The following is a 288,358-nucleotide window of genomic DNA, read 5'->3' on the forward strand; positions in this document are numbered from 1 at the left end:
TCTTGAACTTGTTATGAAAATAGATTGGGGTTGTTGGGAATCTTTTCCCTCAAGAAAAGCAGGCTGAGAGGAGATAAGAAAAAGGTTTTTAAAATTGCGAGGAGCCTGAACAGAGGAGATGGTAAAACACTGTTCCCACTCGAGAACAGAAATAAGAATTCACAGATTTAAAACAATTGACAAAAGTGGTATGAGAAAAAAGTTTTCCATGCTGCGGCGAATGGTTCAGGTCTGAAATGCACTGCCTGAGATTGTGTTGGAGGCAGATTCAACTGAGGCATTCAAGAGGGCATTAGATAATTATTTGGATAGAAACAATGTTCAGGGTTTTGGGGAGAAGGCAAGAGAATGGCATGAGGTGAAAAGCTCAGAGCTGGAGCAGACACTGGGCTGAATGGCCTCCTTCTAGGATTACCAATTATGTTTAACATGATTAAGGATAGACCCTTGGGGATGATGAGAGGTAAGTGTGCTGAAGTGGGAACAGAAGGTACCTTTGGTGGTTCTCTGGCTGCAACTGGATATAATGAGGCATGGACAGTGCCACCCAGCTAGATCACGGAGCAGGGGCTTTGGAGGAAAATGGTACGGTCAAATATGTTAAATAGGGCGGCACAGTGGTTAGCACTGCTGCTTCACAGCTCCAGGTACCTGGATTTGATTCCTGGCTTGGGTCACTGACTGTGTGGAGTTTGCACATTCTCCTCGTGTCTGCATGGCTTTCCTCCGAGTGCTCTGGTTTCTCCCACAGTCCAAAGATGTGCGAGTTAGGTTGATTGACCGTGCTAAAATTGACTGTAGATGCGTAGGTTAGAGGATTAGTGGGTAAAATATGTACGGATATGGGGTTGAGGTCTGGGTGGGATTGTGGTCGGTGCAGACTCGATGGGCTGAATGGCCTCTTTCTATACTGTATGGTTTCTCTGATTTCATAAGAACATAAGAAATAGGAGCAGGAGTAGGCCATCTAGCCCTTCGAGCCTGCCCCGCCATTCAATAAGATCATGTCTGATCTGAAGTGGATCAGTTCCACTTTCCCGCTTTCTCCCCATAACCCTTAATTCCCTTGCCTACCAAAAACCTATCTACCCGTGACTTAAATATATTTAGCGAGGCAGCCTCCACCACTTCAACGGGCAGAGAATTCCAGAGATTCACCACCCTTTGAGTGAAGAAGTTCCTCCTCAACTCTGTTCTAAACCGTCCCCCCTTTATCTTGAGGCTGTGCCCCCTAGTCCTGCTGTCCTTTCTGAGCGGGAAGAACCTCTCCACCTCTACCCTATCCATCCCTTTCATCATCTTAAACATCTCAATAAGATTCCCCCCTCATCCTTCTCAACTCTAACGAGTACAAGCCCAGTCTATTCAGCCTCTCGTCATAGCTCAACCCCCTCAACTCCGGTATCAGCCTAGTGAACCTCCTCTGCACTCCCTCCAAGGCCAAAATATCCTTGTGCAAGTGCGGCGACCAAAACTGCACACAGTACTCCAGCTACGGCCTCACCAGTGCCCTATACAGTTGCAGCAAGACCTCCCTACTTTTATATTCAATTTCTATGGTGTCAAAGGATGCAAATAAGGTTAAAAAGCATGAGGACTACAGTAGGTGGAATGTCATCTGTAACTTTGATAAAGACCTTTTTAGTACTGTGACAGAACTGCTGTGATCTGCTTGATTGGAGAGATTCCAACATGGGATTGTGGGAAAGATGGAATTGGAATGTAAAAGTATCCAAGGATTTTGGAGCTGGGCATTCATTGGCAGAGGTTATTTTTGAGGAGGGGGATCACGACAAGCAGATTTTTAGGGAGGAGATTGGACCTTTGGAGAAACCGATAATATTATTTAACATGGGAGTCCAATAAGGGAAGTTGGATGGTCAATATGTTGGAATAGAGTAGAGCTGGCCAGTCCATGTACTGCCCACAGGCCAGATGTGGCCCTCAGAGCCCCTCGATGCCAACCTCCACCTGAAACATGGCAGTTTTAAAAATTCCTCTCAATGAGCGAGCTTTCCATCCAAGGTTCAACTTGGAGCTGCTCCACCAATCAGAGGCTGCTTCTCTTCCATGTTTGCTGCTGATAGGTTGAATTGAGAGCATTACAGCAGCAAATCAGAGAGAGAAACTCTCTCTGGATCCAGTGAATCCCTGCATAGAAATCATAGAAACCCTACAGTACAGAAAGAGGCCATTCGGCCCATCGAGTCTGCACTGACCACAATCCCACCCAGGCCCTACCCTCATATCCCTACATATTATACCCAGTAATCCCTCTAACCAAGCATCTCAGGACACTATGGGGCAATTTAGCATGGCCAATCAACCTAACTCGCACATCTTTGGACTGCGGGAGGAAACTGGAGCACCTGGAGGAAACCCACGCAGACACGAGGAGAATGTGCAAACTCCACACAGACAGTGACCCAAGCCAGGAATCGAACCCTGGAGCTGTGAAGCAGCAGTGCTAACCACTGTGCTACCGTGTCACCCTACAGAGAGAGAGGGAATGCAGAGGGAAGCCATTCGGCCCACCTCAGTCAGTCAGAGGGTGCTCTAGCTGGGGGGTGAGGGGGTGCTCCTGCTGTGGTGGGGGGGGAGTGAGGGGTGCTGTAGATAGGGGGGTAGAGGGTGCTCTAGATGGGGGGTTAGGGGTGCTCTAAGTGGGGGGGTGAGGGGGTGCTCTCGCTGGCGAGAGTGAGGGAGTGCTCTTGCTTGGGGGGGTGAGGGGGTGAGCATGCTGGGAGGGGTGAGGGGGTGAGCATGCTGGGAGGGGTGAGGGGGTGCTCTCACTGGGGGGTGTGAGGGGTGCTCTCGCTGGGAGGGGTGGTGAGGGAATGCACTCGCTGGGAGGGGGAGTGCTCTGGCTGGGGGGATGGTCTGGGGGGTGCTCTGTGGGGAGAAGATGGTGATCTGTGGGGGGAAGGGGTGCTCTGTGGGGAGGGAATGCTCTGTGGGGGAATGCTCGGGGGTGGGTGCTCGGCGGGGGGGGTTGCTCTGTGAGGGAAGGGGATGATCTGGGGGGTGGGGGGATGCTCCAGGGGGAGGGGCGCGGCAGGGGCGGGGGTGCCCTGGAGGGGGAGGGGTGCTGGGGGGGTAAGCTCTGGAGGGGGAGTACTTTGGGGGGGGTGCTCTGGGGGGAAGGGGTGCACTGGGGGGGGGGTGCTCGCTCCGGGGGGTGAGGGGTGCTCTGGGGGAGTGCTGTGGTGGGGGAGGGTGCTCGGTCGGGGGGGGGGGTGGGGTGCTCCGGGTAGGGGTGGGTGGGGGGGGGAGGGTGCTCCGGGTAGGGGTGGGTGGGGGGGGGAGGGTGCTCCGGGTAGGGGTGGGTGGGGGGGGGAGGGTGCTCCGGGTAGGGGTGGGTGGGGGGGGGAGGGTGCTCCGGGTAGGGGTGGGTGGGGGGGGGAGGGTGCTCCGGGTAGGGGTGGGTGGGGGGGGGAGGGTGCTCCGGGTAGGGGTGGGTGGGGGGGGGAGGGTGCTCCGGGTAGGGGTGGGTGGGGGGTGGGGGGGGGAGGGTGCTCCGGGTAGGGGTGGGTGGGGGGGGGAGGGTGCTCCGGGTAGGGGTGGGTGGGGTGGGGGGGGAGGGTGCTCCGGGTAGGGGTGGGTGGGGTGGGGGGGGGAGGGTGCTCCGGGTAGGGGTGGGTGGGGTGGGGGGGGGAGGGTGCTCCGGGTAGGGGTGGGTGGGGTGGGGGGGGGGGGTGCTCCGGGTAGGGGTGGGTGGGGGTGGGGGGGGGAGGGTGCTCCGGGTAGGGGTGGGTGGGGTGGGGGGGGGAGGGTGCTCCGGGTAGGGGTGGGTGGGGTGGGGGGGGGAGGGTGCTCCGGGTAGGGGTGGGTGGGGTGGGGGGGGGAGGGTGCTCCGGGTAGGGGTGGGTGGGGTGGGGGGGGGAGGGTGCTCCGGGTAGGGGTGGGTGGGGTGGGGGGGGGAGGGTGCTCCGGGTAGGGGTGGGTGGGGTGGGGGGGGGAGGGTGCTCCGGGTAGGGGTGGGTGGGGTGGGGGGGGGAGGGTGCTCCGGGTAGGGGTGGGTGGGGTGGGGGGGGGAGGGTGCTCCGGGTAGGGGTGGGTGGGGTGGGGGGGGGAGGGTGCTCCGGGTAGGGGTGGGTGGGGTGGGGGGGGGAGGGTGCTCCGGGTAGGGGTGGGTGGGGTGGGGGGGGGAGGGTGCTCCGGGTAGGGGTGGGGGGGGTGCTCTGGGTAGGGGAGGGGGTGCTCTGGCTCTGGGCACTGGATCCAGTGGCAGTCGCCGCGCGGACAGTCTCGCGAGAAGCGGCTTCCTGAGGCCGGGAGAGGCTGAGGGCAGCGCCCGGGTCTCGGAGCCTCGGAGAAGGCGGGCCGGGGACCGGGGAGCGGAGCGGGGAGCGGGGACCGGGGGCTGGGCCCCAGGCGGAGGCGGCACCGGGGCCCGCGGAGAGAGCCCGGCCGGCGGGCGGTCACCATGGAAACCAGCGCCCAGAAACGGAGCGAGAAGAAACCGCTCAGAGTGAAAGTGATCAGCCTGGGGAACGCGGAGGTGGGCAAGGTGAGAGAGGGGGGGGGGTGAGGGGGGGGGTGAGAGGGGGAGGGGGGGGTGGAGAGGGGGGGGGGTGAGGGGGGGGTGAGAGGGGGAGGGGGGGGTGGGGAGGGGGGGAGGGGGGTGTGGGGAGGGGGGGAGGGGGGTGTGAGAGGGGGGAGGGGGGTGAGGGGGGGTGTGAGGGGGGGGAGGGGGGTGAGGGGGGGTGTGAGAGGGGGGGAGGGGGGTGAGGGGGGGTGTGAGAGGGGGAGGGGGGTGAGGGGGGGTGTGAGAGGGGGAGGGGGGTGAGGGGGGGTGTGAGAGGGGGAGGGGGGTGTGAGAGGGGGAGGGGGTTGAGGGGGGGTGAGAGAGGGGGAGGGGGTTGAGGGGGGGTGAGAGAGGGGGAGGGGGTTGAGGGGGGGTGAGAGAGGGGGAGGGGGTTGAGAGGGGGAGGGGGTTGAGGGGGGGTGAGAGAGGGGGAGGGGGTTGAGGGGGGGTGAGAGAGGGGGAGGGGTGTGAGAGAGGGGGAGGGGGTTGAGGGGGGGTGAGAGAGGGGGAGGGGGGTGAGGGGGGGTGAGAGAGGGGGAGGGGGTTGAGGGGGGGTGAGAGAGGGGGAGGGGGGTGAGGGGGGGTGAGAGAGGGGGAGGGGGGTGAGGGGGGGTGAGAGAGGGGGAGGGGGGTGAGGGGGGTGAGAGAGGGGGAGGGGGTTGAGGGGGGGTGAGAGAGGGGGAGGGGGGTGAGGGGGGGTGAGAGAGGGGGAGGGGGGTGAGGGGGGGTGAGAGAGGGGGAGGGGGGTGAGGGGGGGTGAGAGAGGGGGAGGGGGGTGAGGGGGGGTGAGAGAGGGGGAGGGGGTGAGAGAGGGGGAGGGGGTTGAGGGGGGGTGAGAGAGGGGGAGGGGGTGAGAGAGGGGGAGGGGGTTGAGGGGGGGTGAGAGAGGGGGAGGGGGTTGAGGGGGGGTGAGAGAGGGGGAGGGGGTTGAGGGGGGGTGAGAGAGGGGGAGGGGGGTGAGGGGGGGTGAGAGAGGGGAGGGGGGTGAGGGGGGGTGAGAGAGGGGGAGGGGGGTGAGAGAGGGGGAGGGGGGTGGGGTGGTGAGAGAGGGGGAGGGGTTGAGGGGGGTGAGGGGGGGAGGGGGGTGAGAGAGGGGGAGGGGGTGAGGGGGAGGGGGTGAGAGAGGGGGTGGGGGGTGAGAGAGGGGGTGGGGGGTGAGAGTGGGTGGGGGGGTGGGGGAGGGGGGTGAGGGGGATGTGAGAGTGGGGGGAGGGGGTTAGAGGGGTCGAGGGAGGGTGAGTGGGGTGGGGGGTTGAGTGAGGGAGGGTGAGAGAAGGGGAGGGGGGTGGGGAGGGGGTTGAGGGGGGGTGAGAGAGGGGGAGGGGGTTGAGGGGGGGTGAGAGAATGGGAGGGGGTTGGGGGGGGGTGAGAGAGGGGGAGGGGGGTGAGAGAGGGGGGCTGAGAGAGGGGGAGGGGGGTGAGGGGGGGTGAGAGAGGGAGAGGGGGTGAGGGTGGGGGAGGGGGGGGTGAGAGAGGGGGAGGGGGTTGAGGGGGGTGAGAGAGGGGGTGAGAGAGGGGAGGGGGGAGGGGGGTGAGGGGGGGTGAGAGAGGGTGAGGGGGGGGGTGAGAGAGGGTGAGGGGGGTGAGGGGGGTGAGAGTGGGGGAGGGGTGAGGGGGGGTGAGAGAGGGGAGGGGGTGAGGGGGGGTGAGAGAGGGGGTGGGAGAGGGTGAGGGGTGGGTGACGGGGGGAGGGGGCTGGGGGTGAGAGGGGGGAGGGGGCTGGGGGTGAGAGAGGGAGAGGGGGGTGAGAGAGGGGAGGGGGGTGAGGGAGGGGGTGGGGGGTGAGAGTGGGTTGGGGGGGTGGGGGAGGGGGGTGTGAGAGTGGGGGAGGGGGGTGAGAGAGGGGTGAGGGGGTTAGAGGGGTGGAGGGAGGGTGAGGGGGGTGGGGGGTTGAGTGAGGGGGGGTGAGAGAGGGGGAGGGGGTTGAGGGGGGGTGTGAGGGGGAGGGGGGTGAGGGGGGGTGAGAGAGGGGGAGGGGGGTGAGGGGGGGTGAGAGAGGGGGAGGGGGTTGAGGGGGAGTGAGAGCGGGAGGGGGGTGAGGGGAGTGAGAGCGGGAGGGGGGTGAGGGGGAGTGAGAGGGGGAGGGGGGTGAGGGGGTGAGGTGGGGTGAGAGAGAGGGAGGGGGGTGAGGGGTGAGAGAGGGGGAGGGGGGGTGGGGGGGTGAGAGAGGGGGAGGGGGTGAGGGAGGGGGTTGGGGGGGTGAGGGAGGGGGGTTGAGAGGTGGAGGGGGTTGAGAGACGGGGAGGGGGAGGGGGGTGAGAGAAGGGGAGGTGGTGAGAGAGGGGGAGGGGGTGAGAGAGGGGAAGGGGGGATGAGGGAGGTGGAAGGGGGTGAGGGGGGATGAGGGAGGTGGAAGGGGGTGAGAGAGGGGGAGGGGGGTGAGGGGGAGGGGGGGTGAGAGAAGGGGAGGGGGTGAGAGAGGGGGAGGGGGGTGAGAGAGGGGGAGGGGGGTGAGAGAAGGGGAGGGAGGTGAGAGAAGGGGAGGGAGATGAGAGAGAGAGGGGGTGGGGAGAGGGGGGTGAGAGAGGGGGAGGGGGATGAGGGGGGAGAGAGGGGAGGGGGGATGAGAGAGGGGGAGGGGAGGGGAGGGGGTTGGGGGGGCGAGAGAGGGGGAGGGGAAGGGGGAGGTGGGGGGAGGGGAGGGGACGGGGGAGGGCGGTTGAGAGAGGGGGAGGGGGGTGAGACGGGGAGGGGGAGAGGGGTTGAGAGGGGGGAGGGGGTGAGACGGGGAGGGGGAGAGGGGTTGAGAGAGGGGGAGGGGGGTGACGGGGGAGTGAGAGAGGGGGAGGAGGGTGAGGGGAGGAGAGGGGGAGGAGGGTGAGGGGAGGTGAGGGGGGGAGGAAGGGGGGGTTGAGAGAGGGGAGGTGGGTGACAGGGGAGTGAGAGAGGGGGAGGAGGGGGAGGGGGGTGTAGGGGAGTGGGGAGGGGGAGGGGAGAGGGGTGGTTGGGGAGATGGGGGAGGAGGGTGGTGGGGAAGGGTGAGTGGACGGAGGGGTAGGGAGAAGGGAGGGTGGGGGGAGGGGTAGGGAGGAGAGAGGATCGGGGGAAAGGTGTTGGAGGAGGTAGGGAGGGTGGAGGGAGAAAGGGGTGGGGAAGCAAGCATGCCGTATGCCTTCTTGACTACCTTCTGCACCTGCATTGCCCCTTTCAGTGACCTGTGTACCAGTACACCCAGATCCCTCTGCCTATCAATACTCTGCCATTTACTATATATTTCCTATCTGTATTCGACCTTCCAAGCTGCATTACCTCACATTTGTCCGGATTAAACTCCATCTGCCATCTCTCTGGCCAAGTCCCCAACTGATCTATATCCCGCTGTATCTTTCCCCCGATGTTCCTCATCGCTATCCGCAAATCCACCAATCTTTGTGTTGTCTGCAAACTTACTAATCAAGCCAGTTACATTTTCCTTCAAATGATTTATATATATTACAAACAGCAAAGGTCCCAGCACTGATCCCTGAGGAACACCACTTGTGATGTGGAGATGCCGGCATTGGACTGGGACAGTAAGAAGTCTCACAACACCAGGTTCAAGTTCAGCCAGTTTATTTGATAGTAAACTCACAAGCATTCGGGGTTTGCCCCTTCGTCAGGTGAATGGAGAGTTCTGGCCTCAGACAGAGCATATAACAGCACAGACAGTTTACAGATTACTGATGAGAATGCAAATCTTTACCAGTAACCTGCTATTCAAGTCTTAAATAGCAGTCTTGCCAGGTGGATACAAAGTTTATTCTTTTATATCATTTATGACAAGACATCAACAATCACCTTCTGTCTTTCTGCCACATGTATAATTTTCAAATTAAATAGTACAATAATAAACTCCATCTAAACTGTCTAGTATTTCTATTAAATTTGTTGAAAAACATCGGTGGATTGTAACCAGTGTACATAATTATAATCGATGAATAATTGACAACATAAATGTTAAAATTTTGCAATGCCAGCACCACACTCAAGGTCTCTTTTTTCAGTGGTTGAATATTTCTTCTGATAATCATTTAGCTTTTTGGAAAAATACTCAATAGGCAGTCCTATCCTCTTGTTATCCTCTTGCAAGAGCACGGTACCAACGCCCTCATCACTCGCATCAACAGCCGCCTTGAATGGTTTTACGTAATTTGGTGTGGACAACAGGGGCAGTGTTAAACACAGCCTTCCGACTGTCAGATGCCTGCTGACACTCTGCCACTCATTGAAATTTGCTACGCTTCTTCAGCAGTCAGTCACTGCTAAAATTCATCTCAAATTTCCTTTAAAAATCACTCAGGCCCAGAAATCTCAGCATTTCCCTTCTTGTCGATGGTATTTGGGAACTCCCCAGTAATCTTCGTCTTCCCAACCCATGGGGCCATCTGTCCATGTCCACCTGTATGGCCGAGGAACGTGACTTGGGCTTTTCTAATCTCACTGTTAATCAGATTTACCACCAAACCTGCATCTGAAGTCGATGGAACAGTTCCACCAGGTGCTCCAAATGTTCTTTCCATGTCTGACTAAAAACCACCAGACTAATTGGCTAATCCTGAAATAGCCTTATTGGTTAATCTTTGAAATGTGGCTGGGGTGTTTTTCATTCTGAATGGGATGACTTTGAACTGGTAAAAACCATTTGGTGTTATGAAAGCTGATATTAGCTTTACTCTTCAGATAAAGGTGTCTGCCAGTAACCTTTGAGTAAGTCAAGTTTGGAGATAAAAATTGCTTGTCCCATCTTTTCAATACAGTCCTCCAACTGAGGAATAGGATATATATCGGATTTCATAACTGCAGTAACTTTTCTATAGTTTGCACACAATGGATGGCATTTGGTTTTGGTACTATCATGATGAGTGAGTGCAGCTCGCTTCAAATATATAATTTTTAAACATGCTTTTAATCTCCTTTTGAATCTTTTTCAACTTTAAACGGTTAAGCCTAGAAGGATGTTGCTTAATTGGAACAGCATCTCCTACATCTACATCATGGACTATTTCCCAGCTTATTCCCACATCTCTCTCCATGTGATCTTAATAACTTGTTCAGGTCATTTTGATTTTCCTCTGGAAAGTAACTCTAAATAATTTATTCCAATTTCTGATAACTTCCTCATTATTCAATCTAATTTGAGGAATGTCAGATTTAGAATCATCTGGATTTGGTTCTTCCCTCTGTGTTGTAGCCACTAACACATTTCCTTTTTGCTTTCCTTCCCTATCAAAATACTGTTTGAGCATATTCACAGGACGCTCAGAGAGCTTTCCTTCTATCTGGCGTTGTTATCAAATAATTCACCTCATTCCAACTCCTTTCAACTTGATAACGCCCACTAAACCTTGCTTTTAAAGATTTACCTATCATTGGTAGTAATACTCAGACTTTATCCCCACTAGCAACAATATGAATTTTTGATTTCTTATCCACTTCCTGTTTCATCATTTTTAAATCTTGTAGTGCCAACTCACCAGCTCTATTCAGTCTTCAGTAAAAGTTGATGCATAATCCAATAATGTAGTCTCAGAATGCTGACTCAACAATTTCTCTGATCAGTTTAAGTGGTCCTCTTACCGCATGAGAAAACATCAGTTCAAGTGAACTGAAACGTTAGTCATGGCATGAATTCCTTTGTATAGTGTGCAAAAAAACCGTACTTTTCACTGTATGCTAATACAAGTGACAATAATAAATCAAATCAATTCCAGCCTCATGATTGCCTGGATCCACTACAGTTTGCCTACTGCCGCAATAAGTCCACAGCAGACGCTGTCTTCCTAGCCCAGCATTCAACCCTGGAACACCTAGACAACAAAAACACGTATGTCAGACTCCTATTTATTGACTACAGCTCAGCCTTCAACACCATTATTCCCAGGAAACTCATCTCCAAATTCCTGGGCCTTGGCTTCTCCCTCTGCATCTGGATCCTGAACTTTTTAACCACAGACCACAATCTAAGGTAGGCAACAATACCTTTTCCACGATCATCCTCAAAACTGGTGCCCCAAAAGGCTGTGTTCTCAGCCCCCTGCTATATTCCTTATACACCAAATTCCCCTCCAATTCAATTTTCAAGTTTGCTGACGACATCACCATAGTGGGTCAGATCTCAGACAATGATGAGACAGAGTGCAGGAAAAAGAGCGAGAATCTGGTCAACTGCTGTGGCAACAATAATCTCTCCCTTGATGTCAACAAAAGAGATTGTCATTGACTTCAGGAAGCATAGTGGAGAACATGTCCCCGTCTACATCAACAGGGACGAAGTAGAAAGGGTTGAGAGCTTTAAGTTTTTAGATGTCCAGATCACCAAGAACCTATCTTGGTCCCCCCGCCATTCTGACACTGTAGTTAAAGCCCACCAATGCCTCTACTTTCTCAGAAGACTAAGAAAATTTGGCATGTCAGCTACGACTCTCACCAATTTTTACAGATGCATCATAGAAAGCATTCTTTCTGGTTGTAATACAGCTTGGTATGGCTCCTGCTTTGCCCAAGACTGCAAGAAACTACAAAAGGTCGTGAATGTAGCCCAGTCCATCATGCAAACCAGCCTTCTGGTCACTTCCTGCTACCTTGGAAAAGCAGCCAGCACAATTGAGGACCTCATGCACCCCAGACATTCTCCCTTCCACCTTCCGTCGAGAAAAAGATACGAAAGTCTGAGGTCACGTACCAACCGACTCAAGAACAGCTTCTTCCCTGCCGCTGTCAGACTTTTGAATGGCCCTACTTCACACTGAGTTGATCTCTCTCTGCACCCCAGCTATGACTGTAACACTACATTCTGCACTCTCCACTGTCCTTCTCTATGAACAGTATGCTTTGCCTGTATAGCGCGTAAGAAACAATATTTTTCACTGTATGCTAATACGTGACAAAAATCAAATCAAAGAATTTAGTTGAATCATTCGGTGCATCCCCCATTGCAAAGAGTACAAATGGAATTCCTTTACCCCAATCCTCTGGATAGTCTTGACAATAAGCCCTGAACACTGTCTTTAAAGTTTGATGCCACCATTCTAACGCTGTCTGTGATTCTGGATGGTACGCAGTTAATTTAAATAATTTTATTCCTCAACCATCCGTAACCACCTTCAATAACTTTGAGGTAAAATTTGAACCTTGATCTGATTGTATTTCCCAGGGAGTAGTTCATTTCTAGTAAAAAATAGAAGTAACTCCTTTACAGTTCTTTTAGCTGTGATGTTGCATAACGGAATTGCTTCTGGAAATCAAGAAAACACATCCATTATGGTCAATAGATATTGACTTTTTGTTTTAGGGGGAGAGTCTACGCGATCAATTCAGACCCTGGTAAAAGGGTCCTCAAATGCTGGAATGGGTATTAAGGGTGCGGATTTTATCAGCGCTTGAAGTTTCCCTATGATCTGACATGTGTGACATGTCTGCAGAATTCAACCACACCTTTATGCCGTCCAGGCCAATAAAAATGTTTTTGTGTTTTTTCTTGAGTTTTCCTGTCTCCCAAATGACCTCCTCCTGGTACCTCACATGATACCCACAACACTTCCTTTCTATACCCTACCGGCAATACCACTTGATGAATTCCTGTCTATTTTCCATCCACCTGAATATGTAGACGTCTCCTTTTCCTCATTAAGACATCATTTTTAAGGTAATAATATTCGATTATACACTCAGATTCTTCTGTGTACGCTTTCTGATGCAATAGTTTTTTCTTTATCTTTCTGTTTTAATTTTGTAATTCTGCCAACTTTCCCAAGCCAAAATTATCCATTCCATCCCCCACCTTGTTCTTTTTCAACTATCTGATCAAAAAATGGTTTCTGATAATTGAACTTTAACTTTCTTATCATTAACATAGAAACATAGAAGATAGGAGCAGGAGGAGGCCATTCAGCCCTTCGAGCCTGCTCTGCCATTCATTACGATCATGGCTGATCATCCAACTCACTGGCCTAATCCCACTTTTTCCCCATAACCTTTGATCCCATTCGCTCCAAGTGCTATTTCTATCTGCCTCTTGAATACATTCAATGTTTTGGAATCAACTACTTCCTGTGGTAATGAATTCCATAGGCTCACCAGTTTGGCTGAAAAAATGTCCTCTCATCTCCATCCTAATTCGGGAGGTAATGCTGCAACTTTATAAGACCCTTGTCAGACCCCACTTGGAGTACTGTGCGCTGTTCTGGTTGCCTCACTACAGGAAGGATTTGGAAGCTACTGAGAGGGTGCAGAGGAGATTTACAAGGATGTTGCCTGGATTGGGAGGCATGCCTTATGAAGATAGGTTGAAGGAGCTTGGTTTCTTCTCCCTGGAGAGACAAAGGTTGAGAGGCGACATGATAGAGGTTTATAAAATGATGAGAGGAGTAGATAGGGTGGATTCTCGGAGGCTATTTCCCAGGGCTGAAATGGTCGCTACGAGAGGACACCAGTTTAAGGTGCTGGGAAGCAAGTACAGAGGAGATGTTAGGGATATGTTTTTCATTCAGAGGGTGGTGAGTGAGTGGAATTAGCTGCTGTCGGTGGTGGTAGAGGCAAACTCACTGGGGTCTTTCAAAAGACTTCTGGATGGGTATGTGGGATTTAATGGGATTGGGGGTTACAGATAGTTCTATGGCTTGGTAGGTATAGATGTGATCAGCGGAACTTGTGGGCCGTAGTGTTTGTACTGTAGTGTTCTGTGTTCTAACTGGTCTATCCCGAATCCTCAGACTGTGACCCCTGGTTCTGGACTCCCCCACCATTGGGAATGTCCTCCCTGCACCTACTCTGTCTAGTCCTGTTAGAATTTTATAAGTCTCAATGAGATCCCTCCTCATTTGTCTCAATTCCAGCGAAAACAATCTTAACCTAGTCAATCTCTCCTCAAACATCAGTCCCACCATCCCCTAAATCAGCCAGGTAAAGGGCATGACTTACTCAGTTGATGGTAAGGCATCGGGGAGAGTTATAGAACAAAGAGATCTAGAAGTACAGGTTCATAGTTCTTTGAAAGTGGAGTCACAGTTGGACAGGGTGGTGCAAAAGGCATTTGGCATGCTTGGTTTCATTGGTCAGAACATTGAATACAGGAGTTGGATTGTCTTGTTGAAGTTGTAGAAGACATTGGCAAGACCTAAAACTGGATGGCATAGGTTTAAGGTGACAGGGGAGAGGTACAAAAGGATCCAGAGGGGCAATTTTTTCACTCATAGGGTGGTGAGTGTCTGCAATGAGCTGCGAGAGACAGTAGTAGAGGCGGATACAGTTTTGTCCTTTAAAAAGCATTTAGTTTTCTGGGTGAGGTGGGTGTAGAGGGGATATGGGTCAAATTGAAACTAGGTTGGTGGTAAAAACTGGGCGGCATGGACAAGTTGGGCTGAAGGGCCTGATTCCATGCTGTAAACCTCTATGACTATATACACATATATGTGTCCTTTAATAACTCGGTTGTTGGATTTTCCGGTGGCTTTTCAACCATGGTAGACATCACTACCACTTGTGATCCAGCTGTATTGTTACTGAAGATAAACTGTATTCCTGGACAATTCTTGATTACCCCTATTGCCATTGCACCGCTTCACACTGGACACTCATCTAGAACATTACTCTTCTCACCCTGAATTCCACATATTACTACCCGCCCCTCCCCTCCGGTATTTTTTAACTCTTTACCTATACCTCCTGGTACACAAGTTTCTGGCACTTTCTTATCATTGAACCTCTGACCAGGCTGTACATTGTTTTGCACCTACATAAGAACATAAGAAATAGGAGCAGGAGTAGGCCATCTAGCCGTTCGAGCCTGTCCCGCCATTCAGTAAGATCATGGCTGATCTGAAGTGGCTCAGTTCCACTTTCCCGCTTTCTCCCCATAACCCTTAATCCCCTTGCCTACCAAAAACGTATCTACCCGCGTCTTAAATATATTTAGCGAGGTAGCCTCCACCACTTCAACGGGCAGAGAATTCCAGAGATTCACCACCCTTTGAGTGAAGAAGTTCCTCCTCAACTCTGTTCTAAACTGCACCCCCCCTTACCTTGAGGCTGTGCTCTCTAGTCCTGCTGTCCTTTCTCAGCGGGAAGAACCTCTCCACCTCTACCCTATCCATCCCTTTCATCATCTTAAACGTCTCAATAAGATCCCCCCTCATCCTTCTAAACTCTAACGAGTACAAGCCCAGTCTATTCAGCCTCTCTTCATAGCTCAACCCCCTCAACTCCGGTACCAGCCTAGTGAACCTCCTCTGCACTCCCTCCAAGGCCAAAATATCCTTGTGCAAGTGCGGCGACCAAAACTGCACACAGTACTCCAGCTGCGGCCTCACCAGTGCCCTGTACAGTTGCAGCAAGACCTCCCTGCTTTTATATTCAATCCCCCTCGCTATGAAGGCCAGCATCCCATTTGCCTTCCTGACCACCTGCTACACCTGTAGGCTGGGTTTTTGCGACTCATGCACAAGGACCCCCAGGTCCCTCTGCACCGTAGCATGCTGCAGCTTTTTGCCCTATAAGTAGTAGTCCTTCCTACTATTATTCCTACCAAAGTGGATAACCTCACACTTGCCAACATTGTATTCCATCTGCCAGGTCCTCGCCCACTCGCTCAGCCTATCTAGATCCCTCTGCAGACTTTCTACACCCTCCGCGCAATTTGCTTTTCCACTTATCTTTGTGTCATCAGCAAATTTCGACACCTTACACTCGGCTCCCTCCTCCAGATTATCTGTATAAATGGTAAATAGCTGAGGCCCCAGCACCGATCCCTGGGGCACTCCACTAGTCACCAACCGCCAATCCGAATAGCACGCATTGACACCCACTCTCTGCCTCCTATTTGACAGTCAATCCCCAATCCACGCTAACACCTTACCCCCAACTCCATGCCCCCTAACCTTCTGTAACAACCTTTTGTGCGGCACCTTATCAAACGCCTTCTGAAAATCGAGAAACACCACATCCACCGGTTCCCCTCTATCCACCGCACTAGACACATCTTCATAGAATTACAATAAATCCGTCAGACATGACTTCCCCTTAACGAATCTGTGCTGCGTCTGCTCTATCAAACAATTCTTCTCTAGATGCCTCGCTAGTTCGTCTTTGATGACGGATTCAAGCATTTTTCCTGCAACAGACGTTAAACTAACCGGCCTATAATTCCCTGCCTTTTGCCTGCTACCCTTTTTAAACAGCGGTGTAACATTAGCCGTGGGCAGAGAATTCCAGAGATTCACCACCCTTTGAGTGAAGAAGTTCCTCCTCAACTCTGATCTCAACTGCCCCCCCTTATTTTGAGGCTGTGCCTTCTAGTTCTGTTTTCCTTTCTAAGCAGGAAGAATCTCTCTACCTCTACCCTATCTAGCCCCTTCATTATCTTGTAAGTCTCTATAAGATCCCCCCTCAGCATTCTAAACTCCAACGAGTACAGACCTCTTTGGCTTCAACTGGACTTTCCTTTATCACTTTAACAAACCCCACTGATTTATCCTGTTTTATCACATCTGTCTTCCCAGTGCTTTTCATGAACCACCAACACTGTGACTTTGTGTGTCCTACTTTATTACAGTGAAAACATCTGAGGCTTTTTATTTCTCTTTCACTCTCCTGTACTTCCTTTTTAACCTGGGCTACATGGTCTTGGCCACGGATGGAATCTGAGTGGTTCAGGTAGGTGGTGCTTTTTAGATGTAGACGAAATTTCTAAAGGTAATTATGATTTTTTCCAGAGCTGTATCATTAAACGATACTGTGAGAAGAGGTTTGTCCCAAAATATTTGGCAACCATTGGAATCGACTATGGAGTTACAAAGTGCGTACTGTGTTAATTTTCTCCCCATTATAAGTGATCTGATTTTGGTTATAATAATTTTTTTGGATGATGAATAATTAGGTTGTGATTTAAGTGCAAGAATGCATTGTTATTATTATTGATTTGAAATGGATTTAGAGATTCATTCTCCAGCCACAGAGTTCAAGCTGTCCCCGTGCTCGCTTCCCCACACCCCATCTCTGCCCCAACCCACCCCACGCCCACTTTCAATCAACAGTAAAACATACAAGAAAGTCTACTGGAATTAATTTAATGGCTATACACAGTATGTTTAAATTTACCCAATTCCACATCCCTCTAATTTCCCAATTCAAGAGCCAAACCTCTCCAAACAACATTCCACAGGGTTTTAAAAACTGTAGGCAAAATCCAGAACTTTCTCATGTCAAGCCATGCATTGAACACTTACATAAGAACATAAGAACATAAGAAATAGGAGCAGGAGTAGGCCATCTAGCCCTTCGAGCCTGCCCCGCCATTCAATAAGATCATGGCTGATCTGTCGTGGCTCAGTTCCACTTTCCCGCCCTCTCCCCATAACCCTTAATCCCCTCTCTTATCAAGAACCCATCAACCCGCTTCTTAAAAATATTTAGCGAGGCAGCCTCCACCACTTCAACGGGCAGAGAATTCCAGAGATTCACCACCCTTTGAGTGAAGAAGTTCCTCCTCAACTCCGTTCTAAACCGCCTCCCCTTTATCTTGAGGCTGTGCCCCCTAGTCCTACTGTCTTTTTTGAGCGGGAAGAGTCTCTCCACCTCTATCCTATCCATCCCATTCATCATCTTATACGTCTCAATGAGATCTCCCCTCATTCTTCTAAACTCTAACGAGTACAAGCCTAGTTTATTCAGCCTCTCCTCATAGCTCAATCCCCTCAACTCCGGTATCAGCCTAGTAAACCTCCTCTGCACTCCCTCCAGGGCCAAAATATCCTTGCACAGGTGCGGCGCCCAAAACTGCACACAGTACTCCAGCTGCGGCCTCACCAATGCCCTATACAGCTGCAGCAAGACCTCCCTACTTTTATATTCAATCCCCCTCGCTATGAAGGCCAGCATCCCATTCGCCTTCCTGACCACCTGCTGCACCTGCAAGCTGGGTTTTTGTGACTCATGCACAAGGACCCCGAGGTCCCTCTGCACCGTCGCCTGCTGCAGTTTTTCGCCACGTAAGTAACACTTCCTTGTCAAATTACTCCTTCCAAAGTATATCACCTCACACATTTGAGGGTTAAATTCCATCTGCTACTTCACTGTTTGTTTGACCATGCCTTCTGTCTCAAGGAGCCCAAGACTTCAACCTCACTGTTAACCACCTGACCAATCTTTGTGTTTTACTAATCCTGCTCCCTTCATAGTCATTTATGTTGCTTGTATAAATTATGAATAATAGAGGGCCCAGCACAGGTCCCTGTCGTACTGATTTTTAATTTGATTTATTATTGTCACATGTATTAGTATACAATGAAAAGTATTGTTTCTTGCATGCTATACCACCAAAGCATAACGTTCATAGAGAAGGAAAGGAGGAAGTGCAGAATGTAGTGTTACAGTCATAGCTAGGGTGTAGATAAAGATCAACTTAGTGCGAGGTAGGTCCATTCAAAGGTCTGATGGCAGCAGGGAAGAAGCTATTCTTGAGTTGGTTGATACATGACCAAAGACTTTTATATCTTTTTGCTGACGGAAGGAGGTGGAAGAAAGAATATATGGTTTACGTGGAATCCTTGATTATGCTGGCTGCTTTTCCAAGGCAGCTGAAAGTGTAGACAGAGTCAGGGGATGAGAGGCTGGGTTTGCGTGATAGACTGGACTTCATTCACAACCTTTTGTAATTTCTTGTGGTCTTGGAAAGAGCAGAAGCTGTACCAAGTTGCGATAGAATCAGAAAGAATGCTTTCTATGGTGCATTTATAAAGGTTGGTGAGAGTCGTAGCTGACATGCCAAATTTCCTTAGTCTCCTGAGAAAGTAGAGGCTTGGAGAGCTTTCTTCACTGTAGTGTTGGCATGGGGAGGACCAGGACAGGTTGTTGGTGGTTTGAACACCAAGAAACTTGAAGCTTCCACTTTGTTCTTGTTGTTATAGACAGGGACATGTCCTCCACCACACTTCCTGAAGTCAATGACTCTCTCCTTCGTTTTGTTGACATTGAGGGAGAGATTATTGTTGCTGCAGCAGTTCACCAAATTCTCTCTCTCTTTCCTGCATTCTGTCTGGTCATTGTTTGAGATCGGACCCACGATGGTCGTGTCATCAGCAAACTTGAAAATGAAGTTGGAGGGGAGTTTGGCCACACAGTCAGAGGCCTATAAGGAGCTGAGAACACAGCCTTGTGGGGCACTGGTGTTGAGTATGATCGTGGAGGAGGTGTTGTTGCCTATCCTTACTGATTGCGGTCTGTGGGTTAGGAAGTCTAGGATCCAGTTGCAGAAGGAGGAGCTGAGGTCCAGGCCACGGAGTTTGGAGATGAGATTTGTAGGAATAATGATGTTGAAGGCTGAGCTGTAGATAGTAAATCTGACATAGGTGTCTTTGTTATCCAGTTGTCCCAGGGTTGAGTGCAGGGCCAGGGAGATGGCATCTGCTGTGGACTTGTTGCACTCTTCTAAAACCAATGAATATAATCCTAAATGCCTTAGTGTCTCTTTAGCTAACAGACCTGCCATTCCAGGAATCAGCCTGGTAAACCTTCACTGTACTCTCTCCATAGCAAGGACATCCTTCCAAAGGACACCAGAGCTGCACACAATACCCCTGTTGTGGCTTCACCAACAATTGTAGCAAAACATCCCGATCCATATACTCAAATTCTCTTGCTATGAAGGCCAACATAACATTTGACTTCTTTACTGCCTGCTGTACCTGCGCGCTTACTTTCAGCAACTGATGCATAAGGATTCCAAAGTCCCACTGTGTATCCACCTCTCTCAATTTACAGTTTTTCAAGTAATAATCTGTCTTCCTATTTTTGCTCCAAAATAGATAACGTCAGTATTATCCACTTTGTTGTCCTGCTTATCAACATACCTAAACCACTAATTATATCATCCAGTTAAACTGTCTGCACCTGTCCACAGTTTCCAATGTTAATTTCTTTCAAAAGAAATATACAACAGAACACATTCCTAATTACCAGATTTCCTTGATTTACATGTCATTGACATTCTGACAGTAAAAATGGACTATCAAAGACACCTTGTACATCATAAGTTTTATTAAGTGTTGACAGTGAGTTATTGGTAAATTCTGATTTATCAGCTCATGTCTTTGTTATTAATATCTCTGTTTGATTTACAAAATCATTACAACTTCATTGTAATATGGATATCCAAAAGATGATCCGTTGAAAGGAGTGATAGCTGCAATATGGAACTGCAGATCCTTGGGAAATTGGACTTTCAAAATGGGGAGATCCAGTCGTAGAGGATTTTGGGAGGCTGTGTTCCAGCCTGGAGGAGGCTCTAAATAATGGGGCACTGGGTTAATGCCCCCCCCAGACCATGCAGACTCTGGTCCCATAGAGCTTTGGGAACACTCTGCCCGGCCAGGAAGGTTATGTTCTCACAGAGCTCTGGGGTCGCTCTCCCAGGTGAGGGAGGCTGCAGTCCCACAGGCCACTGGGACGTTTCCAGTCTCTTGGAGCCTTTGGAAAGTGGATTGAAGGTGTGGTTTGTATAAATGTAATTGCGTGTAATTGAGCTCAGGTAAAGTTGCTGACCAGGTGGTTTGATTTTGTTTTATTTCCCTCAGGGTGCAGCTGAGAGATCGAGAGATTAAAGTTAACATCTTTGATATGGCGGGTCATCCTTTCTTCTATGAGGTACGTAAGAGAAATAAAGATTATTAATTTGTATGGCTGTTTTCACCTCCAGCGAAGTATAACACTGCTTTCCAATCTGTAATGTACAGTCAATGTTATGTAGGCAAACACTAGGCAGCTTACACATGGCAGCTTGCAATGAGATGACCAGTTCATCTGTTTTGATGTTGGTGAATGCATAACCATAGCAACTCTCTTGGTTTTCAGATTGGAGTATGTGATCTTTTACATAAAAATGACCTGGGTATTCCAACAAGCGATGGGTCAACAATCCAGCAAGTCTGTGTGATTAAAGGCAACGTTTCGAGTCTAGATGATCCATCATCAGTTAGGAGCAAAGAATCAGCAGAGATTTAGTGTGTGTGTGTGTGTGTGTGTGTGTGAGAGAGAGACAAAGGGAATGCAAATGAGGATACAGAAGGTTGAGAAGGTGCTCAAAGTGTCCATTAAACGATCAGTGTGTGCGAATGGCAGAACATTAGGGGCTGCCTGTGAATGTGGCAGTTGCTTTGAAAGGGGGGAGTGGGGAGAGGGGGGCAGGAAGGAGAGCTGGAATGGAGAAACGGAAGTGAGAAAGAAGGATAATAAAATGGGTAAATGAGATGAAACTAAATGAAATAAAATAAATGGAAATAGGGTGAAGTCAGGGGGAGAGTTCACGCTCTGAAGTTGTCAGTGTTCAGTCCAGAAGGTTGAATCTGATCTGTTGCATTCGCTGCTCCCAATGCGGTCTACTCTATATCGGAGAAACCAAATGCAGACTGGGTGACCGCTTTGCTGAACACCTTTGGTCCGTCCGCAAGCAGGACCCAGACCTTCCTGATGCTTGTTACTTCACCACACCACCCTGCTCTCCTGTCCGTCCTTGGCCTTTTGCAATGTTCTAGTGAACCCCAACGCAAACTGGAGGAACAGCACTTTACAGCCTTCCGGACAGAACATTGAGTTCAACAACTTCAGAATGTGAACTCTCCCCTCCACCTTCACCCTATTTCCATTTATTTTATTTCATTTAGTTTCATCTCATTCATCCATTTTATTATCCTTCTTTCTCACTTTCATTTCTCCATTCCAGCTTTCCTTCATGCCCCCCCAAAATTCCCCCCTTTCAGAGCAATTCCAATAATTCCAAGGCAGTCCGTACACCATCTGGACCTCTGTTCTGTCATTCACATTTAATGGAGACTTTCAGCACCTTCTCAACCTTCTGTATCCTCATTCCCTTTGTCCCATTCCACCGTTCCCCCTCCATTGTATAAATCTCTGCTGATTCTCTTTGGTCCTACCTGTGACAAAGGGTTAGCTGGACTCGAAACATTGGCTTGTTCTGTCCCCACAGATGCTGTCGGACCTGCTAAAATTTTCCAGTATGTTCTGTTTTTGTTTGAGGTTCTAGCACCTGCAGTATTTTGCTTTTATCTTATCTGTGTTGTTTGTTTTCAAGCAGAATCCTAATCTCACGGACCCAAATTGTTCCCATATTTCTTTATTTCCCGATTCCATGAACCACCTGACTGACCCATTATTAAATTTTGATCTAATCTCTGCTTTAATCACCAATCCTATGACTAAATTCTTTTTTTAATTCATTCATGGGACTGTCGCTGGCTCGCCAGCATTTATTGCCCATCCCTAGTTGCCCGAGGGCAGTTGCAAGTCAGCCACACTGCTTTGGACTTGGAGTCACGTATAGGCCAGACCAGGTGAGGACGGCAGATTTCCTTCCCCCAAGGACATTAGTGAACCAGATAGGTTTTTCCGACAATCGACAATGATTTCATGGTCATTGATAGATGCAAAGTTCAGACATGTTTTGTTGAATTCAAATTCCACCATCTGCCATGGCGGGATTCGAATCTGGGTCCTCAGAACATTAGCTGAGTTTCTGGATAGTAGTTTAGCGATAGTACCACTAGGCCATCATCTCAATTCTCTTTGTGAAAAATGCTTATCCTCTCGGCCTGAAATCTCCTTTATTTAATCGAGCACCTATGCCACCAGTTTGAGAAAGGAAACATTTTTTCTAACCACTTAGAAACATAGAAAGTAGGAGCATGAGGCCAATCAGCCCTTCAAGCCTGCTTTGCTATTTAGAACATAGAACATTACACCGCAGAACAGGCCCTTTGGTCCACGATGTTGCGCCGACCAATTAAGAGAAAAGCAATGACCCTCTAACCTAAACCAATCCCTTTCCATCCATAAATCTATCCACGGACCTCTTAAACGCCCCCAAACTAGGTGCATTTACAACTGCAGCAGGCAGGGCATTCCAATCCCTCACCACCCTCTGGGTAAAGAACCTACCCCTGACATCTGTCCTATAACTACCACCCCTTAATTTAAAGCTATGTCCCCTCGTGCTAGCTTTCTCCATCCGAGGAAAAAGGCTATCACTGTCCACCCTATCTAAACCTCTAATCACCTTGTATGTTTCAATAAGGTCTCCTCTTAGCCGCCTTCTTTCTAACAAAAACAACCTCAAATCCCTCAGTCTCTCCTCATAGGACCTCCCCTCCATACCAGGCAACATCCTGGTAAACCTCCTCTGCACCCTCTCCAATGCCTCCACATCCTTCCTATAATGTGGGGACCAGAACTGTACACAATACTCCAAGTGCGGCCGCACCAGAGGTCTGTACAGTTGCAACGTGACGTTGCGGCTCCTAAATTCGACCCCCCACCAATAAACGCCAAGACACCGTATGCCTTCCTAACAACCTTATCGACTTGATTTCCAACTTTCAGGGATCTATGCACATATACACCTAGATCCCTCTGTTCGTCAACACTATTCAGAGCCCTACCGTTAGCCCTATACTCTACACATCTGTTATTCCTGCCAAAGTGAATTACCTCACACTTTTCCGCATTAAACTCCATCTGCCACCTCTCGGCCCAGCTCTGCAACTTGTCCAAGTCTCTCTGTAAACTATGATACCCCTCTTCACTATCTACCACTCCTCCGACTTTGGTGTCATCAGCAAATTTACTAATCCATCCAACTATACCCTCATCCAGATCATTAATAAAAATTACAAACAGCAGTGGCCCCAAAACAGATCCCTGAGGCACACCACTTGTAACCGAACTCCATGACGAATACTTTCCATCAACCACCACCCTCTGTCTTCTATCAGCTAGCCAATTCCTGATCCAATTAACTAAATCACCCTCAATCCCATACATCTGCATTTTCTGCAGAAGCCTTCCATGGTGAACCTTATCAAACGCCTTACTAAAGTCCATATATACCACGTCAACTGCCTTACCCCCATCCACCTCTTTGGTCACTTTTTCAAAAAACTCAATAAGGTTAGTAAGGCACGACCTACCCTTCACAAAACCGTGCTGACTATCTCCAATCAATTCATTACTCTTTAAATAACTATAAATCCTATCCCTAATAATTTTTTTTTATACTTTGCCCACAACAGAAGTAAGACTCGCCAGTCTATAATTCCCGGGGAAGTCTCTATTCCCCTTCTTAAACAATGGGACAACATTCGCTATCCTCCAGTCTTCTGGCACTATACCTGTGACCAACGACGACCTGAAGATCAGAGCCAGAGGCTCTGCAATCGCCTCTCTTGCCTCCCAGAGAACCCTAGGGTAAATCCCGTCCGGCCCAGGGGACTTATCTATTTTCAAACCCTCAAGAATATCTAGCACATCCCCCTTATCTACTGCAATACTATCCAGTTTACAACCCTGTAACCCAGTGTTCTCCGCAACTACATTTACGTCTCCCTGCGTGAATACCAAAGAGAAATATTTGTTCAGTGCCTCTCCAATCTCTTCTGGTTCCACACATAATGTCCCATTGTTATTTGTTATGATCCAACTCATAACCTGCTCCCACTACTCCCTCCCCCCGCCCCCAACTATGTCCTTTGATAACTTTCGTTCCAATGCTCCTTTTTGAAAATATACAATATTTTGGCCCCAGTTGCTTTCTGTGGTAGCAAATTCCACAGGCTCACCACTCTCTGGGTGAAGAAATTTCTCCTCATCTCAGTGCTAATTGGTCTATCTCATATCCTTAGACTGTGCCCCCCTGGTTCAGGTCTCCTACAATGTCTCCTCGGAGACATCCTTCCTGCATCAACCCTGTGTAGTCCTGTTAGAATTTTATAGGAATCTGTGAAATCATTCTCTTGTTCTTATAAACTCCAGCAAATATAATCCTAACTGCCTCAATTTCTCCTCATAAGTCAATCTTGCCATCCCAGGAATAAGTCTGATAAACCTTTGCTGCACTCCACCTATTGCAACAACATTGTTCCTCAGATAAGTAGACCAAACCTGCACGCAATATGGAGGTCTCACCAAGGCCCTGTATAATTGCAGCAAGATAACCCTGTTCTTTTTCTTGAATCCTCTCGCTATGAAGGCCAATGCACCATTTGCCTACTTTACTCCCTGCTGGATCTATGCACTTACTTTCAGCGACTGATGCATGAGGATACCTAGGTCTCACTGAGTATCCACCTCTCTCAATTTATACCCATTCAAATAATAATGATGCAGTTAAGGTGAGTCTCCTGGTCAGCCATGCTTGATGTGGGATGGCATCTCTCATCCCTATTCCAGGAACAACTAGCCATGGAAGCAGACATGTGTGTCACTAGGCACAGGAAAGATTTAAGTCCCATATTTTAGTCATGCCAGGTGTTGCGAAGTGCTCCCCTAACCTGAACTGCAAAAAATAACATGCACTTTTCAACTTTGGGTCCCCTATAATCCCTGGTAAGGTCAGTAGCACAGCTTCGTTACTTGATTGTCAGTGATGATTTTGTTTGTAACAGGTGCGCAATGAGTTTTACAAAGATACTCAAGGGGTGATCCTTGCCTATGATGTTGGACAAAAGGATTCCTTTGATGCATTGGAAAGTTGGCTTGCTGAGATGAAGCAGGAATTGGGGCCTCATGGGAGCATGGAGAACATTGTATTCGTTGTATGTGCTAACAAGGTAATAAATTATATTATCACTCATTGCCCCAGCTGATCTTGTTCTCAGTTCACTTTCAGGACAGTGTACAGGAGCTTTACTCTATAACTAACCTTGAGATGTACCTATTCTTGGAGTGTTTGGTGGGATAGTTTATGTTAATTATATCGATTAAGCCTTTAAGTATATTAAGATGGAGAGCATTGATTAGATACATGCTTGAGCAAATATGAAGAGACACATACTGTCAGTGGGTGGAGGTCATGTGAGTAGGTATACCTTTAACGTTTCACTCTGTGAATAAATCTACTCCAAATAAAGATTGGCTCTGGTTTCTTCCTTCATCAACTGGCCATAACATGGTGACAGAGAACGGTGGCCTAAAGATGAAGGTTGGAAACTAAGGAAACATTCTTTTTCAAGCAGAAGATTGGAGTCCTTGTGGCCATTGTGAAAAATGGCAGAAAGCAAGTGTAACTTACCAGGGAATGGTTACCCTCCATTCTTCAGATGAGAGTGGAAGAATGAAGACAATATGTGGACACAGGATATGTCCATACCGAAGAGGAAATGAGATATGGCCTTGGCTTTGCCACTTAGAAAAGTAAAACCAGAAGCAATGTATTTTGTGAGCTTGGTTCCCCGTTGAAAGTTGATGAAGGTTTGGATCTTCCTACTCAGGTTCATGGATGAAATTTACAAAAAAGAATGATATATTTGCAAGGTCAGACTTTGGTACATTTCAAATGACAAATTGTCATTCCATGGAGGAATATGACATGGACTTTAACAGATTACATAAAAGATTGAAGAAATTCAGGCTAGAGATCGCTGGTTCAATGAGAGCATTTAAATTGCTAGATTGTTCTGATGTGTCACAGACAGATTCGAATTGAGTTCGGACTCTCAGAGGGAGATTCCCTGTTGGATCAGATGTGACCTACCTTAAAAAAATTCCTGGAGAGACAGTAATTTCCGGCTGCCTTGGTGGAAGAAATGGAACATTGCAAAGTGTGACAAAGAATAGAGGAGTTGACTTTCGGGATTGTGCAGAAACTTGATGCCAATATCAGTGTGATAGACGGGTTACACTCAGGAAGATTAAGGATGAAAGCACCTGAGTAGAATCCCTGGAGTACAGTTAACAGATGCTTCAGGTGTGACTCAAAATATTCACATATTATACTGTGAACTAACCAAGGCAGAAAGTGAAGTAACACGTGATACAGAATTCTAAGGCTGAAGATGATGATTATGAATAATTAGAAGGAATTTTAGTCCAGTGGTGAGTGTGTTAGGACAGTAAGAAGTTTCCCAACACCAGGTTAAAGTCCAACAGGTTTATTTGTTAGTAAATGCCACTAGCTTTTGGAATGCTGTTCCTTTGCCAGGTGAGTGGAGAGTTCTAACCCTACTCCAAGCCACACTAGCATGTGGCATGAGGAGTAATCCTGAGATTACTACCCTAGAGGTCCTGCTTTTTAACTCCCTGAATTGTTTCTGCAGGTCCTGTTCCTTCTTCCTGCCTATATCATTACTGCCAATGTGGACAATGTCATCTGTCTATTTACCCTCTTGTTTCAGGATGCCCCGTACCCTCTCAGAGACATCCAGGACCCTGGCACCAGGGAGGCAGCACACCATCCTAGAGTCTTGTTCGTGGCCACATAAACGCCTGTCTGTGCCCCTATCGAGTCTCCTGCTACCATCACTTGTTTGGCCTTTACCTGACTTTGCTCAACAGCAGAACCAGGTGTGTTGCTACAGGCCTGGCTGCTGCTGTCATCTCCTAACAGGCTGTTCCCCTCAACAGCATCCAATGGTGGCAAAAAAATTAAGTACATGGACCAGCAGTACGGGGTATAAGAATGGAAAGTAAGAAAGCACAAACTGAGTCCTATTGGTGGGCCTGACAGTGACTCGTATATTAGAGGACAATCACGTATTGGAGAAGGAGCCTCTAGCTAAGTGGGAGAGAGATCTTACAGTCATAGTCCCAAAAGACATTGAAGTGCAAGTAAAGACTGTGCCTGGAATAAATTACATAATGAAATGATGACTACAGAACAGAGTCCCAACAGAACTAGCTGCAGTTGTCCTCATGACAGAGGTAGTTGTAGAGGCAGGTACAGTTTTGCCTTTTAAAAAGCATTTAGACAGTTACATGGGTAAAATGGGTGGAGGGATATGGGCCAAATGCGGGCAATTGGGATTAGCTTTGGCGTTTCAAAAAACAAGTGGCATGGACAAGTTGGGCCGAAGGGCCTGTTTCTATGCTGTAAACCTCTATGACTCTATGACGATGATTTTTTTTGGTGGTGCCAGTGAACTTGAGAATAAACAATAAGAAGCAAAAGAAAAGGAATTAGATAGAAATAAATTGTGGTTTATTCTGATGTACCAGATGAGGGGGCAAGCAGCCAGTTACAACAATGGATTTCTGTGGAAAGTGTCCTTACAGATGGAGCTTTAAGTCAGGCTAGTTGTTCAGGGTTTTGAAGAGCGATTGGTCACAGTGACTCTCTCACAGTGGTGAAAACGATCCAGAATCTCTTACCAGCTATGGCCGCATCCTCCTGGGAGGATAGAGCAGAAAAGCTGCATTTCAGAGAGACGTGTTTAAAGAGGCAGCAGTGCAGAGGGGAAACTATGGAAATTATAAACAGATGTGCCTGTGGCCTGATTGATGGCTCGAAGGGGTGGTATTTTCTGGTGTTTTGCTGAAAATTGGTTCTGGTGAACTAGCAGCAGAGGCTGACATGTATTACTGCTATTGAAATGGGAAAGTTCGGCATTTTTAGGATGCATGTGGGTGATTTTTATGGTGTAACCTTGGGGAATTTGAGAAATATGTTATTAATAAGATTAAAGAGGAATTTAAAATTGGGTGTCAGGTTACTGAGGCTTTTAAATATATTGGTTTAAAAAATAAGCAGACTAGATCTAGATTAGCTTTAAATCAGTTAATCCTATTTGAAGAACGTAACCCTCATCCTGTTTTACTTTGCTAGATCATCACAGAAGGATGATATTAAATCTAAAGAGACAATGCAGTGAGAGTCATAGAGTCCCGAGAGTGCAGAATGAGGCCATTCGGCCCATTGGGTCTGCACTGACCACAATCCCACCGAGGCCCTATTCCCATAATCCTGCATATTTACCCTCCTAATCCCCCTGACAACTAGGGTCAATTTATCAGAGCAAATCAACCTAATCTGCACACCTTTGGACTGTGGGAGGAAACTGGAGCACCCAGAGAAAACCCATGCAGACACAGGAGAATGTGCAAACTCTACACAGCCACCCAAGGCTAGAATTGAACCCGGGTCCCTGGCACTGTGAGGCAGCAGTGCTAACCACTGTGCCACCGTGCTGCCAGTTGCAAAGTTTGATTAGTCAGTTGAATTGGTCATGCACTCAGAGAAGACTGGATGCTAGCTTTGATGTATTGAAAATAAGTCAAACAACCTATCGTCAAGGATGTCAAGGTGGAAGTTAAAGTGGGCACATTACTCAGTTAATGCTAGGGCGCTGGGGGAGAGTTACAGAACAGAGAGATCTAGGGGAACACATTCACAACTCCTTGAAAGTAGAGTCACAGGTGGACAGAGTGGTGAAGAAAATATTTGGCATTCTTGGTTTCATCGGTCAGAACATTGAATACAGGAGTTGGGAAGTCTTGTTGAAGTTGTACAAGATATTGGTAAGGCCACACTTGGAATACTGTGTACAGTTCTGGTCACCCTATTATAGAAAGGATATTATTAAACTAGAAAGAGTGCAGAAAAGATTTACTAGGATTCTACTGGGATGTGATGGTTTAACTTATAAGGAGAGGCTGGATCGACTGGGACATTTTTCCTTGGAGTGTAGAAGGCTCCGGGGTGATCTAATGGAGGCCTATAAAATAATGAGTGGCACAGACAAGTCAGCATGTTTTCCCAAAGGCAGGGGAGTCTAAATCTGGAAGTCATAGATTTATGGTGAGAGGCGAGAGATGCAAAAGGGGCCAGAGGGGTAATTTTTTCACACAGATGGTGGTGAGTGTCTGGAACGAACTGCCAGAGGTAGTAGTAGAGGCAGGTACAATTTTGTCTTTTAAAAAGTGTTTAGACAGTTACATGGGTAAGATGGGTGCAGAGGGATATGGGCCAAACGTGGGCAATTGGGACTAGCTTAGCTTAGTGGTTGATGGGTTTTTGATAGGAGAGGGGATTAAGGGTTATGGGGAGAGGGCGGGAAGGTGGAACTGAGCAGCGACAGATCAGCCATGATCTTATTGAATGGCGGGGCAGGCTCGAAGGGCTGGATGGCCTACTCCTGCTCCTATTTCTTATGTTCTTATGTTCTTATGTAAAAGAAAGGGTGGCATGGACACATTGGGCTGAAGGGCCTGTTTCCATGCTGTAAACCTCTACGACTCGACGACACTGTTTTAAGAGCAAATAAAACAGTGAAAAATTAACAATGGAGAACTGCATACTGAAGATTCCATCCTCCTGTGACCAAAAGAAAATGAAATTGCTCGTTTTTTGTGATTCTTCACGTACTAGTCTTCCTGATGGATATTCAAATGCAGATGGGCTCATCATGTTTTCAGAATTTCACAGAATGTGTACAGCCTAGAGAAGTCCATTCAGCCCATCATACTCATTTCCAATTTATTCCATGAGCACATTTATTTCATGTTGCTCTCATTGTGTGGTACTGTATCAAATACCTTTTGAAAATAAAGTCATTCTGATGGTTGGAAACGGGGATATCCTTAAATTTGGGAAGCCATACAAATATAAAGAGTTGCAAAAACATTGACTTTTGCAGTAGCAATGGATGTGGGATTTTTTTGTTCATTTATGGGACATGGGCATCGCTGGCTGGCCAGCATTTATTGCCCATCCTTTTTACCCCTGGAGGGCAGTTAAGAGTCAATCACATTGCTGTGGCTCTGAACTCACATGTAGGCCAGACCGGGTAAGGATGACAGATTTCCATCCCTCAAGGACATTAGTGAACCAGATAGGTTTTTCCAACAATCAACAATCGTTTCATGGTCACCAGCAGATTCTTAATTCCAGATATTTTTCATTGAATTCAAATTGCACCATCTGCTGTGCTGGGATTCGAACCCAGCTCCCCAGAACATTAGCTGAGTTTCCAGATTAATAGTCTAGCAGTAATACTACTAGGTTGGTATGGTGGCACAGAGTGGCACATTGACACAGTGGTTAGCACTGCTGCCTCACAATGCCAGGGACCCGGGTTCAATTCCTGGTTTGGGTCACTGTCTGCACATTTTCCCCGTGTCCGCATGGGTTTCCTCCGGGTGCTCTGGTTTCCTTCCACAATCTGAAAGACGTGCATTAGCCATGCTAAATTCTTCCTCAGTGTACCTGAACAGGCGCTCAAGTGTGGTGGCTAGGGAATTTTCACAATAACCTCATTGCAGTGTTAATGTAAGTCTACATAAATAAATAAACTTAGGCCATCGTCTTCCCATATTATTATAAGGAAAATTCTACACAAGGATGGTATTGAAGATAGTTTTCTTATTGAATGTTATTGTGAGAACTGCAGCAGATGTTATTGGAAGCCAGATGCCAGTCTCATAGATCATAAACCATTTTTCATATTGTGAAGATAAGGAGGAAGAGCTTCTGATCTCAACAGCGTAGAACGCCAGGAACACCTCTGGAATTTTAAAAATGAAAAGATTTATTTTAAAGGAAAGAACTTAAGTACACAAGATTAAAATTATGTTGTTAAAACAGTCTTTCACTCTCTTCATCCAAAAAAAAAACCTGCTTGGTCACAAATTAATTAACTACCTTCTCAGCAAAAACCCCCTTGTAGGTTTTAGCCATAAAAATTCAGCAAAATTAACCAAGCCAGTGAATTGTTGCCACAACATCTTAAATACACGTATGTGTAGAATTACAGAAGGAAGCTCAGAAACAAATTGTTCTTTCAAAATAATTACTCTTCCAGCTTCACAATGCAGGGCTGCCTCCAGCTCAAAACTTAGACTGTTTCTCAACCCAAAGGAACTGATCTTCCAGACTTTCCTCAAAGCCACTCAACTCAAATAAATCTCCTTTCTTAAAATCTCTTCTAAACATTCATCCCAGTTTGATCGTCCTCAAACACCTCTTTAAACTCAACTTCAACACCTTATAAACTGACTAAGGCAAAACTTCCCATTTTGTTTAAAATGTCCTTCACCTATTGAATAATATTTGAATGACGCTGACTTGTTTGGTTTGTTGCAGTAAAATTTAGAAAAGTGACATTTTGGTCTTTTGATTTTTTTCTGTTGGCGTCATCAGAATTCCTTTCCTTTGCAAAGAGGGATCATGACAACACAGTGAGCTTTGCCCTGTACCTAACCCCGTGCTGTACCTGTCCTGGGAGTGTTTGATGGGGGGACAGTGTAGAGGGAGCTTTACTCTGTATCTAACCCCGTGCTGTACCTGTCCTGGGAGTGTTTGATGGGGGGACAGTGTAGAGGGAGCTTTACTCTGTATGTAACCCCGTGCTGTACCTGTCCTGGGAGTGTTTGATGGGGACAGTGTAGAGGGAGCTTTACTCTGTATCTAACCCTTATTTGTCCTGAGCATGTTTGGTCAAAGGCAGGTTGCCAGGAATGGTAGCTATTGCCTTTTCTTGCGCTAACCTCATTTCATCATGAAATTAATTGAAGGAACAAAAGCCTCTGCCTAATTTGAGGTGGAAGCATTGATTTCCTGTATGGATGATGTGAGTTTCTTTCTACAGATTGACTGTGGAAAACGGCGTGTTGTTGATGAGAGTGAGGGGCGGCTTTGGGCAGAGAGCCGAGGATTCCACTACTTTGAAACATCGGCACAGTCTGGAGAGGGCATTAATGAAATGTTCCAGGTACCTACAAAAGCTGGAGTTGTTTCAATGAGCGCATGATTAGAGGAAAGCCATAGAATTAGATGAGAAGGAGAAACATTTAGGAGCCAGAAAACATGGGTGGCTAATTTGCATGTCTGCGATGAGAATGTATTCACATTTCCTGTTTTGGTCACTTTTCAGAACCGTATTACAAAGCAAGCAAGTCCCCCTCCCCTCTGTTGACCCACCACCGCCCACCCATTCCTTCCCACCTCTTTTTTTTGTCATCTTTTATTTGACTGATACTGCTGCCTGTCCCGTACTGGGGATACTGATATCACTGTTGGTCACTAAGGGGAGTGATTTGCTCAAGTGCTTCCTGTGTTAGAAACGTAGACAGAAATGCCCTTTCCATGGAGTGTGAAGGCGGAACAAATGTTGTGATTGCGAGGACAGGGGTGACCAGCCTGTGCTTTGATTCACTGAAACATTGTGCTGCGACCTGCCTAGAAGCAGGGCCTCCTGAATAATAGTGTGATCCCCAGGGCAGAGTGCCCAGACAGTACAGCAGTCACTGGGAGCACCAGACCTTGATCCCCAGCAGTGTCCCTTGATGGTCTCTGGGAGCACCACGTGGCACTCCCCATTGGGCACTATGTCAGAATCCCTGGGAACGTCATGTGGCAATCCTGGGAAGCATCACACAGTGATCCCCAGGGCAGAGTGCCCGTGCAGTACCGCAATCCCTGGGACACCAGCCCGTGATCACTGGGAGTGTCCCTTGGTGATCCCTGGAACTGTCATGCAGTTAGCATCGGGAGCACCATGCCGCAATCTTGGAGTGGAGTGGCTGGGGAGCACTGTGATCTAAGAAGAGCACGAACCTAAATCTATGTTTAATCTCTGTTTTCCCGCTCTCTGTATTTCATATGGACACAGCTATTCTTTTCATCGATTCTTGACATGTGTGAGAATGGGAAGCGACCTCAATCCAGTGTGAGCCTGGCGTTTACCAAGGAGCAAGCGGATACCATCCGCAGGATACGGAACAGCAAGGATAGCTGGGAAATATTGGGAATGAAGCCCGGAGCATCCAGGTAAAACAAACTTCCATTAGTCTTACCATCACTCAGTCAAAGGAGCTTTTATGATAGTGCTCAGTGGCTAATTACTGGTCCCAGCACATGCACCTTACATAGTCAGGGAGAATTTTGACCAAAAGCTGGGGAAAATGAGAAATAGCAACCAGAAAAGGCCATTTTGACCCTTAGAACAAGATCGCAGCTAATCGCCCACCTCAACTCAACATTCTTGCACTATCCCCATATCCCTTAATTCAGATAGTCCCCAAGTATCAAAAGTCCTGCTGAGACCTTACCCAACCAGTGGGCACCACGGAGGCTGAAGTGCAGCCACAGCCCCCAAATAACATTTTAATTTTAATTTGATTTTGAAGGTTTCTCTTTGCAAATTTTTTTTTTGTTGCAGTGCTCTGCCAGGGGCTGTTACCCCCTTTTGTTCGTTTATTTTACTGATTTTTGGATTTTTAGATATCCAAAAGAGAATATCTATTGTCCTCAGTCTTGAAAATGCTTTACAGCAGAGCAATGCAGCTCTCTGAGTAGACACTTCCAAAGTTTCTTAAAATTAAGTAAAATTCATTAACTGTCCTGGGAAGACTTGAAGTGATTCTCAAACCGCGTTCACACTCATGTTTGATATTAGTCCAGTCACTATAGTTCTGTATCCTTGCTGGGAGGACCATAAGCATTGAACGGAGAGAAGACCACAAAATGAAGTTATGTTGAACATGTTTGTCCTCCTGCGTCCTGCCAGAGCCCATTTATGGTCATATTGTGTACTGGGGGTGATTGCAGACACTAACACAGTGTCACTTTTACAGGGATGAAGTAAATAAAGCCTATCGGAAGATGGCCATGCTCCTCCATCCAGACAAATGCCTTGCCCCAGGGAGCGAAGATGCCTTTAAAGCTGTTGTTAATGCAAGGACTGTGTTGCTGAAAAACATCAAGTGAAAAAGGAGATGACCTTCAAAGTTGACTTTGCCTCAAACACCAGATAAGAAACTGCCCTCTGCCCAGACTGAGTGTTACACCAACCAGACTTCAGAGGAGTGAGAAAATGTCATTTAATACTGAGATGTAGGTTGCAAGATTAATAAACCTGAACATTTACATTCGGTGTAATTCTTACACTGATCAACATAACCTTATTTCACTCATCTTAAACACCTTGTAACAAGAGGCAAGACGCAACGATGTCCTTTGGAAAGTGGTTAAAAGATGGTGGGCACATGTGAAGATTGTTAAAGGGGCAGTTGGAGGGAGATATCTGGGATGACAAAGGTGAGATTATAAGGAACTTTAGATGTATTGAATGCAAACCCTTCAAGAAGCACAAATGAGGAGTTGGAACAATATTGTGCGCAATTCTCTCCATCTGAACCACAATATCCTAATTCAGATTCCAGGCTTCATATCCTCCTTTCTTCAAGATGATATCACCCAAGAGTCTCAACGCTATATGTTTGTCTAGTTTTCAGGTTAGGTTTCTTAGTTTTGTGGCTGTTGTTGTGATAGTTAATAGCACCAGCAGCCTATAGCACATCTCAACAACATGCCACAGTGACACGTCTTAACTTCCACATGAAAGATATGAGCCACTCACAAGGGAAGATGAGGTGATCTGCTTTCCCATGGCCTTCTACACAATTTTATCTTGAGAAAACCTGGGTGAGCTGCAATGAAGGCTAATTGTTACGATTTAAAGGGAATCGAAGGGTTTGGATGACCCGCTCCTCCTATTTCCTATGTTTCCATCAATCAGACACATATACCCTCTGCTGTTTGAAAGAGCTGGTATCCCAGACTCCAGTTGTCATGACTGTCTGGAATTGGGTTTAAGCCCTTTACTCCAGAGCTACTGGTCAATTCATGATGTGCTTGTTATCTTTTCTTGCTGGTTAACTGGTTTGTTTCTCTATTATCTGTTGAAAGTTGATGAATTGATCTGGAGAACTTTCCTGCTTTGATTTTTTTTCATTCCTGTAAGTTCTGAGTGTTGCTGCTTCATTGAAACAAAGCAGGAGTTAGCTATTTGTCCCTTGAGCCTGTTCTACCATGAGATAAATCTGATCATCTCAATTCCACGTTCCTGTCTGATCCCATAACCCTTCTCGCTCCTTCGTGACAAAAATCTGTCCAGCTCTGCTTTGAATAAATTCTAAGATCCCCCCACTACTTTTTGGGGAAGAGAATTCCCCCGCAATGACTCTTTGGCAAAAATGATTTTCCTCTTCACTGTCACCTTATTTTTAAACTATTGTTTCCTAGTTTTAACCTTCCCTGCAAGGGGAAACATTCACTGATGTCCGCCCTACCCGGCCCCGACTCGGCTCTGTGCTTCAATAAGATCACCTCTCATTCTTCTAGTCCCAACCTGTTCGAACTTTCTTCAACAAACCAGTCATCCCAGGGATCATTCTAGTCAACCTTTCCTGAACTGCTCGGGTAGCTAAGATGAATACCTGGCTTGAGACATGGTGCAAGGGGGACGATTCAAATTCCTAGGATGTTGAAACAGCTTCTGGGGGAGGTGGGACCAGTACAAATCGGATGGTCTGCCCCTGGGCAGGACAGGAACCAATGTTCTAGAGGGAGTGTTTGCTGGTGCTGTTGAGGAGAGTTTAAACTAATGTGGTAGGGGGATGGGAAACGATGCAGGAAGTCAGAGGGAAGTAAAGTGGGGACAGAAACAAAGGCAGCAAGGGGAAAAAGTGAAAGGCAGAGAAACCAAAAACAAAAATCAAAAAGGTCACATTACATCAGAATTCTAAGAGGGCAATTAGTACTAAAAAAGCAAGCCTGAAGGATCTGTGGGCAGAATGTTAACAGCACGCCTGCCCAAGTTTCTCATGATCCCGCCCGAGGCCAACGGTGAATACCATTCTCCGAGCCTCGTCCGCCCCGGAATTGGCACCTGGGGTACGTGTGCCAGTGAAATTCCAGCCTGTGTCTCAATGTGAGGGGCATTTGTTATAAGGTGGATGAATTAACTGCGCAGATAGTCATTAACGGATATGGTGTAATTGGGATCGCGGAGATCTGGTTCCAGGGTAACCAGGGATGGGAATTCAACATCCAGGGGTATTCAATATTCAGGAAAGATAAACAGAAAGTAAAAGGGGGTGAGGTAGTGTTGCTGGTTAAAGAGATTAATGCAATAGTAAGAAAGGACATTAGCCTGGACGATGTGGAGTCTGTATGAGTGGAGCTGAAAGGACAAAAAGAGCTGGTGGAAATTGTTGTATAGACCATCAAACAGTAGTAGTGAGGCTGAGGATGGCATCAAGCAGGAAATTAAGAGATGAGTGCAGTAAGGGTACAGCAGTTATCATGGGTGACTTCAATCTGCATATTGATTGGGCTCACCAAACTGGTAGCAATGCGATGGAGGAGGATTTCCTGGGATGTATAAGGGATGGTTTTCAAGACCAATATGTTGAGCAACTAGCGAGAGAAGAGGCCATCCTAGACTGGGTATTGTGTAATGAGAGAGGCTTAATTAGCAACTTTATGGAGCAAGATCTTTTGGGGAAGAGTGACCATATTATGGTAGAATTCTTCGTTAAGATGGAGAATGACACAGTTAAGTACAAGATTAGACTCAGGTCCTGAACTTGAGGAAAGTTAACTGTGATGGTATGAGACATGCATTGTCTAGAACAAGCTGGCAAAGGATAGTTAAGGGATTGACAGCGGATTGGCAATGGCAGACATTTAAAGAACTTCAACAACTACATCCTTGTCTGGCATAAGAGTAAAATGGGGAAGGTGGCTCATCCATGGCTAATGAAGGAAATCAGGAATAGTGTTAAAACCAAAGAGGAGGCAGATAAATTGGCCAGCAAAAGCAGCAAACCTGAGGACTGGGAGAAATGTAAAACGTGGCAGAGGAGGACAAAGAATTTAATCCCAGAGGAGAAAATAGAATACGAGAGTAGGCTTGCAGAAAACATAAAAGCTGACTGCAAAAGCTTCTATAGATAGGTGAAGACAAATGTAGATCTATTACAGTTAGAATCAGTTAAATTAAAACATAGAACAGTACAGCACAGTACAAGCCCTTTGGCCCTTGATGTTGTGCCGAGATGTGTCCAAACCCAAGATCAAGCTATCCCACTCCCTATCATTCTGGTGTGCTCTATGTGTCTATCCAATAATTGTTTGAAAGTTCCTAAAGTGTCCGACTCCACTATGTGGATGTGCCGGCGTTGGACTGGGGTAAACACAGTAAAAAGTCTGACAACACCAGGTTTTAGTCCAACCGATTTATTTGATAGTAAACACACAAGCTTTCGAGGTTTCCCTCTTCGTCAGGTGACGAAGAGGGAAACCTCAAAAGCTTGTGTGTTTACTATCAAATAAATTGGTTGGACTAAAACCTGGTGTTGTCAGACTTTTTACTGCGTCGACTCCACTATCACAGCAGGCAGTGTATTCCACACCCCAACCACTCTCTGAGTAAAGAATCTACCTCGGACATCCCTCCTATATCTCCCACCATGAACCTTATAGTTATGCCCCCTAGTAACAGCTACATCCACCCGAGGAAATAGTCTCTGAACGTCCACTCTATCTATCCCCCTCATCATCTTATAAACTTCTATTAAGTCGCTACTCATCCTCCTCTGCTCTAAAAAGAGAAAAGCCCCAGCTCCCTCAACTTTCCTCATAAGACCTACCCTCCAAACCAGGCAGCATCCTGGTAAATCTCCTCTGCACTCTCTCCAATGCTTCCACATCCTTCTTACAGTGAGGCAACCAGAACTGAACATAATATTCCAAATGTGGTCTCACCAAGGTCCAGTATAGTTGCAGCATAACCCCACGACTTTTAAACTCAAACCCCCTGTTAATAACCGCTAACACACTATAAGCCTTCTTCATGGCTCTCTCCACGTGAGTACCGACCTTCAGAGATCTGTGGACATGAACCCCAAGATCTCTCTGTTCCTCCTCATTCCTCAGAACCCTTCCGTTGACCTTGTAATCCGCATTCAAATTTGTCCTACCAAAATGAATCACCTCGCACTTATCAGGGTTAAACTCCATCTACCACTTTTTGGCCCAGCTCTGCATCCTATCAATGTCTCTTTGCAGCCTACAAGAGCCGTCCACCTCATCCACTACTCCACCAATTTTGGTGTCATCAGCCAATTTATTAACACACCCTTCAGCCCCTCTTCCAAGTCATTGATAAAAAATCACAAAAATTCGAGGACCCAGCACTGATCCCTGTGGTACACCGCTGATAACTGGCCTCCAGTCTGAAAATGTTACCCACGACCACCCTCTGTCTTTTATGAGATACAGTAAGAAGTCTGACAACACCAGGTTAGAGTCCAACCAGTTTATTTGATAGTAAGCTCACAAGCTTTTGGAAACGGTGTTCCTTTGTCAGGTGTGTGGAATGTTCTGATCAGAGAAGGGCATATGAAGTCACACACAGTTTACAAATACTGATTAGAATGCAAGTCTTTACAGCTAACCTGCTATCCAAGTCTTAAAGATGCAGACAATGAGTTTGTCAACTCTGATTTGTCTCAAGACAGCAAGCACCTCCTCCCCTTTAATCTGTATAGGTTCCATGACCTCCCAACTTGTTTGGCTTATTTCCATAGACTCCATGCCAGTTTCCTTAGTAAATACAGATGCAAAAAAAATAATATCTCCCCCATTTCTTTTGGTTCCATACATAGCCGACCACTCCGATCTTCAAGAAGACCAATTTTATCCCTTACTATCCTTTTGCTCTTAATATATCTGTAGAAGCTCTTAGGATTATCCTTCACCTTGACTGCCAAAGCAACCTCATGTCTTCTTTTAGCCCTCCTGATTTCTTTCTTAAGTAGTTTCTTGCACTTTTTATACCCCTCAAGCATCTTATTTGTTCCCTGTTGCCTATACATGTCATACATCTCTTCTCCTTTATCAGAGTTGCATTATCCCTTGAGAACCAGGGTTCCTTATTCTTATTCACTTTGCCTTTAATCCTGACGGGAACATGCAAACTCTGCACGCTCAAGAATTTTAGAATTTTATTAAACCTGTTAGAATTCTATAAGTCTCTATGAGATTCACCCCCCACCCCATTCGTCTCAACTCCAATGAAAACAATCCTAACCTAGTCAATCTCTCCTTGTACATCATTCCCACCATCCCCAGGATGACTTATTATCTCCAAGTTTTCCATTTACCTTATTGCTATTCTGTGATATATCCCTTTATATCCCTTTCAGTCACCAGTGGAGTGCCCCAGGGATCTGTTCTAGGACCCTTGCTGTTTGTCATTTTCATAAATGACCTAGATGAGGAAGTGGAGGGATGGGTTAGTAAGTTCGCCGATGACACGAAGGTCGGTGGTGTTGTGGATGGTCTGGAAGGATGTCAGAAGTTGCAGCAGGACATAAATAGGATGCAGGACTGGGCGGAGAAGTGGCAGATGGACTTCAACGCGGATAAATGTGTAGTCGTCCATTTTGGCAGGACCAACGGGATGAACGAGTACACTATCAAGGGCAGGAGTCTTAGTAGTGTTGAAGAGCAGAAGGATCTTGGGGTCCGGGTCCACAGGACTCTTAAATCGGCCTCGCAGGTGGAGGATGTGGTCAAGAAGGCGTATGGTGTACTGGCCTTCATAAATCGAGGGATTGAGTTTAGGAGTTGGGAGGTAATGCTGCAACTTTATAAGACCCTTGTCAGGCCTCACTTGGAGTACTGTGCGCAGCTCTGGTCGCTTCACTATAGGAAGGACGTAGAAGCTATTGAAGGGGTACAGAGGAGATTTACAAGGATGTTGCCTGGATTGGGAGGCATGCCTTATGAAGATAGGTTGAGGGAGCTGGGACTCTTCTCCCTGGAGAGACGAAGGTTGAGAGGCAACCTGATAGAGGTTTATAAAATGTTGAGAGGAATAGATAGGGTGGATTCTCAGAGGCTATTTCCCCAGGTTGAAATGGTCGCTACGAGAGGACACAGATTTAAGGTGCGGGGAGGCAAGTACAGAAGTGATGTTAGGGGTAAGTTTTTCACTCAGAGGGTGGTGAGTGAGTGGAATCGGCTGCCGTCAGTGGTGGTGGAGGCGAACTCGCTGGGGTCTTTTAAAAGACTTCTGGATGAGTATATGGGATTTTGTGGGATTGGGGGTTATAGATAGGTCTATGGATTGGTAGGTGTTGATGTGATCGGCGCAACTCGTGGGCCGAAGGGCCTGTTTGTGCTGTAGTGTTCTATGTTCTATAAGGTAATACTCCTTTCCATCCCACTGCCAGTTTTTCTACTCTCCACTGTGAATTTCCCCTCAGCTTCCCATCTCCTTGGCAATCTAGTTCAAACCCACTCTAACAGCACTAACAAATGTGCCTGCGAGGACATCCGTTCTGCCTTATTAAGGTCTAACCCATCCTTCATGTACAAGTCCCACCTGCCTTTAGATTTCAGAAATCTAAAGCTCTCGTCCCTACTCCATTTCTCCAGTCACGCATTGAACTGCTTAATCTTCCAATTCTCATGCTTGCTTGCATGTGCCACTGGGAGCAATCCTGAGATTACTGTTTTTGAGGTCCTGATTTTGAATTCTCTTTAACTACCAAAAATCTGCTTTCGTGACATCATTGCTTTTCTTAACGATGTCACTGCTCCCAGTGTAGATAACAACCTCTGTCTGCTTGCCCCCATCCCCCAAAAGAATGCGCTAAAGCCGCTCTGATATCCTTCATCCTGACACCAGGGAGGCAACATGCCATCGTGGAATCACATCTGTGGCCTGAAAAAGTCCTGTCTGATCCTCCAACTCCCTAACACCATCACACTTCTACTCATCCTCTGCAGCTGAGTCACCCATGGTACCACAAACTTGGATCTTGTTACAGTCCTCTGAGGAACCATCTTACTCACCCATATCCCAAAATGGAGATCTGGTTAGAGAGGGAAATAGCCTCAGAATTCCTGCACTACCCATTTCTCTATCGTAGAGTATTCTAAAGTCCACTATTTTACAGTCTACCAGAAAAGAGGATCAAATTTGGAAGGAAATTACAGAGATTGCTATAACTATAGTGATATCATGAGGAATTTTAACAATGCCTGTGTAGATTTGGATAGTAAAAGTAAAAGACAGAGACAGGAAAAGATTTCTGCTGTGTGTCAGGAGATTCTTCTAGGTCAGTATGTTTCTGTTCCAACAAAGAAGGAAGTATTGCTGGATCATGTGCTGAGAAATTAGATCGTCCAAATGGATCGAGAGAGCACGGAGGTGACAGTGATCATAAAATCATAAAGTTTGGGTTGGCTATGGAAACGATGAGGAACAATCAGAATAAAAATAATTAATTGGAGGAGGGACAATTTAAATGGGATGAAAACAGATTTGGTCCAGGTAAATGGGAAGACAAAACTGTAATGGCTGCCTTCAAAGAGAAATATAGTTGAGGCACATTGTCACAAAGAGAAAGGTAGGTGTAATAATTCTTTTTGTGAATCCAGAGCACACTGGACAAGGAAGGGGATAGAAAAAAAGAGCAAAAGAATGCAGGAAAGGTGATTTAATTGGGTAGAATTTTCCCATCCTGCCTGCCATGGGAATCATAGTGGGCGGAACACAGATCACGTAAAGGTCTGTTGACTTTGGGTGGGATTTTCTGACCTTGGGGCAAGCACAGCTGGAAACTCCCGCCCAGAATGTCAGATGGATTATACAGTTAAAAGGCTCAGGGTCATGAGGTTCTGCCCTGGGTCAAGATATGACAGAATAAGTTGATTCTTAATCCGCTGATCTTAGGGCACATGAGACAAGATTCCCCATGAGGTAGTGGGATCTGGGGTGCAGGATTTGCTTCCTTTTCTTTTCCACCATCTCTTTGCCTCATCATTAAGACATTGTGACTCAAAGTGTGATACAGCTTAGAGTCATAGAGGTTTACTGCATGGAAAAACTCAATCCATCACGGCCCAGTAGCATCCCAGTAAATTTTTTCTGCACTCTTTCTAGTTTAATAATATCCTTTCTATAATAGGGTGACCAGAACTGTATTCCAAGTGTGGCCTTACCAATGTCTTGTACAACTTCAACAAGACGTCCCAACTCCTGTATTCAATGTTCTGACTGATGAAACCAAGCATGCCGAATGCCTTCTTCACCACTCTGTCCACCTATGACCTCACTTTTAATGAGCTATGAACATGTACCCCTAGATCTCTTTGTTCTGCAACTCTTTTACCATCAACTGAGTAAGTCCTGCCCTGGTTCAATCGACCAAAATGCATCACCTCGCATTTATCTAAATTAAACTCCATCTGCCATTGGTCAGCCCACTGGCCCAATTAATCAAGATCTCGTTGCAATTGGAGATAATTTTCTTCATTGTCCACTATGCCACCAATCTTGGTGTCATCTGCAAACTTATTAACCGAGCCGCCAAATTCTCATCCAAATCATTAATATAAAAATGACAAATAACAGTGGGCCCAGCACTGATCCCTGAGGCACACCGCTGGTCACAGGCCTCCAGTTTGAAAAACAACCCTGTACAACCCCCTTCTTTCATCAAGCCAATTTTGTATCCATTTAGATACCTCACCCTGGATCCCGTGAGATTTAACTTTATGCAACAACCTACCATGCGGTACCTTGTCAAAGGCCTTGCTAAAGTCCATGTGGACAGCTTGATGGACAAGTTGCTGCCATTTTGAATGATTGATAGCAAGACTTCTCTCAGTCATGAGGATAAGTGCTGACATACTTTAAGGAGAGTATTCAGAGTATCTCTGAAGCATTCTCTTTATCCTCCCTGGAACATTGGGCATTTGGGATTTGAGAATATTGAACCAGGTGGGGGAGACATTTTTCAGCCATGCTGATTTTTCAGGGGTTTTGCCTGAATGGATGTGGAGCTGGCTTCAAGAACACTCCCATTTTTCCAACAGTTCTCCATTTAAACCAGAGGATGTGGTAGAGTCATTGCTGATGGAACTTTTCTGGTGCTCTCTTTTCAGCGTCACCAATATACTGTCCAGTTCTGATTGCAGTACAGGATAGAGGTGATGACAAATGTTTTGTATATTTGATCTTTCATTAACTTGGAATGTTTGTTGCCAAACACTCACGGGTGTAGTTTGTAGAAGATTGAGTTGTCACAGCTGATCCAGTGTCGGATCTGCTCATCAGTCTTGGCCCTTGGAGAGCGGTGACTGCCAACAAAGAGAAAGTGCTCAATTTCTTCCAGAGTCACTCCTTCAACACAAACAGACACTGAAATATCTAGCTGATATGAGTTTTATTTTGGCAGCATTCAAGGATAATGTGATAACTCAGGAAGCCCGACTGCAAAGGAACAGTATTATTGTTCAACATAAAATAAAGCCACTACTCCATGGCATTCATATATACGTCCCAACTTTCTTTTTATTTAAACAGTTCATCCATAGTAGTTGATGAGACCTCGGAAAGGTTGTGTTTCTTGAATCGGAGCTCCTTTTCTGACCTTCACCTGCTCCTTGACAGGGTGTTGACTTTACCCGAGGTGTATTACTTTGTTCACCTGCAACACACTTTTCCCTTTATAGCCTGACACCAGCCTGAGAGAGAAGCCGTAAAACCTCCTCCAAACATTGCTTTACATCATTTGCTTCTGAGATTAAAACTGCAACTCTGCGGACTCCTTGAAGGATGTTCTCCATCATGCTTTGAAATAAAAAATGGCGCAAGCCAGAGAACCCCCAAAAGGCAAGTGAGGACACTCATCCAATCTTCTTGTGAGTATTTACAGTGATGTGCTTCCTGGAAGACACCACAACTCCAGTTGAGGCGTGGCTCATATCCAATTTGGAAAATATACAACACCCAGTCAGTTTCACGTACAAGTCTCAGCAAAAGTTGGAACCTCTGTTAACCATCAACTGAGAGTCCCCACAGAGATGGGCTCAGAATCACAACAGAAGGAGACCACTCAGCCCATCGAACCTATACTGATAACATTCTCACTCAGGCCCTATCCCTATAACCCCCATGTATTTACCTTGCTAATACCCCTCACATGAAGGGGCAATTTAGCATGGCCAATCAACCTAACCAGCACATCTTTGGAGTGTGGGAGGAAACCTGAGCACCCGGAAGAAACCCACACAGACATGGCGAGAATGTACAAATTCCACACAGACAGACAGTCACACGAGGCTGGAATTGAGCCTGGGTTTTTGGTGCTGTGAGGCAGTAGTGTTAATCACAGTGTCACCATGCTGCCCTGCGGTGTCAGGTTTTAAATCTGGGACTATAGGTGCAGCCCAATTTTGCAAATTGTACTGGTGCAATAATGCCAAGTTCCTCCAGATGTTCCAATTTGGCCTCTACTTTGGCACATAGGGCATGGGAACAGATCTTATCTTGAAATATTTTGGTTGGGTCTCTGGGTCTATGTAGGTCTTGGCTATGGCACCTTTAATCTTTGAGGTCCTTTGGGGTACATTGCAAAGGTTGCCAAGACGCATTTTAAAGATCTATTGCCAATCCAGCTGGATTTTCTATAGCCAGTCCCAGCCCAAGAGGCTGGGTCCTGTTCCTTGTACCCCTAATAGGGGGAATCAGATGGTCTGCTGCCCATGTGTAACTGGTTTTATAGTGCCCCCAATAATGCTCAAGGTCTCCCCAATATATGTGGCCAATCTCACCTTGGGTCCTCTCAGGCTTTAAGGCAAGATGTCTAATTGGGGAGCACACCTTCAGCTGACTCCAGTGATAGATACTGCAGCAACTGTGCCTGCTTTTATGTGAGGGAGGTGGCTGTTTACCTGAAGTTGAGTCTGAATTGAGCTACTTTCGGTGCAGTAATGCAATTTAGTAGCATGAATTCCTCATCTTCTCTGCATTTTTGCACGAAATGGCTTTCTTATGGTCTACTCACCCACCAGTGGAAACGACTTCCCTGCTTCTATCTTATCTACTCCCCTCATAATCTTATATGTTTCTATAAGATCCCCACCTCATTCTTCTGAATTCCAATGAGTATAGCCCCAGTCTACTCAGTCTCTCCTCATAAGCCAACCCTCTCAACTCCGGAATCAACCTAGTGAATGTCCTCTGCACCACCTCCAGTGCCAGTACACAGTACTCCAGGTGTGGTCTCACCAGCACCTTATACAGCTGCAACATAACCTCGCTGTGTTTAGACTCCATCCCTCTAGCAATGAAGGACAAAATTCCATTTGCTTGCTGCATCTACAAACCAACTCCTTGAGATTCCTGCACAAGGACAGGAGTTGCAGAGCTCAGGAGGTCAAAAGTGCCGTGCAAATCTGGTGCAGTATGGGAAAGCAATTGCATTCTTCCACAAACTGTAGATCATGGCAGTTTAGTTTTGGCATGGAATCACCATGTTAAAAAGTGTTATTGAATACTGACAGCAGAGGGCAGTACCTTCCTGAGAGAAGATCTTGAATCAGAATTTGAAGTTATCAAATCAGTTTGGATGGAACTCAGAAACAGCCAATGGCAGCAAACATTGGAGGTAGATATTTATAGACCATCAAACAGCAGTGGAAATGCCAGCCGTGGTATAAATCAGGAGGTGTATGTGACAAGGGTACAAAGAACAAAGAACAACACAGCACGGGAAACAGGCCCTTCGGCCCAACGAGCCCGCGCCGCCGTCCCACTGTCTCAGTGACCTATTCATGATTTTAGTCTACGCCTAATGTGCGAGGATCAGGGAGGTCCAATATAGGGACATTATAGGTAATATAGTAATCATGGGGTCCTCAATCTACATAGAGATTGGGTAAACCAAGCTAATGCTGCGTAGGAAGACTTCCTGAAATGTATACAAGATGTCTACAAGAAACATACAAGATTATGAAAGGAATAGGTAAGAAAGAAACAGGGAAGTTGTTTCCATTGGCAGGTGAAACTAGAACTAGGGGGCATAGCCTCAAAATAAGGGGGAGAGATTTAGAACTGAGTTGAGGAGGAATTTCTTCACACAAAGGGCTGTGAATCTGTGGAATTCCCTGCCCAGTGAAGCAGTCAAGGCTCCCTCATTGAGTATTTTTAAGGCAAGGATAGATACATTTTTGAGCAGTAAAGGAATTAAGGGTTATGGTGAGCGGGCGGGTAAGTGGAGCTGAGTCCACAAAAAGATCAGCCATGATCTTATTGAATGGCAGAGCAGGCTCAAGGGGTCAGATGGCCGACTCCTGCTCCGAGTTCTTATGTTCTTATGTTTTTATGGTTTTCTAGAGCAGTGTGTTGAGGAACCATCCAGGCAACGGGCAATTTTAGATCGAATATTGTTCAAAGTGAAAGGGTTAATCTTGTTGTAAAGGCGCCTTTAGGGAACAGTGAATAGAGTATGAGAGAATTTTATAATAATTTTGAAAGTGATGCAAGTTCAATCCAAATTAAAATGTAAACAAAGGGAAGTACGCAGGTATGAGGGGCTAATTGACTGTGGTAGGTTGGAAAAATACATTACACGCTTTGATGGTAAACAGGGAATGGTTAGCATTTAAAGAGTTAATACAAGGTTTACAGGAACTATACATCCCTTCAAAGCATAAACACCCATCAGAAAAAGTTACCCAACTATGGCCAACAAGAGAAGACAGCGCAAATAAAAACAGAAAATGCTGGATAAACTCAGCAGGTCTGGCAGCATTGGTGAAGAGAAAATGTTAATGTTTCAAGTCCAATATGATTGAGTTCTGAGAAAGAATTATATTGGACTTGGAACTGTTAACTTTGTTTCTCACTTCATGGATGCTGCCAGATTTATTGAATTTTTCCAGCATTTTCTGTTTTTATTTTAGATTTCAAGCATTCCAAGTATTTTGCTTTGATTGTAAGAGAAGATAAATATATCAGACGAAGGAAGAGGTTCATAAAGTTGTTAAAGAAATTGTAGGCCTATGGATTGAGAGGTTTTTAAAATTCATTAAAGGAGAACTAAGAAATTAACCTTAAAAAGTGGAATAGCAATGTAAATTAGCAAAAAGCATTAAAACCGGATGTAAAATCTTCTTTAGAAGTGTGAAAAGGTAAAGATCAAAGACAAATGTGGGCCCATTACAGACAGGGACAAGAGAATTTATAATAGAATTGTAGAATCACAGCACAATGAAGTGTAGAACGGGCCCATTGGGTAAAGAAATGATGGAGAAGCTAAACAAATACTTTTGTGGAAAACCCTCTGACCTTGTTTGTGGCTGAGATTCAGTCTTGCTGCTGCAGTGAAAGGAGTTTTAGCTCAGCACCAAATTCTCCATTCACGCAGGTGATGGGGTGGGTACAGGCACGATCAGAGAATCCCACCCTTTATGTCTGACTTCATGGAGGAAAGTACTAAAAACCTTCCAAAAACACTAGAGTATGAAGGGACTGGTGAGAATGAGGAACTGAAAGTAATTAATATTAATAAAAAAAAATTAGTGCTGGAGAAATTAATGGGAGTGAAATTTGATAAAGTTATAAATTGTCTGGACCCAACAATCAACATTCCAGAGTGTTGAAAGAGGTTGTCATATAGATAGTAGATGCATTGGTGATCATCTTCCTAAACTATATAGATCCTGGAATGGTTCCTGCTGATTAGAAGGTGGCAAGATGTAACCTTACTATTTAACAAAGGAGGGAGAGAGAAAACAGTGAACTACAACCTGTTAGCTTGGCATCAGTCATGGGGAAAATGTTCGAATCAATTCTAAAGGGTCTGAAAACTTAGAAAATACTTGTAGGATTAGGCAGGGTCAAAATGGAATTATGAAAGGGAAATCATGTTTGACAAACCTGTGAGAGTTTTTTGAGGATGTAACAAACAGAATAGATAATGGAGGGAACAAGTGGATATGGTGTATCTGGATTTTCAGAAGGTTTTCGATAAGGTCCCACACAAGAGACTGGGAAATAAAATTGAGAATTTGACACATGGGATTGGGGGAATATAATGAGAATTAGTTAATGGATAGATAGCAGAGAGTAGGATTAAGTGGATAATTTTCAGGTTGGCAGGCTGTTTCCAGTGGGATATCACAAGGATCAGTGCTTGGATTCCAGTTTTCACCATTTATATTTGTGATCTGGGATATGGGGACCCAATGTAACATTTTCCAAGTTTGCAAACTAGGAGAGATTGTGAATTGTGAGAAGGATGAAAAGAGGTTTCACAGATATTTAAACAGGATAATTGAATGAGCAAGAACATAGCAGATGGAATATAAAGTGACAAATGTACCCACTGTGGTAGGAAATGCACAAATGCAGAATACTTCTTAAACACTGAGAGATTAGCAAGTGTTGATGTCCAAAGGGACCTTTATGTTATTGATCATGAGACAATGAAAGGTACCATGCAGGCGAAAGAAACAATTAAGATGACAAAAGGTATGTTGTCCTTTATTGCAGGAATATTTGAGTACAGGAGTAAAGATGTCTCGCTGTAATTGTATCGAGTCATGGTGAAATCACACCTGGAATACTGCGGGCAGCTTTGGTCTTCTTATTTAAGAATGCAACAGAAGTCCACCAAACTGATTCCTGGGATAGCAGAATTGTTCCTTGAGGAGAGATTGAAGGGCTGGGCCTGTTTCTTTCTGAGTTTAGGAGAGTGTGAGGTGATTTTATTGAAACATACACGATTCTTACAGGGCTCAACAAGGAAGGATGTTTTCCCATCTTAGGATTTATAGGATCAGGGAATAGTCTCACAATAAGAGATAGGCCATTTAGGACTGAAATGAGGAGGAATTTCTTCACTTGGTGGGTGATAAATCTTTGGAATTCTCTACCGAAGAGGTCTGTGGAGGATTAGTCAAGACAGAAGTTGATCAGTAGTAAGGAGATCAGGAATATGGGGATAATGTGGGAAAATGTGTTGAAAATGTACATTTATGCCTTGGTCCCTCTGCTCCTGCATCCCTTTGAGAATTCCACCCCCCCCCCTTACTATTTCTCCATGTCCTTCCTACTAAAATGCATCTCCTGACTCTTCCTCACTGAACTTCCTCTGCCGCCTATCTTCCCACTCCACCAACTTGCCTACGTCATTTTGAAGTTCAACACTGTCCTGTTTACAAGATCCTCAAGTTTTGTATCATCCGCAAACTTTTAAATTGTCCTCTGCAAGACCTAGATCATTAATATATACCAGAAAAAGCAAGTGTCCCAAAACTGATTCTGGGGAACATCACTACAAACCTTCCTCTAGCCTGAAAAATATCCATTGTCTATCATTCTCTGCTTCCTATTATTCAACTGATTTTGTATCCACATCACTACTCCCCTCCTATTCCATATGTTATAACTTCTCTCACAAGTCTGTTGTGTGTCTTCTGAAGATCCATGTTCCTCACATCAGCATCTTTACTCTCATTGACCCTTCCTGTTACCTCTTTAAAAAACTCCAGCGAGTTAGTTAAACGTGATTTCTCCTATACGTCCTCCTCTATGCTGGCTTTTTCTAATCAACCCACATTTTTCCAGGTGAATATTAATTCATTCCCAGGGAAATGTTTGTGGAAGCTCGCCCATCACTGATGTAATTGTTGGGACAATCCTAACAACGTTTTTTAAGAACAAGGGTGTAACATTTACATTTCTTCAGTCCTCTGAAACCCTCCAGAATTTAGAGAAGACTGGAAAATGATGGCCAGTGTCCCTGCAAATTTCATTCTCACACCCTTCAATAGCCTTGGATGCATTTCCTCTAACCCTGGCGCCTTGTCAAGTTCCAGAACCTACAGTCTATTCAACACTTTTTCCTTTTCAATTTTGAACCTTTCTAGGAAGAGCTTCCTCATCTGTCACTAATACAACGTGACCAATGGCAACATACGGTGAGCTGACCAGCTGACCCAGTAGAAATCAGAAGCAGATAGGGATTGAGGGAAAGCACTTCTGGTTCAAGTGGTGATGTAATGAAGGATCTTTATTAAATCTTTACTTTGGATTTACTTTGTGTTTTTTTTTGTTTATTATTGTTTGCTACTGGAGGATTCTTAGTAACGGATGAACAGTCACCATGTCCTGGGTAGCATCTACTTCCATGATAAAAACAGATGTAAACTATTAATTTAATACCCTAGCCATGACCCCATCTCCATTCTCCTAACCGGCCATACAGATATCACATCTACAACAGCAGGTCAGCTGCTGGGGATTCTGCAGAGCGTTACTCACCTCCTGACTCCCCAAATCTTGTTCACCATTTTAGGAGCCACAAGTCAGGAGAGTGATAGAATATTCTTGCCGAGATAAGTTCAGCTCCAATTATATCATCCAGCACACAGCAGCTAACTCAATTGGCACCTTATTCACAACCTCTAACATCCACTCCCTCCCCCACTGATGCAATGCCAGCAACAGTTCACCATCTACAAGATGCATCGCAGCGAGTAACCAACTCTCCTGTGACACAACTTTCCACACTTGCTTTCTCCAACACCTAGAACAGGGGTGGCCAAACATTCTGAAACTTAAAGTCTGTGAGTTCGGGAGTCTGTGATGTTGTAACAAAATCATGCCAATCAGGTCCAGAGACCTAACTCCAATCAGCAGGTAAAACATGACGTTAAATGGAACTGGTCAATAAGAACATAAGAACATAAGAAATAGGAGCAGGAGTAGGTCATCTAGCCCTTCGAGCCTGCCCCGCCATTCAATAAGATCATGGCTGATCTGTCGCTGCTCAGTTCCACTTTCCCGCCCTCTCCCCATAACCCTTAATCCCCTCTCTTATCAAAAACCCATCAACCCGCGTCTTAAAAGTATTTAGCGAGGCAGCCTCCACCACTTCAACGGGCAGAGAATTCCAGAGATTCACCACCCTTTGAGTGAAGAAGTTCCTCCTCAACTCCGTTCTAAACCGCCCCCCTTTTATCTTGAGGCTGTGCCCCCTAGTCCTACTGTCTTTTTTGAGCGGGAAGAGTCTCTCCACCTCTATCCTATCCATCCCATTCATCATCTTATACGTCTCAATGAGATCTCCCCTCATTCTTCTAAACTCTAACGAGTACAAGCCCAGTTTATTCAGCCTCTCCTCATAGCTCAACCCCCTCAACTCCGGTATCAGCCTAGTAAACCTCCTCTGCACTCCCTCCAAGGCCAAAATATCTTTGTGCAGGTGCGGCGCCCAGAACTGCACACAGTACTCCAGCTGCGGCCTCACCTTCTGCAATAACCTCTTGTGAGGTACTTTGTCAAACGCCTTCTGAAAATCTAGAAAGAGCACGTCCATCGGCTCTCCTCTATCCACCGCCCTAGACACATCCTCATAGAACTCCAATAAATTTGTCAGACACGACTTCCCTTTAATGAAACCGTGCTGCGTCTGCTCTATCAAGCAATTCCCTTCAAGATGCCTCTGTCAAGTATCTTCACCTTTCCTAACCTGCCAAGTTGATTATACAGCATGTTACCAATTTGCATTTAAAAAAATTATTTCATGGAATCATAGAATCCCTACAGTATAGAAGGAGGCCATTCAGCCCATCAAGCTTGTAGTGATAACAATCCAACTCAGGCTCTATCCTTGTAACCCCATGTATTTACCCTGCTAATTCCCCTCACATTAAGGGCAATTTAGCATGGCCAATCTACCTAATCCGCACATCTTTGGAGTGTGGGAGGAAACCGGAGCACCTGGAGGAAACCCACACAGACATGGGGAGAACATGCAGACTCCACACAGTTACCAAAGGCTGGAATTGAGTCCGGGTCCCTGGCGCTGTGAGGCAACAGCACTAACCACTGTGCCACTTCAGGAAATAGGGGTTCCTGAAGTGAATGCAGGCAGCAGGAATAGTCGACACAAAAGGCAATTGCTGCTATTTTTCCAGAATTTTGGGAAAATTCTACCCAAAGTCTAAGTCAATTTCATGATTTATAAACTCAGGAACGGTTGTCTGTAGAATTCTGAATGTTGAGAAAGATTGTCTGAAACACCAGATTGGACAAAAGTGATGAGAATAACATCCCTGAGCAATGAAACTGAAAAGAATTCTGTAATTTTTCTTTCAGCAGTTTGCTTCTGTGACTGAATCCACACCATCAGGAGTCAAGCTTCATGTGAAGAGATCCACAGGCAGCTCGCAAGGTAGTTTGCCCATCCCTGACCTATAGCAAGGACAGCTGATGCAGAGGAACTCACCATCTGGAAGTTGCTTCTAAGCCACTCATCGCTCTGATTTGTAAATACCCCTCATGATCACTGGGTCAAAATCCTGGAACTGCCTCCCTATCAGCACCGTAGGTGTACCTACACCACATGCAGCATTTTAAGGCGGCAGCTCCCCACCACCTTTTAACGGCAAATCAAAATGGCCAATAAACGCTGGTTTAGGCAGTGAAGCCCATGTCCCATGAAATACCAAAAAAAAGCTTAAGGATCATAGCACAGCACAGCAAGAGGCTCTGCGGCCCATCATGTCTGTGCCAGCAATCAAGCACCAATCCTCATCCCATTTTCCAGCACATGGTCAGTATGAAGGTAAAAGCATGGCAAAAAAATGGAAAGGGAAGGGCCGAGAGAGCTTATGAAGCAACCAATTAAACGAGAAAAGAATTAATAGGGCGGGACCGCAGGGAAAATTAACGTAACGAGGAAAGGAAGAAAAGATTGGTCCAGAAGACGTCTGAATCTCAGAATAACTAACAGCTGCCATCTGAAAGCAAAGCAAAAATATCACGATGAAAGTCAACATTTGCAAAGTAATAGAAACAGAAAAGGGGCAGAAGAGGTTTACAGTCTGAAATGTCTCTGACCAGAAGGAGACAAATTGAATGATTGAAACCTTAGAAGCTGTTTCTTGATCTTTGTTGTGACATTTGTATAGGTCAAAGGCAGAGAAGTCAGCATAGAGTAAGGTAGAGAATTGAAGTGACAGGAGCTCAGTGCCATGCTTGCAGGCTGTCTGGGGGTGTTCTGCAAGTGGCCACCCACTCTAGTTTCCCCAGTGTAGAGGAGACCACATTGTGAGCAGTGAATATCAAAAGCTAAATTTCCAGAAGTACACATGAATCACTGCTTCACCCAAAGGAGTATTAGGGGCTTTGGATGGTGAACAGAGTGCAGGGGCAGGCATTATATCTCCTGTGTTTGCGTGGAAAGTGCAGTGGGAAGGGAATAGAGTGTTAGGGATATGGAGACGTAGGTCAGGATGTTGCAGAGGGGTATCAGAAAGCTGAAAGTGAGGGGAGGGGGAGGAGATGTGTTTGGTGGTGACATTGTGCTTGCCATGGAGAAATGACAGAGGCTGATCTGTTTATAAAGAGCTCAGTGCGGTGGACACTGGTGAACAAGAAAAAGCCTGATCTTCAGTCTGGGGGTAATGGGAATGAGTGAGAACAGAAATGTGGGAAATGGGCCTGACATGAATAGGCCAGCAGGACCTTAAGTCAATAACTGATTAGGTCCAAGGATACTGAAGGAAGTGAGGATGAAAATTGCAGAAGCACTGGGCATAATCTTCTATTTCCTCATTAGATACAGGGATCAAAATCCTTTTATGGCCTCCAGAAATCATAAAATCCCACCCGAGGTCAACCGACCTACCCATTGTCTGCCCCTCATTGGCTGAGGTTCCCGTGGGGGTGGGGCAGCAAAATTCCAGCCAATTAATTTGTTTGAGATTTGTGATGCCTTAACAGTATTAATGAGGATAATTTGATTGATGTGGTGGTACATAGATTTCAAAAGACATTTGATAAAGTGCCATATAACAGGCATGTCAGCAAAATTAAAACACATGGAATAAAAGAGCCAACAGTAACATGGGTATGAAAGGCCTTGTTTCCCTGCTGTAAAACTCTGACTCTATGACTTCAATCTATGGTTGATTAGTTTTTACTGTGCCATTGTCACAGAGAATGTGATTAATTTCACTAACCAGAAACTGATGGCTGTTAATTCTCAACATAATTGTTATGTTCTATCCATGGAATTGGACCAATCAGGTCTGTAGCTGTTGCTCCGCCTGTCTTAGAGACATATTGATAGGTTGTCACTTGGTTACAGGTTGGTTGCCAATCGATTACATGCACCCTCTTTGTCACTAATAGAAATCATAGAACATAGAACAGTACAGCACAGTATGGGCTCTTCGGCCCTCAATGTTGTGCCGAGCTATGTCCAAGCCTAAGATCAAGCTATCCCACTCCCTATCATTCTGGAGTGCTCCATGTGCCTATCCAATAACCGCTTGAAAGTTCCTAAAGTGTCCGACTCCACTATCACAGCAGGCAGTGCATTCCACACCCCAACCACTCTCTGAGTAAAGAATCTACCTCAGACATCCCTCCTATATCTCCCACCATGAACCTTAAAGTTATGCCCCCTAGTAACAGCTAACACTTGGCCTGGTTCGTTACTCGATACCAAGTCCAATGTGGCCTCACCTCTTGTTGGCTTATCCACATATTGTGTCAGGAAACCTTCCTGCACACACTATACAAAAAGTGCCCCATCCGAACTATTCAACCTTGTTACAGAGAGAGATTGAATAGGTTAGGACTTTATTCCCTGAAGCGTAGAAGAATGAGGGGAGATTTGATAGAGGTGCATAAGATTTTGATGGGTATAGATAGAGTGAATGCAAGCAGGCTTTTTCCACTGAGGCTAGGGGAGTAAAAAACCAGAGGGCCTGGGTTAAGGGTGAAAGGAGAAAAGTTTAAAAGGGAATATTGGGGGGGACTTCTTCACACAGAGAGTGGTGGGAGTGTGGAATGAGCTGCTGGATAAATGCGGGGTCACTTTTAACATTTAAGAAAAGCTTGGACGGGTTCATGGATGAGAGGGGTGTGGAGGGATATGGTCCAAGTGCAGGTCAGTGGGACTAGGCAGAAAAATGGTTCAGCAACAGACAAGAAGGGCCAAAAGGCCTGTTTCTGAGCTGTAATTTTCTATGGTTCTATGGTATAAAGGTTCCAATCAATATTTGGAAAGTTAAAGTCACCCTTCATAACTACCCTGTGACCTCCACACCTATCCATAATCTGCTTTGCCATTTCCTCCTCCACATCTCTGTTACTATTTGGGGGCCAATAGAAAACTCCTAACAACATGATCAATCCTTTCCTATTTCTAACTTCAGCCCATATTACCTCAGTAGGCAGATCCCCCTCAAAATGCCTTTCTGCAGCTGTTAAACTATCCTTGATTAACAATGCTACTCCTCCACCTCTTTAACCACCTTCCCCACTCTTACTGAAACATCTCTACCCCAGAACTGCCATTCCTGTCCCTGTTCTAACCATGTCTCCATAATGACCACAACTAGGTGGGATTTCTCCACCAAGCTCGCCTCAAGGCTGGAAGTTCCTTCCTGAGATCACTGGACCTTTACATGGACCGTGTCTCCCCTGCACAATTCCCATGGCAGGTGGGATGGTAAAATTCTGCCCATAAACTCAGAATGATTCCAACACAGAAGGCCATTTGGCCGTTTGTGTCTGCTAGCTCTCTGAAAGCAGATCCACTCCCCCATCTCTACCCATGGTCCTGCACATTCTTCTTGTTCAGAAACCCAGTTCCCCTCTTGAATGCCTCAATTGAACCTGTCTCCACCACACTCTTGGGCAGTCCATTCCGCATGCTAACCGCTTCCTGGATGAAATAAAGTTACTCCTCATGTTACCACTACTCCCTTTGCTAACTAACTACATTTGTTCCCTCCCATTCTCAATCTTTTCCCCGAGGGGGGGAACAGTTTCTCCCTAACCACTCTCCAGCTGCCACGTGAGTTTGAATTCCTCCATCAAAATCTTCTCGCGGCAGGAAACCAATCCCAACTTCTCCAACCTGTTTCTGTAAGTGAAGGAATTTTATCTGGACTAACACTCATAGGATTTCCTCTTGCTGACCCCGCAGCCACAAGTGGATGGCGGGGTGGGGGAGGGGGTGGGAGGCGCTGGTCCGAGTTCTCGGGGTCAATGTGTCCTCTCCTGCGGCCAGTCCGGATGAGGTCAGGATTTTCCCTCCCGCTGTCAGGGCCGCTCAGTTACAGGAGCTGCCGACGCCAACAATGATACTGTTTAATGTGAGGTGACATTGTGACAGCATAAAGCTCCGGGGAGGGTCACAACTGCAGTGTGGCCAGAGACAGAAGCAGGGGAGAGGGATCGGCCGGAGTTAACAGCAGCGTCCTTCAGCACCTTAGACAGCGACAGATGGAGTGAGACGGTGGGAGTAACCCGCTCCTTACTCCAATGATTGAACCTTGTCTCAGTAAAATCTATTCTTCAATCTGAACAGATCCTTTCTGCTGAGGTTGGCAGTTCCTGTTGAAGTGTTTTGATGTTAATTCTGGAAAAATGAAGCGACTTTAGAGTCTGTCCGCATTTGAAGATTTTAAAAGCGGTTCTTTCAGCAGCAACCCCCCACCCCACCCCACCCTCACTCTGCTCCTGGATAATCTCTGCGGTATTGAGGAGTCATGGAGACCTTAGTGGAATCTACCGAGTTGAAAATGGTCACACTGTCCCATCGGAGCCTGACAACCTCTCGCCAATGGCAAAACCTTGTCAATGTCATTAGCCAGCGCAAGGAGAGGCTTATTGACATCGACGAAATCCCAAAGAGAAGGCTCGCCATCAAAAATGAATACATCCAAGACATTAACCAGCAGATCTTCTCCAAGTTCGGCGGCAAGGACAAGGACTCGGTCTTCCCGGCCCGCCAGCCCGCCCTGGCCACCGCCGACAGAACATCTGAAATCTTTGTGTCCACCGGTTACAGTTTCCGGGGGGTGTTATTACCCACCTTTAACCTGGTATTCAAAACCAGTTCGTTAGAGAAACTGTACCAACGCTACTCCGCCAGACAGAAACGCATCTCCCTGGTTATGATGAACGTCATAGACTGTTTTACTAAGTTTAACATCATGATGGTGTTTTGCTTCGCTACTCCCGAACTGATTGATCCTGTCATGAGTGGAATAGCTGGAATCTTCATCCTCTTCTCCTCTATCCTGTGTTTACTGGTTCAAGCCGGTAAAGATGCCATTTCTCACAACTACCTGCAATATCTCGGCCTGGCTACTTGGTTATACCAATCAGCACAGATTCTCGTAGGTTTGGGAATCGGTTTGGAAACCAACGAGACCTGGTTCATCCTGTTCATTGTGTTCGGTACTTACACCATGCTTCCTATCCCACTGCTCTGGTGTATCCTTGCTGGGACCCTCTCCTCAGTAATTCACTTGTTAATAGAAGGATTTCGCTTCGCCAAAGGCGAAATTCTCTTACATCAGGTATCTACTTATCTCTTTTTATTTCGATTCAGATTCCGGGTCAGTTTAGACTAATACCATGTGGCTTCATTGAGGTGTCCTTTTTTAATCAGCCCCAGTTCTGGGACCGAGTTTAACTGAAGCATGTGATCAATTTGACCGGATGATTGTTTAAGTGATTGAGTTCAGAGAGTCCACTGTGTCTCCTTTAGCCTTTCCACCTCAGCTGTTTACACCACTCCTATTTATGAACGATAAACATACAAAATAGGAGCAGCAGTAGGCCATTCGGCCCCTCAAACCCGTTCCTCCATTCAACCAGATCATGGCAGACCTCTTTGTGTTTGGAATTCTATATTCCCATTGCCCCAGAGAATCGATGATTCCGCTGCGAAACCAGAATCCATCTCCCCGCACCTTAAAAATATTCAATGACCTTCCATCGTTTTCTGAGGCAGAGAGTTCCAGAATTACACAACCTCTGAGAGAAATAAAATTCTCCTTATCTCTCTCCTAAAAGGGACACCCCTCATTTTCAAACAGGACCCCACACTTCTGGACTGTTCCATAAGAGGAAACTTCCTTTCCATATCCACCTTCTCAATACTGTTCGGGATTTTATTTATATCAATCAAGTATACAATAGGCCTAAACATGTAAAAACTGACACAGTTGTTGAGGAGTATAGTGAACTCATGCACAAGGATACCCAGGTCCCTCTACACAGATGCCTTTTAAATCTGTTTCCCATTTAAATAGTAATTTGCTCTTTTGTTTTTCCGGCCAAAATGGATAACCTCACATTTATCCACATTAAATTCCATCTGCCAGATTCTGACCCATTCCCCAAGCCTGTCAATATCCATTTGTAAACTTTTTATCTCCTCCTAACAGTCTGCTTTCCCACCTACTTTCATGTCATCTGCCACTTTCGTTATGTTACACCATGTCCCTGCATGTAGATCATTGATATAGATTGTAAATAATTGTGGTGCGAGAACTGAACCCTGCAGGACCCCACTAATTACAGATCGCCAAATAGACAAGGACTCATTTATTCCAACCCTCTGCTTTCTATTAGTCAGCCAATCCTCAATCCAAGCTATTTGGCGTTTAACCTTCTGGATCAGTTTTTTATGTGACACCTTATTAAATGTCTTCTGGAAGACAGGACCCCCATTATCTCCTCGTTAGTTTCATCCTAAAAGAAGCCGAGCAGGTTTGTCAAACAGGACTTGCCCTTCACAAAACCCTGCTGACACTGGTGGATTCAGCTCTGCTTTTCCACATGTTCAGTCACTTCCTCCTTAATGATTAACTGTAGCAACTTTCCCACCACTGAGGTCAAGCTGACTGGACTGTAAGTTCCCACTTTTTGCCTCTTTCCTTTCTTGAATAAGGCTTCACATTAGCGTGTGTCCAATCCACCTGGAATCCAGGGAATTTTGGAATGTCAAAGCTAATGCACCTACTTCCTGTGCTGTTATCCCCTTTAACAGCTGAAGGGTGTAGGCTATCAGGTCTCGGAGACTGAGCTACTTTTAAATCCCATTCACTGAGTATTTTCTGGTTATAGTAATTTCACAAAGTTCCACTGTATTAACTGTAGTTTTTGGGACAGAATTATTATCTTCTACTGTGAAGACAGAGGCAAAGTATTGGTTTAGTGCCTCTGCAATCTCAGAGTTTCCTATAATTACCTCACCATTTCCATCTTCTAAAGGGCCAACATCTACTTTCACTATTCCTGTTTATATACTGATAGAAACAAAGAGGATAGCAAGAGGAAAAATAGATCCAAGTAAGGACAATGAAGGGAAATTATTCATAGAGCTATAGGAAGTGGATGAGATCCTCAATGAGCACTTTGTATCAGGATTCACCAAGGAGAAGGACATAAGAGATGTTGAGGTTAGGGACAGGTGTGTGAATGTTCTAGAGAACATCAATATATTGAGGGAGGAAGTGTTGAGTATCCTAAATTGCAGGAAGGTAGACAAGTCCCCGGGGCCGGATGGGATCTATCCCGGGTTACTGTGGGAGGCAAGGAAAGTAATAGCTGAGGCTTAAAGAGATACCTTCACATCCTCTTTGGCCACAGGCGAGGTTCCAAAGGACTGGAGAATAGTCAATGTTGTTCCCTTGTTTAAGAAAGGAAGCAGGGATAATCCAGGAAATGATAGACCGGTAAGCCTGATGTCAGTGGTGGGGAAGCTTTTGGAAAAGATACTGAGGTTCAGGATATCTGCACATTTGGAGGAAAATGGACTAGTTAGTGACAGGCAGCATGGTTTTGTACGGGGAAGGTCATGTCTCACCAATTTGATTGAGTTTTTTGAAGAGGTGACAAAGATAATTGACGAGGGAAGGGTTGTGGATATAGTTTATATGGACTTTAGTTAGGCGTTTAACATGGCAGACTGGTACAAAAACTAAAATCACATGGGATTTGGGGTGGGCTGGCGAGATGGATACAGAACTGGCTTGGTTATAGAAGACAAAGGGTGGCGGTGGAAGGGTTTTTTTCAGAATGGAGATCTGTAGCTAGTGGTGTTCCGCAGGGATCAGTGCTGGGACCTCTGTTGTTTGTAAAATATATAAATAATCTGGAGGAAAATCTGGGTGATCTATCGGTAAGTTTGCAGATGACGTGAAGATTGGTGGAGTTGCTGATAGTGCCGGGGATTGTCAGAGGACACAACAGGATGTAGATAGATTGGCGACTTGGGCACAGAAATGGCAGATGGAGTTTAATCCGAACAAATGTGAGGTGATGCATTTTGGAGGATCAAATTTAGGTGTGAGTTATATTGTAAATGACAGAACCCTGAGGAACATTAACATACAGAGAGATCTGGGCGTACAGGTCCACAGTTCCCCAAAAGTGACAACACAGGTGACCAAGGTGATTAAGAAGGCTTAAGAACATAAGAAATAGGAGCAGGAGTAGGCCATCTAGCCCTTCGAGCCTGCTCCGCCATTCAATAAGATCATGGCTGATCTGAAGTGGATCAGTTCCTCTTTCCTGCTTTCTCCCCATAACCCTTAATTCCCTTGTCTATCAAAAACCTGTCTACCCGTGACTTAAATATATTCAGTGAGGCAGCCTCCACCACTTCAATGGGCAGAGAATTCCAGAGATTCACCACCCTTTGAGTAAAGAAGTTCCTCCTCAACTCCGATCTAAACTGCCCCCCCCACCTTATCCTGAGGCTGTGCCCTCTAGTCCTGCTATCCTTTCTAAGTGGGAAGAATCTCTCTACCTCTACCCTATCCATCCCCTTCATTATCTTATACATCTCTATAAGATCACCCCTCATCCTTCTAAACTCCAACGAGTACAGACCCAGTCTATTTAGTCTCTCTTCATAGTCCAACCCCCTCATCCCCGGTGTCAGCCTAGTGAACCTTCTCTGCACTCCCTCCAAAGCCAATATATCCTTGCGCAAGTGCGGTGACCAAAACTGCACACAGTACTCCAGCTGCAGCCTCACCAGTACCCTGTACCGTTACAGCAAGACCTCCCTGCTTTTATATTCTATCCCCCTCGCTATAAAGGCCAGCATCCCATTAGCCTTCTTGATCACCTGCTGCACCTGCAGACTGGGTTTTTGCGACTCATGCACAAGGACCCCCAGGTCCCTCTGCACCGTAGCATGCTGCAGCTTTTCTCCCTTTAAATAGTAATCCCTCCTACTATTATTTCTGCCAAAGTGGATAACCTCACACTTGCTAACATTGTACTCCATCTGCCAGGTCCTCGCCCACTCGCTCAGCCTATCCAGATCCCTCTGCAGACTTTCCACACCCTTCGCACAATTTGCTTTTCCACTCATCTTTGTGTCATCAGCAAATTTCGACACCCTACACTCAGCCCCCTCCTCCAGATCATCTATATAAATGGTAAATAGCTGAGGCCCCAGCACCGATCCCTGCGGCACTCCACTAGTCACCAACCGCCAACCAGAATAGCACCCATTGATACCAACTCTCTGCTTCCTATTAGACAACCAATCCTCTATCCACGCTAACACCTTACCCCCAACTCCATGCCCCCTAACCTTCTGTAGCAACCTTTTATGGGGCACCTTATCAAACGCCTTCTGAAAATCTAGAAACACCACATCCACCGGTTCCCCTCTGTCTACCGCACTAGTCACATCCTCATAGAATTCCAATAGATTTGTCAAACGTCAAATGTAAATTCGTCAAAGGCATATGGCCTTCTAAGTACAGGAGTACTCAGTGTTGCTGTATAGAACCTTGGTTAGGCCGCATTTGGAGCATTGCGTGCAGTTCTGGTCACCACATTACAGAGGGATGTGGAAGCTTTGGAGAGAGTGCAAAGAAGGTCCCCCAGGATATTGCCTGGTCTCAAGGGTATTGGCTTTGAGGAGAGGTTGAATAAACTGGGATTGTTTTACTGGAAAGACGGAGGCTGAGGGGAGACCTGATAGAGGTCTACAAAATTATGAGAGGGACAGACAGGGTGGATAATCAGAGGCTTTTCTGAGGGTAGAAATGTCAATTACAAGGAGGCACAGGTTAAAGGTGAGAGGTGAGAGATACAAAAGTGTCCAGAGGGGCAATTTTTTCACATAGAGGCTGGTGAGTGCCTGGAGCAAGCTGCTAGAGGTAGTAATAAGAACATAAGAAATAGGAGCAGGAGTAGGCCATCTAGCCCCTCGAGCCCCGCCATTCAATAAGATCATGGCTGATCTGTCGTGGCTCAGTTCCACATTCCCGCCCTCTCCCCATAACCCTTAATCCCCTCTCTTATCAAAAACCCATCAACCTGCGTCTTAAAAATATTTAGCGAGGCAGCCTCCACCACTTCAACGGGCAGAGAATTCCAGAGATTCACCACCCTTTGAGTGAAGAAGTTCCTCCTCTAGTAGTAGAGGCGGGTACAATTTTGTCTTTTAGAAAACTTTTAGACAGTTACATGCGTATGATGGGTATAGAGGGACATGGGATTAGCTTAGGGGTTTAAAAAAAGTGTAGCAAGGACAAGTCGGGCAGTGGACCTGTTTCCATGCTGTAACCCTCTATGACACTAAGATGTATGGGGTTTTCAGATGGGTGTAGGTAGGTTGAGTGAGTGGCAAAAACCTGACAGATGGAATATAATGTAAGAAAGTACAAAGTTGTTCACTTTGGCTGGAAGAATAAAAAAGCAGAGTATTCCTGAAACAGAGAACAGATGCAGAATTCCAAACAACAGAGGAATCCAGGGAGACTCGTGCATGAGTATTTAAAGGTTAGTAAGCAGACACTGCCTGTAATAAAGAAGGCAAATGGAATGTTATCCTTTATTACAAAAGGAATTAAACATAAAAGAAAGGATATTATGTTTTAGTTATAGCGGTCATTAGTGAGACCACATCTCGAATGTTGTGTGTAGTTTTGGCCTCCTTATGTAAGGCAGCATGTAACTGCTTTGGAAGCAGAGGAGGTTTACTAACTGAATACCTGGAATGAGTGGGTTGTTTTATGAGGAATGGTTGGACACTTGGGGCTGGTTTAAATAAGTTTAGAGGAGTGAAATTAACTTGAACAAAGAAAAAAACAGGCCCTTCGGCCCTCCAAATGATGCCCTAATTAAACTAAAAGAAACCTTCTGCCCTTACTTGTTCCGTATCCCTCTACTCCCTCCCTATTCATGGACCCATCCAGATGTCTCTTAAATGTTGTTAATGTGCCTGCTTCCACCGCCTCTAGTTTTAGACGCCCCTACTTTTTGGAAAAGATATTGACTATCTAGCTGACCTATGCCACTTATTATTTTATAGACCTCTATAAGATCATCCCTCAACCTCCTACGCTCCAGGGGGAAAAGTCCCAGTCTATCCAGCCCCTCCTTATAACTCAACCATCAAATCCTGGTAGCATCCTAGTAAATCTTTTCTGCACTCTTTCTAGTTTAATAATATCCTTTCTATAATAGGGTGACCAGAATTGCACACAGTATTCCAAGTGTCGTCTTACCAATGTCTTGTACAACTTCAACAAGACGTCCCAACTCCTGTATTCAATGTTCTGATCGATGAAACCAAGCATGCTGAATGCCTTCTTCACCACTCTGTCCACCTGGGACTCCACTTACAAAGAGCTATGAATTTGTACCCCTAGATCTCTTTATTTTATCTATAACTCTCCCCAGTGCCCTACCATTAACTGAGTAAGTACTTCCCTGATTTGATCTATCATATAATCATAGAATCACTACAATATGGAAGGAGGCCATTCAGCCCATCACTTCTGTATCAACCACAATCCCATCCAGGCCCTATTCCCTTAACCCCATAATAATAGGAAGGAAAGTATGTTGTGAAATGTGAGGTGATGCATTTTGGTAGATTGATGCTCGGTTTCATTGGCCAGAACATTGAACACAGAAATTGGGACGTCTTGTTGACGTTGTACAAGACGTTGGTAAGGCCACACTTGGAATACTGTTCTGGTCACCCTATTACAGAAAGGATATTGTTAAACTAGAAAGAGTGCAGAAAAGATTTACTAGGATGCTACCAGGACTTAATGGTTTCAGTTATAAGGAGAAGCTGGATAGACTGGGACTTTTTCCCTTGGTGCATAGGAGGCTGAAGGGTGATCTTATAGAGATCTATAAAATAATGAGGGGCATTGACAAGGTAGGTAGTCAATATCTTTTCCCAAAGGTAGGGGTATCTAAAACCAGAGGGCATAGGTTTAAGGTGAGAGGGGAGAGATACAAAAGTGTCCAGAGGGGCAATTTTTTCACACAGAGGGTGGCGAGTGTCTGAAGCAAGCTGCCAGAGGTAGTAGTAGAGGCGGGAACAATTTTGTCTTTTGAACGGGTTGGACATTTAGACAGTTACGTGGGTGGGATGGGTAGAGAGATATGGGTCAAATGTGGGCAATTGGGACTACCTCAGTGGTAAAAAGTGGGCGGAATGGACAAGTTGGGCTAAAGGGTCTGTCTCCACACTGTAAACCTCAAAAGAACAAAGAAAAAGAAAATTACAGCATAGGAACAGGCCCTTCGGCCCTCCAAGCCTCCACCAACCATGCTGCCCGACTGAACTAAAACCGCCTACCCTTCTGGGGACCATATCCCTCTATTCCCAATCTATTCATGTATTTGTCAAAATGCTCCATAAAAATCACTACCGTATCCACTTCCACTACCTCCCCTGACAATGAGTTCCAGGCACCCACCACCCTCTGTGTAAAATATCTGCCTCGTACATCTCCTTTAAATCTTTCTGTACGCACCTTAAACCTGTGTCCCCTCATAATTGGCTCTTCCACCCTGGGAAAAAGCTTCTGACTATCCACTCTGTCCATGTCCCTCATAATCTTGTAGACTTCTATCAGGTCTCCCTCAACCTCTGTCGCTCCAGTGAGAACAAACCAAGTTTCTCCAACCTCTCCTCAGAGCTAATGCCCTCCATACCAGGCAACATCCTGGTAAATCTTTTCTGCACCCTCTCCAAAGCCTCCACATCCACATGTGGTGACAGAATTGAACGCTATATTCAAAGTGCAGCCTAACTAAGGTTCTATGACTCTCTAACTCTAAGTGAGAGATGGCTTGCCATCACCTCCACATTTTATGATCAGGATATCTTTTGTTGCTTTTACAGGTTATTGTTAAAGTCCTGTTATTGTCTTGTATGAATCTTGTCAGTCTTCATGTCAGTTACCTTTCCGTCCGAGCTCAGCGAATGGCATTCTTAGAGACCAGGAAGAATATTGAGGGCCGAATCCAATTGGAGGAGGAAAATCAAAGACAGGTAACAAGAGGGGGGGATGAGTATTGATTTCCACAGGATGTTGCTTCACTCAGTGCACCCATTGTTGAGCAAACCCCTCAGTCCTACCCACCCAGCTTCTCCTCATCTCCCTCAATCCCACCTACTCACCTCTTCATCTCCCCAGTCACCTGTGCACAATATCCCTCAATTACACCTTGTCAACCTGGAAGGGGAGCTTACAGGTAGTGACATTTCTGTATGTTTGCTGCCATTGCCCTTCTTGGTGACAGAATAGAAGTAGGCTAATTAGCCCATCGAGTATATACTGGCTCTTTCTTAGAGCAACCCAGTCAGTCCTGTTCTACTGGATCCACTCTGCATTAGGGGTAGGGTTAGGCTGAGGTGAGAACTGTGCTGAATGGTTTTCCAGAAGAATGGGAGGTTGGACGTAGGGCAAGGGTCAAGAGTTGGTTTTTAGAGGAAAGGAGTGATGATGGTGGATTGAAAGAAGAGGGATAACACATGATGTTGGACATATAAGGAGTGTTTGAGGACTCTGGGTCTGCACTTGATGGAGTTTAGAAGGATGAGGGGAATCTCATTGAAACTTACAGGATACTGAAAGGCCTGTATAGAGTGGACATGGAGAAGATGTTTCCATTAGTCGGAGAGACTAGGACCCAAGGGCATGGCATCAGAATAAAGGGACAACCTTTTATATAACCAAAATGAGATGGAATTTCTCCAGCCAGAGGATGGTGAATCTACGGAATTCATTGCTGCAGAAGGCTGTGGAGGTCAGATCATTGAATGTCTTTAGACAGAGGTAGATAGGTCCTTGATTGAGAGTGGGATCAAAGGTTATGGGGAAAAGATGCAAGAACGAGGTTGAGAAACTTATCTGCCCTGATTGAATGACAGAGTAGACTTGATGGGCCGAATGGCCTAATTCTGCTTCTGTATCTTATGGTCTTATGAAGAGGGAGAACCATTTACAATATTGGCTAAGAAGAGGATCATGAGGGGAAGTTGGGTTGTCAGAATTTACTTGGAACAGGATTGAAGGACAAGGAAGTGGATCTTATGGACAAAGTGAGCTTAGTGAGGCCAGAAGGAGAGATAGGAGGTAAAATAAAGAAGAAAGCAAGTTCAAGGTGTGGCGAATCTCTAGTTCGTGATTCATGTTACTATTTTAGAGATCGTGTTTAGTTCTGAGAAGATTGTTGTTGTGAAGGTAAGGTAATTAAAATGCTGAGCTTTGGAAATTGCCAGAATCCCAAGAGGAAAATGTCAGTTCAGAGGGTTATTTGAGTTTGTTTATTAGTGTCAGAAAAGGAGAGATTGAACTGGTGTGGCCAGAGAGATTGTAAATGGGGGTAGTCGACTTGGGGATCAGTCTGAGGATAGGACAGCAGGTGCTAACGTCATAGGGGTGTGAGTAGATCAAGAATCTTTACTGGGAAACTGAATATTCTGCAGCAGGGAAAGAGACTCGTCCTGAAAAGATGCTGCGATAGGCAGGTTCCGTCCATTTATAGCTCAGAAAAACCCTTGCAGCTGAGACAGTGTCAGAACTTGACTGACTCTGTGGTGGTTGGGGCTTGAGAGAACCCCTGAGAATCATTCATAGCTTTTTGCATAGTTTGGAGGAATCTTGGGGCAGTGTCAGCTCAGTAAAGCTGGCAGTCTGTAAAAGAGCTGGAACTAAGCAGGTGATTAGAGGTAAGAGTGCAGCTTTTTAAATGTAGTCTCAGGAGAAGAGATTGAACAAATTTTGAAGTTATGCCCAATGAGCTCAAGTCAAAGAAGAAAGATCAAAGAACAGTACAGCACAGAACAAGCCCTTCAGTCCACCATGCCAGCACTGATCACATTCTCCTATCTAGACTAGCCTCCTGTATCCCTCTATTCCCCGACTGTTCATGTGTCTATCCAGATAAGTCTTAAATGTCACTAATGTATCTGCCTCAACCACTTCATTTGGCAGTGCATTCCAGGCCCCCACCACCCTCTGTGCAAAAAAATGTCCCCCCCGCACATCTCCACTCAACCTTTCCCCCCTTTTACCCTGAACTTGTGCCTCCTTGTAATTGTCATTTCTGCCCTAGGAAAAAGCTTCCAACTGTTCACCTTATCCACACCCCTCATAATTTTATAAACTTCTATCAGGTCTCCCCTCAGCCTCCGTCTTTCCAGGGAGAACAACCCCAGTTTATTCAATCTCTCCTCATAGCGAATACCCCCCATACCAGGAAACATCCTGGGAAACCTTTTCTGTCCAGAGTCTCCATGTTCTCCTGGCAGTGTGGTAACCAGAGTTGGACACAGTATTCCAAATGTGACCAAACCAGCGGTTTATACAACTGTAACATAATTTGCCAACTTTTATATTCGATGAGATCCTGACACCTTAAATCAAGCGCTATTGAATCAGACAGAAAGAGGCCACATCCTGATATTCAAAGCACTCAGTTTAGATGTCTAACTGCAGGATGAAGGTTGGTTTGTCAGATGCAATAATCCCAATCTGGTCCTTGGGGAGTCACTAACTGATTTCCGTGTGTGCTGATTGGATATGAGCTCCCTGGTGAGCAGCAATGACCTGCCCAACTGGAGATCATCAGCTCAGTCTCTCCAGGGTAGATGCAGGGAGGGCTCTGTACAACTATTCTCCTGTTGGAACTTGTGTGAGATTTGCTGTTCTGGTTGGGACTCCTGTGTCCTAGAAAGGGACACCCCAGATGCCCCAGATACTGCAAATGCCCCACATAGCGACACCCCGGAGACCCCGCACATCCTGGACACTCCGGACACACCCGGACACCACAGATACCACAAACACCCTGGACACTCCAGACACTCTGAATATCTTGAACACTGCCTGGACACTCCAGACACCCCGGACACTCTGGATACCCCAGACACTCCAGACACCTTGGACATCCCAGACACTCCGGAGACCCCAGACACTCTGGACATTCTGGACACCCTGGAAACTCTGGACCACCCTGGACAGTCTGGACACCCCAGACACCTTGGAACATGCTCGACATCTCGGATAGCAAGACCCCGTGTCTTCAGTTTCAGAGGGTGATATAGAAGGTGCTTCAGGGGATGTCCAGAGTTGCAGTCTTCCTGGATGATGTTTTAATTTCAGGAGCTACGATAAAGGAACATCTGCACAGTGATGCAATACAGAAATGTCGAGGCTATTACAACCTGCACTGCAGAATGTTAACCAGCTGTTTTTCCCCCTGGATTGCAAACTACTGTGGAAGATTTGTTGTAAACTTAGCAACCATTCTGACCCCATTACATAATATCTTGTGTCAGAACAAGAAGTGGAACTGGTCGGTTGGATCAATGCAACCCGTCCGCAAGCTGAAGAAGTATTCCTCAAACCTGACGTTCTCACGCACTTTGATTCTGTCCTACTCCTGTAGTTACCGTGTGATACTCTTATGGTGCCAGTGGTCATCAGGTGAAGAAAGACCCATTTCTTTTGGATCTCGGTCCTTGAGTAAGGCTGAAAGTAACTATCCACAGATTGAAAGGGAAACATTAAGGATAATCTTTGAAGTAAAGGAATTCTATCCATTCCTGTAGGGGAGAGAATTTACATCATTGATGGATCATCGCCCAGTAACCACCAGTTTTGGGGCCGATACAGAAATTCCACCATTTGCAAAGGTAGGTATATCTTTCATCTGCATACTTACACCCTCAACTACTGACAATCAAGTCTACATGGTAACGCAGATGGATTGTTGAGGTTACTATACCAGCTGCTTTGTCAAACCGCTCAAACACAATATCTTCAAAAATGCTGGACAAGTGAGAAAGCGCACTCGGAATGATCCCGTGCTCACAAAAGTGATAGATCTGATTTTACAAGGGAAGACCTTGGACACCGAACGTGAAACCCTCATACTCCAGGAGATTGGAGCTGTCAGTGCTGTCAGGATGGGGTCCTCCCGTATTCCTTGCACAGGCTGGACCCGTCTCTTATTGTGTCCAGACCAGAAATGATGTAATCTGGAGGAGACATGCAGACAGCTATCGGCTGGAAGAACAATCCATTGGAATTGGAACATGTGGAGAATCCAGATTCAACCACGACAAAATCCTGACCTGAATCTTCCTAAACCCCCGAGATGAACTGACATTTCACCTACAGATCAGACACTGAGACAATCTATAGTGCCTGTGTCAATGCCAAATGTCTTCACCAATTTATCAAATAAAGCTGTTGGGCTTTAATCTGGCGTTGTGAGACTTCTCACTGCGCCCACCACAGTCCAACGCCAGCATCTCCACATCAGTGTTAAGAAGACACCAGACATTCATAGTCAGCTGTCCTGAGAGTGATGACCTCGTTGGGTTTGGTAACAGTGACTGTTGGCTATAGTTTAATTTAAGAGAAGAGGAAACATTCTGTATTTGCATTAATTCCTATTGACTAGCAGAAGCTTTGCTGTGTTAATGTATTCACCGGAGGTGATGTTACAAATCCCTGGCACGGGAAGCAGGGAGAAGCAGCAGCATTGCGAGGGAACCCACACAGCTGGAAATAAGGTTCTGTCGGTTTAAACCCTCTGTGCTCCCCCACATCATTCTCCAATATTCAATACCTCCCCTTCCCCCCGTGTCCCTGCACATCGGCTCCATTCTAATAACCCTCTAATATCCTGGTGAATTCCTCAATTCAACCACCTCCATTTCCAGGCGGAACATTCCAGACCCCAATCTCTCACTGGGTGGAAAAGCTTCTTCTCACATTACATTTGCTCCTTTTGAGAATCACTTTAAATCTGTGTGCTCTTGTTCTCGGTCCTTTTACAAAGTGGGAACAGTTTCTCTCAGTCTACTGTGCGAGCCCCTTCATAATTTTGAACATCTCTGGCAAATGATTTTGTTATAATGTGATTGGAAGGGAAAAAAGGAAAGTAAATTCTTGTGCTTCACCCTTTGAAAAGTAACTTTTCTTGATCTTGTTTGATTTTTGAACAGGAAAGGCTGGTTCTCTCGGTTCTTCCCCGCTTCATGATGATGGAAATAATTAATGACATGGCTGATGAAGTAGATCGGCACTGCGCATTCCACAAAATCTATATTCACCAATACTCAGATGTAAGGTGGGTGTCTATAGGTGGGTGTTGAGTTTGACTCAGATAATATTCAAGTGTCGTGTCAGGTGTGTGTCAAGAGTCACAGTTAATAAGGCATAAAGGGAGATACTTATCCCATCAAATGTAACATTGGGTAATGGGAACACCTTGGATCAGCTTCTCTGGCCTCCCAAACGCCTGTTCCCTGTCAGCGGGAGGTGGTGTGTTGTTTGTTGGCGGTGGGGTTCTCTGGTCCCGCTGCTATCAGTGGGAATTCCCATTGCTGATACTCCATCCTGTGGGCGACTCTGTTGGCCCTGAGAATTCTGGCCCTCTTCTTTATCTACCTTATTGTTAAAAAATTGATGACAGGAAGGCTATGACAAGTGAGAGCCTGGAAACGATCATTATCATGAAAGAGGTAGTGTTGGGCAAGTTAATGGGGGGGGGCGGGGGGGGCTAAAGGTAGACAAGTCTCCTGGTCCTGATGGAATGCATCCCAGGAGACTAAAAAAGACGGCGGGAGAAATAGCAAATGTACGAGTGGTAATTTACCAAAATTCGCTGGACTCTGGGGTGGTTCCTGCAGATTGGAAAACAGCAAATGTGACGCCACTGTTTAGAAAAGGAGATAGACAGAAGGCAGGTAACTATAGGCCGGTTAGCTTAACTTCTGTAATAGGGAAAATGCTTCAATCTATCATCAAGGAAGAAATAGCGAGACATCTGGATATAAAATGTCCCATTGGTGAGATGCAGCATGGGTTCATGAAGGGCAGGTCATGTTTGACTAATTTGGTGGAATTCTTTGAGAACATTACATGTGCAGTGGACAGTGGGGAACCTGTGGATGTGGTGTGTCTGAATTTCCAGAAGGCATTTGACAAGGTGCCGCACCAAAGACTGCTACATAAGATAAAGGTGCACAGAGTTCTGTGATGACCAAAACTGGATGTGATACTCTAGTTACAGCCGAACAAGTCATGGGTCAGATGTCCATTGATAGCGCAAGACATGGGGGTCACATGCATGTGTTTGTGTCTTTTTTTATTTGAACAATACATTTTACAGGGTGATGTGATCATGTGTAAATCTCTGTCAGATTGAGACAGGATAGATAGAAGACTGTTGTCTGTGGTTTACCATCTAGAACAAGGTCATGGATGCATTATCAAATGTAAGAATATAAAAAGGGAGGACAGAGGAAACATCCTCACACAAAATTAAAGAGGTAACCAACAAAGTAGATGAGGGTAGTGCAGTTGATGTTGTCTACCTGAACTTTAGCAAGGCCTCTGACAAGGTACCGCATGGTAGGTTGTTGCATAAGGTTAAATCTCACAGTATCCAGGGTGAGGTATCTAAATGGATACAAAATTGGCTTCTTGACAGAAGCCAGAGGGTGGTTGTGGAGAGTTGGTTCTCAAACTGGAGAACTGTGACCAGTGGTGTGCCTCAGGGATCAGTGCTGGGCCCACTGTTATTTATCATTTATATTAATGATTTGGATGAGAATTTGTAGGCATGGTTAGTAATTTTGTAGATGACATCAAGATTGGTGGCATATTGGACAGTGAAGAAGGTTATCTAAGATTGCAACGGGATCTTGATCAATTGGGCCAGCGGGCTGACGAATGGCAGATGGAGTTTAATTTAGATAAATGTGAGGTGATGCATTTTGGTAGATTGAACCAGGGCAGGACTTACTCAGTTAATGGTAGGGTGTTGGGGAGAGTTACAGAACAAAGAGATCTAGGGGTACAGGTTCATAGCTCCTTGAAAGTGGAGTCACAGGTGGACAGAGTGGTGAAGAAGGCATTCGGCATGCTTGGTTTCATTGGTCAGAACATTGAATACAGGAGTTGAGACGTCTTGTTGAAGTTGCATAAGACATTGGTAAGGCCACACTTGGAATACTGTGTACAGTTCTGGTCACCCTATTATGGAAAATTAAACTAGAAAGAGTGCAGAAAAGGTTTACTTAGATGCTTTGGGACTTGATGGTTTGAGTTATAAGGAGAGACTGGATAGACTGGGACTTTTTTCTCTGGAGTGTAGGAGGCTGAGGGGTGACCTTATAGAGGTCTATAAAATAATGAGGGGCACAGATCAGCTAGATAGTCAATACCTTTTCCCAAAGGTAAGGGAGGCTAAAACTAGAGGGAATAGGTTTAAGGTGAGAGGGGAGAGATACAAAAGTGTCCAGAGGGGCAATTTTTTCACACAGAGGACGGTGAGTGTCTGGAACAAGCTGCCAGGGGTAGTAGTAGAGGCGGGAACAATTTTGTCTTTTAGAAAGCATTTGGACTGTTACATGGGTAAGATGGGTATAGAGAGATATGGATAAGCGTGGGCAATTGGGATTAGGTTTGTGGTTTAAAAAAAAAGGGTGGCATGGAAAAGTTGGGCCGAAGGGCCTGTTTCCATGCTGTAAACATCTGTGACTCTAAATGTCGCGAGGCTGCATCATTGATTTTCAGGGTCAGTGGTTAAGGAAGAAAGAACATCATCATTGAAGATTAGATTAAAGAGGGGAAGAAAGGAAGAAGTGAATGGATGTGCAATCAAGATGAGTATTTGTCATGTGGAGGGTAAAGGCCTGAATGACCTGTGTCAGTGTTGTGGTTGCTGTGTATTTATGTGATTTGATTGGAGAGTGGGGTAGATGCTGGAATGGCTCCCAGTGCCCATTTTGGGGTTATTCGTTCACTGACTGGTGCCATTTGGATCAAATTAATTTGCTTTCAGATGACTGAACAATTGGCTTTACTCCGATTTTGAAGGAACTATCCTTACAATGAATGAAGGATTGTGATGTTTATGTGGAAGGGGGTGGCAGCAATGGGAATGGGGTGGAGTTACCCTCCAAAAGATGAGAGATCATTGTAACCAATAGCCTGTTCTCTTCCAGCATCCTGTTTGCAGATATCAAGGGATTCACCAACCTATCGATGATACTTTCACCACAGCAGTTAATCCACATGCTGAATTCACTCTTTGCGCAGTTCGACAATCTGACTGAGGTTAGTTACTCTCCTCTTCTGGGTAGATTCTCTGAGATCACCCAGCATGTCACTTCCCCGTGTCACTCAGGGAGCATGGAGCAATAACAGTGACTCCTGAGGGGGCAGGATGGTTAAACGTGACTGCAACTTGACAACTGGGAGGTAGGAAATCAGGTTTCTAATGTGTCTGCAACATCTTAAAGGGGAGGATCATAGTTCCTTTCTGATCATAAGAAATAAGTAAGATGGTGAAGCTCTGGGATGATGTCTGGGGAACAAGCAATCCAGCAGCAGTTCAAGTGGAAATGCTGGAGCAATGAGAAAGTAGCAATCTGTATGATCCCTGTAGTTCCATTGGTAAATGCTGAACAGCTCCATCAAGAAGTGGGCAGTGTGTTAACTGAAGCAGCATTATCCCCACACTCTGGTTACCATTCTGAGAGGGAAGTTATAATCTCTGTTAGGTGATAACTCAAACTCCAATCTTCATTATTCCAGCAGATGCTGGAATCTGAAACCAAAAGAGAAACTGCTGGAAAATCTCAGCGGGTCTGGCAGCGTCTGTAAGGAGAGAAAAGAGCTGATGATTCGAGTCCAGATGATCCTTTGTCAAAGCTCATTATTTCTGCATCACTCTATTGGACCTTTCCTTGGCTGTACTTTCATCAATCCTTTCTGCTCCGGTACAAGACATCCTTTCCGCTGTCACTCCGTCCCCCCCGATTGTCCCTCTGAGAGCGACATCTCCCTCTGGGTCTCTTTCACTGCTTAATCCCACCTTCATGTTTGTCCACAGCCCTGTGTCCAGCACACTGACGAATCATCTCCACACTGGCACCCTACCTCTACACCGGCACCCTACCTCTACACCGGCACCCTACCTCTACACTGGCACCCTACCTCCACACCGGCACCCTACCTCCACACCGGCACCCTACCTCCACACCGGCACCCTACCTCCACACCGGCACCCTACCTCCACACCGGCACCCTACCTCCACACCGGCACCCTACCTCCACACCGGCACCCTACCTCCACCCCCCCACCACAATGCAAAGTAAAAGGGTTTGGGAAACATGTGCCCTCTTCCTGGGTGGGTTTCCCTCTACAGCGGCTCCCTGGACATTTCCAATGCTAATTCGTCTACCACTCGGGAAGGTTCAGATGAAGGGAAATTTAGAAGTCTAAAGATAAAGTTTGAGGTAGCAGAGGTGTTGAGTGATTTGGGTAAAGACAAGCATTGTAGGGAAGAAGGCCAGAGAGTCTGAAGGTATTGTGCATCATCGAATCCCGGGAATCACATGGGTCAGTACCTGGATCCAGCTGTTCACAATATATATCCATGATTTGGATGTGGGGACCAAATGTAATATTTCCCAGTTTGTGTATGATGCATTGCTGGGTGGTAATGTGTATAAAGAGACCACAGGAAGATTTGCACAGACTTACTGAGTGGGCAAGAGCATGGCAGATGAAAGATAATGTGGAAAAATGAGAATTAATCCACTTTGGTAGAAAGAACAGATATGCTGAATAATTCATAAATGGTAAGAAATTAGAAAGTGTGGATATACAAAGGGACCTGGGTGCCCTTGTCCGTAAGTCACTGAAGGCTAACATGCAGTAAGCTGATAAAATGGCAAATGGAATGTTAGCCTTTATCACAGGAAGGTTTGGACACGGGCGGAGTGAAGAGTTGCTTCAATTTTATTGAAACTTTGTGAGAAGCACCTGTCGCACTGTGGGTAGTTTTGGTCCCCTTACCTCAGGAAGAATATTATTGCTGCAGAGGAGTGAAAGGAAGGTTCACCAGACCTTGTCCCAGGAATGGCAGGGCTGCCTAATGAAGAGAGATGGGGCAAACTGGGCCCATATTCTCCTGAGTTTCAAAGAATGAGATAAGATCTCTGTGAAACTTATTAAAGGAATAGACAGAGCCGATGTGGGTAAGGTATTTCCCTGGATCCAGCGTTTACAATTTCAAAGTAAGGGAGAAACCATTAGGACTGAGATAAGAAGAAATTTCTTCTTAACAGAACAAAAGGTTGTGAATCTTTGGAATTCTCTACCCCAGAGGATGCTCAGTCATTGAGTATGTTTAAGGCAGAGATTGATAGATTTCTGATTAACTGTATACACTGTAAAGAGTTGTGAGGATAGTGGGTGGAAAAGGCATTAAAGTGTCCAATCAGCCACGTTTGTATGAAATGGGAGAGCAATCTCAATGGGCTGAATGGACTGCTCCTTTTCCTATGTTACCAAGATCTATACAAGGAAAGCATTTAGCTGAATGTGCAAACTTTTCACAGTAAGATAGACACTCTAGAGAATGTGAAAATTTCGAAGGAGGAAGTGTTGAGTATCCTAAATTGCAGTAAGGTAGACAAGTCCCCGGGGCCAGATGAGATCTATCCTGGGTTACTGTGGGAGGCAAGGGAAGAAATAGCTGAGGCTTAAAGAGATATCTTCACATCCTCTTTGGCCACAGGCGAGGTTCCAGAGGACTGGAGAACAGTCAATGTTGTTCCCTTGTTTAAGAAAGGAAGCAGGGATAATCCAGGAAATGAGAGGCTGGTGAGCCTGATGTCAGTGGTGGGGAAGCTTTCAGAGAAAATATTGGGACACATATACACATTTGGAAGAAATGGACTAGTTAGTGACAGGCAGCATGGTTTTGTGTGGGGAATGTTATGTCTTACCAACTTGATTGAGTTTTTTGAAGAGGTGACAAAGATAATTAATGAGGGAAGGAGGGTGGATGTAGTTTATATGGACCTTAATAAGGCATTTAACAGGATCCCACATGGCAGACTGGTACAAAAACTAAAATCACATGGGATTCGGGGTGGGCTGGAGAGATGGATACAGAACTGGCTTGGTTATAGAAGACAGAGAGTAGCGGTGGAAGATCTCAGTGGCACTCTACCTCCACACCGGCACCCTACCTCCACACCGGCACCCTACCTCCACCCCCCCACCACAATGCAAAGTAAAAGGGTTTGGGAAACATGTGCCCTCCTCCTGGGTGGGTCCACCCTATCTAACCCTCTGATCATCTTGTATGCCTCAATTAGATCACCTCTTAACCTTCTCTCAGAATGGAAATCTGTAGCTAGTGGTGTTCTGCAGGGATCAGTGCTGGGACCTCTCAGTAGTAGTATACAATACTGTTGTTTGTGGTATATATAAATGATCTGGAGGAAAATGTGAGTGGTCTGATTAGAAAGTTTGTAGATGGCATGAAGATTAGTGGGGTTGCTGATAATGCCGGGGATTATCAGAGGTTACAATCCAATTAAGAAGCTTGAATCTTTAAAGAGAAATCTGAACCGCCAGTTACTTATCAATTGAGCTGCACAAGAAAACCTTGTGTTTTAACCACACAGAACAAATTAAACAAAGCAAATATTTTAAGGTGAGAAGGGAGAAATACAAAAGTGTCCAGAGGGGCAATTTCTTCACACAGAGGGTGGTGGGTGCCTGGAACAAGCTGTCAAAGGTAGTAGTACAATTTTGTCTTTTAGAAAACATTTGGATAGTTACATGAGTACGATGGATATAGAGGGATATGGGCCAAATGTGGGCAACTGGGATTAGCTGGGAGGGGTTAAAAAAAAGGCGGCAAGGACAAGTTGGGCCGAAGGGCCTGTTTCCGTGCTGTAAACCCCTCTGACTCTATGACTAAATATAATCAGGTTAAAAAATTAGCATATATCCATACAAATGCTATGCACTTCAATTTATTTATTACTTTCCAAAGAATTTTTAAATGTTACAATACCTTAAAAGTTTGGACGGATGATGACACAGTGGTTAGCACTGCTGCTTCACAGCGCTAGGGACCCGGGTTCAATTCCTGGCTCGGGTCACTGTCTATGTGGAGTCTGCACATTCTCCCCGTGTCTGTGTGGGTTTCCTCCAGGTGCTCCAGTTTCCACTCACAGTCCGAAAGAGATGCTGGTTAGGATGCATAGAACATAGGACATAGAACATGGAACATTACAGCGCAGTACAGGCCCTTCGGCCCTTGATGTTGCGCCGACCAGTGGAACCAATCTAATGACCCTCTAACCTAAACTATTCCAATGTTATCCATATGTTTATCCACTGACCATTTGAACGCCCTTAAAGTTGGCGAGTCCACAACTGCTGCAGGCAGGGCATTCCACGACCTTACTACCCTCTGAGTAAAGACCCTACCTCTGACATCCGTCCTATAATTACCACCCCTTAATTTAAAGCTATGTCCCCCCGTGTTAGCCATCACCATCCGAGGAAGAAGGCTCTCACTGTCCACCCTATCTAACCCTCTGATCATCTTGTATGCCTCAATTAGATCACCTCTTAACCTTCTCTCTAACGAAAACAACCTCAAGTCCCTCATAAGACTTATGAGGAAACCTCAAGTTTCCTTGCTTCCAATGCTTCCACATCTTTCTTATAATGCGGTGACCAGAAATGTACGCAATACTCCAAATGCGGCCGCACCAGAGCTTTGACTGGAACAGGTGCTGGAGTGTAGCAACTAGGGGAATTTCACAGTGATTTCATTACATTGTGAATGTAAGTCTTATTGTGATTAATAAATAAACTCTAAAAAAAGTTTATTTCCTCAGCTATTCTCTGAGGTAAGGCTCTTTGTTTAAAACCTCTGAACTGTGGAAGCCTCAGTTCCATGTTCTGGTTGCCTCCTCAGTATTTTCCAGCCAATTCTACTGATTGCTTTCTTTGCCACAAGGTTCTGCAAGGAGATTTTTCCATCCTTGATTTTTCCACCAGCTGCAAGATAGAATAAATCTTCTGTTTTCTCAGGAAATCCACATTAAAATTAAGCCACACTCCACACTATGAGTGATAAAGTTTGTCCCTTAGAATGCAGGAGTTTTATTATTTGCTTTGACCCCCTGCACAACAACCAAAATCAAAGCTGCAACTAAAATTCTCAGAAAACATCCAGATTAATTGGAACCAGAGTTCTCTCTAAGCTCCACTCATCGCCATGACAGGCTCTGGGATGTCCTCAACCAGACCTATAGGCCAAATATCCTTCACTTAAAATTCCTTCTTTGATCTGAAGAAAATAATTGATTTGTCTTCACAGTTTATAGTTGAGCTCTAACTTCCAAAATCAAGACATCTCTTTGGACTGCCCTTATTGCAGGAATTGCAGAGGTCATGTCTTCAGATAATGAAGCCTCTCTGAACCATAGAACCATAGAAAATTACAGCTCAGAAACAGGCCTTTTGGACCTTCTTGTCTGTGCTGAACCATTTTTTTGCCTAGTCCCACTGACCTGCACTTGGACCATATCCCTCCACACCCCTCTCATCCATGAACCCATCCAAGTTTTTCTTAAATGTTAAAAGTGATCCCGCATTTACCACTTTATCCGGCAGCTCATTTCACACTCCCACCACCCTCTGCCTGAAGAAGCCCCCCTAATATTCCCTTTAAACTTTTCCCCCTTCACCATGCCCTCTGTTTTTTTTTCTCCTCTAGCCTCGGTGGAAAAAGCCTGCTTGCATTCACTCTATCTATACCCATCAAAATCTTATACACCTCTATCTGCTTTTGTAATTTTTCTAACTGTTACTCCCTGAAACATAACCCCAACCTTTGACATGTAATGGATGGGGAGATGGTGGCATAATGGTAATGTCACTGAACGAGTGATTCAGGTGTCCAGATTACTGCACTGAGGGCATGGCTCAAATCCCACCACAGCCCCAGGTGGAATGTAAATCAGTGAATTAATCCGAAGAAGCTACTGTCAGAAATCGTGACCATTTTCCATTGTTGTAGAAACTCAACTGGTTCACCAATGCTCTTTTGGGAAAGGAAATCTTCCAATGCCTACTGGCCTGGACTACACGTGACTCCAGACCCACAGCCATGAGGATAACTTTTAAAATGGTGCAGCAAGCCACTGAGGGGCAATTAGGGATGTGCATCAGATTCTGGCCCTGCCTTTGACACCAACATCAACTTAGACAATCTCTAAGGGTTACAAATCAGTTTTCAAAGCGGATGCCCCCATTCCCAGCTATTATTTCATAGAATAGAATCATAAATCCCTACAGCGCAGAAAGAGGCCACTCAGCCCATTGAGTCTGCACCAACATCAATCCCATCCAGGTCTTCTTCCCTTAAGCCCACATATTAACCCTGCAATTTAAACGGCCAATCCACCTAACCTACACATCTTTGGACTGTGGGAAGAAACTGAACACTCGGAGGAAGCCCACGCAGACACGGGGAGAACATGCAGACTGCACATAGTCAGTCACCTGATGCTGGAAATGAATCCGGGTCCCTGGTGCTGTGAGGCAGCAATGCTAATCCACTGCAACACCATGCCACCCTAAAACCAAAAGTTATATTTTAAAACACAAAAACTTATATGAACTGTATTCTGTGTGCTTCTGGATAACTGGGAGCTCTGGATTTGGCAATCCCTCCCGTTTTCTTTGTGGGGACATGTTTGCACTGGGCCTGTCGAATTTCTCCTCGGAATGCCTCCCCCTGCTTTGACACTGTTTTTCTTCTAATAACCGTGTCCAATCCAATCTCGCCAGCTTATCTTAGCTTTGACAAATTTGCCTGGCTCCAGTTTAGAATGTTAACTGTGTTCTATCTTTGCCCTGTTCTATAATGATGTTTAATCAGACGCGATTCTGGTGGTTATCTCTGAAATAGTCGCCCATTGCTCATTCATCCACTTGTCCAGCTTCATTCCCTAAAACTAACTCTAGAATTGAACCCCCCCCTCACTCAGCTTGTGATACGTTGGATGGAAAGGTCCTTGAGAAAGGTGTTCAGGGACATTGTGCCCTCTGTGCCTGTCACACTGTTTGCCTCCCAGTTGATATCAGAGTGTTTGAATTCCCCAATGATTACAGTCACATTGTTTTACACTCACAAATCTCTCTGCGTATTTGCTGTTCTTTCCACTATTTGGGGATTTGTAGTACAGTCCTAACACTGCGGTGCCCCCTTTTTATTTCTGAGCTCAACCCAGACAGCCTCATTTGGTGTTTCCTTCAGTAAATCATCCGTCCAAACATTTAAAGGGATATTAGATCACGGAGGTTGGTCTTGGAGAAATTGTGAAGTGGAGAGGCAGAGAGAGATTCCCGAGTTAGGGGTCTAGGCTCCGAGTGGTAGAAGAATTAGCGTTGGAAATGTCCAGGGAGCCGCTGTAGAGGAAAACCCACCCAGGAGGAGGACACATGTTTTCCTGCCTATTTTCTCTGCTGCACTGGGTGGACCAGATCATCCCTTGGACACTAATCTTTGGGCTGAAAGATTCTTTTCCTAATTGCTAGTCACTCCCCAATTATTTGAATCAATAAAGGAAAAAGGTTCACCAGCTCCCTAGAAAAAAAGGTACAAATTCATTATAAGAGAGATTGATTTGAACATTCTGCTTCTGCTCAACAGGAACACAACTGTATGCGAATCAAAATCCTGGGTGACTGTTACTATGCTGTTTCAGGAATTCCGGAACCGCTTGATGATCACGCGCATTGTTGTGTGGAACTTGGCCTTGGGATGATCCGTGCGATTTGGTAAGAGAACAGACCACTTTATTCAGGAGTTTGTACCCAGTGTCTGACTTGGTACACCAGAAACTCATCCTTTGGTATTCCAAGGATTTATCTTGCCCTGTACCTTTTGAAGCTTGAAGATTTTTTTTAACATTGGATAAGCTATGAATTAGGAATAAAAGGACAGTAAAGGAAAAGATCTGATTATTTGTTGTAGCTCTGAGGAGATCCCAAAGGGCTTTATACCTAACAATGTATACAGATGGCATCTCTACGGGTTGAATTTTTTAAATGTTTTTCTGCAGGGTCGCAACTAAATTGCTCCCAATGAACTTGCAAAAAGTCTTTCCCTTCTTCCTTATCCAGACCTGAAAAGCATCGTTGTGAAAGAAGATTTTAAAGAGAGTAGAGTTTGGAAACTCTCACATGACAATCATCTGGGATTCTGAGGAGGAATCCACAGACATTCACTTGGGTTCAGAGCAGAGTGTGTATTTGACCGCAGTCAATCTGTGTGCTTAAAGGGACTTTGTATTACTAAGACCATTGTAGTTTACAATGCACCTTGTAATTGTGTTAATCTCAAAATTTATATGTATTTATTAAACTAAGGGGTAAAGAAGTATTGTAGCATAATCTGACTTTTTATGTTTAATCATTTCTTTCTTGTTGTTAAAGCTAATTAGCTGACTCTGTTCCTCCATTGTGTTTTAAAGAAAGTAAAAGTTATGATATTTTGAGCTTTGGTTTCATTCTGGGTCCTTCCTATCCAGTTATAACATGAACTGGGAGAGTGTAACACAAACTGGATTCTATCCTGGGATCTGACATATCCAGCCATCCAGTAGAAACATGAGCTGAGATTGTAACCGAGCGGCAGAGAATTCACTGAGAAGGAATTCACTGGCAGGAATAATGGATGTGTAGAGTATAGGGCTAACGGTAGGACTCTGATGTGGATGAACAGAGGGATCTAGGTGTATGTGTGCATAGATCCCTGAAAGTTGGGAATCAAGTAGATAGGGTTGTTAGGAAGGCATACGGTGTCTTGGCGTTTATTGGTAGGGGGATTGAATTTAAGAGCCGCAGCGTCATGTTGCAACTGTACAAAACTCTGGTGCGTCCGCACTTGGAGTATTGTGTGCAGTTCTGGTCCCCACATTATAGGAAGGATGTGGAGGCTTTGGAGAGGGTGCAGAGGAGGTTTACCAGGATGTTGTCTGGTATGGAGGGGAGGTCCTATGAGGAGAGACTGAGGGATTTGAGGTTGTTTTCATTAGAAAGAAGGCGGCTGCGAGGGGACCTTATTGAAACATATAAGATGATTAGAGGTTTAGATAGGGTGGATAGTGATAGCCTTTTTCCTTGGATGGAGAAAGCTAGCACGAGGGGGCATGGCTTTAAATTAAGGGGGGGGTAGTTATAGGACGGATTTCAGGGGTAGGTTCTTTACCCAGAGGGTGGTGAGGGATTGGAATGCCCTGCCTGCTGCAGTTGTAAATGCGCCTAGTTTGGGGGCGTTTAAGAGATCTCTGGATAGGTTTATGGATGGAAAGGGATTGGTTTAGGTTAGAGGGTCATTGTTTTTTAACTGGTCGGCGCAACATCGTGGGCCGAAGGGCCTGTTCTGCGCTGTAATGTTCTATGTTCTAACCCAAAAGATTCAAATCTGCAAAAAGAAAAGTGCTGAAAAAGATGAATAGAAACAGACTACGGCTGCAAGCAAACTCTGAGTGAGCAAGAAAATAGCTGCAGTCAGCTTTCTCATCCTGACTCCAGTAATATTACATGGTGATACATTCCAAAACTGACAGGTTTAAGGGAGGTGTGTGGGGGAAGTTTTTCACACAGAGAGTGGTGGGTGCTTGGAATGTGCTGCCAGAGGAGGTGGTGGAAGCAGGCACATTAGCAACATTTAAGAGGCATCTGGATGGGTTCATAAATAGGGAGAGAATAGAGGGATACGGACTGAGTGAGAGCAGAAGGTTTTATTTTGGTTTAGTTAGGACATCAAGATCAGCAGAGGCTTAGATGGCTGAAGAGCTTGTTCCTGTAATGTACTTTTCTTTGTTCTGTATAACTAGCTCCAGCTTCCACTGTTCTCCTAACTAGCTGCCAACTTTCCACCCGCTGAAAACTTTGACTGATCGGAAGCTCAGGTGCCGCTGTGTTGGTGGTGAAGGAATGTTTAATGTGAGTGTTTAAGGTGGTGGCTGGGGTGCCAATCAAGCTTTGCCCTGGATGGTGTTGAGTTCCTTGAGTGTTGACGGAGCTTCACTCATCCAGGCAAATGGAGAGTATTCCATCACATTCCTAATGTGTGCTTTGTGGGAAGATTTTGGGTGGCCAGGAGGTGAATTTCCCTGGAATTCAGCTCTTTTGTCCATGTTTGAACCAAGGCTGTAATGAGGTCAGGAGCTGAGTGACCCCCTGGAGAAACCCAGACTGGGCGTCACTGAGCAGGTTATTGCTGAGCAGGTGCTGGGGATCGCGCTGTCGATGACCCCTTCCATCACTTTACTGATGATCGAGAGTAGACTGATTGGGTGGTAATTGCCTGGGTTGGATTTGTCCTGCTTTTAGTGTACAGGACATACCTGGGCAATTTTCCACATTGTTGGGTAGATGCCAGTGTTGTAACTGTACTGGAAGAGCTTGGCCAGGGACAGTAGTGAGCCAATAGGAATAGAATAAGAGTGATTTAACTGTCATCCCTTTGGATGTCTCACCAGTTGGGTAGACCATTTGAGCGAGAGTTTGTTCTGACCTTCCGTGGTGGATGACAAATGAGAATGTTTCCAGTGATGAATTCTCCAGATGTTCACACGCGGATTCCTCCTCCAATTACCAGCTGTGGGGCTGGGTTTACATTTTCTCACAAAACAAAGATGAAAAAGAGAAAGGGCTGTGATAAAGGATCATCTGGACTCAAAACATCGGCTCTTTTCTCTACTTACAGATGCTGCTGAGATTTTCCAGTCTTTTCTCTTTTGGAATGAGAGAAATATGCTTTTTTCAATTGGACCGTGTCATATCCTCGATTCCATTGATATTCGTCACACCAAGGTACCTGGCGTCAGGTGATCCACACAGGATGGAATCTATTTGTGAAGGGAACCCAAATGCTGACAGAGACAAGCTTGTACGCAGGCATGGGGACTTTGATACTAAAGATAACTTGCCAGTGTTACTCATTGGAGCCCATTATTAAAGATGAGATCGCAGAGTTCTTGGAAGTACACAATAATATAGGACTGAGTCAGCACAGCTTCATCAAGGGGAGATCATTTCTGACAAATCTGTTAGAGTTCTTTGAGGAGGTAACAAGGAAGTTAGATAAAGGAGAGCCAATGGGCGTGATTTATTTAGATTTCCAGAAATCCTTTGACAAGGTGCCGCAGAGGAGACTGTTAAAGAAGTTAAGTGCCCATGTTAAGGGTAAGATCCTGGCATGGATAGAGGATTGGGTGACTGGCAGAGGGCAGACAGTGGGAATAAAGAGATCTTTTTCAGCATGGCAGCCTGTGACTAGTGGTGTGCCTCAGGGGTCAGTGCTGGGACCACAATTTTTCACAATATACATTAACGATTTGGAGGAAGGAACTGAAGGCGTTGTTGCTACATTTGCAGATGATACGAAGATATGTAGAGGGAAGGTAGTATTGAGAAAGCAGGGGGGCTACAGAAGGACTTGGGCAGGTTAGGAGAGTGGACAAAGAAGTGGCAGGTGGAGTACAATGTGGAAACGTGTGAGGTTACGCACTTTGGAAGGAGGAATGGAGGCACAGACTATTTTCTAAATGGGGAAATGCTCAGGAAATCAGAATCACAAAGGGACTTGGGAGTCATTGTTCAAGATTCTCTTAAGGTTAACGTGTAGGTTCAGTCGGCAGTTAGAAAAGCAAATGCAATGTTAGCATTCATGTCGAGAGGGCTAGAATACAAGAGCAGGAATGGACTCCTGAGGCTGGATAAGGCTCTGATCCATTTGGAATATTGTGAGCAGTTTTGGGCCCTGTATCTAAGGAAGGATGTGCTGGCCTTGGAAAGGGTCCAGAGGAGATTCACAAGAATGATCCCTAGAATAAAGAGTTTGTTGTATGAGGAAAGGTTGAGGACTCTGGATCTGTATTTGATGAAGTTTAGAAGGGTGAGACGGGATCTTATTGAAACTTACAGGATACTGCGAGGCCCTGGATAGAGTGGACGTGGAGAGGATGTTTCCACTAGTAGGAAAAACTAGAACCAGAGGCACAACCTTGGGCTAAAGGGACAATCCTTTAAAACAGAGATGAGGAGGAATTTCTTCAGCCAGGGAGTGGGGAATCTGTGGAACTCTTTGCCGCAGAAGGCTGTGGAGGGCCAGGTCATTGAGTGTCTTTAAGACAGAGATAGATAGGTTCCTGATTAATAAGGGGATCAGGGGATATGGGGAAAGGCAGGAGAATGGAGATGAGAAAAATATCAGCCGGGATTGAATGGCGGAGCAGACTCGATGGGCCGAGTGGCCTCATTCTGCTCCTATTTGTTATGGTCTTATGGAGTGCTTTCGGTTCTGTAGATGTCCCCTCAGAATGAAGCAGGCCGCAGCAAACTATAGTGGTGGCAGGATTGGCCAGTTTGGGGGGTTTGCAATGTTCCCTGAGCCAGTGGGAGAAGGGTTTTCAGAGGGTATATCAGGACTCCAGAATCAAATTAATTGAAGATGCAGAGGCTTTGGAGAGGGTACAGAAAAGATTTACCAGGATATTGCCTGGTGTGGAGGGCATTAGCTATGTGGAGAGAGGTTAGCGAAGCTTGGTTTGTTCTCACTGGGACGACAGAAATTGAGGGGAGACCTGATAGGAGTCTACAAGATTATGAGAGGCATGAACATAAGAACATAAGAAATAGGAGCAGGAGTAGGCCATCTAGCCCTTCGAGCCTGCCCCGCCATTCAATAAGATCATGGCTGATCTGTTGTGGCTCAGTTCCACTTTCCCGCTTTCTCCCCATAACCCTTAATCCCCTCGCTTATCAAAAACCCATCAACCCGCTTCTTAAAAATATTTAGCGAGGCAGCCTCCACCACTTCAACGGGCAGAGAATTCCAGAGATTCACCACCCTTTGAGTGAAGAAGTTCCTCCTCAACTCCGTTCTAAACCGCCTCCCCTTTATCTTGAGGCTGTGCCCCCTAGTCCTACTGTCTTTTTTGAGCGGGAAGAGTCTCTCCACCTCTATCCTATCCATCCCATTCATCATCTTATACGTCTCAATGAGATCTCCCCTCATTCTTCTAAACTCTAACGAGTACAAGCCTAGTTTATTCAGCCTCTCCTCATAGCTCAATCCCCTCAACTCTGGTATCAGCCTAGTAAACCTCCTCTGCATTCCCTCCAGGGCCAAAATATCCTTGCGCAGGTGCGGCGCCCAAAACTGCACACAGTACTCCAGCTGCGGCCTCACCAATGCCCTATACAGCTATGGACAGAGTGGATAGTCAGAAGCTTTTTCCCAGGGTGGAAGAGTCAATTACTAGGGGGGGAAAAGTTTAAGGTGCGAGGGGCAAAGTTTAAAGGAGATGCACGAGGCAACTTTTTTACACAGAAAGTAATGGGTGCCTGGAACTTGTTGCTGGGGGAGGTAGTGGAAGCAAATACGATAGTGATCTTTAAGGGGCATCTTAACTAATGCATGAATAGGATGGGAATAGAGGGATGTGGTCCCCGGAAGGGTAGGGGGTTTTAGTTAAGTCAGGCAGCATAGTCAGTGCAGGTTTGGAGGGCCAAAGGGTCTGTTCCTGTGCTGTAATTTTCTTTGCTCTTTGTTAAGACTATAGTTAACAGAAGACTGGAATTATGGATTCCTGGGAATTGGATTAATTTAAATTTTATTCGTTCATGGTATACGGACATCACTGGCTAGGTCAGTGTTTATTATCCATTCCAAATTGTCTTTGAGAAGGTGATGGTGAACTGTATTCATGAACCGCTGCAGTCTCTGGGGTATAAGTACACACACAGTGCCATTGCACCTGGATTGTTACAGGGGTGAGAATGTAATTGACATTTGGGTAGTGCCAGTTAGTTCCATTTAAATCATTATCTAAACTCCTGAGTCTCTTGATGATTATCCTTCACCTCCTGTAGTAATCAAAGAATCATCTCCAACACGTGATATCTCTTTAGCTTTCTTTATACAGTCAAAACACCTCACACTCTGGTACCCACTGATCTCCACTATCAACTTTTCCATTGAATAACAATTCTCCCAAACTATATTTCTCTGTCATTTAGGAAGATCCGATCAAACTATCAGTCAGCAATCGATATGCGGATTGGAATCCACTCTGGCTTTGTCCTGTGCGGGGTACTGGGCCTGCGGAAATGGCAGTTTGACGTGTGGTCATTGGATGTAAGCATCGCTGACAAGCTCGAAACTACTGGTGAACCTGGGTAAGAGTGTACCAGAGGTGGTGAGATAGAGAAAGGGTGGCACGCTAGTACAGTGGTTAGCACTGCTGCTTCACAGTGCCAGGGGCCCAGGTTTGATTCCTGGTGGGGTCACTGTCTGTGTGGAATCTGCATGTTCTCCCCGTGTCTGCATGGGTTTCCTCTGGGAGCTCCGGTTCCCTCCCATGGTGTGAGAGATGTGCTGGTTAGGTGCATTGGCTGTACTAAATTCTCCCTCAGTGTACCTAGACAGGCACCAGAGTGTGGCGACTAGGGTATTTTCACTGTAGCTTCATTGCAGTGTTAATGTCAGCCTATTTGTGACACTAATAAGTAAACTTCTAAAAGAGTTATAGAGAATAAATCAAGGCACAGAGAGTGTGACTGACTCACAATGTGTGATCAAGGAACAGAATAAGTGTAAAAAGAAAGAAAGATTTGTATAATGTCAGCCCTTCCCTACCTGAGCGAGCACATCCCAAAGTGCTTTACCACTCAGGAGGTCCTGTGGAAGGGCAGGTCAGTGTGAGAAAAACAACAGCCAGTTTTCCTGCAGTATGTGATTAAAAACCTAATCATCTCTCCCAATAATGTGACTGTGCTTCAGGTAATGCTGTGAAAATATTTACATTCCCCAGAGATACTTCTCAGCCAGAAAAGACCTCAATTTAATGTCTCGGCTACCACAGCGAAACACACCCTCAGAAGGCATCAATGTTGTTTTTCAATGGGCTGAATGAGCCAATCCTTCTTATTTTGATGTCTGTGGAGTGGGATTTGCACCTATTGCTTTCTGAATGAGAGTGCTAACCAGCAAAGCATGATAGAATTGTAAAGCAATTAATAGAGTGAAGGAGAGAGTGACAGAGGGAGCAAACCATGGTGGTAGTACAGCCTGACTAAAGAAAACAGTCAAGAGAAGAGACTCGGGCTTTCTATCGCTGTTTCTCGCGTTTCCTCGCGGCAAACATTAACTTCAGTGGGACCAGAAAATCCCACCAGTGGGAAGAGCCGGAGAATCCTGAACAGAGTGTGGGTAGGTTCAATGAGAAGAGGATCTTACTGATGGGCAGAGAAAGTTTGAGTGACAGAGAGAAAGCGTGGTGGAGAGTAACAACTGCAGAGAAAGCACGAGTGAGGGTTGGAGCATTAGTCAACCCTTCAACTGCCCCAGGCAGAGAAAGAGAATGTGGTAACCCAGTTCAGCTTGGCACTGTCAGAGGTGCAGAGAGAGACTGAGACAGAGATTGGATTAGTTATACACAGGGGAAGAAAGAGGAAATAGGAAAAGGCAAAATACTGCGGATGTTGGAATCTGAAACAAAAACAGAAAATGCTGGAAAATCTCAGCAGGTCTGACAGCGTCTGTGGAGAGAGAATAGAGCCAACATTTCGAATCAAAATGGGGGCTCTGACGAAGGGTCATCCAGACTTGAAACATTGGCTCTATTCTCCCTCCACAGACGCTGTCAGGCCTGCTGAGATTTTCCAGCATTTTCTGTTTGTGAGTGAGAGAAAACAGAAACCAAGGGATAGCGAGTAACTGGAAAGCAGTTACAATTGTCAGATAGAGAGTGGAACTGTTGTTTCCCACTCCCATTTCTGTAGAATGGCACAATGCTGGTGCTGCTTCACAGCGCCAGGGACCCGGGTTCAATTCCCGGCTTGGGTCACTGTCTGTGCAGAGACTGCACGTTCTCCCTGTGTCTACGTGGGTTTTCTCTGGGTGCTCTGGTTTCCTCCCGTAGTCCAAAGCCGCACTGGTTAGGGTGCATTAGCCATGGTAAATTCTCCCTGTGTTTCCAAACAGGCACTGAAGTGTGGCAACTAGGGGATTTTCACAGTAACTTCATTGCAGTGTTAATGTCAGCCTACTTGTGACAAATAAATACATAAACTTTTGAAAAACAACAATTGGATGGAAAATCCCACGAGGACAACCAAAACACGTTTAACGTCAGTGAGAAGGTTTGCTGCAATTTGTCCCCTACACCCTTGGTAAAACTCTGGAGGTACTGGGGAATGATTCTGGGGCCTGAGATAAAACTTGGGGGAGCTGGGGTAAAAGTTTAAGTATTACTACCACCATCATGGTCTGCTGTGGCCTGCTTCATTCTGAGATAATATCAACAGAACCAACAGCTCTCTGTAAGACCATAAGACACCGGAGCAGAATGAGGCCACTCGGCCCATCGAGTCCATCATTCAATCATGGCTGATATTTTTCTCATCCCCATTCTCCTGCCTTTTCCCCATAACCCCTGATCCCCTTATTAATCAGGAACCTATCTATCTCTGTCTTAAAGACACTCAGTGACCCGGCCTCCTCTGCGGGAAAGAGTTCCACACATTCCCCACTCTCTGGGTGAAGAAATTCCTCCTCATCTCTGTTTTAAAGGATCGTCCCTTTACCCTGAGGTTGTGCCTCTGGTTCGAGTTTTTCCTACAAGTGGAATATCCTCTTCACGTCCACTCTATCCAGGCCTGGCAGTATCCTGTAAGTTTCAATAACTCCCCCCTCATCCTTCTAAACTCCATCGAGTACAGACACAGAGTCCTCAATCGTTCCTCATATGACAAGCTCCTCTGGATCCTTTCCAAGGCCGGCACATCCTTCCTTAGATATGGGGCAGGGAACATAGCCATCCCTCACCGGTGAGAATCTTTCCCAGTGAGGTCATAAAGGGGAGTGGGTCTGGACGATTGAAGTCAGAGAGTCACAGAGGTTTACAGCATGGAAACAGGCCCTTCGGCCCAACTTGTCCATGCTGCCCTTTTGTTTTTTAAACCCCTAAGGTAATCCCAATTGCCCACATTTGGCCCATATCCCTCTATACCCATCATACCCATGTAACTGTCTAAATGCTTTTTGAAAGACAAAATTGTATCCGCCTCTACTACTACCTCTGGCAGCTCGTTCCTGACACTCACCACCCTCTGTGTGAAAAAAATTGCCCCTCTGGACCCTTTTGTATCTCTCCCCTCTCACCTTAAACCTATGCCCTCTAGTTTTAGACTCCCCTACCTTTGGGAAAAGATATTGACTATCTAGCTGATCTGTGCCCCTCATTATTTTATAGACGTCTATAAGATCACCCCTCAGCCTCCTACGCTCCAGAGAAAAAAACCCCAATCTATCCAGCCTCTCCTTATAATTCAATCCATCAAGTCCCAGTAGCATCCTAGTAAATCTTTTCTGCACTCTTTCTAGTTTAATAATATCCTTTCTATAATAGGGTGACCAGAACTGTACACAGTATTCCAAGTGTGGCCTTACCAATGTCTTGTACAACTTCAACAAAACATCCCAACTCCTGTATTCAATGTTCTGACCGATGAAACCAAGCATGCTGAATGCCTTCTTCACCACTCTGTCCACCTGTGACTCCACTTTCAAGGAGCTATGAACCTGTACCCCTAGATCTCTTTGTTCTGTAACTCTCCCTAACGCCCTACCATTAAGGGTCTCAATGACATTACTGTTACTAGAGAGGCGGTGCTCGACAGACTGGAGGGACTGATTGTGGACAAGCCCCCAGGACCGGATGGAATGCATCCGAGAGTTCTGAAAGAAATGGCGGAGGTGATAGTGGATGCCTTGGTGGTAATTTTCCAAACGTCGCTGGATTCCGGGGAAGTGCCGGAAGATTGGAAAACGGATAATGTTACGCCGTTGTTTAAGAAGGGTGGCAGGCAAAAGGCAGGGAATTATAGGCCGGTTAGTTTAACGTCTGTTGTAGGTAAAATGTTAGAATCCGTCATCAAGGAGGAAATAGCGAGGCATCTTGAGGGGAATTGCTTGATAGAGCAGACGCAGCACGGTTTCGTTAAGGGGAAGTCGTGTCTGACAAATTTAATGGAGTTCTATGAGGATGTGTCTAGGGCGGTGGATAGAGGAGAGCCGGTGGACGTGGTCTTTCTTGATTTTCAGAAGGCGTTTGACAAGGTACCTCACAAGAGGTTATTGCAGAAGGTCAGAGGACATGGAGTTTGGGGGTAGGGTGTTAGCGTGGATAGAGGATTGGCTCTCAAATAGGAGACAGAGACCGGGGGTTAATGGGTGCTATTCGGATTGGCGGTTGGTGACTAGTGGAGTGCCCCAGGGGTCGGTGCTGGGGCCTCAGCTATTTACCATTTATATAAGTGTGTGATGATGAGTGAGTGTGTGATGATGAGTGAGTGTGTGATGATGAGTGAGTGTGTGATGATGAGTGAGTGTGTGATGGATGAGTGAGTGTGTGATGGATGAGTGAGTGTGTGATGATGAGTGAGTGTGTGATGATGAGTGAGTGTGTGATGGATGAGTGAGTGTGTGATGGATGAGTGAGTGTGTGTTGATGAGTGAGTGTGTGATGATGAGTGAGTGTGTGATGATGAGTGAGTGTGTGATGGATGAGTGAGTGTGTGATGGATGAGTGAGTGTGTGATGGATGAGTGAGTGTGTGATGGATGAGTGAGTGTGTGATGATGAGTGAGTGTGTGATGATGAGTGAGTGTGTGATGGATGAGTGAGTGTGTGATGGATGAGTGAGTGTGTGATGGATGAGTGAGTGTGTGATGGATGAGTGAGTGTGTGATGATGAGTGAGTGTGTGATGATGAGTGAGTGTGTGATGGATGAGTGAGTGTGTGATGATGAGTGAGTGTGTGATGATGAGTGAGTGTGTGATGATGAGTGAGTGTGTGATGGATGAGTGAGTGTGTGATGGATGAGTGAGTGTGTGATGGATGAGTGAGTGTGTGATGGATGAGTGAGTGTGTGATGGATGAGTGAGTGTGTGATGGATGAGTGAGTGTGTGATGGATGAGTGAGTGTGTGATGATGAGTGAGTGTGTGATGATGAGTGAGTGTGTGATGATGAGTGAGTGTGTGGTGATGAGTGAGTGTGTGGTGATGAGTGAGTGTGTGATGGATGAGTGAGTGTCTGATGATGAGTGAGTGTGTGATGGATGAGTGAGTGTGTGATGGATGAGTGAGTGTGTGATGGATGAGTGAGTGTGTGATGATGAGTGAGTGTGTGATGATGAGTGAGTGTGTGATGGATGAGTGAGTGTGTGATGATGAGTGAGTGTGTGATGGATGAGTGAGTGTGTGATGATGAGTGAGTGTGTGATGGATGAGTGAGTGTGTGATGGATGAGTGAGTGTGTGATGGATGAGTGAGTGTGTGATGATGAGTGAGTGTGTGATGATGAGTGAGTGTGTGATGATGAGTGAGTGTGTGATGGATGAGTGAGTGTGTGATGATGAGTGAGTGTGTGATGATGAGTGAGTGTGTGATGATGAGTGAGTGTGTGATGATGAGTGAGTGTGTGATGATGAGTGAGTGTGTGATGGATGAGTGAGTGTGTGATGATGAGTGAGTGTGTGATGGATGAGTGAGTGTGTGATGGATGAGTGAGTGTGTGATGGATGAGTGAGTGTGTGATGGATGAGTGAGTGTGTGATGGATGAGTGAGTGTGTGATGGATGAGTGAGTGTGTGAGTTGAAGGTGATGAGAAGAGTCACTCAGGATGGAAGTGGATGATTCATCCTTTCACAGTACTGGATGCCCAGCCTTCTCTGAAATGCTTTGGTGCTGCCCACTGCTGCCACTGCCTGCAGTGTTAGATTGGTCTCTCTGCTTGCTGGTCTCCTCCCTGTGCACGGGTACTGAACCTGATGCCATTGCGGAGGGAGGAGCCACCTTTCCAGCCAGCACTTTCTGTCAACCGAGGAGAAGCAGTTGCTGAGTATTGAGGCGGTGCTGGGGAGAGCGAGTCAGAGGCGGGGGATCTGGCAGAAATATCCCTCCCTCTCATTCTTCCTGTGTACAGCACAGTGGGAAACGCTCCATTTCTAATGGTTGGGATAAATGCTACTTTTCCAACCGGCTGGTGGGAATAGTCCGCCCAGTGAATAGGAGACAGAGAGCAAGAAAAATGATGAAAGAGGTAGGGGAACTATCAGTCAGACAAGAGGTTACAAAGAGAGTGCGAGGAAAAGAAAGACAGGCAGTTGTGATAAATGTGTGAAATAAGATTATTTTTAAAATGCCAAGATGAAGAAGAAAAATGCAAATATATTAAAACTTAGAGTAGATAATAAATGTTATCTGTTGTGCCTCAGGCGAATTCACATCTCTGACGCAACATTGAAATGCTTGGGTGAAGCCTATGATATTGAAGAGGGTTTTGGTGAGGAACGCAGTGATTTCTTGAAACGCTGCAATGTTAAAACCTACTTCATCAAACAACAGGATGAGTTCCTGAGGGAAATTCCTCATGTACGAGGTAGCATCGCAAAATCAGATGTGGGTGCTCCAAGATCACCCTTTGAACGTAGGAAAACAGAGGCCATGTTCAGCAGTTATTTTAATATCGACCCCACTCTGCTCCACGTCATGGATTCCAATGCCCCATGGAGACTTGACCACCCCTTCAACAAGATCATTGGCTTGAATAAAGTGAGTAAAAGCCTCTTGAAATACTCTTTCCCTTATTGTGTACTAGAGCATGTGTCACTGCAATTCTCTTTTTGCCCTTGGAGTAGGATTGAGAAAGGTTAACTAAGCTTAAACCTTTAAACTAAATAACACAGATTGAACAAGATGAACATTGGTGCAGGCTGACAGATCATCGGTCGCCGCACTTGCGCAAGGATATTTTGGCCTTGGAGGGAGTGCAGAGGAGGTTCACTAGGCTGATACCGGAGATGAGGAGGTTGGACTATGAAGAGAGACTGAATAGATTGGGTCTGTACTCGTTGGAGTTTAGAAGGATGAGGGGGGATCTTATAGAGACGTATAAGATAATGAAAGGGATGGATAGGGTAGAGGGAGAGAGATTCTTACCACTCAGAAAGGACAGCAGGACTAGAGGGCACAGCCTCAAGATAAGGGGGGGGGGGCACAGTTTTGATCGGAGTTGAGGAGGAACTTCTTCACTCAAAGGGTGGTGAATCTCTGGAATTCTCTGCCTGTTGAATTGGTGGAGGCTACCTCACTAAATATATTTAAGTCACGGGTAGATAGGTTTCTGATAGACAAGGGAATTAAGGGTTATGGGGAGAAAGTGGGAAAGTGGAGCTGATCCACTTCAGATCAGCCATGATCTTATTGAATGGAGGGGCAGGCTCGAAGGGCTAGATGGCCTACTCCTGCTCCTATTTCTTATCTATTACAGCAACAATTTTCCATAATATCTCCAGACCCCCTTGATGTCTCCAAAAATATATCAATACCTGTTTTAAACATAAGACCATAAGATATAGGAGCACGCAGCCCATCGAGTCTGTTCCATCATTCAATCATAGCTGATATGATTCTTATTCTCATTCTCCCGCCTTTACCCGTAACCTTTGATCCCTTTGCCAATCAAGAATGTATCTATCTCCATCCTAAAAACCACAATGACCTGGTCTCCACCACTGTCTGCAGCAAAGAGTTCCACACATTCCCCATTTTCTGGCTGAAGAAATTCCTCCTCATCTCTGTTTTAAAGGGTCGTTCCTTTACTCTGAGGCCATGCCCTCTGGTTTTCGTTTCCGTTATTAATGGAAACATGGTCTCTATGTCCACTCTATCCAGGGCCTTGCAGTATCCTGTAAGTTTCAATAAGATACCCCCTCATCCTTCTAAACTCCATTGAGTACAGACACAGAGTGCTCGACTGTTCCTCATATGTCAAGCTTGTCATTCTTGGGATCATTCATTCTTGTGAACCTCCTCTGGACCCTTTCTAAAGCTGGCACATCCTTCCTTAGATACAGGACCCAAAATTGCTCACAATACTCCAAATATGGTCTGACCAGAGCCTCATAGAACCTCAGCATTATATCCCTGCTTTTGTACTCTAGTCCTCTTGATATGGCTGCTAACATTGCATTTGCCTTGCTAACTGCCAACTGAACCTGCACATCAACCTTAAGAGAATCTTGAACAAGGACTCCCCAAGTTCCTTTGTGCTTCCAATCTCTGAATTCTCTCCCCATTTAGAGAATAGGTTATGCCTGGATTCATCATCTTAAAGTGCATAACCTCACACTTTTTCACATTGCATTCCATCTACTACTACTTTGCACGCTCTCCGAACCTGTCCAAGTCCTTCTGCAGCCCCTCCTGCCTGCAAAATACAATTTTGCAGACATACAATTTTTATAGAAACCCTACAGTGCAGTGCCCCAGATTCTTTTTATTAATTTAATCCTTTGGCTCAGGTTTTAGCTGCGTCCAGTGTCTCCAGTTAGGACCATGCTTTTCATCAACCGAAGCACATGTTTCTCCTGTAATGATTATTTCACCTGGCCCCTCCTGTTTAGTGCTTAATCCATGTTTTTGTCAGATGTTAATAATACGATAACCCTATATCATGCAACTGGTAAATTTGGATTTTCTTTCTCAGCTAATTTCATCCAATCCTAATTGTTGTTGAGTGACTATTTTTTGAAAGAGCACAGTCAGGTTATTGAGTCTCTCATGCATTGATCGACTGCTTCTTTTCCATTCCTCCTGGGATGCATCTTCTGGGAGACACGTTGCTCGACCTGTCATCAGTTCAAATGGAGTTAACCCTGTTCCTCGAGATGGACTGGCTTTTTAGTATTGCAGGTGATGCCTGCGCCCAATTATTCCCAATTATTCCCTTCTTCTAATATGGCTTTAGCCAAACTGTTTTTCAATGTTCCGTTCATTCATTCTATCATCCCTGAGCTCTGGGGATAATATGGTCAGTGACATTTCTGCTTAATCCCTAACATCCTAGTGAATGGGTGGCTCAGGGATTGGTGTGGGAGGAATGGGTTTGAATTTATGGGGCATTGGCATCAGTATTGGGGTAGGTGGGACCTGTTCAGGTGGAATGGGGTTGGTCTGAACTGTGCTGGGACCAGAGTCCTGGCTAATCGTGTAAATAGGACTTTAAACTAATTGGGGGGGGGAGGGTGCGAGGGTAGGTGACATTACGGGGTCTAAAGTAAAGGAGAGGGTGCAGGTAAGGGAGGAGGCCAAGGATGTCCCAATAATAAAAGGAGTAGGGGGCGTGAGTATGGTTGGTGGCGTTCTGGCAAATAGGGTCCAGGTGAAGGCTGGGATGAAGGCACTTTATCTGAATGTACGAAGCATTCGGAATAAAGTGGATGAGCTGGTGGCGCAGATCAGCACAAATGGATATGATCTGGTGGCCATTACAGAGACGTGGCTGCAAGGTGACAGGGACTGAGAGCTGAATGTCCAGGGGTATCAAGTGTATAGGAAGGATAGACGGGAGGAAAAAGGGGGAGTGTAGCTCTGCTGATTAAGGATAGCATCAGGGTGGTAGTAAGGGATGATATAGGAACCAAAGATCAGAAAGTGGAATCGTTGTGGGTGGAGATTAGGAACAGCAAAGGGAGGAAGACGCTGGTGGGTGTCGTTTATAGGCCCCCGAATAATGATCTGGAGGTGGGGTGGGCTGTTAACGGGCAAATAAATGCGGCGTGCAGGAATGGGACGGCGATAATTATGGGGGATTTCAATCTACATATTGATTGGTCGACCCATGTTGGACGCGATGGGCTTGAGGAGGAGTTCTTGGAATGCTGCCGGGATAGTTTCCTCGAACAGTGTGTGTTGGAGCCGACGAGGGAGCGAGCTATCTTGGATCTGGTGTTATGTAATGAGGCGGGTAGAATTAGGGACCTTGCAGTGAAGGATCCTCTTGGAGAGAGTGATCATTGTATGGTGGAGTTTCTGATGCAGATGGAAGAGGAGAAAGTGGGTTCCCGGACACGTGTCCTTTGTTTGAACAGAGGGGAGTACGTTAGGATGAGAGAGGAATTGGCGAATGTTGATTGGGGGAGCGCGTTGGGAGGTAGGTCTGCTGAGGAACAGTGGAGGATCTTTAAGGAGATCTTTCTTGGTGCTCAGCAGAAATTTATTCCGATGGTTAAAAAGGATCGTAGGAGGAAAGATAATCAGCCGTGGATAACGAAGGAGGTGAAGGAAAGTGTTAAATTAAAAGCGGATGCTTTTATAGTATCTAAGAGTAGTGGGCGAGAAGAGGATTGGGAGAGGTTTAAATGTCAACAAAGAATGACAAAGAAGTTGATAAAGAAGGGTAGGATAAACTATGAAGCTGGCCTAGTGCTTAATATAAAAAAGGATAGCAAGAGTTTTTATAAATATATAAAAAGGAAGAGGCTGGCTAGGGTGAACGTTGGACCCTTAGAGGATGAGAGGGGGGACTTAGTGGTAGGGGATGGGGAAATGGCTGAGACCTTGAATAACTTTTTTGTTTCGGTCTTCACGGAGGAGGACGTGAATAATTTGCCGGGTGTTAGCGATGGAAAGATGGTAGGACTGGAGGGTCTCAATGACATTATTGTTACTAGAGAGGCGATGCTCGACAGACTGGAGGGACTGATTGTGGACAAGTCCCCAGGACCGGATGGAATGCATCCAAGGGTTCTGAAAGAAATGGCGGAGGTGATAGTGGATGCCTTGGTGATTATTTTCCAAACGTCGCTGGATTCCGGGGAAGTGCCGGAAGATTGGAAAATGGATACTGTTACGCCGTTGTTTAAGAAGGGTGCCAGGCAAAAGGCGGGGAATTATAGGCCGGTTAGTTTAACGTCTGTTGTAGGAAAAATGTTAGAATCCGTGATCAAAGAGAAAATAGCAAGGCATCTTGAGGAGAATTGTTTGATAGAGCAGACGCAGCACGGTTTCGTTAAGGGGAAGTCGTGTCTGACGAATTTATTGGAGTTCTATGAGGATGTGTCTAGGGCGGTGGATAGAGGAGAGCCAGTGGATGTGGCGTTTCTTGATTTTCAGAAGGTGTTTGGCAAGGTACCTCACAAGAGGTTATTACGGAAGGTCAGGGGGCATGGAGTTGGGGGTAGGGTGTTAGCGTGGATAGAGGATTGGCTGTCAAATAGGAGGCAGAGAGTGGGGGTCAATGGGTGCTATTCAGATTGGCGGATGGTGACTAGTGGAGTGCCCCAGGGGTCGGTGCTGGGGCCTCAGCTATTTACCATTTATATAGATGATCTGGAGGAGGGAACCGAGTGTATGGTGTCGAAATTTGCTGATGACACCAAGATTGGGGGAACGGCAAATTGTGCGGAGGGTGTGGAGAGTCTGCAGAAGGATCTAGATAGGCTGGGTGAATGGGCCAGGAACTGGCAAATGGAATTTAATGTTGGCAAATGTGAGGTTCTCCACTTTGGTAGGAATAATGGTAGGAAGGACTATTACTTACGTGGCGAAAAACTGCAGCATGCGACGGTGCAGAGGGACCTCGGGGTCCTTGTGCATGAGTCGTAAAAACCCAGCTTGCAGGTGCAGCAGGTGGTCAGGAAGGCGAATGGGATGCTGGCCTTCATAGCGAGGGGGATTGAATATAAAAGTAGGGAGGTCTTGCTGCAGCTGTATAGGGCATTGGTGAGGCTGCAGCTGGAGTACTATGTGCAGTTTTGGTTGCCGCACTTATGCAAGGATATTTTGGCCTTGGAGTGAGTGCAGAGGAGGTTTACTAGGCTGATTCTGGAGTTGAGGGGGTTGAGCTATGAGGCGAGGCTGAATAAACTAGGCTTGTACTCGTTAGAGTTTAGAAGAATGAGGGGAGATCTCATTGAGACATATAAGATGATGAATGGGATGGATAGGATAGAGGTGGAGAGGCTCTTCCCGCTCAGAAAGGACAGTAAGACTAGGGGGCACAGCCTCAAGATAAAGGGGGGGGGGGTGGTTTAGAACGGAGTTGAGGAGGAACTTCTTCACTCAAAGGGTGGTGAATCTCTGGAATTCTCTGCCCGTTGAAGTGGTGGAGGCTGCCTCACTAAATATTTTTAAGACGTGGGTTGATAGGTTTTTGATAGGCAAGAGGATTAAGGGTTATGGGGAGAGGGCGGGAAAGTGGAACTGAGCCACGACAGATCAGCCATGATCTTATTGAATGGCGGGGCAGGCTCGAAGGGCTAGATGGCCTACTCCTGCTCCTATTTCTTATGTTCTTATGTTCTACATACGTCTCTCCCAGTGAAGTGAATCTAATTGTAATTGAGTTGGCTAATATTAGAGCTACAGTTTTGGCCTCTTTCCATGGGAATGTTTCTACCCATCGAGTGATTTGATCAATAATCACTAAACAATAACTTTCCCCTTTCTTCCTTGGTAAAGGCTCTGTGACATTCATTTATAAGTTTTCCCATGGTCTCTTGGGTCTGGGTTGGTTTCTTATTTTGTTTTGCAATGTCGCCCTTGTTTGATTTGAGAGACACTGAATGCAGTTTTGCAGAATTTGGCAATCATTTCTCTCATTCCCTTCCACCAGCAACAATTCTTAATGAAGGTGGTCATTTTATCTCTGCTAGTGTGTGCTACTCCATGATATAAATTAAGTGTTTGGTGTACTGCTTCCAGAGATATTATTTCCTTATCTTTCCTCCATATTCCATCCCACTCTTTCTTTCCTCCCAACTCTTTCCTTTTTTTTTCTCTTCTCCTGACACTTGTTAACAAAGAACAAAAACAGCCTGGGAAACAGGCCCTCCGGCCCAACGAGCCCACGCCGCCATCTTAACACCACCAGTCCCCCCCTCCACCCATGACCCTTATCTATTGTTTATGGCCATCCACATTGAGGGAAACTAATTTAGGGACAATTTATTACCTCCAATCAGCCTAACAGCACATCTTTGGGGTGTGGGAGGAAACCGGAGCACCCGGAGAAAACCCACGCAAGCACGGGGAGAATGCGCAAACTCCCACAGACACTGGCCCAAATCCATGTGTCTGCACAGCAATCAGTGATAGTCACTGAGCTGTCGTCTTGCCCAGCATCTGGTCCAGTTTAGGCACACACTAACGACATGAAGCACTGGGCCAATCTTGAACAACCAAGAGCAGCCCAAGTACGACCTATCGTGTGTATGCCCCTCGTTGGACACAAGGCGGACCGACTTAAAACCTGTGAATGAAAAAGGTTTTCTTGAACAAGTTGGGCCGGAGGGCCTGTTTCCATGCTGCAAATCTCTATGACTCTATGACCTGTTTGATGTCTAATTCAGTGTCATTTTTGGTTTGGATAGCAGCTATATCAGTTCATTGCGTTTCTTCTAACTTCTGATCTAATAATCTTTTAGCTGCTAAATCTGCTTTGTAATTCTCTTTTTGGTTCTTTCTAGTCATTCATTTGTGTGCTTGAACTTTGATTCCACACTAGAATTCCATCACTTTCTTGGCAAAATTGTGAAATGCTTTACTGAGAGTTGATAATCCTAAAGCTGGAGACTTAGCTAGGGCAGATTATATGTCAGTAAAAGCCTATATTTCCATGTCTTTCCAATCTATTTTGTTCCCTGCCAAGCCTCTTCCGTTGATTGAATCTTGTGGTGGTTTTGCTAGTATTGCATAACCTTTCACAGAGTTCCTACAATAATTGAACAATCCTGACACTTGTCTCGCTCCTTTCACTGTGTGTGGTTGTGGTAAACCTTCTTTCGATCTTCTGCACTTACTTTCTTGCCCTGTGAAGCAACCCAAACATCAGCTACATATTGTAGAATGGAGGTTCCTGCACATCTACTCGGCTCGATTATTTGTGCCAAGTGTTTGTGAAAAATAGTTGGACTATTGTGAAACCTTTGCGGTAGACAAGACCAGGTATATTGTTGATTTCCCACTGTGAAGGTAAATTTGTACTGATGTTCTTTTGCAATAGGCCAAAATCCATTGGCCACAACCTAATACAGTAAAAATCATTTGATTTGTCCCAGTTGTGTTTAGATCGCTAGCTGGATTTACAATGATTGGCTGTGCCCATGTTGCATACCTGTTTAGAAATGTATAGTCAACAGTTAACCTATAACCCCCATCTGCTTTTTTTTAATTGGCCATATCAGTGAGTCAGTGAATTCACCATCTTTGTCACGACTCCTTGTTTTTCCAACTGTGTGACAATGTATCTAACAGCTTGATTTTCTCCCTAAATGTTTTCTGGTAGGACATTTAAACTTCCACAATCTTGTTCATTTCTAGCCCAAGTTCCAGGAGATTGTGCAGCCATTAATTTTTCCAGACTGATCTCTTCTCCCAATCTGTTTAAAATATTGCTACCCTAGAAATGCTACATTTCCTTTTCCCCTATTTATTCTGTTGGAATGTGGTTCTATTTGATGTTCTCTGCTCTGACATCAATTACCACCCCTAACTCGGCAGTAACACTAACCCCAGAATGCTTCCTTCTTTATTTTGACACATTCAGATTTGAACATGTTTTCTAATTGTTGATATACTGAGCAGTGTGGCTTTAACTTTCCCAGTGACTCCATGTTCAACTTGATTCCAGGTAGTAAATTATTTTGGTTATTTGTTCTTCATCTCAAATAACATTGTTGTATTGAAGTAGCTTACTTGAACACATTCTTCCTATTTTACTGATATGGGTTTTCTAATTGTCAATGAATCTCTCTGTTTACTTCCCTCAATGTTTATTTATTCTGCTGAATTAATTCTCTTTTGAGCCCACCTTATATCTGTTGTGACTTTCGACTTTCCCATGTTCAAAATTTATGCCTGAATTGTACTCTGTGTTCTGGACTCTGTCTCTCATTCTCATGGTTAGTTTGCTGAGTTTCACTCCTCACTGTCCAATCAGAATGCTGTGAGGTCACTGCCACTGTTAAATAGCCCTAATTTAATTGGTGCTGTTATCACAAAATATCCAATCGGGGCAAAGGTAAACTTCACACTTCCCCACCCACTCTATTTTGTGTCATTTCCACCAGACCTTCTCCCCCTTTCCGATTTTATTTTGATTTGGATTAACAATTCATTTTAATTGCTGCAAATTTTAAAACACAAAGATTCACCCTGTTTAGGACTGAATGGGTTAACTTTCTGCTTGTCTCAAGCTTGGCTTGTTTACAGAAATCTTTGACAATTTGTCCTTTTTACACAGAAAGCATTTTTTTGACCTTGCAGCTGTATCTTTTTAAATCCTTTTTTTTAAAAAGACTTCTTTTTAGTTATAATCTTTTTTACAAGTTCTGAATTGTTAAATTACTGTTTAACTCTTTTTTCTCTATTTAAGTCATATTTTCTGTATTTTACAACTTATCTGTCTTTTGATGACCATTTAATTCTCCAGTACTTTTAAATGTTTTGTTTTAACTGAACGAGTGTGGCATTGTTGTACCACTGTCTCAGCAAAACTAACTCCCTTTGTCTTAGTTTCCTGTTTTATGTGCCTTTCACTATATAATCAGTGCATCCTTGCGGAACCTGCTATATGTGGGAAAGTTGCTTTCCTAACCCACACTGTTGCTCTTCAAAAAAATTTTTGTTCTGCCTCTGAGACTCCCAAGGGGTTCGGATCCCTGACGGATCCGGTGATTCAGAGTGCTTCCCCCTCTAAGGTGAGCAATATAAAGTATGTACTCACTGTTCTGAGGGAAGTGTTCACCCAACTATCGGCTCCCATCCTCGTTGCCAAATTGTTGTGGGGAACTCTTTCAGGTGTCCTGATTAATTTAAAGACTAAATCTTTTCATTAAACATTTCATTTCACAAAGGCAAAAAAAAGTTTATTCAAGTCAATGAAATTCTTCAATTAAACCAGTTTTTATATTAAAGCATTGAAATGTTAGAATCAAAAACATTAAAATTAACAATATTCAGACAAACATACAATTAGGACAAGACAAATCTTACTTTGGCCAAAATGGGAGAAGAGTAGTTCCACCTACACAGCGAATATGCAGCTTTTCACAAAGGATTTCAGATTTCATGCCAAAGAACAGAATTGGTTATAGTTTTCATTATCAGACTGTACATCCCATCACTTAATTAAAAGCAATTTCATTCATTCACTGTCCCGCCAATCTAACAATGTCCTTCAATCAATCTTCTAATATTGATCTGTCATTCCAGTCTGTTTTACGGAAGGTCTCTCCCAAAAATAGCTGCTTATGATTCAGCATTTCTCCAACCAGTTTAAACCGGTTCTATTGAAGGCATTTTTATTTATTGGATTTATTCCCCTGGTTTAGATATGCATTGGCAATTTGCTTTGTTGCATTATTTGTGCCTGACTTGTGCTGATATCTTTCATGAATACATTTTTCATTTTACTGATGCGTTAAAACCATTTCTTAGAGACGTTAAGATGTTACTTACATATTTTGTATTATTCTGAAATCACATATTAAAAGTTTAGCTGCTAATTATCCTCAAGTTGAGTATATAGAATTAATCAGAATTCTCCAACTACACCTTGACAATACAGAATGCATCTGTATGGACTGGAACAGTCAGCTTAGATTTTGTATTTTACTCATCCAAGTGGGGCTTTGAACTCTCAACTAGCCAACTCTTGGTGACAGTGTTCCTGGTTGAACCACAGCTGACAGTGGTAGACCTTTGGCCTATAGTCAACAAGCTAAGCACAGAAAGGAACGATTAAAGCAGTGCTTCCTGACGTACATGGCCTTGCAATTCTTAGCACACAGCAAGCTGCTGGTTCCAGAGCTCTGCTCCCTCTGCTCCAAGATGATGCATGTTTAAAGAACTTCCCCTTTTTGTTACTCCTCCAGATCATTAAAGGTATGTTGAGAAGACGATCCATTATGTCGGAGAGGTGCACGAGTGGTTCCATGTCAGTCAGGTTTGATGAGATCAACAAGAGAGTTGAACATGCCATTGATGTGCGCAGCAGTGACAAGCTACGGGCTGCTTACATTAAAGAGTTCAACGTAACTTTTAAAGACGCTAATATTGAAAAGAAGGTAATGTGACTGCAACATGTGGGGTTTCTATTTAGTCCAATGATTGCAAGAGAAATAAATATGAGCGGATGTGTTGGAAAGTTCTGGTGGAATATTCCAGGATTGAAATGGGTATCACACACACACAGGTCACACTCTGACCAGGACATCTGGAAGCAGCCAGAACTAAACATAATTTGTCTGAGCTTCTTTCATCCTTAATAAATTTATCAGAGGGGCTTCAAACAAGCACATGGGCCCCTTAGTTAGCAAACTTAGTTAGCAAATCTCATAACTGTTTTAGTGAGCTGTCGGGGAGGCCTCTGACATATTTGGACCTCAGAGTTTGTTCACATTTTTCTAACTATTTGGCTTTAAAGTTATTTTTTTCTAATTTCCACCTCTGGTGACAGCCAATCAGCAATAAGCCTTTCTACCCACGTGCCTCCAATGGTGTGAGCCCCAGCGACTGTTTGCTTTGGCTTCAATTCTGTGAGGTTTTCCAGTTGAGGTGAGTGTAATCCCTGCCTATGGAATGGTCCAACAGAAGCTACATGGAAACATTGTCGCCTTTATTCAGAGAGTTACGTTGAAGAGATACCTGCAGTGTATGAGTAGGCTCTCATATAGCGGCATCACCTCATTGCCTGAATTTTCAATCAACCTGCAAGAACTTTGTTTTAATTGGGAGATTTTTAATAGGCCCAGGAAGAAGAGGAGAATGTTCACAAACAACAAAAATAGAAGACACAAAAAACCCAACTCGTTCTCAAAGACAAGAAAACAGGCCAGGAGTAACAATGGCTCATCCACCCTTGAATGAGGCCATGGCTGAACTGTGGCCTATCTCCATAAGCCTTTGCTTCAAGGCTCTCATTATCTTTGCCTATTTTTGATTCATTTGGGAGCCATGGGCATTGCTGGTTGGCCAGCGTTTATTGCCCATCCCTAGATGCCCTTGAGAAGGTGGGGGTGAGCTGCCTTCTTGAATCGCTGCAGTCCATGTGCTGTGGGTTGACCCACAATGCCGTTAGGGAGGGAATTCCAGGAAATTGACCCAGTGACAGTGAAGGAACAGCGATATATTTCCAAGTCAGGATGGTGAGTGACTTGGAGGGGAACTTGCAGGTGGTGGTGTTCCCATAACGTGGGCAGTAAGTGGAGCTGAGTCCACAAAAAGATCAGCCATTATCTTATTGAATGAAGGATCAGGCACGAGGGGTCAAATGGCCGACTCCTGCTCCTGGTTCTTATGTATCTGCTGCCATTGTCCTTCTAGATGGAAGTGGTCTTGGGTTTGGAAGGTGCTGTCCAAGGATCTTTGGAGAATTGCTGAATGCATCTTCTAGACAGTACACACGACTGCTACTGAGTGTCGGTGGTAGAGGGATTGAATGTTTGTCGATGTGATGCCAATCAAGCGGGGCTGCTTTGCCCTGGATGGTGTCGAGCTTCTTGGGTGTTGTTGGAGCTGCACCAATCCAGGCAAGTGGGGAGTATTCCATCACACTCCCGACTTGTGCCTTATACATGGTGGACAGAGTCATGGAGTCATAGAGGTTTACAGCATGGAAACAGGCCCTTCGGCCCAACTTGTCCATGCTGCCCTTTTTTTTGAAACCCCTAAGCTAATCCCAGTTGCCCACATTTGGCCCATATCCCTCTATACCCATCGTACGCATGTAACTGTCTAAACGCTTTTTAAAAGATAAAATTGTATCCGCCTCTACTACTGCCTCTGGCAGCTTGTTCCAGACACTCACCACCCTCTGTGTGAAAAAATTGCCCCTCTGGACCCTTTTGTATCTCTCCCCTCTCACCTTAAACCCCTGCCCTCTATTTTAGACTCCCCTACGTTTGGGAAAAGATATTGACTATCTCGCTGATCTGTACCCCTCATTATTTTATAGACCTCTATAAGATCACCCCTCAGTCTCCTACACTCCAGAGAGAAAGGTCCCAGTCTATTCAGCCTCTCCTGATAACTCAATCGAACTCCCAGTAGCATCCAATAAATCTTTTCTGCACTCTTTCTAGTTTAATAATATCCTTTCTATAATAGGGTGACCAGAACTGTACACAGTATTCCAAGTGTGGCCTTACCAATGTCTTGTACAACTTCAACAAGACGTCCCAACTCCTGTATTCAATGTTCTGACTGATGGAAAAAGTGTGCCGAATGCCTTCTTCACCACTTCATTGCCTTCTTCATTGGTCCAACTAGACCATTTGTTTGGATACAAACAAATGGTCTAGTTGGACCAATGAGCGGCACAGGCTTGGAGGGCCGAAGGGCCTGTTTCCTGTGCTGTTTTGTTCTTTGTTCACTCTGTCCACCTGTGACTCCACTTTCAAGGAGCTATGAACATGTACCCCTAGGTCTCTTTGTTTTGAACTCTCCCCAACGCCCTACCATTAACTGAGTAAGTCCTGCCCTGGTTCAATCGACCAAAATACATCACCTCACATTTATCTAAATTAAACTCCATCTGCCATTTGTCAGCCCACTGGCCCAATTGATCAAGATCCCGTTGCAATCGGAGATAACTTTCTTCACTGTCCACTATGCCACCAATCTTGGTGTCATCTGTAAACTGACTAACCATGTCCCCTATATTCTCATCCAAATCATTAATATAAATGACAAATAACAGTGGGCCCAGCACTGATCCCTGAGGCACACCGCTGGTCGCAGGCCTCCAGTTTGAAAAACAACTCTCTACCACCACCTGAAGAGAGTCAATTTTGTATCCATTTAGATACCTCACCCTGGATCCCGTGAGATTTAACCTTATGCAACAACCTACCATGTGGTACCTTGTCAAAGGCCTTGCTAAAGTCCATGTAGACAACATCAACTGCACTGCCCTCATCTACCTTCTTGGTTACCCCTTCAAAAAACTCAATTAAATTTCTGAGATATAATTTTCCACTCACAAAGCCATGCTGACTGTCCCTAATCAGTCCTTGTGTCTCTAAATGCCTGTAGATCCTGTCTCTCAAAATACCTTCCAATAATTTACCCATCACAGATGTGAGGCTCACTGGCCTGTAGTTCCCAGGCTTTTCCCTGCAGCTCTTTTTAAACAAAGGGATAGATAGGTTCTGAGGAATCAAAATTTATTAACATGAGATCTAAATTTAACATCTGATTGGGCACCAATTCTTGAGGAGAGTTCAGGCTTCTCCCTCCCTTTGTACGAAGGCACATTCGCTAATTGCGTTGCTGAAGACTTTGGCTTTTAAGTTTTCTGGTTGCCCAAACTTTCCAACCAGCAGAAAAAGTTAATAAAAACAGAAGATGCTGGAAATAGTCATGAGATCATCCAGCATCTGTGGAGAGAGAAACAATCAATGGGTAGAATTTAATGTCCCTTCCCCGGAGCAGGCTTGGAGGTTGGAGTCTGACGAACGAGGTGCCTCAGTGTCTTCCTATCACCGTCCAGTTAATCCAGAATGGGAAGACTTGCGGACAGTTTTCCACCTGAACACTAATTGAGGCCTTGAAACAGCCAATCAGTGTCCACTTAAGGGCTTTAGTTGCCGCAGTTGTTCAGACCCCTACTAATGGCGACAGGGGTGTTACCATGTGGAGAGCTCAAAAAGCAAACCCGAGTGGGTATCAGTTGGGGGGGGGGGGGGCGGTCATGGGGGGTAGGCTTTCCTTCAAGGCAAACAGTATCCAGTTGAGGGACCCTAATTTTAGGGGTGGAGCCAGAGAGATACACCAAGTTCTCTGGCTCCAACATCATTAATTATGCAACTGGTTGCCTTGCACTGTATTCCATGGTGGGGTTGGTCTGATGATGCATCATCCACCAACCTCTCTGGGCGCCATGTTAAAAATGTGCTAAACATCCCAATCACTATTAAAGAAAGGAGATGGACATCCTGAGAAGGACATCTTGAGGCTGGAAAGACACCCAATCTAAAAGCTTCATCTGTAGATATTTGTCCCCACACCCACTGCTGTGGTATTCCAGAATCTAGGGCTGTGGGTGGCAAAGTCCAGAGGCACGCACCAGGCACCGTTCAGATGAGTTCTGAAAGCTGTTATTTGAGATGTGTTTTGCGCTCGCATTTTCTTGCCAGCATCGCAGAGAATTGGGAATGGTGGGGGGAGGGTGGGGGGGTAGATTCCATTCCAACCTTCACCTGCATCCCATTTTTCCGATGCAAATTAGTTTTGTGGAGGCCTCCAGTCATTTTTCTGTCCACCATGATAGGGACCTGGGGAAGATCCGATGGGAAGTAGTTTCTGGACTCTTACTGAATCCTACCCTTCACAACTGCAGTTGGAGAATATTTTGCCCTCACTTCCCTTCGCATTCTCAGTTGCATCTTATCAAGTCCTGGTAGTTGTCCAACCTTACAAACAAATAGCCAATCAAATATATCCTCTTCATTAATGTTGAACCTATTTAACCACCTCCCCTTTCACCAGGGCAGCATCTTCCTCCGTACTAAAGGCAGGTACAAGGAATTCATCCGATGTCTCAGCCACACCCCCTGCCTACATGCAGAAATCCCCTTTTTGTTCCCTAATCCTTTCACTGCCCTGTTACTATTTATACACCTTGGGGGATTTTTTGGATTCCTTTTCATGTTACCTGTCCGTCTCTTCTCACACTCTATCTTTGCTGATTTGTTTTTTCACTTCCTTTCTGAACCTTCTATATTCAGCCTGACTCTCAATTGAATCATTCACCTGACGTAAGAACATCAGAACTCGGAGCAGGAGTCGGCCTCTGTCCCCTCGAGCCTGCTCCACCATTCAATAAGATCATGGCTGATCTTTTTGTGGACTCAGCTCCACTTACCTGCCTGCTCACCATAACCCTTAATTCCTTCATTGTTCAGAAATGTATCTTCCCTTTACCCTTCTTCACCTGACTCTAACATTTCCCTCATCCTGAGAGTTTTGGATTTGTTTGTCCTATCCTTCTCCCTCATGGAATTTACTTCAACTGTACTCAAAGTATCCCCTCTTTGAAGACATCCCATTGTTCCATTATCATGTTTGCCTTCCAATTTTTGTTTTCTATTTACCTGGACCAGGTCCGTACTCACCCATTGAAGTTATCCCTCCCCAATTAACTAACACTCCTCGTCCTTTCCCCGATTAACTAACACTCCTCGTCCTTTCCCCGATTAACTAACACTCCTCGTCCTTTCCCCGATTAACTAACACTCCTCGTCCTTTCCTAGTGTTGCAACCCAGGCCAGAAACTCAAAAGTGTTTTATATGGTTTTAATTTTGGTTTGGCATTGGTGGCATTAGAGACACGTAGGACAAGGGGCCATGGACTTAAGGTGAGGGGGGAACGGTACAACACAGATATTAGAGGGAGGTTTTTCACACAGAGGGTATTGGGGGTATGCAAAGTAAGGCGGTGGAGGCAAACATGCTAGAGTCATTTAAGAGTAACTTAGACAGGCGCATGACTGGGTTGGAGATGGAGGGATATAGGAGATCCTTTTAAATAAGGTTCATTAGCATTGGGGCGTCCCTGATAATGTAAATGGGTATAGTATGATAATAATGTTTTTTCTCTTTTCATTCACAGGTTTTAAGTCGGTCCACCTCGTGTCCAACGAGGGGCATACACGCGATGGGTCGTACTGGGGCTGCTCTTGGTTGATCAGGATTGGCCTGGTGCTTCATGTCGTTAGTGTGTGCCTAAACTGGACCAGATACTGGGCAAGACGACAGCTCAGTGACTATCGCTGATTGCTGTGCAGACACATGGATTTGGGCCGGTGTCTGTGGGAGTTTGCGCATTCTCCCTGTGCTTGCGTGGGTTTTCTCCGGGTGCTCCGGTTTCCTCCCACACCCCAAAGATGTGCTGTTAGGCTGATTGGCAGGAATAAATTGTCCCTAAATCAGTTTCCCTCAATCTGGATGGCCATAAAACATTAGACAGGGGTCGTGGGTGGAGAGGGTGACTGGTAGTGTTGAGATGGCGGCGCGGGGTCATTGGGCCAAAGGGCCTGTTTCCCGGGCTGATTTTGTTCTTTGTTCTTTGAGTACAAGGTGTTTCACTTCAGGTATGATTCAAATGACCCACTAGGAAGCTTTTAGCAAACAAAGTTTATTTAAGAGCACAGTTAAAATGTAACAAAAATAATTAATATAACTTTTACCAAGGACCAACCATGATATAGCATATACCTTAACAGCTAGCTATCTATGATGTTCCAACTTAAACAACTCCCACAGACACACACTCTTCCCTAGGCTTGGCACAAAAAGCAAGTATGCTTACATGATACCAGATTTTGCAGCTTTTTATTGACTCCTGTGAATTGGTCCTTTAATGTTGGATTAAAATCTAAGGCTCCCCAATCCTAGAACTTTTTAAAAAGTCTCTGGAGAGAGAGAGACAGAAACACGCTGCTTTTTTCCACTAGCTTCAAGCGGCAACTAAGAAAAATGAAACTAAAATCTTGCACATTTCTGTGAAAAAAACTCCCCAGGCATCACCCAGCAATTCCAAAAGGATCATAAAACCCTGGGTATTAGCCCAGATTAAAAATAAACATGATATCCATTATATTGCTTCAGTAACAATTAGAGGACACCAGTACCAGATGTTACAGCAACGGTAAAGTAGCAGGGCCTGTTTAAAAAACCTGTAGAGAAATATGATGAAAAGACATTTCTTAAAGACACAGTATCGTCACACTGGCCACTATGAGCTGCTTGTTACAATAACCACTCATTTTTACTGACACTTGACCCACCTCAATCCCCCAAATCAAATCGTGCAATGCCTCCTTTCTCATTGGACTAGAAACATAGAACATAGAACACTACAGCACAAACAGGCCCTTCGGCCCACAAGTTGCGCCGATCACATCCATACCTACCAGGCCATAGAACTATCTGTAACTCCCAATCCCATTAAATCCCATGTACTCATCCAGAAGTCTTTTAAAAGACCCCAGCGAGTTCGCCTCCACCACCACCGACGGCAGCTGATTCCATTCACTCACCACCCTCTGAGTGAAAAACTTACCCCTAACATCTCCTCTGTATTTGCTTCCCTGCACCTTAAATCTGTGTCCTCTCATAGCGACCATTTCAGCCCTGGGAAATAGCCTCCGAGAATCCACCCTATCCATTCCTCTCAACATTTTATAAACCTCTATCAGGTCGCCTCTCAATCTTTGTCTCTCCAGGGAGAAGAGACCTAGCTCCCTCAACCTATCTTCATAAGGCATGCCTCCCAATCCAGGCAACATCCTTGTAAATCTCCTCTGCACCCTCTCAATAGCTTCCACATCCTTCCTGTAGTGAGGCAACCAGAACTGCGCACAGTACTCCAAGTGGGGTCTGACAAGGGTCTTATAAAGTTGCAGCATTACCTCCCGACTCCTAAACTCAATCCCTCGATTAATGAAGGCCAGTACACCATACGCCTTCTTGACCACATCCTCCACCTGCGAGACCGATTTAAGAGTCCTATGGACCCGGACCCCAAGATCCTTCTGCTCCTCAACACTGCTAAGACTCCTACCCTTGATATTGTACTCCTTCATCCCATTGGTCCTGCCAAAATGGACGACTACACATTTATCCGGGTTGAAGTCCATCTGCCACTTCTCCGCCCAGTCTTGCATCCTATCTATGTCCCGCTGTAACTTCTGACATCCCTCCAGACAGAAACACACTGTCCTAAAAAAATCCTGAATACATTTCATAAACTCCCCTCCTATCAACTCTGTGCACCATTGCTATCTCAGCATATATTTGTCAATTAAAGTTCTCCATTTTAATTATTCTGTACATATTTAATTACATCTCTGTAATTTCCTTAAATGTGCTCTTCCACATTTTTCCTACTAATTGGTGACCATATAATGTAGCCAATATTATAATGGTACTGTGGGAGGTGTTACTTTTTAATATTTCTGGGGTTCACTGTGGTATTTTGCAAAGCAGGATTTCAGGCACTGTGTGAATGTGCGTATGACTAATTTACTTAAGCTGGGCTCTAAAGGTTTAAAAGTTGAAGATAACAAAGAGAGTTGGCATGAAAGGCAGGCATTTGAAGTTGAATGGGTTGAGTTGAATGTTCTGTAAGTAAACATTGGTAGAAATTTGCATTAAGAGCTAAGTGAGGATTTGGATTTTTGGCTATTGAATTTCAAATGGTAGTAAGAGGAGTTTACTATTTAGGAAAAGTCAGATATAAATAAGGCAAATCTATTCAATTTTCCTTTCATGTAATGTTGGCCATAAAGAGAACAAACAAAGATTTGATATCCTGGAAAAGGTAAATTTCAAAGAAGGATAAGGACAATGAGAAAAGATGAAAGAGGAAAGAATATATTTAAAGAGAGGTTGGAAGCTGTGCTATGTGTGGCCATGAACAATGTGTTCTCTGCTGGGAGTGAGCTGTAAAAGAAGCAAAGTGAACAATCTCCAGCAACCCAGGAAACTGTAATTTCCCGGCAAACAGGAGTCCTGTTCTAAAGAGTTCAATTTCCACAGTTGAGTGAGAGAGACGAGTCTTGTGAAATGCCTTCTTTACAGCAACAGAGGGTTATAGTTTGTGGGCACATTGCTGGAATTTTTGTAGATCAAATATCTGTAAGGATTGCTGCCTAAAGAGGTTTTTAATTGAGTCAACCAAGAAAGAACCTTTTGGGGGAATATTCTCTAAGACTCATTTTAACTGTGTAAATGTAATCTTGTGTGTTTCAGTTTTTTCTTTTGGTTAGGAAATGTCTTAATTTTAAAATTTAAAATTTCAGTGTTCTTGGAATTTGTGATTCCTGATTTCAGTGTGTATGTTTTATCATTGTAGTATACATTTGTAATATACAATTAGAAAGCAGCTGTCAAGTTTCCCCTTTTAGGATTTGGTTCACATGGTACTTACCAGAAAAGTACCGTTATTGTTCCTTAGCTGTGAACAAATATTTATATATATTTGTTTATTTATTAGTGTCACAAGTAATGCTTACTTTAATACTACAATGAAGTTACTGTGAAAATCCTCCAGTTGCCACACTCTGGCGCTGTTCGGGTACACTGCGGGAAGATTTAGCATGGCCAATGCACCCAATCAGCACGTCTTTCAGATTGTGGGAGGAAACTGGAGCACCAGAAGGAAACCCATGCAGAAACGGGGAGAAAGTGCAGACTCTGCACAGACAGTGACCCAAGTTGGGAATCAAATCCGGGACCCTGGAGCTGTGAGACGGCAGTGCTAACCATTGTGTCACCGTGCCATACATCCTCTCCTTGATCCCTTTGGGACATTTTATCATGTCGGCACTGTAATGCTATGTTCTCCTTAATCAGGACTGCTCCCAATTTGCTTTCTTTCATAAACAATTTGTATCCAGGAATATTTGCTGTAGAATCCTGCCAGGAATCTGTTCTTGCCATAACATAACATTCCCATGTGGCTATTTGCTCCTGCAACCAATTTTATTTACCACACTTTGCATACTCCCAGATATGTGCAGTAAACTTAATTTAGATCTTAATGCATTCCCTCATTCTCAGAAATAACCTAATATTATTACTATTCACTGTTTTGCTATTTTCTACTCCAGTTCTGTTTCTCCTAATTTTCTGTGCACTTTATTTTTCATGCTAAAGAAATACTTCCTGATTCCCACACCCCTGCCAAGTTAATTTGAACCCTATCCAAAACACTCGCAAATCATCATGTAAAGTTATTGATTGGAGTTCAGTTTAGATGCTACATGTTGTGACACTACTGTGCCTTTAAGAAATGTATTTTTAATCATGTTCTGTGCAGTTATAGGCAAGCACTGAGCTGCCTACTTAGAAGTCTGTTTATTGCTGCTTAAATGGTTTAAATGGGGCTTTGTTTATTTTTACTCAGTGTCTTTAAAGTTTAAAGTTTATATATTAGTCAGAAGTAGACTTACATTCACACTACTATGAAGCTACTGTGAAAATCCCCTAATGCATTTAGTGGAAGTTTACAACCTTTTGAGTTGTTAGGGGGAAGAATGATTGATAGGTCAGGTGACAAGAGGTCTTGCTTTTAGTTTTGGGTTGCTGGCTGCTCTTTTAGTCGAAAGGTGTATTACTTCAGGCTGGAAGCAGTGTTCTGTCTCTCCCTCCCTGGTATTTTGGGAAGCCATTCTGATTTCAAATTTGTCTGTGTGTGAGTGTCAAGAACGCTGCAGAATCCAACAAAAGGACTAAGCTTCCGCATCACGGGAGCATTCTTATTTTCCATGCTAAACCTGTGCTAGCTGTGTGTTTATGGGGTTTGTTGGTTAGAACAATATTTAGCTGCTAAGGTTTAAAAAAATCATGTTTTTTCTTGTTTGTAATTGGTAAAAGTTATTGCTAATTTTCTTTCTATGTTTTGAGTGTATTTTAAAGTAAATGTTGTTTGATAAAAGCTCCATAGTGGGTTATTTGAATTGTACCTGGGCGGCACAGTAACACAGTGGTTAGCACTGCTGCCTCACAGTGCCAGGGACCCGGGTTTGATTCCTGGCTTGGGCCACTGTCTGTGTGGAATTTGCACGTTCTCCCTGTGTCTGTGTTTTGATTTGATTTGATTTATTAGTGTCATATGTATTAGTATACAGTGAAAAGTATTGTTTCTTGCATGCTATACATGGTTTCCTCCAGGTGCTCCAGTTTCTTCCCACAGGCCAAGGATGTACAGGTTAGGTGGATTGGCCATCCTAAATTGCCCCTTAAAGTCAGGGGGATTGGCAGGGGAAATACATGGGGTTATGTGGATAGAGCCTAGATAGCAGGGTTGTCAGTGCAGGCTTGATGGCCTGAATGGCCTCCTGCGCTGTAGGGATTCTATTCTATGATTCTATAAAGTGAAACACCTCAAACTTATCCACGCCAAATTCAAAGTACAAAACTTATGATCCAAGCAGATTTCATAAAATTCCTTGGAGTTTTCTGCCAGTGCAGAGTCTGCACATTCTCCCTGTGTCTGCGTGGGTTTCCTCCAGGTGCTACAGTTTCCTCCCAGAGTCCAAAGATGTGTGGGTTAGCTGCGTTGGCCTTGCTGAATTGCCCCTTAGTGCCAGGGGATAAATGCATGGGATTATGGGAATAGGGCCTGGGTGGGATTGTGGCCAGTGCAGACTCAATGGGCTGAATGGCCTCCTCCTGTGCTGTAGGGATTCTATGATTCTGACCTGGATTATAACAATATCCCAACAGATTCCATCTCCCCTAGAAGGGGTTCCTCCGCCATCTCTTCAGCCACACCCTCACCGGTTTTATCCTCATTGTTCTGTAGTTGCTTGTGTGCGATACTGGAAATAATCCTGAGGTCCTGCTTACTAGTTACATTCCTAACTCCCTAAACTCTGCAAACAATATCTCATCCCTTCTCCCTTGATGCAGATGTGGACCAGCTGTTCACCATTGCCTCTGAGCTAAAGAAACTTAGTGAACCAAAAGGTGCTTTTCCATCAGGCAGGTAGTTTGCTGGCCATTATTTTTGAGTCTAGCTCTAATTGCTGTTTACAGGTTTATTTAATTTAAAAAACTGAAAATTGTCTTTTATGGAGCATTTTTCTCATGTTCTGCCAAAGTACTTTACGTGTAATGATGTACATTCTGAGGTAAAGCAATCACTTTCTACAAAGCAGATTTTGACTAACACTCATGCGATAATGAGCAGACTATTTTAGGATGTTGAATAAAAGCCACAACACCAGGGATAATGTCACAACTCCTTTGAAATATTCTCATGCAAATCTTTCAGCTGCACCTGAGAGGCATGGGGTCCTTGGTTTCAGTTCTCAGCTGTTTGGATGAGATTTAAACTCTTATCTATTGATTGGCATTTCTGAATTGCTATTTAGAGAGATATGCATGATATTACTATACACTGTTTATGGTAACACATAATTCAGTGATTTTGTTTCATTGTTTTGCCATAACCCATGATCTTATTGAATGGCGGGGCAGGCTCGAAGGGCTAGATGGCCTACTCCTGCTCCTATTTCTTATGCTCTTATAAAATTGGGTAGCACCATACGCCCCACCCCCCAATGCCCCCCCCTCCCCCCCCGCCCCCCCCATCTGTCAGTCAATGTCATACTGAATCAAGTAGATAGGGTTGTTAGGAAGGCATATACAGTGTCTTGGCGTTTATTGGTAGGGGGATTGAATTTAGGAGTCGCAGCGTTATGTTGCAGCTGTACAAGACTCTGGCGCAGCTGCACTTGGAGTATTGTGTGCAGTTCTGGTCCCCACATTACAGGAAGGATGTGGAGGCTTTGGAGAGGGTGCAGAGGAGGTTTACCAGGATGTTGCCTGGTATGGAGGGAAGGTCCTATGAGGAGAGACTGAGGGATTTGGGGTTGTTTTCGTTAGAAAGAGGGGATCTTATTGAAACATATAAGATGATTAGAGGTTTAGATAGGGTGGACAGTGATAGCCTTTTTCCTCGGATGGAGAAAGCTAGCACGAGGGGGCATAGCTTTAAATTAAGGGGGGGTAGTTATAGGACGGATGTCAGGGGTAGGTTCTTTACCCAGAGGGTGGTGAGGGATTGGAATGCCCTGCCTGCTGCGGTTGTAAATGCGCCTAGTTTGGGGGCGTTTAAGAGATCCGTGGATAGGTTTATGGATGGAAAGGGATTGGTTTAGGTTAGAGGGTCATTGTTTTTTAACTGGTCGGCACAACATCGTGGGCCGAAGGGCCTGTTCTGCGCTGTAATGTTCTATGTTCTATGAATGATTTAATTGGATTGTGAGGCAGATACTAATCCACACAGGCACCTCCTCCTCTATCCTTAATGTCTTCACTACCTTCCTCCCAAGTATTTTCTCCCATCGGCGTGTCAGCCCCTGAATAGCGCCTTCCTTTGTGTCTCAATCTCTCTCTCCCTCTTTCGCCCAGATTCTCACAGTTGGGCTGTGCAGGGCTGGAAGAAATCCTACACGTAAACATTCTGTCCCCTGACGAACTGTGTTGAGTGGTGAGAGCATTTCCTGAGGGTGGTGTGTGGAGCAGAGAGTTTTCAGCTTTCTGCAGACAGCAGTACTTGTATCTGACGTATGTTTCCCTGCATTTCCCCTGCGTTTCCCCTGCGTTTCCCCTGCGCCTGTCGAGAGCCTTTCTTGTTCTTTGCTAGAATGACACAGCAGTGGATGGGATGTGCTTTCATCATGAAGTCAATGTTCTGGGCATTCACTGTTATTTCTTTTTCATGTTCAGTATCGCATGATACGAGATGAGGTTTTCACGTCAAACATGTTCTGTTCCTTCATTGTGATGCTGTTTATTCTCAGTGTGCAGACCATGTTCGTAACTCCTGAGTGAGTATTAACTATCATCAATTGATTCTTTATACTCATTGCAGACAAAAAGTTTAGTTTATTTGTAAGTTTATTTATTAATGTCACAAGTAGGCTTACATAAACACTGCAATAAAGTTACTATAAAATTCCTTGTGTCCCAACACTCCGGCAGCTGTTCAGGTACGTTGAGGGAGAATTTAGCATGGCCATTGCACCTAACCAGCATGTCTTTCAGACTGTGGGAAGAAGCCAGAGCACCTGGAAGAAACACACATAGACAGGGGGAGAACGTGCAGACTCCACACAGACAGTGACCCAAGCCAGGAATTGAACCCAGGTCCCTGGCACTGTGAGGCAGCAGTGCTAACCACTGTGTCACCATTCTGCCCCAGGTCCCTGGCACTGTGAGGCAGCAGTGCTAACCACTGTGCCACCATTCTGCCCCGGGTCCCTGGCACTGTGAGGCAGCAGTGCTAACCATGGTGCCACCATTCTGCCCCAGGTCCCTGGCACTGTGAGGCAGCAGTGCTAACCACTGTGCCACTGCTCTTGCTCCAATGTAAGTATTGTCAAAAACAGCATGTAAAGTACATCGAAGAGTAGTCAGTCTGGAACAAGAAACCTCAATGATTTTTGAGAAGGTAAAGCAGATTCTGATCCAAAGAGTATTCCAGTTAGCCTAGCACCCTTCAAAGGGAAAATGTTAGAAGCCATTATTAAAGATGTTATAGCAGGGTACTTGGAAAATTGAGGATAATCACGCAGAGGCAACATAGTTTTGTGTAAGGGAAACCATGTTTAACCAATTTATTGGAGTTCTTAACATAGAACATAGAACATAGAACACTATAGCACAAACAGGCCCTTCGGCCCACAAGTTGAGCCGATCACATCTGTACCTACCAAGCCATAGAACTATCTGTAACTTCCAATGCCCATTAGATCCCATATACTTATCCAGAAGTCTTTTAAAAGACCCCAGCGAGTTCGCCTCTACCACCACTGACAGCAGCCGATTCCACTCACTCACCACCCTCTGAGTGAAAAACTTGTCCCTAACATCTCCTCTGTACTTGCTCCTCAGCACCTTAAACCTGTGTCCTCTCGTAGCGACCATTTCAGCCCTGGGAAATAGCCTCTGAGAATCCACCCTATCCATTCCTCTCAACATTTTATAAACCTCTATCAGGTCGCCTCTCAACCTTCATCTCTCCAGGGAGAAGAGACCGAGCTCCCTCAACCTATCTTCTGAAGGCATGCCTCCCAATCCAGGCAACATCCTTGTAAATCTCCTCTGCACCCTCTCAATAGCTTCTGCGTCCTTCCTGTAGTGAGGTGACCAGAACTGCGCACAGTACTCCAAGTGGGGTCTGACAAGGGTCTTATAAAGTTGCAGCATTACCTCCCGACTCCTAAACTCAATCCCTCGATTAATGAAGGCCAGTACACCATACGCCTTCTTGACCACATCCTCCACCTGCGAGGCCAATTTAAGAGTCCTGTGGACCCGGACCCCAAGATCCTTCTGCTCTTCAACACAGCTAAGACTCCTACCCTTGATATTGTACTCCTTCATCCCATTGGTTCTGCCAAAATGGACCACTACACATTTATCTGCGTTGAAGTCCATCTGCCACTCCTCCGCCCAGTCTTGCATCCTATCTATGTCCCGCTGCAACTTCTGACATCCCTCCAGACTATCCACAACACCACCAACCTTCGTATCGTCGGCAAACTTACTAACCCATCCCTCCACTTCCTCATCCTGGTCATTTATGAAAATGACAAACAGCAAGGGCCCTAGAACAGATCCCTGGGGCACTCCACTGGTGACCGACCTCCATGCAGAAAAAGACCCATCCGCAACCACTCTCTGCCTTCTGCAGGCAAGCCAGTTCAGGATCCACAAGGCCAAAGCCCCTTGGATCCCATGCCCTCTCACCTTCTCAAGAAGTCTTGCATGGGGGACCTTATCAAACGCCTTGCTGAAGTCCATGTAAACCACATCCACTGCTCTTCCTTCGTCAATGTGTTCAGTCACATTCTCAAAGAACTCAACTAGGCTCGTAAGGCACGATCTAGAACATAGAACATAGAACATAGAACATTACAGCGCAGAACAGGCCCTTCGGCCCACGATGTTGCGCCGACCAGTTACAAAAACAATGACCCACTAGCCTATACCAATCCCTTTTCGTCCATAAACCTATCCAGAGATCTCTTAAACGCCCCCAAACTAGACGCATCTACAACTGCAGCAGGCAGGGCATTCCAATCCCTCACCACCCGCTGGGTAAAGAACCTACCCCTGACATCCGTCCTGTAGCTACCCCCCCTTAATTTAAAGTCATGCCCCCTCGTGCTAGCTTTCTCCATCCGAGGAAAAAGGCTATCACTATCCACCCTATCTAAACCCCTAATCATCTTATATGTTTCAATAAGATCCCCTCTTAGCCGCCTTCTTCCCAACGAAAACAACCCTAGATCCCTCAGTCTCTCCTCATAGGACCTCCCCACCATACCAGGCAACATCCTAGTAAACCTCCTCTGCACCCTCTCCAACGCCTCCACATCCTTCTTGTAATGCGGGGACCAGAACTGCACACAGTACTCCAAGTGCGGCCGCACTAGAGTAGTGTACAGTTGCAACATTACACTGCGACTCCTAAATTCAATCCCCCTACCAATAAACGCCAAGACACCGTACGCCTTCTTGACAACCTTATCTACTTGATTCCCAACTTTCAGGGATCTATGTACACACACACCTAGATCCCTCTGTTCATCCACACTATTCAAAGTCCTCCCGTTAGCCCTATACTCGACACATCTGTTGCTCCTACCAAAGTGAATTACCTCACACTTCTCCGCATTAAATTCCATCCGCCACCTCTCGGCCCAGCTCTGCAACCTATCTAAGTCTCCCTGCAGACTATGACACCCTTCCTCACAATCTACCACACCTCCAACTTTGGTGTCATCAGCAAATTTACTAATCCACCCAACTATACCCTCATCCAGATCATTAATAAAAATTACAAACAACAGTGGCCCCAAAACAGATCCCTGAGGCACACCACTCGTAACTGCACTCCATGATGAATATTTACCATCCACCACCACCCTCTGTCTCCTATCTGATAGCCAATTCCTGATCCAACTTCCTAGATTACCCACAATCCCATACATCTGCATTTTCTGCAGAAGCCTACCATGGTGAACCTTATCGAACGCCTTACTAAAATCCATGTATACCACGTCAACTGCCTTACCCCCATCCACCTCTTTGGTCACCTTCTCAAAAAACTCAATAAGGTTAGTAAGGCACGACCTACCTGCTACAAAACCATGCTGACTATTTCTAATCAATTCATTACACTCCAAATAACTATAAATCCTATCCCTAATAATTTTTTCTAAAACCTTGCCCACAACAGAAGTAAGACTCACCGGTCTATAATTCCCGGCAAAGTCTCTGTTCCCCTTCTTAAACAATGGGACAACATTCGCTATCCTCCAATCCTCCGGGACTACACCAGAGACCAATGACGACCTGAAGATCTGAGCCAGAGGCTCTGCAATCACCTCTCTAGCCTCCCAGAGAATCCTAGGGTAGATCCCATCCGGACCAGGGGACTTATCTATTTTCAGCCCCTCAAGAATTTCCAGCACATCCTCTTTATCAACCGTAATACTTTCTATTTTACACCCCTGCGACCCAATGTCCTCCTCAGCTATATTCATGTCCCCCTGCGTGAACACCGAAGAGAAATATTGGTTCAATACTTCTCCAATCTCCTCCGGTTCCACACACAACTTCCCCCTGCTGTCTGTAACTGGCCCTAATCTTGCCCTGACCAACCTTCTGTTCTTGACATACTTATAGAACGCCTTAGGATTCTCCTTAATCCTATCAGCCAAAGTCTTCTCATGTCCTCTTTTAGCCCTTCTCAACTCACTCTTCAACTCCCTCCTAGCCAATCTAAAGCTTTCTAGTGCACTATCTGAGCCCTCCAATCTCATCCGATCTGCCTTTGACAAAGCCGTGCTGACTATTTCTGATCATTCTAAACTTCTCCAAATGCTCATAAATCCTGTCCCTCAGAATTCTTTCCATCAACTTACCAACCACTGAGGTCAGACTCACCGGTCAGTAATTTCCCAGGCTATCCCTGTTCCCTTTCTTGAAAATAGGAACCACATCCACAATCCTCCGGAACCTCTCCCATCTCCATCGATGACACAAAGATCACCACCAGGGGCTCTGCAATCACTTCCCTCACCTCCCACAGTATCCTGGGGTACATCCCATCTGGTCCCGGCGACTTGTCTATCTTGATAGAATTTAAAAGCTCCAACACATCCTTTCTCTTAATATCCACATACTCAATCTTTTCAGTCTGCCGCAAACCTGTAGTACAACCTCCCAGATCACTTTCCACCGTGAATACCGAGGCAAAGTACTCATTAAGCACCTCTGCCATTTCTTCTGGTTCCACACAGACCTTTCCCCCTTCACCTTTTATAGGTCCTATCCCTTCTCTTCTCATCCTTTTATTTTTCACATATTTGTAGAACACCTTGGGATTCTCCTTAATCTTACCCACCAAGGCCTTCTCATGACCCCTTCTGGCTCTCCTAATTTCCTTTTTAAGCTCCTTTCTACAAGCCTTATACTCCTCTAGATTCTTAACATCTCCTAGCTCCCTGAACCTTTTATACACCTTTCTTTTCTTCCTGACTAGGTTCACCACAACCTTCGTGCACCACGGTTCCCACGCCCTACCAAAACCTCCTTGTCTCATCGGAACGTTATTGTGCAGAGCTCCAGTCAAACATTTCTTGAATATCCACCACCTTCCTTCAGTACTTTTCCCCAAGAACACCTCCTTCCAGTTTATTCATCCAATTGTCTACCTGATGTCATCATATTTCCCCTTACTCCAGACAAACACCTTCCTAGCCTGCCTGATCCTATCTCTTTCCAAAGCTATCGTGAAGGAGATAGAATTATGATCTCCATCCTCGAGATGCTCTCCTACTGAGACATCCAACACCTGTCCAGGTTCATTAGCCAGCACCAGGTCAAGTACAGCCTCTCCTCTCGTAGGCTTATCCATGTACTGTGTCAGGAAGCCCTCCTGAACACACCTAACAAACTCCTCCCCATCCAAACCCCTTACCCTAGGGATATTCCAGTCGATGTTCAGGAAATTAAAGTCTCCCATCACGACAATTCTGTTATTACTACATCTCTCTAGGATCTGTTTCCCTATCTGCACCTCAACTTCCCTGTCACTATTGGGCGGCCTATAGAAAACACCCAGCAAAGGTATCGACCCTTTGCTGTTCCTAACTTCCACCCACAGAGACTCTGTAGACAGTCCCTCCACAGCATCCTCCTTCTCTGCAGCCGTGACACTGTCCCTGATCGACAGTGCTTTGAAGGAGTTGAGTCACATATGCTGTGGATAAAGGGGAACTAGTGGATGTACTGTACTTAAACTCCAGAAAGGCATTTGATAAAGTACTATATCAAAGGAAAGGAGATATGATGGGCTTGCATGAGCTGAAACAGTTTAGTTTGTGTTTCACTCTGTGTAAATATCTATGTACTCTTGGCCTGTTCAGTCTGTATCATGATGTGATGATACAGTTACGTAAGGGGTCACATGATGCAAGTGTGGGAGTTCTTGGAAAGTGGACCATGTACAAGCACGGAATAGCTGCTCCGACAAGGGAATATACCATATTGTTTGTTATAAGCACTTGTTCGCCAGTCTTTGGGAATCTAACACTTGCACAATAACTGTGCTAATCAAACAACAGATGGGGATAGGGTCAGGAATGGGGGACTCTGGGATCGGAACAGGGTCGACCACAGAACAGAGGTGTGGAGAGCGTCAGCGACAGGTCGGGGGGATGGGGCTCAAGTCATGGATAAGAGGGGTTGGAACTGGGACATGGAAAGGATGGAATGGGGACAGGGATGGGATGCATGGGGACAGGGGAGGAGGGGAATGGGACCAATATAAAGACAGGGATGGGAAGAGATTGAGACAGGGTAAATGGTAGGACTCTGAAGAGTGCAGTTGAACAGAGGGATCTGGGATTACAGGTACAGAATTCCCTAAAAGTGGCATCACAGGTGGATAGGGTCGTAAAGAGTACTTTTGGTACATTGGCCTTTATAAATCAGAGTATCGAGTATAAAAGTTGGAGTGTTATGGTGAGGTTATATAAGGCATTGGTGAGGCTGAATTTAGAGTATTGTGTACAGCTTTGGTCACCTAGTTACAGGAAGGATGTAAATAAGGTTGAAAGAGTGCAGAGAAGGTTCACGAGGATTTTGCCGGGACTTGAGAAGCTGAGTTACAGAGAGAGATGGAATAGGTTAGGACTTTATTCCCTGGAGCGTAGAAGAATGAGGGGAGATTTGATAGAGGTGTATAAGATTTTGATGGGTATAGATAGAGTGAATGCAAGCAGGCTTTTTCCACTGAGGCTAGGGGAGAAAAAAACCAGAGGGCATGGGTTAAGGGTGAAAGGAGAAAAGTTTAAAGGGAATATTAGGGGAGCTTCTTCACACAGAGAGTGGTGGGTGTGTGGAATGAGCTGCCGGATAAAGTGGTAAATGTGGGGTCACTTTTAACATTTAAGAAAAACTTGGACAGGTTCATGGATGAGAGGGGTGTGGAGGGATATGGTCCAGGTACAGGTCAGTGGGACTAGGCAAAAAATGGTTCGGCACAGACAAGGGAGGGCCAAAAGGCCTGTTTCTGAGCTGTAATTTTCTATGGTTCTATGGGACAGGGTTAGGAATGGGAGTGCGGGGATGGGAACACGGTTGGGGATAGGGGTGAGGGGGGATGGGGCTGGGGGAGATGGGGACAGGGTCAGGATTGCAGAGCCTGAGGGGTTTGTTTTTTCTGTGCTTAATGTCTGAGGCAGAAAGGAACAACTTTGAGGTACTCACAACTTATCCACGCCGCCCTTTTTTTTTAAACCCCTAAGCTAGTCCCAGTTGCCTGCATTTGGTCCGCATCCCTCTATTCCCATCTTAATACAGATGCTGAAGTGTACAGGTTTAGGAATCCCCTGAAGGTCGGAATCTTGGCAGGGAATTAGAGGGCTGGGATTCCAAAGGAAAGTTCTTATATATTTGATTTATTCTTGTCTCATGTATTGGGATACAGTGAAAAGTATTGTTTCTTGCTTGCTGTACACTCAAAAAAGTACCATTCATAGAGAAGGAAAGGAGAGAGTGCAGAATCTAGAGCTACAACCAAAGCTAGGATGTAGAAAAAGATCACCTTAATGCGAGGTAGGTCCATTTAAAAGTCTGACAGCAGCAGGGAAGAAGCTGTTCTTGAGTCGGTCGGTACGGGACTTCAGACTTTTGTATCTTTTTCCTGACGGAAGAAGGTGGAAGAGAGAATGTCCGGGGTGTGTGGGGTCCTTGAATATGCTGGCTGCTTTTCCAAAAAAAGTCCTGGTCTTTGAACAGACATTCTAAATTTAGCATTCAATGTTAACAGCAGGTGCGATTTTTGATAAATAATTGATATATTGGGATTAATGTTTAGCTGCATTGCTGAACAGGCCTGCTGAGCTGTTGATTCTCCCCAACCACACAAAAAATAAGCATTCACCTATTTATGGGATTATGCAACTGGTGGCCTCATTGTTGTACCTTGTTGCATGTGAATTTCTGGAGAGACGGTTTACACAAACCCATCTGTGTGTTTTCTACCCACAGACCGAAAATGAGGCTTGGCCATTTTGCCGCTATGGTGGCCTTTTACTGTGTGCTGCTGACTTGTATTTGGGCCGAGAGATTCAGATGTTACCCAAAGAGCTTTCACACACTGAGTAGCTGGATTCAACAGACGTACAGTGTTAGAAGCATCATCATGCTCATATCCATTATACTCAACTTTATCTCATCCTTATATGACATGGTGAGTGAGAACACGTGGATGCTTGGCGCTGGGATATGTACAGTAAGATCGTCAGCCAGAGGGTAATGCAAGGCCTGAACTTACTCTTCTGGAGCGGGTGTGTGGTGGTCCCAATCCTTTGCCAGATGGCACATGGTGACGGGATCAGGGTCCCAATGCCATTGAAATCATTTGATTGGTGGGCATGTGTGGATGTAAAAGGTGCCCCTTCTGCCAATTAAAGGGTCAATTAAACTCCGTTGAACCACAGTAATCTCTGATTTTGAGAGGCCTGTGAGTTTTTTACAGTCGGTGCACAGGCCACTTAGCCAGATGGCCTTCACAATTTTCATGATTTCTATATTCAGGGTGGAAGAAAAGGTGAATAGAATCTTGGTAAGATGAATAAGTCAGAATTTTAATTTGAGTTGATTTATAGAGAATTTCTGGAGAACTCTTTGATTTCATGGCAATTGCAGAGCTTGTTCCTGCAGTGCACAATCCTTTCAGAGACAGGGAGTATCTACTCTGCTGAAGGGACCTCTTCAGCAGAAGAGAAGAGTGGAGAGAAGGTCAGCTGCCCACAGTATGGGACCTGTGGATCAGGGGGCATAAGAAGGAGAAGTACAGGGTTGGCAAGGCAGAAGTATATGGAAACGGAGCCATTATCTTACAGTCTACAATGGCTTCATGTTACTCACAGTAGAAGAATCGAGCCAGATTGTGTATTAAGTTCAAGTCAGTCTAGCGTAAAACTCTTTCGCAATAGCTTTCCAATGCAAAGTGTTCTCGCTGTCTCTAATTATAATGTCACATGTTTAACTAGCAATTTCCTTAACAAGGTAATTTCCATACACTATAACGCCCAGTACATTGACAGAGTCCCCTCTCTTTTCAAAATTAAAGCTTAGGAAGAAAAATTAAAAAAATTAAACTGCATTCTTTTGAATCTGAGCAGAAATAAGTGATCTCACATTTCCACATCTCTGAATCTCATAATTCATTTACCAAATATACACAAACCATTATAAAACAGAAATTCATTCCTCATTTCATCATTCCAGCGTCTTCTGATACATTTAGTAATTTTTTAAAGCAAACACTTCTTTCTTTAAAACAATCCAATAACTGGTGATGGTGTTGACCCCCATGGAAACATCAGGAGAGGTTGGTTCTCTGGTTATACACTTTAAATCATTACCTAATCAGAGGCAAAGAACAAAGAACAGTACAGCACAGGAAACAGGCCCTTCGGCCCTCCAAACCTGTGCTGCTCATTGGTCCAACTAGACCATTCATTTGTATCCCTCCATTCCCAGTCTGCTCATGTGACTATCCAGATAAGTCTTAAACGATCCCATCGTGTCCGCCTCCACCACCCTGCTTGGCAGCGCATTCCAGGCCCCCACCACCCTCTGTGTAAAATATGTCCCTCTGATATCTGAGTTATACCTCGCCCCCCTCACCTTAAGCCCGTGACCCCTCGTGATCGTCACCTCCAATCTGGGAAAAAGCTTCCCACTGTTCACCCTATCCATACCCTTCATCATTTTGTACACCTCAATTAGGTCTCCCCTCAGCCTTCATTTTTCCAGGGAGAACAACCCCAGTTTACCCAATCTCTCCTCATAGCTAAGACCCTCCATGCCAGGCAAAATCCTGGTAAAGCTTTTCTGCACTCTCTCTAAAGCCTCCACGTCCTTCTGGTAGTGTGGCGACCAGAACTGGATGTAGTATTCCAGATGTGGCCTAACCAGCATTCTATACAGCTGTAACATCAGAGTCCAGTTTTTATACTCTATACCCCGTCCTATAAAGGCAAGTATGCCATTTGCCTTCTTCACCACCTTCTCCACCTGTGCTGCCACCTTCAAGGATTTGTAGACTTGCACACCCAGGTCCCTCTGTGTTTCTATACTCTTGATGGTTCTGCCAATTATTGTATAACTTCCCCCTACATTAGTTCTTCCAAAATGCATCACCTCGCATTTATTTGGATTAAGTTCCATCTGCCATTTCTCCGTCCAATTTTCCAGCCTATCTATATCCTGCTGCATTGTCCAACAATGTTCATTGTTATCCGCAAGTCCAACCATCTTCATGTCATCCACAAACTTCGTGTCATCCACAAACTTGCTTATCACACCAGTTACACCTTCTTCCAAATCATTTATATATATCACAAATAGCAGAGGTCCCAGTACAGAGCCCTGCGGAATGCCACTGGTCACAGACCTCCAGCTGGAAAAAGACCCTTCCACTGCTACCCTCTGTCTCCTGTGGCCAAGCCAGTTCTCTACCCATCTAGCCACCTCTCCTTGTATCCCATGAGCCTTAACCTTCTTAACCAACTTGCCATGAGGGACTTTGTCAGACGCCTTACTGAAATCCATATAGATGACATCCACGGCCCTTCCTTCGTCAACCGTCAAGTACCTCATTGAATGCAACGTGTTTTGGCCCTCACAGTGGTCGTGAAAGGCACTTTAGAAATGCAAACTCTGTTTTATTTTCTCTTAAAAGGAAGAATTGACAGTCATAGAATCCTGTGTTTTGGAGATTTCCAGTTGCTTGAATATTTTGATTATGCCGGCTAGCTCTGTTCTTAGCCTTTTCTCAGTTACATTCCCTGAAACTGAAATGGGTGCAGGAAAGGCATGTGCTGGTTAGGAGGAAGGATGGGAAAGGTAGGATTAGAGAGCCGTGGATTACTAGAGATATTGAGGACCTGGTCAGGAAGAAACGAGAGGCGTATGTCAGGTCTAAGCAGCTGGGAACAGAGAGAGCGGTGGAGGAATACAGAGAGAGTAGGAGGGATCTCAAAAGGGGAGTTAGGAGAGCAAAGAGGGGGCATGGTTAGGAGGAAGGATGGGAAAGTTAGGATTAGAGAGCCGGGAGGGATCTCAAAAGGGGAGTTAGGAGGGCAAAAAGGGGGCATGAAATGGCTTTGGCAGGTAGGATTAAGGAAAATCCAAAGGCGTTTTACTCCTATGTTAGGAGCAAAAGGGTGGCTGGGGAAAAATCGGCCCCCTCAGGGACAGAGGAGGGGAATTGTGCTTAGAGTCTGAGGGAATGGGGGAGATCCTGAATGAATACTTTGCGTCGGTATTCACAGAGGAGAGGGGCTTGATGTCCGGTATGGTCATTGAGGGAGCTGTAGGCCAATTGGAGGAACTATCAATTACAAGGGAAGAAGTGTTAGGGCTTTTAGGTAGCATTAAAACTGATAAATCTCCGGGGCCTGATGGCATTTATCCCAGGCTGCTTAGGGAGGCGAGAGATGAGATTGCTGGGCCTCTGACGCAAATCTTTGTCTCTTCTTCGGACACAGGTGAGGTCCCAGAGGACTGGAGGATAGCGAACGTGGTACCGTTGTTTAAAAAGGGTAGGAGGGATAACCCGGGTAACTATAGGCTGGTGAGTTTAACGTCAGTGGTAGGCAAGTTGATGGAGAGGATTCTTAGGGATAGGATGTATGCGCACTTAGAGCGTTGCGATCTGATTAAGGATACGCAACATGGCTTTGTCAAGGGGAAGTCTTGCCTTACGAATCTGGTAGAATTTTTTGAGGAGGTGACAAAAAAGGTCGACGAAGGACGAGCCGTTGATGTCGTCTATTTGGATTTCAGTAAGGCGTTTGACAAAGTCCCTCATGGTAGGTTGGTAGAAAAGATTAAGGCTCATGGGATACAAGGCCAGGTATCTAGATGGGTTGAGAACTGGCTTGCTAAGAGGAGACAGAGAGTAATAGTGGAGGGGTCGTTTTCTAGCTGGAGGTCTGTCACTAGTGGTGTGCCACAGGGCTCAGTACTGGGACCTCTTCTCTTTGTAGTGTATATAAATGACTTGGAAGAGGGAGTAAGTGGTGTGATCAGCAAATTTGCTGATGACACCAAGATGGCTGGATTGGCGGACAGTGAGGAGCAGTGTCTGGCAATACAACGGGATATTGATAGGCTGGTATATTGGACTGATATATGGCAAATGGAGTTTAATCCGGATAAATGTCAGGTGATGCATTTTGGCCGGAATAATGTAGGGGGGCGTTATATGATAAAGGGAAAGCCCATAAGGAGTATAGAAACGCAGCGGGACCTGGGGGTGCAAGCGCACAAGTCTTTAAAGGTGGCAGTACAAGTGGAGAAGGTTGTGAAGAAAGCCTATGGTATGTTAGCCTTTATAGGAAGGGGTATAGAGTATAAGAGCTGGAGTCTAATGTTGCAGTTGTATAGAACGTTGGTTAGGCCGCATTTGGAGTACTGCGTCCAGTTCTGGTCACCTTACCACTGGAAGGACGTGGAGACTCTGGAGAGAGTGCAGAGGAGGTTTACCAGGATGTTGCCTGGTATGGAAGGACTGGGGTATGAGGAAAGATTGAGCAAACTGGGGCTGTTTTCCCTTGAAAGACAGCGACTGAGGGGGGATCTAATAGAGGGATATAAGATTATGAAGGGTATAGATAAACAGAGGTAAGCTATTTCCTATGTTAGAGACACATGGTACAAGGGGCCACGGGCTTAAGGTGAGGGGGGAGAGGTATAACACAGATATTAGAGGGAGGTTTTTCACACAGAGGGTAGTGGGGGTATGGAATGCTCTGCCAAGTAAGGTGGTGGAGGCAGGCACGCTGGAGTTGTTTAAGAGTAACTTAGACAGGCACATGAGTGGGTTGGAGATGGGAGGATATAGGAAATTGTTTTAAATAAAGTTCATTAGCATTGGGACATCCCTGGTAATGTATAAGGATATGGTATGATAATAATGTTTTTCTCTTTTCATTCACAGGTTTTAAGTCGGTCCGCCTTGTTGTCCAATGAGGGGCATACACGCGATGGGTCGTACTGGGGCTGCTCTTGGATGTTCGAGATTGGCCTAGTGCTTCATGTCATTAGTGTGTGCCTAAACTGGACAAGATACTGGGCAACACGACAGCTCAGTGACTATCGCTGATTGCTGTGCAGACACATGGATTTGGGCCGGTGTCTGTGGGAGTTTGCGCATTCTCCCCGTGCTTGCGCGGGTTTTCTCCGGGTGCTCTGGTTTCCTCCCACACCCCAAAGATGTGCTGTTAGGCTGATTGGCAGGAATAAATTAGAACAAAGAACAAAGAACAACCCAGCACGGGAAACAGGCCCTTCGGCTCAACGAGCCCGCGCCGCCGCATCACCCTACACCTATTCTACCCTGCGTGTCTACGAATGGAACCCCTAATGTAGCCAGATTCAGGGGAGAATAGTGTCAATTTGGTAAAAACCAATCAGCCTAAGAGCACATCTTTGGGGTGTGGGAGGAAACCGGAGCACCCGGAGGAAACCCACGCAACCACAGGGAGAATGCACAAACTCCCACAGACACAGGCCCAAATCCATGTATCTGCACAGCTAGCAGTGCTAGTCACCGAGCTGTTGCGGCGCCCGTCTACCTGTCCAGGATCAAGCACACACACCGACACGAAGTACTAGGCCACTCCCGGAACCTCCAAGAGCAGCCCACGCACGACCCACCGTGTGCATGCCCCTCGTTTGACAATGAGGTGGACCTCCACCTGCGGAATAAAAAGACAAAAACGTTAACTTACAAGTCTGCATTTCCGGTGTCTCCCGAGGTTCTAACCCTTATTTAATAGCCCCTACCATAACCCTCCATCCTCGTTTCACTCATGTGTCTGTCTAACTGAACCTTAAACGAGTCCAATGTTCCTGCCTCCACCACCCTACTCGGTAGCGCGTTCCATACCCCCACAACTCTCTGCGTAAAGAACCTTCCTCTCACATCCAAATTATACCTCTCCCCCCTCACCCTTAAATCATGACCTTTCGTATTTGTACCCAGTCTAGGAAGCAGTCTCTCACTATCGACTCTATCTATTCCCTTCAGTATCTTATATACCTCTATCATGTCCCCCCTCAATCTCCGTCTTTCCAAGGAGAAAAGTCCCAGTTTCTCCAACCTTTCATCGTAACCCAGCCCCTCCATGCCAGGCAACATCCTGGTAAACCTCCTCTGCACCCTCTCCAGAGACTCCACGTCCTTCCGGTAGTAAGGTGACTAGAACTGGACACAGTACTCCAAATGTGGTCTAACCAACGTTCTATACAACTGAAGCATTAGACGGCAGCTTTTATACTCTATACCCCTTCCTATAAAGGCTAGCATTCCATAAATTGTCCCTAAATTAGTTTTCCCTCAATGTGGATTGCCATAAAACAATAGATAAGGGTCATAGGTGGAGGGGGGGACAGGTAATATTAAAATGGTGGCGCGGGCTCGTTGGGCCGAAGGGCCTGTTTCCCGGGCTGTTTTTGTTCTTTGAATGAACATTGTCCCAAAGTGACTGATTGATTGATTTGTCTAAATATCATTCTATAGGTAGACTTTTCCCACGTTTTCCCTTATATAAAATTTCTGACAATATATTGGACAGGTAACCTCCCTCCCCCACCCCTACCCCACCCTTCCCCACCCCCCTATCCCCACCCCCTTACCACCACCATATCCAGTGCTTCTACTAATGCCAGTGTCTCACCAGCCAAGGCGCTTTATGTGACTCCTTTTATTTCCTTGGCATCCCATTCCAATGGACAAACTTCTCAATTTTTTTCCACCAATAATATCCATCTGCAAGATTGGCAGCTGAAAGACCACTAAAAATAACCAACCTCATATCTTCTGGCTCACCCAAGGCTGGGAATCAGAGAATGCATCTTTCTGAGTGTAACTTTTTTATGTTTTATTTGCTCTGGGAATTTTATTATTACGGTGCTGGACTCTACCACATCCTAGCTAGCATCTGGCCTCATCTGAGTGCACAGCCAGTTCAACTGTCCAATCAAACATCTCAGTTGTTCTCTTTCTCCCTAGGTAGATGGACCATTTTTTAGAGAGGATCTAAACCGTGCGGTATGGTGGCATAGTGGTTCGTGCCAGGGATCCAGGTTCAATTCCTGGCTTGCGCCACTGCCTATATGGAGTTTGCATGTTCTCCTTGTGTCTGTGTGGGTTTCCTCAGGGTGCCCTGGTTTCCTCCCACAGTCCAAAGATGTGCATGTTAGCTGGATTGGCCATGCTAAATTACCTTCAGTGTCAGGGAAATTAGCAGGGTAAATATGTGAGGTTATGACGATATGGCCTGGATAGGATTGTTGTCTGCACAGGCTCGATGGGCTGAAAGGCCTCCTTCTGTACTGTATGTAGGTATTCTACAATTCTATTAACATTTTCTAGATAAGAGCGTTGACACAATGTCATTCCGAACTTGTTTTGCTTAATGTCCAAGCCTATACATTTAAAGGATTCTGCCTTCCCACCTCGATTCCTCTTTTAACTTTGCAATTTCCCGTTGCTCAAAGCCGCCCCCCCGCCACCTTCCCCACCACCCCCTTTGCCCCCCGCCGCCTCCCCCCCCGCCAGGAAATCAGCAACATGCACAATGATAATTCCAGCCAGTTTGAACATAACCTTTTTCAACAGCTCAGAAAAATCCAACACTCTCGCTTCATTATTCAACCTGGAGAGACATTGTTCAACTTCCACAGGATTCCTCTTCCACATCACCAGCTTCTTTGGGAGGTTTCAAAAAACTTCTCCATGGAACTCCTCCCCTTGTAAATCATAACCTCTTCATCGATACATTTGCATTTCCAGGAACATGATGCCATAATCAAACAAATCTTCAAATTACTTTCCCTGTAGTCGGTGAGTCCACTCTGATCCCCTAATCTCTCTCCAAAGCCCCAAGTTACTCATCTCACTTTGGCCTTATCCAGAGAGTACCTTTTCTGTACACATCGACAGGTGAGATAAAGCTGCCTCTTCTTTATCAGCTGCTTCAGTCAGTACCCCAAATCCTTTCAGCTTGCTCATTCTCGCTGTTTGGCTTCTTTTATTGGTTTATTTTCCAGTTACTAAAATCTCTCAGACATGAGCGCTTCCACTTCTGTGGGCAGCACGGTAGCACAGTGGTTAGCACTGCTGCTTCACAGCTCCAGGGACCTGGGCTCGATTCCCGGCTCAGGTCACTGTCTGTGTGGAGTTTGCACATTCTCCTCGTGTCTGTGTGGGTTTCCTCCGGGTGCTCTGGTTTCCTCCCACAGCGCAAAGATGTGCGGGTTAGGTTGATTGGCCGTGCTAAAAAAAATTGTCCCTTAGTGTCCAAAGATGCTTAGGTTAGAGGGATTAGTGGGTATAATATGTAGGGATATGGGGGTAGGGCCTGGGTGGGATTGTGGTCAGTGCAGACTCGATGGGCTGAAGGGCCTCTTTCTGCGCTGAAGGGTTCTATGATTCTATTGAGATTCTGATTAAACTGTGGCCTCTACTTACAATCCTGTCCCTTTCTGGACTATTCCAATGTGATCTCCCTCCCATAAAGCAGAACTTCATTCACAAATTTGTGACTTTTTTTGGGGGCCACTTGCAGATTTAGTGTCAGAACTGACCATAGATTCATAGAATCCTACAGTGCAGAAGGAGGCCACAATCCTGCCTAGGCCCTATCCCCATAACCCCATGCATGTACCCTAGTTAGTCCCCCTGACACTAAGGGGCAATTTAGCTTGGCCAGTCCACCTAACCTGCACATCTTTGGGCTGTGGGAGGAAACTGGAGCACCCGGAGGAAACCCATGCAGATACGGGGAGAACATGCAGACTCCACACAGATAGTGACCCAAACCAGGGATCAAGCCCAGGACCCTGGTGCTGTGAGACAGCTGTGCTAACCACTGTGTCACTGTGCCACCCCCGGTCCCTGGTGCTGTGAGACAGCAGTGCTAACCACTGTGCCACCGAAGTGCCCCTATTTGTATCGTCTTGCTATATTTGGCCCTAAATTTCCCTAACTCCAGCTGTAAGTTATTCACACATTGCCCCTTACATTGAGCATTTAATGACTTACCAGTTTCTTGTGACCTTACAGTTGTCTTTTTGTTCCGGTACTGCTACCTCACCGTAGCTGGAATACTCACCAAATAATCCTTTACTCCTGCAGCAGGGCAAGACCACTTTCTAATGGGTGAAAAAGTTAGAAAGCAGAAGGACAACACTTTCCCCTCTGCACCAAATTCACACTTTGCTTCACATTCCCGAGTATACTCACTCAGACCATTAGACATAGGAGCAGAGTGAGGCCACTCGGCCCATCGACTCTGCTCCGCCATTCAATCATGGCTGATATTCTTCTCATCCCCATTCTCCTGCCTGTTCCCCATAACCCCTGATTCCCTGATTGATCAAGAACCTATCTATCTCTGTCTTAAAGACATTCAATGACTTGACCTCTCCAGCCTTCTGCGGCAAAGAGTTCCACACATTCACCACTCTCTGGCTGAAGAAATTCCTCCTCATCTCTGTTTTAAACATAGAACATAGAACACTACAGCACAAACAGGCCCTTTGGCCCACAAGTTGCGCTGATCACATCTATACGTACTAAGCCATAGAACTATCTGTAACTCCAAATCCCATTAAATCCCATATACTCATCCAGAAGTCTTTTAAAAGACCCCAGTGAGTTCACCTCCACCACCACCGACGGCAGCTGATTCTATTCACTCACCACCCTCTGAGTGAAAAACTTACCCCTGACATCTCCCCTGTACTTGCTTCCCAGCACCTTAAACCTGTGTCCTCTCGTAGCTACCATTTCAGCCCTGGGAAATAGCCTCCAAGAATCCACCCTATCTATTCCTCTCAACATTTTATAAACCTCTATCAAGTCACCTCTCAACCTTCATCTCTCCAGGGAGAAGAGACCTAGCTCCCTCAACCTATCTTCATAAGACATGCCTCCCAATCCAGGCAACACCCTTGTAAATCTCCTCTGCACCCTCTCAATAGCTTCCACATCCTTCCTGTAGTGAGGTGACCAGAGGAGCGTCCCTTTAGCCTGAGATTGTGCCCTCTGGTTTTAGTTTTTCACACTAGTGGGAACATTGTTTCCACGTCTATTCTATCCAGACTTTGCAGAATCCTGTAAGTTTCAATCAGATCCCCTTAGAACCTTTGGATAAGGTCTCTTCCATTCCTTCTCTGCCCACTCACTGATCATATTCTCAAAGCAGTCCATTTCTTGTATGGAGATCTGATGAGTCACTGTAGCTTCCTGCTACAGTAATCAACATCTACTGAGGCCTTATTCAGGCAAAGTGCTTTCATGTGATTGACTTAACTGGCACTCGGTCACATACCTGTTTAACTAGACTATTTGGGCAACTTAACATATATCAGTTCAATTCCCACTTTGCTTCAAATTCCCAAATATACTCACTTCAAACTGTGTACCACTCAGGATATGTTGTCTCCCACTTCTTTTGCGGTGCCCTGTTACTGATCTTGCTGCAATTTTGGCTTGGACTACTTCAGTATCTGAGGAGTTGTGAATGGTGCTGAACATTGTACAATCATCGGTGAACATCCCCACTTCTGACCTTATGACAGAGGGAAGGTCATTGATGAAGCAGCTGAAGATGGTTGGGCCACCAGCCAAAACTTAGTTCTTTGATGGAATGCCGCAGTTCTCTTGATGCATGAGACAAGCTTGGAGTCAGAACAGCTTCCCAAAACACCAGGGAGAAGGAAACTCATAGCAAGCCAACCACCAACGGACAGACTTTTTTTTCCACTCCAGGAAGGCAAAAAGTCTTGCTTCCAGCTAGCCAGCAGAATTTCTAATATCAGGAAGAGAGAGGGAAACACTGCTTTCAATCTGATGCCCATCCACCCCATTCTAAACTAAAATTGCAGCTGAAAACTGAAAAAGAAAGAATTCCTTGTCACCTGACCTGTCAATCATTCTTCCCCATAACAATGCAAGGTCATAAGACAAACCCCAGAAAATACCTGAGGCCCAGATTAAAAATAAACAAAACCCCATTTAAGCCATTGAAGCAGCAATACAAAGACCTCTTGCAGATAATCCAACAACAATGACAAAACCAAAGATGTTATAACTGCAGAGAACATGATATATAAAAAAAATTCTTAAAGGTGCACTAATGTCATACCTCCCCTCTTAAGAAAAAAATGAACCATCAATATTCAAAGGTGGTTTCATTTTTCAAACCTTTCAGTTTCACACTACTAGTACTCTATAATAAATATATTTTGCAAAATCAATACATGTTGCATAACAGTAATCTAGTCAATTTCAGTTCTTGTCTTCCATCATCAAACATTCTTCCTTTTATCATATTTATGATATGCTGTTTTCTCTTCAGTATCCTCTTTCACTGCTTAATCCTGCATTAGAACCATAGAACACTACAGCACAGTGTTGATTCCATGTTCGATCCCAATTTGTCGTTGTGACGATAAATTAGTTCTGGTGATGTCATCTGAAAACTAGGCAGGATCAGCAGGATAACATGTTACATGTGTGTCATCTGGGCCATTCAGGAAGGTAATTTTATCTCTGTCCCTTTGTGCATTGGCTGTAGCTCCTCCCCTGTCATGCAGTTTGACTCCTTTATTTGTATTGGATCAGCACCATCACTTTCTGCACACTCTTCAGCAAAGACGCATGGCAAATTATCTTCCTTTTGAACCCATTTTGACTATGATTCCAAACATCACTGCGGCAGTTACGCTGCTGTGAAAACCACAGTAATTCACTCAAACTCCAGCTGTGTACAGCATGATTCCACTACCTATCCCCACCTCTGCACACTATACAGAATCATTAGGCCAACAGTTTATTTTAGATGATGGTACAATTTCAGCAAACAGTCTGAATTCACATTGTTGTCCTTTCCTTTGATCCACAGCCCAATGTTTCTACTCCTCAGTCTCCTGTCTGAGCTCACTGTTGATGCAGGTTTCCTTTGCAACGATGATGAGCTACCTTTGACAGTCCTGTAAGTTAACTTCAGGCAATTTGGAACAACTCAGGAACATGTTCCAGAACAGTCCATTTGTCTTGTATTTGTCTCCACACCTGCTCACTCTCTCTGACCACATTATTATCCAATAACTTGTTCACCTTCTCCACCTTCACCAGTTCTGCCTGATTGATTGAGAATTTTGGCTGCTGTATCTCAGACTGAGTAAACATCAGCTTCTCCATGTGAACCTGTGCCAACTTGAAAACGTCATGTTTGCAAGGATGTTGTTTAATTGGAACAGCATTTTCTACAACTGCCTCACTCCCAATTATTTTAGTACTTCCCAGTATATTCCCACATACTTGTGATATTAATAACTCTCTTGGGTCAATTTGATTTTCCTCTGGAATAATTTAATCTAATCTCTAATAATGTCCTCGTTATCCAATTTAATTTGAGGAATGTCAAATTCAGTCATTTGGATTTGGGTCTTCACACTGAGTTATAACCAATAAAACATTCTCCTCCCGTTCTTGTTGTGAAGTTGGAGAGAGTAGTTGTAGATTGAGAGATAGGAGGTTAGAATTTAGTGTTTATAACATTGTAAAGTGCTCAGGGAGTTGGAGAATTGCGTGGTCCTGGAGAAAGCTAGTGCTTTTTCTGTGCTTAGAGATTTAAAAATGCAAGTACACAGAGAGTCCTGACTGAAACATTTGTATTGAAAGGCTAGCAGCAGTTTTTAATCAGGACAAAGGGCTTTTGAACTTAGCCAATAAATTTGAATCTGACACTTAGATACCAAAAGCCTATTAAATTCAAATCTGTTGGTTTTGACAACCTAGAACCAATCCTATTTTGGGAAATATTGATATGTCATCACGGATATAAAAGAAATGGGCAGTGGGACAAAGCGGGAAAGCACTGCCACCTGCCAGAGCTTACAGCTCACAGCTCTCAGCTCTCTCTTGAGAGAGAATCGCTGGCTCTCATAGCTTCATCTCTGTCTCAGAAAAGCACCATCTCAATGGCGAAGGTACCAAAGAAGAAAGAAGTTCCAGACTGAAGAATCAACAGAGAAAACCCAGAATATTCTGGAAGATACAAAATCTGGTTGTAATTTAGAGAGTGACTAAATTCTATTTTGTTAATGAGTGGGAATTATATTTATTGGAACAGCATACCATTAAAATCTTGTTTTATTTGAAAATAGTTAATAGTTAGAAGGGATTTATTTGGTTTGTTAATAGTTTAGTTAATTTGTTCGCGATTAGATAAATAAATTGTTACATGTTGGTTTTAGAGTGAGTGCCAGGAATTGATTTTGTATTTAACCACCAGAGGTTGCTGAAGAGCAGGTCACACCATTTCACCCACACTTTTTACAGATTATAGTGCAAGGTTCTCCTCTTTGAGTATTTTGGTGTTCGTTCTCAGAGCGGGAGTGGGGGGGGATCCACCTCCCCTTTACAACAGATTGGGAGCTCGGATCCGGGATTCGAACAGTCTGAGATCTGTAAATAAACCTTAAGTGAGAAGTGGAAAATCTGTTTAATTTTTGTTGCTTGTTGTTGGTTATATCAAAAATGTCTCATAATATTGCCAAAGAGGTTCAAGGGTCAATGATTCTTCCTAGATTTGCCAAGAAAGTTTAGGAAGACAGAAAGAAGTGAGACTTATTGAATTAGCAAACCGGCTGAAATCGGGGACAGTAAGAAAGCTGAAATTATCATAGGGTTAACCTAGCAGTTTGGTGCATCAGAGAAACAGTCAAGTGCTGTGGAGTTAGAAAAAAATTAAGTTGCAAATGATACAATTGGAGTTAGAAAACAAACTTAAAAGGCTGGAGTTTGAAAAATCGAGAGAGGAAAGAGAGAGGAAAGCCCCGGCAGAAGGTAAAGAAAAGGAAAGATTGTTTGTGCTGGAAAAGATGAAGGGTTGGTGCCAGATCTTTTCAAAGGCTTCACCTGTCTGGGTAAGATTAACTCAGATAGAAGAGGGGATTAAGTAAAGAAGTTAAAATATTGAGAGATACGGGAGTTAGTCTGTCTCTAATAGTAAGAGATGGAAATATTTGCACTTCTGCCTGAGAGACTGGCAATCTGTGGAATAAATGGAGAGAGGAGTAGTGTCCCACTGTGTAAGACAAGGCTAGAAAGTCCAATCCAGTCTGGGGAAGTGATGGTGGGAGAGACGGAAAACTTGGCTATTCCAGGAATATAGATTAGCCTTGGAAACGATACAGCTGCAGCACATGTGGGAGTGATGCCCAATGTAATGGAAAAACTGAAGGAAATTAGGGAAGTGAGGAGTTAGAAGAAAAATCCCCTGGAATTTTTCCAGACTGCGTGGTGACAAGATCGCACAGCTATAAGTTGAAACAGGCAGGGAGAGCAAGAGAGAAAGATGAAGGAGCTGAGGTTCGGGTCGCTGACACTCTGTTTGATGAGATGGTAAAGGGGGGGTGGGATCCTGAGTAGCAGGGATGAAAGTGAGGGGGGCATAGATGGGGACTGCAATGCACGGCATCGTGGGGGTGGAGCAGAGCATGGTTTGAAATGCGTATACTTTAATGCGAGGAGTATTTGCAATAAGGTGGATGAACTTGCAGCGTGGATCAGTACCTGGAACTTTGATGTTGTGGCCATTTCAGAGACATGGATAGAGCAGGGACAGGAATGGTTGTTGCAGGTTCCGGGGTTCAAATGCTTTAGTCGGAGTAGAGAAGGAGATAGAGGCGGGGTGGGGTAGCATTATTAGTCAAGGATTGTATCACGGTGTCAGAGAGGAAGTTTGATGAGGACTTGTCTGTTGAGGTAGTATGGGCTGAGATTAGAAATAGGAGAGGAGAGGTCACCCTGTTGGGAGTCTTTTATAGACCTCCTAAAAGTTCTAGAGAGGTTGAGGAAAGGATTGCGGAGACGATCCTGGATAGGAGTGAAAGTAATAGGGTAATTGTTATGGGGGACTTTAACTTTACTAATATTGATTGGAATTGCTATAGCTCTAGCTCGTTAGAGGGGTCAGTTTTTGCACAAAGCGTGCAGGAAGGTTTTTTGACTCAGTATGTAGATAGGCCAACTAGAGGTGAGGCTATATTGGATTTGGTGCTGGGAAATGAGCCAGACCAGGTGCTAGACTTGGAAGTTGGTGTGCATTTTGGTGATAGTGACCACAATTCGATTACGTTCACCTTAGTGATGGAAAGGGATAGGCATGAACCTCGGGTCAGTAGTTTTAGCTGGGAGAAGGGTAATTATGAGGCTATTAGGAGAGAATTAGGAAGCATAGGTTGGACTAGGAGACTACAGGGGCTGGGAACGTCCGAAATGTGGAGTTTTTTCAAGGAGCAGCTACTGCGAGTCCTTGATATGTATGTCCCTGTCAGGCAAGGAGGAATTGGTTGAGCTAGGGAACCGTGGTGCACTAAAAAAGTTGATTCGCTGGTTAAAAGGAAAAAGGAGGCTTATGTCAGGATGAGACTTGAGGGCTCAGGTAGTGCACTGGAAAGCTTTAGATTGGCTAGGAGGGAGTTAAAGAGTGATTTAAGAAGGGCTAAAAGAGGACATGAGAATACTTTGGCTGATAGGATTAAGGAGAATCCTAAGGCGTTCTATAGATATGTTAAGAACAGAAGATTGGTTAGGGCAAGATTAGGGCCAGTTAGAGACAGCAGTGGGAAGTTATGTGTGGAACCGGAAGAGATTGGAGAGGCACTGAACCAATATTTCTCTTCAGTATTCACGCAGGGAGACATAAATGTAGTTGTGGAGAACACTGGGTTACAGGGTTGTAAACTGGACAGTATTGCAGTAGATAAGGAGGATGTGCTAGATATTCTTGAAGGTTTGAAAATAGATAAGTCCCCTGGGCCAGACGGGATTTACCCTAGGATTCTCTGGGAGACAAGAGAGGCGATTGCAGAGTCTCTGGCTCTGATCTTCAGGTCGTCGTTGGTCACAGGTATTGTGCCAGAAGATTGGAGGATAGCGATTGGGGGAAAGGCAAATTGTGCGGAGGGTGTGGAGAGTCTGCAGAAGGATCTAGATAGGCTGGGCGAATGGGCCAGGAAATGGCAAATGGAATTTAATGTTGGCAAGTGTGAGGTGGTCCACTTTGGTAGGAAGAATGGTAGGAAGGACTATTACTTACGTGGCGAAAAACTGCAGCAGGCGACGGTGCAGAGGGACCTCGGGGTCCTTGTGCATGAGTCGCAAAAACCCAGCCTGCAGGTGCAGCAGGTGGTCAGGAAGGCGAATGGGATGCTGGCCTTCATAGCGAGGGGGATTGAATATAAAAGTAGGGAGGTCTTGCTGCAGCTGTATAGGGCATTGGTGAGGCCGCAGCTGGAGTACTGTGTGCAGTTTTGGGCGCCGCACCTGCGCAAGGATATTTTGGCCTTGGAGGGAGTGCAGAGGAGGTTTACTAGGCTGATACCGGAGTTGAGGGGGTTGAGCTATGAGGAGAGGCTGAATAAACTAGGCTTGTACTCGTTAGAGTTTAGAAGAATGAGGGGAGATCTCATTGAGACGTATAAGATGATGAATGGGATGGATAGGATAGAGGTGGAAAGACTCTTCCCGCTCAAAAAAGACAGTAGGACTAGGGGGCACAGCCTCAAGATAAAGGGGGGGCGGTTCAGAACGGAGTTGAGGAGGAACTTCTTCACTCAAAGGGTGGTGAATCTCTGGAATTCTCTGCCCGTTGAAGTGGTGGAGGCTGCCTCGCTAAATATTTTTAAGAAGCGGGTTGATGGGTTTTTGATAAGAGAAGGGATTAAGGGTTATGGGGAGAGGGCGGGAAAGTGGAACTGAGCCACGACAGATCAGCCATGATCTTATTGAATGGCGGGGCAGGCTCGAAGGGCCAGATGGCCTACTTCTGCTCCTATTTCTTATGTTCTTATGTTCTTATGTTGTCCCATTGTTTAAGAAGGGGAACAGAGACTTCCCCGGGAATTATAGACAGGTGAGTCTTACTTCTGTTGTGGGCAAGGTTTTAGAAAAAATTATTAGGGATAGGATTTATAGTTATTTAGAGAGTAATGAATTGATTGGAGATAGTCAGCACGGTTTTGTGAAGGGTAGGTCATGCCTTACTAACCTTATTGAGTTTTTTGAGAAAGTGACCAAAGAGGTGGATGGGGGTAAGGCAGTTGGCGTGGTATATATGGACTTTAGTAAGGCGTTTGATAAGGTTCACCACGGAAGGCTTCTGCAGAAAATGCAGATGTATGGGATTGGGGGTGATTTAGTTAATTGGATCAGGAATTGGCTAGCAGATAGGAGACAGAGGGTGGTGGTTGATGGTAAGTATTCGTCATGGAGTTCGGTTACAAGTGGTGTGCCTCAGGGATCTGTTTTGGGGCCACTGCTGTTTGTAATTTTTATTAATGATCTGGATGAGGGTATAGTTGGGTGGATTAGTAAATTTGCTGATGACACCAAAGTCGGAGGTGTGGTAGATAGTGAGGAGGGGTGTCATAGTTTACAGAGAGACTTGGACAAGTTGCAGAGCTGGGCCGAGAGGTGGCGGATGGAGTTTAATGCGGAAAACTGTGAGGTAATTCACTTTGGCAGGAATAACAGATGTGTGGAGTATAGGGCTAACGGGAGGACTCTGAATAGTGTTGATGAACAGAGGGATCTAGGTGTATGTGTACATAGATCCCTGAAAGTTGGGAATCAAGTAGATAAGGTTGTTAGGAAGGCATACGGTGTCTTGGCGTTTATCGGTAAAGGGATTGAATTTAGGAGCCGCAGCGTCATTTTGCAACTGTACAAAACTCTGGTGCGGCTGCACTTGGAGTATTGTGTGCAGTTCTGGTCCCCACATTATAGGAAGGATGTGGAGGCATTGGAGAGGGTGCAGAGGAGGTTTACCAGGATGTTGCCTGGTATGGAGGGGAGGTCCTATGAGGAGAGACTGAGGGATTTGGGGTTGTTTTCGTTAGAAAGAAGGCGGCTACGAGGGGACCTTATTGAAACATATAAGATGATTAGAGGTTTAGATAGGGTGGACAGTGATAGCCTTTTTCCTTGGATGGAGAAAGCTAGCACGAGGGGGCATGGCTTTAAATTAAGGGGGGGTAGTTATAGGATGGATGTCAGGGGTAGGTTCTTTACCCAGAGGGTGGTGAGGGATTGGAATGCCCTGCCTGCTGCAGTTGTAAATGCGCCTAGTTTGGGGGCGTTTAAGAGATCCGTGGATAGGTTTATGGATGGAAAGGGATTGGTTTAGGTTAGAGGGTCATTGCTTTTTAATTGGTCGGCGCAACATCGTTGGCCGAAGGGCCTGTTCTGCGCTGTAATGTTCTATGTTCTAATCAGGTAGAGGGTGAGGCAGAGTGTTTAGTTCCGAATGATTAATGGAGTTACAACAGAAAGATGAGATGATGAAGGATTTATATCATAACCTGGAAAAGGAATCTGAGTAAATTCTAGAATGCTTTTACGTTAAGGATAAAATCTTAAGGTGGAAATGAAGACCTTGGCAGGTTGGTGCAGATGAGCAATGGGTAGACATTCACCGGACTGTGTTGCCGGTATACAGACCGGAAGTATTGCAGGTTGTAAACAGATTATCTGTAGGAGGTCATCTAGGAGTGAGGAAGACTCGGGCTAAGATTCAGAATCATTTTTATTGGCCTGGATTATATAAAGATATGGTTGGATTTTGCCAAGTTTGTCATATGTGTGAGATGAAGGAAAGTGTTAAGTAGCTTTTAATTTAAATGCCTTCCGAGCATTCTAGTTTAATGACACAAATAAGAACAGTTATTCAATAATTTCTTTATTTAATACTTCTAGTACCAACTCAAACATACACAATTCATTAACTCTTTACTGAACTTTAACCTTAACTAAACATCAACATTAACAATTTAACTGAAAATAGATACTGCCCAATTCAGGAAAACCTTGGCCAGCAAATATCCTCGACATAGAATCTATCTTCTTCTTTTCTGAAGCATCCTTCAGGGTACAGGGTGCTTTTGATGCCAATTCCCACATTTGAAGAACCTTTTACACGGGTTATCATTAATTGTATTGGTCCCTGCCCTAAAATCAAAAGGGGGAACCTGCGTTTGTGAACCGTAATGTATGTGTCTACTGGGTTTCCCGAGGCAGTTCAAGGCAAGAAAGATTGTAGAGGAGTTGCTTGCCCTCTTTATCCATTATGAATTACCCAGAGAGATTCAATAGACCAAAGGTCCAAATTTACTGTTAGTTTAAGGAGATCATGAATAGTTTAGGCATCAGACACTTTACACTGAGTGTATACGATCCTGAATCCCAGGGAGCATTGGAAAGATGGCATCAGACCCTAAAGACCATGTTGAGGACTTATTGCCGGGATTACCCAGCTGATTGGGATAAAGTTCTCCCATTTATGTTATTTACCATTGGAGATGCTCCAAATGAATCGACTCACTTTACTCCATTTGAGTTGATATTTGGACGCAAAGTATCAGGGCTTTTTAAATTAATTAAGGAAAAGAAGGTAGATCTGAAGTCAGAAATCTCACTGGATTACGTATCTGAGGTGAGAGGAAGATTAAACAGAGTGGGTGAATTAGCTGGACAACATTTGAAGGGAGCCCAGCCTAATCAAACAATAAGCTGATAACATTTCTAAAATTTGTACGTTTACCTCTGGGGATGATGTATTGGTGGATATCACGTGGAGCGAATCAAATTGGCTGGAGATTGGCTGGAGATTGGCTGAGATGCTGGGGACCACTTGGGGAGACCGAGATGGATCATCCACTCGACATTTCTGGCTGAAGATTATTGCGAATGCTTCAGCCTGATCTTTTACACTGATGTGCTGGGCTCCTCCATCATTGAGGATGGGAATATTTGTGGAGCTTCATCCTCCAGTGAGTTGTTTAATTTCCCACCTCCACGATTGGATGTAGCAGGACTGCAGAGCTTAGATCTGATCCGTTGGTTGTGGGATCGCTTAGCTCCATCTATCACTTGTTGCTTGCACTTTTGGCATGCTAGCAATACTGCCTTGTAGCTTCACTATGTCAGGCTGTTGCTCGACTAGTCGGCGAGACAGCATTTTTGGTACGAACCCCCAAGTATTAGTAAGGAAAGTCGGCAGGACTGAGTTTGCCATTGTTGTTTCTGATGCCTTGGTCAGTGCTGGGTGGTCCATATTAACTTGTATTTACCACATTGCTGTGGATCTGGAGTCACATATTGGCCAGGCCAGAACCACCCACAATCAAATCTGACCTGCCATGATGGGATTTGAACCCGGGTCCCCAGTTCTTCTGGATTATCAATCCAGTGACAATATCAGATTCACCAGGATGCTGCCTGGGGTGGAATATTTAAATTATGCAGAAAGGTTGGGTCGGCTTGGGTTGTTTTTCTGGAGCAGAGAAGACTGAGGGGTGACCTGATCGAGGTGTTCAAGATTATGAGGGGGGCACGGACAGGGCGGATAGGGAGCAGCTGTTTCCCTTAGCTGAAGGGTCAGTCAGGAGGGGACATAGGTTCAAAGTGAGGGGCAAGAGGTTTCGGGGGGGTTGTAAGGAAAAGCTTTCTTACTCAGAGGGTGGTGATGGTTTGGAATGCACTGCCTGGGAGGGTGATAGAGTTGGATTGCGTCACAACTTTTGAAAAGTATCTGGATGAGCACTTGGCCCATGGTAACACTCAGGGCTCTGGGCCAAGTGCTGACTGGTGGGATTAGGTGGAAGTTCAGGAGTTTCTAATGGGTCGGTACAGACTTGATGGGCTGAAGGGCCTCTTCTGTGCTGTATGATTCTATGAGGAAAGACGTGATAGCACTCGGGAGGATGCAGAGGAGATTCACCAGAATGTTGCCCGAGCTGGAAGGCTTCAGCTGTCAAGAGAGGCTGGTTGGGCTGGGGTTATTTCCCTCAGAGCAGAGACAGCTGAGGGGAAACCTCACTGAGGTGTACAAAATGAAGAGGGACACATAGGGTGGATATGAAGGATGCTTTTTCTTTGGCAGAGAGGCCAATAAGCAGGAGACAGAGAACAGGATGAGCGGGGATGAGTTAGGGATGGGTTTGGATGAATGGAGAGAGTGTGAAGCAATGGGATTGAAGCAGGGTTATGGGATAAGGCAGAGTGGGATTCGATTCTGAATTTCTTCAACAAAGATGGGTGATTAACATCCATGTCTGGTTGTAAGTTTGTGATTCTCCTGGGCTCTGGTGACGGTGATTCTGTGATTTCTCCTCAGACTTGGTGCCCCGACTTGAATCCATTCTCAAGTTTTGAGAGAAACGATACAAAGTGGGATCTGCCTGGCGCGTGGTCAACAAGTATCTGCAATCAAACTGAGGTACCTGCTTTACACAATCGTCTCTCATTTATTTCCATTTGCTGAGGGGGTTGATTGAGGGGGCGCAGTGAGTAAGGTGGGAAACGTTGAATAACCCTGTGTATTAGCTCTGGGATATTCTTGTTATATTTACAGTATTTATATTTATGTAGACCCTTTCACAAAGTAAAACGCCCCAAGCTGTTTCACAAGGAAATGTTGGGTCAGGTAATCGAAAGCTTGGACAAAGAGGTAGCTTTTAAAAAGGGTCATAAAAGGGAAAGTGAGATAAAGAGGCTGAGAGTCGGAGGGAGGCTGTCGGAGAGCTTGGGACCTGAGCAGCTGAAGGTTGGAGTGATTAAAATAGGGAATCCGGAATAGAGAAGTGCAGATGTCTCTGAGGGTTGTAGGCTTCAGGAGATTCAGGGATGGGGCAGGGGTTGAGGTGGGGGGGCGGGGGGGGGGGGGGGGGGGGTGGGGGGTGGGGGGGGATGGTGGAAGGGAGGAGGTCTTGGAGGGATTTGAAATCATAGATCAGAATCAATGTCAGATCAAGGCATTGCTGGACCAGGAGCCAGTGTGAGGTCAAAGTTTCGTCTTCAGACTGAATATAACATCAAGGTCCTGAAGAGACTGGCTTAACGTCAGACTGTTGCCAAGGAGAGGGATGGAGCCAGAGGGTGGCAGACAGTTTGAAAAGGGATCAGAAAACAATGGCTACACTCATCCTAATATTTAACTGGAGGAAGTTTCTGCTCATCCAGAACTGGACATTAGATAAACAGTCTGATTATTTCCAGACACTGACTGAGAGAAGTGATGGTGAGGTAGAGTTTGATTTTGTCAGTGTACATGTGAAAACATCGATTGTACTTCACATGATATTACCAAAGGGCTGGATGTAGATAAGAAACAGGACGAGAAAATGAGAAAGGGAAATATTCATGTTGCCAAGATGAAACTAAAGGCACAGGTAGAGACAGATTTTTCTTTCAGAGAAGGATGAAATCACTGCAGTCCCTGTGGTGCTGGTGTTCCCATGGTGGAGTTAGATTGGGATTTCCATTATCATAGAATGTCTACAGTGCACAAGAGGCCATTCGGCCCATTGAGTCTGGACTGACTCTCTGACTGAGTACCTTACCCAGGTCGTCTCCCCTGCTCTATCCCTGTAACCCCACACATTAATCATGGCCAAGCCATAGAACCTTAACATCTTTGGACTGTGGGAGGAAACCGGAGCACCCGGAGGAAATCCACACAGCATGGGGAGAACGTGCAAACTCCACACAGACAGTGACCTGAGGCTGGAATTGAACCCGGGTCCCTGGCGCAGTGAGGCAGCTGTGCTAACCCACTGTGCCACCCTGTTGTCTGCTAATTAGCCACTGCTGAACTAGAAGGACACCTCTGGAAGCACAGTCCCAACATTCCTGAGGGGAGAACACAACACCTGGAATAAGTAATGACACAGATACAGGCAGTAGGAATGTGTCACCCTCTCTAACCTGAACCTTTTGTTTTCTCTCAGTATTTCGTCCTGAGTGGAGTGACATCAATGGTTAGCTGTGCCGTCTTCCTCCATCTCCACACAATCGTGAAACTGTTTTGTGTCAGTTTGATCATTGGCATCTATTCCTACATATCTCACCTCAGCTTCAATTACTTGATTACTGATCTGCAGGAGAATCTGTCAGGGTAATCTCATCTCAGAGCAAACAATTGACAGGATATTGTCTGGAAATCCGTACTTTGCTCTATTTAAAATCTTCTTCCTAGAGTTTGAATTTCAAAAGTGCACACTGTGCTCCACTGGTCTGAGTAAGATCTTATCTCAATTCACCTTATCTACATGCTGTCATATTAATGATGGTTTGACAACAAACTGAGAGGTGGCCTTGCCCTGAACGAGACAGATGTAGAAACAGTTTAGTAAGTGATAGGAGCGAAGGTTATAAGAACATAAACATAAAAATTCGGAGCAGGAGGAGGCCATTTGGCCCCTCAAGCCTGCTCCACCATTCAGTAAGATCATGTCTGATCTTTTCATGGACTCGGCTCCACTTACCCACCCACACATTTATCTATCCTTGCCTTAAAGGGAAGGCGGTAAAAGAGGTGGAGGAGCAGCATTGTTAATCAAGGATAGTTTAACGGCTGCTGAAAGGCATTTTGAGGGGGATCTGCCTACTGAGGTAATATGGGCTGGAGTTAGAAATAGGAAAGGATCGATCACATTTTTAGGAGTTTTCTATTGGCCCCCAAATAGTAACAGAGATGTAGAGGAGGAAATGGCAAAGCAGATTATGGATAGGTGTGGAGGTCACAGGGTAGTTATCTTGGGTGACTTTAACTTTCCAAATATTGATTGGAACCTTTATAGGTCGAACAGTTCAGATGGGGCAGTTTTTGTACAGTGTGTGCAGGAGGGTTTCCTGACACAATATGTGGATAAGCCGACAAGAGGTGGGGCCACATTGGACTTGGTACTGGGTAATGAACCAGGCCAAGTGTTAGATTTATTTGTGGAGAGCACGTTGGAGATAGTGACCACAATTCGGTGTCCTTCAATATTGCAATGGAGAGGAATAGGGTCACACGGCAGGGCAAGGTTTATAATTGGGGCAGGGGTAATTATGATGTGATTAGACAAGAATTAGGGAGCATAAAATGGGAACAGAAACTGTCAGGTATGGGCACAAATGAAAAGTGGAGCTTGTCCAAGGAACAAATACTGCGTGTCCTTGATAGGTATGTCCCTGTCAGGCAGGGAGGAAATGGCCAAGTGAGGGAACCATGGTTCACAAAGGAGGTTGAATGTTTTGTTAAGAGGAAAAAGGAAGTGTGTGTAAGGATGAGAAAACAAGTTTCAGTTGGGTCACTTGAGGGTTACATAAGAACATAAGAAATAGGAGCAGGAGTAGGCCATCTAGCCCTTCGAGCCTGCCCCGCCATTCAATAAGATCATGGCTGATCTGAAGTGGATCAGTTCCACTTTCCCGCTTTCTTCCCATAACCCTTAATTCCCTTGCCTATCAAAAACCTATCTACCCATGACTTAAATATATTTAGCGAGGTAGCTTCCACCACTTCAACGGGCAGAGAATTCCAGAGATTCACCACCCTTTGAGTGAGGAAGTTCCTCCTCAACTCTGATCTAAACCACTCCCCCCCCTCTTATCTTGAGGCTGTGCCTCAAGCTCAAGGTTACAAGGAAGCTAGGAATGAGTGTAAAAAAGGGCTTAGGAGAGCTAGGAGGGGGCATGAGAAGTCCTTGGTGGGTCGGATAAATGAAAACCCCAAGGCTTTTTACTCTTTTATGTGAGAAATAAAAGAATGACCAGGGTGAGGTTAGGGCCAGTCAAGGATAGTAGTGGGAACTTGTGCATGGAGTCAGAAGAGATAGGAGAGGCATTGAATGAATACTTTTCTTCAGTGTTCACTAAGGAGAGGGACCATGTTTTTGAGGATGAGAGTGTGATACAGGCTGATAGATGGAGGAGGTAGACGTTCTGAGGGAAGGTGTATTCGTAATTTTGAAAAACCTGAAGGTCGACAAGTTCCCCGGGCCAGATGGGATACATCCGAGATACTTTGGGAGGCAAGGGATGAGATTGCAGAGCCTTTAGCTTTGATCTTTAGGTCCTCACTGTCCACAGGGATTGTGCCAGGGGACTGGAGAGTGGTGAATGTTGTTCCTCTGTTCAAGAAAGGAAACAGGAATGACCCTGGTAATTATAGGCCAGTTAGTCTTACTTCAGTGGTCGGTAAGTTAATGGAAAGAGTCCTGAGAGATAGGATTTATGACCATTTGGAAAGATGTAGTTTAATCCGGGATAGTCAGCACGTTTCGTGAGGGGTAAGTCCTGCCTCACAAATTTGATTGAATTCTTTGAGGAGGTAACTAAGTGTATGGATGAAGGTAGAGCAGTTGATGTTGTATACATGGATTTTAGTAAGGTGTTTAATAAGGTTCCCCATGATAGGCTCATGAAGAAAGTAAGGAGGTGTGGGATAGAGGGAAATTTGGCCGATTGGATAAGTAACTGGTTGTCTCATAGAAGTCAGAGGGTGGTGGTGGAGGGAAAATTTTCAGACTGGAGGCCAGTTACCAGCGGTGTACCACAGGGGTCAGTGCTGGGTCCTCTGCTATTTGTGATTTTTATCAATGACTTGGAAGAGGGGGCTGAAGGGTGGGTTAGTAAATTTGCTGATGACACCAAGATTGGTGGAGTAGTGGATGAGGTGGAGGGCTCTTGTAGGCTGCAAAGAGACATTGATAGGATGCAGAGCTGGGCCGAAAAGTGGCCAATGGAGTTTAACCCTGATAAGTGTGAGGTGATTCATTTTGGTAGGACAAACTTGAATGTGGATTACAGGGTCAACGGCAGGGTTCTGAGGAATGTGGAGGAACAGAGAGAACTCGGGGTTCATATCCACAGATCTCTGAAGGTTGCCACTCAAGTGGATAGAGCCATGAAGAAGGCTTATAGTGTGTTAGTGTTTATTAACAGGGGGTTTGAGTTTAAGAGCCATGAGGTTATGCTGCAGCTATACCAGATATTGGTGAGACCACATTTGGAATATTGTGTTCAGTTCCGGTCACCTCACTATAAGAAGGATGTGGAAACATTGGAGAGAGTGCAGAGGAGATTTACCAGGATACTGCCTGGTTTGGAGGGTAGGTCTTATGAGGAAAGGTTGAGGGAGCTGGGACTTTTCTCTTTGGAGCGGTGGAGGATGAGAGGCAACTTAATAGAGGTTTATAAGATGATGAGGGGGATAGATAGAGAGGACGTTCAGAGACTATTTCCTCGGGTGGATGTAGCTGTTACTAGGGGGCATAACTATAATGTTCATGGTGGGAGATATAGGAGGGATGTCCGAGGTCGATTCTTTACTCAGAGAGTGGTTGGGGTGTGGAATGCACTGCCTGCTGTGATAGTGGAGTCGGACACTTTAGGAACTTTCAAGAGGTTATTGGATAGGCACATGGAGCACTCCAGAATGATAGGGAGTGGGATAGACTGATCTTGGGTTTGGACATAGATTGGCACAACATCGAGGGTTGAAGGGCCTGTACTGTGCTGTACTGTTCTATGTTCTAAAATCATTCAATGAGGGAGCCTCAACTGCTTCACTGGGCAGGGAATTCCACAGATTCACAACCCTTGTGTGAAGAAGTTCCTCCTGTTATAAGGTTCTAACAGTATTTACATCGTAGAACAAGGAGCAAGAATTAATCGGGATGTATAAACCAGATGTGAAGCATCCAAAGATACTGAAGGGTATGAGATCAGAAATTTCAGGAGCATTTCGAGAACATTTACAATACTGTGTACAGTTTTAAATCCTTATATTGGCCGTGATTCTCCCATCCCACTGCAGGAATTGTTTTGTATAGCTGGCTGGGAGAAGCCCACAGCGGTGAACTCGTGGGGTTTGTGTGAGTGTTCCTGCCCCAGCGTCTCACAGCACCAGATGTCCAGTGGTGTTTGCTCCACCCTGGAAATCAGTGGGGACCGTTTAAATGGTCATGTCAGTATAGTTTAAATATGATTAGCCCAGGACTGAAATCTCCAGCCCGCTAGTGTCTCCCAGAGTGCTTTATCCCAGTGGGAATGACACTAGTTCTCCCCACTTTGGGGAACTGGCAACCAGACCACAGTGGAGTGAAGACGGGGCAATTAAGGCTACCCAAGGGGTGGGGAGGTGGCGTCCCCTGGGCAGTTGCACCTTGGCAGCCCCAGCCTGTGCCCCCTGGCTCTACCCGAGGGGCAAAGTGCCAGTGCCAAGGGGCAGGGCCTATGGGGGTGTGACCTCGAGGTGATTGGTGGAGGTGGGGGTCCTGCCACCAGTCTGCATTGGGAGCAGTGGGGGAGGGAGGGAGGCCAGTGTGGTCTGGGGGGGGGTGTGGGAGGTCAGCGGGGGGGGGGGGGGGGTGGGTGGTGGTAGCCAGCTGGGGGTAGTTGGCAATGCAGGGGGGGTGTGGGTCAGCATTGCTGGGAGCGTGGGGGGGTTATTTTTGGAGGCGTGGGATTGGTGGGGGAGGGGCAAGAGAGCGTGGCAGGCTGGGAAGGAGGGGGGGGGTTCAGGACTGGGCCTGGAAATATTCAGGGTCCAGCAACTGGGCCATGGAGGGATCGAGAACCAGTATTGCGGGGGGTTGTGGGGCTAACTGGGGTGGTGGGGGGGGGTGCGGCAGTGGGGTTGGCGGGGCTGACCAGTGATTGAGATGGCCGGCAATCTGGAGGCCAACAGCGCACGCGGCGATTTTGGCGCTGACAGACGTGCGCAATAGCCCACTCAGCGCGCTGGTTCCAGCCTCTCCAGTAGGAATAGGCCCTGCCCTCTGATATCTAATGAGAGTCACACTGGCGGCCTCTGCAGTGCACAGACTGTGGGAGATTCTCCTCTGAACTCCCACTGAACAAATCAACATGAATTACTCCAGGTTTTATGTGAACTTGATGCTTAGAATTTTAGGGGAAGAACTCCAGCCGTCCTTACTGGAGGCAGGACAGAGGAGGTTTACTGGGATGATCCCAGGTACGGAGGGAGTGCTGTATGAGGGAAGATTAAAGAGGTTGCCTTTGAACTCCTTGGAGTTTGGAAGAATGAGGGGTGATCTGATAGAAACATAGAAGAATCCAAGGATGGTCGCCAGGGTAAATGCCGAGAGGATGTTTCCACTCATGGGAGAGTGTAACACCAGAGGACAGAGTCACAGAATTTATTTCAGATGGATTGGAGGAAGAATTTCTTCTCTCAGAGAGCAGTGAATCTTTGGGATTTTTTAGCCCAGGAAGCTGGGGAGACTGAATCTGGGAACATTCTCAGGACTGAGATCAAGATGTCTTTAAGCAGTCCAAGAATGAAGGGTTACGGAGAGAAGTCAGCAAAGTGGACTTAGCGAGTGTTAAATTAACTATGACCTTATTAAATAGCGGAGCAGGCTCAAAAAGCTGAATGACCCACTCCTGTTTCTATTCCTTATGGTCCAACTGGTCATAATCTTCCAATCTGCTCTCAAAAGAGATGCCAAACAACTGGATTGCATCACTCACAAGAACACAAGAAATAGAAGCAGGAGTGACCACCAGGCCCTTCCAGCCGCCCCTCTATTCAATACGGCTCATGGCTGATCTACGCCGGCCGCTGCTCCTTCTCTGTGCCATTTCCCCATTGCTCTCTATTGGTCAATCAAATATTTATTCACCTCCACTTTAAATACTTCCAATGACCAAGCCTCCACCACCCTTTGGGTCAGAGAATTCCAGAGATTCACCACCCTCTGTGAGTAGAAATGACTGGCCCTTTATCTTAGCTGTGTTCCCTTGTTCAAGACTCTCTCAGTCATGAAAACATCTCACCATCTACCCTGTCAAGCCCCCTCAGGACCTTTTATGTTTGAATATTTCACTCCTCACTCTTCTGAATCCAAGGAATACAGACCCAGACTATTGAGTCTCTCTTGATAGGACAACTCTGTCATCCCAGGAATTAGCCTGGTGAATCTCCTCTGTACTGACTCCAATGTCACTGTATCCTTTCCAAGGTAAGGGACCAGAACGGTATGCAGTATTCCAGGCGAGGCTTCACCAGCCTCGTCCCTGTACAATGGCAACAAAACCTCCCTGTTTTTAAACTCCAACCCTTTACATCTTTGTTCACAAAGAGGCCATAAGGATAGGCTCCAAAGAGCAGAACGTGGAACCGTTGTGGGTGGAGATAAGGAAGAGTAAGGGGAGGAAGACACTGGTGGGTGTGGTCTATAGGCCCCCAAATAATAACTTAGAGGTGGGGCGGACTATAAACAAGCAAATAAATGATGCCTGCAGGAATGGAACGGCGATAATTATGGGGGATTTCAATCTACATATTGATTGGTTGACCCATGTCGGACGCGGTGGGCTTGAGGAAGAGTTCTTGGAATGCTGTAGGGATAGTTTCCTTGAACAGTGTGTGACGGAACTAATGAGGGAGCGAGCTATCTTAGATCTGGTGTTGTGTAACGAGGCAGGAAGAATTAGGGATCTTGTTGTGAGGGATCCTCTTGGGAAGAGTGATCATTGTATGGTTGAATTTTTGATGCAGATGGAGGATGAGAAAGTAGGATCCCGAACCTGTGTCCTCTGTTTGAACAGAGGGGAGTACGATAGGATGAGAGAGGAATTGGCAAATGTAGATTGGAGGCGCAGATTGATCGGTAGGACTGCTGAGGAACAGTGGAGGATCTTTAAGGAGATCTTCATCGGTGCTCAGCAGAAATATATTCCGATGGTGAAGAAGGAATGTAGGAGAAGGGATAACCAGCCGTGGTCACCGAAGGAAATAAAGGAGACTATTAAAAGCTGATGTGTTTAGAGTGGCTAAAAGTAGTGGGCGAGTAGAAGATTGGGAGAGATTTAAAAATCAACAAAGAATGACTAAGAAGTTGATAAAGAAAGGAAGGATAGACTATGAAGCTAAACTAGCACTAAATATAAAAAAGACAGTGAGAATTTTTATATATATATAAAGAGGAGAACGCTGGCTAGAGTGAATGTTGGACCCTTAGAGGATGAGAAGGGGGATTTAGTGGTGGGAGATGAGGAAATGGCTGAGGCCTTAAATAAGTTTTTTGCCTCGGTCTTCACGGAGGAGGATACAAATAGTTTGCCAGATATTAAAGATAGAAGGATGGTAGGAGTTGAGGGCCTGAATGCGATTACTGTCACTAGAGAGGTAGTGCTTGATAGACTAGCGGGACTGATGGTGGACAAGTCCCCAGGACCGGATGGAATGCATCCCAGGGTTCTGAAGGAAATGGCAGAGGTGATAGTAGATGCCTTAGTGATTATTTACCAAAATTCACTGGATTCCGGGGAAGTGCCGGATGATTGGAAAATGGCTAATGTTACGCCGCTGTTTAAAAAAGGTAGCTGGCAAAAAGCAGGGAATTATAGGCCGGTTAGTTTAACGTCTGTAGTTGGAAAAATGCTTGAATCCGTCATCAAAGAAGAAATAGCGAGTCACCTAGAAAAGAATGGTTTGATAGAACAGACGCAGCACGGATTCGTTAAGGGGAAGTCGTGTTTGACGAATTTATTGGATTTCTATGAGGATGTGACTAGTGCGGTAGACAGAGGGGAACCGGTGGATGTGGTGTTTCTCGATTCTCAAAAGGCATTTGATAAGGTGCCACACAAAAGGTTGCTTCAGAAGGTTAGGGGGCATGGAGTTGGGGGTAAGGTGTTAGCGTGGATAGAGGATTGGTTGTCTAATAGGAGGCAGAGAGTTGGTATCAATGGGTGCTATTCTGATTGGCGGTTGGTGACTAGTGGAGTGCCGCAGGGATCGGTGCTGGGGCCTCAGCTATTTACCATTTATATAAATGATCTGGAGGAGGGGGCTGAGTGTAGGGTAACGAAATTTGCTGATGACACGAAGGTGAGTGGAAAAGCAAATTGTGCAGAGGGTGTGGAAAATCTGCAGAGGGATCTGGATAGGCTGAGCGAATGGGCGAGGACCTGGCAGATGGAGTACAATGTTAGCAAGTGTGAGGTTATCCACTTTGGCAGGAATAATAGTAGGAGGGATTACTATTTAAAGGGCGAAAAGCTGCAGCATGCTACGGTGCAGAGGGACCTGGGGGTCCTTGCGCATGAGTCGCAAAAACCCAGTGTGCAGGTGCAGCAGGTGACCAAGAAGGCGAATGGGATGCTGGCCTTTATAGCGAGGGGGATAGAATATAAAAGCAGGGAGGTCTTGCTGCAACTGTACAGGGTACTGGTGAGGCTGCAGCTGGAGTACTGTGTGCAGTTTTGGTCGCCGCACTTGCGCAAGGATATTTTGGCCTTGGAGGGAGTGCAGAGGAGGTTCACTAGGCTGATACCGGAGATGAGGGGGTTGGACTATGAAGAGAGACTGAATAGACTGGGTCTGTACTCATTGGAGTTTGGAAGGATGAGGGGGGATCTTATAGAGACATATAAGATGATGAAGGGGATGGATAGGGTAGAGGTAGAGAGATTCTTCCCGCTCAGAAAGGACAGCAGGACTAGAGGGCACAGCCTCAAGATAAGGGGAGGGGAGCAGTTTAGATCGGAGTTGAGGAGGAACTTCTTCACTCAAAGAGTGGTGAATCTCTGGAATTCTCTGCCCATTGAAGTGGTGGAGGCTACCTCACTAAATATATTTAAGTCACGGGTAGATAGGTTTTTGATAGACAGGGGAATTAAGGGTTATGGGGAGAAAGCGGGAAAGTGGAACTGAGCCACGACAGATCAGCCATGATCTTATTGAATGGCGGGGCAGGCTCGAAGGGCTAGATGGCCTACTCCTGCTCCTATTTCTTATGTTCTTATGTTCCAGCAATTACTGACTTGTCAGTTTAACATCAATGGGGGTGAAACTTTCTAGCAACAATTTTTTGGGATAGAATTAGTAGTCACATTGAAACAAACGTTTTAATTACAAAGAACCCGCATGGATTTCTAAAGGGAAAACCATGCTTCATCATCTTGCTAGAGTTATTTGAGGAAGTAACAGAGAGGGTTGATGAGGGTAATGCTGTAGTTGTGACGTACATGGATGTTCAAAAGTTATTCGAGACAGCGCCACACAACAGATTTGTGGGAAAAATGATAGCTTATGGAATAAAAATGACAGTGGCACTGTGGACCAGAATCTTCTGACCATTCAAACCAGCAGCATTTTCCCATCCCAGTGAATGAGATCCTCTCTGTCTTCACTGCAGTGGAAATGTGGCAACAGCAGGTGGTAAAACTGCACCCTTGGACTTCAAATCAGTTGAATAATCGGAAATTATAGGAAAGTGAGTAATGGACAACGGATATTTTTCAGGCTGGAGGAAGGTTTGTCGTGGAGTTCCCCAGGGGTCAGTTTTGGGACCCTTGCCTTCCCTGATATATATTCATCATCTAGATTTCGGTGTGCAAGGGACAATTTCAAAGTTTGCAGCTTGTCACAACCTTGGAGATATTATAAACTGTGAAGCAGACGGTGTAGAACTTCAAAAAGACATAAGATTTTTTTATTAGTCACAAGTAGACTTACATTTACACTGTAAAGAAGTTATTGTGAAAATCCCCCAGTTGCCACATTCCGGCACCTGTTCGAATACACTGAGGGAGAATTTAGCATGGCCTGTTCACCTAACCAGCACATCTTTGGACTGTGGGTGGAAACCAGAGCACCCGGAGGAAACCCAAGCAGACACAAGAGAATGTGCAGACTCGGTACCGACAGTGACCTGAGCTGGGAATCAAACCCTGGACCCTGGTGCTGTGAGGCAGCAGTGCTAAGCATTGTGCCACACACAGACAAGTTGGTGGAGTGGCAGATGAAGTTCAATGCAGAGAAATGTGAAGTGATGCATTTTGGTTGGAAGAACAGGAAGAAACAATATAAAATCAGGGTTAAAAGTCTTAAGGGTGCAGGAGCAGAAATATCTGGGTGCAGAGATCATTGCAGGTTGCAGGACAGTAGAGAGAGCAATTAATAAAGTACATAGTATTCTGGCTTTATTAATAAGGGCACAGAGTGCAGGAGCAAGGAGGTTATTCTGAACTTACACAAGACACTAGTTAGACCTCAGGTGGAATATTATATACAGTTCTGGGTGCTGCGCTGTAGGAAGGATGTGAATGTGTTGGAGAGAGCACAGAAAAGGTTTACAAGAATGAATCCAGGAATGAGAAACCTCAGTTACGAGGAAAGATTGGAGAGGTTGGGACTGTTCTCCATCGAGAGAGGAAGGCTGAGTGGAGGTTTGATAGCGATGCTCAAATTCATGAGGGGCTGGACAGAGTAAATTGGGAGAAACTGTTCCTGCTCGTACAAGAACAAGAGGGCACAGATTTAAGGTGATTTGCTGAAGAAACAAACAGGATGTGAGAGAAACCATTTTCACCCAGTGAGTGATCCAGGGTCTGGAATGTTCTGCCTGTGTGATGGCAGAATGTGAGGCAGGGTGTGAGGAATCCTGCCTCCACCACCCTCCCAGGCAGCGCACTCTCGACCGTCATCACCCTCTGAGAAAAAAGGTTTTTCTCAAATTCCCCCTAAACCTCCCTCTGCTCATTTTTAACTTGTGTCCCTCGTAACTGACCCTTCAACTAAGGGGAGCAGCTGCTCCCTATCCATCCTGTCCATGCCCCTCATAATCTTGTGCTTATGACTGGGATTAAGTGTCTAATTTACTATTGTCTTTCTCTCTGCTTTCAGTGCCTACTATGATTGGCAGCGAGGAATCACCTTTATGCTGATGTTCATGTTTGTGGTGACGGTCTTTTACCAAGGTCGACAGGTAAGGCTGAAAACCTCCTGACTGCTCCCAGCATTCTCTGTATCTGTAGGGGCTGAGGGTCAGGTGAGGGTCTACAATATATGTAAGGCTGAGAGAGATTTTTAGTCCGTCAGGGAATCAAAATGTTTGGGGAAGTGGTGAGAAAAGGGAGCTGAGATTGTGTATTAGTCACAGTCACATTAAGTGTTGAACAGACTCAAGTGTCTGAGTGACCGATTCCTGTTCTTATTTCTAACTTCTTCTATTCCTGTTGATATTTTCTGATTGCTAACCTACTGGAAAATGATCCAATTCAATCCCCAGAACAAGATCCAGCCTGATTTCCGTCTTGGCTGGGAACAGATCGATCTAGAAAGTTCCCTTGTGAGGGAACTGATTTCCAAATTCAGGATATTTGAAGTTCCCCATTACCAGCACTTCAGGCATTTTCAATCTGGAGATTTACTAACATTGAATTTCTTTCTAATGAAGCTGTTTCTCTTTTGTGGATGACAGATTGAGGTGACGGCCCGGTTGGACTTCCTGTGGAGACTATTGGCCAGGCAGGAAATGGATGAGATGGCAGATCTACGAAAACACAATGAGAATCTACTGAACAACATGCTGCCCAGTCACGTCGCACAGCATTTCCTTGAAAAAGACCCAGATGATGATGTATGAAAATACTCCCAGTATAAAGTCAGCAGCAAGTATCAGCCTAAACTCTTAATCCCTGATACACACGGCACACTTCCACATTCCCAGGACAGGTACAGCACGGGGTTAGATACAGAGTAAAGCTCCCTCTACACTGTCCCCCATCAAACACTCCCAGGACAGGTACAGCACAGGGTTAGATACAGAGTAAAGCTCCCTCTACACTGTCCCCCCATCAAACACTCCCAGGACAGGTACAGCACGGGGTTAGATACAGAGTAAAGCTCCCTCTACACTGTCCCCCCATCAAACACTCCCAGGACAGCTACAGCACGGGGTTAGATACAGAGTAAAGCTCCCTCTACACTGTCCCCCCATCAAACACTCCCAGGACAGGTACAGCACGGGGTTAGATACAGAGTAAAGCTCCCTCTACACTGTCCCCCCATCAAACACTCCCAGGACAGGTACAGCACGGGGTTAGATACAGAGTAAAGCTCCCCCTGCACTGTCCCCATCAAACACTCCCAGGACAGGCACAGCACGGGGTTAGATACAGAGTAAAGCTCCCTCTACACTGTCCCCATCAAACACTCCCAGGACAGATACACCACAGGGTTAGATACAGAGTAAAGCTCCCTCTACACTGTCCCCCCGTCAAACACTCCCAGGACAGGTACAGCACGGGGTTAGATACAGAGTAAAGCTCCCTCTGCACTGTCCCCATCAAACACTCCGAGGACAGGTACAGCACGGGGTTAGATACAGAGTAAAGCTCCCTCTACACTGTCCCCCATCAAACACTCCCAGGACAGGTACAGCACAGGGTTAGATACAGAGTAAGGCTCCCTCTACACTGTCCCCATCAAACACTCCCAGGACAGATACACCACAGGGTTAGATACAGAGTAAAGCTCCCTCTACACTGTCCCCCATGAAACACTCCCAGGACAGGTACAGCACAGGGTTAGATACAGAGTAAAGCTCCCTCTACACTGTCCCCCCCATCAAACACTCCCAGGACAGGGACAGCACAGGGTTAGATACAGAGTAAAGCTCCCTCTACACTGTCCCCCCATCAAACACTCCCAGGACAGGTACAGCACGGGGTTAGATACAGAGTAAAGCTCCCTCTACACTGTCCCCCCATCAAACACTCCCAGCACAGGTACAGCACAAGGTTAGATACAGAGTAAAGCTCCCTCTGCACTGTCCCCATCAAACACTCCCAGGACAGGTACAGCACGGGGTTAGATACAGAGAAAAGCTCCCTCTACACTGTCCCCCATCAAACACTCCCAGGACAGGTACAGCACGGGGTTAGATACAGAGTAAAGCTCCCTCTACACTGTCCCCCATCAAACACTCCGAGGACAGGTACAGCACGGGGTTAGATACAGAGTAAAGCTCCCTCTACCCTATCCCCCCATCAAACACTCCCAGGACAGATACACCACAGGGTTAGATACAGAATAAAGCTCCCTCTACACTGTCCCCCATCAAACACTCCCAGGGCAGGTACAGCAAGGGGTCAGATACAGAGTAAAGCTCCCTCTACACTGTCCCCCATCAAACACTCCCAGGACAGGTACAGATGTCATGCCACTTCTGACATGGTGTCTATTTTCCTGAACTGAGAGTTCTCTACACGGTTCCTCCAGCATTCCACGCAGCCTCCCCAGCTGTTGTTAACAGGATGCCCAACGATGTCCTACCAATCTGCCCTAAGCACATCCTCTTCTCATTGGATGCTTAAGGTCTTCCTTGTCCTCACGTTTCACCCTTCCAGCCTTCAGAGGACCATCCACGCTGCTTAATTCATACATATTCCCCTGCCTTGCTGAATTTTGTCATTCCGATTCATCTTCTTGTCCACACGTCTATCCTTAACCTGCTGGAATGTTCCAGTTAAGCCCAACGCAAACTGAAAGAACCACACCTCATCTTCCGATTTGGCATATGAACTCTGAACTCCGTCTTAATCCCTTTTAAATGTGGTGTTTTGCCCCAACAACTTGTCACTTGTTCTGAAGATTTGCTTTCAAAGTGTACGCACCATTTTTAGTCTGTAACACATTTGCTATTTTATCTTTATGCCACTATTAGCAGCTTCTTTAGTCTTTAACACTATCATTAACTCTCCTGTGTCGTGTGCCCATGGCACCTATTTTCTAATCTCTACCCAGTCCTCATTGATTCCTGACCTATTTTACTCCACCTGCTTCACCCCCCCTCTCTTTAACAGTATAAAACCCATTACATTTCTCCCTCTCTCAGTTCTATAGAAGAATCACACAGACTCAAAACATCAACTCTGTTTCTCTCTGTACAGATGCAGCCAGACCTGCTGAACTTTTCCAGCATTTTCTGTTTTTATTATCCTAGTTTGTCCGAGCTCTTGACATTCCTGTCATCCCTCATCCCTGAAACTATTCCAATAAATCTCCACCAGAATTCGACACAATGGGTAGGATTTTACAGCCTTGCTCATCCGTAATCATAAGATCCAGCCTGGGACCAATGGACCTTTCTATGGTCCATCACTCACCCACTCTGATTGCTGTGGGAGACAGGATAGTAAAATTCCAGCTGAGGCCTAACTGGTATTTTATAAAGGTTTAACAGAACTTTCTTGCTTTTGTATTCATATTTATAAAGACAAGAAGCTCGTATATTCTTTTCGGGGTAAGTGTGAGGTCACCCATTTTGGTAAGAAAAGCAGCAAAATGGGCTATTATTTAAATGGTAAAAATTCCAGCGTGCTGCTGTGCAGAGGGACCTGGGCAACCTTGTGCATGAATCACAAAAAGCTGGGCACTGTAAGTAGTCCCACAACACCAGGTTAAAGTCCAACTGGTTTATTTGGTATTACGAGCTTTCAGAGTGCTGCTTCTTTATCAGGTCGGTGTGGCTAGCCTGGGACTCTAGCCTGTCCAATCCTGTGTTGTGGTATCTTTTATGGATCTCCTTAGATCCTATCTGGATTTCTTGTACAGGTCAAGGTCACCTCAGACCTGGACTTCAGCAAGCAGTGGATATCCCTGTTCATCCATGGTTTCCGGTTGGGGAACATTTGGATTTGCTCCTTTGGCACACAATCTTCTACATGCTTACTAATGAACTCAGTTACTGTAATGGTGTACCCGTTCAGGCTGGACGCAGAGTTTTTAAATACTGACCGGTCCACTGACTCCAAGCAGTCCCGTAGGAGATCACCCGATTCCTCAGGCCAACATTGCACGCCTTTCTCCCCCTTCAGGTTTTGTTTGTAAGCCGGAAGCAGGAGCACAGCCTGTGATCTGATTTACCAAAGTGTGGGTGGGCGATAGAGCAGTAGGCATGTTTGATATTTGTGTAGCAGTGGTCTAGGGGCCTCTGGTGGAGCAGGAGGCGTGTTGGTGGTAACTTGGAAGTATGCACTTGAGTTTGGCCTGATTGAAGTCCCCGGTCACGGTGAACAAGGCCTCGGGATGTTTGGTCTCAGGGCTATCCACTGGGTTGACTCACGAAGGATTATTGTGTTTATCCTGCTTTGCTTATTGAAGGAAGGAGTGACATTAACAATCCATCAGTCATAGAACCCTACAGTGCAGAAAGAGGCCCTTTGGCCCATCGAGTCTGCACCGAAAACAATCCCACGCAGGCCCTACCCCTATATCCCTACATATTTTATCCACTAATCCCTCTAACCTACACATCTCAGGACACTAACAGGCAATTCTATGGCATGGCCAATCAACGTAACCCACACATCTTTGGATGTTCTCCAGCGTCTCTCCCCTGTCCGTGGAGGATTGGAAGTTTGTGGTTTGAATCTTCACAATTTATTCCCTCATCAATAACCAAGCAGCCCATGTTCCTATAAAGTGATTTGTCCACTTCCAGCAGTTACTTTTTGAAATAACCAGGGTCTGGATTTAATGGTATCTTTTTGGCAGAGAGGAATACATCAAATATGACCAGGGGCGAGTGCACCATTCCCCCAAACTCCCACCCAACCAAACATCCTCCCACCTACCCTCCCTCCCTCCACACTCCCACCCACCAAACATCCACCCCCAACCCTCTCCCCACCCTTCCACCCACCTTCCACCCTCCCAAACTCCCACCCACCACAGCGAAAAGCATTGTTTCTTGTGTGCTATACAGACAAAGCATACCATTCATAGTGTACAGAGGGGAGAAGGAAAGGAGAAGCTGCAGAATGTAGCGTTACAGTCATGTCAAAGGTGTAGAGAAAGATTAGCTAAATAAGGTTTTTATTAATTAATATTAATGTTAATTGAGCTTGTAAACAAGCCAGTTGAACTGATAATGAAGCTGTGTAAACTGTAACTCGGGGTGGTTTAGGCAGCCTTACTTTAACTGCTGGAGTCTCCAGCGCTGCTTCAGGAACCTCACTGTTCACTTTGCAATATTTTTTTGAAATTTCATTTCAGGGTACAACCTGAGGAGTCATACATACAAACATCGAAGATAGGAGCAGGAATAGGCCATAGAAAGACAGAAAATAGGTGCAGGAGTGGCCCTTCGAGCCTACACTACCATTCAATGTGACCATGGTTGATCATAGAACATAGAACATAGAACACTACGGCACAAACAGGCCCTTCGGCCCACAAGTTGCGCCAATCATATCCCTACCTACCAGGCCTGTCTATAACCCTCAATCCCATTAAATCCCATGTACTCATCCAGAAGTCTCTTAAAAGACCCCAGCGAGTTTGCCTCTACCACCACCGACGGCAGCCGATTTCACTCACTCACCACCCTCTGAGTGAAAAAATCATGTACTGTCAGTGTCCCACTCCCACTTTCTCTCCATCCCCCTTGATCCCTTTAGCCACAAGGGCCGTGTCCAGCTCCCTCTTGAACATTTCTAACAAACCGGCTCCAACAGCTTTCTGTGGGAAAGAATTCCACAGGTTCACAACTCTCTGGGTGAAGGAGTTCTTCCCCATCTCAGTCCTGAATGGCTTACCCCTTATTCTTAGATTGTGACCCCTAGTTTTGGACTTTCCCAACATCGGGAATGTTCTTCCCACATCCAGCCTGTCCAGTCCCATCAGGATTTTTATGTTTGTACAAGACCCTCTCTCATTCTTCTAAATTCCAGTGAGTACAAGCCCAATGGATCCAATCTCTCTTCATATGTCAGTCCTGCCATTCCAGGAATCAGTCTGGTGAGCCTTCGCCGGACTCACTCAATACCAAGAATATCCTTCCTCAGACCAGGAGACCAAAACTGCACACAATACTCAAGGTCTGGCCTCACCGAGGCAGAAAGGCATCCTTACTCATATACTCAAATCCTCTTGCTATGAAGGCCAGCATGCCTTTAGCTTTCCTCACCGCCTGCTGTACCTATGTGCCAACCTTCAGCGACTGTTTCACCATGACACCAGGTCACGTTGCACTTCTCCTTTTCTTTAACTGCCACCATTCAGCCAGTAACCTTGCTTCCTGTTTTTGCCATCAAAGTGAAAAGCTTCACATTTATCCACATCATACTGTATTTACCTACTATTTGCCCGCTCAGCCAGCCTGTCCATGTCACCCTGCAGCATCTTAGCATCCTCCTCTCAGCACACACTGCCACCAAGCTTAGTGTTGTCTGCAAATTTGGAGATATTGCATTCAATTCCTTTGTTCAAATTATGAATGTACATTGTGAACAACTGGGGTTCCAGCAGTGAACCCTGTGGTACCCCACTGGTCACTTCCACTCTGAAAAGGACATGTTTATTCCCACTTTCTGCTCCCTGTCTGCCAACCAGTTCTCTATTCACATCAATACATTACCCCCAATACCATGAGCTCTTATTTTACTCACTAACCTCTTGTGCGGGTGCTTGTCAAGAGCCTTATGAAAGATCAGTTCATCCCTGTCCACTCCACCGGTAACCCTCAAAAAATTCCAGAAGATTTATCAAGCACGATTTCCCTTTAGTGAATCCATGCTGACTTGAACTGATCCTGTCACCACTTTCCAAATGCTCAGTTGTTGTATCCTGCTCCACCATTCATTCCGATCATGGTTGATTATTCAACTCAAAAACCTGTTCCCCGTTCAGCCCAGGTGCGATATCTCACTGCTCCTCAAGGTGATCCTCCCCGCTCGCTGTTCTAATTATTTTAGTGTCGGATTAGTGTGCTCTGTGCCGGACATTCAGCCCCCAGCGCAACTCCCAGCCCCTGATATCCAGTACAGAGCTGCATACTTTATTTAAATAAGGTTTTCAGTGACATTTCAATGTAACTCATGGTCCCCGGATCGAAATCTCCGGGTCCGCTAACCTCTCCTCCAGGCTCTGGGAGTTGGGGTGGAAGTGGGGGGTTGGCAGTGTTGGGTGGGGGGGGGGGGGGGGGGCGATCTGGGATTGCAGGAGAGTGGTGGGTTCAGGACTGTCAGCTGGTGGGGGGGGGGGGCACGGTTGGAGATCAGCGGTGGAATGGTGGTGGGAGATTGGGGTGTGAAGGGGAGAGGTGCAGTCGAGACTGGACCTAGGAATGCATGGGGGGGGGGTGCCAGTGATCACGCCATTGGGGGTGGGGGGTGAGGGCTGGCGTTGTGAGGGTCATGGGGGGAGTCTGGCAGACAGGGGTCACTGCGCACGCATCAATCTCGGCGCTGACAGATCGGCGCATGCGCAATGGCCCACTCAGCTCTGCCGGCCTCTCCAGCAGGATTAAACCCGCTAGTGGACTCTGCAGTGCACAGAGTGTGGGAGATACATTTTCAAATTCCTGCTGGAAAAACGCGTGAATTACTTCAGTTTTCACGCAAATTCAACACTCAGAATTTTTTTGGGAGAATTCCAGCCACAATATTTTGGTTTCAACTGCTTCCTGTGGGAATGAATTCCACAGGCTCACCACTCTCTGGGTGAAGAAATGTCTCCTCATCTCCGTCCTAAATGATCTACCCTGAATCCTCAGACTGTGACCCCTGGTTCTGGACTCCCCCACCATCGGGAATATCCTCCCTGCATCTACCCTGTCTGGACCTATTGGAATTTTATAAGTTTCAATGAGATTCCTCCTCATTCTTTAAGGTCCAGCGAAAACAATCCTAACTTAATCAATCTCTCCTCATTCATCATTCCCACCATCCCTGGAATCAGCCTGGTAAACCTTCACTGCACTCCCTCGAGAGCAAGATCATCCTACCTTGGATAAGGAGACCAAAACTGCTCACAATACTCTCGGTGTGGTCTCACCAAGAACCCTGTATAATTGCAGCAACACATCCCTGCTCCTGTACTCAAAACCTCTCGCTATGAAGGCCAACACACCATTTACCTTCTTTACCGCCTGCTGAACCTGCACGCTTACCGTCAGTGACTGGTGTATGAGGATCTCGCTGTACGTTAATATTAACCTCACTATCTGTTAATTACTACCCTGTTGTGTTTTAATATGAAGCAGATGAACTTTAATGAATCTCTGACCATTCAGATCATGCTGTTGTTGATTATTTGATCCGACATTCTGTCTCTTTGTGCTGTTTTTAGGAGCTGTTCTGCGAATCACATGAGAATGTCGGAGTGCTGTTTGCTTCAATCCCAGAATTTACTGCGTTTTACTCACAGGCTGAGGGAAATCAGCAGGGAATCGAGTGCCTACAGCTGCTGAATGAGATCATTGCTGACTTTGATGATGTAAGTCCTTGCTTGAATATGAAGTGTTGCTCGGACAGTGTAGACAGACAGTGTTTAAAGGCTCTGTGCTGTATCTGTTTCTCTGGAAATCTCTGGAATAACTCGGTGAATAATTACTCTCCCTGCAGTCTCCACATAGCATCATGGTCTTTATGTTAACATTCACTACATTCAAGGTATTTGGACTGTTTTATTTTTGCATTTGGACTTGGGCATCATTGGCCAGGCCAGCAATTATTGCCCAATTTTAATTACCCTTAAGAAGGTGATGGTACTTTGTTTTTCCTCAACTGCTTGAGGAACTGTGATCTTGGCTAGTCCACCCATTGCGTTGCTGAGATGGTTTTCTGCTGCTTCACCAGCCTATCCCTGAACCCACAGCTCGAACCAGCTTCTGGCCTCTCGTGTCCTTTCACCTCCTGCTTCCTTGATCTTACTCCCATAAACCGCGAGGCACACACCTTCCCTCGCTGGCCCCCATGTTAACTGAGATAGTGAATGTCTTCCTTACCTGAGGTACTAGCCCCTCTCCCATTCAAATCTGCCACAAGAATCTCTCTCTCCCCAAAAGATATCCTGACTCTTTCTGTCCTTGCAAAGTAAACACCCACCTCCAGTTCCCCTTTCCTCCTCAGAGTTCCTACACATGCTGATGCTTTCCAAGGCCAGGCCCATCATTTCCACATTGCCATGGGTCAGGCTCTTGGGACTTGCCTCTCATGTCTCTTCTCTTGGTCTTGAACCGGTTTGCGGAGGGTGACACGGTTTAATGGTGAGGCAGGAAACTTTATCCTGTTCAAGCTTCACAGCAGCTCAGAGTCCGGTTAATGTAGATTCCGTGGTTGGCTTTAGCTGTTGCAATGTAAATTTGTTTGACTCTCGTGTTTAACTTTCTCCTGATGACTATTTTACCTGAGGCTGGACTTTGATCCGATTGTTTTACTTTGTCCCTTAATCTGATTCTGAGCAAAATGTTCAGACTTGATATTTACTCTCCTGTAGACCTGAAGAGAAAGATTGTCTTAGAGCAGAAGGAGCTGAGACTTCACTTTACTGAGAGAGGGAGACTGTCACCGTACGGTGATTATACACTCACACTTAATAAAAACTCTCTTTCTAATGCGATTAATGACAACATTGATTCATTAACTATAATTCAACTGAGATTCATTACTTTTACAGTCTGTTCAGGACTGATCAACACAATAATTCGGTTACATCATGTATTGTTGCAATAAGAGATGTGCTGTCAAAGTTTTTCACTTTGCACTCATCAGAAACATGCATGAATACCAAATTTAAAATAAAGCGTCAATTATATGGCAAGACTAGTGGTGCTCATTGGTTGGTAAGTGGTCTCTGGTTGAGACATTGTGATGCACAATGCTACATGGAAGAGTTATCCCTAAAACTTTAACTTAAAGTGAAGAAAGGCAGTTTTTAAGCCTGATTTCTAAGTTGTTGCAAGGGGGAAAGCAGCAGGGAGCAGGTGTACCCCACACTTCAGTTCCATTTAAGAAGGTTCAAACCTTGGACTCATTGTTTCTGTTTCTGGAAGACAGGCCCTGAGTCTGGGGGGATTTTTAGAACAGGTCACTGACTGGGTGCGGAGGAGGAGTGATTTAGAACATGACCCTGACAATGGGGGTGGTGATGATTTTCTAGAACAGCACTCTGACTGAGTGTGGAAGACAGAGGGGTTCCAGAACAGGACCCTGGTATTGGAGAGGGGGTGGGGGTGGTTTTCTACAACATGACCCTGATTGTGGGGTAGAGGGGACAGTTTCTAGAACAGAACCCTTGGCAGTGGGGGTGGTGGTGATTTTCTAGAACAGCACTCAGACTGAGTGTGGAGGATGGAAGGGGTTCTAGAACAGGACCCTGATTGTGTTTGTGTGTGTGTGTGTGTGTTTGTGTGTGTGTGTGGGGGGTGGGGGGGTGGGGGTGGGGGGTGGGTGGGTGGGTTCTAGAACAGGACCCTGATCGCTGTGGGTGGGGAGGTCGTGGTTCTAGAACAGGACCCTGGTGGCGGTGCTGGTGGTTTTCGAGAGGACAGGACTCTGACTATGGGCTGTGATTTTCCACCTTTCCCATTGGTGGGTTCTCCAGAACCCACTAAAGGCAATCTCCCCATGGTGGGTTCTGCCTAGGGGTGACAGGTCAGGCAAACCTTGCAAAATGCCACAGACATCGGCGGGACTGGAAGATCCCGTTAGCGGCCAATGGTGAACCACCTACGTCTCCAGAAAACATATTGGGGGAGGGGCCTGGAAGACCCCACCCCGTGAATATATGTAACTCCTGTCAGTGTGAGTCCCATTGCAAGTGATTAGAGTGAATAATGTATAATAATGGTTATGTTGAACAGGCCCGCTTACAGCCCTAACTGATTCTCACTATGTCCTTTTGCCCATTACCCTCACTGACATCCATTCTGGCCGCAATTAAAATGTACAATTTAACATTTTAACATTCTTATTCACCATTGGCCTTCCCTCTCTCAGTCTGTGTCACCGCTGTCTCAGGTTCTCTGGATTGCTTCAAATTTCACATGTTGACCTTTCTTTTGCTCCACCGTTGATAACCACGACCTTTAGCCCCTCATTCTGCACTGTGCTGTGTTCCTCCCTTTGTTTGTTTCAAACTTTCCTCAATGTCCACATCTCCTTCCATGGACAGAATTCTCCCAAAAAGCTGTCATAATGGTGAGAAGAGTGGAGTGATTGGTGCTGGTCTCTCAGGGCAGCTCCACACCACCATCCTCCCACACTTCTTTGGAGAGTAGGGAGGTTTTCGCCAGTACTGGGGGCAGGACCTAAACATGGTCCGCTGGTGAGCCTGATTTCAGAGTGCTTGGGCACTGTTCCGTACGGCTGCTCCGATTTCAGAGTGCACTGGGAGATCCCCCTCCCTTCCCCCGTGGATGTTGGGACAGCCCCCCCAACAATTCCCCACCGGTGGCATGTTCCCCACCTGCTCCTCATCGCGGGACATCAGCACTGGGGCCCTCCTAATTGGTTGCCCTGTCTGACGCCCATCAAGACTGTCTTTATGATCCACCCCCAATAACCTCCCCGTTATGGCCCTCACTCAGGCCCCACACCCTTGGCACTGCCGCTGGCACCACTGGGTTGGCCAGGCTGTCCGATGGGCACTGCCCAGCCCTGTCCCTGACCACCCGGGAGCTTCAGCGGCCTCCAAGTCCCTGGCGTGTCCATTGTCCCAGGTCTCCGCTAGTGGCCCAGAGGCTGGTGAGTTCCGTGCGCTGGGATTTGAAAGGGTTTAAATTGGCCTTGTGCCCTTGTTGGGTGTGAGCTGCCTCAGGCCGTTAGGGAGGGTCTGGGAGAATTGCAGACTGTTCAGGGCTAGGGATGAAATGGAGTTTTAGGCCAGTACACTATCCTCCGGGACTGAGGCGATCCGCTATGGAGAGATCGGAGAATCACCTCATGTCTCTGTAAACATCACTGAGAATGTTCCTCTAAGTTAAGGCTGCTTTCGAAACAAGATATTGCACTCAAGTGAAGCTAAATCGATTCTCCTTTCCTCGTCTCTTTGTTTAGCTGTTGGGTGATGCACGCTTTGAAAATATTGAAAAGATCAAGACCATTGGGAGTACATACATGGCAGTATCTGGACTGACTTCAGGCCATCAGGTATATCTGCCCTTACATGTTAGATCTTTGATAGCGTTTGTCTGGTAAGGTACATATTTGAGATAACACATTCCTTGTAGTCACTGTTTCGTAGCACATTTGCCCCGACTTGCATTCCGGCACTTTGTAATCCCAGAGAATAATACTTACAAAGAACAAAGAACAACAAAGAACAACACAGCACGGGAAACAGGCCCTTCGGCCCAACGAGCCCGCGCCGCCGTCCCCCTATCTCAGTGACCTATTCATGATTTTAGTCTACACCTAACGTGCCAGGATCAGGGAGGTCCAATTTAGGGACAATTTAGTACCCAATCAATCAGCCTAAAAGCACATCTTTGGGATGTGGGAGGAAACCGGAGCACCCGGAGGAAACCCACGCAACCACGGGGAGAACGTGCAAACTCCCACAGACACAGGCCCAAATCCATGTGTCCGCACAGTAACAGAGATAGTCTCTGAGCTGTCATGTTGCCCTCAAGACGGTCCAGTTTAAGCACACTAACGACATGAAGCAATAGGCAACTCCCGAAGCAACGTCCAAGAGCAGCCCACTACAACCTGCCGCATGCATGCCCCTTGCTGGACTTAAATGCCTGTGGAGACAAAAAAATTCATTATTAAACAGGCAAAGACTAACATCCCTGAGGCAAAACGTATTCCCAAGCCTACAATGTTTAGTAAGGCCTACTATACCCCCTATATGTAGCCCGCTCATATGGCTGTCTAAGTGACTCTTAAACAACCCTAGCGTGCCTGCTTCCACCACCTTACTCGGCAGTGCATTCCACACCCCCACTACCCTTTGTGTGAAAAACTGCCCTCTAATATTTGTCTTATACCTAGCCCCCCTCACCCTAAGCCCGTGACCCCTCGTTCTATCCATTTCTAATAGCGGAAAAAGCTTACCACCATTTACTCTATCTATCCCCTTCATAATCTTATAAACCTCTATTAGATCCCCCCTCAGCCGACGTCTCTCAAGGGAAAACAGCCCAAGTTCATTCAATCTTTCCTCGTAAGACAGCCCTTCCATACCAGGCAACATCCTGGTAAATCTCCTCTGTACTCTCTCCAGGATCTCTACATCCTTCCGGTAGTACGGCGACCAGAACTGGACGCAGTACTCCAAGTGAGGCCTAACCAACGTTCTATACAACTGCAACATCAGACTCCTACTCTTATATTCTATACCTCTTCCTATGAAGGCTAACATACCATACGCTTTCCTCATCACATTCTGCACCTGCACCGACACCTTCAGGGACTTGTGCACTTGCACCCCCAGGTCTCTCTGCGTATCTATACTCCGGATAGTTCTACCTTTTATCGTATAACTCCCCTCCACATTATTCCGGCCAAAATGCATCACCTCGCATTTCTCCGGATTAAATTCCATTTGCCATCTATCTGCCCAATCTACCAGCCTGTCTATGTCCTGTTGCATTGCCAGGCACTGCTCCTCAGTACCTGCCAATCCAACCATCTTAGTGTCATCAGCAAATTTGCTGATCACACCACCTACCCCCTCTTCCAAGTCATTAATATATACCACAAATAGAAGAGGTCCAAGTACCGAGCCCTGCGGCACACCACTGGTGACAGGCCTCCAATTGGAAAAGGAGCCTTCCACTACTACTCGCTGTCTCCTCCTCCCAAGCCAGTTCTCCACCCATCTACATACCTGGCCTTGTATCCCATGAGCCTTCACCTTTTCTATCAGCCTACCATGAGGGACCTTGTCAAACGCCTTACTGAAATCCATATAGACGACATCAACGGCTTGTCCTTCGTCAACCGTTTTTGTCACCTCTTCAAAAAATTCCAATAGATTCGTAAGGCACGACCTCCCTGTAACGAAGCCATGCTGCGTATCCCTGATCAGATTGCAGCGCTCCAGATGTTCATACATCCTATCCTTGAGGATCCTCTCCATTAGCTTGCCTATAACTGAAGTCAAGCTCACCGGCCTATAATTCCCTGGGTTATCCCTCTGACCCTTCTTAAACAACGGTACTACATTTGCAATGTGCCAATCCTCTGGGACCTCACCTGTGTCCAAAGAAGAGACAAAGATTTGCGTCAGAGGCCCAGCAATTTCATCCCTCACCTCCCTTAGCAGCCTGGGATAGATGCCATCAGGCCCCGGAGATTTATCCATCTTTATACTGTCTAAAAGTCCCAACACCTCTTCCCTCGTGATGACTTTATCCCTCAACGGATCCTCAAACTCCTCAAGCACAGCACCAGACATCCGGCCCCTCTCCTGCGTGAATACCGACGCAAAGTATTCATTCAGGATCTCCCCCATTCCCCCAGGCTCCAAGCATAGTTCCCCTCCTCTGTCCCTGAGAGGACCAATCTTCCCTCTAACCATCCTTTTATTTCTAACATAGGAGTAAAATGCCTTAGGATTTTCTTTAATCCTACCCGCCAAAGCCATTTCGTGGCCCCTTTTTGCCTTTCTGATGCCCCTTTTAAGTTCTCTCCTACATTCTCTGTATTCTTCTAACGCTATCTCTGTCCTCAAATGCCTAGATCTAATGTACGCCTCCCTCTTCCTCCTGACCAGGTCCTCAATATCCCTAGTTACCCACGGCTCTCTAATCCTACCCTTCCCATCCTTCCTCTTGACCGGCACGTGCCTTTCCTGCAAAGATTTTAGTTTTCCCTTGAGAGACTCCCACATACCCAGCGTCGACCTGCCATCAAACAGCTTACCCCAGTCCGTATCTTTAAGATCCTGTCTAATCCGGTTGTATCTAGCCCTCCCCCAGTTTAACACCCTCCCCTTAGGACGGGCTTCATCTTTATCCATTAATATCTTAAACCAGACAGAGTTGTGGTCACTGTTAGCCACCTGCTCTCCTACTTCAACGTCAACCACCTGCCCAGGCTCATTCCCCAGAACCAAGTCCAGTATAGCCCCCTCTCTGGTTGGGCTATCCACATACTGCTCCAGGGATCCTTCCATTACACACTGTACAAATTCCTCCCCGTCAGCACCCTCTGATCTCGGCACCTTCCAGTCTACCCCGGGGAGATTAAAATCTTCCACTACCACCACCCTATTCTTCCTGCACTTATCTAGAATGTCCCTGCTTATCCCTTCTTCCACAGCCCTCGGGCTGTTGGGCGGTCTGTAGTACACACCCAACATAGTAACATCTCCCTTCCTATTCCTCAACTCCACCCATAGCGACTCGATTCCTATATCCTCTATACCTCCCTCCCTCTGCACTGCTATGATGCAATCCTTAACTAACAACGCCACTCCCCCACCTCTCAGTGACCCACCCCTATCACGCCTGAAGCACTTATACCCGGGAACATTCAACTGCCAGTCCTGCCCTTCCTTTAACCAAGTCTCTGTCACCGCCACCACTTCCAACTTCCTTTCGAACATTATTGCCTTCAGTTCATCTGTTTTGCCAGTCACACTCCTAGCATTGAAACACATGCACCGAAGACCCTCAGAAACAATCCGATCCTTCTTCCTACCCTCCGGGCTTACCCTATCCCCAATCCCAGTTCCGTCCACATCCCCACCCCCCCTCCATATTAGTTTAAACCCTGCCGAAACACTCCAGCTAACCTTCCAGCTAAGATATGCACACCCTTCCCAGTTAACTGTACCCCATCCCTCTTATATATTTGCCCCTCTTTCATAAAGACTTCCCAATGGTCTACGAATCTAAAACCCTCTGCCCTACACCAATCCTTCAACCACGCATTGAGTTGGAGTATCTCATTATTTCTAGCCCTGCTAGCCCCAGGCACCGGCAGCAGCCCAGAGAACGCCACCCTGGAGGCCCTACATTTCAGCCTAGCCCCCAACTCCCTGAACTGCCTACGTATGTCCCCCCTGCACTTTGTTCCTACATCCTTCTCTCCTACGTGCACTATCACATCAGACTCAGTCCCTCCACCCTTCAAAATTCCCTCTACCCTTTCTGAAACATCCTGTACCCCTGCTCCAGGGAGGCAGACTACTTATACTCACATTACACCAGACCCAACAGTGTTAAGATTACTGAGAACAGTTCGACAGGAATTATAATCCTGACACATCAATAACTCTCAGATTTGCTACATTTAAACCATTCCTCAATCTAGTGCTGGGGACACAGCCTGACTTAAAGATATGGATGGTTTTATTCTGAGGGTTTAGGAGTCTGTGCAGGGAATGACATGGGCGACATGTACTTGTATGTGACGAACATTATTGTGGAACAATCTTAGCCCTGAATCAGCACAAAGCTGTTGATTTGAGTAACATAGAACATAGAACATAGAACATTACAGCGCAGAACAGGCCCTTCGGCCCACGATGTTGCGCCGACCAGTTACAAAACAATGACCCACTAACCTAAACCAATCCCTTCTCGTCCATAAACCTATCCACGGATCTCTTAAACGCCCCCAAACTAGGCGCATTTACAACTGCAGCAGGCAGGGCATTCCAATCCCTCACCACCCTCTGGGTAAAGAACCTACCCCTGACATCCGTCCTATAACTACCACCCCTTAATTTAAAGCCATGCCCCCTCGTGCTAGATTTCTCCATCAGAGGAAAAAGGCTATTACTATCCACCCTATCTAAACCTCTAATCATCTTATATGTTTCAATAAGATCCCCTCTTAGCCGCCTTCTTTCCAGCGAAAACAACCCCAAATCCCTCAGCCTCTCCTCATAGGACCTCCCCTCCATACCAGGCAACATCCTGGTAAACCTCCTCTGCACCCTCTCCAAAGCATCCACATCCTTCCTATAATGTGGGGACCAGAACTGCACACAGTACTCCAAGTGCGGCCGCACCAGAGTTGTGTACAGTTGCAACATGACGCTGCGACTCCTAAGTTCAATCCCCCTACCAATAAACGCCAAGACACCGTATGCCTTCTTAACAACCTTATCTACTTGACTCCCAACTTTCAGGGATCTATGTACACATACACCTAGATCCCTCTGCTCATCCACACTATTCAAAGTCCTCCCGTTAGCCCTATACTCGACACATCTGTTATTCCTACCAAAGTGAATTACCTCACACTTCTCCGCATTAAACTCCATCCGCCACCTCTCGGCCCAGCTCTGCAACCTGTCTAAGTCTTCCTGCAAACTATGACACCCTTCCTCACTATCTACCACACCTCCGACTTTGGTGTCATCAGCAAACTTACTAATCCACCCAACTATACCCTCATCCAGATCATTAATAAAAATTACAAACAGCAGTGGCCCCAAAACAGATCCCTGAGGCACACCACTCGAAACCGAACTCCATGATGAATATTTACCATCAACCACCACCCTCTGTCTCCTATCCGCTAGCCAATTCCTGATCCAATTTCCTAGATTACCCCCAATCCCATACATCTGCATTTTCTGCAGAAGCCTACCATGGTGAACCTTATCAAACGCCTTACTAAAATCCATATACACCACGTCCACTGCCTTACCCCCATCCACCTCTTTGGTCACTTTCTCAAAAAACTCAATAAGGTTAGTAAGGCACGACCTACCCGCCACAAAACTATGCTGACTATCTCCAATCAATTCTTTACTCTACAAATAACTATAAATCCTATCCCGAATAATTTTTTCTAAAACCTTGCCCACAACAGAAGTGAGACTCACCGGTCTATAATTCCCGGGGAAGTCTCTGTTCCCCTTCTTAAACAATGGGACAACATTCGCTGTCCTCCAATCTTCCGGTACTATACCAGAGACCAACGACGACCTGAAGATCAAAGCCAGAGGCTCTGCAATCACTTCTCTTGCCTCCCAGAGAATCCTGGGGTAAATCCCATCCGGACCAGGGGACTTATCTATTTTCAGACCCTCCAGAATATCCAGCACATCCCCCTTATCAACTGCAACACTGTCAATTCTACTCCCCTGCAATCCAGTGTCCTCCTCAGCTATATCCATGTCCCCTTGCGTGAACACCGAAGAGAAATATTGGTTCAATGCCTCTCCAATCTCCTCCGGTTCCACACATAACTTCCCTCTGCTGTCTATAACTGGCCCTAATCTTGCCCTAACCAACCTTCTGTTCTTAACATACCTATAGAACGCCTTAGGATTCTCCTTAACCCTATCAGCCAAAGTCTTCTCATGTCCTCTTTTAGCCCTTCTTAGCTCACTCTTCAACTCCCCCCTAGCCAATCTAAAGTTTTCTAGTGCACTACCCGAGCCCTCATGTCTCATCCGAACATAAGCCTCCTTTTTCCTCTTAACCAACGAAAAAACTTTTTTGGTGCACCACGGTTCCCTAGCCCTACCAATTCCTCCTTGCCTGACAGGGACATACGTATCACGGACTCGCAGTAGCTGCTCCTTGAAAAAACTCCACATTTCGGACGTTCCCAGCCCCTGTAATCTCCTAGTCCAACCTCTGCTTCCTAATTCTCTCCTAATAGCCTCATAATTACCCTTCCCCCAGCTAAAACTACTGACCCGAGGTTCATTCCTATCCCTTTCCATCACTAAGGTGAACGTAACCGAATTGTGGTCACTATCACCAAAATGCACACCAACTTCCAAGTCTAGCACCTGGTCTGGCTCATTTCCCAGCACCAAATCCAATATAGCCTTACCTCTAGTTGGCCTATCTACATACTGAGTCACAAAACCTTCCTGCACGCTTTGTACAAAAACTGACCCCTCTAACGAGCTAGAGCTATAACAATTCCAATCAATATTAGTAAAGTTAAAATCCCCCATAACAATTACCCTATTACTTTCACTCCTAACCAGGATCGTCTCCGCAATCCTTTCCTCAACCTCTCTAGAACTTTTAGGAGGTCTATAAAAGACTCCCAACAGGGTGACCTCTCCTCTCCTATTTCTAATCTCCGCCCATACTACCTCAACAGACAAGTCCTCATCAAACTTCCTCTCTGACACTGTGATACAGTCCCTGACCAATAAAGCTACCCCTCCCCCCCTCCTACCTCCTTCTCTACTCCGACTAAAACACTTGAACCCCGGGACCTGCAGCAACGGAATCAATGTGAGATGTACCCATCTCTCCTGACTCTTTGCATCAAAGATCCACACAGATAGTGGGCGCTATCTTACCACCCGTTCACGTCACACTCCCGCGGCAGTGAGGTTGGAGAATTTGGGAGCCAGGCAAATCTCTTCTGTTCAGTGTGGTGGGATCAGCGAATCCCGCTGGCATGAACAGTGGTAAGATCCCAGCCTGTGACATTAAAGGGAAGACACAGTAAAAAGTCTGACAACACCAGGTTTTAGTCCAACCGATTTATTTGATAGTAAACGCACAAGCTTTCGAGGTTTCCCTCTTCGTCAGGTGAATGGAGAGTTCTGGCCTCAGACAGAGCATATAAAGCACAGACAGTTTAGAGATTACTAATCTCTAGAGTTTAGAGATCTCTAATCTCTAAACTGTCTGTGCTTTATATGCTCTGTCCGAGGCCAGAACTCTCCATTCACCTGACGAAGAGGGAAACCTCGAAAGCTTGTGAATTTACTATCAAATAAATCAGTAGGACTAAAACCTGGTGTTGTCAGACTTTTTACTGTGTTTACCCCAGTCCAACGCTGGCACATCCACATCATGACATTAAAGGGAAGCCACGATGTAGAGATGCTGGTGTTGGACTGAAATGGGGACAGTAAGAATCTCACAACGCCAAGCTAAAGTCCAACAGGTTTATTTGGTAACACTGCTCCTTCATCAGGCTGGGTCCCTGGCGTTAACCTGATGAAGGGGCAGTACTCCGAAAGCTCGTGCTACCTAATAAACCTGTTGGACTTTAACCTGGTGTTGTGAAACTTCTTACATTCAAGGGAAGACAGTGGATGGTCACTTGACCCAACTGTTAGACAGGAAAAAACAAAATTAAAAGACTGGATGGATTAATAATTATTTTGACAAGACTTCTTGAGAAGGTGAGAGGGCATGGGATCCGAGGGCCTTTGGCCTTGTGGATCCAGAACTGGCTTGCCTGCAGAGGGCAGAGAGTTGTTGTGGATGGGTCTTTTTCTGAATGGAGGTCAGTCACCAGTGGAGTGCCCCAGGGATCTGTTCGAGGACCCTTGCTGTTTGTCATTTTCATAAATGACCTGGATGAGGAAGTGGAGGGATGGGTAAGTAAGTTCGCTGATGACACGAAGGTCGGTGGTGTTGTGGATGGTCTGGAAGGATGGCAAAAGTTGCAGCAGGACATAAATAGGATGCAGGACTGGGCGGAGAAGTGGCAGATGGACTTCAACGCGGATAAATGCGTAGTCGTCCATTTTGGCAGAACCAATGGGATGAACGAGTACACTATGTCTTGGTAGTGTTGAGGAGCAGAAGGATCTTGGGGTCCGGGTCCACAGGACTCTTAAATCGGCCTCGCAGGTGGAGGATGTGGTCAAGAAGGCGTATGGTGTACTGGCCTTCATAAATCGAGGGATTGAGTTTAGGAGTCGGGAGGTAATGCTGCAACTTTATAAGACCCTTGTCAGACCCCACTTGGAGTACTGTGCGCAGTTCTGGTCGCCTCACTATAGGAAAGACGTAGAAGCTATTGAAAGGGTACAGAGGAGATTTACAAGGATGTTGCCTGGACTGGGAGGCATGCCTTATGAAGTTAGGTTGAGGGAACTGGGTCTCTTTTCCCTGGAGAGACGTAGGTTGAGAGGCGACCTGATAGAAGTTTATAAAATGTTGAGAGGAATAGATAGGGTGGATTCTCAGAGGCTATTTCCCCGGGTTGAAATGGTCGCTACGAGAGGACACAGATTTAAGGTGCCGGGAGGAAAGTACAGAAGTGATGTTAGGGGTAAGTTTTTCACTCAGAGGGTGGTGAGTGAATGGAATCGGCTGCCGTCAGTGGTGGTGGAGGCGAACTCGCTGGGGTCTTTTAAAAGACTTCTGGATGAGTATATGGGGTTTTATGGGATTGGGGGTTATAGATAGGTGTTGATGTGATCGGCGCAACTCGTGGGCCGAAGGGCCTGTTTGTGCTGTAGTGTTCTATGTTCTATGTTCTTTGTTCAACTAGGATCCTGAGGAAATAGAAAGAATATCATAAATATTGTAATAACTTCCGGATTTGGCAGCAGTCTGATGCAGTTGGCAACTTGCTCATGCCACACCCTTTCAGTTCAGATTTCACGAGACTTAGGCATTGCTGGTTAAACTGACACAATTATTATCTTCTCGAACGGTCCTGGTGAGCTGCTTTCTTGATTTGTGGGTAGTCCATGTGATTTAGGTAAACACTCAGGGTTGTTATGACGTGGAGATGCTGGCATTGGACTGGGATGGGCACAGTAAGGAGTCTCACAACACCAGGGTAACGCTGTTGGATTACTCACAGTGTTGTTAGGGAGGGAATTCCAGGATTTGACATTTTCCCAGATCAGGATAGTGATTGACTGGAAGTGAACTGAGTGAGCAGGATGTTTATGAGAAAGCGTTGCTTGATAAGTGCTGACGACACCTTCAGTAACTTTGCTGAAAATTAAGAATAGGTTAATGGGGCAGTCATTGACCTGCAAGATAAAAACAAAATAATGTGCGTGCTGGAATCCAAAAATGCTGGAAAATCTCCAGCATCTGTGGAGAGAGGGAATAGAGCCAACGTTTCGAGTCTGGGTGACTCTAAGAGTATTAAATGTGCAGCATGGTGACATGGCACAGTGTTTAGCACTGCTGCCTCTCAGCGCCAGGGACATGGGTTCAATTCCTGCCTTCTGTCACCCTCCATGTGGAGGCTGCACATTCTCCCCGTGTCTGTGTGGGTTTCCTCCAGGTGCTCCGGTTTCCTCCCACAGTCCAAAGATATGCAGGTTAGGTCGATTGACTAAGCTAACTTGCCTCTTAGTGTCCCAAGATGTGGAGATTAGATGGATTAACCGTGGTAAATGTGTGGGGTTATGGAGATAGGTTAGAGGAAAGGGCCTGGGTAAGGGGAGAGTCAGTGGACTGAATGGCCTCCTTCTATACTGTAGGGATTCGAAGATGGCTACAAGAGCAGGTTATACTCCAGAAGCTCAACACCAGCCAGGATAAAGCAGCACGCTTTATTGACACTCGATCCACAAACATCAACCATCAATACACAGCATCAACAATGTGTATAATTTACAAGATGCACTGTAGCAACTCACCAAGGCTCCTTAAACAACCCTTTACAACCCTGTCACCACCATCCTAGAAGGACAAGGGCAGCAGATACCTGGGAACACCACAACCTGCAAGTTCCCCACCAAATCACTCACCATCCTGACTTGGAATTTCTTCTGGTGATAACTGTGGATTTCACTTCCAAGATATATGGAAAAGCTGTGTATCTGATGAATGGAAGGAAGTGTTTGATTTCTCAGTTCTGTGCCCTCTCTCACCCTGCCTCCTTCTTCATAACTGTCCAACAGTATAATGGGCGGGACGGTGGCACAGTTAGCATTGCTGCCTCACAGCGCCAGGGGCCTGGTTCGATTCCCGGCTTGGATCACTGCCTGTGTGGAGGCTGCACATTCCCCTCGTGTCTGCGTGGGTTTCCTCAGGGTGCTCTGGTTTCCTCCCACAGTCCCAAGATGTGCGGGTTAGGTGGATTGGCCATGATAAATTGCCCCTTAAGTGTTGGGGGTCTCGCTAGGGTGGGGTTACGGGTATAGAATTTAAGCGGGTTGTAGTCGGCACAGATTCAATGGGCCAAATGGCCTCCTACTGCACTGTGAGGGTCTATAATTCAACATGTTTTTTGGATTAGAATATCTGGGTGTTCAGGACCCTGAGCCCTATGCTTGCGATTAATGACTTGCTGCTCTGTCATTTAGAAATTGTTGAATTGAATCCATTTGAGTTCAATGGCTGCTCACTGACTCTTTGAACCCTCCTTGTTCTCCTGGGGGTGGGGGCTCCACCCTTCCCACACTAACATTTGGTTATGGAGATAGGGCCTGGGTGGGATAGTGGTCGATGCAGACTCGATGGGCCGAATGGCCCCCTTCTGCACTGTAGGGTTCTATAATTCTATGACAGACTGAGTAAGTTTCCGTGTCTGGAACTGTGAGAAGCAGCCATACCCAGCATTCCAGGGAATTTCTCATTGTTGTGTGTCCTAACGTGAGGTTTTGTTTCAGGCTCCTGAGGATGATGATGAGCGGGAACATCTCAGTACCCTGGCAGACTTTGCACTCTCCCTGGAGAATACCATGCAAGAAATTCACAGACATTCCCATATCAACTTTAAACTTCGGGTTGGTAAGTCTCTGCATCAGGTGAGTCAGGGCAGAGAGGGAAAATGAGGAAAGGTTTATTCTGGATAGATTGCAGAATAGAGGGATCTACGGATTGGTACAAATAATGAACGGAATGGGTGATAGATTCATCGAGATTTACAACACAAAAGGACACGATTCCGCCCATCACGTCCACCCCAGGCAACAAACATTTGACTATCCAATTCCAGTGCTTGGTCCATCGCCCTGGAGGTTACAGAGTGCAAGTGAAAACCGAAATATTCTTAATCGATCCAAGAGTTTCTGACTCAGCCGCCCTTTCAGGCAGTGAGTTCCAGGCTCCCTCCACCCTCTGAGTGAAAGAATCTCTCCTCAGCTCCCCTCTCAGCCTTCTGCCTCTTACCTTAAATCTCTGCCCCCGAGTTATTGACCCCTCTACTAAACAGTGCGTTCCTATCCACCCTGTCTATGGCCCTCATAATCTTTATCACCCCCATCAGATCCACTCTCAACCATTGCTGCTCCAAGGGAATCAGCCCCAGCTTATCCACTCTTTCCTCATAGCTCAGACCCTGCAGCATCAGCAGCTTCCTGGGAAACCTCCTCTACATCCGCTCCGGTTTAATTGCATCCTGTACTGCAGTGACCAGAACCACACACAGTATCCAATTGTGGCCTAACCAGTCTTTTATACAGTTCCAGCGTGGACCTCCCTGCTTTTATATTCTACGCTTCATCTCAAAAGGCAAGTTTCCAATATGCCTTCTTGACCACCTTATCTACCTAAAAGGAGGAAGGAACTTAACATATGATGATCAGTAGAGAAAACACATTGGAAAAGCCAAAGGCTGACAAATCCCCTGGACCTGATGACTTGCATCTTTGGGTCTCAAAGGAAGTTTCAGCAGAGCTAGTGAATGCATCAGTTATAATTTTCCAAAATTACTGTGTGGCATTGTGGCACAGTGGTTAACACTGCGGCCTCACAGCTACAAAGACCTGAGTTCGATTCCTGGCTTGGGTCACTGTCTGTGTAGAGTCTGCACATTCTTCCTGTGTCTGCGTGGGTTTCCTCCAGGTGTTCCGGTTTTCTCCCGCAGTCCAAAGATGTGCAGGTTAGGTTGATTGGTCATGCTAAAATTGCCCCTTAGTGGCCTGGGATATGTAGGTTAGAGAGATTATTGGGGTAAATGTGTGGGGTAGTGGAGAAAGACCTAGGTGGGGTTGCTGTCAGTGCAGACTCAATGGACTGAATGACCTCCTTCTGAACTGTAGAGTTTCTATGATTCTATGAAATTCTCACATTGTGGAAATGTACCAGTGGATTGGAAAACTGCAAATGTAACCATTCTATTCAGGAAAGGAGGGAGACAGAAATCAGAAAACATCTCATCTGTCATAGGAAAATCCATTCCTCAGGAAGTAGTAGCAAGACATTTCGAATCATAGAACCCTACAGTGCAGAAAGAGGCTATTCGGCCCATCAAGTCTACATCGACCACAATCACACCCCCATATCCCTACATATTTTACCCATTAATCCCTCAAACACACACACTAAGGGGCAATTTTAGCATGGCTAATCAATCTAACCTGCACATCTTTGGACTGTGGGAGGAAACCTGCGCACCCGGACGAAACCCATGCAGACACAAGGAGACTGTGCAAACTCCACACAGACAGTGACCCGAGCCAGGAATTGAACCCAGGTCCCTGGAGCTGTGAAGCAGCAGCGCTAACCACCGTGCTACCGTGCCGCCCAAGGAAACCTTACAGTCGAGCAGAGTCAACATGATTTGTGAAAGAGAAGTTGTGTTTGACAAATGCTCTCTGAGCATGCAGCATGCAGGGTGAATAAAGGGGAACCAGTAGATAGCAGGTATTTGGAGTTTCAAAAGGCATTAAATAAGGTGCCTCACAAAACATTACTGCATCAGATAAGAATTTCTGGTGTTGGGCTGCTGGGTTAGCATTTATAGAGAATTGGTTAACTAAAAGGAAGCATGGAGAGGGATAAATGAAGTGCTGTAAAAGCTGTAATCAGTGCCAAGGGATCAGTGCTCGGACTCAACCATTTATATTATATACAATTGCTGGTGATACAAAGATGGGCATGAAAATGAGTTATGAGGTGGATGCAATTGTCTCACAAAGGGCTGTGGGATAATTTGAATGGGCAAAGTTTGACAGATGAAATATAATGTGGGAAAATGTGAGATTGTCCATTTTAGCAGGAACAATAGTTAAATAGAATATCATTTAAATGGAGAAAGACAAAGAATGCTAAAGTATGGAGGGAATTGGGTTTTCATGCACATAATCACCAAAGTTAGTGTGCAGATACAGTGAGTAAGAAGTAAGTAGACAAATAGAATGTGATCTTTATTGCAAAGGGGATGGAATATAAAAGTAGGGAATTTGTTGCTACACTGCACTGTATATTGGTGAGAGTACAGCTGGAAAACTGCGTACAGTTTTGGTTTCCTTTCTTGAGGAACATGCTTTCATTTGAGACACTTCAGAGAAGATTGACTAGGCTAATTCTGGTCTTTGTCACAGAGTCATAGACCTTTGGAGGAAAGGTTGAGCAGTTTGGATCCATTATCATTCCAACTTAAAAGAATGAAAGTCGATCTTATTAAAGTGAATAATATTGTGAGCAGAGCTTGACAAGAGTGGACACAGAGGATGTTTCCTCTCGTGGGGGAATCTAGAATCAGTTTCAGAATAAAGGGTCCCCTATAAGACAGAGATGAGGAGGAATTTCTACCCGCAGAGAGTCACCAATCTTTGGAATTCATTTTATCAGAGATCACTGGAGGCTCAGTCATTGAATATCTTAGATTTTATTATCAGGGGAGCGGAGTTATGGGGGTCAGGCAGGAAAGTGAAGTGAAAGAGAGAATCAGATTGCGTTTGATCTTATTGAATGACAGTACAGGTTCAAGGGGCTGAATGGCCTACTCCACCTCCTATTTTTTATAGAAACTAGAAGCAGGAGTGGCCCATTTGGCCCTTCAAGCCTGCACCAACATTCATTTTGATCACAACTTATCATCAAAATCAATATCCTGATCCCCCCACCTCCCCATATCCTTTGATCTCTTTAGTGTCAAGAGCGATATCTAATTTCTTCTTGAAATCACACAACGTTTTGGCCTCAACTACTTTCTGTGGGAGTGAATTCCACACATTCCCCATCCTCTGGGTGAAGAAATTTCTCCTCACCTCAGTTCTAAAAGGTTTCCCCCTTATCCTCAAACTCTGACCCCTAGTTCTGGACTCCCCCGCCATGGGGAACATTCTTTCTGAATCTACCCTGTCTAACCCTGTTAGAATTTTATAAGTTTCTATCAGATCCCCTCTCACTCTTCTAAACTCCAGTGAATATAATCCTAACCCACTCAGTCTCTCCTCATATGACAGACCTGCCATCCCAGGAATCAGCCTGGTAAACCTGTGCTGTGCTCCCTCTATAGCAAGGAACATCCTTCCTCAGATAAGGAGGCCAACATTGTACACAATACAGCTCCTCAGAGTCAAGGTGACAAAGATTATCAAAATTACCAGCAAAATCCTTGATAATTCTATATTAGGGATCGAACTGGTTCTAGACGAACGTAGTTAGTGTTTGTTATAAAGGACCTTTGGCAGATTAGGGTCAGAGTGATTTATAATGTTACAGCATCAGCTTTGGACAGTGTAACACAAACAGCTGCTGTGTTGATGTGGGAAATCAGTGTCACTCTGGCAGGGTGATCTCACACCTTTTAGAACATAGAACATAGAACATAGAACACTACAGCACAAACAGGCCCTTCGGCCCACAAGTTGCGCCGATCACATCATCACCTACCAACCTACAGACCTATCTATAACCCTCAATCTCATTAAACCCCATATACTCATCCAGGAGTCTTTTAAAAGACCCCAGCGAGTTCGCCTCCACCACCACTGACGGCAGCCGATTCCATTCACTCACCACCCTCTGAGTGAAAAACTTACCCCTAACATCACTTCTGAACCTCCCTCCCCGCACCTTAAATCTGTGTCCTCTTGTAGCGACCATTTCAACCCGGGGAAATAGCCTCTGAGAGTCCACCCTATCTATTCCTCTCAACATTTTGTAAACTTCTATCAGGTCGCCTCTCAACCTTCGTCTCTCCAGGGAAAAGAGTCCCAGCTCCCTCAACCTAACTTCATAAGGCATGCCTCCCAGTCCAGGCAACATCCTTGTAAATCTCCTCTGTACCCTTTCAATAGCTTCTACATCTTTCCTATAGTGAGGCGACCAGAACTGCACACAATACTCTAAATGAGGCCTGACAAGGGTCTTATAAAGTTCCAGCATTACCTCCCGACTCCTAAACTCAATCCCTCGATTAATGAAGGCCAGTACACCATACGCCTTCTTGACCACCTCCTCCACCTGCGAGGCCGATTTAAGAGTCCTGTGGACCCGGACCCCAAGATCCTTCTGCTCCTCAACACAGCTAAGACTCCTGCCCTTGATAGTGTACTCGTTCATCCCGTTGGTTCTGCCAAAATGGACGACTACACATTTATCCGCGTTGAAGTCCATCTGCCACTTCTCCGCCCAGTCCTGCATCCTATTTATGTCCTGCTGCAACTTTTGCCATCCTTCCAGATCATCCACAACACCACCGACCTTCGTGTCATCAGCGAACTTACTTACCCATCCCTCCACTTCCTCATCCAGGTCATTTATGAAAATGACAAACAACAAGGGTCCCAGAACAGATCCTTGAGGTCTCCGATTTGAAAACACGAATGTCCAGTCAACCACTCCACCTCTGCCACCCCCTGCTCCCCCACCACAGACTGAAGATATGTCCAGCCCCAAGGAACACCTCCCTAAACCCCACGATGGGGGGGATTCACCATGTGGGGGTGATGGGGGGGGAATTCACCATGTGGGGGTGATGGGGGGGGATTCACCATGTGGGGGTGATGGGGGGGGGATTCACCATGTGGGGGTGATGGGGGGGATTCACCATGTGGGGGTGATGGGGGGGATTCACCATGTGGGGGTGATGGGGGGGGATTCACCATGTGGGGGTGATGGGGGGGGATTCACCATGTGGGGGTGATGGGGGGGGATTCACCATGTGGGGGTGATGGGGGGGATTCACCATGTGGGGGTGATGGGGGGGGGAATTCACCATGTGGGGGTGATGGGGGGATTCACCACAAAGAACAAAGAACAAAGAACAAAAACAGCCCGGGAAACAGGCCCTTCGGCCCAACGAGCCCACGCTGCCATTTTAACTTCGTCAACCATTTTTGTCGCCGCCACAAAAAATTCTACCAGATTCGTAAGGTAAGACTTCCCCCTGACAAAGCCATGCTGTGTATCCTTAATCAGATCGCAATGCTCTAACTGCGCATACATCCTATCCCTAAGAATCCTCTCCATCAACTTCCCTCCCACTGATGTCAAACTCACCAGCCTATAATTACCCGGGTTATCCCTCCTACCCTTTTTAAACAACGGTACCACATTCGCTATCCTCCAGTCCTCTGGGACCTCACCTGTGTCCAAAGAAGAGACAAAGATTTGCGTCAGAGGCCCAGCAATCTCATCTCTCGCCTCCCTAAGCAGCCTGGGATAAATACCATCAGGCCCCGGAGATTTATCAGTTTTAATGCTACCTAAAAGCTCTAACACTTCCTCCCTCGTAATGGATAGTTCCTTCAACTGGTCTAAAGCTCCCTCGAAGACCGTACCAGACATCAAGCCCCTCTCCTGTGTGAATACCGACGCAAAGTATTCATTCAGGATCTCCCCCATTCCCTCAGACTCTAAGCACAATTCCTCTTCTCTGTCCCTGAGGGGACCAATTTTTCCCCTAGCCACCCTTTTGCTCCTAACATAGGAGTAAAACGCCTTTGGATTTTCCTTAATCCTACCTGCCAAAGCCATTTCATGCCCCCTTTTTGCCCTCCTAACTCCCCTTTTGAGATCCCTCCTACTCTCTCTGTACTCCTCCAACGCTCTCTCAGTTCCCAGTTGCTTAGACCTAACATACGCTTCTCATTTCTTCCTGGCCAATTCCTCGATATCTTTAGTAATCCACAGCTCTCTAATCCTACCTTTCCCATCCTTCCTCATAACCGGCACATGTCTTTCCTGCACCCATTTCAGTTTTCCCTTGAAATACTCCCACTTGCTTAACGTGGACCTGCCCTCCAACAGCCTATCCCAGTCTGTATCCCTAAGCTCCTGCCTAATCCGGCTGTATCTAGCCTTCCCCCAATTTAGCACCCTCCCCTTAGGACAGCACTCATCTTTTTCCATTAGTATCCTAAAGTAGACCGAGTTGTGGTCACTCTTAGCCACATGTTCACCTACTGCAACCTCAACCACCTGACCCGGCTCGTTACCCAGAACCAAATCCAGTATAGCCCCCTCTCTAGTCGGGCTATCTACATACTGCTCCAAGGACCCTTCCAATACACATCTTACAAATTCCTCCCCGTCCGAATCCCCAGCTCTAGGCACCTTCCAATCCACCCCAGGGAGATTAAAATCTCCCACTACAACAACTCTGTTCTTCCTACACTTATCCAAAATGTCTCTACATATACCCTCTTCCACTGCTCGCGGGCTGTTGGGTGGTCTGTAGTACACCCCTAGCATAGTAATCACTCCCTTCCTATTCCTCAACTCCACCCACAGAGACTCAATTCCTAACCCCTCTATATTATCCTCCCTCATGTGGGGGTAATGGGGGGAATTCACCACGTGGGGGTGATGGGGGGGATTCACCACGTGGGGGTGATGGGGGGGATTCACCACGTGGGGGTGATGGGGGGGATTCACCACGTGGGGGTAATGGGGGGGAGTTCACCACGTGGGGGTAATGGGGGGGGAGTTCACCACGTGGGGGTGATGGGGGGGGGGAATTCACCACGTGGGGGTGATGGGGGGGGGGAATTCACCACGTGGGGGTAATGGGGGGGAGTTCACCACGTGGGGGTGATGGGGGGGAGTTCACCACGTGGGGGTGATGGGGGGGAGTTCACCACGTGGGGGTGATGGGGGGGGGTGTTCACCACGTGGGGGTGATGGAGGGGGGGGAATTCACCACGTGGGGGTAATGGGGGGGTGTTCACCACGTGGGGGTGATGGGGGGGAGTTCACCACGTGGGGGTGATGGGGGGGGTGTTCACCACGTGGGGGTGATGGGGGGGAGTTCACCACGTGGGGGTGATGGGGGGGGAGTTCACCACATGGGGGTGATGGGGGGGGTGTATTCACCATGTGGGGGTAATGGGGGGGGGTGTTCACCACGTGGGGGTAATGGGGGGGGTGTGTTCACCATGTGGGGGTGATGGGGGGGTGTTCACCACGTGGGGGTGATGGGGGGGTGTTCACCACGTGGGGGTGATGGGGGGGTGTTCACCACGTGGGGGTGATGGGGGGGGGAGTTCACCATGTGGGGGTGATGGGGGGGGAGTTCACCACGTGGGGGTGATGGGGGGGGTGTTCACCACGTGGGGGTGATGGGGGGTTGTTCACCACGTGGGGGTGATGGGGGGGGGAGTTCACCATGTGGGGGTGATGGTGGGGAGTTCACCACGTGGGGGTGATGGGGGGGGAGTTCACCACGTGGGGGTAATGGGGGGGTGTTCACCACGTGGGGGTGATGGGGGGGGTGTTCACCACGTGGGGGTGATGGGGGGGGAGTTCACCATGTGGGGGTGATGGGGGGGGGAGTTCACCATGTGGGGGTGATGGGGGGGGAGTTCACCACGTGGGGGTGATGGGGGGGGTGTTCACCACGTGGGGGTGATGATGCAACAGAAGTTTCACTGGCAGAAAGCCTTTGGGAATTCTCAGAGATTCCTGCCCCTGCCACTCCCAGCAGTGTTCCCATCTGCCAGAAACAAGGATGGAAAATCCCCCCCCCCTTTGTAGAAAATATTGCAGCAACTTTGTCTCAGAGTCAGACTTTCTCCAAGATCAAAGACTTCATCGAGCTGGGCTAACCTCACCCATCTCTGGAACGCTCTTCCTGAGAAGGTGCTGGAAACTGAATCGGAATATTTATAAAGCAGCCGTGTTGTTGGTAAGCAAAGTGGTGAAAGGTTACCGGCATGGGCGGGGTCCAGCTTTGAGGTTATAATCAGATCAACCATGATCTTATGAAATGGCAAGGCAGACCAGAGGAGCTGAATGGCCTTCTCCCACAGTTCATCCTTATGTAAGTCAGACAATTTGTGACATTTCAGCTTGATGCTGTTGTTGTTGTCTACATGGACTTTAGCAAGGCCTTTGACAAGGTGACACATGGTAGGTTGTTGGATAAGGTTAAATCTCATTGGATCCAGAGTGAGGTAGCCAACTGGATACAAAATTGGCTTGATGACAGAAGCCAGAGGGTGGTTGTAGAAGGTCTTTTTCAAACTGGAGGCCTGTGACCAGCGGTGTGCCTCAGGGATCATGATATTTATCATTTATATTAATGATTTGGATGAGAATATAGGAGGCATGGTTAGTAGGTTCACTAAGCTGATACCGGAGATGAGGGGGTTGGACTATGAAGAGAGACTAAATAGACTGGGTCTGTACTCGTTGGAGTTTAGAAGGATGAGGGGGGATCTTATAGAGACGTATAAGATAATGAAAGGGATGGATAGGGTAGAGGTGGAGAGATTCTTCCCGCTCAGAAAGGACAGCAGGACTAGAGGGCACAGCCTCAAGATAAGGGGGGGGGGTGCAGTTTAGAACGGAGTTGAGGACGAACTTCTTCACTCAAAGGGTGGTGAATCTCTGGAATTCTCTGCCCGTTGAAGTGGTGGAGGCTGCCTCGCTAAATATATTTAAGATATGGGTAGATAGGTTTCTGATAGACAAGGGGATTAAGGGTTATGGGGGGAAAGCGGGAAAGTGGAACTGATCCACCTCAGATCAGCCATGATCGAGCCTGCCCCACCATTCAATAAGAAGGGCTCAATGGCCTACTCCTGCTCCTATTTCTTATCTTCTTATGTTCTTATAGTAAGTTTGCAGATGACACTAAGATTGGTGGCATGGTGGACAGTGAAGAAAGTTATCTCCAATTGCAATGGGATCTTGATCAATTGGGCCAGTGGGCTGACGAATGACAGATGGAGTTCAATTTAGATAAATGTGAGGTGATGCATTTTGGTAGATTGAACCAGGGCAGGACTTACTCAGTTAATGGTAGGGCCCTGGGGAGAGTTACAGAACAAAGGGATCTCGGGGTACATGTTCATAGCTCCTTGAAAGTGGAGTCACAGGTGGACAGAGTGGTGAAGAAGGCATTCGGCATGCTTGGTTTCATCGGTCAGAACATTGAATACAGGAGTTGGGACGTCTTGTTGATGTTGTACAAGACATTGGTAAGGCCACACTTGGAATACTGTGTACAGTTCTGGTCACCCTATTATAAAAAGGATATTATTAAACTAGAAAGAGTGCAGAAAAGATTTACTAGGATGCTACTGGGACTTGATGGATTGAGTTATAAGGAGAGGCTGGATAGACTGGAACTGTTTTCTCTGGAGGGTAGGATGGGGAGGGGTGATCTTATAGAGGTCTATAAAATAATGAAGGGCATAGATCAGCGAGATAGTCAATATCTTTTCCCAAAGATAGGGGAGTCTGAAACTAGAGGGCATAGGTTTAAGAGAGAGATACAACAAGGTCGAAAGGGGCATTTTTTTCACAGAGGGTGGTGAGTGTCTGGAACAAGCTGCCAGGGGCAGTAGCAGAGGCGGGTACAATTTTGACTTTTAAAAAGCATTTTGACAGTTACATGGGTAAGATGGGTATAGAGGGATATGGACTAGACGCAGGCAATTGTGACTAACTTAGTGGTTACAAAAAAGAGGTGGCGTAGACAAGTTGGCGTGTCAAGCCTGTTTCCACACTTTAAACCTCGATGACTCTTTCTCATGGTTCCCAAAACCTCCAACCCTAACATTACTTAGCATCTGTTAATGAATCCAGATCAGAGAGATTCCCCTCTTCCTCCAACTCCTTTCTTCCCTCCCACTTCCCTCTTTCTCCACTGAGCAATGTCGAGATGACGGTAAGTTGGCTGCTGAGTGAGTTTAGTGAGTGTGAGCTGACAACCATCTCTACTGCTTTTGCCAGGATTCTCACAAGGACCTGCTGTTTCTGGCGTCATTGGAGTCAAGAAGCCACAATTTGACATCTGGGGTTCGACGGTGAATTTGGCCAGTCGCATGGACAGCACTGGCATCAGCGGGAAGATACAAGTGCCGGAGGAAACCTACCGAATTCTAGTGACCTGTGGCTTTGCTTTCCAGTACAGGGGTCCAGTCTTTATCAAGGGCATATCGGAGACTCATGGTGAAATTGACACGTATTTCCTGGAAAGGAGAATCACACAGGTGATGAAACACAGGTGGATGAGGAGGCAAAGTGCCCAGCATTCCTTCTCTGTCATCCTGTCTGGCCTGTCACAGAAAAAGACACCAATGAAATTCCATCTATGAGTGGATAAAATAATGCAACGTACTGATTGAACAAATGGTCCAAGTGCCTTGGACTTGGGCATTTCAGCTTGAAGGAAGCTGGCATCAAATTTTTTTTAGTTTCAAAATGTCATGGACAAAATAATGTTGTGAATTTATAGAGGAAAGAGAATGTAAATAGTTATATATAGTTGGACTGGACTGTGATTAGATGGTTTGGTGCAAGACCAGGCTGTGAATGCACAATACAGCCCTGGAATCAACAATTTTGTCATGGTACAAAGTAGAATCAGTAGAGGTAAGTGCTGAGAATAGCATCCCTGAGGAGGTGCAAGGTTCCCCACCCCCCCCCCGAGACGCACTGAATGAGCTCATCCCAGCGGGGTTCTGAGTTGAACAGGATGAGGCGGAGATGGTCCACTTGGGTTTCAATGATGGATGTTTGGAGACACCTGATGGTACAAACTTCTGAGAACACTGCCTGAGGACCGAGATGGCCAGAGCAGTGATAGGTATCACTGTCTCACACTGTGGACACAGACAGACAGCTGGCCATAGTGCTGGAGGAGCAAACACTGAGCAAACCGCAATGTAACACAGACTGGAATCTCCATGACAGCAGCAAATGGAATTGGGGCTTGAGGAAGAAAATTAGAAGATAAATCTGAGGAGAAAAAAAGACCATGTCAGTTAGCAGACTACAGCTGTAACCATAGTGAAAATATCAGTGTAATACCAATAATATTGTACTGTAGATAAACCGCATTTACACAATTTACAAAGGAATAAGAATTGAGCTGCTGTGTGTTGTATTAAGATAACAATTGGACTGGGAACTGGTAGGGGGGAGTGATAACTGTTTAAATACAATTATGAAGGGCCTTTAAGACTCTTGAATATTAAATCCAACTTCAAAGAAATCAGGTAACTCTGGGCTTGAATCATTTCATTACACCATTCCCATTCCCAGGATTCCTATATCATGGACGTTAGACATTGACAGATAAGGCCATCTATGGTGAAGCGATTAAACCTGGGAGGCTACGCGAGAAGTGGGAAATAGAGAGGAACTCAGAGGGCGGGATATTCCAGCTGCGCTCACCCCAAGGCCAGGAAATCCTGCTCGAGGTCAATGGACCTGTGTCCTGACCAGTACAATTCCTGTAGTGAGTGGGACAGTAAAATCCTGGCCAGAGTATCTGGAGCTGATGGAGGTTTTTTAAAATTTATTTATGGGACGGGTGTGACTGGTTGGTCAGCATTTATCACCCATCTCTAATTGCCCTTGAGAAGGTGGTGGGAGCTGCCTCTTGAACTACTACCGTCTCTGAGGTGTAAGTACATCCACAGTTCCGTTCAGGAGGGCATTCCAGGATTTTGACAGGTGACAGTAAAGGAACGGCTTAATTCTGGAATACTGTCAGGGTTCACATCCTTTGCAGAATGCAGTTTCTTCAGCCGTATCATGTAGAGTGAATTGAATTGGCTGGAGACAGATGTTGGGGACCACTGGAGGAGACCACAGTGGATCATCCATTCAGCAGCTCTGACTGAAGATTGCTGCAAATTCTTCAGCCTTATCTTTTGCACTGATGTGCTGGGCTCCTCCATCATTGAGAATGAGGATATTTATGGAACCTCCTCTTCCATTGGGTTGTCCACCATCATTCACAATTGGATGTGTCAAGAATGCAGAGCTTTAACCTGATCCATTGGTTATGGAATCACTTACCTTTGCCCATTACTTGCTGCTAATGTTGTTTGACATGCAAGTAACCCCATGTCAGCTTCACCTGGTTGAAACTTAATGTTTAGTTATGCCTGGTACTCTGATTGAGAAAATCAAATTATCAGTAGTAGCCATGAGGAAGACCTCATAAGTGTATTCGCCACTGTTTCCCAGAACAATATATTGTGGATCCAACTAGGGATCAGGCTAGTCAACATCTGGTCATGTGTAATCAGCAGGTTTAATAAACAATCTCAGACTAGAAGATCCACTAGGAAACAGTGACCAGAACATGGGAGAGTTTCACATTCAGTTTGAGGGTGAGAGGCTTGGGTCAGAAACTTAAATAAGGAGGAATGAGAATGGAGTGGACCTGGGAATGGAGTTTAGCAGAAAAGACGGTCGATTAGTAATGGCAGATGTTTATGAAAATAGTTCATGACTCACAACAAATATATATCCCAGCAAGGAAGAAAAAAAACTAGAAAAGAGATAAATCAACCATAGTCAACCAAATAAGTTAAGGATGTTATTAAACTGAAAGAGAAAATTTACAGTGTGGCAAAGATTACTGGCAAACCAAAGGAGTGAGGAAATTTTAAAAATCAATATAAGATGACACAAAATAAAGAATGAGAAGGTAAATTATGAGGGTAAAGTAGCAAATAATATAAAGATGGGTATGAAAATCTTCTTTAATTGTCTAAATTGGATAGTCAGAAGCTTTTTCCCAGGGTGGAAGAATCAATTACTAGGGGGCACGAGTTTAAAGTGTAAGGGGCAAAGTTTAAAGGAGATATACAAGGCCGGATTTTTACACAGAGGGTGCTGGGTGCCTGGAACTCACTGCTGGGGGAGGGAGTGGAAGCGGATACGGGTAGTGAGTTTTAAGGGGCATCTTGACAAATCCATGAATAGGATGGGAATAGAGGGGTATGGTCCCCGGAAGGGTAGAGGGTTTTAGTTCAGACAGGCAGCATGGTGAGTGCAGGTTTGGAGGGCCGAAGGGCCTGTTCCTGTGCTGGAATTTTCTTTGTTCTTTGTTCTAAAAAGGGAGGGAGAGCTCAAGGTGAACATGGGGCTGTTGGACAAAGAGACTGGGGAAATAACGATTGGGAACAAGGAAATGACCAAGGAGTTTAAAAAATACTTTGCATCAGTCTTCATGGTGGAAGATTCCAATAACATTCCAAAAATGTGAAATAATCAAGGGGCAAAAAGGAGGTGGGGAAGGTGGGGTGGGGGAGGGTTAAATGGAATAATGATCATGAGAGAAAAATTACTGGGGAAACAAATGGGACTAAACGCGGAGATGGGTTACAGTCTAGGAAATTAACGGAAGTATCTACAGAGCGTACAGGTGCATTGGGGGTAATCTTCCCAGATTTCAAGTGGCTTCAAACATTTACAAAAGTTTTCAAAGGGTTTGAGATTCCGCAGGAAAGCTCAGAGACTTCATAAAAATGGTGTGTTAAAAGAATGGGGCTAGAGTGAGCAGCTGTGGAGAAGGGAATCCCGCATCGGGAAGATGACTTCTCCTGTGGGAAAGAGGACTTCAAGGGAGCTTCTCACAGCTTCTGAGAGAGAGAAAGAGGAATCCGTTCTGCTGAATGGAGAGCTGCTGTGAGTTGGAGGCTGCCAGGTGTCCAGGAGGTATAGAGATGACAGACCACTTCAAAGTTTTCACAGTACACAGAGACGAACAAAGATTTGGATCAGAAAGCTGCCTGAAAGCATCATGTCAAAAGTAATCTTCAGGTTTCCCAAGGTTAGAAGGAGCAATGCAGCTATGAGACCTTCATTCTTGGGGAGAGTTCCAAGGTCAAGATCTTGTCCACAGCTTCCTCCCACCAACTTCCAGGTTCCCTGGGGGACCCTCACCCTGCAGCCTGGTAGCAGCAGAGCGGCACATGGGCACACTTACTTCTTTGACCCCCCCCCCAGCCCCCACCCCTCTCCTCCAGTGGTCCAACTTGCCAGGTCCTTGCTGCACTGAAGCCCACCTGGTGGAGTTCCTGCTAATGGGGGCCAGTACATTGCGGGAGGGCATTGCATGGGGTCCCAAGCTTGTTACTTACATTTTAAAAGGGGTTTTGCATAATTATCAGGTTCCTGCCGGTGTCCTGACCAGTCTGCCATTTGGGATCTTGTCAGTTGTCTTACTGAAATTCATGTAGACAACATTTATCTCACTGCCCTCATCGATCCTCCTTGTTACTGCCTTAGGAAAATTCTATTATGCTGGTAAGGTACAATCTTCCTCTAATAAAATCAGGATGACTATCCCTGATCAGTCTGGGCCTTATCCTGTCTGTCTTTCTATAATTTTTCCACCAGTGAAGTCAGACTGATCGGCCTGTAGTTTTCTGGCCTGTCACTCGCACCAATTTTAAATAACAGTACAACTTTTGAAGATCGTCAATCCTCTGAAACCTCACCTGCATCTCGTGAAGATTGGAAAATGATCCCCAGAGCATTCATTATTTCCTCCCCGGTTTCCTTCAACAGCCTAGGATGCAATCTATCTGGTCCTGATAGTGTGTGGATGAAGGTAGAGCAGTTGATGTCGTATACATGGATTTTAGTAAGGCATTTGATAAGGTTCCCCATGATAGGCTCATGAAGAAGGTAAGGAGATGTGGGATAGAGGGAAATTTGGCCGATTGGATCACTAACTGGCTGTCTCATAGAAGACAGAGGGTGGTGGTGGAGGGAAAATTTTCAGACTGGAGGCCAGTTACCAGCGGTGTTCCACAGGGATCAGTGCTGGGTCCTCTGCTGTTTGTGATTTTTATCAATGACTTGGAAGAGGGGGCTGAAGGGTGGGTCAGTAAATTTGCTGATGACACCAAGATTGGTGGAGTAGTGGATGAGGTGGAGGGCTGTTGTAGGCTGCAAAGAGACATTGATAGGATGCAGAGCTGGGCAGAAAAGTGGCCAATGGAGTTTAACCCTGATAAGTGCGAGGTGATTCATTTTGGTAGGACAAACTTGAATGCGGATTACAGGGTCAATGGCAGGATTCTGAGAAATGTGGAGGAACAGAGAGATTTGGGGTTCATAGCCACAGGTCTCTGAAGGTTGCCACTCAAGTGGATAGAGCTGTGAAGGAGGCTTATAGTGTGTTAGCGTTTATTAACAGGGGGTTTGAGTTTAAGAGCCGTGGGGTTATGCCGCAACAATACTGGACTTGGTGAGACCACATTTGGAATATTGTGTGCAGTTCTGGTCACCTCACTATAAGAAGGATGTGGAAGCATTGGAGAGAGTGCAGAGGAGGTTTACCAGGATGCTGCCTGGTTTGGAGGGTGGGTCTTATGAGGAAAGGTTGAGGGAAGTGGGGCTTTTCTCTTTAGAGTGGAGGAGGATGAGAGGCGACTTAATAGAGGTTTATAAGATGATGAGGGGGATAGATAGAGTGGACGTTCAGAGACTATTTCCTCGGGTGGATGTAGCTGTTACTTGGGGGCATAACTATAAGGTTCATGGTGGGAGATATAGGAGGGATGTCCGAGGTAGATTCTTTACCCAGAGAGTGGTTGGGGTGTGGAATGCACTGCCTGCTGTGATAGTGGAGTCGGACACTTTCAAGTGGTTATTGGATAGGCACATGGAGCACTCCAGAATGATAGGGAGTGGGATAGCTTGATCTTGGGATTGGACATAGCTCAGCACAACATTGAGGGCTGAAGGGCCTGTACTGTGCTGTACTGTTCTATGTTTCTATGATGATTTATCCACCTTTAAGATTGCCAGTTCCTCCAGTACTCCCTCTCTCACTATGCTTATTATATCTCATATTTCACACTCCTTTAACTGGGATGTTGGACTCTTCCCTCTCTTTTGGGAAGACAGAGTCAACGTTCTCACTGAGAATTCTCTCCACATCTTCTGATTCAACCCACAAGTTACTCTCTACATCTCTGATAGGCTCCACCTTTTCCTTGATTATTCTCTCACTTCTAATGTATAGGTAAAATGGGTTAAGATTTTCTGCCACTATTTATCCATACCTTCTCTTGGTTTTCCTAATTCTTATTTTTATTTCACCCCTGTGCTTTCTGTACTCCTCTAAACTTTTTACATTAAATTTTTATGTGACTGTCATTAACTTTCTTATTAACTTTGTTTCGTGCTGTGTGCTTCTGGATAACTGGGAGCTCTGGATTTGGCAATCCCTCCCGTTTTCTTTGCAGGGACATGTTAGTCCTGGGCCTGTCGAATTTTTTCTTGGAATGCCTCCCCCTGCTTTTTCTTCTAATAACCGTATCCAGTCCACTCTTGCCAGCTCATCTTAGCTTTGATAAATTTGTCTGGCTCCAGTTTAGAATGTTTACAACATAGAAAAACTACAGCACAAACAGGCCCTTCAGCCCACAAGTTGCGCCGATCATATCCCTACCTACTAGGCTTACCTGTAACCCTCAATCCTATTAAATCCCATGTACTCATCCAGAAGGTTCTTAAAAGACCCTATCGAATCAGTCTCCCCCACCGACGGCAGCCGATTCCACTCACTCACCACCCTCTGAGTGAAAAACTTACCCCTGACATCTCCTCAGCACTTACTCCCCAGCACCTTAAACCTGTGTCCTTTCGTAGTGACCGTTTCAGCCCTGGGAAATAGCCTCCGAGAATCCACTCTATCTATACCTCGCAACATCTAATAAACCTCTATCAGGTCACCCCTCGTACTTCGTCTCTCCAGGGAGAAAAGACCTATCTTCATAAGGCATGCCACCCAATCCAGGCAACATCCTTGTAAATCTCCTCTGCACCCTCTCAATAGCTTCCACATCCCTCCTGTAATGAGCTGGCCAGAACTGTGCACAGTACTCCAAAGTTGCAGCATTATCTCCTGACTCCTAAACTCAATCCCTCGATTGATGAAGGCCAGTACACCATACGCCTTCTTGACCACATCTCCCACCTGCAAAGCTGATTTGAGCGTCCTATGAACCCGGACCCCAAGATCCTTCTGATCTTCCACACTGCTAAGAGTCTTACCCTTAACATTATATTCCTTCATCCCATTGGACCTGTCACCACACACTGTTAACTGTGTTCTATCTTTGCCCTGTTCTATAATGATGCTCACTCAGACGCGATTCTGGTGGTTATCTCTGAAATAGTTGCCCATTGCTCAACCATCCACTTGTCCAGCTTCATTCCCTAAAACTAACTCTAGAATTGAACCCCCCCCCTCACTCAGCTTGTGATACGTTGGATGGAAAGGTTCTTGTGAGATGTGTTCAGTAATGTTGTACCCTCTGTGCCCGTCACACTGTTTCCCAATCGATATCACAGGGTCCGATTTTACCATGTGGAGTGTAAGAGCCGGATCTGGGCATAATACGGATCCGAGCCCGGAATCCTGGTTCCAGCACGCCCATGCACTTTGTGCCGGCTCCGGTCCTATTCGCACTGTGGGTGGGGCTTAGCACTGCCGGAACGATCGGAGCGCGGAACTGCGCAGTTCCAAAAACATCTGAAACAGCGAGCCCGGGTGGGAGGGAAAAAAAGCAGAGAGAGCAGCTCTCTGACCCAGACCACCCCCGGGGGGGGGCGGGGGTGCTCTCTGACATAGTTCATCCCCGGGGGAGGGCACTCTCTGACCCAGATCATCCTCTGAGGGGAGAGGAGGGAGGGAGGCAGGTCAGATCATTCCCGGGGTGGGGAAGGTGGGGGGGGGGGTGGGGTTGACAGGGCTGATCGTTGTCTGGTGGTGGGGGGAAGGCCCAGTCGCTCATTGATGGTGGTGGGGGAGGGGCAGGGGGTTTGCTGCCACTCTGTGGGCAATCGGTGGGGAGTGGATACGTGGCCACTCCGGGAGGAGGGATTCGTTCCTCCGGTGGAGAGAAGGGATCACCCGCAGAGTGGCAGCAGACCCCCCCCCCCCGCCGCGCCCCCCCCCCCAACAGAGATCCACCCAGTCCCCCACGCCATCGGTGAGTGATCGGGGCTCCCGCCCATCACCAGACAACGATCAATCAGCCCTCTCACCTCCCCCTCCCCCCGCCAGATACATCTGACCCGCCTCCTCTTCCCCTCCCCCGGGGATGATCTGGGTCAGTGAGCACCCCCCCCCCGGGGATGATCTGGGTCAGTGGGCTGTGCTGGCTCTGAACCCGCTCAGGAGGTTCCCCTGCAAAATAAAAATCAGCTTTGGATTTATTTAGCAGGTCGCTTACAGCGCGGATCTGGAATGGACCAGGAGACGGTAAAGTGGGATTTGGTGGTAAAGTTGGGCACGTGGTTCATTAAATCGATTTACCCGATGATTTAAATAGCTGTGCTGGCAGCCCACCGGTTTTAGTTACTATGCTCCTTGCATTTACATATCTTTGAACATTGACTGAAAAGAAAAACAGTTTAAAAGAATGGAGCAATCTTTCTCCTGTTTCCCGCTCTGATTTGCCCTCAGGTTCCTGATCTTGCTGAGTGATGGAGTAGGCTCGATGGGCAGAATGTCCTCTGTCTGCTCCTGCTTCTTACATTCTCACTGTTAAAATATTACAGAGTCTGGGAGGAAGTCAGAGACTCAGTGACACAAAACAGCCTTTAACTGGGAATAACACATCCTTTATTTCATTTCAGAGTTTAAATATAGGTTTAAATGTTACAGGATAAGCAAGCACAAATCAACTGGAAGATATTTATCTGGTTATATCTTCCAGAATCATTAATTCAAAGAGTTCTCCAAACTCTCCTCACAGGTGCTGCCAGACCTGCTGAGATTTTCCAGCATTTTCTCTTTTGGTTTCCAGACTCATTGCTGGATTTCACCAAGTCAACATTTCCTCAAATACACTGGTGGATTATGCCAGTTTAGACTTAGTATTGTGCAATAATCTCACCATTAAAGCATCTGGATAGTAAGCTTAATAGATCTGGATAGGCTGAGCGAGTGGGCGAGGATCTGGCAGATGGAGTACAATGTTAGCAAGTGTGAGGTTATCCACATTGGCAGGAATAATAGTAGGAGGGATTACTATTTAAAGGGTGAAAAGCTGCAGCATGCTACGGTGCAGAGGGACCTGGGGGTCCTTGCGCACGAGTCGCAAAAACCCAGTCTGCAGGTGCAGCAGGTGATCAAGAAGGCAAATGGGATGTTGGCCTTTATAGCGAGGGGGATAGAATATAAAAGTAGGGAGGTCTTGCTGCAACTGTACAGGGTACTGGTGAGGCCACAGCTGGAGTACTGTGTGCAATTTTGATCCCCTTATTTGCAAAAGGATATATTGGCCTTGGAGGGAGTGCGGAGGAGGTTCACTAGGCTGATACCAGAGATGAGGGGGTTGGACTATGAAGAGAGGCTAAATAGACTGGGTCTGTACTCGTTGGAGTTTAGGAGGACGAGGGGGGATCTTATAGGGACGTATAAGATAATGAAAGGGATGGATAGGGTAGAGGTAGAGAGATTCTTCCCACTCAGAAAGGACAGCAGGACTAGAGGGCACAGCCTCAAGATAAGGGGGGGGGTGCAGTTTAGAACGGAGTTGAGGAGGAACTTCTTCACTCAAAGGGTGGTGAATCTCTGGAATTCTCTGCCCGTTGAAGTGGTGGAGGCTACCTCACTAAATATATTTAAGACGCGGGTAGATAGGTTTTTGATAGACAAGGGAATTAAGGGTTATGGGGAGAGGGCGGGAATGTGGAGCTGATCCACTTCAGATCAGCCATGATCTTATTGAATGGCGGGGCAGGTTCGAAGGGCTAGATGGCCTACTCCTGCTCCTATTTCTTCTGTTCTTAATCAGGGATTCAACTGTAGGACATCATGTTAGAGTCCAAATCAGGTGCATAGGTATGAGGGGAACATTGGCTCAGGGTTGGTCATTTAGGATTAAAACCAGGAGAAAGTCCTTCCCTGGACGGGTTGTGAATGTTTGGAATTCTCTGTTCCAGAGGGTAATGGATGCTCCCGTGTTGAAGGTATTTAAGTCTGGGATTGATACTGCAGCTAAAGTAGAAGATCAGCTGTGATTGGACTGATTGCAGGACAGGCTCGAGGGGCAAACGGCCCCTGTTGTTTCTTTGTTTCACTTCCTGGATTCCGGAGCTCTGAGTTTTTCAATGGCTTCAGCACTACACTTTACAAATGATTTTTGATTCTCAGTGGCCTTCTTGTGTATCACATTTCTTGCTGCGTTACATTTTTTCTGGATCTGATTAAACCTGTATTCCGGCGACCCCTGTCCAGCCAACAATGAGCCCATGTCTCTCAGTGGAACCTCAAGATATTTCTCGTAAATCTCCACATAGGTTTTTAACACGTCACCAATGATGTTGAGGATGCTCTTGGCCTGGGGCACTTGGTACTGATTGCTCGCTGTTATCCCTGCAGCATCCTGTCTGTCTCCATCGCCCACAGCTTCAAAGCTTTCAAATACCTTCCCACACTCCCCAGTTATCCAGGGTATCATTCGAATGAAGTTGATCACATCTGACCAGCTGGTTTTGATGCTCTCAAGTGCCAGTAGCCCTTTGGTCATCAGCTCTAGACTTGTACTGATTTTGTTCTCCTCTGTCTGATTATTCTTTATCTTTTCCAGTAAAATCTCACCTTCTTTACTCAAGTTTTTCATCTTCTCAAACGTTTTGTCGTAATCACAATTTGATTTCTCCCAACTCATCTTGAACTTTCTGGATCTTCTCGGCCGCTCTTTCTTTCACCTTCTGGAGGATTTCACTGATTTCAGCTCTTTCTTTGGGGTCTTTGCTGATGAGTTCCGCCCCCAGGTTGACCAGGAATTTTAGCCCTTCCAGCAGGTCCATTGACAGCTGTCCTGGGTTGGTCATTAGATTCACAATTTTTGGGATGAGTTGTTTCACTGCTTCCACACAAAGCTCATCAATAAAAGCACTGGATTTGATATTAGCCAATTCTGTGGAGATTTTCTCACGTTTATGGGAAATCTCTTCCCAATCTTTGTATAAATTTTCCTTCTTCGCCTTCACCAACTCATAGCTTTCTTTGTTTTCCTTCAAGGTTTTCCTTATTTCGTTCACTTCCTCCTGGCTGGCGGTCTGAGACGCCTCACATATATTCAGCAGCTCACTGACAAGGTCAGCCAGATCGGACAGCCCATTGACCACACATTCTGCACTTTGTTGACACTGATCTGCCTCTATCTTAATCTTGTCCAACAGCTGTGGGAAGTCTTTCTTCTGAACTGATCCTTCACCCATTCCGGTCAGATTTTCAACAATGACGTCACCACCACACTGAATTGCTCTCAGATGGTTTATCTTTTCTCGGAATACGTTTTCGGTTTTGTTGCAAACCTTCATCAACCAGCTGTACAATGATTGTGGGCGTTGGGATCCTGTGTTTGCGCTGCTTAGTTTAATGTCCTTCATTTTGGAAGCCTGGTAAACCAAGCCACTTAAAATAGCGACAGATTCAATTGCTGGCAGCACAAACTTCTCCCATTTAACCTGGGACTGCACCATCAAATCAAAACATTCTGAAATCTGCTGATTGTCGGGGAGTTGGGGGTGGAACTGTTTTGCGGACATGCTGAAAGTCTCTGCAGTGGAAACAGAGCAGGAAAATCACTAAACATCCTCTTCTCCAAGCTAATCTTGCCATGGAAAGCCCCCCCATCCCAGGAATCATTCTGGCAAATCTCCTCAAGGACACTTTCAAAGTATCCTGTAACAAATTAAACACCTTGCTTTCGCAAGGTTCAGCCTAACTCTCCCTGCGTTACTCAATGTGTCTAATTACAAAGGCCTTTCCCTCTCACAGTAAATGCAGTTCCCTCCAGACTGATGCACCCAAATCCCCAGCTCCCATCTCCCTGCGTTCCCTTTGGAATGGATCCATGACGTCTATACTTTCTCCCATTCTGCCTCCTGTACCTAAGCTACAAGGGGACCAGTATACTCGCAGGGAGGTTTGCTAGTGTCATTGGGGAGAGTTTAAACTAGATTTGCAGGGAGGTGGGAACCAGAGTGCCAGAGCAGATAGTGGGGCGGGGGTAAAAAGACAGTTTGGTTCAGGCAACATCACAAAAGGAAGGTTTGAGGTGTGTCTATTTCAATGCCGGGAGTATTGTAGGGAAGACAGATGAGCTGAAGGTGTGGATTGAAACATGGAAATATGACATTAAATGCACTCGTTCACACTTCCCAGATTGAATTAAATCTTCCCATTTTGCTAGCTCGTCAGCTCCTGTGTGAGTTGGCTGGTCTCACCCACACTCTTTAGCACATTTCCCCACTTCATAGCTTTTGAAAAGTTTGAAATTATTCTTTATTCTAATGTCTGAATCTCCAGAGAGCTGTGGCCCTTAAGGAGCATCACTGTCACCCAGTAGAAACCCCCCCCGGACCACACTCACTGGTTACGGCTCTCAAAATCCTCCAGCCTCCATTTTATTACCAGTCCTTAACGTGGCACTTTGCAATTCGTGAATATGAACAACCCACCACATTCCCTTCATCACCCCCCCTCCCCACCCCCCACCCCCCTCCCCCCACCGTCCTCCCACACCCCTCAACCCCTCCCCACACCCCCCCCACCCCCTCCCCTCAACCCCTCCCCACACACCCCCCCACCCCCTCCCCCTCCCCACACACCCCCTCAACCCCTCCCCACACCCCCCCACCCCCTCCCCACACCCCCCTCAACCCCTCCCCACACCCCCCCCACCCCCTCCCCACACCCCCCCCACCCCCTCCCCACACCCCCCCCACCCCCTCCCCCTCCCCTCAACCCCTCCCCACACACCCCCCCACCCCCTCCCCTCCCCACACACCCCCCCACCCCCTCCCCCTCCCCACACACCCCCCCACCCCTCCCCCTCCCCACACCCCCCCCACCCCCTCCCCCTCCCCACACACCCCCTCAGCCCCTCCCCACACACCCCCCCACCCCCTCCCCACACACCCCCCCACCCCCTCCCCCTCCCCCTCCCCACACACCCCCCTCAGCCCCTCCCCACACACCCCCCCACCCCCTCCCCCTCCCACACACCCCCCTCAACCCCTCCCCCTCCCCACACACCCCTCTACACACCCCTCAACCCCTCCCCACACACCCCCCTACCCCCTCCCCACACATCCCCCCACCCCCTCCCCCTCCCCTCAACCCCTCCCCACACCCCCCCACCCCCCCACCCGCCCACCCCCCCCACCCCCCCCCACACACCCCTCAACCCCTCCCCACACACCCCCCACCCCCTCCCCCTCCCCCTACCCCTACCCACACACGTCCCACCCCCTCCCCTCAACCCCTCCCCACACACCCCCCCACCCCCTCCCCCTCCCCACACACCCCCCACCCCCTCCCCCTCCCCCTCCCCACACCCCCCCCTCCCCCTCCCCACACACCCCCCTCAACCCCTCCCCACACACCCCCCACCCCCTCCCCTCCCTCACCCCTCCCCACACACCCCCCACCCCCTCCCCCTCCCCTCAACCCCTCCCCACACACCCCCCTCAACCCCTCCCCCTCCCCACACACCCCTCTACACACCCCTCAACCCCTCCCCACACATCCCCCCCACCCCCTCCCCACACATCCCCCCACCCCCTCCCCACACATCCCCCCCACCCCCTCCCCCTCCCCTCAACCCCTCCCCACACATCCCCCCCACCCCCTCCCCACACATCCCCCCCACCCCCTCCCCCTCCCCTCAACCCCTCCCCACACATCCCCCCCACCCCCTCCCCCTCCCCTCAACCCCTCCCCACACACCCCCCACCCCCTCCCCCCACACCCCCCACCCTCACCCCCTCCCCCCACACACCCCTCACCCCCTCCCCACACACCCCCCACCCCCTCCCCCTCCCCACACACCCCTCAACCCCTCCCCACACCCCCCTCCCCCTCCCCACACACCCCTCCCCCTCCCCACACACCCCCTCCCCCTCCCCCTCCCCACACACCCCTCAACCCCTCCCCACACCCCCCTCCCCCCTCCCCACACACCCTCCCCCTCCCCACACACCCCCTCCCCCTCCCCCTCCCCACACACCCCTCCGCACACACCCCCACCCCCTCCCCACACACCCCCACACACCCCCACCCCACACCCCCCACCCTATTCCCACACCCCTCAACCCCTCCTCACAGCCCCCCCCACACCCCCTCCCCACAGCCTCATGCCCTCCCCATCCCCCACCCCCTCACTCCCTCCCCATCCCCCACCCTCTCCCCACCCCCTCACTCCCTCCCTCCCCATCCCCCACCCTCTCCCCACTCTCTCCCCGTGACTCCCAACCTCTCGCCATCTTCTCCCCACCCCCCTCCACCATGTCACCACCGTCTCCCTACCCTGTCTCCATCCCCTCACCCTCTCCCCACCCCCTCACTCTCTCTCCCCACCCCCTCCCTATCACTCCCACTCTCTCCATACCCTCTCCCCACCCCCTCACCCCTCCTCCCCTAACCCTCTGCCAGATCCTACCTGCTGGCTGCCTGGCATTGAGGTGACACTGAGAGCACCAACAGGATTGGAGAAAGCGGGAACCTGAGTTCCACCAAGTTCAGAAAGTGCCAATCTGACTGTCCCCCCCGGCACTGACTGGATCAAACTCACTATTTATAAAGAGTAAAGCTGCAGAATGAGCTGTGACCCAGACATCTGCCCCAGCCACAAACCTATCTGGAATAAATCTGTTAATAATAGTGTCTCCCAAACAATAGAGAGAAATGGGCCAAACACAGGCTGTTGGCACAAGCTTAGTGTTAAAAAAGGGGGCAGCATGGACAAGTTGGGCCTAAGGGTCTGTTTCCAAGGTGGGATTATGAGCCTATGACTCGGACTCTAGCTGTGCTAGTTAGACACGGATCTGCCGACCTGCCACACACTCTTCCAGTTCTAACTGCCCCTCTGTCAATGAAGAAACTTACAAACTCCAGTTAAAAGCCGCTCTGACCCTCGCAGACAATCCTAAATCCACACAGGAAAGGAGCTGCAATGGAATGAACACAATCTTTGCCTCCAAACTCTGGTGAACATGATCAGCCTTAAATACAATTTGCTCTTCCTGTCCTCCTGGCTTTACTGATCCTTGTCAACACAGGGAGGAATTCAAATCCTGGTGTGGATTTCTCTGGGAAATCATGGAGTGGGAATCATGCTGCAGTGTTTGATATCGATGCTCACTCTGGGAGGTGGGCTGGCCTGCCTCTGGTTAGGAGGTGAGCCAGTGAAACTCTCCGAGTCAGTTCCAGTGCCTCCTGGTCTCCATGTTCCAGTGATATCCAAGAGCTTTCACTGGAAAATGAGGACAGGCCATGAAAGGGGAGCTGAGAGTCCAGTCTGGGGAACAGCGAGGCGATCACAGGCTTTAACTCGGAAATATTGGGTGGAATTTGCACAGAAAAATACTCAGGGCACAGTTTTCCAGCCAATCACAGCAGTGGGATTCTCCAGTCCCGCTGAAGTGAATGGAGGTTTGGCTGAGTGCCAAATTCTCCGTTCTCGCCGGCAGCAGCGGCAAGGTGTGGATGGCTCAGAGTCATATCAGCGGGAATACCGGAATGATTCCCACCAGTCTCTCAGGTGTGCTCCACATCACAATCCGCACACTCCCACTCCCTTATTTGGAGATTTAGGAGTTCCACATCAGCATCGGAGGGGGGGGGAAGAGGGGGGATGGGCTAAACACGCCCAGCATCAGAGCGGTCGGGCACTGCTCTGCAGAGATGTCCCAATCTGACAATGCATCAGAATGCACGGAAGCTATTGAGAGGGTGCAGAGGAGATTTACAAGGATGTTGCCTGGATTGGGAGGCATGCCTTATGAGGATAGGTTGAGGGAGCTGGGACTCTTCTCCCTGGAGAGACGAAGATTGAGAGGCGGCCTGATAGAGGTTTATAAGATGTTGAGAGGTATAGATAGGGTGGATTCTCGGAGGCTATTTCCCAGGGCTGAAATGGTTGCTACGAGAGGACACAGGGTTTAAGGTGCTGGGGAGTAGGTACAGAGGAGATGTCAGGGGTAAGTTTTCTACTCAGAGGGTGGTGAGTGAGTGGAATCGGCTGCCGTCAGTGGTGGAGGCAAATTTGATAGCGTCCTTTAAGAGACTTCTGGATGAGTGCATGGGATTTAATGGGATTGGGGGTTATAGATAGGCCTGGTAGGTAGGGATATGATCAGCGCAACTTGTGGGCCGAAGGGCCTGTTTGTGCTGTAGTGTTCTATGTTCTATTAATAATTGATTCCAGTGTTTTTCCAACAATAGATATTAGGCTAATCAGCCTAAAATTACCTGCTTTATACCTCCATCCCTTTCTGAATAGGGTTGTCACACTGGCGGTTTTCCAATCCTCCAGAATCTAGAATTCAAGGATTTTGGGAAATTACATCTAATACACAGACTATCTCTGTGTCTGCTGAATCATTGAGCGTACAGGTTTACAGCCATGGAAACAGGCCCTTCGGCCCAACTTGTCCATGCTGCCCTTTTTTTTAAACCCCCAAGCTAATCCCACTTGCCTGTGTTTGGTCCATATCCCTCTTTACCCATCTTATCCATGTAATTATCTAACGCTTTTTAAAAGACAAAATTCTACCCTCCTCTACTACTGCCTCTGGCAGTTTGTTCCAGACACTCACCACCCTCTGTGTGAAAAATTGCTCCTTTTGGCCCTTTTGTGTCTCTCATTTCTCACCTTAAAGCTAAGCTCTCTAATTTTAGGTTCCACTACCTTTGGGAAAAGATATTGACTATCTAGCTGATCTGTGCCCCTCATTATTTTATAGATCTCTATAAGATCACCCCTCAGCCTCCTACACTCCAGAGAAAAAAGTCCCAGTCTATCCAGCCTCTCCTTATAACTCAAACCATCAAGTCCCAGTAGAATCCTAGTAAATCTTTTCTGCATTCTTTCCAGTTTAATAATATCCTTTCTGTAATAGAATTCTTTTTGAATCCTAGGATGCAAGCCATCAGGTCCAGGGAACTTACCTGTCTTTAGCCCCAGTAGCTTGTTGAATATTACTACCCTAGTGATAGAGATGGTGTCTAATTCTTCCCCCACTCCCCGTATTCTTTAGTATTAATGCAATGTTCAAAGTACTTCCCACTATAAAAACTGATGCAAACTATCTGTTTAACTCCTCTGCCATTTCCTTGTTCCCCATAACTCTCTCTCCAGATCCATTTTCATGTTCACTTTAATCTCACTCTTCCTTTGTATGTATTTAAAGAAGATCTTATTGTCAGTTTTTATATCCCTCGCTGTTTATTTTCTCTCCCTTTATTATTTTTCTCATCCTCCTTTACTGGATTCTGAATTCATTCCCGTCTTTGGGGCGATCACTGATTTGATCCTCCTTATATGCTTTTTTCTTTCAATTTCATACTCTCTATAGCTTCCTTGGAAAGCCTTGGTTGGTTTATTCCTCTCACAATCTGTCCTCCTGACTGGGGATATATTTTTGCTGTGAGTCGTGATTTACCTCCTTAAACGCCTGCCATTGCTTGCTTCCTGCCTGTGCTGCCAATCTATTCACTCAGTCCCTCTTAGATAACTCATACAAACATAGAAACTAGAAGCAGGGGGGATTTAGTGGTGGGAGATGAGGAAATGGCTGAGGCCTTAAATAAGTTTTTTCCCTCAGTCTTCATGGAGGAGAACGCGAATAGTTTGCCGGATATTAAAGATAGAAGGATGGTAGGAGTTGAGGGCCTGAATGCGATTACTGTCACTGGAGAGGTAGTGCTTGATAGACTAGCGGGACTGATGGTGGACAAGTCCCCAGGACCGGATGGAATGTATCCCAGGGTTCTGAAGGAAATGGCAGAGGTGATAGTAGATGCCTTAGTGATTATTTACCAAACTTCGCTGGATTCCGGGGAAGTGCCGGAAGATTGGAAAACGGCTAACGTTACGCCGCTGTTTAAAAAGGGTAGCAGGCAAAAGGCAGGGAATTATAGGCCGGTTAGTTTAACGTCTGTTGTAGGAAAAATGCTGGAATCCGTCATCAAAGAAGAAATAGCGAGTCACCTTGAGGAGAATTGTTTGATAGAGCAGACGCAGCACGGATTCGTTAAGGGGAAGTCGTGTCTGACGAATTTATTGGAATTCGATGAGGATGTGACTAGTGAGGTGGACGGAGGGGAACCGGTGGATGTGGTGTTTCTCGATTTTCAGAAGACGTTTGATAAGATGCCGCACAAAAGGTTGTTTCAGAAGGTTAGGGGGCATGGAGTTGGGGGTAAGGTGTTAGCGTGGATAGAGGATTAGTTGTTTAATAGGAAGCAGAAAGTTGGTATCAATGGGTGCTATTCTGATTGGCGGTTGGTGACTAGTGGAGTGCCGCAGGGATCGGTGCTGGGGCCTCAGCTATTTACCATTTATATAGATGATCTGGAGGAGGGGGCTGAGTGTAGGGTGATGAAATTTGTTGATGACACAAAGATGAGTGGAAAAGCAAATTGTGCGGAGGGTGTGGAAAATCTGTAGAGGGATCTGGATAGGCTGAGCGAGTGGGCGAGGACCTGGCAGATGGAGCATAATGTTAGCAAGTGTGAGGTTATCCACTTTGGCAGAAATAATAGTAGGAGGGAGTTTAATGTGGAAAAGTGTGAGGTAATTCACTTTGGCAGGAATAACAGATGTGTAGAGTATAGGGCTAACGGTAGGACTTTGAATAGTGTGGATGTACAGAGGGATCTAGGTGTATATGTACATAGATCCCTGAAAGTTGGGAATCAAGTAGATAGGGTTGTTAGGAAGGCATACGGTGTCTTGGCATTTATTGGTAGGGGGATTGAATTTAGGAGTCGCAGCGTCATGTTGCAACTGTACACAACTCTGGTGCAGCCGCACTTGGAGTATTGTGTGCAGTTCTGGTCCCCACATTATAGGAAGGATGTGGAGGCTTTGGAGAGGGTGCAGAGGAGGTTTACCAGGATGTTGCCTGGTATGGAGGGGAGGTCCTATGAGGAGAGACTGAGGGATTTGGGGTTGTTTTCGTTAGAAAGAAGGCGGCTGCGAGGGGACCTTATTGAAACATATAAGATGATTAGAGGTTTAGACAGGGTGGACAGTGATAGCCTTTTTCCTCGGATGGAGAAAGCTAGCACGAGGGGGCATAGCTTTAAATTAAGGGGTGGTAGTTATAGGACGGATGTCAGGGGTAGGTTCTTTACCCAGAGGGTGGTGAGGGATTGGAATGCCCTGCCTGCTGCAGTTGTAAATGCGCCTAGTTTGGGGGTGTTTAAGAGATCCGTGGATAGGTTTATGGATGGAAAGGGATTGGTTTAGGTTAGAAGGTCATTGCTTTTTAATTGGTTGGTGCAACATCGTGGGCCGAAGGGCCTGTTCTGCGCTGTAATGTTCTATGTTCTATTTAAAGGGTGAAAAGCTGCAGCATGCTACGGTGCAGAGGGACCTGGGGGTCCTTGTGCATGAGTCGCAAAAACCCAGTCTGCAGGTGCAGCAGGTGATCAAGAAGGCAAATGGGATGCTGGCCTTTATAGCGAGGGGGATTGAATATAAAAGCAGGGAGGTCTTGCTGCAGCTGTACAGGGCACTGGTGAGGCTGCAGCTGGAGTACTGTGTGCAGTTTTGGTCGCCGCACTTGCGCAAGGATATTTTGGCCTTGGAGGGAGTGCAGAGGAGGTTCACTAGGCTAATGCCGGAGATGAGGGGGTTGGACTATGAAGAGAGACTAAATAGACTAGGTCTGTACTCGTTGGAGTTTAGAAGGATGAGGGGGGATCTTATAGAGACGTATAAGATAATGAAGGGGATGGATAGGGTAGAGGTAGAGAGATTCTTCCCGCTTAGAATGGACAGCAGGACTAGAGGGCACAGCCTCAAGATAAGGGGGGGGAGCGGTTTAGAACGGAGTTGAGGAGGAACTTCTTCACTCAAAGGGTGGTGAATCTCTGGAATTCTCTGCCCGTTGAAGTGGTGGAGGCTGCCTCGCTAAATATTTTTAAGACGCGGGTTGATGGGTTTTTGATAAGAGAGGGGATTAAGGGTTATGGGGAGAGGGTGGGAATGTGGAACTGAGCCACGACAGATCAGCCATGATCTTATTGAATGGCGGGGCAGGCTCGAAGGGCTAGATGGCCTACTCCTGCTCCTATTTCTTATGTTCTTAAGCAGGAGGAAGCCATTTGGCACTTTGAGCCTGCTCCACCAATCATTTTAATCATGGTTGATCATCAAATTCAGTATCCTGATTCCTCCCCCCCACCACTGCACCCCCCCCCCCCCCACCGCACCCCCACCCACCCCCACCCACCCATATCCCTCGATCCCTTTAGCCCCAAGAACTATAGCTAAGTTCTTCTCAAAATCAGAAAATGTTTTGGCCTCAACTACTTTCTGTGGGAGTGAATTCCACACATTCACCATCCTCTGGGTGAAGGCATTTCTCAGTTTCCCCCTTATCCTCAAACTCTGACCCCTCGTTCTGGACTCTCCCCACCATTGGGAACGTTCTTTCTGAATCTACCCTGTCTAACCCTGTTAGAATTTTATAAGTTTCTATCAGATCCCCTCTCACTCTCCTAAACTCCAGTGAATATAATCCTAACCCACTCAGTCTCTCCTCATATGACAGACCTGCCACCCCAGGAATCAGCCTGGTAAACCCTCGCTGTGCTCCCTCTATAGCAAGGACATCCTTCCTCAGATAAGGAGACCAAAACTGCCCCCAATACTCCAGGTGTGGCCTCACCAATGCTCTATATAATTGCAGCAGGACATCCCTATCCCTCTACTCAAATCCACTCACAACATACCATTTGCCTTCTTTAGAAGCACTGCCCCTTTATTGGGTGACTCATCTGATGAAGGGGCAGTACTCCAAAAGCTCATGCTACCAAATAAACCTGTTGGGTTTTAACCTGGTGTTATGAGATTTCTTACTGCGCCCACCCCAGGCTAACGCAGGCAACTCCACATCGTCACTTGTATTTGAACTTCCACCCTGGGAAAAAGCCTCTGATTATCCACCCTGTCTGTGCCTCTCATCACTTTGTAGACCTCTGTCAGGTCTGCCCTCAGCCTCTGTCTTTCCAGTAAAACAATCCTGGTTTATCCAACCTCTCCTCATGGCCAACACCCTCGAGACCAGGCAACTTCCTGGGGAACCTTCTCTGCACTCTCTCCAAAGCTACCATGTCCTTCTGGGAGTGTGGTGACCAGAACTGCAGGCAATACTCCAAATGCGGCCTAACCAATCTTTTATACAGCTGCAACATGATTTAATGCTAGGAGCATAATAGGTAAGAATTAAAGCTGTGTATTGACAAATGGAAGTGTGGTGTTGTTGCTATCACAGAAACATGTTCGAGGGAAGGGTGGGACTCAACATTCCAGGGTGTGAGATCCATTGGCGTGACAGAGGAGGGTGTAAGAAGTGAGGTGATGTTGCATTGTGAAATAAGGAGTCATTTATACAATAAGGAGACATGGAATCTTGGAAGGAATTTCAAACAAGGCTTTGTGGGTAGAAGTTATGAATGTTGAGGGGGAAGTCACATTACTGGGAGTGTCAGCAGGAAATAGAGGAGCAAATATATCGGCAGTTCACAGAGGTGCGTGAGAGTAATAATCAGGTAATTATACTAGGGGATTTCTACTTTCCCAACATAAATTAGGGTATTTATTGTATCGATGGTTTGGAGGGGGCGGATTTCTTGACGAGGATTCAGGAGAGTTTTTTTGTATTAATGGGAGCGATTCTCCCAAAAGTGCTGAATTTGCGGGAAAACTGTTGTAAATCCCGACTGTTTTGTCAGTTCGACTTCTCACTCGAATCTCTGCAGTCTGTGCACTGCCGAGGGAAAAGTCTCACAACACCAGGTTAAAGTCCAACAGGTTTATTTAACAGTAAACACCACTTGTGATCTTACTGTGTTTACCCCAGTCCAACGCTGGCGTCTCCACATCATCGCTGCAGGGGTCCCAGTTATGAATTTCGTTAAAACCCCCCGGGGGGCGGTGGGGGTGGTGGGGGAGGGGGGGGGGGGGGTGGTGGGGGGGGTGGTGGGGCGGGGGGGGCAGGGCCTATTTGAGCCGGAGTTTGACAGTTCTGAGCATGCACAGTGGACCCGATCTGTCAGTCTGTGCCAGTCGCTTGGCAACGCAGGACCCCCGCAGTGCTGCCCCTCACCCGCACCCCCCCCCACCCCCCCACGGCCCAGGGATGCCCCGATGTCTAGCTTCCCCTCCACCACCTCCCCCACTGCTCTCAGCAGTGGTGATCCCCCCACCCTCCTCATTCCCACAATGACGCCCCCCCCACCCCCCACACACCAGGAGGCAGGCACTCCTGCCAGGCCACATCCAACCCCCCCCCCACCAATCCGCTCCAATCGCTGCCATCCTTCCATCCCAGACCGATCCCCATGCAGAGTGGCAGTGGGCCCCCCCGCCCCAAATTTCCCACCAATCAAGCCCTACCCACAATAGGCCCCACCCCCTTGGCAGTGTCCAATGCCTGGTGGGCATGGGCACTTTTCCCCTTGGCCAGTGCCAGGGGCACAGGTTGGCACTGCCAGGGTGCCCATGGCCGGGGGGCATCACCCAACACCGCCCAACCCTTTGGGGAGCCCAATTGCCCACCCTTTCACTCTGGCGGGGTCTCTCACTAGCTCCCTTAATGTGGGGAGTCAGTCTGAACCCCGTCGTACTGAAGGCAGGGTGGGAGATTCAAATGGACTCTGCAAGCTCAATGCCAAACCCGATAATCTCATTTAAAATAAACTTAAATATATGTAAAACATATTCAAATGACTTACATCACTTCCTGATGGTTTTCTGCACAGTCCCGGTGTTGCCATTTTCTTCTGGTTGGGACGTGCAGGTGGGTCGTAAATACTCGTGGGAAACCCACAAAATGGCCGACACGTGCATCTCCCAACCGACCCGCCAAAAAGGTTTTGGGTCACAATGGGAGAATCAGGCCCATATAGAAGGCCCAACAAGGGATGGCCACTGCTGGCTCGGGGGGATGAAGCCAGACGAGTGCTCAATGTGGCAGTGGGGGAGCATTTCAGTGATAGTGACCACAACACAGTACGGTTCAAATTTGTTACAGACAAGAGAGATGGCCTGATTGGGGGAGGGCAGATTTTATTAAAATAAGGCAGGATTTGTCCAAAGTTGATTGGGAACAGCTCCTTGTGGAAACGTCTACAACGGGGTAGTAGAGGGGTGTTGGGGGGCATTCAAAATGGAGCTGGGGAGCGGACAGGTCTAACATGTTTCAAGGAACAAATACTGCGTGTCCTTGATAGGTGTGTCCCTGTCAGGCAGGGAGGAAATGGCCGAGTGAGGGAACCATGGTTCACAAAGGAGGTTGAATGTCTTGTCAAGAGGGAAAAGGAAGTGTATGTAAGGATGAGAAAACAAGGTTCAGTTGGGTCACTTGAGGGTTACAAGGTAGCAAGGAATGAGTTAAAGAAAGGGCTGAGGAGAGCTAGGAGGGGGCATGAGGAATCCTTGGTGGGTCGGATCAAAGAAAACCCCAAGGCTTTTTACTCTTATGTGAGAAATAAAAGAATGACCAGGGTGAGGTTAGGGCTGACCAAGGATAGTAGTGAGAACTTGTGCATGGAGTCAGAAAAGATAGGAGAGGCATTGAATGAATATTTTTCTTCAGTGTTCACTAAGGAGAGGGGCCATGTTTTTGAGGATGAGAGAGTGATACAGGCTATAGGATGGAGGAGGTAGACGTTCTGAGGGAAGGTGTATTAGCAATTTTAAAAAACCTGAGGGTCAATAAGTCCCCTGGGCCAGATGGGATATATACTAGGATACTTTGGGAGGCAAGGGATAAGATTGCAGAGCTACAGAGATACAGAGTAAAGCTCCCTCTACACTGTCCCCCCATCAAACACTCCCAGGACAGGTACAGCACGGGGTTAGATACAGAGTAAAGCTCCCTCTACACTGTCCCCCCATCAAACACTCCCAGGACAGGTACAGCACGGGGTTAGATACAGAGTAAAGCTCCCTCTGCACTGTCCCCCCATCAAACACTCCCAGGACAGGTACAGCACGGGGCTAGATACAGAGTAAAGCTCCCTCTACACTGTCCCCATCAAACACTCCCAGGACAGGGACAGCACGGGGTTAGATACAGAGTAAAGCTCCCTCTACACTGTCCCCATCAAACACTCCCAGGACAGGGACAGCACGGGGTTAGATACAGAGTAAAGCTCCCTCTACACTGTCCCCATCAAACACTCCCAGGACAGGGACAGCACGGGGTTAGATACAGAGTAAAGCTCCCTCTACACTGTCCCCATCAAACACTCCCAGGACACGTACAGCACGGGGTTAGATACAGAGTAAAGCTCCCTCTACACTGTCCCCATCAAACACTCCCAGGACAGGTACAGTACGGGGTTAATTACAGAGTAAAGCTCCCTCTACACTGTCCCCATCAAACACTCCCAGGACACGTACAGCACGGGGTTAGATACAGAGTAAAGCTCCCTCTACACTGTCCCCCCATCAAACACTCCCAGGACAGGTACAGCACGGGGTTAGATACAGAGTAAAGCTCCCTCTACACTGTTCCCAACAATGTTGGCTGCGTTGCAAGAGCATGTACCATACATACACTTGCAACTTGGCCATTGTTGTCTACCTGATACGCTGCAGGAAAGAATGTCCCGTGGTCTGGTACACTGGGGAGACCATGCAGACGCTACCACAACAGATGAATGAACACCACTCGACAATCACCAGGCAAGAGTGTTCTCTTTTTATTGGGGAACACTTCAGTGGTCACGGGCATTTGGCCTCTGATCTTTGGGTAAATATTCTCCAAGACAGCCTACACAATACGTGATAACGCAGAGTCGCTGAGCAGAGACTGATAGCCAAGTTCCGCACACATGAGGACGGCCTCATCTGGGAACTTGGATTCATGTCACACTATCTGTAACCCCCGTGACTTGCCTGGGTTTGTAAAATCTCACTAACTGTCCCATCTGGAGACAATACACATCTCTGTAACCTGTGCTTAACCCTCTCTCCACTCACATTGGCTGTACCTTTAAGACTTGATTAGCTGTAAAGACTCACATTCCAACCATTATCTTGTAAATTGTGTTTGTGTCTGTACATTGCCCTGCTTGTGGACACAACTCCCACTCACCTGATGAAGGAGCAGCGCTCCGAAAGCTCGTGCCTTGTGCTAACAAATAAACCTGTTGGACTTTGAACTGGTGTTGCGAGATTTCTTACAGGGGTTGTGGAGACAGCGTCACTGAGTGAAGAAACCACGCGGGGAGGGGGAATAACAGAATTTCACACCGACCTGTCAGCGTCTCCAGAGAACCGTGTGGGAGACACAGACGTGTGTAAATCTGAAACACCGGGGACAGTATGTTTCAGGAAACTGAGTGATACAGGCACCTTCTTCCAAAAGCATCAGGGGGTATGGACTGATGTGGGCGGGGTGGAGGGGGGATGGTCAGTCCAGGCGTTAGAGGGTCTGGAGTGGGGTGATGGTCAGGCTGGGTGTTAGAGGCTCGGGGTTGGGGGGGTTGGTGTAGCACCCATTAAAGGTGATGGAAGGTTCTGTTGTAGAAATCTGCAGTTGGCAGAAAGACAACAGAGAGAGAAACAAGCTGCAGAACGCAAACAGCCAGTTAGAAAGCTCAGAAAGGGAGAGGGTGCGCAGTTTGGAGCACCCTCATGTGGTCCTGTCGAGTCGGGCAGCAGAAATCCAGATTTCAAATGGGATATGAAAGATTATTTAACACACGCAGCAGTGACAGAGCACGGTAAATTAAAAAGGAGGATAAGAGAGGAAGAGTGTGACTCAGAAGCCCCGCCAATCTGAATAAAAGGCAAGGTGAAAGCGACAAGCAAAGAAAAACCCAAACAGCAGCTGGGATTTCAGCTGCGATGATGAGAAGGTGTCTCCAGATGGAGGCAGATAGCAAACAGTCACAGCAAAGGCTGCCTGGGAAGCAAGCTTTGAGTTCAGGAGGATGAGGGGGGAATTTAATCCGGAGAAATGCGAGGTGATGCACTTTGGCCGGAATAATGTGGAGGGGAGTTATACGATAAAAGGTAGAACTATCCGGAGTATAGATACGCAGAGAGACCTGGGGGTGCAAGTGCACAAGTCCCTGAAGGTGTCGGTGCAGGTGCAGAATGTGATGAGGAAAGCGTATGGTATGTTAGCCTTCATAGGAAGAGGTATAGAATATAAGAGTAGGAGTCTGATGTTGCAGTTGTATAGAACGTTGGTTAGGCCTCACTTGGAGTACTGCGTCCAGTTCTGGTCGCCGTACTACCGGAAGGATGTAGAGATCCTGGAGAGAGTGCAGAGGAGATTTACCAGGATGTTGCCTGGTATGGAAGGGCTGTCTTACGAGGAAAGATTGAATGAACTTGGGCTGTTTTCCCTTGAGAGACGTCGGCTGAGGGGGGATCTAATAGAGGTTTATAAGATTATGAAGGGGATAGATAGAGTAAATGGTGGTAAGCTTTTTCCGCTATTAGAAATGGATAGAACGAGGGGTCACGGGCTTAGGGTGAGGGGGGCTAGGTATAAGACAAATATTAGAGGGCAGTTTTTCACGCAAAGGGTAGTGGGGGTGTGGAATGCACTGCCGAGTAAGGTGGTGGAAGCAGGCACGCTAGGGTTGTTTAAGAGTCACTTAGACAGCCATATGAGCGGGCTACATATAGGGGGATATAGTAGGCCTTACTAAACATTGTAGGCTTGGGAATACGTTTTGCCTCAGGGATGTTAGTCTTTGCCTGTTTAATAATGAATTTTTTGTCTCCACAGGCATTTAAGTCCAGCAAGGGGCATGCATGCGGCAGGTTGTAGTGGGCTGCTCTTGGACGTTGCTTCGGGAGTTGCCTATTGCTTCATGTCGTTAGTGTGCTTAAACTGGACCATCTCGAGGGCAACATGACAGCTCAGAGACTATCTCTGTTGCTGTGCGGACACATGGATTTGGGCCTGTGTCTGTGGGAGTTTGCACGTTCTCCCCGTGGTTGCGTGGGTTTCCTCCGGGTGCTCCGGTTTCCTCCCACATCCCAAAGATGTGCTTTTAGGCTGATTGATTGGGTAACAAATTGTCCCTAAATTGGACCTCCCTGATCCTCGCACGTTAGGTGTAGACTAAAATCATGAATAGGTCACTGAGACAGTGGGACGGCGGCGCGGGCTCGTTGGGCCGAAGGGCCTGTTTCCTGTGCTGTGTTGTTCTTTGTTCTTTGTTCTTTGTTCTTTGTTCTTATTGAAACTTACAGGATTCTGAGAGGCCCTGGAGAGAGTGGAGGTGGAGAAGATGTTTCCACCAGAGGGCACAATCTCAGGCTAAAGGGACAATCCTTTAAAACAGAGATGGGGAGGAATTTCTTCAGCCAGAGAGTGGGGAATGTGTGGAACTCTTTGCCGCAGAAGGCTGTGGAGGGCCGGGTCACTGAGTGTCTTTAAGACAGAGATAGATAGGTTCCTGATTAATAAGGGGATCAGGGGATATGGGGAAAGGCAGCAGAATGGGGGTGAGAAAAATATCAGCCATGATTGAATGGCGGAGCAGACTCTATGGGCCGAGTGGCCTCATTCTGCTCCTACGTCTTACGGTCTTAAGGAAGCAAGGATTTACCCATGGGGAGGATGCTGATAAACCGATTGTTTCCCCTGCTCCCAGGGGAATCGGACAAAGGGGATGTAGATTGGGCTCTGGGTGATTGGAGGAAGTAATTTTGGAAGTAATAAGACCAGCCATGATCTTATTGAATGGCGGGGCAGGCTCGAAGGGCTGGGTGGCTGACTCCTGCTCCTATTTCTTATGTTCTCGTAATTCAGAGAGACAGAAATCCCCCCTTTCTACAGGAAGCTGATCCACTTGTCCCTGTGTCACCAATCCAGACTGTAAGATTGGGAGGGATACCCATTCTATCTGTTCAAAAATACCCATGTCTGCTGTGGATCTGTCGCTGCGGTCGGCAAACTAGTGGATCCAGGTAGTCCGGGAGGCTGGAATTGATTCGTGCCGTGACTAACCTTTAGAATCACTTCATGATGATGGATGTCAGAGCCACCGGCTGATAGTCGTTAAGGCCACACTGCCTGGCAGTTCTTAGGTAGTGGGAAGATGGTTGTTATTTTGAAGGAGATAGGGACCTCAGGTTGTTGTAAAGAGAGGTTTGCGAATACCCCCACCAGCGGATCCACGCAGGATCTGAGTGCACGTCCGGGTTCCCCATCTGGGCCGGTCACTTTCCGTGGGTTGATCTTCGAGAAGGTTGCTCTGAGAGCTGCAATGGTAACCCAGATACAGGTTCATCCAGGGCTTCCAGGGTGGAGGGCATGCTCTCACTGACCTCTTGCTCAAAATGGGCACAGAATGCATTGAGCTCATCAGGGAGGGGTGTATAGGAGCCAGCGATTTTATATGCCTTCATTTTTATGAAGTGCTTTGAAAGGTTAGTCATGGCATGAATCAATTCCAGCCTCGCGGATCCACTACAGTTTGTCTACCACCTTAACAGGTCCACAACAGACACCATCTCCCTAGTTTGTAGTTAGTGTAAGTCAGTGTTGTTACACTGTTAGTCTCTCATTGTACCAGAGACGCTGAGAGAAATATGTTTTAGTGAGAGGCTGAAGGAGTTGAAATTTTGGGGAAGTTGATGGAATTGAAGGATTTTGTCAAACATAAGAACACAAGAACTAGGAGCAGGAGTCGGCCATCTGGCCCCTCGATCTTTTTGTGGATTCAGCTCCACTTACCCACCTGCTCACCATAACCCTTAATTCCTTTACTGTTCAAAATTTATCTACTCTTGCCTCAAAAACATTCAATGAGGGAACCTCAACTGCTTCACTGGGCAGGGAATTCCACAGATTCACAACCCTTTGTGTGAAGAAGTTCCTCCTCAACTCAGTCGTAAATCTACTCTCCCTTATTTTGAGGCTATGCCCCCTAGTTCTAGTTTCACCCCGCAGTGGAAACAACTTCCCTGCTTCTATCTTATCGATTCCCTTCATAATCTTATATGTTTCTATAAGATCTCCCCTCATTCTTCTGAATTCCAATGAGTATAGCCCCAGTCTACTCAGTCTCTCCTCATAAGTCAACCCTCTCAACTCCGGAATCAACCTAGTGAATCTCCTCTGCATCCCCTCCAGTGCCAGTATATCCTTTCTCAAGCAAGGAGAATAAAACTGTACACAGTACTCCAGGTGTGACCTCACCAGCACCTAGAACATAGAACATAGAAAAACTACAGCACAAACAGGCCCTTCGGCCCACAAGTTGCGCCGATCATATCCCTACCTACTAGGCTTATCTATAAACCTCAATCCTATTAAATCCCATGTACTCATCCAAAAGTCTCTTAAAAGACCCTATCAAATTTGCCTCCACCACCATCGACAGCAGCCGATTCCACTCACCCACCACCCTCTGAGTGAAAAACTTACCCCTAACATCTCCTCTGTACCTACTCCCCAGCACCTTAAACCTGTGTCCTCTCATAGCGACCATTTCAGCCCTGGGAAATAGCCTCCGAGAATCCACCCTATCTATTCCTCTCAACATTTTATAAACCTCTATCAGGTCGCCTCTCAACCTTCGTCTCTCCAAGGAGAAAAGACTGAGCTCCCTCAACCTAACTTCATAAGGCATGCCTCCCAGTCCAGGCAACATCCTTTTAAATCTCCTCTGTACCCTCTCAATAGCTTCCACATCCTTCCTGTAGTGAGGCAACCAGAACTGAGCACAGTACACCAAGTGGGGTCTGACAAGGGTCTTATAAAGTTGCTGCATTACCTCCCGACTCCTAAACTCAATCCCTCGATTAATGAAAGCCAGTACACCAAGCGCCTTCTTGACCACATCCTCCACCTGCGAGGCTGATTTAAGAGTCCTATGGACCCAGACCCCAAGGTCCTTCTGATCCTCAACACTGCAAAGACTCTTACCCTTGATATTGTACTCCTTCATCCCATTTGACCTGCCAAAATGGGCCACTATACATTTACCCAGGTTGAAGTCCATCTGCCACTTCTCTGCTCAGTCTTGCATCCTATCTATGTCACGCTGCAACTTCCCAGATCCCTACAAACTATCCACAACACCTTCAACCTTCGTATCGTCGGCGAACTTACTAACCCATCCCTCCACTTCCTCATCCAGCTCATTTATAAAAATGACAAACAGCAAGGGTCCCAGAACAGATCCCTGGGGCACTCCACTGGTGACCGACCTCCATGCGGAAAAAGACCCATCCACAACCACTCTCTGCCTTCTGCGGGCAAGCCAGTTCTGGATCCATAAGGCAACATCTCCTTGGATTCCATGCCCTCTCACTTTCTCAAGAAATCTTGCATGGGGAATCTTATCGAACGCCTTGCTGAAGTCCTTATAAACCACATCCACCACTCTTCCTTCATCATTGTGTTTAGTCACATTTTCAAAGAACTCAACCAGGCTTGAAAGGCACGATCTGCCTTTGACAAAGCCGCGCTGACTACTTTTGAGCACACTAAACTTCTCTAAAAATCCATACCTTTTACAGCTGTAACATAACCTGTTTTTAAACTCCATCCCTCTAGCAATGAAGGACAGAATTCCATTTGCCTTCTTCATTACCTGCTACACCTGCAAACCAACTCCTTGAGATTCCTGCACAAGGACACCCAGGTCCCTCTGCACAGCAGCATGCTGCAATTTTTTACCATTTAAATAATAGTCCATTTTGCTGTTATTTCTACCAAAATGGATGACCTCACATTTACCAACATTGTACTCCAACTGCCAGACCCTCGCCCACTCGCTTAGACTATCTATATCCCTTTGCAGACTTTCAGCGACCTGTGCACACTTTGCTCTTTCACCCATCTTAGTGTCATATGTGAATTTTGACACACTACACTTGGTCCCCAACTCCAATCATCTGTTGTGAATCTTAAACAATTGTAATTACAAATGTGATCGCCTGGATATGTTTGTTACTATTGACAGCACACACTCACTGAGTATCATGTTCCAATAACTGCAAATCACTGCGGACGCTGGAATCATGAAACTAAAACAGAAAATGCTGGAAAATCTCAGCAGGTCTGGCAGCATCTGTAAGGAGAGGAAAGAGCTGATGTTTCGAGTCCAGATGTTCCTTTTCAAATCTAAAACGGATATAAAGTGGGAGATATTTATACTGCAGGGGGAGAGAATGAAAGATGAGTCATTACCACAGAAACCAGGGGAGAGGCTGCTAATGGCAGCTCACAGAGAGAATAAAGAGTGTGAATGGCCAAACGGCAGAGAAGCTAAAATCAGAGGGTAAAGTGTGACAGGCGGAGATGTGGGGGCGGGGGGGGGAGAATGGGTGGGAGAGAGATAACATTGAGAAAAAGGGGGAAAGGGGAAGCAAAAGGGAAGAAAAGATAAAAAAAGGGAGGTAAAATTGGGAGACAGGGTGGGGGGAAGAAAAAATAAAGATAATAAAGAAATAGAAGGTCAAGAACTGTAAAAAATTAAATAAAATGAAAACAAAGGGGTGGAGGTAGGGTCGAGCGATTCATCTGAAGTTGTTGAATTCGGTGTTGAGATTGGAAGGCTGTAAAGTGCCAAGCTGGAAGGTGAGATGCTGTTCCTCCAGTTTGTGTTGAGCTTCACTGGAACATTAGGGCCAAGGACAGGCATGAGAGTGTGGGATCGTGTGTTAAACTGGCAGCAAGCGGAAGGTCAGGGTCCTGGTTGCGAGCGGACTGAAGATGCTCAGCAAAGCCATCACCCAGACATAATGTTCAATATTCCTGAACTGCACCGGATAGACTCAGTCCCTCTGAACCTTTAATTATTGGACAGACAGAGCCTCCCAGTCCCTAATATTATTGGACAAACCCTCCCGGATGCTGAAGTTAAGATGAGTAGAACAAAGAACAAAGAACAACACAGCACGGGAAACAGGCCCTTCGGCCCAACGAGCCCGCGCCGCCGTCCCCCTGTCTCAGTGACCTATTCATGATTTTAGTCTACACCTAACGTGCGAGGATCAGGGAGGTCCAATTTAGGGACAATTTAGTACCCAATCAATCAGCCTAAAAGCACATCTTTGGGGGATGTGGGAGGAAACCGGAGCACCCAGAGGAAACCCACGCAACCACGGGGAGAACGTGCAAACTCCCACAGACACAGGCCCAAATCCATGTGTCCGCACAGCAACAGAGATAGTCTCTGAGCTGAGTAGAAATGAAGATTCCATTTGTGTAATGTAAATTTGCAGTAAAATCACGAGTTTAAAATATATTTATTAGTGACAAGTAGGCTTACATTAACACTGCAATGAAGTTACTGTGAAAATCCCCTAGTTGCTACACTCTGGTGCCTGTTCGGGTACATGGAGGGAGAATTTATCATGGCCAATGCACCCTAACCAGCACGTCTTTCAGATTGTGGGAGGAATCCGGAGGAAACCCACGCAGGCACTGACCCAAGCAGGGAACTGAACCCAAGTCCCTGACGCTGTGAGGCAGCAGCGCTAACCACTGTGTCATAGTGAGGAATTCACCTGGAAAAAAACTCAAAGAGATTGTGTGAGAGCTGGTCTGGGCTGTGAGTGAACTCCTTTCCACCCCGCGTCTCACACTGACTCCAAGCAGGAGGAACTTGTCGATATTCCTGGCAAAAGGAACTGTTTCGACATCAGCAGTGTGAACTTTACTGACATTGCTGCAATATTCACAAGGACAGGACCTACCTTTTAAAATAGTTTTTATTAAAAGATGCTGAGCTGTGCTTCCTCTCTGTCCAATCAAACATAAAGAATATTCACCAACTTGTGATTCTAATTTACTCCAGTAAGAATGCTCACAACACCAGGTTGAAGTCTAACAGATTTATTTGGTGGCTCGAGCTTTCCTGCACTCACCTGATGAAGGGACAGCGCTCCGAAAGCTCCTGCTACTGAATAAACCTGTTGGATTTTAACCTGGTGTGAGATTACTTACTGTGTTTACCCCAGTCCAACGCCGGCACCTCCACATCATGACCTACTCTAAGGACACACAATAATCAGTACATTTATCTTTCCCATTTGGTTATTGGGTATATAGAAACTAAAACCAGGAGGAGGCCATTTGGCCCTTTGAGCCTGCTCCACCATTCACTTTGATCTTGGCTGATCATTGAATTCAATATCCTGATCCCCCGCCTTCCCCCCCCCATATCACTCACTCCCTTTAGCCCCAAGAGTGATATCTAATTTCTTCTTGAAATCAGACAACGTTTTTGCCTCAGCTACTTTCTGTGGGAGTGAATTCCACACATTCCCCACCCTCTGGGTGAAGAAATTTCTCCTCCCCTCAGTTCTAAAAGATTTAGCCCTTATCCTCAAACTCTGACCCCCTAGTTCTGGACTCTCCCACCATCGGGAACATTCTTTCTGAATCTACCCTGTCGAACCCTGTGTGAATTTTATAAGTTTCTATCAGATCCCCTCTCACTCTAAACTCCAGTGAATATAATCCTAACCCACTCAGTCTCTCCTCATATGACAGACCTGCCACCCCAGGAATCAGCCTGGTAAACCTTCTCTGTGCTCCCTCTATATCAAGGAACATCCTTCCTCAGATAAGGAGACCAAACATTGTACACAATACAGCTCCTCAGAGTCAAGGTGACAAAGATTATCAAAATTACCAGCAAAATCCTTGATAATTCTATATTAGGGATCGAACTGGTTCTAGACGAATGTAGTTAGTGTTTGTTATAAAGGACCTTTGGCAGATTAGGGTCAGAGTGATTTATAATGTTACAGCATCAGCTTTGGACAGTGTAACACCAACAGCTGCTGTGTTGATGTGGGAGATCAGTGCCCCCTTTTCCCTAATTCCTGCTCTTTATTTCCTCTTTACACAATGCACAGTCAGAGGATCAACCCAAAATGTCGGGGCTGTTCAGGGAAGTGGTCAGAGTGCCAGAATTCCGGATACGGGAAGTCAGGAAACTGCAGTAAACTGGCCCAGCCCCTCCACCCAGCACAGCAGGGAGAAATAATGGGGCAGAGCCAGTGAGACGGGGAGGGGGGGGAGGGTACAGTCAGTGACACGGTGGGGGGGGTACAGTCAGTGACACGGTGGGGGGGGTACAGTCAGTGACACGGTGGTGGGGGGTACAGTCAGTGACACGGTGGGGGGGGGGTACAGTCAGTGACACGGTGGGGGGGGGTACAGTCAGTGACACGGTGGGGGGGGTACAGTCAGTGACACGGTGGGGGGGGTACAGTCAGTGACGTGGGGGGGGTACAGTCAGTGACGCGGGGGGGGTACAGTCAGTGACACGGGGGGGGGGGTACAGTCAGTGACACCGGGGGGGGGGGTACAGTCAGTGACACGGGGGGGGGGGGTACAGTCAGTGACACCGGGGGGGGGGGTACAGTCAGTGACACGGGGGGGGGGCTACAGTCAGTGACACGGGGGGGGTACAGTCAGTGACACGGGGGGGGTACAGTCAGTGACACGGGGGGGGTACAGTCAGTGACACGGGGGGGGTACAGTCAGTGACACGGGGGGGGTACAGTCAGTGATACAGGAGGGTACAGTCAGTGATACAGGGGGTACAGTCAGTGATACAGGGGGTACAGTGGGATACAGCACAAAACCCCATCCTCGGGGTACTTACAGGGTTTATTCTCTGACATTGCTCAGTTGTTGTGTCTATTTGCTGCCATAGAGGTCAGGTTTTCTACTCTCACGTACATTCATAAACCCCTCCCTAACCTCCCCCTCCCTTACTCTAGCTCCCTTCCTCACTCACTTCCCTGCCCCCTCTCTCACTCCCCAAAACCCTCCCTCACTCCCCCACCCCCTCCCTCACTCACTCCACAGCCCCCTCCCTTCCTCACTCCATCATTGAGGCATACAAGATGATCAGAGGGTTAGATAGGGCGGACAGTGAGAGCCTTTTTCCTCGGATGATGACGGCTAACACGAGGAGACATAGCTTTAAATTGAGGGGTGGTAAATATGGGACGGATGTCAGAGGTAGGTTCTTTACTCAGAGGGTAGTAAGGTCGTGGAATGCCCTGCCTGCAGCAGTTGTGGACTCGCCGACTTTAAGGGCGTTCAAATGGTCAGTGGATAGGCATATGGATAACATTGGAATAGTTTAGGTTAGAGGGTCATTAGATTGGTTCCACTGGTTGGTGCAACATCGAGGGCCGAAGGGCCTGTACTACGCTGGAATGTTCTATGTTCTTAAATAATTTCCCGTAGCTCCCTTTGTAAACCCCTCCCCAATCCTCCTCCTGACAACTTCCCTCGCTCCCCCCCTCACCCTTTGTGTCACCCTCTTTCCCTCCACCAGCTATCTTCTTGTTGAAGGCCTGTACAGTGGTATTGAGTGGGATTGCGATGTTGTTGAGTTCGTCGTAACTAACCCACGTTTTTTTCATTATCCAACAAGGATATCGAACTCTGAGATTTGAACAAAGAACAAGAACAATGAACAAAGAACAGTACAGCACAGGAACAGGCCCTTCAGCCCCTCCAAGTCTGATACCTGCCTAAACTAAAACTGTACGCACTTACGGAGTCCGTACCCTTCCATTCCCATCCTATTCATGTATTTGTCTAGATGCTCCTTAAATGCTGCTATTATACGCCCTGGGCAGTGCGTTCCAGACATTCACCACCCTCTATGTAAAAAACATGCCTCACATCTCCTCTAAACTTTTCCCCTCGCACCTTAAACCTATGTCCCCTGGTACGTGACTTTTCTATCCTGGAAAAAAGCTTCTGACTATCCACTCTGCCCACACCCTCAATCTCGTAAACGTCTATCAGGTCTCTCCTCAACATCCATCGTTCCAGTGAGAACAAACTGAGTTTCTCCAACCTCTCCTCATAGCTGGGCGATTAGAAGATTGGGAAAGATTTAAAAAACAACGAATGACTAAGAAAGCGATAAAGAAAGGAAATATAGAGTTTGAAACTAAATTAGCTCTAAGTATAAAAAATGATAGTAAAAGTTTTTACAAATATATAAAGAGGAGACTGGCTAGGGTGAATGTTGGACCCTTGGAGGACAAGAGGGGGGATTTAACGGTGGGAAATAAGGAAATGGCTGAGACGTTAAATGAGTTTTTTGTGCCAGTCTTCACAGAGGACACAAATAGCTCACCGAATATTAAAGATAGAGGGTTGGTAGGAGATGAGGTCCTTAATACAATTATTGTTACTAGAGAGGTAGTGCTTGGTAGACTAACGGGACTGAAGGTGGACAAGTCCCCAGGACCGGATGGAATGCATCCCAGGGTTCTGAAGGAAATGGCAGAGGTGATAGTGGATGCCTTAGTGATTATTCATCAAAATTCACTGGATTCCGGGGAAGTGCTGGAAGATTGGAAAACAGCTACTGTTACACCGCTGTTTAAAAAAGGTAGCAGACAAAAGGCAGAGAATTATAGGCCGGTTAGTTTAACGTCTGTAGTTGGAAAAATGCTAGAATCCGTCATCAAAGATGAAATAGTGAGGCACCTAGAAAAGAATGGTTTGATAGAGCAGACGCAGCACGGATTTGTTAAGGCGAAGTCGTGTTTAACGAATTTATTGGAATTCTGTGAGGATGTGACTAGTGCGGCAGACAGAGGGGAACCGGTGGATGTGGTGTTTTTAGATTTCCAAAAGGCATTCAATAAGGTGCCTCACAAAAAGTTGCTGCAGAAGGTTAGGGTGCATGGAGTTGGGGGTAAGGTGTTAGCGTGGATTGAGGATTGGCTGTCTAACAGGAAGCAGAGAGTTGGTATCAATGGGTGCTATTCTGGTTGGCAGTTGGTGACTAGTGGAGTGCTGCAGGGATCAGTGCTGGGGCCTCAACTGTTTACCATTTATATAGATGATCTGGAGGAGGGAGCTGAGTGTAGGGTAACGAAATTTGTTGATGACGCAAAGATGAGTGGAAAAGCAAATTGTGTGGAGGGTGTGGAAAGTCTGCAGAAGGATCTGGATAGGCTGAGCGAGTGGGCGAGGACCTGGCAGATGGAGTACAATGTTAGCAAGTGTGAGGTTATCCACTTTGGCAGGAATAATAGTAGGAGGGATTACTATTTAAAGGGCGAAAAGCTGCAGCATGCTACGGTGCAGAGGGGCCTGGGGGTCCTTGTGCATGAGTCGCAAAAACCCAGTCTGCAGGTGCAGCAGGTGGTCAGGAAGGCGAATGGGATGCTGGCCTTTATAGTGAGGGGGATAGAATATAAAAGCAGGGAGGTCTTGCTGCAACTGTAGAGGTAGAGAGATTCTTTCTGCTTAGAAAGGAAAACTAAACTAGAGGGCACAGCTTCAAGATAAGGGGGGGGGTGCAGTTTAGAACGGAGTTGAGGAGGAACTTCTTCACTCAAAGGGTGGTGAATCGCTGGAATTCTCTGCCCGTTGAAGTGGTGGAGGCTACCTCGCTAAATATATTTAAGTCACGGGTAGATAGGTTTCTGACAGACAAGGGAATTAAGGGTTATGGGGAGAAAGTGGAACTGATCCACTTCAGATCAGCCATGATCTTATTGAATGGCGGGGCAGGCTCGAGGGGCTAGATGGCCTACTCCTGCTCCTATTTCTTATGTTCTTATGTTCTTAATGAGATTGTTCTGTTCTAAATGAGCACACATCCTATCTCTAAGAATCCTTTCCAACAACTTCCCTACTACGGATGTCAAGCTCACCGGCCTATAATTACCCGGGTTATCCTTGCTACCCTTCTTAAATAACGGTACCACATTCGCTATCCTCCAATCCTTAGGGACCTCACCTGTGTCCAAAGAAGAGACAAAGATCTCTGTCAGAGGCCCAGCAATTTCATCTCTTGTCTCCCTGAGCAGTCTAGGATAGATGCCTTCAGGCCCTGGGGATTTGTCAGTTTTAATATTCCCTAAAAACAAACCTAACACGTCCTCCCTTGTAATGGAGATTTTCTCTAACGGGTCAACACTTCCCTCTGAGACACTCCCAGTTGACATATCCCTCTCCTTTGTGAACACTGATGTAAAGTATTCATGTAGGATCTCCGCTACCTTCTTGGGTTCTAAGCATAATTCCCCTCCTTTGTCCCTCAGAGGTCCGATTTTTTTTTCCTCTGACAGCTCTTTTGTTCCTATCATATGAATAAAATTCCTTAGGATTCTCCTTAATCCTGTCTGCCAAGAACATTTCATGACCCCTTTTAGCCCTTCTAATTCCCTGTTTGAGTTCTTTTCTACTCTCCCTGTATTCCTCCAGCGCTCCATCTGTTTTCAGTTACCCAGACCTAACGTACGCCTCTCTTTTCTTTTCGATCAGATCCTCAATTTCCCTGGTTATCCACGGCTCTCGAATCCTACCTTTCCTATCCTTCCTTTATACAGGCACATGCCTGTCCTGCAGCGCCATCAACTGCTCCTTAAAAGACTCCCACACGCCCGATGTGGATTTACCCTCGAACCCTGTCACACCGTAACGCAGGTGTCCTAAGGCAAGCTCAGGGAGGACAGAAGCCTCCTGTGGAGCAGAAGGGCAAAAGCTCGCTTGATCTTGGTTTTCAGTAGGAATACGGACCGTGAAAGCGCAGCCTGACAATCCCTCTGACCTTCTGGGTTTGAAACGGGAGGTGTCAGAAAAGTTACCACAGGGATAACTGAGTTGTGGCGGCCAAGTGTTCACAGCGATGAGGCTTTAGTTCTGGATCCTCCAGTAGTGGAAGTCATTTCTCTAAATCTATCCCTTCATCAGTTCGAAGAAACTCAAATCAAGTGAATTTGACTGGGATTTTCCACAGACCTTTAGCTGCTCCCTCACACTCCCTCACACTCCCTCACACTCCCTCACACTCCCTCACACTGTGTGCCCCGCCCAAAGAACAAAGAACAAAGAACAACACAGCACGGGAAACAGGCCCTTCGGCCCAACGAGCCCGCGCCGCCGTCCCACTGTCTGTGTCCTATTCATGATTTTAGTCTACGCCTAACGTGCCAGGATCAGGGAGGTCCAATTTAGGGACAATTTAGTACCCAATCAATCAGCCTAAAAGCACATCCCTGGGGGATGTGGGAGGAAACCGGAGCACCCGGAGGAAACCCACGCAACCACAGGGAGAACGTGCAAACTCCCACAGACACAGGCCCAAATCCATGTGTCCGCACAGCAACAGAGATAGTCTCTGAGCTGTCATGTTGCCCTCGAGATGGTCCAGTTTAAGCACACTGACGACATGAAGCAATAGGCAACTCCCGAAGCAACATCCAAGAGCAGCCCACTACAACCTGCCGCCTGCATGCCCCTTGCTGGACTTAAATGCCTGTGGAGACAAAAAAAATTCATTATTAAACAGGCAAAGACTAACATTCCTGAGGCAAAACATATTCCCAAGCCTACAATGTTTAGTAAGGCCTACTATATCCCCCTATATGTAGCCCGCTCATGTGGCTGTCTAAGTGACTCTTAAACAACCCTAGCGTGCCTGCTTCCACCACCTTACTTGGCAGTGCATTCCACACCCCCACTACCCTTTGCGTGAAAAACTGCCCTCTAATATTTGTCTTATACCTAGCCCCCCTCACCCTAAGCCCGTGACCCCTCGTTCTATCCATTTCTAATAACGGAAAAAGCTTACCACCATTTACTCTATCTATCCCCTTCATAATCTTATAAACCTCTATTAGATCCCCCCTCAGCCTACGTCTCTCAAGGGAAAACAGCCCAAGTTCATTCAATCTTTCCTCGTAAGACAGCCCAAGTGGCAAGTCAAACCTGATCTTTATCAATTTTGTCTCTGAAAAAAATCTTGCTGCTACTTTCCTCATGCTTTAAATTCCTTTAATCTCAGCAGCATGAGAGTTAAACTACAGTGCATCCCCTCCATGGGCAATAAACCCCTCCACGGGCAATATACCCCTCCACGGGCAATATACCCCTCCATGGGCAATATACCTACCCTCCTGAGGTGAGGACTGAGTTGCAGAGTGACTGCAGGTAGGGCTGGCCAAGACTTTGTGCCTGAACAACCTCCTCCTGTCTGCTTTTCAGCTCCAAAAATAGAGAGCAATATTTCACTCCCTCTCTCAAAGAACAAAGAAAATTCCAGCACAGGAACTGGCCTTCCAGCCCCTCCAAGCCTGCCCCGATCATACTGCCCCGACTGAACTAAAGCCCCTAAAGTAAGCATGTTTTTCTTCACTATTCGGCCTGAGTTAGCTAAACCACGATTATTGTATAAGCAGAATTGTCCAGATAAGGGCAAAGGTCATAACTACCATGGTTTCAAGAAGCAAAGAGATGTACCAATGAGTGACCAATCTCAAACAAGGTAGATAAAGGGTCGACCCAGAAACAATGGTGGCTAAACAAGGTCGATTCTTAAAAGTAAGATAAGAATCTTGAGGTATGGAGCTGTAATATGCATAAAAAGACTGTAAGCAGATGGTTCATTGGAATGTTCTGGACATCCTGGCTTTATTGTCTTGTGTTGGAGAATAAAGTCTACTGCTTGGAGGATTACGACTCAGACTCTCTGTTTCAATCGGCTAAAATCAGTTGTCGTCCTGGGGAACCACGACAAAATTGGCGCTGCGAGCAGGGTTCGTGTGAGATCACCCGGAAAATAGCATCTGGAAGGAGTGGCGGAGGCGGTGGTCTGACCGGGGCTGGACATCCCAAAGCCGGCATTCTGACAGCAAGGTAAGCAGACTTATATTGCATGTAAATCCTTGTTGTCGGAAAAGGGATCTCGAGGCCCGGCGCACCCGGCTCTCTGCCGGTCCTGGATCTCCCCAACCCAAAAGACATCCTGCATAGGTAAAATTAAATTGTGTAAAACACTTTGAGAGACTGAGTCCGATCTGAAGGGTAGAGTTTTGCATGCAAAGCACGCTGCGAATACTGTATTGTCTGTGAATGGGTAAAAAGTGAGACGCAAAAGAACCAAACGCTAATTGGTGCAACTAGGTTAGTCGAGTGGTTTGGAGCAGGATTCCAGGTTACAACTTGCCCAAGGAGAGTAAGTGTAGGAAGGCCTGCCAGTCCGAACCTACCCAGGACCTCGGGTAAAGGACGTCAACCGAGAGGGGGAGAGGTCTATGAGCGAGATTATTCTCCTACCTAATACAGTAGTTAGAACCACGGAAGCACAAATCGGCAGAAGAGAGGGAGGTAGTTAAAGGGTAATAAGGGACAGTAAAAGATCGATCTGAGTAGAGCAGCCTGAGATAGTAAGGTGGGATCAATGAGGGATTCGGGACATAGAACATAGAACATAGAACACTACAGCACAAACAGGCCCTTCGGCCCACAAGTTGCGCCGATCACATCATCACCTACCAACCTACAGACCTATCTATAACCCTCAATCTCATTAAACCCCATATACTCATCCAGGAGTCTTTTAAAAGACCCCAGCGAGTTCGCCTCCACCACCACTGACGGCAGCCGATTCCATTCACTCACCACCCTCTGAGTGAAAAACTTACCCCTAACATCACTTCTGAACCTCCCTCCCCGCACCTTAAATCTGTGTCCTCTCGTAGCGACCATTTCAACCCGGGGAAATAGCCTCTGAGAGTCCACCCTATCTATTCCTCTCAACATTTTGTAAACTTCTATCAGGTCGCCTCTCAACCTTCGTCTCTCCAGGGAAAAAAGAGTCCCAGCTCCCTCAACCTAACTTCATAAGGCATGCCTCCCAGTCCAGGCAACATCCTTGTAAATCTCCTCTGTACCCTTTCAATAGCTTCTACATCTTTCCTATAGTGAGGCGACCAGAACTGCGCACAATACTCTAAATGAGGCCTGACAAGGGTCTTATAAAGTTGCAGCATTACCTCCCGACTCCTAAACTCAATCCCTCGATTAATGAAGGCCAGTACACCATACGCCTTCTTGACCACCTCCTCCACCTGCGAGGCCGATTTAAGAGTCCTGTGGACCCGGACCCCAAGATCCTTCTGCTCCTCAACACTACTCAGACTTCTGCCCTTGATAGTGTACTCGTTCATCCCGTTGGTTCTGCCAAAATGGACGACTACACATTTATCCGCGTTGAAGTCCATCTGCCACTTCTCCGCCCAGTCCTGCATCCTATCTATGTCCTGCTGCAACTTTTGCCATCCTTCCAGATCATCCACAACACCACCGACCTTCGTGTCATCAGCGAACTTACTTACCCATCCCTCCACTTCCTCATCCAGGTCATTTATGAAAATGACAAACAACAAGGGTCCCAGAACAGATCCTTGAGGCACTCCACTGGTGACTGACCTCCATTCAGAAAAAGCCCCATCCACAACCACTCTCTGCCTTCTGCAGGCAAGCCAGTTCTGGATCCACAAGGCCAAAGGCCCTTGGATCCCATGCCCTCTCACCTTCTCAAGAAGTCTTGCATGGGGGACCTTATCAAATATTCAAAATAACCACAAACAACTTGGAGAGACTGCACTGACACAGTCCCTGAGTAGCAGAGCGAGCACAACTATTTTAAAAGGAAGATTCGCAAAGGAAGTTGGAGGAGGAGTTAGGGAGTGGTATAAAAATGGAAAAGACACTAGATTGAGAGGATTTCCGCATATAGTTAATTTGGATGAGGCAAGAAATGAATGGCCATACGTAGATTGGGAAGGAATAACAAACAGAAGTTGGATAAGTAAAATAGAGACAGACACGCTAGGAGAATTAATAAAGAAACCCAGCCCGTGTAGGGCTCTAATACACACAGACAAACAAGTAAGAGCATACTACCCTTTAGCAAGGAAAAGAAAGATAGTACCGGGAAAGGGTATAACGGGAAAGTGGATATCAGGACCTCGGTTAGAAGTACAAATGTTAACAAGGGAAGCGCAAGGGAGAAGTAAACAGGGGACTGACCAAGGAAAATTGGTACATTGTGTGATAATAACTATAGTGCCAAATTCCGACGAACTAAACAACAGAATTCACGATAGTAACTGAAGGGTACGGATAATGGCAAGCAAGGCTAGAACACTAGTGGAGATATTGGGGGATAAATTTCCAGCCCTCAGAGGGGACATAGCACACATTTCCAAAAAATGGACTAAGAGGACGAGTAAGTCAAACACGCAGTGGCCAGAAGGGGGCACGTGGGGCATAGAGAGATGCGAAGATCAGAAGGGGATACTAAAAAATTATAAAATTAAAGATAAATCGAGAAAAAGAGAGGAGAAGTGAGAAAAAGAGCTAGAAATATTAACGCTGTTTGAAGAAGAAAGGAGAGAAAGAAGACGGACACGGGGGGAAAATAGGATGCAAATGCCAGTCCAATTTCAGGACAAGAAAGAATTAGAAGACCCAAATGTAGCCCCACCCCCATACCCAGAGGAACAGAATTCTACGGGGCTATATCCGGTTATAACGAGCACAATGAATTTTGAGGGAGAATGTGACATAAAGCAGATGACAAAGGAGGAATGGTCAAAAAAGGAGGAAGAAAAGAGACGAGATGTTGAGGAAGAAACTAAGAGAGCAGAAGAGAACTTGGGCGAGTTGGTCCAAAAGAGAAGGCAGCTGGAGGCAGAAGTAAACGTAGTAGACCTTTTGGAATGGGCAAAAAAGGTAATGGAAAGGGAAGAGGACAGGAACAAGAAGTAAAATCAGGAAGCATTTTAATTGGACCAGAGGGAGCAGCCCTTACAATTGTGAGGAATGAATGGGTGAACAAATGGTTCTCTATACCTGGGGCAGGACCACATGTTACATTGAAAGTGAATCCTGGGTGTAGATCGAAGGACCTGGGACCAATGGTACTTAGAGCACGAGAATTAGAATTTGTTCAAACAGACAATGTAGATATTTGGATATCCACAGATGGACAAATGATAAAAATAATCTTGGATGTTAAGATGCTCAGGAAACCAAAACAGGTAAAAATAGAGGCAAAAAATGAGGAACGAGAACAGGAGTGGAGAGAAGGCTTAGAAAGAGATTTGAATTCCCTCCCACAGGAGCTGTGGTCCAGACAGGACACTGATGTGGGAAGGGTCAAAAACGCTACTCCAGTGGGGGTCAGGCTAAAAACAGGATGTCAGTGACCATATAGGCCGCAATATCCCATTAAGGTAGAAGCAATAGAAGGAATTAGAGGAACAATTAGGGGACTGATAGAAACAGGAGTGTTGAAGGAAACCCAGAGCAGATGCAATATGCCATTACTACCAGTGAAAAAGGCGGACGGGGAAAAATGGAGACTGGTACATGACTTAAGGGCAGTTAATGAGGTAGTGGAAGATATGCCGGTAGAGGTTCCAAACCCCTACACCCTGTTGACTAATATACCACCTGAGAGCAGATGGTTTACTGTGATAGACCCATGTTCAGCATTATTTAGTGTACCATTAGCCCAAGCAAGCCAGTATCTGTTTGCATTTACGTTTGAAGGGAAACAATACACATACAATAGGATGCTCCAAGGATTTAAGCATTCACTGCATGTATTCAATCAGGTGTTGAGAGCAGATTTAGAGGGGATACAGTTGGAAGGAACATTGATACAATATGTGGATGATTTATTATTATGCACAGAGACAAGAGAACAATGCAGGAAGGATAGTCTAAAACTATTAGAAAGACTAGCAGAAGGGGGCACAAAGTATCCAGGAAAAAGCTGCAGCTGTTTCAGAGAAAGGTAGAATACCTCGGAAGGGAAATATCAGCAGGGCAAAAGAGGATAGCCTCACAGCAGATAGAAGCGGGATTGAAAGTTGCAAAACCACAGACAGTGGGGCAAATGATGACATTCTTGGGAATGACAGGATTCAGTTCAGAATGGGTAGAGAGCTACGCAGGAAAAACACAGGCAATACGAAAGATAATGAAGGAGGCGGGATGTGAAGAACTGAAAGCCAAATTAATATGGGATAGGGAGGCCTCGGAGGCATTTAGTCCAACCGATTTATCGGTTGGACTAAAACCTGGTGTTGTCAGACTTTTTATTCGTAAGCAACAGAGAAGCAGGATTTGCTACAGCAGTGTTAATGCAGGAGAGTTGCAAGGGCAGACGAAGGCAGGCTGTAGCATACTATAGTACCAAGCTAGGTGACGTAGCGATGGGATATTTGCCGGGTGTTAGAGATGGAAAGGTGGTAGGACTGTAGGGTCTCAATGACATTACTGTTACTAGAGAGGCGGTGCTCAACAGACTGGAGGGGCTGATTGTGGACAAGTCCCCAGGACGGGATGGAATGCATCCGAGGGTTCTGAAAGAAATGGCGGAGGTGATAGTGGATGCCTTGGTGGTTATTTTCCAGACGTCGCTGGATTCCGGGGAACTGCCGGAAGATTGGAAAACGGATAATGTTACGCCGTTGTTTAAGAAGGGTGCCAGGCAAAAGGCAGGGAATTATAGGCCGGTTAGTTTAACGTCTGTTGTAGGTAAAATGTTAGAATCCGTCATCAAGGAGGAAATAGCGAGGCATCTTGAGGGGAATTGCTTGATAGAGCAGACGCAGCACGGTTTCGTTAAGGGGAAGTCGTGTCTGACAAATTTATTGGAGTCCTATGAGGATGTGTCTAGGGCGGTGGATAGAGGAGAGCTGGTGGATGTGGTCTTTCTTGATTTTCAGAAGGCGTTTGACAAGGTACCTCACAAGAGGTTATTGCAGAAGGTCAGGGGACATGGAGTTGGGGGTAGGGTGTTAGCGTGGATAGAGGACTGGTTGTCAAATAGGAGGCAGAGAGTGGGGGTCAATGGGTGCTATTCAGATTGGCGGTTGGTGACTAGTGGAGTGCCTCAGGGGTCGGTGCTGGGGCCTCAGCTATTTACCATTTATATAGATGATCTGGAGGAGGGAACCGAGTGTAGGGTGTCGAAATTTGCTGATGACACCAAGATTGGTGGAACAGCAAATTGTGCGGAGGGTGTGGAGAGTCTGCAGAACGATCTAGATAGGCTGGGTGAATGGGCCAGGAACTGGCAAATGGAATTTAATGTTGGCAAGTGTGAGGTGGTCCACTTTGGTAGGAATAATGGTAGGAAGGATTATTACTTACGTGGCGAAAAACTGCAGCAGGCGATGGTGCAGAGGGACCTCGGGGTCCTTGTACATGAGTCACAAAAACCCAGCTTGCAGGTGCAGCAGGTGGTCAGGAAGGCGAATGGGATGCTAGCCTTCATAGCGAGGGGGATTGAATATAAAAGTAGGGAGCTCTTGCTGCAGCTGTATAGGGCATTGGTGAGGCCGCAGCGGGAGTACTGTGTGCAGTTTTGGGCGCCGTACTTGCGCAAGGATATTTTGGCCTTGGAGGGAGTGCAGAGGAGGTTTACTAGGCTGATGCTGGAGTTGAGGGGATGAGCTATGAGGAGAGGCTGAATAAACTAGGCTTGTACTCGTTAGAGTTTAGAAGAATGAGGGGAGATCTCATTGAGACGTATAAGATGATGAATGGGATGGATAGGATAGAGGTGGAGAGACTCTTTCCGCTCAGAAAGGACAGTAGGACTAGGGGGCACAGCCTCAAGATAAAGGGGGGGGCGGTTTAGAACGGAGTTGAGGAAGAACTTCTTCACTCAAAGGGTGGTGAATCTCTGGAATTCTCTGCCCGTTGAAGTGGTGGAGGCTGCCTCGCTAAATATTTTAAGACGCAGGTTGATGGGTTTTTGATAAGCGAGGGGATTAAGGGTTATGGGGAGAGGGCAGGAAAGTGGAACTGAGCCACGACAGATCAGTCATGATCTTATTGAATGGCGGGGCAGGCTCGAAGGGCTAGATGGCCTACTCCTGCTCCTATTTCTTATGTTCTTATGTTCTTATGATATCCTCCTTGCTATCAAGGCCTGGCAGCAGCTTGGTGGGCGTACGAAAAAGCAGCCACAATCACAATGGGGTATCCGATAAACATACATGTATACCATAAGGCAGCCGAATTGATTGAACAAGGGAGATTTGCCCTGACGCCTGCTAGAATTCATCACTTTCGAATGTTGACCACATTCCCCGACATTACGATAGTAAAGTGCAACAGGGTCAACCCAGCCGATTATATTCCATTACCACATGAGGGAGAGGAGCATGAGTGTGTAAGAGAGACAAGAACGTTTATGAAACTGAGGAAGGACCTGAAGGCAGATAGATTAGACACAGAAGGGAAAAGAACGTTATATGTTGATGGTTCGTGCTATAGGGATCATGTAGGAAATCACGCAGGTTACGCCATAGTTGAGCAAAAGGGGGAGACATTTGAAGTGATAGAGGCGGAAGGATGCGAGCAGCCTTGTTCAGCCCAGTTAGCAGAACTCAAAGCACTGACCAGAGCGTGTGAGCGAGCAGACGGGGAAGCAGTGGAGATTTATACTGATTCAGCTTAAGCACATGGGGTCTGCCACTTATTTGGAGCAATATGGAGACAGAGGGGATTTATGAAAAGCGGAGGAGGACCCATACAACACGGAGGCCAAATAAAGACATTAATAGGGGCCATGATGAGTCCGAGGGAATCAGCGATAATTAAGTGTCAGGCGCATAAAAAGGGAACGGATAGCATCACACAGGGAAACGCCAAAGCCGATAAGGCAGCTAAAGAAGCATCAGGGTGTATCGAGACTACAATAGCTCCAGTAGAAATAGCAAGACCGCACCCAGGGCCAGGGGTGGGGAATATCGAACCCCAAATTACGTTAGAAGATGTGGCACAGTTACAGGAGGAAGCCCCTGGAGCTGAAAAGACAACGTGGAAAGATAGGGGAGCACTACAGGGACAACATGATGGACTATGGAGAAACGGGGAGGGGTTGATCATAGCACCCACATCATTACTAACCGTACTAATCAGCGAAGCACACGGGGTTGATCACTGCGCAAGAGGAGAGGTAGCCAGAAAAATCAAAAGAGAAGGATTTTGGTCACCATACTTGCAAAATTCAATTGACTATATATTGGGCCAGTGTGAGGTGTGTGCCCAAAATAACATTAGGAAGAGTATTACTGTTCCAATAGGGCACATACCAATTCCCGAAGGACCATTAAAACACCTATGCATGGACTATGTGGATATGGGAAAGGTGGTAAGAGGGAAAAGATACATGTTAGTGATTATTGACAGATTCAGTAGATGGATAGAAGCAACGCCATCCAAAGGTCAAGGATCTGGAACGGTGATTAACTTCCTGTCAAAAGAAATTATCCCAAGATTTGGCGTACCCATGCAATTAAGTTCGGACAATGGATCTGCTTTTATCGGAAGGGCGCTGAGAGAGACTCTCTCGGCACTCCGAATAGAGCAGAAATTTGGGTGTGTGTATCATCCTCAGTCCCAAGGAATGGTGGAAAGAGCAAACGGGACCCTTAAGGCTAAAATAAGTAAGATTTGCAGTGAAACAGGGAAAAATTGGATTGATGCCACTAGCACTAATGCAATACAGAAGTCAAGAAAATAGAATCACGCATTTGAGCCCACGTGAGATGTTGACAGGAAGAGTGATGCCAGTACCAAAGATTAGAGGATCGGGGGGCCCTACGCTAGAATGCTTAGATCAGGATACAAGAGAGTATATACGACAATTAGCTGTTATACATAGAACTATATTTGAACAGGAAAAAGCCAAGGAGGAGGAGAGTCCGGCAGCGGAACACCAGATCAAACCTGGAGATCGAGTATACATCAGAAAGTTTCAGAGGCGCTGGAACGAACCCAGAAGAGAAGGACCATTTGAAGTCACCAAAGTCTCCCCCATGGCTTTGCAAGTAGAAGGCAGCACATTGTGGTATCATTTAAATCACTGCACTAGAACAGCACCCGAAATAAGGGAGTGTGAGGAGACTGGGAATACCGACCACCGGGAAAGGGATAGCAGTGAGGAAGAGGGAGAACCACAAGGGGAGGGCCCGAGGAGACAAGAGCAGAATCAAGCTAGGGGGGAGTTGGGGGGGGAAATGGTGAAAACTGAGCTGGTGGATGATACAGATGTCCAGCCTGAGCTCATTAGTCAAGGCACAAAGTGGGGAGAGGAAAGGTCAGGGGTCTCTTTCCCCACCTGGGATTTGGAAACCATCTCCATCCAGGACTCTCTTGACCCATAACAAGGAAGGACAGGGTAAAAATTAGACGTGATCGGGCAGCCCCCAGGCATTCCCAGTGAGTTTAAAGCCAGAAACGAGATAGCTGCTGGGTTTGAATCCATTCTAATTTGGGTTACCCCCAACAAGAACACCGAATGGATTAATTATATTTCTATAATCAGCAAAGGTTTATTAATTATACGAATGATGCCCTCGCCGCACTGGGTGAACAACTGGATGCGACCAGCAGAATGGCCTGGCAAAACCGACAGGCACTAGACTGGCTATTGGCAGAAAAAGGAGGCGTGTGTGTTATGTTTGGGGATCAGTGCTGTACGTTCATCCCCAATAATACTGATTCAGAGGGGTCATTTACCCAGGCTATGACCAAACTACAAAACCTTAGGAAGGAAGTGCGAGAAAATGTTGGGTTTGGACACGAAGTATGGAGCTGGCTAGACAGCATGTTGGGAAGATGGGGAGCCTGGTTCGCTAAAGCAGGAGTTATAGTAGTTATGACGATAATCATCATGGGACTAATATTTTGCTGTTTTCTGCCTGCCCTAAAATCTCTCCTTACTAGACTAACAGTGCGACAGATGGTGACACAAGTAACTCACAACCAATCTCCCAAAAAAGAAACGAAGGAATGGGGAAGTGTCAAACTGCCCCCGCTGAATGGACTCACAATAACCTTGATCGAAACGGAAACTCATCATTCTGTGAAATAGCAGCATAACGGGGGAGTTGGGAGGGGGGCAGCGTTTATGACAGCAATAACACCTTGCTGATGCCTATTGAGGTCAAGAAACTTAGTCTGTACACAGTGATCAGTCTTTTTCCCTTCCCTAGATAAGAGTGGGAAGGTTTTTGGCTGATAACTGTTAGCGGCAGGTAATCTGGGGGAGCAACCTAAAAATCAGGACTTTGATAGACAGGCCATGATAAAGTTAGAATAGGGACATTGATCCCTGACCAAAATATTTGGCTCCCCCACATTGCTTGTAAATATGATAGAAATGCGTGTATGTGAAGAAGGATTAAACAAAGTGACTACCTGAGTTAGCATTTTGGGGAACTAAGATGAGACTAGAAGGTAGTCTCAAAGGGGGGACATGTAAGAGAATTTGCTCCAAAACTTTTATTAGAATGTGTGTGATGAAGTGGGTTTAAAATGGGAGATGGGATGAGACCAGCATCATTAATCAACTCAATGTATGTTACCTAATGTAATTAGTACAGTAGTCAGACCAGCATGACTAGATGAAATGTAACCAATATAATCAATGCATGTTACCCAACGAAGTTAGTATAGTAATCACTCATTAATGAATGTAAACAGTAGCCACTCAGGAGAACAATGGACACTGCCCAGTTGTCCAACTTAATATGTGACTGTAGCAAAAAGGAGAGAATAAAGTAAGCATGTTTTTCTTCACTATTCCGCCTGAGTTAGCTAAACCACGATTATTGCATGAGCAGAATTGTCTAGATAAGGGCAAAGGTCATAACTACCATGGTTTCAAGAAGCAAAGAGATGCACCAATGAGTGACCAATCTCAAACAAGGTAGATAAAGGGTCGACCCAGAAACAATGGTGGCTAAACAAGGTCGAATCTTAAAAGTAAGATAAGAATCTTGAGATATGGAGCTGTAATGTGCATAAAAAGACTGTAAGCAGATGGTTCATTGGAATGTTCCGGACACCCCGGCTTTATTGTCTTGTGTTGGAGAATAAAGTCTACTGCTTGGAGGATTACGACTCAGACTCTCTGTTTCAATCGGCTAAGATCAGTTGTCGTCCTGGGGAACCACGACACCCCCTACCCTTCCAGGGAGCATATCCCTCTATTCCCATCCTATTCATACTAACTATTTGAGTTTTGGATTTAGACATCCAGATCCCTCTGCTTTGAGTTTTCACACTCTCAACATTTAGAAAATATTCACCTTTATCTGTCCCAGGTCCAAACTGCACACAGTCTGTGATGAGGGTTGGAGGAGGGCTGATGAGTTTGAGGTTAGTGTTATTCTCACAATAAGGAGCAGGAGGACAATCCGCGCCTGTCAAGTTGGAATAAAACCATCCAATTGGAACTCCATTAGAACATAGAACATAGAACATTACAGCGCAGAACAGGCCCTTCGGCCCACGATGTTGCACCGACCAGTTAAAAAGCAATGACCCTCTAACCTAAACCAAACCCTTTCCATCCATAAACCTATCCACGGATCTCTTAAACGCCCCCAAACTAGGTGCATTTACAACTGCAGCAGGCAGGGCATTCCAATCCCTCACCACCCTCTGGGTAAAGAACCTACCCCTGACATCCGTCCTATAACTACCACCCCTTAATTTAAAGCTATGCCCCCTCGTGCTAGCTTTCTCCATCCGAGGAAAAAGGCTATCACTATCCACCCTATCTAAACCTCTAATTATCTTATATGTTTCATCTTATATGTATTATTTCCCCACCTACTCCCGGACAGATTGGACAATGGGCAAGTTTTGAGATTTGGGCTAAAATATTCAAAAGAATCACTCTGTAAAATCCACTGAAGTATTTTTTTAAATGAATAACTTGTAGTCAGCTGTGGTTTGAAATGTTGGATCTTACAGGAGTGGGTTTCAGGTATTGAGGTGAGGGGTTGGGGACTCCCAGCCTGTATGTGATTGGCCTGAGAGCATTCAGATGCTGACATTTAACCAGATGAAGCTTCAGGCTTGCACACAGGTGAAGCTCTCTCATTTCCTGCATTGTCCACAAGCCCTGGGCTTTTCCTGGTCAAACGTAAACCAGTTTGATGATTCATCACCTTTTCTCTCTTGTAATTCTCATGGTACAGAGACTGACATCTTGTTTCAGTGCAGTCCGCTCCCTCAGGCAATGCTGCACTCCTTCAGGGCTGCACCACACCAGCCCCCAGGGGGTGCAGAGGTTCAGCAGTTGATGTGAATCCATGATTACCTGGCTCTAGACAAACAGCCACAATCCGAGACAGGATCAGAATCGTGCTTTTTACAGACAGAAGCTGACACTAACAGTGGAGCAGGGCTAACGTGCAGCCACTTACTGACAAACAGGTTCAGTCCTGTGGAAATAGTGACAATTCCCACGCACTTTACCCAGCGAGGGGAGGAGTTAAAGACTTTGCTGAAACAGATTGCTGCCCCTACCTGTCTAACAGGTGAGAACCTGACATTTCCTCCAGAATTGTTGAATGAGTCACAGCTGAATATCTGCTGAACTGGATTAACTGCAAGGTTGGTGAGATCACAGATACCAAATCACTAAACACTGACTGCAAACCATCAGCACATTCACTGACATATTTAGCTAAGGTGGGAGATTGATCTGGGTTATATCAGATTCCCTGTGTTTTACACACAGTGTCAGATATTTAATCCCATTGGCTGTGCTGAAGCTCAGATACTTTATACAGTGAGTGGAAGATCCCACACTGTGTTCAGGACCACATCGCTGAGAACAACATCTACCCCCTCCCACACCACCCCACCCCACAGAACAACATCTACCCCCTCCCACCCCTCCCCACCCCACAGAACAACATCTACCCCCTCCCACACCACCCCACCCCACAGAACAACATCTACCCCCTCCCACCCCTCCCCACCCCACAGAACAACATCTACCCCCTCCCACACCACCCCACCCCACAGAACAATATCTACCCCCTCCCACCCCTCCCCACCCCACAGAACAATATCTACCCCCTCCCACACCACCCCACCCCACAGAACAATATCTACCCCCTCCCTCCCCTCCCCACCCCACAGAACAATATCTACCCCCTCCCACCCCTCCCCACCCCACAGAACAATATCTACCCCCTCCCACCCCTCCCCACCCCACAGAACAATATCTACCCCCTCCCACACCACCCCACCCCACAGAACAATATCTACCCCCTCCCACACCACCCCACCCCACAGAACAATATCTACCCCCTCCCACACCACCCCACCCCACAGAACAATATCTACCCCCTCCCACACCACCCCACCCCACAGAACAATATCTACCCCCTCCCACACCACCCCTCCCCACAGAACAATATCTTTCTCTAAGAGTAATTGAACAGCCAATGGGACCTGGCTCCTCCCATGCTCTCAGTCACAGTCCCATCGCCTCCATCAGCCAATCATGTTGGGGTTGAGGGATAGTCTCTCTGAAAGATGGGGTTGGGGAATGAGGAGCAGAGGTGATGGTGTTGTTTTAATGTCACTGGACCAGTGATCCACAGAGTCTCTGAATCCCACCATGGGAAATTCAATTCATTCAATCAATCAATCTGGAATTGAAAGCTCGTGAAGTCCCATTTGCAGATGTCCTTCAAGGCCACAGGAATGGGATTAACTGTTAACATAGAACATGGAACAGTACAGCACAGTACAGGCCCTTCGGCCCTCGATGTTGTGCCGAGCTATGTCCAAACACAAGATCAAGCTATCCCACTCCCTATCATTCTGCTGTGCTCCATGTGCCTATCCAATAACAGCTTGAAAATTCCTAAAGTGCCCGACTCCACTATCACAGCAGGCAGTGCATTCCACACCCCAACCACTCTCGGAGTAAAGAATCTACCTCGGACATCCCTCCTATATCTCCCACCATGAACCTTATAGTTATGCGTCCTAATAACAGCTACATCCACCCGAGGAAATAGTCTCTGAACATCCAAAATAGCCTCTGAATGTTGTGTGCCCTCTGAAATTAGCGAGCTAATCAGTTAATCACTACAGAAAAGTTGATAAGGAATTAAAGCAGATTGAGCAGCTCGAGCTCGTCCCCAGCAACAACATGTAATCATTCGAGAAGTGAGAGTAGGACATACTCAACTCTCCTCACAAGCAATGAGAACACTCCATCAGCATTCCCAATGACAATGGCAAACTCAACCCTGCAAAGTCCCCCTCGCTAACATCAGAGACACTCGTGCCAACATTGAGAGGGTTGTCTCACAGACTAATCAAGCATCAGCCTGGCACAGTAATTCTCACGGAATCACACCTTACAGATAACACCCCAGACACCATCATTACCATCCCTGGGTATGTTTTATCCCACTGGCAGGACAGACCCAACAGAGGGGGCAACACAGTGGTATACACTCAGGAGGGAGGTCTTCTGGGGATCCTTAATAGACTCTGGCCCAATGAAGTCACACAGGCAAGGAAACCACCTGCTGATTACCACGTACTGTCCCCTCTCAGCTGATGAATCCGTACTGCTCCATGTTGAACGCTCCTTGCAGGAAGCACTAAACATTTGCTACAATCTTCAGCCAGAAATGCCACGTGGCTGATCCATCTTGGTCATCTCCTAGTTTGTGTTCCAGAACATGCCGTTCCCCTGGCCAAGCTCTTCCAGTACAGTTACAACACTGGCATCTACCCAACAATGTGGAAAATTGCCCAGATACGTCCTGTACACAAGAAACAAGACAAATGTAACCCGGCCAATTACTGTCCAGTCTACTCTCGATCATCAGCAAAGTGATGGAAGGGGTCATCGACAGCGCGATCCCCAGCACCTGCTCAGCAATAACCTGCTCAGTGACGCCCAGTCTGGGTTTGTCCAGGGGGTCACTCAGCTCCTGACCTCATTACAGCCTTGGATCAAACATGGACAAAAGAGCTGAACTCCAGGGGGTGAGAGTGAGAGTGACTGCCCTCGACATCAAGGCAGCATCAAGGAGCCCGTGTGAAACTGGAATCAATGGGTATCAGGGGCAAACTCTCCACTGGTTGGACTCATACCTGATACATAGGAAGATGGTTGTGGTTGTGGAGGGTCAGTGATCTCAGCTCCAGGACATCCCTGCAGGAGTCCCTCAGGGTTAGTGTCCTCGGCCCAACCATCTTCAGCTGCTTCATCAATGACCTTCCCTCCATCATAAGGTCAGAAGTGGGGATGTTCATCGATGATTGTACAATGTTCAGCACCATTCACAACTCCTCAGATCCTGAAACAGTCCATGTTCAAATGCAGCAAGATCTGGGCAACATTCATGATTGGGCTGACAAGTGGCAAGTAATATTCATAAGAACATAAGAAATAGGAGCAGGAGTAGGCCATCTAGCCCTTCGAGCCTGCCCCACCATTCAATAAGATCATGGCTGATCTGTCGTGGCTCAGTTCCACTTTCCCGCCCTCTCCCCATAACCCTTAATCCCCTCTCTTATCAAAAACCCATCAACCCGCGTCTTAAAATATTTAGCGAGGCAGCCTCCACCACTTCAACAGGCAGAGAATTCCAGAGATTCACCACCCTTTGAGTGAAGAAGTTCCTCCTCAACTCCGTTCTAAACCGCCCCCCCTTTATCCTGAGGCTGTGCCCCCTAGTCCTACTGTCCTTTCTGAGCGGGAAGAGTCTCTCCACCTCTATCCTATCCATCCCATTCATCATCTTATATGTCTCAATGAGATCTCCCCTCACTCTTCTAAACTCTAACGAGTACAAGCCTAGTTTATTCAGCCTCTCCTCATAGCTCAACCCCCTCAATTCCAGCATCAGCCTAGTAAACCTCCTCTGCACTCCCTCCAAGGCCAAAATATCCTTGCGTAAGTACGGCTCCCAAAACTGCACACAGTACTCCAGCTGCGGCCTCACCAATGCCCTATACAGCCGCAGCAAGACCTCCCTACTTTTATATTCAATCCCCCTCGCTATGAAGGCCAGCATCCCATTCGCCTTCCTGACCACCTGCTGCACCTGCAAGCTGGGTTTTTGTGACTCATGTACAAGGACCCCGAGGTCCCTCACACCATATAAATACCAGGCAATGATTATCTCCCAACAAGGGAGAACCTAACGATCAGCTCTTGACATTGAATGGAATTATCATCATTGAATCTCCCACTATCAACATCTTGGAGGTTGCCATTCACCAGAAACTCAACTATACTAGCCATATAAATACTGTGGCTACCAGAGCAGGTCAGAGGCTGGGAATACTGCGGTGAGTATCTCACCCCTGACTCCCCAAATCCTGTCCAACATCCACAAGGCACAAGTCAGGAGTGTGATGGAATACTCCCCACTTGCCTGGATGGGTGCAGCTCCAACAGCACTCAAGAAGTTTGACACCATCCAGGACAAAGCAGCCCCACTTGATTACTATTTTATAGTAACTTCATTGCAGTGTTAATGTAAGCCTGCCTGCGACTCTAATAAACACAATAAAATATATAAATAAACACACACATTCACTCCTTCCATCAGTGCACACAAGTCACACTGCAGGAACTCACCCAGCTTCCAAACCCACAACTACTGCCATCTAGAAGGACAAGAGCAGCAGGTACCTGGGAAGCACCACCACCACCTGGATGTTCCCCTCCAAGTCACTCTCCATCCTGATTTGGGAATATACCACCATTCCTTCACTGTCACTGGGTCAAAATCCTGGAACTCCCTCCCTAATGGCACTGGAGATGTACCTACAACTCAGAGACTGCAACAGTTCAAGAAGGCAGCTCATCGCCACCATCTGAAGACTAAGGATGGGAAATAAATGCTGGTCAGTCAGTGATGCCCACTCCCCAAGAATTAAAAACAAAACATAACTAGGATTAAATGATGTTGATGTTTAACTTTCTGATCAATCACTTCAAATCTTTTTGAATGGATGGAGATGATCGACTGGCCTTATCTGAAGAGCAGGGGAGTTCTCTCCATTGCTCTGGCCAATATTTATCCATCCACCCACAACAGCAGAATTTCTAGTCAGTAAAACCTTTACATTGCTATAGAGCCTTGTCCATCCTGGGAAGCCTTGTGAAAAAGTCTAAAAGGAACTGACCCAGATTCTCATGAGTCACCATAACCACTAATAATTGCCGAGAGATTCAAATTTCATTGATGGAGCTGAGAGGACAAAAATATATCGCAATTCGTGGTGATGCTGAGAAGATTATTAAAGAACTGAGAGTTTGGCTCAACCCTGCAAGATGCTCTGTGAGACAGACTTGTTTGTGGACTTTGAAATGAAGAAATTTAAAGACAATTGCTTACTGATAGCTCTTTGACACAAAAACTTGCTGCTGGGATTGCAATGACCATGGAATTGGCTGAAAAAGACACTTCCCAAATTGGAGCAGGAGCCAAAATACAAGGTGGAAACGGACAAGAAGAAATTTCTTAAAATGCAAGTATGCCATAGGTGCGATCAGGTGGGGCTCCACCCACATTATTGTTAGAGTAGAGAAAATAAATGTGGAAATTTTTCTGTTCTTTGTTCTTTGTCCTTTGTAAGTTGCAGAGGGAAGGGTACAACTAAGGCATGACAGACTTCTCCAACCCAAAGGTGTGAAAACAAGAAGGGTCTACAAAATAACTGATGAGAATGAAAATCTCTAATATGATACCAGACTAGGAAAGGTCCAAGAACTGAAATAAGAGTCCCATCCATAAAAGGAGATAGCTAAAGGTTTTGGGTTTATTCAACATTAGATGACAAAAAGTAAAGATGGAAGTAGATACAGGAGCTGCTGTATCTCTCAGGTCTATAAAATAATGAGGGGCACAGATCAGATAGACAGTCAATATCTTTTCCCAAAGGTAGGGGAGTCTAAAACAAGAGGGCATGGGTTTAAGGTGAGAGGAGAGAGATACAAAAGGGTCCAGGGGGCAATTTTTTTAACTCAGAGGGTGGTGAGTGTCTGGAACAAGCTGCCAGAGGTGGTAGTAAAGGTGGGTATAATTTTATCCATTAAAAAACATTTAGACAGTTACATGGGTAAGATGGGTACAGAGGGATATGGGACAAACGCGGGCAATTGGGACTAGCTTAATGGTAAAAACCAGGCAGCATGGACAAATTGGACTGAAGGGTCTGTTTCCATGCTGTAAACCTCTACGACTCCAAAACATACAATCTGAAACACAAACATTTATCACTAAAACCTTCAAATGTAATCCTGAAAATTTATCCCGAGGAGGTTGTTCCACTGAAGGGATATATCATGGTAAGAAGTCTCACAACAGCAGGTTAAAGTCCAACAGGTTTAGCTGGTAACACGAGCTTTCGGAGCACTATCCCTTCATCAGGTGAGCACTCTAAACATTTCAAGGGAAGAACTGTGCCTTATGCAATTGAACTGAAAGTAGAAATGGAATTAGAGAAATTATCCAAGGATGGAGTGATTGAACCAGTGATGATGGGTGATTGGGAAAGTTAATGATTTTCTCATCCATTTGTTGTTGAACAAAAGCGTGGATGAAATCTTGAAAAGGGACCCCTCAGACAATGACCAACAGGATCCAGGATCCAGGAAACACCAACTAAACTCCTTGGGATAAGTGACTATTCAAATAGAACAACAAAGCTTCCTTCAGGTGATTAACATCTGGGACTTTTCTTTAAAAGCTCAGAATTCCTGTTCCAATGACTAATGGGTTTCTATTAAACTGGTCCAGGCCACGCGATGTTCCTCACAGTTCTCACTGCAGCAATCGCTCAGAGACGATGGAATGACAGGAAGTGGTTGGTGATAGATCTGGTGCTGAGTGTGGAGGAATCCGCAGCAGAAACAGGTGAACTAATTCCTCCACTTTCTGGCGAATGGACAGAAGGCGGGTGGGGGAGGAGGAAGGGCAGTGTCACGCCAGCTGCAGTTTGGAACATGACTACGGGGTAAAGATGTTCTTCATTAGCCTCTGCATGCTATTGGGTCTGATAGTGCGCCGCTTATATTACCAAACTTATCATCTAGAAATGAGGATTAAAAATCCAGATTAATCCAATTTCAGGTCTGACTTTGACAATTCAGATTCTTTAAAAATCAGGAATAAGAAACAAATCTGATATCAGTGAAAGTGACCAGGAAGCTGCTTGATTGTCATAAAAACTCATCTGATTCACAACATCCCTGAGAAAAGGAAACCTGTTATTTTTACCTGGTCTGACCTACCTGACCTGGACTGACTGTGACTCTAGACCCACTGCAATGTGACAGAAACAGGACTCTGAAATGGCAGAGAAATATTCTGCCGTATCAAACCTCCGCCTGTTCAGGGTAAGGAGGGAATGGACAATAAATGTTAAATTTCAGCAGTGCCATGACCTCGAAAGTGAGTAAACTAAAGCTCCCAGCATCCCTTCCTGTTGGGGGCATTTCCCATTTCCCACAGGCTGAGATCTTCAGGTGTGCGCAGTGACGGAAGGGGGAGGAGGAGAGGGACAGAGAGACACAGACAGAGAAGGCGGGATTTTACAGCCTGGCTTGTTCATCCAGCAGAAGGAACTCTTCAGTTGGAACCAATAAAACAAACCTCACTCCAACAAATAAATCAGAGAAAAAGTTACAATAAAGAAAAATGTCATTACGCCAACACTGAGGTCACGCCCTGAGCCACTCCACGCTCCCCACAATTCTCAACAGCTTCTCACTGACACTGAGTCAGCTGCTCACCACATCATCTTCACATTGGTTACATAGCTCACTGGGTCAGCTGACCCTCATGGCATGTTACCATTGGCCGCACTACAACAGATCCAAGATCATTGGTTACATTTGAATAGATTCCCCTTTTCTAAATAATTTAAGGCAATTATCCTCCAGCATTAATAACTTCCCAGTACCTGCATCCCTTTCTGTAAAACAGTCGGATAATTATAGATTAACACCAACCCAGTTAAGTTTGGAAACTTCCTCGTTTTCTAGCATTTGTTTAATTCTGGCCAAATCAATCCTTAGTTTTTCTGTTACACTTTTTGTTGAATGAACATTGTCCCATAAAGACCGATTGTCCAGATAACACTTCCCCAACATTGCCATAAAAAAAACTGTTAAGTGACAGACAAATCAAACCCCATATCAAATGCCCCCACTAACGCTAGGGTTTCAGTCACCAACAGACTGTTGACTATCCTTTTTACTTTCGTTGCTTCCATCATTTTCCCTCCTTACCTACCAGGAATATTATGCATCTAACACTACTCGACTGTCCATCTGGTAGATTGGCATGTGAAGCATCACTAAACACAACCAATTTCATATCTTCTGGTTCTCCTAGTACTGGGAATTTAATATACAATCCTCTAATTTTAGCTTTTTTAATGTTTTATTAGCCTGCAGGATCTCTCTGACTGTAGGGTGCTCCAACATGTTACTGAGCTCTAGGACACTGCAGCTCCCCTCTGGTCCTGTCTGTGTGCAGAGGCAATTTAGCTCTCCTAACATATTCCTCAATAACTCCATTTCTTTTTCATTGGCCCTTTCCTCTTTTCCCAATGACCTTTCCCTGGTGATGGGACTGGGATCAATGCTGTTTAGATATCCCTGTTGACCCACTGTTATCCCGGATTTGCCTTGTTGGATATCAAGACCAAGATATCAGAAAGCACTGGCTGCTTGATTCCCTGCTCTAAATTCTAACTTCACCCTATTCATCACCGTCTTTCCAAACTCTTCTGTGCCACCCCAGAGGAAATCATTGACATGTATCATGAAAATTCCAGCTGATTTTCCTTCAGATTGCCAATAGAACTTTGCAGACCCTTTTTTAACTCTTCACAACAAGTTTTCAGCAATACAGATCATACAGAGAAATACCAAACCCTTGATGCAACACTTAAACCACATAGGACTCAACTTTCCTGTTACCAAAACAATGTCTTTTCTTTGTCATTGTCGGTTTCTGTGTATTTTATGTCACATGTGGCCTCAAAGAGATGATTGCTCCTTTTTGGGCAGTTTACAATGTACTGGATTGGGAAACAGCCATTCACAACCCTCTAGCATTCCTTCAATTTAAACATCTTTTATCAGTTTGCCATGTGCGTCTTCTTTCCCCATTATCAAATCAGTTATAACCGTTTTCAGCACTAGGTCTGTTATTAACATAGCTGTCTCTGTTTAAAGGCCTCTGTGTACCAGTTAGTCTGACGTGTGGTTCTGTCACCGTTGACTCTCCTATTCTGGGTGTTATGGCATTCCGGTCTGTACTGAACAAGGCAACAGGGAAGGATTGTTTCCCAAAAAAATGTTTTTAATGATGCAGTCATTTGATCAAAGAGGGGCTCCGTTTCCCTTAATTGTATCCCAGCCACTTTTAAAAGAGTATCCATGTGTGACAGATGTGCACAGTCCAACAATTTAAATACTACATCTGGAATCTCCAAATTAAATTTCATTAGCTTGTTACAGCCCCTATCAGAATCCATGATATACTCATCCGTGGACTGAGTATCTTGTCTCTGAATCCTGTCAAACATCACCCATCCTTCTATTACTTATGTGGCGAAAAACTGCAGCAGGCGACGGTGCAGAGGGACCTCGGGGTCCTTGTGCATGAGTCACAAAAACCCAGCCTACAGGTGCAGCAGGTGGTCAGGAAGGCGAGTGGGATGCTGGCCTTCATAGCGAGGGGGATTGAATATAAAAGTAGGGAGGTCTTGCTGCAACTATACAGGGTACTGGTGAGGCCGCAGCTGGAGTACTGTGTGCAGTTTTGGTCGCCGCACTTACGCAAGGATATTTTGGCCTTGGAAGGAGTGCAGAGGAGGTTTACTAGGCTGATGCCGGAGTTGAGGGGGTTGAGTCATGAGGAGAGGCTGAATAAACTAGGCTTGTACTCGTTAGAGTTTAGAAGAATGAGGGGAGATCTCATTGAGACGTATAAGATGATGAATGGGATGGATAGGATAGAGGTGGAGAGACTCTTCCCGCTCAGAAAGGACAGTAGGACATGGGGGCACAGCCTCAAGATAAAGGGGGGGTGGTTTAGAACGGAGTTAAGGAGGAACTTATTCAAAGGGTGGTGAATCTCTGGAATTCTCTGCCCGTTGAAGTGGTGGAGGCTGCCTCGCTAAATATTTTTAAGATGCGGGTTGATGGGTTTTTGATAAGAGAGGGGATTAAGGGTTATGGGGAGAGGGCGGGAATGTGGAACTGAGACACGACAGATCAGCCATGATCTTATTGAATGGCGGGGCAGGCTCGAAGGGCTAGATGGCCTACTCCTGCTCCTATTTCTTATGTTCTTATGTTCTTAATTCTCCAAGGATTCATCCTTTTGGTAAAACTTATCTAAGTATTGTACCAGGAGCTTCTTCTCTATTTAGGGCATCTGCCATTCAATCAGAAAATACTTTGCTTCTTATCTTGTTCCTAATTGGGACTGACAAAGCTAAAACCATGCCTTGTTTCTTTCTCGGTATTGAGGTGACAAGAATCCACACTTCCACCGCTCCTTCCATTGCCGATATGGTTCGGCATCTGAAAAGACAGGGGGACAATCCAATCCCACCGGTTTACTCTTATCTTCTGCCATGGGTAGAGCACTTCTGCAGAAACAAACACCAAGTTACATTGAGTTTTCCTCTGTTGCCAATGTTTCCTCAGAAGGAAGTCTTCAGCTGTAGATAATAAAAATATAACAAAACTTACTCCAACTTATAAATCAAAGAAAGGGTTTAATAAAGAAACTTCATTACTCCAACACTGAGGCCACACCCTGGGCCATCCAAGTTCCCCACAATTCCCAACTGCTTCTCATTTATACTGAGTCAGCTGGTCAGCTGACCACCACATCACTTTGTCATTGGTTACATAGTTTACTGGGTCAGCTGGTCAGCTGACCCTCACAGCATGTTACCATTGGTCACATTATAACAGATCCAATGTAATAATTGGTTACATTCTAACGTCGCTCATCCCAAAACCGTAAAATCCTACCCGAGATCAATGGTATTCCCATGGTCCACCCCTCGCCTGCTCCAATTCCATGGTGATAAGACTCCAGCCTCAGAGTGAGAGACAGGCAGACACTGAAATTCTACTGCCCCACCCACGGGAATTGGGGCATATGGGGGACGGACAATGGGAAGATCCATTAACCTCGGGCGGGAATTTTTGGTCTCAGGCTGAGCAATGCCATAAAATCCCGCTTGAGAGACAGAGAGATAGACAGAGAGCCAGAGAGAGACAGAGAGACAGACAGAGAGCCAGAGAGAGACAGAGAGACAGACAGAGAGCCAGAGAGAGACAGAGAGACAGACAGAGAGCCAGAGAGAGACAGAGAGACAGACAGAGAGCCAGAGAGAGACAGAGAGACAGACAGAGAGCCAGAGAGAGACAGAGAGACAGAGAGCCAGAGAGAGACAGAGGGACAGACAGAGAGTCAGAGCGAGACAGAGAGACAGACAGAGAGATTCAGAGAGTCAGAGGGAAACAGAGTCAGAGGAAGACAGAGAGAATGAGAGACAGAGTCAGAGAGAGACAGATTGAGAGACAGATAGAGAGACAGATAGAGTCCCAGAAAGACAGAGTCAGAGAAAGACAGAGAGAGTGAAAGACAGTCAGACTGAACTGAACCAATAGAGTGTTCATATTAGTAAACGTTTCTAATCGTTAATGTATAATAAATTGCTGGAAAGTCAATATTTGATGTATTTGATGTTGCTGCAGTTTAATAATGGGGACACCTGGAGCTTGGCAGCTGGTAGTCAAGGAGCCGGATACGAAACATATTTATCTAAGATTCGGCAATATAAATTCCCTGACAGATGTGGAGCTGAGTGGGGGAGAGGCAGATGGTCAGGGGACTTTGTTCCATGTCACTGAGATAGAAGACATGTTGGTGAAAGAATAAGAGCCAATAACAGCTGCTTCTGGGCTAGAACTGGCTGGGTTCCGGACAAACAACTTGCTCCTTGTCCAGCCCAAAGCAGTCCATCTCCTTGGGCCACCGCGATGGGCAGTGAAAGGAATTCTGTCCAATTGTTCATTCCTGGGGAGCTTGGAGTTGACTGATAGAGACTGGAACTGTGGGATAAATCTCACTGAGCAACATTGACCCAGGTTAGAAATTATTCAATAATAGAACCTTAGTGAGGCCACACTTGGAATATAGTGTTCAATTCTGGTCACCACACTACCAGAAGGATGTGGAGGCTTTGGAGAGAATGCAGGAACGATTTACCAGAATGTTGCCCTGGTAGGGAGGGCATTAGCTTCGAGGAGAGGTTGGAGAAACTTGGTTTGTTCTCACTGAAACGACAGAGGTTGAAGGGAGACCTGATAGAAATCTAGGATTATCAGGGGCACGGACAGAGTGGATAGTCAGAAGCTTTTTCCCAGGGTGGAAGAGTCAATTACGGGGGGCACAGGTTTAAGGTGTGGGGGACAAGGTTTAAAGGAGATGTATGAGGCAGATTTTTTACACAGAGGGTGGTGGGTGCCTGGAACCTGTTGCCGGGGTAGTAGAAGCAGATACTGTAGTGAGTTTTAAGAGGCATCTTGACAAATACATGAATAGGATGGGAATAGAGGGATGTGGTCCCCGGAAGGGTCGGGGGGTTTAGTTCAGTCGGGCAGCATGGTCAGTGCAGACTTGGAGGGGCCGAAGGGCCTGTTCCTGTGCTGGAATTTTCATTGTTCTTTGTTTATTCTCATAACCATTTAGAAAAGGAAGCTGGATTAAAATTTCCATTAAAGTATTGAAACAAATCTCTCACAAGTAAAGCTTTTAGAACTGAGATGAGGAGAAATTTCTTCACCCAGAGGGTGGTGAATGTGTGGAATTCATTGCTACAGAAAGTCACTGAGCCCAAAACATTGTGTGAAGAAGAAATTAGATATCGCTCTTTGGGTTAAAGGGATCGAGGGATATGGGGGAAAGGGGGGATCAGGATATGAATTTGATGATCAAAATGAATGGTGGGGCAGGCTGGAAGGACCGACTGGTACACAGCTGCACAGTGGGCTCAAAACACAAAGTGTATTGGTCAATTTAGTCAAGTCAAAGCTCTAACAATGCTTCAAAATTGGGGATGACTCAGAGCAGGGAAGAGAGACTGACAGAGCCTCACTCAGAGTAGTTAATGTAACCATGGTCAGGCTACCCATCACCTTGCAGCCCTTCTCCTCATTCACACAGGTAACCAGTACCTTGTACCTGTTGGTTAAAGTCAAGGTCTGAGGCTCCTCCATCACTACATGCTGAATCCCATTGACGTCTGACTCACAAACACTCTCCTGTCCCTGATCTTTAGTCAAAATCCTGCTTTGCATAAGAGGTGTGACCACTTCTTGTGATGAGGTGTCTCAGTGTCTGCAGCTCAGCCTCCAGCTCGATGACCCTGAGCTAAAGCTCCTCAAGCCACAGGAGCTTACTATAGACATGTTTGCACTGGATCACAGAACTTCCCACATTCCCCAGTCACAACACAGCACCAGCTCTCACACCTTTATAATGAATTACTTTTTCCTTATTGAATTTATAACTACAAACCCTACAGCCAGGATTCTCCCATCCTGCCCACCACGGGAATTTTAGCAGGTGGATTGCGGACAATGTGAATTCCCAGTCGGGTGGGAATTTCCAGCTTTTAGACCAGTGTAGCTGGTCAATTCTACCCTACTATTCCCGTTAACCATGGCCACTGCTGGTGATGAGTAACATTGCCAATATAACTTTCCAGCTATAACTAATTGTATATATTGAAAGATTCAGAAGCAAAATATTCACCAACCACTGAGCTGTTTAACTGTGACCTCACACTTTCATTATAACTCTTGCTTACCCTTTATTTCCAAACTCCCCGCGTGAAGGTGTCATCTACACAGACCCCCGCAAAGGAACCACATCAAAAACTAATGAACTGAGTCAAACAGGCAGGGCCAGGGGTTATTAATAGCAAACATCACTACAGGAAGGAGAGTAATGAGAATGTCTTTTTCAGAATGACTGATGATAGGGAGTGGAATCCTACAATGATCATAGAAACGTAGAAACTAGGTGCAGGAGTAGGCCATTTGGCCCTTCACACCTGCCCCATCATTCATTTTGATCTTCAAATTCAATATCCTGACTGTCCCCCGTTCCCATATCCCTCAATCCCTTTTGCCCCAAGAGCTATACCTAATTTCTTGAAATCACACAACGTTTTGGCCTTAACTACTTTCTGTGGGAGTGAATTCCACACATTCACCACCCTCTGGGTGAAGAAATTTCTCCTCCCCTCAGTTCTAAAAGATGCTCAGACAAACATTGGTCACATTTCACCATCACTGCTAAATTTACAGTTGATGCCAAATTGAAGAGGACCAGTGAGGAGGAGTGTAACAAACTGCAGGAAGATATTAACCGGTTTGTGGAATGAGGGTATAATTGGCAGGGAATTTCAAAAAACAACAAGTTTTGCAGAAGAGTCACACAGACTTGAAACTTTCACTTTTTTTTGGTCATTTATGGGACACGGGCTTCACTGGCTGGGCCACCATTTATTGCCCATCCCTTTTTGCCCTGGGGGGGCAGCTGAGAGTCAGCCACATTGCTGTGGCTCTGGAGTCACACGGAGGCCAGACCAGGTAAGGACGGCAGATTTCCTTCCCTGAAGGACATTAGTGACCCAGATGGGTTTTTCCGACAATCAACAAAGTTTTATGATCATCAATAGATTCTTAACTCCAGGCATTTTTTATTGAATTCAAATTCCATCAACTGCCGTGGCAGGATTCGAACCCGGGTCCCCGGAACATTAGCTGAGTTTCTGGATTAATGTTCCAGCGTGAATATCACAAGGCCATTGCCTCCTCTCTGTTCCCCTTTCTGTAGATACTGCTGGAAAACGCAAGTCTTATCAGCATTTTCTGTTATTTCCAGAACATCAGATATTAGAAAATAAAAGTCTAAACAGGATAAGAGGAACCACATGATCTGACAGTACAAATACATTCATTGCAAAAAGTCAGGACATGAGACCATAATAAAAGCAAATCAAACACGAGGATAGAGAAACGGAATTGGAAGAAAGAAGTTGCTAAATCTGTATCTGGCCTGGTTTATGTCACACTTTCCATTCTGTGTACAATCTGATCGCCACCCTTGACAAGTTAGGACTGAGACGACATTTGTTTGAGGCGTTCAAAATCAAGAGGGGTCTGGATAGAGTAGACTGGGGAGAAACCGTGAAAGTATCGCAAATGAGAGGACACGGGTTTAAAGTAATTGGTAAAAGAAGCAAAAGTGCTTCAAAAACAAACCTTTTCGCACAGCGAGTGTTTGAGGTCCAGAATGCACTAGCTGGAAATGTGAAGTTTCAACTAGGAATTCCTAAAGGGAATTAAATAAGGTGGTGGGATAATACATGTGCAGGGCTGTGGGGAAAAGGCCAGGGAGAGGAGCTTGCTGAGTTACTCTTACAGACAGCAAGCACAGACTCAATGGGCTGAGTGATCACATCACAAAAGATGACCATTCTAAGATTTGCTGATATCGTCAAAAGCCACTGGAGATGGTGTGGAAGAGGCTTACAGGGAAATGCTACAAGTGTGGTTGAAACTACCAACTAAGGAGAAACAGTTGAGATCCCTATTCTCTGAAAAAGAGGAAGCTTAGGAGTGACTTTAGGTCAAAGTCTTGAAAATGATAGAAGATTTTGATCACTAGAAAATAGTCACCCATAAACCAATAGGGAACTCAGAGGAAACTACACCACTGAGAGAGCAGTGAGAATGAGGAGCTTGCTCCTGCAGGGAGTGGTTAACATGAATAATCCTGATGTATTTAAGGGGAATCTAGACAAACTCCAGTGAGAAGGGAGTAGACTGACCTAGACGAGGAAGGATGAGGGAGACTGGGTTGAAACCAGCATGGTCTGGTTCTATGGTGTATATACTGTGTAAACCTATAGAATCTATACGAGTGGCTAAGATGGAATCAACTCCAAGTGATGCAGTTTTTAGTGAGTATCATTAACCCACGTGCTCTCCATGTATATCTACGCTATTGTCAGCATTTGGAGACCTGAGCAACGTGAAGACTATCGTCCTTGTTCCAATGGCAACATCTGGAACTCTGCCTGTCCTTCTCAGGAGGAACCTCAGACCATTAAGCAGATGCAACTCATGGGCAGATCATTAACGCTCAGTACCTGGTTGCATCTTTCTCAGCTCTGTAATGGTTTAGGGTGAGGGAGATGGAGCCCCCATCCAATTGCCTGAACCATCTGTGACCTTTGTGCAAAGACTATCTGAATATCTTGCTGCTCAACCCAATGGATGCTGTGCGCTGATGATGAATGTGCACGAGTGCACTCTCAGGCTCTGTCTGATCTGCTGCTGCTCCCCTACACGGTGGGTACTGAAGGAGGTACTTTCACTACAGCTGGTTGTTTCTGTATAACTGAACTCGGAGAGTTCAGCAATGCAAAACATCCAACTTTCAACAGAATCTTGGATCTGAAACTCCAAGTATCCGGTTTGAGTCTCAGCCAAAGCTCCTTGGAGTTTCACATGGCAGATAGAGAGCAGAGGCTGGGGGAAAATCAAACCGCCCCTCTCGCAGTTTCCTGCTGTCATTTCCTGAGCATTTTTTCCACGATTTAATTAAACGCATACCAGAGGGGGTGCGGTCAATGTTTCACTCAGATTCCGTAGGCTGGAGCTTCAGCTGAGTCTACGAGCTCCGGTGACGACTTCTGATTATCTCCTTGAGACAGATATTCCATCACCCCAGGACTGCTGGACAGAGAAGAAAGGCTGGCCTTAGGACCAGTCACGTCCCAGCTGAGAGGGGAGCGAGCAGCAGAAACTGTGGACAGCCATCTTGGGGTCTCTGTTGTCTTCACTGCGTCTATTTCAATAGCAGCTTCGAGGTCCGTTGGTAAGTGACATGAACTTTAGTTACTGATGATGTGAGGCTGTGGTAGATGAAGAAGCTGATAAGTGAAGAGCAAGGTCTACTCATTTCTGGAAGGTTCTTCTGCACAATCAGAAGTTTCGAGAAAGTTTAGCAGAGAGAACATGGCCCCCTGTGAGGACAGAATCCACCGTCAACCAAAGATCTTTTCAGAATATTGTCAGCGCCAGAATTAGTGTAACAGAAGCCCACTACTTCTTGGACCAATCGCAGCCTCACAAGTTATTGTAGGCGGAGGAGGTTTGAGGGAGGTATGAGGGAGGTAGTGAGGGAGATAGTGAGGGAGGGAGAGAGACAGGGAGGTGGGGGTTGGGTTAACATGATACTGTTTCATACGTGGAACTCTGTCCAGATGTTTGTGAGAGAGAAGCTTGTTATAGATATACATCCTGCTGATTCAGTCTGTGCCAGAGGTTTGGAGACTGCAGACTCCAGATATATGGAAATAGCTTTTAAAAGTACCAGGGGAGAAACCTCTATTTAAAAGTACTTTCCTGTAAAGCTCGATAGATAGATTAATAAATGTTGGCAAGTGATGGAGGGAATTAAACACAAAAGCTACATAAACCATTAGATGATTTCACTGGGAAGGAGGCAGCCTCAGGACACACTGTAGAAATTCTGCCTCCTTCTCAGAGACTTCTCAGTTTGTGTTTTCCTCTCTCTTTCCCAATCCCGTTTTGATCCCTATACTGGGAGTTTCCTGTTTTATTCATTCTGGGGATGTGAGTGTCCCTGCCAAGGGTGGAGGGTTTTGCCATCTCTAACTGCCCTCGAGTATTTGAGATTTTTTGGGAATCTTCTCTTTCTCTCTTCTTTCTGTTCTGTTCCATTACCTTTCGATTCACTTCCTTCTCTACATAAAGCCAACTTGTTTTTCATTTCACTTTCCTTTCAGAAACCCAAGTGGGTTTCCTCCGGGCGCTCCGGTTTCCTCCCACAGTCTGAAAGACGTGCTGGTTAGAGTGCATTGACCATGCTGAGTTCTCCCTCAGTGTAACCCAAACAGGTGCCGGGGTGTGGCGACTGGGGGATTTTCACAGTAACTTCATTGCAGTGTTAATGTAAACCTACTTGTGACACTAATAAATAAACTTTAAACTCATCATGTCTGTGTTTGCGTCAGATGAGTGAGGACGAGTGAGGAAGAGTGAGGATGAGGGAGGATGAGGGACGATGAGGGAGGATGGGTGAGGATGTGGGAGGATGAGTGAGGATGAGTGAGGAAGAGTGAGGATGAGTGAGGATGAGTGAGGATGAGTGAGGATGAGGGGCGATGAGGGAGGATGGGTGAGGATGAGTGAGGATGTGGGAGGATGAGTGAGGAAGAGTGAGGATGAGTGAGGATGAGTGAGGATGAGTGAGGAAGAGTGAGGATGAGTGAGGATGAAGGACGATGAGGGACGATGAGGGAGGATGGGTGAGGATGGGTGAGGATGGGTAAGGATGAGTGAGGATGAGGAGAGTGCAGCCAAGCTGCCTCTACCTGGGAAGGGTTAAAGATGTGCAGAAAGCAGCTGGTTTTCTTGATGTTCTTTTAGCCAATAACATGTTTACAAGGATGAATGGGCCTCTGTTACATTTGTCTGCTCCTAATGACATCCCAGCGGATATTACATTATATTATTTTCATATCAAAGTTCCTGGAGCAGACTATTCTAGGCTTCTATTTCGTACAGTTCAGTTCCCAAATCACTTACTCCCTTTGATAATGTTTACTGTCATTCAATAGAAACCCCACAAAAAGAGAGAGGGTCTCCACCCTCCCCGCCCTCCCCAAACACCAGAGAGAGGGTCTCCACACCCCCCTCCCCAAACACCAGAGAGAGGGTCTCCACACCCCCCCTCCCCAAACACCAGAGAGAGGGTCTCCACCTCCCCCCCTCCCCAAACACCAGAGAGAGGGTCTCCACCTCCCCCCCTCCCCAAACACCAGAGAGAGGGTCTCCACCTCCCCCCTCCCCAAACACCAGAGAGAGGGTCTCCCCAACCCCCTCCCCAAACACCAGAGAGAGGGTCTCCACACCCCCCCTCCCCAAACACCAGAGAGAGGGTCTCCACCTCCCCCCTCCCCAAACACCAGAGAGAGGGTCTCCCCAACCCCCTCCCCAAACACCAGAGAGAGGGTCTCCCCAACCCCCTCCCCAAACACCAGAGAGAGGGTCTCCCCAACCCCCCTCCCCAAATACCAGAGAGAGGGTCTCCACCTCCCCCCTCCCCAAACACCAGAGAGAGGGTCTCCACCTCCCCCCTCCCCAAACACCAGAGAGAGGGTCTCCACCTCCCCCCTCCCCAAACACCAGAGAGAGGGTCTCCACCTCCCCCCTCCCCAAACACCAGAGAGAGGGTCTCCACCTCCCCCCTCCCCAAACACCAGAGAGAGGGTCTCCACCTCCCCCCTCCCCAAATACCAGAGAGAGGGTCTCCACCCTCCCTCCCCCTCCCCAAACACCAGAGAGAGGGTCTCCACCTCCCCCCTCCCCAAACACCAGAGAGAGGGTCTCCACCTCCCCCCTCCCCAAACACCAGACAGAGGGTCTCCCCAACCCCCTCCCCAAACACCAGAGAGAGGGTCTCCACCTCCCCCACTCCCCAAACACCAGAGAGAGGGTCTCCACCTCCCCCCTCCCCAAACACCAGACAGAGGGTCTCCCCAACCCCCTCCCCAAACACCAGAGAGAGGGTCTCCACCTCCCCCACTCCCCAAACACCAGAGAGAGGGTCTCCACCTCCCCCCTCCCCAAACACCAGGGAGAGGGTCTCCCCAACCCCCTCCCCAAACACCAGAGAGAGGGTCTCCACCTCCCCCCTCCCCAAACACCAGAGAGAGGGTCTCCACACCCCCCTCCCCAAACACCAGAGAGAGGGTCTCCACCTCCCCCCTCCCCAAACACCAGAGAGAGGGTCTCCACCTCCCCCTCCCCAAACACCAGAGAGAGGGTCTCCACCTCCCCCCCCCCCAAACATCAGAGAGAGGGTCTCCCCAACCCCCTCCCCAAACACTGGAGAGAGGGTCTCCCCAACCCCCTCCCCAAACACCAGAGAGAGGGTCTCCACACCCCCCCTCCCCAAACATCAGAGAGAGGGTCTCCACACCCCCCCTCCCCAAACACCAGGGAGAGGGTCTCCACCTCCCCCCTCCCCAAACATCAGAGAGAGGGTCTCCACACCCCCCCTCACTAGAGTGATGATGAAGTGGGGAACGCTGGATGGAGTGATGGAGCTGGGGATAGGGATGGAACCAAATCTCACCTTCAATGCCTTTGCCCCCTGAGCCTTTTCTCTGTCAGTGCCTCAATCCCAGCTGATCTGTAACTCAGTCCCCTTTCCCTGTCTCTCACCACCCAACAGACAGACAGTGAGTTGGAAATGCTCCCCCAGTCCTTCCCCAGCATCTAGGATTGTTCAGGAGAGACAGTGCAAATTCTTCGACCTGATAACATGTTTCCGGAACAGCTGCCCTCATTTAATTCTTTTGAAAATCTCCATCAGATCATCCCTCAGTCTTCAAAACTCAAATTGGCCACAAGCTGAGGTCTTTTTTTACATATTTATGGGAAGTGGGTGCCATTAACTAGACCAGCGTTTATTGCCTATCCCTAACTGCTCCTTGAGAAGGTGGTGGTGAGCTGCCTCCTGGAACCACTGCGGTCCATGTGATGTAGGCACAGCCACAGTGCTGTTTGGGAGGCAGTTCCAGCAACAGTGAAGGAACAATGATGTATTTCCAAGTCAGGATGGTGAGTGACTTGGAGGGGAACTCCCAGGTGGTGGCGTTCCCAAATATCTGCCGCCCTTATCCTTCAAGATAGAAGTGGCCATGGATCTGGAAAGTGCTGTCTAAGCAACCTTGGTGAGTTGCTGCAGTGTATCTTGTGGATGGTACACACGGCTGCCACTATTCATCAGCAGTGAGGGGGAATGGATCTTTCTGGAAGGATAGCAATAAACTAAGCTGCTTTATCCTGGATGGTGTTGAGCTTTTTGAGTGTTTGTTGGAGCTGCACTAATCCAGACAAGCGGAGAGCATTCTATTCATGCAAACTATTCTCGTAATTTAACCCTTTTGGCTCAGGTGAATCTGTGCTCCAGCGCACCCTCAGTCTTTCATTGGCACAAGCTGCTTATTTTTAAATTCCAGTTTTATTTAATTCATTAATTAAAGGCTGTGAGAGATTGAATGGATGTCACCCGATCATGAGCACAGACCTGAGGTCCTCTTGCACTTTGACATGGCCAGTCCCGAACCCCCGGTCACTGAGAGTCCCGAACCCCCGGTCACTGAGAGTCCCGAACCCCCGGTCACTGAGAGTCCCGATCCCCCGGTCACTGAGAGTCCCGAACCCCCAGTCACTGAGAGTCCTGAACCCCCAGTCACTGAGAGTCCTGAACCCCCGGTCACTGAGAGTCCCGAACCCCCGGCCACTGAGAGTCCCGAACCCCCGGTCACTGAGAGTCCCGAACCCCCGGCCACTGAGAGTCCCGAACCCCCGGTCACTGAGAGTCCCGAACCCCCGGTCACTGAGAGCCCCGATCCCCCGGTCACTGAGTGTCCCGAACCCCCGGTCACTGAGAGCCCCGAACCCCCGGTCACTGAGAGTCCCGAACCCCCGGTCACTGAGAGTCCCGAACCCCCGGTCACTGAGTGTCCCGAACCCCCGGTCACTGAGAGTCCCGAACCCCTGGTCACTGAGAGTCCCGAACCCCCGGTCACTGAGAGTCCCGAACCCCCGGTCACTGAGAGTCCCGAACCCCCGGTCACTGAGTGTCCCGAACCCCCGGTCACTGAGAGTCCCGAACCCCCGGTCACTGAGAGTCCCGAACCCCCGGTCACTGAGAGTCCCGAACCCCCGGTCACTGAGAGTCCCGAACCCCCGGTCACTGAGAGTCCCGAACCCCCGGTCACTGAGAGTCCCGAACCCCCGGTCACTGAGTGTCCCGAACCCCCGGTCACTGAGAGTCCCGAACCCCCGGTCACTGAGAGTCCCGATCCCCCGGTCACTGAGTGTCCCGAACCCCCGGTCACTGAGAGTCCCGAACCCCCGGTCACTGAGAGTCCCGAACCCCCGGTCACTGAGAGTCCCGAACCCCCGGTCACTGAGAGTCCCGAACCCCCGGTCACTGAGAGTCCCGAACCCCCGGTCACTGAGTGTCCCGAACCCCCGGTCACTGAGAGTCCCGAACCCCCGGTCACTGAGAGTCCCGATCCCCCGGTCACTGAGAATCCCGAACCCCCGGTCACTGAGAATCCCGAACCCCCGGTCACTGAGAGTCCCGAACCCCCGGTCACTGAGAGTCCCGATCCCCCGGTCACTGAGAGTCCCGAACCCCCGGTCACTGAGAGTCCCGAACCCCCGGTCACTGAGAGTCCCGATCCCCCGGTCACTGAGAGTCCCGAACCCCCGGTCACTGAGAGTCCCGAACCCCCGGTCACTGAGAGTCCCGAACCCCCGGTCACTGAGAGTCCCGAACCCCCGGTCACTGAGAGTCCCGAACCCCCGGTCACTGAGAGTCCCGATCCCCCGGTCACTGAGAGTCCCGAACCCCCGGTCACTGAGAGTCCCGAACCCCCGGTCGCTGAGAATCCCGAACCCCCGGTCACTGAGAGTCCCGAACCCCCGGTCACTGAGAGTCCCGAACCCCCGGTCACTGAGAGTCCCGAACCCCCGGTCACTGAGAGTCCCGAACCCCCGGTCACTGAGAGTCCCGATCCCCCGGTCACTGAGAGTCCCGAACCCCCGGTCACTGAGAGTCCCGAACCCCCGGTCGCTGAGAATCCCGAACCCCCGGTCACTGAGAGTCCCGAACCCCCGGTCACTGAGAGTCTGTAGCTGGATCCTGAGCCTTAGACAGGCCACCTTCCCCTCTTCAGCTTACCCTCCAGAACACCGTCCCATTGGAAATGAAGACTGGGATTTTCCAGTCCTGCCAGTGGCTTCTGGACACTTCAAATTTTCCCAACCCGCCCACCACAGGCAGAACCGGAAAACCAGAGGCCAGGATTTAACCATCTGTGATTTCACCGGGATAATTCCAATCATATTCCGACTGGAAGTGTAACTTGCCTCAGGATTGGGCCACAGCTTCAAGGATTGGTCAATAACTCTGCAGCACCTGTGTGCTGATCGAGCATCACCTCTTCCCTCAAACTTTTCTGGAACTTTCTCCTCTGTTGAGTCTCTGGGTGTTTGCTTATCCTCGCTCCCAAATTTCTCCCTGGAAAGGATCGTTTCCTGTTTCTCTCAGCCTCTGTACTCAGTGACTCGTCATCCTCAACCCTCACTGACTACAACCTCCAGCCCTGCTCCTCATTCCCTCCTCGAGGTAACCAAGCTTCCGCCTCCAAAACAACACTTATTCACCTATCACAGCCTCCCCAATAACCTCACTATCCACTGTGGTGACAATTGGAGAAACCCTTCTTCTCCTCATCACCAACCTGCAAACTCCCAAAACAGTCTACTGCCTCCCTTCCCCTCACCACCCCACCCCCCCCCCACCCTTTCCAACTCTCCCTTCCTCTAAATCCGCATGGAAAAACCAACTCACTCACTGCTGCAATTTCCCAAATCCCAATTCATCCCTGCAGCCGCTATTTGCTTAATCACATCCTCTTGTTAACCTTTAACATCCTCATTCCCATCAGAACCATGACTCAGTCCCACTTGGTCATTCTCCCCGGCTGCCCTCCCCAGTTAGTTTATGAGGGGAGACAGAGCAGGCTCGCAACATTATACTTTAACATCTCTCACTTGGTTTGGCTAACCACAGCCACAAGGAGCTCAGGAACTTCTCTGTCACTGAGGTCCAGAACATTTGTTCAGCTGACTCCTTCCTTCCCTTCCCCCAGCCCCTCAAACAAATTCTTCTTGAATGCTAAGCCAGTGCCCCCTCTACATTCTCTCTCATCCTCACTCATGGTCTCTCTAAAGACATCTCAAAACAGCTTTCCCCTTTGGGACGCTCCCTCTTTCTCAACATTGCCCCGTTTCCACCGTGACTCTCTGGAACAGATCAGGCTGCACTCATATTCCCGGGATCTGTGAGCTGGTGATACTGATTGTGGGAGAACGCACCTCATTTGCCAAATACCATCCTTATGGAAAAGCAGCTGCAATTGTAAAAACATCTGTCTTTCAGGGCCTGGCCTGACGTTTCTATTCTTCTTTCATGGATGTTGGGGGGATTGGGGGACGGGGGAGGAGTGGGGGGGAGGCATGGCTTGGGGGTGGGGGGGCTATTATCTCAAAGTCTCATTGGTTACTCATCCTTAAATGAACAGTCTCACTCAGCCATTTCAGGGGGGCAGTTAGCCACATTGCTGTGGGTCTGGAGTCCCATGTAGGCCAGGTAAGGATGGCAGATTTCCTTTCTTCGAGGATATTAGTAAACCAGATGAATTTTTACAGCAACTGAAGCTCGTTTCATTACTGAGACAGTTTCAATTTCTGGGTTCTATCACTTGAATTCACCAGCTGTTCCCAGAGCATTCCCCGGGGCCTTTGGATTACTAGGGCAGTGACACTGCCACTCCATCTCACTGCGAGGGTGTACGGATGGGTGTGCGCACCAGGGCAAGTATACAGTTAACTGGAAAGAGCTCATCTTCACAGGAGGTTCTGGGAGCTATTATTCTCGTGACATTCCTTCAGAAATGTGTTTGCTTACACTGTTGGCAACAATTCTTTCTGGGACATAGTTCAATGGGCATGGGCAAATGGCCAGTTGCTCGCTCACGTAACAGCCTTGCTGTGTTGCAGACTGTTTGATGGGTTGAGGGTGTCTGAGGCCCAGTCTGGGTTATTGGTAATGGTTCGGAGCAGTAAGTCCACAGAGGTTGCCCTTCCAACCTTTGGTAGCTGAGGGCCAGATAATGTCCGGATCCTGAGTAGCAGCGATAACGTCATCCAGCCCAGAATATATTTCCACGGACTCTCAGCAGACACTGAGTTTCAGAGCAGATTGTGTTTCGAAGCGATTCACTTGGGGGGTCTTTTCACTGATGCAGCTGCCTCATCCCTATGTGTAATTTTCACCTCATTATTAATAATGAGGTGTCAGTTAATTCCCACCCCACTGCTCTGTTACCAGACAGCCCATCTCAGGCAGCCTAACATCAAAACCTTTACCTAATTGATCAGACTTTGATGGGCTGATTGTTGCCCCCTCCCCATCATGTGTTTCACAGTGTCTGCCACTCTGCCCTGTAACCTATGCAGTAAAAAGTCTGACAACGCCAGGTTGAAGTCCAACCGATTTATTTGATAGCTTATGAGTTTACTATCAAATAAATCGGTTGGACTTAAACTATAACAAAGAAATTAGCTTAACTTTTAACAAGTGAGCAATATTTAAACAAGGTACAAGATGCTAACCTCTCACTGAGTTCCAATTCAAGTGATATTCCTCTTATAGAATTAACCCCCTCTTCAAAATCAGTCAGCAAAACACAGAATTAGTTGCTTGTCTCAGGTTAACAGTCTTAAAGCTTTCAGAACACTTCTAGAGAGAGAGAGTGAGAGATAGAGAGACACATCTTGTTTAGAACATAGAATATAGAAAAACTACAGCACAAACAGGCCCTTCGGCCCACAAGTTGCACCAATCCTATCCCTACCTACCAGGCCTATCTATATACCTCAATCCCATTAAATCCCATATACTCATCCAGAAGTCTCTTAAAAGACCCCAGTGAGTTTGGCTCCACCACCACAGCTGGCAGCCGATTCCACTCACTCACCACCCTCTGAGTGAAAAACTTACCCCTGACATCTCCTCTGTACTTGCTTCCCAGCACCTTAAACCTGTGTCCTCTCGTGGCGACCGTTTCAGCCCTGGGAAATAGTCTCCGAGAATCCACCCTCTCTATTCCTCATAGATCTCATTGTTTCTTTCTCATTGTTTCTTTCAGAACTATGCAGTAACTCCTTGTTTTAAAATGAAAGAGAAATAATTTTTCCCTGTAAACTAAACTCCGCCCATTAAGCATGAAACTCCGTCTTTTTGAATCAACAAAGTCAAAATTGTACTCTGCAACTCCAGGGGAAATCTAAGTAAACACAAAGGCATTAGCCCTTCCTCAGCAAACACCCCAGGTACTTAACTTTTCCCCATTTACCAATTTAAAAGATTTGTTAGACATTTCTTAATGTACTTTAGGGAAGGAAATATGTTGTCCTAACCTGGTCTGGCCTACGTGTGACCCCAGAGCCACAGCAATGTGGCGACTTTCAATTGTCTTTGGACAACTAGGAATGGACAGTGGGTGCTGGCTGACCAGTGACACCCATGGCCCATGAATGAATAAAAAAAATTGACACCTTGCTAACAAGATCTGAATTTTAAACATGCCCCTTACATGATATACATATTGTCATCATCACAGAATCCACAGCTGAAATGTTGGGATGTAATATTTCAGGCCAAAGAGAACAGCTATTGGCTGCTTAGGAAGAGAATGAAAGATTTTGAGTTGATAGCAACTTGCACAAACCCAGGATGGTCCTGAATTATAATGATGGCCATAATGTAAGAAAAACAAACTCCAATTTTCACACAGCAAGATCCCACAAGCTGCAATGTCTTATTGCCCAAATCACCCGAGTTCATGGGATTGATTGATGGGTAGATGTTGGCCAGAAAGCAGAAATATTAAAAAAAACTTTACAAAGAACAAAAAACAAAGAAAATTCCAGCACAGGAACAGGCCCCTCGGCCCTCCAAGTCTGCACCGACTATGCTGCCCGTCTGAACTAAAACCCCCTACCCTTCTGGGGACCATATCCCTCTATTCCCATCCTATTCATGAACTTGTCAATACCTCCTAAAAATCATTACCATATCCACTTCCACTACCTCCCCTGACAACGAGTTCCGGGCACCCTATACTCTCTGTGCAAAAAATCTGCCTTGTACATCTCCTTTAAACCTTAAACCTGTGCCCCCCCAGTAATTGACTCTTCCACCCTGGGAAAAAGCTTCTGACTATCCACTCTGTCCGTGCCTCTCATAATCTTGTAGACTTCTATCAGGTCTTCCCTCAACCTCCGTCGCTCCAGTGAGAGCAAACCAAGTTTCTCCAACCTCTCCTCATAACTAATGCCCTCCATACCAGGCAACATCCTGGTAAATCTTTTCTGTACCTTCTCCAAATTCTCCACATCCTTCTGGTAGTGTGGTGACCAGAATTGAACACAATATTCCAAATGTGGCCTCACTAAGGTTCTATAAAGCTGCAACATGACTTGCCAATTTTTAAACTCAGTGCCCCGGCTGATGAAGGCAAGCAGGCCGTATGCCTTCTTGACTACCTTCTCCACCTGCATTGCCACTTTCAGTGACCTGTGTATCTGTACACCCAGATTCCTCTGCCTATCAATACACTTAAGGGTTCTGTCATTTATTGTATATTTCCTATCTGTATTAGACCTTCCAAAATGCATTATCTCACATTTATCCGGATTAAACTCCAACTGCCCAAGTCTCCAACTGATCTATACCCTGCTGTATCCTCTGATGGTCCTCATCGCTATCCGCAAATCCACCAACCTTCGTGTTATCCGCAAACTTACTAATCAAGCCAGTTACATTTCCCTCCAAATCATTTATATATATTACAAACAGCAAAGGTCCCAGCACTGATCCCTGAGGAACGCCACTTGTCACAGCCCTCCATTCAGAAACACACCCTTCCATTGCTACCCTCTGTCTTCTTTGACCGAGCCAGTTTTGTATCCATCGTGCCAGCTCACCTCTGATCCCATGTGACTGCACCTTCTGCACCAGTCTGCCATGAGGGACCTCGTCAAAGGCCTTACTGAAGTCCATGTAGACAACATCCACTGCCCCACCCTCATCAATCATCTTCATCACTTCCTCAAAAATCTTGATCAAGTTTGTGAGACACGATCTCCCCTTCACAAAACTATGTTGCCTCTCACTAATACGTCCACTTATTTCCAAATGGGAATAAATCCTGTCTCGAAGAATCCTCTCCAATAATTTCCTTATCACTGATGTAAGGCTCACCGGCCTGTAATTACCTGGATTATTCTTGTTACCCTTCTTAAACAAAGGAACAACATTGGCTATTCTCCAATCCTCTGGGACCTCCCTTGTGGCCAGTGAGGATACAAAGATTTCTCTCAAGCCTCAACAATTTCCTCCCTTGCCTCTGTCAGTATTCTGGGGTAAATCCCATCAGGCCCTGGGGACTTGTCTACCTTAATGCTTCTTAAGCACAGAAGAGGCCATTCATCCCATTTATCCTATTCCAGCCTTTGAAAGACAAGTCAATTTACTCCTACTGCCTTATTCTGTCACCGTTTCTCTGTAATTTTCTCTTTAATTATTGATGTAATGCATTTTGAAAGTTATTCTTGAATTTGCCTCCAGTGCCCCTTCAGACAGAACAACACAGATCATAACAACTCGCTGTACAAAGACAGCTTCATCTCCCCTTGTTCTCCTTCACTGATTCCCTTCAATCTCTGATTATCGAGCCAGTGGGTCAGTCTCTTTCTCACAGACTCAATCCAAACCCTTCATCATTACAAAGGACTGAATTCCTCCAACACTGCACATTCAATACTTCTCTGGGAAAACTATTTTATATTTTAGGAAACTCCTTTCTGTATAAAATTAGAAATGTGTTTCAAACTCTCCGTCTGAAATTCCCCAGAGTTAAATATAGAGATTCACGGAAAGAATTGGAAATGGGCTCACAGTGGAAACTAATTCCAGAGAGAAGCAAACAGGTATTCTAGCAAACGTCAGAACAGACCGGCAATCCCACGGGAGCTCATTACATCTCAATCATTAATCAGCTTCAGATGTAAGTGAAATTCTCAAAGCACAGAAAGAGGCAATTACACCTGTGTCCCCTCTCTCTCTCAGAGAGAGCTGCCCCCAGTCCCATTGCCCTGTGCCCTCTGTCTCTCTCTGAGCTGCTCTCAGTCCCATTGCCCTGTGCCCTCTGTCTCTCTCTGAGCTGCTCTCAGTCCCATTGCCCTGAGCCCTCTCTCTCTCAGTCCCATTGCCCTGAGCCCTCTCTCTCTCAGTCCCATTGCCCTGAGCCCTCTCTCTCTCTCAGTCCCATTGCCCTGAGCCCTCTCTCTCTCAGTCCCATTGCCCTGAGCCCTCTCTCTCTCTCAGTCCCATTGCCCTGTGCCCTCTCTCAATCCCATTGCCCTGTGCCCTCTCTCTCTCAGTCTTATTGCCCTGTGCCCTCTCTCTCTCAATCCCATTGCCCTGTGCCCTCTCTCTCTCTCAGTCCCATTGCCCTGTGCCCTCTCTCTCTCAATCCCATTGACCTGTGCCCTCTCTTTCTCTCCCAATCTCATTGCCCTGTGCCCTCTCTCTATCTCATTGCCCTGTGCCCTCTCTCTCTCAGTCCCATTGCCCTGTGCCCTCTCTCTCTCTCAGTCCCATTGCCCTGTGCCCTCTCTCTCTCAATCCCATTGACCTGTGCCCTCTCTTTCTCTCCCAATCTCATTGCCCTGTGCCCTCTCTCTATCTCATTGCCCTGTGCCCTCTCTCTCTCAGTCCCATTGCCCTGTGCCCTCTCTCTCTCAATCCCATTGACCTGTGCCCTCTCTTTCTCTCCCAATCTCATTGCCCTGTGCCCTCTCTCTATCTCATTGCCCTGTGCCCTCTCTCTCTCAGTCCCATTGCCCTGTGCCCTCTCTCTCTCTCAGTCCTATTGCCCTGTGCCCTCTCTCTCTCAATCTCATTGCCCTGTGCCCTCTCTCTATCTCATTGCCCTGTGCCCTCTCTCTCTCAGTCCCATTGCCCTGTGCCCTCTCTCTCTCAATCTCATTGCCCTGTGCCCTCTCTCTCTCAATCTCATTGCCCTGTGCCCTCTCTCTATCTCATTGCCCTGTGCCCTCTCTCTCTCAGTCCCATTGCCCTGTGCCCTCTCTCTCTCAATCCCATTGCCCTGTGCCCTCTCGCTCAATCCCATTGCCCTGTGCCCCCCTCTCTCTTTCTGAGAGAGCTGCCCTCAGTCTCGTTGCCCTGTGCCCTCTCTCTCTCAGTCCCATTGCCCTGTGCCCTCTCTGTTTCTCTGAGAAAGCTCTCACCATTGTTCCTCACTAAGTTTATATTGACTTCACTCCTAACTTCACTAAATAATCCTCATCTCCTTAGTTAACCCTTGGATAAATACCCAATATCTCAGCACCAACACTCAAACACCAATCTAGCCTTTTGAATCCCATTCCTGTCAACTAAATTATTTCAACAACTTGGATTCTTCTAAACCAGCCTATCAGCTTCCAGATTGAACTTTGACTCTTTCACCCCAAGTATTCAGGCCAGGGGGACAATTGCACGGTGTGTCTGTGTGTCCCTCTGTGTGAGAGAGCAGGAGAATGTGACTGTGGGAAACTGTTCTGTCTGGCTGTGTCCAAATGGGCCTGTCTGGCTGGAGATGGACTGTGTCTGGGTGACACTGAGCAGGGTCTGGATGTGTCTGGGTAGCAATGGGCTTTGTCTCTGACTAGGTCTTTGTTGGAATGTCTGGGTGGCAATGTCTTGGTCTGGGTGTCTGGGTTTGGGTGATGGTGTCTGGGTATCTGTGACTAATGGGTCGCTACTTGCCTGTGATTGGGATATTTTTCTGCGTCAGTCCCTGGAGTCAGAGCGAGCAATTGTTTCATTGGAAAGTAGTTCCAGCTTTGATCACCTGTGTAAAGAATCCGCTCTGAAAGCAGAACACAGCTCTCCAGAGTAATACCTGATCCGAGTTCCCGGGACAGTGGATCCCCAGCAAAGCTCTAGCTGACATTTCTGGACACTCTGTGGGTGAGTAAAGCTTTCATTCATGGGATGTGATTGTTCTAATCTCTATCACTCTTGTTGATTTGTGTGTGGTTTATTTTGAGTCGGGGTAGAGTTATGTACAGAATATTTACTGGACTTGATGTTTGCCCCCAGCCCTCTGGTTAATGTCTGGAATAAGGATGGATAAATTTGGTGTTTAAATATGAATTCTCAGCCTGGTTCAGCTGGTCTATTTCCAGATTTCTGCCCCCCCCACCCCCCACTCCACTCCCCTGGAATTTGACCATATCCCCCTGAGAGGGGGGCTTTATTTAATTGAATCTATTTAAAATTCTGGTTTGCATCTCCCAGGGTCGCGAGTGTTATATCGGGATCCTCCCAATAAACTGCTCTGGCTAAAGGATATCAATCTGATCCCATTTTGATATTAGTCCCATCCTGTGAGTGGGGGCAATCAGACTGCGTTGCTCCTGCCTTTAATGGCGCCTAGCACTCAACGTATCCTGTCAGTGCCATCAGTGTGGAGGCTGTGCACCCTGGGGTGATGTGTTCTCAGGGTGATGTGTGAGGGTGGACGTTGAGGGGGTTCTCACGGTCTGGGAGATGTCTCTTGGATTTAAGGGGTCTCTGACTCCCTGTTACCAACAATACAAGGATTTCTGTTCATCCTGGGAGAGGCCAGCAGGGAAATGGATATTCCCAACACCAGGAATCCTGGTTCCCAGCTCCACTTACTGAATCTCCCTGAACTCTCTGACACTGTGATCAGAATTTCGATGTCGTTTGAAAATGATCTCTGAGCCAAGAATTGTTCCAAGTGGGAGGGAAGTGAGGGGGGGTCACTCCCTGTGCTTTCACTGGGAGCGGGAGTTTGGCAAATCTGAGAGGTTTTTATGGCATCTGTTTCCCCCCACCCGCCTTAAATCAGCCCCATTTACAGCCTGGAGACCCATCCGCTCGGTGCGTTAGATGTTAAAATTGAAGAGGATTAACGTATTGTTCAGGGGATATTAACGCGAGGATTCTGGCGTTATTGCTTTGGGAGATAAGGGTCCGTCTACAGGGAGAATTGGTCAGGCTTAACCCGACAGCTCCATGTACACTAGTGCCGGGGGGGGTGGGGGCGGTGGGGGCTTGAGGGAAGGAAGAGGGGTTCAGACAGGAATTGGAATTGTTGGGGGGGGCAGGGAGAGGGCTGTGGGCACACTGGAATTTTGCTATTACATTAAACCGATAAACCTGGCATCAATGAAGGTGGCACACTGGCACAGTGGGTTAGCACTGCTGCCTCACAGCACCAGGGACCCAGTTCAATTCCTGGCTTGGATCACTATCTGTGTGGAGTTTGTATGTTCTCCCCGTGTCTGCGTGGGTTTCCTTTGAGTGCTCCGGTTTCCTCCTACACTCCAAAGATGTGCGGGTTAGGTACATTAGCCCTGTGCTCGGTGGCAGGTTTCAAGCAGGGAGTGGGCTGGGTAAAATGCTTTGTTGGAGAGTTGGTGCAGGTTGGATGGGCTGAATGGCCTGATTCCACACAACAGTGATTCTCTGACACAAACCCAAAACCTGTGCGGTATGAGTAAGCAGAGAAACTGGTTCAACCACAAACCGAGTCTTCACCAATCCCGAGTGAAATATGATCAACCCATTAATACCGAGATGGACAACAAAACTTCATTGTTAATTAATCCACACCCTGTCTCCCATTCCCACACTCTCCCCATTCCCACGCCCTCTCCGCATTCCCACACACTGTCCCCATTCCCACACTCTCCCCATTCCCACACCCTGTCCCCATTCCCACACTCTCCCCATTCCCACACCCTGTCTCCATTCCCACACCCTGTCCACATTCCCACACTCTCCCCATTCCCACACCCTGTCCCCATTCCCACACTCTCCCCATTCCCACACCCTGTCCCCATTCCCACACTCTCTCCATTCCCACACCCTGTCCCCATTCCCACACTCTCCCCATTCCCACACCCTGTCTCCATTCCCACACCCTGTCCACATTCCCACACTCTCTCCATTCCCACACCCTGTCCCCATTCCCACACCCTGTCCCCATTCCCACGCCCTCTCCCCATTCCCACACCCTCTCCCCATTCCCACACCCTCTCCCCATTCCCACACTCACGCCCTATTCTCCCACCCTGTCCCCATTCCCACACCCTGTCCCCATTCCCACACCCTGTCCCCATTCCCACACTCTCCACAATTCCATACTCTCCCCATTCCCACACTCTCCCCATTCCCACACACTGTCTCCCCATTCCCATACTCTCCCCATTCCCACACCCTGTCCCCATTCCTACACCCTGTCCCTATTCCCACACTCTCCCCATTCCCACACCCTGTCCCCATTCCCACCCTGTCCCTATTCCCACACTCGCCCCATTCCCACACCCTGTCCCCATTCCCACACCCTGTCACCATTGCCAGACTCTCCCCATTCCCACACTGTCCCTATTCCCACACCCTGTCCCCATTCCCACACCCTGTCCCCATTCCCACACCCTGTCCCCATTCCCACACCCTGTCCCCTTTCCCCCCGTCCCCTTTCCCACCCTGTCCCCTTTCCCATCCTCTCCCCATTCCCACACTCTCCCCATTCCCACACTCTCTGTCCAATGTCACACCCGTTCCATTCCCACACTCTCACTGTCCCCATTCCAACACTCTCCCCATTGCCATACCCTCTCCCCATTCCCACACCGTGTCCCCATTCTCACATCCTCTCCCCATTCCCACACTCTCCCCATTCCCACACCCTCTCCCCATTCCCACACCCTGTCCCCATTCCCACACTCTCCCCATTCCACACCCTGTCCCTATTCCCACATTCTCCCCATTCCCACACTCTCCACATTCCCATGCCCTCTCCCCATTCCCACACACTGTCTCCCCATTCCCACACTGTCCCCATTCCCACACCCTGTCCCCATTCCCACAGTCACCCCATTCCCACAATCTCCCCATTCCCACACCCAGTCTCCCCATTCCCACACCCTCTCCCCATTCCCACACCCTGTCCCCATTCCCATTCTGTCCCCATTCCCACACCCCTTCACCATTCCCACACCCTGTCTCCCCATTCCCCTGCTCTCTCCCCATTCCCACACCCTGTCCATATTCCCACACCCTGTCCATATTCCCACACCCTGTCCCTATTCCCACCCTGTCCCCATTCCCACACCCTCCCCATCCCCACACCCTGTCCCCATTCCCACACTCTCCCCATTCTAATGCCCTCTCCCCAATCCCACTCTCTCCCTATTCCCACACACTGTCTCCCCATTCCCACACTCTCCCCATTCCCACACTCTGTCCCCATTCCCACTCCCTGTCCCCATTCCCACACTCTGTCCCCATTCCCACACCCTGTCCCCATTCCCACACCCTGTCCCCATTCCCACACTCTGTCCCCATTCCCACACCCTGTCCCCATTCCCACACTCTCCCCATTCCCATGCCCTCTTTCTATTCCCACACTCTCCCCATTCCCACTCCCTCGCCCCATCCCCACGTCCTGTCCCCAGTCCCACACACTCCCCATTCCCACACACTCCCCATTCCCACACTCTCCCCATTCCCACACTCTCCCCATTCCCACACTCTTCCCATTCCCACACCCTGTCCCCATTCCCACACTCTCCACATTTCCATTCTCTCCCCATTCCCACACCCTGTCTCCCCATTCCCACACCCTGTCCCTATTCCCACATTCTCACCATTCCCACACCCTGTCCCCATTCCCACACTCTCCCCATTCCCACACTCCCCCTATTCTCATACTCTCCCCATTCCCACGCATTCGCCCCATTCCCACACTCTCCCCATTCCCACACTCTCCCCATTCCCACACTCTCCCCATTCCCACACTCTCCCTATTCCCATACTCTCCCCATTCCCACGCACTCGCTCCATTCCCACACTCTCCCCATTCCCACACTCTCCCTATTCCCATACTCTCCCCATTCCCACGCATTCGCCCCATTCCCACGTCCTGTCCCCATTCCCACACTCTCCCCATTCCCACACTCTCCCCATTCCCACACTCTCCCTATTCCCATACTCTCCCCATTCCCACGCATTCGCCCCATTCCCACGTCCTGTCCCCATTCCCACACACTCCCCATTCCCACACACTCCCCATTCCCACACACTCCCCATTCCCACACACTCCCCATTCCCACACTCTCCCCATTCCCACACTCTCCCCATTCCCACACCCTGTCCCCATTTCCACATTCTCACAATTCCCACACCCTGTCCCGATTCCCACTCTCTCCCCATTCCCACACCCTGTCTCCCCATTCCCACACCCTCCACATTTCCATACTCTCCCCATTCCCACACCCTTTCCCCATTCCCACAGTCTCCCCATTCCCACACCCTGTCCCTATTCCCACACTCTCCACATTTCCATACTCTCCCCATTCCCACACCCTTTCCCCATTCCCACAGTCTCCCCATTCCCACACCCTGTCACCATTGCCAGACTCTCCCCATTCCCACACCCTGTCCCCATTCCCACACCCTGTCCCCATTCCCACACTCTCCTCATTCCCATACTCTCCCCATTCCCACCCTGTCCCCTTTCACACCCTGTCCCCTTCCCACCCTGTCCCCTTTCCCATCCTCTCCCCATTCCCACACTCTCCCCATTCCCACACTCTCCCCATTCCCACACTCTCCCCATTCCCACACTCTCCCCATTCCCACACCCTCTCCCCATTCCCACCCTCTCCCCATTTCCATACTCTCCCCATTCCCACCCTGTCCCCATTCCCACACCCTGTCCCCATTCCCACAGTCTCCTCATTCCCACATCCTGTCCCTATTCCCACACTCTCCCCATTCCCACACCCTATCCCCATTCCCACACTCTCCCCATTCCACACCCTGTCCCTATTCCCACATTCTCCCCATTCCCACACTCTCCACATACCCATGCCCTCTCCCCATTCCCACACACTGTCTCCCCATTCCCACACTCTCCCCATTCCCACACCCTGTCTCCATTCCCACACACACTCCTCATTCTCACAATCACCCCATTCCCACGCTCACTCCCCATTCCCACACCCTGTCCCCATTCCCACAGTCACCCCATTCCCACAATCTCCCCATTCCCACACCCAGTCTCCCCATTCCCACACCCTGTCCCCATTCCCATTCTGTCCCCATTCCCACACCCCTTCACCATTCCCACACCCTGTCTCCCCATTCCCCTGCTCTCTCCCCATTCCCACACCCTGTCCATATTCCCACACCCTGTCCCTATTCCCACCCTGTCCCCATTTCCACACCCTATCCCCATTCCCACACTCTCCCCATTCCCACACCCTGTCCCCATTCCCACGCTCTCCGCATTCCCACACTCTCATTCCCTCACCCTGTCCCCATTCCCACACTCTCCCCATTCTAATGCCCTCTCCCCAATCCCACTCTCTCCCTATTCCCACACACTGTCTCCCCATTCCCACACTCTCCCCATTCCCACACTCTGTCCCCATTCCCACACCCTGTCCCCACTCGCAAACCCTGTCCCCATTCCCACACCCTGTCCCCATTCCCACACCCTGTCCCCATTCCCACACTCTCCCTATTCCCACACTCTCCCCATTCCCATGCCCTCTCCCCATTGCCACACTCTCCCCATTCCCACTCCCTCGCCCCATTCCCACGTCCTGTCCCCATTCCCACACACTCCCCATTCCCACACTCTCACCATTCCCACACTCTTCCCATTCCCACACCTTGTCCCCATTCCCACATTCTCACCATTCCCACACCCTGTCCCCATTCCCACACTCTCCACATTTCCATTCTCTCCCCATTCCCACACCCTGTCTCCCCATTCCCACACCCTGTCCCCATTCCCACACTCTCCACATTTCCATACTCTCCCCATTCCCACATCCTGTCTCTCCATTCCCACACCCTGTCCCAATTCTCACATCCTCTTCCCATTCCTACACCCTGTCCCTTTCCCACACTCTCCCCATTCCCACACCCTGTCCCCATTCCCACACTCTGTCCATTCCCACACTCTCCCCATTCCCACACCTTCTCCCCCTTCCCACACTGTCCCCATTCCCACACCCTGACCCCATTCCCACACCCTGTCCCTATTCCCACATTCTCACCATTCCCACACCATGTCCCCATTCCCACATTCTCACCATTCCCACACCCTGTCCCCATTCCCACACTCTCCCCATTCCCAAACTCTCCCTATTCCCACACTCTCCCCATTCCCAAACTCTCCCTATTCCCACACTCTCCCCATTCCCACGCCCTCGCTCCATTCCCACGTCCTGTCCCCATTCCCACACACTCCCCAGTCCCACATTCTTCCCATTCCCACACTCTCCCCATTCCCACACTCTCCCCATTCCCACACCCTGTCCGTATTGCCACATTCTCACCATTCTCACACCCTGTTCCTTTCCCACCCTCTCCCCATTCCCACAGCCTCTCCCCATTCCCACACCCACTCCCCATCCCCAAACTCTCCCCATCCCCACACCCTGTCCCCATTCCCACAACTTCTCTCCATTCCCACACCTTCTCCCCATTCCCACACCTTCTCCCCATTCCCACACTCTCCCCATTCCCACACCTTCTCCCCATTCCCACACCTTCTCCCCATTCCCACACCTTCTCCCCATTCCCACACCCTGTCCCCATTCCCACCCTGTCCCTATTCACACAACCTCCCCATTCCCACACCCTGTCCCCATTCCCACACCCTTTCCCCATTCCCACATCCTCTCCCCATCCCCACACTCTCCCCATTCCCACACCCTGTCACCATTCCCACACTCTCCTCATTCCCATACTCTCCCCATTCCCACCCTGTCCCCATTCCCACCCTGTCCCCTTCCCACCCTGTCCCCTTTACCATCCTCTCCCCATTCCCACACTCTCCCCATTCCCACCCTGTCCCCTTTCCCACCCTGCCCCCTTTCCCATCCTCTCCCCATTCCCATCCTCTCCCCATTCCCACACTCTCTGTCCAATGTCACACCTGTTCCATTCCCACACTCTCTCTCCAATCCCACACTCTCACTCTCCCCATTCCCACACCCTCTCCCCATTCCCACCCACTACCCATTCCCACACACTCCCCATTCCCACCCTGTCCCCATTCCCACACCCTGTCCCCATTCCCACACTCTCCACATTTCCATACTCTCCCCATTCCCACACCCTGTCTCTCCATTCCCACACCCTGTCCCAATTCTCACATCCTCTCCCCATTCCTACACCCTGTCCCTTTCCCACACTCTCCCCATTCCCACACCCTGTCCCCATTCCCACACTCTCCCCATTCCCACACCTTCTCCCCCTTCCCACACTGTCCCCATTCCCACACCCTGACCCCATTCCCACACCCTGTCCCTATTCCCACATTCTCACCATTCCCACACCATGTCCCCATTCCCACATTCTCACCATTCCCACACCCTTTCCCCATTCCCACACCCTGTCCCCATTCCCACCCTGTCCCCTTCCCACCCTGTCCCCTTTCCCATCCTCTCCCCATTCCCACACTCTCTGTCCAATGTCACACCTGTTCCATTCCCACACTCTCTCTCCAATCCCACACTCTCACTCTCCCCATTCCCACTCTCTCCCCATTCCCACACCCTGTCTCCATTCCCAGTCTCCTCATTCCCACATCCTGTCCCTATTCCCACACTCTCCCCATTCCCACACCCTATCCCCATTCCCACACTCTCCCCATTCCACACCCTGTCCCTATTCCCACATTCTCCCCATTCCCACACTCTCCACATTCCCATGCCCTCTCCCCATTCCCACACACTGTCTCCCCATTCCCACACTCTCCCCATTCCCACACCCTGTCTCCATTCCCACACACACTCCTCATTCTCACAATCACCCCATTCCCACGCTCACTCCCCATTCCCACACCCTGTCCCCATTCCCATTCTGTCCCCATTCCCACACCCCTTCACCATTCCCACACCCTGTCTCCCCATTCCCCTGCTCTCTCCCCATTCCCACACCCTGTCCCTATTCCCACCCTGTCCCCATTTCCACACCCTATCCCCATTCCCACACTCTCCCCATTCCCACACCCTATCCCCATTCCCACACTCTCATTCCCTCACCCTGTCCCCATTCCCACACTCTCCCCATTCTAATGCCCTCTCCCCAATCCCACTCTCTCCCTATTCCCACACACTGTCTCCCCATTCCCACACTCTCCCCATTCCCACACTCTGTCCCCATTCCCACACCCTGTCCCCATTCCCACACCCTGTCCCCATTCCCACACCCTGTCCCCATTCCCACACCCTGTCCCCATTCCCACACCCTGTCCCCATTCCCACACTCTCCCCATTCCCATGCCCTCTTTCTATTCCCACACTCTCCCCATTCCCACTCCGTCGCCCCATTCCCACGTCCTGTCCCCAGTCCCACACACTCCCCATTCCCACACTCTCCCCATTCCCACACTCTCCCCATTCCCACACTCTCACCATTCCCACACTATTCCCATTCCCACACCCTGTCCCCATTCCCACACTCTCCACATTTCCATTCTCTCCCCATTCCCACACCCTGTCTCCCCATTCCCACACCCTGTCCCTATTCCCACATTCTCACCATTCCCACACCCTGTCCCCATTCCCACACTCTCCCCATTCCCACACTCTCCCCATTCCCACACTCTCCCTATTCCCATACTCTCCCCATTCCCACACCCTGTCCCTATTCCCACATTCTCACCATTCCCACACCCTGTCCCCATTCCCACACTCTCCCCATTCCCACACTCTCCCTATTCTCATACTCTCCCCATTCCCACACTCTCCCCATTCCCACACCCTCTCCCCATTCCCACACTCTCCCCATTCCCACCCTGTCCCCATTCCCACACCCTGTCCCTATTCCCACATTCTCCCCATTCCCACACTGTCCCCATTCCCACACCCTGTCCCCATTCCCACAGTCACCCCATTCCCACACCCTCTCCCCATTCCCACACCCTGTCCCCATTCCCATTCTGTCACCATTCCCACACCCTGTCCATATTCCCACACCCTGTCCCCATTCCCACACTCTCCCCATTCTAATGCCCTCTCCCCAATCCCACTCTCTCCCTATTCCCACACACTGTCTCCCCATTCCCACACTCTCCCCATTCCCACACCCTGTCCCCATTCTCACACTCCCCCCATTCCCACACTCTCCCCATTCCCATGCCCTCTTTCCATTCCCACACTCTCCCCATTCCCACACTTTCTCCCCATTCCCACACCCTCTCCCCATTCCCACACCCTCTCCCCATTCCCACACCCTCTCCCCATTCACAGATCCTCTCCCCATTCCCACATTCAGTCCCCATTCCCACACCCTGTCCCCATTCCCACACCCTGTCCCCATTCCCACACTTTCCCATTCCCACACCCTGTCCCCATTCCCACACTTTCCCATTCCCACACCCTGTCCCCATTCCCACACTTTCCCATTCCTGCACCCTGTCCCCATTCCCACACCCTGTCCCTTTTTCCACACCCTGTCCCTATTCCCACACTCTCCCCATTCCCACACCCTGTCCCCATTCCCACAGCCTCTCCCCATTCCCACACCCTGTCGCCATTCCCGCACCCACTCCCCATCTCCACACTCTCCCCATTCCCACACCCTGTCTTCATTCCCAGACTCTCCCCATTCCCACACTCTGTCCCTATTCCCACAGTCTCCCCATTCCCACACCCTGTCCCTTTTCCCAGACCCTGTCCCCTTCCTACCCTGTCCCTATTCCCACACTCTTTCCATTCCCACACTCTCCTCATTCCCACCCTGTCCCCTTTCCCACACCCTCTCCCCATTCCCACACCCTCTCTCTCGCTCCGCTCACTCTCTCTGCTCTCTTTCGTTCCGCTCTCTCTCTCTCCGTTGTCTCACTCCCCTCTGTTCTCTCTTTCCCTCCCTCCATCCTCTCTCTCTCTCCATTCTTTCTCTCTCCGTTCTTTGTCTCTTCCATTCTCTCTCTCTGTCTGTTCTCTCTCTGTTCTCTCTCCATTCTCTCTCCGTTCTCTCTCTCTCTCCTTTCTCTCTCTTTCTCTTTTCCACTCTCCACTATCCCTCCGCTCTCTCTCCACTCTCTTTCCATTCTCTCTCGCTCTCTCCCTCCGTTTTTCCTCTCTCTGCCTTCATTCTCTCTTGCTCCCTCTCTCTGTCCTTTCTCTCTCTTCCTCCATTGTTTCTCTGCCCCCTCCATCTCTCTCTCTCTCCACCCGGTCTCTCTGCTCTCCCTTCGTTTCCTCTCTCTCTTTCCCCCTATATTCTCTCTCTCTCTCCCCCCTCCGTTCTCTCTCTTCCTCCCTCCATTTTCTCTCTCTCTGTCTTCCTCCATTCTCTCTCTCCACCTCCATTCTCTCTCTGTTCTCTCTCTCTATCTCTGTTCTCTCTCTCTCACTCTCCGTTCTCTCTCTCTGCTCTCTCTCTGCTCTCTCCACTCTCTCTCTGCTGCCTCTGCCCTCTCTGCGCTCTCTGTCCTCTCTCTCTCTGCACTCTCCCTCTCTCTGCACTCTCCCTCTCTCTGCACTCTCCCTCTCTCTGCTCTCTCTCTCTCTGCACTCTCTCTCTCTGCACTCTCCCTCTCTCTGCACTCTCCCTCTCTGCACTCTCCCTCTCTCTGCACTCTCCCTCTCTCTGCACTCTCCCTCTCTCTGCACTCTCTCTCTCTGCACTCTCTCTCTCTGCACTCTCTCTCTCTGCACTCTCTGTCTCTGCACTCTCTGTCTCTGCACTCTCCTCTCTGCGCTGTCTCTGTGCTCTCTCTCTCTCTGTGCTCTCTCTCTGTGCTCTCTCTCTGCACTCTCTCTCTGGCTGTGCACTCTCTCATGCTCCCTTGCTCTCTCATGTTCCCTCTCAAGCTCCCCCACTCTCTCACGCCCCCCCCTCTCTCATGCTCCCCCTCTCTCACGCTCCCTCTCTTTCTCATGCCCACTCTCTCTCTCTCGCCTACTCTCTCTCTTGACTCTCTCTCTCTCACTCTGCGCTCTCCCTCTCTCTGCACTCTCTGTTCTTTCTGTCTCTCTCCGCTCTCTCTCTTTCTCTCTGCTCTCTCTCCGGTCTCTCTGTCTCCGTCCCTCTCTCTCTGCTCTCTCTCTCCACTCTCTCTCTATCTCTTCGCTCTGTCTCTCTCCCTGCTCTCTCCGCTTTCTCTCTCTCCATTCTCTCTCTCCCCTCCGTTTTCTCTCACTCTGCCTCTGTTCTCTTTCACTTGCCCTCTGTTCTCTCTTTCCTCCGTTCTCTCTCTTTCTCCCCCTCCATTCTCTCTCTGTCTGTCCCTCCGTTCTCCCTCTCTCTCCCTCCGTTCCCTCTCTCTCCATTCTCCCTCTCTCCATTCCCCCTCTTTCCCCTCTTTCTCCCCTCACTCTCCCTCTCTTTCTCCCCCCTCTGTCCCCCTCCCCTTCTCTCCCCCCTTCCCCCCCCTTTCTCTCACCTCTCTTCCCATCTTCCTCTCTCTCTCCCTCCCCCCTCTCTCTCTCCTCCTCCCCCCTTTCTCCACCTCCCCCTCTCTCCCTCTCCCTCTCTTCCTCCCCCTCCTCCTCTTTCTCCCTCTCCCTCTCTCCCCATCTCTCCCTTCCCCTTCCACCCCTTCCCCTCTCCCTCTCCCTCCCCTCCCCTTTCCCTCCCTCCCCCTCCCCATCTCTCTCCCCTCCCCTCCCCCTCTCTTTTCCCCTCCCCCTCTCTCTCCCCCTTCCTCTATCCTTCCCCCTCTCTCACCCTCTCTCTCCCCCTCTGTCTGCCTGTCTCTTTATCCCTCTCTCTCCCTCTCTCTCTCACTGACCACGTCCCCCACTCCCTCCCCCTCTCTCTCCCCCTGCCCCTCTCTCTCCCCCTTCCCACTTTCCTTCTCTCTTCCCCTCCCCCTCTCTCTCCTTCTCTCTCTCCCCCGTCTCAACCCATGTCTCTCAACCTCCCCCCTCTCTTCCTCCCCTCCCTCCTCTCTCCCCCTCCCTCCTCTCTCCCTTACCCCTCTGTCTCCCCCTCCCCTCTGTCTCTCCCCCCCGTTTCTCTCCCCCTCAAACCCCCTCTCTCCCCATTCCCTCCTCTCCCTTCCCTAACCCCTCTCTCTCCCTCCCACCCCCTCTCTCTCTCTCCCCTCCCCCCCCCTCCCACTCCTCCCCTCGCTGTCTCCCTCCCCCCCTCCTCCCCTCTCTCTCCCTTCCCTGGACGCTCTTGGTTCTGGGACGGTTGATGAGGGTCTGTTTGCTGTTTGCTCCCAGGGACAATGTGAAACCTGCGTAACTCCAGGGCACAGTCTGGGTTATTCCCCATTCCTGGAGCTCTCAGTGTCCCGAGCCCGATTCCTGGACACTGCTGACTCTCCCTCTGTTTGTCAGCTTGTGATAACTTTCACTTTTCCCTTTCAGAGTCAGAGAAGGAGAATGAGTGAGGAGGCGAACATTGAGAATTACGGGGACTCTTTCAGAGAGGCCGCTGTCCCTCTCTTTGTGAAGAGCTTATCTTCACTCCTGGCTGTGTTCCGCATCGCTCTCCATGTTGGGATCCGGGATTTGAACGAAGAGGACATTGGGAAATTCCAGAAGGAGATCAAGCAGGCCAGCAGAGAGGCGGAAAAATCTGCAAAGTGTGCTGAAGGCCTGAGCGATTCCATTGACGAGGCGTGTGAGAAGATGACAGCCCAGTATGGGCTGGTGAACAGGAAGACCAAGGATCTGTCCAGCACTCTGCAAAATAACCAAAACAAGCTCCGCTCCCTGGAGGCCGAGAAAGAATTGATCCACAACAAAGTGCAGGCAGCGAAACTCTCCCTCAGACAGGCTGAAGACTCAGTCAGGGCAGCAAGAGCCAAAGCAGGAGAGAAGCAAACTGGGAGAGATGTGGGGATCGGCCTCAGCTTCCTGCTGCCTTGTGTGGGTGAGTGGAATCCTCCAGATTGTGGCCCCTCCCCCAGGGCAGAGAAGCGACCCGTCCCCCAGGCCCTGAGGAAGGGCCCAATCTACATAAGAACATAAGAAATAGGAGCAGGAGTTGGCCATCTAGCCCTTCGAGCCTGCCCCGCCATTCAATAAGATCATGGCTGATCTGAAGTGGATCAGTTCCATATTCCCGCCCTCTCCCCATAACCCTTAATTCCCTTGTCTGTCAAAAACCTATCTACCCGTGACTTAAAAATATTTGGCGAGGCAGCCTCCACCACCTCAACGGGCAGAGAATTCCAGAGATTCACCACCCTTTGAGTGAAGAAGTTCCTCCTCAACTCCGTTCTAAACTCCCCCCCCCGGTTCTTGAGGCTGTGCCCTCTAGTCCTGCTATCCTTTCCAAGCGGGAAGAATCTCTCTACCTCTACCCTATCCATCCCTTTCATTATCTTATAAACCTCTATCAGGTCACCTCTCAACCTTTGTCCCTCCAGGGAGAAGAGTCCCAGCTCCCTCAACCTATCCTCATAAGGCATGCCTCCCAATCCAGGCAACATTCTTGTAAATCTCCTCTGCACCCACTCAATAGCTTCCACATCCTTCTTGTAGTGAGGTGACCAGAACTGCGCACAGTACTCCAAGTGGAGCCTGATAAGGGTCTTATAAAGTTGCAGCGTTACCTCCCAACTCTTAAACTCAATCCCTTGATTAATGAAGGCCAGTACACCATAACGATTGGCTGTTCCGTCTTTAATCAAACTCCTCCAAACTGAAACTTGGTTAAGTTGGGTCATGTTTCTATGCCATAAATCTCTATCCGGTTATGACTTGAGGCTTGTTTCTGTCTGCACCTGGGCTAATAATGGGGTGCGGGGGGTGGGGTTAGTGGCTCCCCCCTCCCCCTCCCCCCCAGCACCCCCACCACCACAGGGTAGCAGAGGTCTCCCACTCCCAGGATATTGCTTCTTCCCAATGGCAAATCCGGACAATTGTTGAAATCAGAAGAGTGGAGTTATATTGTCACTGACCCCAGAATGGTGGAGGGGAGGGAGAGGGGTGCTGAACATTGGCTAGTCTCTGTCTGGGTGTCTAGCCTGACTTTGAGATAGCAGAGGCGGGGGGGGGGGGGGGGTGGGGCGGGGATTGTTACGATCAGTTCAGATTGAGACTCATTGCCA

The 288,358-nt window shown here is 47.0% G+C and overlaps 4 protein-coding genes across 6 annotated transcripts in view; 3 read left to right on the forward strand and 1 right to left on the reverse strand.

Moving 5' to 3' along the window:
* The first annotated feature begins 4,343 nt into the window (after positions 1-4,343).
* Positions 4,344-34,145, forward strand: dnajc27 (DnaJ (Hsp40) homolog, subfamily C, member 27). Of its 2 annotated transcripts, none has more exons than XM_080200915.1 (7): positions 4,344-4,501; positions 16,216-16,298; positions 20,074-20,143; positions 24,952-25,116; positions 31,867-31,989; positions 32,890-33,047; positions 33,854-34,145. In XM_080200915.1, exons 1-7 carry the CDS (start codon positions 4,427-4,429, stop codon positions 33,984-33,986), a joined length of 807 nt encoding a protein of 268 aa, XP_080057041.1. In that variant the 5' UTR covers positions 4,344-4,426; the 3' UTR covers positions 33,987-34,145. The 2 variants fall into 2 exon arrangements, with proteins under 2 accessions (XP_080057041.1, XP_080057040.1); XM_080200914.1 differs by having other exon boundaries at positions 4,347-4,510.
* A 22,299-nt stretch (positions 34,146-56,444) lies between these two features.
* Positions 56,445-192,339, forward strand: LOC145351208 (adenylate cyclase type 8-like). The gene is made up of 18 exons (XM_080200910.1): positions 56,445-57,260; positions 64,868-65,017; positions 69,989-70,113; positions 72,998-73,109; positions 80,534-80,661; positions 86,917-87,075; positions 93,181-93,517; positions 103,624-103,815; positions 116,993-117,093; positions 124,835-125,036; positions 146,059-146,160; positions 147,671-147,837; positions 158,371-158,452; positions 158,948-159,106; positions 166,603-166,749; positions 170,313-170,405; positions 181,516-181,636; positions 191,762-192,339. The coding sequence occupies exons 1-18, from the start codon at positions 56,445-56,447 to the stop codon at positions 192,124-192,126; spliced, it is 3,558 nt and encodes a 1,185-aa protein (XP_080057036.1). The 3' UTR covers positions 192,127-192,339.
* Positions 192,340-201,500: 9,161 nt separating this feature from the next.
* Positions 201,501-206,905, reverse strand: LOC145350665 (uncharacterized). 2 transcript variants are annotated; one of them, XM_080199883.1, is made up of 2 exons: positions 206,647-206,905; positions 201,501-203,367 (listed from the first exon to the last, which is right to left on the reverse strand). In XM_080199883.1, the coding sequence occupies exon 2, from the start codon at positions 203,354-203,356 to the stop codon at positions 202,445-202,447; it is 912 nt and encodes a 303-aa protein (XP_080056009.1). In that variant the 5' UTR covers positions 203,357-203,367; positions 206,647-206,905; the 3' UTR covers positions 201,501-202,444. The 2 variants fall into 2 exon arrangements, with proteins under 2 accessions (XP_080056009.1, XP_080056008.1); XM_080199882.1 differs by having other exon boundaries at positions 206,700-206,903.
* Positions 206,906-260,221: 53,316 nt separating this feature from the next.
* LOC145350489 (uncharacterized) overlaps positions 260,222-288,358 on the forward strand; it is a 29,251-nt gene continuing 1,114 nt past the window's right edge. The window contains exons 1-3 of the mRNA XM_080199688.1: positions 260,222-260,415; positions 274,079-274,254; positions 286,668-287,175. Of these exons, the coding sequence (XP_080055814.1) occupies positions 286,683-287,175 (493 nt within the window). The 5' untranslated portion in view covers positions 260,222-260,415; positions 274,079-274,254; positions 286,668-286,682. The remainder of the gene's footprint in view (positions 260,416-274,078; positions 274,255-286,667; positions 287,176-288,358) is intronic.

The sequence above is a fragment of the Carcharhinus amblyrhynchos genome, chromosome 12 (genome assembly GCF_965287045.1).
Source record: "Carcharhinus amblyrhynchos chromosome 12, sCarAmb.v2.hapA, whole genome shotgun sequence".
Taxonomy (NCBI): domain Eukaryota; kingdom Metazoa; phylum Chordata; class Chondrichthyes; order Carcharhiniformes; family Carcharhinidae; genus Carcharhinus; species Carcharhinus amblyrhynchos.

What these genes read in the sequence shown, in the direction of transcription:
- dnajc27 (XM_080200914.1), top strand. Translation starts at nt 4,427, where the DNA reads ATGGAAACCAGCGCCCAGAAACGGAGCGAGAAGAAACCGCTCAGAGTG. An exon ending in TCGTTGTATGTGCTAACAAG is followed by an intron (nt 25,117 to 31,866) that starts GTAATAAATTAT and finishes TTCTTTCTACAG; the next exon opens with ATTGACTGTGGAAAACGGCG. An exon ending in GCATTAATGAAATGTTCCAG is followed by an intron (nt 31,990 to 32,889) that starts GTACCTACAAAA and finishes ATATGGACACAG; the next exon opens with CTATTCTTTTCATCGATTCT.
- LOC145351208 (XM_080200910.1), top strand. Translation starts at nt 56,445, where the DNA reads ATGGAGACCTTAGTGGAATCTACCGAGTTGAAAATGGTCACACTGTCC. An exon ending in GCGAAATTCTCTTACATCAG is followed by an intron (nt 57,261 to 64,867) that starts GTATCTACTTAT and finishes TTGCTTTTACAG; the next exon opens with GTTATTGTTAAAGTCCTGTT. An exon ending in TCTTTTACCAAGGTCGACAG is followed by an intron (nt 158,453 to 158,947) that starts GTAAGGCTGAAA and finishes TGTGGATGACAG; the next exon opens with ATTGAGGTGACGGCCCGGTT.
- LOC145350665 (XM_080199883.1), bottom strand. Translation starts at nt 203,356, where the DNA reads ATGTCCGCAAAACAGTTCCACCCCCAACTCCCCGACAATCAGCAGATT.